This window comes from Carassius carassius, chromosome 47 (genome assembly GCF_963082965.1).
Source record: "Carassius carassius chromosome 47, fCarCar2.1, whole genome shotgun sequence".
Classification (NCBI taxonomy): domain Eukaryota; kingdom Metazoa; phylum Chordata; class Actinopteri; order Cypriniformes; family Cyprinidae; genus Carassius; species Carassius carassius.
In genome coordinates, this window is record NC_081801.1 from 6,313,497 (window position 1) to 6,554,293 (window position 240,797).

Genomic DNA, 240,797 nt, shown 5'->3' on the forward strand with positions numbered 1-240,797 from the left:
CAGTTAAATCAAACATGTACGTTTATGCTTGAATATTAATGAAGACGCATTTTATGGAGGGGGGGGGTCCTATACAAGTTGTTCTTATGGGATCATCGGCCAAATTAGTGACTGATTTGACATGGAAAAAGGATTTTTTTTTTTTTTGCAAATATCTAGACAGCGGTGTTGCTGATGGTTGACATAACAGCAATGTATACCGTTAGTTAGTGTGTGTGTGTGTGTGTGTTTTTAATTACTAAAAAAAATATATATATATATATATATATATATATTTATAAAATTATATCTGACTATTAGAAGCCCTCGAAAACAAAGGCAGCATTTTTTGTTTTTATTTTTAACTATTAACCTTTCATTTAAACATCCACTTTTCCCAAATCTTTAAGTACTAGGACAAATCTGGCAAGGGAAATGAAATAAATAAGCGGCATGGCTGAGTTTAACATTATCAAACCCTGTTACATTAGCCAGAACCGGTGCTAGACATCTTTTGTTGCTCATCCCTGGGACAAAAGCTCAAGTTAATCTCTGGCCCTCTGGATATTAGAGTAAGCAGGCCTGTGTGCAGCTAATCTTCAGGCCTAAAGCTGTGCTCTAAACCAGGCCTGCGAATGGGTCCTTGCATTTGAGCTAATCCTGACAGGGCCCTAGGGACCGGTGGGAAGGCAGAAGTCCTCATACACACTGCACTAACACTAATTAACATTCACAGAAGGTTAAGCCTTCATATAAAGCTGCTGGGATTTATATGATGTTGTTGCTGTTCATATTTTGATGTACTAAACATATCAACAATTATTATTAGGCCATACATTTGTTTTATATACACATACACACACACACATATACATACAATATATACATATATATATATACACACACACACACATACATATACACACACATATACACACACACACACACACACACACAGACATACATACATATATATATATATATATAATACAAACATATTTGGTGTTTTTCATACTTGAGGGTTTGGTAAGAAAGTCGTTTTTAATGAAGTTATTTCTCATGAAAATGAGAGTGGACCAGTCCTCACCTTGTTCTGGCCATAACATTATTTTTCTTGGGCTGCTGATTTACTGGACTACCCACAATTCCATTCTTCACTGAGCCCTTCCTCGCAAGCTCTCGCTGTTTCTCTACCGAAAGAACAAATTGGAAACAAATTACAATTTGTAAATCTCCTGTTGACTTACATTGATAGAACGCTCAGCATTCAAAACATAACCAACAGCTGATGGTGTGATCGTAATTTTTGCATAGGAAATCGGTATTGGTCTTCATTCTCATAGCCATTTGCATACTGAAGACTGTCTTTCTTGCATACATTTATAACTGCAGTTACGCTTTGACTGTGTTCTTTTGAATCCAGATAATTACCATGGCAGCACAAAGTTTTATGATACGTTGAGACTACAGTCTTATTAATATTCTCCATTCTGCGTGGTTCTCTGGTTGGAGAACAGTTTCTTCAGGCGTGAAGTCTGAGCTGGACTTCTGTGTGACTTACACCCACTGGCCTGCATGTGTGTGTGGGCGATTTCTCTGCGGTGCTGTAAGTAATAAGGCTGTCAGAGGGAGGACTATAAAGTGAAGTTTAATTAACAACAGCAACTGCTGTATTTCTGAATGCCCTACAGCGCGCAACTCAACAGAAATCGACGTGAACAGATGCAGGCAGGTTCTTTCTAGTCTCAGCCTCAGACGTCCCACCCACGAACCGTTGGCTAAACATCTGATGCATATGGGACACAAAAGTGGAAACACTTCTGGAGTCATCATCGGATTGGTTGAATTCTACAGGATTTCCGGGAGACGTGTGTGTCGCGTTCTTTAACGTTCCACCTGGAAACAAAGATGCCATGGCGCCAAACCCCCTCACGAAAAAAGAAAGCCATCGTGTTTACAACTATGACGAGTCGACGAACGCTTATCACGATTAACTAAACACTGGAGTTTCAAAAGTATGTGAAATATTTAAAGTTCATGGCATAGAATCTTTGACATACTTCCGAGAGTTTTACACACTGTTATTGTGGCGACATTTTTACGGCCCTAAACTTGACGCTGAACGAAACGAACTTTGATTGGTTGTTGGATATATCGGTTAAACAACTAATTGTTTTCTATAAAAATACAAATAAAAACTAGCTTCTCTAATATTTTTGTATTTTATTTATTTGTTTTCTTTTTATTTATTATACAATTAACAAAAGCAAAAAAGTTCTCTAACACTAGCTTGCTCTATTCTTTTTTCACACTACACTGTAAAAAATAAAAACCTCTCCAACTCAAAAATTTCTAGCGACTAGTTAAATCAAAATTTTTCAATTGGCTTAATTGAATTTATTAAATTTAATTCACACTAATTACATCTGGCCAATTTAAACATTAACATGATATCAGTCACTGGAAAAATTTCAGTTGGAGAGGTCTGATTTTTATTAATATTTTTATTTTAGTGTTTTCTTTTTATTATTTAATAAAAAATAAAAATAAAAACTTATTAAACTAATGTATTGCATTAAGCTAAATGAGATTCGTTATAGCACTTGCATATCATTGCTCTCTTGTTGTTTTTGATTGCTTCCATTGTCCTTATTTTTAAGTCGCTTTGGATAAAAGCATCTACTAAATGACTAAATTTTAAATTATGAAACATTGCTTTACATAATTGAAATTAAGCTGCAATAAAATAAAAATAAATATTAGATGAAAAAATTCAACAAAAAAAAATTACTTTTTAATTTGAAAACAGCTAACTCTCAACTAGTTTTCAACTAACTGAAATAATTTGTAGAACTAAAATTACTCAAACTGAAATAAGAAAAAATTAAAGCTTAATAGAAATGTAAATATAATAAAAAGTTGTTGTTTTGGTAAACAGCCAATAATTGGTTTATAATTAATTATGGTTTATATATGATATAATGGATATTTTAATATTTTAATGTACATATACGTTTTGCATTATACCAAATTCCAAATGATTATTAAATGATTACATTCATTATTAAAAGATGACAAGTTACACAAAGTAGATTGCTTCAAATGAAATTGAGCATTAAAAAAAATTTTAATGTTCAAAAAGAGAGTCAAAAATATGGATAACTATTTGAAAGTGAAAGTGACGTGACATTCAGCCAAGGATTGTGACCCATACTCAGAATTCGTGCTCTGCATTTAACCCATCCAAAGCGCACACACACAGAGCAGTGAACACACACACACACTGTGACTCCCAGAGCAGTGAGCATGCTGCGGCGCCCGAGGAGCAGTTGGGGGTTCGGTGCCTTGCTCAAGGGCATCTAAGTCGTGGTATTGAAGGTGGAGAGAGAACTGTACATGCACTCCCCCCACCCACAATTCCTGCCGGCCTGAGACTCGAACTCAAAACCCTTCGATTGCGAGTCCGACTCTCTAACCATTAGGCCACGACTTCCCCATTTAGGTGCTTTTGAAACCTGACAAATTAGATAAAGATGTTTTTTGCAATTTACACAGAAATTAATTTTGCTCATGTTTCAAATGTCCTTGCAGATAAGCCCAAAAGAGCTCCACAATTGTATTTGAAAAGCTGTAGTTACTTTATGTGAGAGAACCATTCAGACTTGAAGACTCATTAAACTCCTGCTTATCGGAAACCACGGTCATCCATTTCACACGGCCTACTGCTAATCGTTTCTTAGCTCTCACTCCAAATTGTATGCTTCACAATCACAGTATCAAGTGGGAGAATCAGTTCAGTTGTTTTTACACTCAAATGGACAATTTACACTGGTGTCGATATGGCATGTTATTCAGATCATTGCCTTACCTATCTTCACTTGCAGTGGAGAGGGCTTGTAGTTGATGGTGACTGACTCTGATTCTCTCGTTCCTGTTTCAGCCTCCAAAGTGGACGTTGCTGCGGGATCCTGACAAAAAAAAACAAACAAAAAAAAACAATCATACTTACAAGTAGATGCAACACTCCATTCCTGAGTGCAGACGCTAGATATTAGCAATATGCAATAGATTTCCAAAATTGATTCGTTGACAAATGGATTTTGACGAAGCTATGGATTCGATATGAATTAAGAGAGCAAATCTCGAAAAGCCTTTCAAATCTGAAACAATGTAACATAGAAGGGCTCTCTCTAAAACCCCAACCATGCTCAGTGTGCTGATGAAAAATAGACAGCAAAAATTGGACTGGTTGTAAATAATGGCATCTGGAGAGGCAGGGCATGTATCAAGGGTGTTGATTTTACTGGGGTTGGGTAAAATTACACCAGTCACAATAATGTCATCACACTTTCATTCAAACAGGTCATTTTAATAAGTCTCTCTCTGAGAAAAAAAGAAATGTGAAAAATGCCAGCGAATGAACACGTACAAACAAGAATAGTCGCAGTATCAGTAGTGAAGGAGAAGTGCTGGATTTTCGGTTTGCCCCGCAACTCACTTGAAGTTCAAGCAAATAACACCATATAGTACGTAGCAATCCTTAATTGAAGAAATGTGGCAAAACATGTCTGGAGAAAACCTCATATTATTAAATTTGAAAGTGCTTTCCATATTTGGATCAACATAGGCTACATTTTGTGAACGCACATTTTCTGCAATGTTGCGCGTCAGGGTCATGCTCCCGTGCGCGTCTTACAGACTGCATCTTAAAGCCTCCTTATACTTTCTGCGTCCGCGAGTCTGCTATGGACCGCTAGGTAGGCATGACGTAAAAATTGTCATCGGAGAGTGTGTGCCGAGGCTCTGAGCAGACGACCGCGCAGACAGGTGCGCGTGGTCAGTAGTCTTCAAAAGCACAATTGCACATGTGCAGGCAGTGTGAAGAAGCCCATTGCTACTGGAACCTGTGCAATCCGTCAATAAATGAATATAAATACAGCGATGTGCAATAATTCTGTACAATTGTTTGTTAACATGTTTGTTGCAGAGCGAACCATCAGCCTGCGCTTTCAGAAGTATAAATTGAAGTCTGCGTCCGCGCTGGCTGTGTAAGTCACCTTTATTTATTTGTATAGCGCTTTAAACAAAATACATTGCGTCAAAGCAACTGAACAACATTCATTAGGAAAACAGTGTCAATAATGCAAAAATGATAGTTAAAGGCAGTTCATCATTGGATTCAGTTATGTCATCTCTGTTCAGTTAAATAGTGTCTGTGCATTTATTTGCAATCAAGTCAACGATATCGCTGTAGATGAAGTGTCCCCAACTAAGCAAGCCAGAGGCGACAGCGGCAAGGAACCGAAACTCCATCGGTGACAGAATGTTGAAAAAACCCTTGGGAGAAACCAGGCTCAGTTGGGGGGCCAGTTCTCCTCTGACCAGACGAAACCAGTAGTTCAATTCCAGGCTGCAGCAAAGTCAAATTGTGCAGAAGAATCATCTGTTTCCTGTGGTCTTGTCCTGGTGCTCCTCTGAGACAAGGTCTTTACAGGGGATCTGTATCTGGGGCTCTAGTTGTCCTGGTCTCCACTGTCTTTCAGGGATGTAGAGGTCCTTTCTAGGTGCTGATCCAGCATCTGGTCTGGATACGTACTGGATCCGGGTGACTGCAGTGACCCTCTGATCTGGACACAGACTGGATCTGGTGGCCACGTTGACCTCGGAACAAGAGAGAAACAGACAAATATTAGCGTAGATGCCATTCTTCTAATGATGTAGCAAGTACATAGGGTGTTATGGGAAGTGTTTCCGGTTCCGGTTTACCTAATTAATGCAGCCTAAAAATCCTTTACAGATTTGGATAATAAAAGCATATTAGTATGTTATGTGTATGCCAGGTTAAAGAGATGGGTCTTTAATCTAGATTTAAACTGCAAGAGTGTGTCTGCCTCCCGAACAATGTTAGGTAGGTTATTCCAGAGTTTGGGCGCCAAATAGGAAAAGGATCTGCCGCCTGCAGTTGATTTTGATATTCTAGGTATTATCAAATTGCCTGAGTTTTGAGAACGTAGCGGACGTAGAGGATTATAATGTAAAAGGAGCTCATTCAAATACTGAGGTGCTAAACCATTCAGGGCTTTATAAGTAATAAGCAATATTTTAAAATCTATGCGATGCTTGATAGGGAGCCAGTGCAGTGTTGACAGGACCGGGCTAATATGGTCATACTTCCTGGTTCTAGTAAGAACTGTTGCTGCTGCATTTTGGACTAGCTGTAGTTTGTTTACTAAGCGTGCAGAACAACCACCCAATAAAGCATTACAATAATCTAACCTTGAGGTCATAAATGCATGGATTAACATTTCTGCATTTGACATTGAGAGCATAGGCCGTAATTTAGATAAATTTTTGAGATGGAAAAATGCAGTTTTACAAATGCTAGAAACGTGGCTTTCTAAGGAAAGATTGCGATCAAATAGCACACCTAGGTTCCTAACTGATGACGAAGAATTGACAGAGCAACCATCAAGTCTTAGACAGTGTTCTAGTTTATTACAAGCAGAGTTTTTAGGTCCTATAATTAACACCTCTGTTTTTTCAGAATTTAGCAGTAAGAAATTACTCGTCATCCAGTTTTTTATATCGACTATGCAATCCATTAGTTTTTCAAATTGGTGTGTTTCACCGGGCTGCGAAGAAATATAGAGCTGAGTATCATCAGCATAACAGTGAAAGCTAACACCATGTTTCCTGATGATATCTCCCAAGGGTAACATATAAAGTGTGAAGAGTAGCGGCCCTAGTACTGAGCCTTGAGGTACTCCATACTGCACTTGTGATCGATAGGATACATCTTCATTCACTGCTACGAACTGATGGCGGTCATATAAGTACGATTTAAACCATGCTAATGCACTTCCACTGATGCCAACAAAGTGTTCAAGTCTATGCAAAAGAATGTTGTGGTCAATTGTGTCAAACGCAGCACTAAGATCCAATAAAACTAATAGAGAGATACACCCACGATCAGATGATAAGAGCAGATCATTTGTAACTCTAAGGAGAGCAGTCTCAGTACTATGATACGGTCTAAATCCTGACTGGAAATCCTCACATATACCATTTTTCTCTAAGAAGGAATATAATTGTGTGGATACCACCTTTTCTAGTATCTTGGACAGAAAAGGGAGATTCGAGATTGGTCTATAATTAACTAGTTCTTTGGGGTCAAGTTGTGGTTTTTTGATGAGAAGCTTAATAACAGCCAGTTTGAAGGTTTTGGGGACATATCCTAATGACAATGAGGAATTAATAATAGTCAGAAGAGGATCTATGACTTCTGGAAGCACCTCTTTTAGGAGCTTAGATGGTATAGGGTCTAACATACATGTTGTTGGTTTAGATGATTTAACAAGTTTATACAATTCTTCCTCTCCTATGGTAGAGAATGAGTGGAACTGTTCCTCAGGGGGTCTATAGTGCACTGTCTGATGTGATACTGTAGCTGACGGCTGAATGGTTGCAATTTTATCTCTAATAGTATCGATTTTAGAAGTAAAGTAGTTCATAAAGTCATTACTGCTGTGGTGTAGGGAAATGTCAACACTTGTTGAGGCTTTATTTTTCGTTAATTTAGCCACTGTATTGAATAAATACCTGGGGTTATGTTTGTTTTCTTCTAAAAGAGAAGAAAAGTAATCGGATCTAGCAGTTTTTAATGCTTTTCTGTAGGATATGTTACTTTCCCGCCAAGCAATACGAAATACCTCTAGTTTTGTTTTCCTCCAGCTGCGCTCCATTTTTCGGGCTGCTCTCTTTAGGGTTCGAGTATGCTCATTATACCATGGTGTCAAACTGTTTTCCTTAACCTTCCTTAAGCGTAAAGGAGCAACTTTATTTAAAGTGCTAGAAAAGAGAGAGTCCATAGTTTCTGTTACATCATCAAGTTGTTCTGAGGTTTTGGATATGCTAAGGAATTTGGATACATCAGGAAGCAGTCTTTTGTGTTAGAAGTGATGGTTCTTCCATACTTGTAACAAGAAGTAGAATTTACAATTTTGGCTATATGAATTTTGCAAAGAACTTAATAAAGATCTGAGATATCATCACTTGGCTGAATAATTTCAACACCATCAACATCAATTCCATGTGACAGTATTAAATCTAGAGTATGATTTCGACAATGAGTAGGTCCTGAAACGTGTTGTCTAACACCAATAGAGTTCAGAATGTCTATAAATGCTGATCCCAATGCATCGTTTTCATTATCAACATGGATATTAAAATCACCAACTATTAAAACTTTATCTGCAGCCAGAACTAACTCGGATGTAAAATCACCAAACTCTTTAATAAAGTCTGTATGGTGCCCTGGTGGCCTGTATACAGTAGCCAGTACAAACATAACAGGGGATTTATCATTAACATTTGTTTCTTTGGATAATGTTATATGAAGTACCATTACTTCAAACGAGTTATACTTGTAGCCTGCCCTCTGAGAAATCCTGAAAACGTTGTTATAAATTGAAGCAACACCTCCACCTTTGCCTTTTAGACGTGGCTCATGTTTATAACAGTAATCTTGGGGGGTGGACTCATTTAAAATAATGTAATCATCAGGTTTTAGCCAGGTTTCTGTCAAACAGAGTACATCTATATTATGATCAGTGATCATATTATTTACAAAAAGTGTTTTCGTAGAAAGGGATCTGATATTCAATAAGCCAAGCTTTATCATTTGTTTATCCATATTGCTTCTGTTTTTTATTTGTTGAACCTTAACCTTTGTTAATCTTAACTTGGTTTGGACGTTTTTTGTATTTTCTAGTTCGGGGAACAGACACAGTCTCTATAGTGTGATATCTAGGTGAAAGAGTCTCTATGTGCTGAGAATTAACTGACCTCTGTGACGGGAGGCAGCTAGCAGACGGTCGGTTTAGCCAGTCTGTCTGCTTCCTGACCTGGGCCCCAGTTAGTCAAGTATAAACACTAAGACTATTTGCCATATTTCTAGAGAGAAGAGTGGCGCCACCCCAGGAGGGATGAAGACCATCTCTTTTAAACAGGTCAGGTCTGCCCCAAAAGCTCGTCCAATTGTCTATGAAACCTATGTTATTCTGTGGGCACCACTTAGACATCCAGCCATTGAGTAATGACAATCTGCTATGCATCTCATCACCACGGTAAGCAGGGAGGGGACCAGAGCATATTACAGTGTCTGACATCGTGCTTGCAAGTTCACACACCTCTTTAATGTTATTTTTAGTGATCTCCGACTGGCGAAGTCGAACATCATTAGCGCCGGCATGAATAACAATCTTACTGTATTTACGTTTAGCATTAGCCAGCACTTTTAAATTTGCCAAGATGTCAGGCGCTCTGGCTCCCGGTAAACATTTGACTATGGTGGCTGGTGTCTCTATATTCACGTTCCGTACAATAGAATCACCAATAACTAGAGCACTTTCATCAGGTTTCTCAGTGGGTGCATCACTGAGTGGGGAGAACCTGTTTAATGTTTTGATCGGAACAGAAGAGCGGTGTTTTGACCCACGACTACGCTGCCTCACGGTCACCCAGTTGCCCTGCTGCTGGGGCTCTGTTTCCGGAACCGAACAATGTACAGGAATTCCTGAGCTAGACGCATCCAAAGCCGTATCTAGAGCCCTAACATTCTTACTGTCCTCAATTAAAGTTTGGATGCGTGTCTCTAATTCTGAAATCTTCTCTGTCAGCCTAACTATTTCCCTGCATTTATCACATGTGAATCCCTCATCAGCGACAGAGATAGATAAACTGTACATGTGGCAAGAGGTGCAAGTAACAATGACGGGAGAAGCCATTACTCACCGTGCTTGATGAAATATTCTTACTGCGGTTGTTTGATGAACTTGTGAAAAACTGGAGCGAGGGAGAGGAGAAAAGAAAACAGCGATAGGTTTGAATGAAAACGCTAATGACAAGCTAACGAGTGCTAATGCGTAAGTGTCCAGATTGCTCATCCGGAAACCATAACACAGGCTTTACAATCGCAACTTCTTTGTGCTGTTACTCCTTTCGAGCTGAATCTCACATAATTGGTTAGCTCCCGACAGCATCAGGTGTTTTATTTATGGGGAGTAGAATTGTTTATTTATTTCAATGAATGTAATAGATTAGATATCATAATATTTAGGCTATAATATTATAAATCAGGTTGGTTTGTATTGGTGACGTAATATGTAAATTATATGCGTGCGGCCCGCGAGACTTGCACTGGACCATAGTGTGGCCCGCCGGAATAAAAAAGGTTGAGAACCACTGGTCTAACCTAATTAGTTTATATTTAATTAGATAATGTACCTTTTGCATATTTTAACGTAAAATATCAGGAAACTTGTAATATTGTAAAAGAAACAACAACAAGCCGTTCTTAATATAGTCAATGGGGAAATATGAAAAACTAATCAATTATGAATATACTGGTTTATTTATTTTTTTTATTTAATTTTGTATAGTGATGGCAAAAAATAAATAAATAAAATACATTTAATATATAAATTATATTTAATAGAAATTATTTTTTAAATCATCTACTGACAAAATTTCTGAACAAACTGTAACATAAAATCAAAAGTACAACAGGCCAGTAAAATATGCTTAATAGTCAAAGGTCTCTTACAATATGCAAGTCTTGAGTCTTTATTACAAATACATTTCTTTTAGAAATATATACAACTAATGGCACTAAAGTTAGACAGATGGATAGAAAAATCTTACTGTCTTGTTGTCCAATATAAAATGTACACGCCTTCATTACTACTCAAAGTCTGGGCCAACACACCTTCCATTCTCCTCAGCCTTTTTTCTGCACAGCTGCTGGTTGAGATGGATGAAGGAGAGAGATTCTAGCTGTCATAGTAACCGGCCGGTACTTCCTGCATAGTTGGCTCGCATGACACCAGGCATGTTTTGTTGCTCCAGCCTTCAATACGTAGAGTGGGAGTGAACAGTGACATCACTCAAGACAGGGAGAGGCAGAACAGAGGGAGCTTGTTGGATGAAATGTTGAGAGCACACCCAAGCTGCCTCTGTCAACAGAGTGCCTATTATGACCTAAAAAAAAAGCCTGCCTTCATTGGATGTGGGCCATGTGGCCATTTGAGAGTCTTTGGGCCGTCATCTTGAGCCACTAGAGCCATGCGATTATAGCAATGCTATGTTTATGGTGCAGTTTATGTCACACCAGATGACTAACTGAAACATGAAACTGCAGCCAAAAGACAATTTGGTAAAAAAAAAAAAAAAAATTAATATATTAATATATATATATATATATATATATATATATATATTAATATATATATATATATATATATATATATATATATATATATATATATATATATATATATATATATATATATATATATATATAAAAACACTGACACACATACATTTTAATTTTTAGCACTACTTCTGAACTTTTTCCACCGCCCACCTATAAACAATATCAAATATTGGTAGAGCATTGTGCTATCAAGCGCAAGGTTGGGGGTTCGATTCCCCGGGATCTAGGGCTGGGACAACGCGTCGAGGTCATCGATGACGTCGACGCAAAAAATACGTCGACGCAAAATATGCGCATCGATTCGTCGACCTGTTTTTATTTCTCTAAAAAACGTTTTCAAAACGTTTACCTTATGTGCGCTGAATATACGCGATGGCTGGATCAACAATCTGTCCAACGTTATATAACCAATCCAGGGGTTTTTCTGCATTGATCTTTTTTTTTTGGCGGCTGTCAAAGCCTTATTTGATCGGATGTAGAATAGAATGACTGCTGCGCCTGACAGGGCGCGTACGAGAGAGAGCCCCGGCTGCGCGCGAGCACTCACAGTCTTCAAACAACACGAGCGCTTCTTGCTCTCTCTCTCTCCCTCGTGCATATTAATCAAAAACATTAAACACGATAGAAAAAGGGCGAAACACGAAAGTTTCACGCGCGCTCGCGCACTCACAGTCTTCAAACTACACAAGCGCTGTCTTGCTCTCTCTCTCTCTCTCTCTCTCTCCCTCTCCCCTCGTGCATATTAACCAAAATCATTAGACACGATAGAAAAAGGGGGGAACGCCAAAGTTTCACGTGGAGCATTCGGAGATTTTTTTTTTCTCCATGACAGGCTGCTGGCTCCCACTGTTAAATTTTTTTTTTTTCTTTGGAAAAGCTCTCTGTATTAGCTTAAATCCCTCAAGTTTACATTGGTTACTGTATTCTTTTAATTGCTCTAAACAAGTATTTTGGGTGATCTTTTTTATTGAATGCTAGACATCAAGTTGTTGTTATTTTCATCTGAAAGAAGAACTTTTTTTCGGTAAGCTAGGCCCTATGTGTTCAGTAAGCTTGTTTCAGTAAGCTATGTGTTTTCAAGGCTTCAAGGTTTTATTGAATGCTATCTCTATACAAGTGCCAAGTAATGCATTCTAAGTCAGTCTTTTATTTTGTAATTTTAAGAGCAATAAACATATATTGCAATGTTAAGGAATTCATGTTTTTTTCATTCAGATATGTAAATCAACATGTATAAATTGTTAGTAGTCAATTAATGGGGATATATTCAAAATCGAATCGGTCTGGAAAAAATTAATCGTTAGATTAATCGATGCATCGAAAAAATAATCGCTAGATTAATCGTTTAAAAAATAATCGTTTATCCCAGCCCTACCGGGATCACATGATACGTAAATATGCAAAGCCTGAACAAACTTTAAGTCGCTATAGATAAAAGCGTCTGCTAAATGCATAAATTAATTAATTTATTTAATTAATTTAATTTTATATCAAATGTCTGGCATTAACAAAACAAACATGCTTAGCTCATGTAAGCGATAACTAAATGATGCTAAAACCATTGGAGGGGTTACTGGATATAAAAAATGACCTGTATCATAAAGAAATCCATTTGTGGAACAAACATGAAGCAGACTTGTTGTTGAAGGAAACCTCTTTGTCCACTGGTTCAGTCGTGGCATAGTGCCAGCTGTAGGCCTGGCAGGGCTCTCACAAACCCTTTAAGCTCAGCACCAGCTAAAGAGACCAGCGGGGGATTGTGGGTAATAGCCCAGCAGGATACCATCAAGCTCTTGAAGCATCTAATCATATGCTGGGCATGAAGTACATTGTCATTCATCTTTATCTCCAGCTGTTGCTCCTCCACAATATAATTTTTTTTTTAAATCGAGCATCAGAACACAACTCCAAAGCAAGGAGTTAATGCTTCACATCAAAATCAATTTTAAAAAGCTATTTGTCTTTGTACTTTGTGGTCTATAAAAGACTTTGTTGAGTAAGCCAATGTTATTGAGCTTTCCAGACAGCTTTTGTTAGGCTACATAGACTACACAAATCTCAGAGCAACACCACAAAAAAGAACATCAAAGTCTTGCATATTCCACCAGCTACATGTACAACTGCCTGTGAAATGTATGCAATCTACTGGAGAAAACCAAGAGAAGAGAAGCCTCACAGCACTACAGAACCCAATCTGATGCAACACTTTCTCTGGTCTCATTGTTTAAAGCTGATTTAGAGCATTGTCACAAGACTAAAGTGATTAGAAATATATAGGAACTGAAACACATAAGCAAGTCTGTTTGATCTAGAGCAGTGCAAGACACACATCCACAGAAACACACACACACACACTGTCTCGTGTTAAATTTCTCACATGGACTAATGTTTGTCCTCAAGGACTTTAAAATGGATGTCAATGTGAGGGTCAATTATTAACATCAGTAAAGATTTTAGATTAAATATAGATTAATGGCATCATGTGGGACCTCCAGGATCTTTATATGGATGTCAATCATTTCAAGGCATGTTGGTGATGTAGGTTGATGAAGGAGATGAAGATGAGCGAATGCTGACACAGCTGAGGCGATGAAAAGGATTGGTGGAATAATATGGCAAGATGTACTATTGACCAACCAAAGCAAAGCATGATCCATAAGGTGACTACCAGGTGACAGTGGTTGGCTAATCAGATAACCAACAAAAACCAACTGATATATAGATATATAGATATATAGAGATATATATATAGATAGATATATAAATATAATTATTGGGATGGGTTCTTCTACTTAAATTTCCCACTGATATATAGGGTTTTGAATGGTTAGGGATTGTGTCAGGACAATGTTTGTTTGACAGGAATGCTGTTCTAGAACCAAAAAAATATGCTGATCCTGGAAAACTGCCTACTTGGCAAAATTACAGTCACCGTAAACTGATTCTCTGGCAGCTTACTGTCATTGCTGCCCTCCTTTTATCCACATGTCAATAGAAAATTAAAATTAGTCATCTTTTTTTTTTTTTACTTATTTATGTGTACTAATAGGCTGTCATCTTCAACAAATCCGAAAGCCAATAACTAGTAAATCCCTAAATGGAAGGAGTTTTTTCTTCTCTGAAAAACAGGACCCATGTTGCAATGGGTTTATCTCCTTTTCTGCCCACAGAAGACTGAATTAGCATGAGAAAGCACTGTTTGTTGTATAGGGTAACAGCTGGGACTTTGGCACTTTGGGAATAATGGGGCGCCAATGAAAAAATAATGGAATTATCATCCCGGGCCATATCTCACCAAACCAGCATATTCTAAAGTACACACTTCAGTCCCACCAGATAATACAGGCATACTAACTGAATGAAAACATATTTATTTACACAAGCTCTGAAAAAATTATTCAAGATTTATTTGTCTGCTACTACTGTCGGATTGGGTTGACGAGTTCAAATCTACTCAAGTCTAGTACTTTCCAGACTGTATTGTTTGTAATTTTCATCCTTGTGCGTAAATTCTACAGCATTGTGTTTCTCTAACAAATTATTCTAACGGTTCTTTAATTTTTAATTGCATTTAATGTACAGATTTGAATTCAATTTCATTTTAAAATAAAGATGTATCATGTGGCCCTGACATTGGCACAAAAAGAACATTGCAGTGCAGTTAATGTGTCACATTTTTTGCTATTCGGCTTTGTAAAGTAACTTAATTTCACATCATTACTTAAATGACATAAGTGAGAGCTCATTAATTCAGTGGCCCCTTACTGCAGACCACAAAATCCAGGGGGCTGGGTTGGATCCACATATAGGGGGTGGAGATGGGTAGGTTTATGGCGATTCATTTGAACAATAATCGTCTTTTCCATTCAATCCATTCGTGAACAAACCGCGCGGATCGATTCATTGAAAAGCTCTGATTCAAAAGAATGTTCCATTCACTTATCAGGCACATAATAAAAAAACAGAAATTTCTGTCAGTCAAAAATAATATCAGCTTTTATTGTGTCTCATTAAGGCAGGTTTACGAACATATAAACACAACTGAGTTAATGTGAGAACTGGCATAGTGTCAACATATAGTTACGTTTTGTCTAAAAAAACAAAAAAACAACTACCGATCCTAGATGACATGTGGTAATGTACCAGCGTTTGTGGGGCAGGTTAAATGAGGTAATACAGAATTACTATCTTCTCACACGGTTTAATTTCCCACAACCTGTAAAGGTAGGTACACGCTGTTATTCTCCATGCAGTGAGAGTGACACTTACCAACAGCTCTGGATTTACTGGTGGTACTTGAAATCTGTCAATTTCTTCCATCATTTTGATTAAACGTCAGTCTTGTAAAGTAAAGCACAAATGCTCAAGGCGATATCCTAATTGAAAAACGCATTTATTCACTCTCTGGAATGGTTCAAAGATGCCGAACTCTCCACCATCATCTCTAGCTGTTTTCCGCTATCTGGCTATTACCAGTCAGGGGTGACTCAACAGCAACATCTGACTTCCGGTTGCGGAACCCCTCCCATAATGACGAGTACATGAATAATTAATGAGCCTGAAACCCACAACTCCTGTGAGGTAGATTGGCAGATTAAAAGCAGCACAGCAAATATTAGCAGATGAAATATGAAAATCGTGCAGATACTGATACCATAAAAAATTAATACGACGAAAAGTGTTAAAAATTACTTTTATAATTTATTAGCATATATATAAATAAATAGTTTATTGTGATAAGTACTGTGGTTTTGTTTTGTATTTGTAAATCAAAAATAATAATAATAAAAATATTTAAAAAAAAAAAAAAAAAAAAAATATATATATATATATATATATATATATATATATATATATATATATATATATATATTTATATTTTTTGCATGTGTCAGCTTTTATGAAACTTTGAAAGACAAGTGTCGCTATCGCCATCTTGTGGTGTTTTAGAGCAGGATTTAGACTTTGCTCAAATTACGCCTTTGAATGACCTTTATTTTGAAACAACCTCCACAAGAATCCAGTCAAGTCTCTTCAGCGGTCTGCAGCAAACATACTGTAGATTTTGTGAAGATGTGATATATGAGCATTATGTATACTGTGAAAAATTATAGTCAAAAAATGTAAAAGTACAAAAACAACAATAATAATAATAACAAGAAAAATAACAAAATAAATATTTTATGAATATTTCGATACGTTTTAATGATATATACTGATACATTTTATTTTACAATTAATTGGTTTAAACATAAACAGAATACATTTCTTTTAATGTGACTATAAAAAATGTACATGTGTTTATTTAAAATGTTTGATATAATTATTTATTCGCATATAGGAATTTTGTTGAAACGCTTTTATTTTGAAAGCTAACTCAGTTTTTAGGCTTCTTCACGTTTTCACATGTTATTGTAGCCAATTTGTGCAACAGACTCTGTAATAAAATAATAGAGAGCATCTTCGCAACTTGTTTGAAGTTTCTGGTCTAACCATACAATGGAATGTCGTTAAACAGAGATTCTAGACTTCGTTTGTATCCTTGAGAACATATGTAGCTTGGGTCTTTGTTAGGCTTGGTTCCTAAGGACGCCCGCCGTTGCTATAGATAGCGTACCTGCAAATCCCTCCAATCACGAATAGGAACTAGCACCGAAACCTTTTGAATCTGTTTCATTCATTTTTCGCCGTTTTTGTGTTAATGTACCGTTAAAGATAGTTTTTGCTTCCTTAGCAGGTTAATTGCCTGTTAGCTTCTAGCTCAGTGTCATATTTGGCTTCCATTCACTTCTGAATCCATTGATGATGTAATGGTGGATATATTGAATAAACTTGCATATATTCAATTGGTTGTCACCTTTATATAAGCCAGATGTCAGTCATGATTATAAGAGGGTCTGTTGTGGTGGTCTCGGTTTACCTTGAGTATACTGTCTTCTGAAACATGACCTGAGGATGTGTGACCAGTAAAATGATACTTCAGACATGTGTTCCCTGATCCACAAACAAAGACTGGTACCTTACTCGAGTGGTTAGTGTGAAGTTGTGACTGTATGAATTTTAATGTTATCATAAAATACCAAAATAAATGAAGTGATATACATCAATTTAAAAATGTGTTTATATACCCTTTTTATTTATTTTGTTATTTTAAATTTGTTTGATAATCAGACATGTCATTTTTAAGAGTATAAATATAGAATTCAACCTACTTATTTATATCACTGATGTAGATTGTGTATATTAATTGTGCAGTCAGTTGAACAATTTACAATCTGGACAGTTTAGAAAAAATGAATTTACATAGGCACATTTATTGATATTTATCTTTTTTTATGCAGAGAAAATCAACGACAAACTCTTCTTCCCCACCTCTGCATGTGCATGTGAAGAAGAGCACAAAATGCAGCACTACCAAGACACTGTCCAGGTATAACATCAGCTTGCAGTCAGTGCATAGACACCCATGTTCAAAATATCCTTGCATATATATTTACAATGATTATTACAAAATAATAAAGAAATGTCTACAGAGGTGTGCAGTTTCAGTTCTCTTAATGCTGCTTAAAAATACTCCAAAGGTCCATGAGATCCATATCTCACCATTGATGTCTTTTATGTTCCAGGTTAAAACAAAAAGTAGCTTGCATCCTACTGCTAAGGTGAAGACGAGGGTCCCATGGATCCCACCTGGCAAGGTCTCAACACGAGAGACCCCATTTAAGTGGGAGGTCAGTCAAATATTACAAATTAGCAATATTACAATATTCCCATTTGTGTTTGTGCATATTTCATGTAAAATAATAAACACTATGCAGTCCTTTGTAGAGGTAATCAGTATTGTGTATTTCAGATCATGATGTTTATGTATATTTTAGGGTCCATCTCATCGTCTGGAAATAACACCTCCACAGGAACCAGAATGCTCCCAGTCTCCTCTCCAAATAGAAGATCTCTCCACTGATGAAGAAGAGGCACTGCATGGACTCATCAATCAGTACGAGAGGAAGATCGACAGCCTGGTGACAGAGGTCAACTCTCTGAAAAATGAGGTGAGAATTTTTTTTGTCATTTTTATTGTCATTCTTTTCTTTCAATGAAAATAGAGAATTATATACCTGGAAAAATTCATTCAGCAATTAGAAACAAAGTTTTTTAAACACATATATACACTATAGTGCAATTTGGGGTCTGTAATTTTTTTTTATGGTTTTGTCTCTAATAAAAGTCAAGCCTGCATTTATTTGATCAAAAATTCAGTAAAAACAAAAATAGTGTGAAATATCGTTAAAACTAAGAAAATGTTTTCTATTTTAATGTAGTATAAGATGTAATTTATTCCTGTGATGTCAAAGCTGAATAAATTAAATGTGTTAATTTCATAAATAAATCTTGCTGACCCCAAATTATAACAGTATAATTATTTTGCTCTCTCTCACGCACACATTTATATGTGTGTGTGTGTGTGTGTGTGTATGTGTGTGTGTGTGTGTGTATGTTAGGGGTGTCCTCGACTAAGGATTTTCAGTCGAATCTTGCCAATATTCGAATGATAGTTGAATCATATGTTTGGGGGCGAGGCAAAATACATTAACAGGAGTCAAGTCAGACATTCGACTAACACAATTACTGATGTTAACACACAGAGAAAATGTGTAACGAACACCTTGCAGATATGAACTGGGTAAATAATATTTTGTTTTGATTAACAGATAGCTAACACTTAACGTAGACGAAACCATAAAACTTTTTTTTTTTTTTTTACAATAGTGCTCTCATTATCATGTTAGCCTAAAACCGAATAGTTGACGAATCGATGCTTTGATTCGAGGAGCCTGATTCGACTACCAATCTAACAGTCGAATATTCGCGGGGTGTTATTATGCCCTTTTGACTATATGGGGGAGCTCAAATGTCTGATTTCACATAGAACTACCGGAAAAGGAAGCTTCAAATGAATATTTTAAACCACCCCTATAGTTTTATGTTTCACTTTCCATAATCCGTGACTGAAAGAGGAGCATCTTGGCAGCAGGGATTTAAAACTTTACCAAGACTCAAACTGACACAGGCAGAGACTGGATTTTTTTAACAGGTAGGGTACAAGTGATTTCAAAACATTTCAGCCGGTGTATATATATCGTGGATAATGGATATATTATTTACCTGATATAAGATGCATTTGGTTTTGAGTCAAGCGCTTCATTGTAGTACTACAGTGATAACTCTTCAGCGCACAGTGCGAGCAGGTCAAACTACAATGCAGAATATTAATAACTATGACTGTGACTGTTATATACATACTATTATAATGAGAAGACCATTATACTAAAATGCTAGAGTTTAGCTTCTGTGTTTCTGCACATTGTTTCGCGAAGAACGCGTCCACAAAAGGAGTTTGCATTCAGAGCCCCGCAGATATGTTCATGTGCATTCGGGCCCTTTTTACAAATAGCCTATAAGTCTTAATATTAACGTTATGTAAAAATAATGAAGCGTATTCTATATGAAATTATGAGTTTAATCCCATTGATTAAAAACTTACTATCAAATGCGTCACTCTACTGGTCATCTTCAGCACGCGCAGCTCAAAACAGAAATGCAGAACATTAACTGCTAATGTTTTAGGCTAACATTATAATGAGAGCACTATTGTGAAAAAAGAAAAATTGTTATGGTTTCGTCGTGTTAAATCAGGTTTAATTGTTAGCTATCTGTTAATCAAAACATAAAACATTATTTACCCAGTTTATATCTGCAAGGTGTTCATCATTGCACATTTTCCCTGTGTGTTAACATCAGTAATTATGTTAGTCGAATGTCTGACTTGACTCTTGTTAATGTATTTTGCCCCGCCCCCAAACATATGATTCGACTATCAGTCGAATATCGGCAAGATTTAAAAATTCCGATTCGACTATGAAAATACTTAGTCGGGGACACCCCTAATATATATATATATATATATATAGTGAATAGCGGATTGAATAGTTTGTCATAGTACAGTTAATGCAATACACATGTGAAACAAATAAAAGTGTGTGATGTTTGTGTTTGCAGGTGGAGCTTCATAAGAAGGAGCAGCTTCTAGAGCGTCAGTCTGAGAGGTTAACCGCATCACAGTCATAGACAGTAAAAGAAATGGACACAGCGACCCCATTGGATTCAACAGAGAAAAATGAAGTCAATTAGAAGCACGCACTTCCTGGGGGTCGGTTGTACTGCGCAGACTCAAACTGAGCTTGATGACGTAGATGTCACGTGAGCAACCTGTAAGTCTTCTAATCGCTGTGCCAAGAGAAATCTGAATCACCCACCGAATATTGCAGAGAAGGCGAGCATGAACAGGAGCAAATTTTGGTAAGTATTCTGATTAATTATCTCCCTTGACTTTATGCCTCCACGTCCCCCCGATAGCCTCATAGACAGTAAAAGATTGCCTGCGAGCTTCTCCTCCTGTCCATATGGTAATTTATCTACTGTGCGACAGAGAGTCGCTGGTTATGATGCAATCGTTAGCCTATTTTTTACAAAAAACTGCTTCTACGGGACCATAACGTAAGACACAAGGTAATGGAGCCTTTTATATATTTTCTTTTATATATTTTTTTAGAAATAATTAATGGACAAATGGAGTATTTAAACGCCTCAGATGTAAAATTATTCGCTGTCAAAGTGACGCCAAAATGAATGGGAGTAAATGCAATGCTAACAGCAGGTGGGGGTCCACTAGCCAATGGCGGCGCCCAGGGGTACTTCAAAAAAATATGAAACCCTGCCCCCCTGATCACAGTGTGTCATCGCACTGCAGGAGGAGGAGCTTGCAGAGATCACCCGGGAGCTGGAGGCCACAGAGCAGGAGAACTCCGGTCTACGGGAGTCAATGGAAATGTTGCTGGAGGGGAATGATTTTGGGAGGTATGATGAAAACAATGGCATTTTTGGTACTATGTATACACATTTCAAATACATTTGAAACCATTTTTTCTTTTTTAGATTAGAGAGGGACAGTTTGCAGCCAGACAAAGATGTTCTACTCAGGAAGCTGCTGGAAGCAGAGATGGACAGCAGTGCAGCTGCAAAGCAGATGTTGGCCCGCCACGAAACAGTCAGCCATATGTCCAGGAGTGCGAGTGTGAGCAAAATACACCTTTCAAAACGATTCTAAAATGTTGAAACCAGTTTATCATAACCTGTCTCCATGTCACGGTTGGTAAACCATGATCTCAGGGTTTTGCACTTTGTGGGTGAAGTCTGTGTGTTAAGCGTCAGCACTGATTAGTTTGTGGGCGTCTCCGTTAATTGTCATCAGCAACAGCTGTCACTCATTACTCATCCCTTTATATTGGCTTGTCTAGCGTCTTGTGTTCGTGACAGCGTTGTTTCATGTTTGTGACCTATGTTTGCTTTCTTGTGTGTTTCTGCGTTGGATGTCCGTGTCTCCCCGGAACCCCGTCCACTCTACGCATACCACCACCAAGCAACATCACTTACCTTCGGCTCGCTTCCCCACAGTTCCTGTGTCACCCTCTCCTGCTGCCAACTCACCTCCGCCGTCCGGATACTTCACCCATCAGCATTTACCTGGACTGTGTATCCCCTCTCAGCGTCATCTTTGTGTCTCAGTATTGTCTTGTATCATTGTCTCCATTAAACTGTGTTTAACCCCGCACTTGCTTCCTGCCACTCCTTCACCCAGTCGTTACACTCCAGAAACCGATATGCATTAAAAATATTTTTTATACCTTTGTCCAGGAAAAAAAGATGTCAGGATCAGATTCAATGCTCTTGGCCCAACAGAAAGAGCTCTTGCAGCAGAAGCTGGAGACTTTTGAGAGCACTAACAGAGCCCTCAGACATCTTCTGAGAGAACAGCATAGTCGAGAGGTGCTGCTCTTCACAAATTCACAGAATATTATTAGGAATTTTATTGTACTTAAAACAGTAAAAGATTATTAAGCTTTTCTTTAATACTTTGTTCTCTAACAGATGGACTCACTACGACTTTTAGAGCAGAAAGATGTGCTTCTGAAAAAACTTTCTGATCTGGAAGCAGAAAATTTGGTTGGTGGAAAGCATGTTACGCTGTAAACAGGTGTTTTTGATTTCTTCGTTTTAACAATGAACTCGTTTCTGTCTTCCAGTGTATTCTAGTTAAGCTTCACCAGCTAACTTCCTTGTTAGAAAGCGAAAAAGGTAAACTGTATTTTTAAACATGGTTTTTAGACATGACAGTCGATTATTTGTGAACCCTTATGAATTCTCATTTTAACAGGAGAGTGCAAAGACCACCAGTGAACTGTCCAAACTCTTGGAGTCCACTCGAGCACATCTGCAGGGTCAACAACGCAATAAAGAGGCAGAAAATAACTGTCTGAATGTTCAGATCAGGGTAATGCATACAGCAGTGGCTAACAGCTTCTTTATATTGAAGCAACATGTCGTTTTTTGTTTTTTTTGTGCGTTTATTTTACAAAAATATCTAACTTAATAATAACTTTAAATAATTAAGCATATTTGGTATATTAAATGTATGAAATTGTCCATTTGGTTCAGAATCTAGAGCGATCCATCAGCCAGCAGCAGGGGGAGGTTGAACACCTGCAGACTCAGTTGCGAGGCCTCACGCAGCAGGCTGAGAAGGAGGTCCTGAAACAGCGGTCACAGTGCATTGAAGACACTGTGGGACAGCTCAGTGCCCAGCTCCTGGAGATAGTGAGTTGAATGAGCTAAATGTGTACTGCTTAAACCGGTTCTTAAAATAACAAATTGCCACAATAAATGTTTCAAGCCAAATGCTTTTGAAAAAAAAAAAGCAAATTGCATCTGATATTATTTCTGGTTCATTCATGACTCTGGAAATGGAAGGCTTACTATGTACAGTAATGTTAAAGTTTGGGGACGGTAAGATTTTTTTTTTTTTTCTACACAATACTTTTCGGCAAGAATGCATTAAATTGATCAAAATTGATTGTAAAGATGTTTATTTATTTTTTTTAACCCTTTTACGCATAGTGGTCACTACAGTGGACAGCTATTAAAAAAGCATTTTCTTGAATTTGCACGGGTTTTTATGGCAAAGTTGCACATCAATCTCTTCATTGGACCCTGGTGCATCATCCTATAAATTGCAACCAAGTGGCAAGCCTTTGTGTTTCGATTTTTTCCCCCTCCAAACCAAGATGGCCAAGGGTCAGTCAGACATGCCAAGTTGCTCCAGAATATCCACCCATTCCTTCTATCCTAGGAGACTCTTGTAGGTAAAAAAAATATTGCAGCATAAAGCAATATCTAATGAGTCATATCACAGTAAAATTTTCCAAGTTTTGATTTTAGATTGAGAGAAAACTCTGATTAATCACATGTCCACTGTAGTGGACGTCATGCATGCAATGGCTATATTTCAGTTACAATTCATCATTATAATGTGAATATTGTTTTTGAAATTTAAAACTTAAAAACTTAATATGCATTGACTTTTTCTACTGTAAATAAATGTATTTGTATTATTAGAATGTAATTTTCATTGACATCGAAAAAAGTCATGTGATTACATAATGTATGACACTTGTAATGCATTACTTTACTTGTTAGATCAAAAAGTAATCTGATTTTATAATGCATGTTATTGTAATGCGTTTTTTACTAATAACATCAAAAAATCATCTGATTACGTAATGCATGTTACTTTTAATGCGTTTCTTTACTCATAACATCAAAAAGTAATCTGATTACATAATGCATGTTACTTGTAATGCATTTCCTTTCTCATAACATCAAAAAGTAATCTAATTATGTAATGCATGTTACTTGTAATGCGTTTCTTTACTCGTTACATCAAAAAGTAATCTGATTAGGTAATGCACATTACTTGTAGTTAATTACTTGTTAGATCAAAAAGTAATCTGATTAGGTAATGAATGTTACTTGTAACACATTACTTTACTTGTAACATCAAAAAAGTAATCTGAATGGGTTATGCATGTTACTTGTAATGCGTTACCCCCAACACTGATCATTTCAGATGAGATTGAAAAAACGTATCGCTAGCTTTTCTCAGAGGAGGGCTATGATAGAAATGTGCATGTCCATCTTGAACATAATCATAATTATCAGCTAATAAGGGTAAATCTCCATACTCTGGTGCACTGGAGGGAGCATCTGAGTGGTTTCTACAGTTGTACCTTGACAGGCTGTAGAAAATTCTGATGGAATCACGTCCTCATGTTCTGATATCATAGATACGCGAAGTGCAACTTGTATGAAGTTGTATGAAGCCATTGTAATATTTTGCATTTATATTTTTTGCATATATTTTATAGTTTTCACATTATTTGATATAATTGCATTGATTAGTTTGTTAAATTCACATACTTTATCTGTTTGATTATTGTCTTATATTTAATACAGTATATCTTCAGTTTAAACCAACCGCATGCTGTCCACTCAAGTGGACATCTGAAGATCTCTTTGAAAAATTTGTAAAAAAATAAAATAAAAATCAATTCTTGTTTTTCATGCCCTAAGAGCAATAAAAAAACATAGGAAAAAAATCCTGACTGAGGTTATCATAATTCATGCATGAAAGGGTTAAATAAAATTTATTTTCTTTTTTACACTTTCTAATAATCAACAAATTGTTTTAAAAAATCACAGGTTACTCAAAAATATTAAGCAGCTCAGCTGTTTTTACCACTAATAATATAAAATATTATTTTATTTTAAAATGTAATATTTCATAATAATATAGTTTTCACTTAGACAACCCGAATTCCGGAAAAGTTGGGACGTTTTTTAAATTTTAATAAAATGAAAACTAAAAGACTTTCAAATCACATGAGCCAATATTTTATTCACAATAGAACATAGATAACATAGCAAATGTTTAAACTGAGAAAGTTTACAATTTTATGCACAAAATGAGCTCATTTCAATTTTGATTTCTGCTACAGGTCTCAAAATAGTTGGGACGGGGCATGTTTACCATGGTGTAGCATCTCCTTTTCTTTTCAAAACAGTTTGAAGACGTCTGGGCATTGAGGCTATGAGTTGCTGGAGTTTTGCTGTTGGAATTTGGTCCCATTCTTGCCTTATATAGATTTCCAGCTGCTGAAGAGTTCGTGGTCGTCTTTGACGTATTTTTCGTTTAATGATGCGCCAGGTTAGCACCCGGACTCTTCTACGACGAAGCCATGCTGTTGTTATAGCTGCAGTATGTGGTTTTGCATTGTCCTGCTGAAATAAACAAGGCCTTCCCTGAAATAGACGTTGTTTGGAGGGAAGCATATGTTGCTCTAAAACCTTTATATACCTTTCAGCATTCACAGAGCCTTCCAAAACATGCAAGCTGCCCATACCGTATGCACTTATGCACCCCCATACCATCAGAGATGCTGGCTTTTGAACTGAACGCTGATAACATGCTGGAAGGTCTCCCTCCTCTTTAGCCCGGAGGACACGGCGTCCGTGATTTCCAACAAGAATGTCAAATTTGGACTCGTCTGACCATAAAACACTATTCCACTTTGAAATAGTCCATTTTAAATGAGCCTTGGCCCACAGGACACGACGGCGCTTCTGGACCATGTTCACATATGGCTTCCTTTTTGCATGATCGAGCTTTAGTTGGCATCTGCTGATGGCACGGCGGATTGTGTTTACCGACAGTGGTTTCTGAAAGTATTCCTGGGCCCATTTAGTAATGTCATTGACACAATCATGCCGATGAGTGATGCAGTGTCGTCTGAGAGCCCGAAGACCACGGGCATCCAATAAAGGTCTCCGGCCTTGTCCCTTACGCACAGAGATTTCTCCAGTTTCTCTGAATCTTTTGATGATGTTATGCACTGTAGATGATGAGATTTGCAAAGCCTTTGCAATTTGACGTTGAGGAACATTGTTTTTAAAGTTTTCCACAATTTTTTTACGCAGTCTTTCACAGATTGGAGAGCCTCTGTCCATCTTTACTTCTGAGAGACTCTGCTTCTCTAAGACAAAGCTTTTATAGCTAATCATGTTACAGACCTGATATCAATTAACTTAATTAATCACTAGATGTTCTCCCAGCTGAATCTTTTCAAAACTGCTTGCTTTTTTAGCCATTTGTTGCCCCCGTGCCAACTTTTTTGAGACCTGTAGCAGGCATTAAATTTTAAATGAGCTAATTAAGTGGATAAAAGTGTCAAATTTCTCAGTTTAAACATTTGCTATGTTATCTATGTTCTATTGTGAATAAAATATTGGCTCATGTGATTTGAAATTCCTTTAGTTTTCATTTTATTAAAATTTAAAAAACGTCCCAACTTTTCCGGAATTCGGGTTGGAAATTCACAAGATTTTTTGTCATTTTTCTATGACAGTATATGATATAAAAAGGTAACGTTAGCTTCACAGGAAGCACAGTTGGCAGATGCTGTGTCAGCCGCAGAGAACTGGAGCAGTCTCCACGAAAAAGTGCTGAAGGAAAAAGGACAGCTAGAGATGGAGATCACATTGTTGAACAGGTCAGCAGTGATTTGTGTCATTTATAGTGACGTGACATTCAGCCAAGTATGGTGACCCATACTCAGAATTTGTGCTCTGCATTTAACCCATCCGAAGTGCACACACACAGAGCAGTGAACACACACACACACTGTGAGCACACCCGTAGCAGTGGGCAGCCATTTATGCTGCGGCGCCCAGGGAGCAGTTGGGGGTTCGATGCCTTGCTCAAGGGCACCTAAATCGTGGTATTGAGGGTGGAGAGAGAACTGTACATGCACTCCCCCCACCCACAATTCCTGCCGGCCCGGGACTCGAACTCACAACCTTTCGATTGGGAGTCCGACTCTCTAACCATTAGGCCACGACTTCCCAAATTATGATTTGTATGATGATAAAAATCATAATTCTGACTAAATATTAACCTAGAGAGCCTCCCAGAAAGCCATGCAAACCATTTTTGTGTTTTTTTTAAGCCGTATTACAGACTTTACGGAACAGTTGCATGGGCAGGTAGAGAAAGCCCGAACAGAGAGAGATGGCCTTTTAGATCGCCTTCATGAGCTCAGGACAGAGAGCACTACTATACACCTAGAGAACCAGAGTCTTAAGGTTTGTACGTTTGCAGCTGTACTGTCCAAATCTCCCATTTGTGCTCATTTTATCCATAATCCCTCAGTGGTCCTTATGCCTATATATTAAAATATGATAAATGAAAACAAATGAAAGCTGATTTGTTGTGCTTGTACAGGCCACTTTGTCTGCCTTGGAAGAGAAGTTAACTTTGTCCCAGTCTGAGGTCCAGCAGGTCAAAGTTTCAGTAAAACAGTATGAGAGCTTGGTGGACAGCTATAAAGCCCAGGTGTGATTATCATATTCTTAATTTACTCATTGATTAAGATTATGAATTCCAGATACAACTCTTTATTACGATTTTTTTATAATGTTTTTGAAAGAAGTCTCTTATATGCTCACCAAGAGTATTTATTTGATTAAAAATAATAATAATAAAAGTAGTAATGTGAAATATTTTTGAAATGTAATATATTCAACATTAATAATTATAAGCCAAGTTTGCCAAATTAGCAGCATAGAATGATTCCTGAGGGATCATGTGACACCGAGGACTGAAGAAATGGGTGCTGAAATTCAGCTTTGCATCACAGGAATAAATTACATTTTAAACTATATTAAAATAGAAAACACTTATTTAAATATATATTTATATATATATTTAATATATATATATTTCACATTGTATTATTTACACTGGGCCAGAGTTTTGACCAATTTTGTATATCCAAATTTTGGCATAAAATAGTTTAGTTCTCATCACATGTACGTTTTGGGATTATAGTTATATAATTATTATACAATATATATAAAAAATGTTGGTGGCTATCTTTAAACTCTGCTCTGTTTCTTTGAATTCATAGGTTCAGAAGACCCGTGCTAAGCAGATGAGTACTCTGCACATCTGCAGGTGGCTGAAACTGAAGCCCAGGCTGTAAGAGATGAGCTGGACCAGGAGATCCAGAAGGTCAGGAAGCAGCTTCAAGGTCATTTGGCAGAGCTGGAGCCACTTCCTGAAGCTCTGAGACATGCTGAACTCCAGTTACAGGAAACTCACGAGAAAGAGCGCTCACGAGAGAGAAGAAACACAGAGTTTGGCACCTCCCTCGCAGAGCTACGCATCAAGGTGTGTTTGATAAATAAAGTATAAAGTCCCTAAAAACGGTGTGCATTTAATTCTAGAAAACAGCCAATTAATTCCTGAAGAAAAACTGGAAAAAACATTGTTGGTGGTGCAACAAAAATGTCTTAACAGAAAAGCTACTAAAGCTCTTCATAGTGTTAACAACACTACTATGAGCATGTGACTGTCTTCATTTACCATATCAATGTCTATTCAGCAACTTGGCAGGGCCGTTGTTTCTTATTTCATATGCAAATAGGTTAGCAATTCTTAACAGAGACTGTAAAATGTACATTATTAAAGGTAACTTAAGAAGAGGAGCCTGTTTGATTCTAAGGGTCTGTGTTAAAGCAGATGGTGAAAAATAACTGTGTAAATCTAATTGATGAAGTTTCTGTTGCAAGAAACCTTAGCTTACATGAGAGGAGTTAATTTTAGATTTTATTGTATTTTCAAATTAAAACAACAGCAAACACAAACCGTAAAAGCCCATTTATTTTTACTGATCTCTATTAATACATAAGTTGTTTTTATTGATAGAATTTGTTCTGATGCACTGTGTTTAGGTGGAGCAACAGGAAAGTCTTGCGGAAATGTTGAAACACAAGAACATCTGTCTGCAGGAAGAAAACAAGCAGCTTCATCGCAAAGTAGAGGGCCTTGATTGGTCTGTCACTTTGTCCTTTTATCCCTCATGAACTTTCTTTCATTCGTTTAAATGAATTTAAAGGGATAGTTCACCCAAAAAAGAAAATTGTCAAAATTTTCTCATGTCGTTCCAAAACCGTATGAATTTCTGAACATTCTTTTAACACCGGGTTTGTGCTTAGAAGCATCTTAAATCAGAGCAGAATTCATAAATTCGTGGCATTAAATAGTGTATGCATTGCTTAAAATAATCATGGATGTTTGGAATGATGTGAGGGTGAGTAAATGACAGTGTTTTTATTTTGGGGTTTAATTTTAACATGCTCTATCCTCTGTTGTCAACAGGAAGCTAGAGGAGGCTAGCTCCAAAAACCGAGAACTCATCCAGGTTATTACGAAACGTGAAGAAACAATTCATAGCAACCAGGTGCATCTGGAAGAAAAGTCCCGGGAGTGCAGTATTCTGACTCGACTGCTGGAGGAGGCCCTGGACGATGCACATCGGCAGGTCTGTCCCACTACATCCTTATAAACTCCTGGATTCCATAATCTACATTTTCATCTCACAAAACTATTGCTTGTTTTCTTCGAAGATTCCCTGTTGACAGGTTACACAGACCAGGGAGCAGGCAGCCTCTAAAGAGCGTGTTACACAGTCCAAAATTGTCGAACTAGAGACTCAACTGAGCAGAACAACAACTAAACTGAACCAGTTACGACGAGCCAAAGAGAAGGTCAGTGAAATTTGTCTATAGGTGAATTTCTGTCAGATATTTTTGTCACAACATCCATAAACGTTATTACAGGCTGAATGGAGGTACCAGAGCCGTTTACAAGATGTCACGGACAGACTGGAGAAGTCCGACAGCACAAACCGCAGCCTCCAGAACTATGTCCAATTCCTAAAATCTTCTTATGTCAATGTGTTTGGAGATCCTGCTCTCACTGAGTCCTCATTCCGCACGCCTTCACCAATCTGAAAACTCTTTCAGGTGTAATTTAGGAATTCCTTTACATGGATTGAAATGTATTATTCTAATCGTCACCAATGATGACCTCTTGACCTTGCTGTGCTTTGTACTTTACTCTTGAAGGATTATTCATTTGACATGGTCATTGTATGTGCTACTGGTAAGTACCAAGAAAAATCTCTTTTTAGTATTACATATCCATCCTAGAATGAGAATTGTGGTCTTATAGACAAATTCTCATATTGAGAATTCAAGATATTATCTTCTTGCAAACCTTTTTTTGCAAACCAAGCTTTTGCTTGTATCTGGTTTCAAAACATAGTTTACTTTTTAGTGACAGTATACTGTGACACTGTGCTATCTAAATGCTGTCAGTTTAAATAATGTCAGTATATACAGTATGATGATGGCTGTATGAAGCACGGTAAGAGTTTGTAATCACAATTAATCTCTTATATCCATAAAATTCCATTTAAAACATCACAATCACCTGCTTAAATTTGGATTAGTTTAGTATTTGAGTTGGTCTTAAGAGACAAAATGACTACAAACTCAGGATTTATTATTTTCTTTTTCAGCCCAAGTTGTTTTTAATTACAGCAGGGCAATTGTGTGAATATTTATTCATTATAACAATGCAGAAAGCGTATTTTAGTCATGATTGATGTTATGATGTAGTCGTCAGTAGGCTGAGAGCACAGATTCCAATAATGTCTGTTGGTGCTATACATTTACATTACTGTAATCAAAGTTATACTTGCACTTTTTGTCTTTTATTTATCTCATGACCTGTGATGTGAACTATCCAAATAGTAATGTACATTTTAATTGGTAATAATATTTTGTATACATAGGTGTATAATATGTACTGGTACTTAAATGTATTAAAGTATTTTGAAAACTGCTGTGTGCTTCAGAGTGCAAAGAAAAGCCAATTCTCCATTTAATATTCAGTATCAAAATGTGTTTCAGTCGAAATGATTAGTTTTAGGAGGGTGATTTTCAGGGTCCTTTAGAAACTTATTCTGAAAATATAGTTGTTTACTTGATCGTTAAAACACTTAAAGGTTCTGTATGGATAAATGTACAGAAGGCAGGGCCGTATCAGAAGAAATCACACGATTGCATCTCTTTAGCTTCGTTTTTACAGCCGTTAACCAAAGTTCAAAGACGAGTAATGAATGGTTATAGGATGGGCTTTTCTTTGCAGCAGCTAGAAAAAAACATTAATAATTAAAACCTCTACTCTTAGCTAATATATAATGGCGATGCTTCATTAGGGGGCCGTTCTATTTATTGCTTTTCATTATTATTTCGGTTTACAATCAAAAGCACTCTGCTCTCTCTTTATGATATTTATTTTTCTCTACTTGAAGATTATTATATTTACAAAAAAAAAAAAAAAACTTTAATCCTCTCTTCCATGTGGTTCTATCTGAACATTGTGCTTTAGTCAGGAAAGAAAATGTCAGTCAGATTATATCTGCCCTCAGTTCTGCATGCACAGATAACGGGTTTGACTCAGAAACTGCTTCAGTTGGTCTTTTTTTTTTATTATTACAAATTATTATTACAATATATTATTACAAAAATCATCTGGATCTGGATGTGCCAAGACCCTGTGACACAGCAGAAATCCTGCCAGACAGATTTATTATGGCAGTGTTTTCCAGACCAGGAGTACTGCCAGGAATTTAACAGAAACATAATTAATTATATTCATTACAGTCAGGAAATTCACCAAATTAAATTGAAATTAAATTACTTTCAGCAGCAAATTGCAAAATCATATATTTATGTTATATACAGAAATATAAATAAATATACTGGTATAATAATATATTTCAACATAGAGCTTTAAAAACACTCAAAAGCACTATGGGGAGCACTAGACCTCTTCGGCTTTTTTCGTCGGCGCTCGGCTAGTTGCTAGTTGCTGCAGTGCATCTCGCGCAGCTCGTTCCATTCGTTCGCTCGCGCGCTACGCTGCTATTTCATTCGTTGAGGTCGCCACCCGTTCCGTTGCCACCCAGCCCCAGAAAAACAGCAAATACTTCGGCAAGGTAAGCTATTATGCACTATTTAAGTTGTACAGATGTGCACTTTTTCGTAGAGAACAAATTTCCCGGGCGTTTTAGTCCAAAACCAAAGGAATGCTTGTGTTTTATCGCGTTAGCTCTGCTGAGGGCCGTGCTGGGCGTTTCAACGGCCGTTTGAATCTATTTAATGATATACAGAACAGAACGTCTCTCTCATAGTATTATAAATGTACTGTTATTACATTGTTGTGCCATTATTATGAATTATATACGTTTTTCAGACAAGCTTTTCATTGCCCTGTCCAATGGAGTCGTTAGCTTCGGAGCTAACCTAACGTATATTCCCAGCTATCGTAAGATTATAAATTAAACATGCGCGGATACAGGATAGTAAGATTCATTTAAATCTATGTGACTGCATAGGGACATTTGATTAAATGATTAAATAAAAGCCTTGCTTGATTATACTGATTTAGGTTTACATGGAATACATCTGTACTTGCAGATAAACCAGCAACCTAATCTAATTCCAAATGTTCTTCCAAACAAAGACATTCGTTTCAACCATGTACCTTGTTCTGTCGATACACAATACACAATTTGTGTATTTTCATTGGCTTACTGTGAATTTATTGATCTATACATTCAGACTGTAGAGGATCCGCCCAGCGCTTGTTTCTCTCGCGGCCTTATCGTAGCAATTTGCTCTGAAATGAGCCCTGGTCTTTTGCTTGGCTTTATTGTTTCATGATGGTCTTTTTAAATGTACAGTGTTTATTATAAACATGCATAAACATAGATTTGAGTTTTAGTTAGATAATGGTTTATTCCTTGAAATGTATGAATGCTGGAAAACCTCTAGAAATAGCAGTGTTTAGTGTTATTAAAATAAAATAAGCTGTATAAACTCTTTGAAGGCAGGTCATAATTATTTTATCAATAATTCATTTGGACTGGCTAAACTATGTGGATGGATATAACAGGGCATAAAAATGGATAGTATGTGTTATGTTGTAACAAATTATATTCTGTACTCTGTTGTTTTCGGGTTTATGCAAAGTGTTTGAAACTATTGTTTGACCGTGATTTGCACCAATGCATTTTGAACCCATAGACTTGGATGAAGCAGTGACTTAATATGCACACCAACTGCTGACATGCCAATGACCCTGCTGAGCATATAAAAAAAGCTCCTGAAGTCAAAAATGTTTTTCTTTTGTTTTTTGTTTTTTTTGTTGAGACATTAACATGCATTGCTTATAAACTGCAATACTGGTCCCCTTATTCATTATAATATGTAGAGACAGACAGATAATTGGTTAGATCCTAATTTTTTTATTGATATTAAAATCAGATTTGCTGATAATATATGAAGGACCAAACCTGCAAAAATAAATAAATAAATGTAATAATAGGAAAATTAAGGAATAAATGAATTGCTAAATCAAATACAATAATTTATTAAATTTAGTCCATGAATAATTATTACTAATTGGCACCAAAGATGATTATAAATGTGCAACCATTAAGATAGCAAAATAATTTTGTATAACTTGAATAGCATAACACCAGTAGTAATTTTTTTAAATGGTGTAATTGTTACTTAAAATCAGACACAGAAACCAATCTGTATCAGACATAAAAGCTATATCGGCCAATCTCTAATAATATGACTTTTCCAGTAACGTTTTTAGTTGCCCTTAATCAGCACTTGAGGCCTATTTTCAGATCTGGAGCCTCTGTGCAATTGCACATTATGAAATAACCTTGCATAACCTGTCATATCAGAATCTGGAATTTAACACTTTTGTTGGTCTCTGTATAACAGCATAGACAGTCTAGTGTGTTTCAGAAAAAAATACATTGATGTTCATTGCTCTCTTCATCCTGTTTCCTCAAAAGCTGACTGCATGCATGCTGAAATTGTTGAAAATCTTTCAAAGGGTGTGGTCTACTGTCTCATAACGTAACTCATAACATGCAGGGTCTTTGTAAGGGTGGGTGGGGGTTTCCTTTGAGACATGTTGCCTTTGTGCAGCTGTGTAACTATTTCAGTTGACCCCTCCCAAGTGTCAGGGTCCTATACTTTGTTTAGTTTCGCAAAAAAAAAAAAGGCAAATAGTTGTTTAAACCTATTTTAGAAGTCTTCTTGGTTCAAGCTGTTGCACCAATCCTGATTCTAAATTCCATTTATTTTTGACGAATAGAAATGATTTGTGGAGGTCATTAGGGTGTCACTGGAAAAAACAACTGATTATTGAATTAATAGCAGCTCTGTTTCCATAATGACACAGATATTATTCTGATGCCAGTCACTGTTGCATTAGGATGATGATGCCTTGTGAGGCTGAAAGAAAAAAGGCCAAATGCTGTGTGTTGTGCCATTGTTTGCTCTGGTTTCACATTGCATCCTGGTGAAACATAAACCTGAAGTGGTTTACTTTATTTAACAGGCTCTAAGGGTCACCCTTTTATTGCATTCGCATCTACCATGCATGTATGTGTGTGTGTGTGTGTGTGTGTGTGTAAAATAGTATATCAGTCTGGCAATTAAACAAAAAAATGTACCAGCCAGTTGTGATTATATCAAAAAGGTGTAGAGGGATGGATGGTTGTGTTATTGCAATGTATAAGCTGATATGATACTGCATGCTCTACCTTGGATCAAAAATGCCTGAATTTAGCCAGGCCTTGATCGTATTAAATGGTTTATGTTAGGGCTGCATGATAATAGTTGAACTGATAATCTTGTAAAAATATTGTATTGAGAGGAGCAGAACTCATGATTAAAATACTATTAATCTTGCAGCCCTAGTTTATGTGAATTTGTCCCAATTTTATTTTTATTAACTGATCTCAATGTTTTAACCAATAATGTTTTACATTACGCCTTGTAGCCACCGAAGAGACACCTGTTACCATGTCCAAGTTTCTTAAACCCAAACTGAAGGTAAAATATGTGAGTTATGTGTGCCTCTGCCCTGATTTGCTGTGTAGTAGCAATGAGAAAATAAACTAAAGTGTTTGCATTGTCTATGTAGGAAGAAACCTCTGTGTGAAGTGTTTTTCTCCTTTTTCTCTTGAAAAGAGAGATGCATGGGCTGGGCTTTACCATGGCTGTTGCCCCATACAGGCCCGTCACTGCAGTGCTGATGCTTTTGTCTGCAATGCAGCGACAGGGAGAGGAGATGGTTAGACAAATGCAGTCAGAGAGAGGTTTTGTTTTCTGCGTACTCATGCACTCATCATGATCTTAAGAAACATCATCGCATATACCTGAGCTGAACGTAAGTGATAGGATATGTGACATAAGGACAACAGGATATTATGAATTTTTGAAGTCTGTGTATGCTTTTTTTTTATATATGATGCATGGAAATGCTAGTTTATTTCAGGTTTTGTGTGTTTGTTGCATGCATGGTTTGTGTGGGTGTATTTTGCATGATTTAGCCTAGTTGCCATGGATCAATTCTCATAAAGTCAGACCACGTGTGATGTTTTGATCCCTGGCAGCTGTGATGGGAGAACCTTTTTTCCCTGGAACTCACTATAATCATTAATATTGTATGTTTTAAGATGGACGCAATTTCAGTGCATTATCATTCTCCGGACTCATTTAACTCTTAATCAATAAAGTAGTCATTAACAAGATATGATATGCTTTAAAGTGATATGCTGAAAATTTACTTACCTTCCAGTCATTCAAGATGTAGATTAGTTTGTTTCTTCATCAGAACATATTTGAAGAAATTCAGCATTACATCACTTGCTCACCATGTGAATGGGTGCCTTCATTAGTGGATTTTGATGTGAGAGGACAACAGCTTTTTCACTGGAGGAAGCATTATTGTGGATTATGGACTGGTAATTTCTAGGGGTGGGCGATATCTCGATATTTAAAATATATCGAGATATTTTTTAAACACGATATGGATTTTGACATATCGTATATATCGATATATTGTTTATATTTATTTCTGATTCTGCCACTTTACTTGTTTGTCTTCTCTGTGCTGTGCTCGCCCCCCGCCTCATTGCTTTTGTTCCCCCTCCCCTCGCGTGCTGTCTCATAAACATGGCGGCGGCGCAACCAGCCCGGAGGCTGCAGAACTAGTATATAAAAAAAAGACAACTGGCTCCATTATATGGAGATACTTCGGTTTTAAGGCGTCGGTCAAACAGCAGGCAGATGTCTACTGTAGGGCCCTATGATTTCCGCGATGCAGAAAACGCGGACGGAATCGCGTAATCCAGTCATAAAAACGGAATTTACAGTTTAACGTGGAATGTCACGGAATTTGTCAAATTTTAAATGAATTATCAAAAGTAGGTCATTGCACTCACATCAAATCGCGATATGGACTAATATCTACAAATATTAAGCCGGAAAAGTATATTTAAATATGAATCCTGCATGTTCTGCGTGTCTGTGTTAATGAATGGAGCAGAAGCGCGAATACCTTTTTTTTAATTATTTTTTTACACACCCGGAAGCGTGCGTGACGCTCCGGTGATTTCAGCTTCTGTCCTCTCACTGAATAAGATGGACACATGAACAACATCTCCAGAACTGCACTGAGAGTCACTTCATGAGCATCTGACCGTTTGATTGGAGTAAAACTAGCTTCATATCACATTAGACTGTAGTATCACGTACACAGAACTGTAAAGGTAAACCCGTCAAAATAAAAGTATTTGCCAGAAATCTATTACTAGCCTATTGTTCAGCAGAATGTAGAAAGCCTACTACTATTAAAATGAAATGAACATAATTTAAGGAATAATCACACAACATTTCTTCCATGTATTATTTTTAATAGAAAATCCCCTTTGTTTACCAAAAAATAAAGTTTGCTTAATTTTCAATAATTAAAAGATAAATTAAATGAATGTTTTATGCTTTCATTTGATAACCAGAAAAATGTGAATACACAGAATTTCAGAGGGGAAAAACATTTCACATAAGGCTATTTTAAGAAAAAAGATTAAACAATTAAGTTGTTTTTATGCATTTAAATAATTACACTTGCTTAAACACAGAATTAGGTAACAATAAAACATATGGTGAAGAAAAAAATAAAACATTTCATAGGGCCCTAAACATGTAATATTTGGCATATTTGTTTTTACAGTAGATTTTGGGGGGTTATTTTTCCTGTAAAGATATCGAGATATATATCGTATATCGAGATATATTTTTTGCTCCATATCGCCCAGCCCTAGTAATTTCCAGAGAGGCTGTGGTTAAAGTTCAAATATAAGAAATTAATTTCTTACAAACAGACAGCTGTTCACTTCAAAAGATGTTAATTGTTGGACTGCAGTCGTGTTTATTATTTGTGGATTATTATGATGTTTTTTATCAGCTGTTTGAACTCTCATTTTGATGGCACCCATTCACTGCAGAGGACCTGTTGGTCAGAAAGTGATTTAATGCTAAATCTGTTCCAATAAAGACAAACTCGTCTACATTTTGGATTGCCTGATGGTGAGTACATTTTCAGCAAATTTTCATTTTTGCCAATTCTTTAAATGTAAGGGCTTTAATAATATAGGCGCATTTATCTGTATCTCTATCGGATTTTGGTCTCATCCAAAATCTACTATTAGCCAAGGTACATCTTTGGAGACAGCCCACCCATTTCCTCTAAAAAGTACTTCACTGGTGCTGAACACTGATGTTAAGAGTATGGAATCCATGTTATGAAAAATGAATGCTTTGGGAAAAGTCTTATTGCACCACTTCATTCTTCATGTCACCTCGTGATCTGATAAAAATGTAGTCTTCTTAGCAATGTAACTTCATGATTGACTCACTTTTCATGTTCTAGTTTTGCCTCGCTAAAGGCTCTGTGTCACTCAGTTATCACCGTATTCTGAGTACTGCTTTGAAAATATGTGTCACCTTCAGCTTTGTGGTCATTAATATCCCAGCTCTTCTGCAAGAGAAACTTAAGAATGTCTATCAGGACGACCTTATTATCAGGACAGACTGGGAATAGGAGCCTTGACGCTATTAGAGAGTCCTGATTGTCTAGTTGGAGTGGGACTATCCTAAAACCTAAAATGGATTCTTGTAGGCTGCAAACAATTGGTTAGGGATTTAATGAAATTAAATTCTGCTCAAGTAATATTTTCTAGTTATTATTTTTGTAAAGAAATGTCTTGACAAAAAGAACCGTCACTTTTGATCAACTAAATGCATCCATGCAAAATAAAAATGTTGATATATTTTAAAACAATTAACTAACCCCAGTTCATTGTTCATTGTTCATTATTATTTTATTGGTTCATTATTATTATTATTATTATTATTATTATTATTATTATTATTCAATTGACTTATCCTTCTTACATTTGTGGTTTTTGGCCACAGTGGTTATAGTTTCACTATAACAAAGATGGTTGGTTTTACAGAGTGTTTTTTTTTTTTTTTTTTTATAAACGCAAACCACAAGAACATAAAATGGTTTTCAGCAAAACTCTTGTAATGGTTGCCTGTTCATGAATCATAAATGGCCACTGTATTGCAGCAGGGCGAGAGGTTGGTCTGCAACCTCAGTTGCGTCATCGTGTGTTGGGAATGTGAGAGGCAGTTATTGAAGAGCTTTGCTCAGTGAATGAGCAAGTGGGAAAGAGCTGGACTGCTGTATCATTTGGACTCAGAAGCAACAGACTAAGACAAATGTTAAAGAGAAACGGGGAGAGAGAAGAACGTGTGAGATTGTGTTATCACTAGTATGCAGTCACATTTAGAGGTGCTATCTGTTGCTACAGCTGGACTGCAGTGAGTCTCTTATGAACACGTAGCTTTATATTCTGGTGAGTTTTATTACATTTTTGGGGGTCATTTTAATATGCAAATCTCTTATTTCATGCTTAAGAATCTTGAAAATGCATCACAACCTATATGCTGAGAATTCACGTTTATTAAAGACTCATCTTGGGTTGTCATCTGCTGACTTTTGATCTGTGCATGGGTGTGGCCTATTGCGTTTTTTCCAACGCACATTTACCGGCTTAATTTAACAGTGGAGATCCGTGGTCATGACATCTATCTTCACGGAGCTGTCAGAGTAAAACAATGGTGATCTGGTCGTAATCTCTTGTCTAATCTAAGTGGACACTGAGACGGGATATTTTTGTAAGAGGTAGGATTGGGGGAAGGGCGGCATGCGTCCAGCTGATCTGGACAAAAACAGGACATATTCACAGTAGAGAACAAGCTGTGCATTAGATCATCAATTATCAATCATACCATTTCTCATCTGGATGTGTTTTATGCATTTTAAGAAGTTATGATTAAGCAAAGACCTCACTAATGGATCAGCCATTAGCTAATCAATTCCTTATCTGCTTTCTCTTTTCCATTCTTCGGTTATTATATCAAGCAGATGTTTTGTAAATAGGGCTGATCTCCTGCAGTTAATTATCAAACTTCTCCTTGAAATTTCATAAGATATTGCCGTTTCTGTCTCTTTCATATTTAGCATTATGATCGCCATCTTCTCTTTCCTTCTGTTCCACCATTTTCCCCTTTATTTTACTTATTTCTTCTATCTACATGGGGGGTTATAGTGGAAAGATGGCAGTTCTGGCCAGCATAACAAAAGGCTGTATTGATCCATGCTGACAGTGCATTATATGCAGACTACTCCATATTCTGGCCACTCTTCACGTTGTTAAAAGAGCTGTTTTGTTAGTCTTCCGGACCTTGGATTATCCTGAACCCTTTCCAAATGCATCCTATGATGGATTCACTTCAGCAAATGGCGTACAAGGCCCATGAATGATCTTAGCATGTAATTGTCAGACAAAATCCACATGCAGTCAAACAGAAATGCGATTTTTGAATAAACCCAGAGAAATATGTATGAATTTAATTTTATAACGAAATCTTTTTAATAATGGCGAGTGAAGGCATTTTCGAATGTGTCTGGCCAATCAGTATATACTAGGGTTATAACGATATACCGGTATGTCGATATACCATGATATAAACATGTGCAATTTGCTTATCCACGGTATTGGGAGAAAATAACAGACACAGTATCTCACCTGCGCCTAGGCAACAACTCTCCACCTAACTGTTCTCTTGCTCCACCCACAAGTACAATGGAGACAACATCAGAGACAGAGGCCGTTATCTCTAATCTCTATCCCATGTCAAAATATGAGTTTAAATTGGCAGTATGGGAACACTTTATAAATAAAAAAAGACAAATGCTTATTTGTCCTCAATATAGTTTGCAAAAACTGTGTTAGGAAAGTGGTTGCAAAACGAGGAAACGCATCGAACATGTTTACCTATTCAGAACATCATCCCTCCATGCAGATACAGCTATGTCCCATTTATAACTTAAGGTTTAAGCATTATGATTTCTGTGATGCAGAGTGAATCCCAGAATCCAGAGAATTTATAGTAGCTAGCTACAATGCAGATGTCACATAAAATGTGCGATTTGATGGATTGATTAATAAATCAAAAACAAACCTGTAAAATAATGACAAAGCACTGCTATATAAATATATAGGCTAATCTGTTTGTTTTGCATGTCTCTCTGTGAATGAGCGACGTTGTGTCTTGTTCTATATACTGAAAGGATGCACCGGCGTGGCTTAAAGTGGCAGGTTTAACAGTGCCTGCTGTCTCACTATCTGAGGACGTGTACACAAACAATGAGAGGCTCACTGAGACAACAATTAATAATCATTTCATCATTTTATTTAAGAAAACCACTGTCAATAACAAATACATTCTAACATTCCGAGCTCTTCAGTACAACCCGTCAAAATAAAAGTTCACTTTTAACTCTGAGAAATTGACAAAAATTATGACTATAATATAATGTAGCCTACTTCTAAAATAATAATAATAATAATATTAATTTACACATTTTTAAGGAACATCTTTTTTTGTTCCACTTATTTTATTTTAGTAAATCTCTGTTGTGCAACCCTTTGCGAAAACATACGTTTAAAATGATTAACCAAATTAAATTTTTATGCATTTTCATTACCATCATTTTTTATAGTATATTTGTATCAAATCATAAAAGTACAGAATACAGAAAAATTAAGTCAAACCACAATTTATGAATTTGTATGAGTAATTAATGATAAATATAAGTCATTAAACTAATAAATAGTCAGTAATTACATTTTATGAAAAATTTCAATTTTCTTGAAATTTGAATAAACACATGCTTTAAAACATTTGTTCAACCAAAAAAAAAACTGTTTTGATAGTTTAAAGGAGCATTTCACCCGTGGGAACATTGATCTTCATTGAAAGTGGGTCATATATGTAGTCGAAATCTATTAAAACTTTTGAATTTGGTGCCTTTTTGACCGAGTTATTACAGAAAGTAACTTTAGGGCTCATTTGTATGGAAAACCACAACTCCCACAATGCAACACATTTGCACAGCTCCACAAGCCACTCCTACTAATCCAGAACACCGCTGTTAGGCGATATTATCTACAAGACATTGAGGACACAGTTAGCGATGTATGGTATTTATGTGCCACAGTAGTAAACAATGCCACAGTAAGCTTTTTGTGCGTTAAAAAAGGTACTGCACAAACAGTTTAGAGTTGACGTTACGTAACTTATTAACCGGGAATCATTTCGTGATAATAATGCTTGAATAAATTGTGTACATTTCACGAAATGAATAATAAATAAAATTGAAACACTTATTTTACAGTTAGACGTCCATTTGTCCCTGCAGGTTTCGGCTGGCGTTTCCTATGTCTCCAGGACGCCTCTGTCCATATGCGGGGCGAAACTAGGATGGTTAACAACGCAAACATCCGTGTCCTTGTCTGCCTCAGACATTTCTTCGAGGAGAAATTGGCATCTTTCAAATTCTTGCAGCAGACGGACTCGAGCTCTGTGTCCGTAGGCGCACAACGAGAGCACAGGCACCACCAGACCGCACCAGCTCGAGCACGCCCTGGCTCCTCGGACGCGACAGGCAGGTCTCCGGCCTCGGCTGCAGCCGCCGCCTCCTGTTCCTCCATCAGCCTCAGCTGCTCTGCGCTATATTGTGGCTCGTATATATAGCCACGAACATCTGTTTCGAGCAACAGACTTTGAAAATCCTCTTCTTCCATATCATGAGTTGTTCCTCCAGCCATTCTCGAAAATCTGACTCCATAAGCGCTTGTTAGCTTAGCTACATAGCTTCCAAACAAGATGGCGGATTTTCATTTTCGTTTCTGTAAGTTTAGTCCCACCCACTGATCTGTAATAGGCCTGTAGGGTGAGTGGGTCCCACCCCCTGGAATAATAATAAGCTAGTGTCTGTAGTCTCTACACTTTTCAATGAATTTTGACTTCCTGCTTATTATGACGCAAAATGACGATTTTTACGTCATAATAAGCAGGAAGTAAAACACTTAAATCCTTATTTCTCCCATCTCAGGGAAAAACAAAGGAAAAATCCATGATCATTATAATATATGACTGGGTTTCTAACAATACAAAGCTAAATGCAAATGGGTGAAGTGATCCTTTAGTACTGTATACCATGAAATCATATAACCGTGATATTTTCTGAGATGATTATCATACAATGAAAATCTCATACCGTTACAACCCTAGTGTATACTTACGTCACGGTTAGTACCAGTTGAGCTGGTAGTAGTAGTAGTGGTAGTAGTACTCTGCTCCAGAGTAGTAGTAGCTAATTTGGTTCTCAAAAGGCAGTCCGGTACTATAATCGCAAACACAAAAAGTGGGTAGTTCCACAGTTAGTTCTGGTAATATGAAAAGGTTCCCGCCCTTAAAGGCCCTATTCATTGTAACTAGGGCTGGGCAAAAAATCTAATGTGATTTTCATGCGCATCTCATTAGTAAAGCCGCTCCTGTGATTAATCGCCAATGAATCTCCAGCTATTTTGAAAGCAGTTTTCTGTAGCTTGTCAGTGAACTACGGCTCCTAGAGCGGCATTTACATTTACTGGGAACAGAGTAATAATTACATGATCAGAGCATGGAGGGGAAAAATTGTTGCCACTCCACTCCGCTCACAGACTCTAATTTGAATGCATGTGCAGGAGATTACCTACCTATCACAAGAGTGGCTTTACTGACGAGATGCGCATGAAAATAACATTCGATTTTTTGTCCGGCCCTAGCTGTAACCTGGGTGTGACCCTTCTTTCACTGGTTCAGTCATTCTGGAAACAAGCATAACCTTGTCCCCTCCACCCTCAAATACAGCTGAAATCACACACCCCCCTCCCTGCTAACTGTATGGGACAGAGTCAGTGGATTGGGATGGATGTAGCTTTGGATTGGTGGGGGTTGTGTTCAGTCAGCAGGGGGCTGATGGCAGCACTCTCTTTGTGCCGGTTTGCTCAGAAGAGTTAGGAATTTGCACAGGGGCTCAGCTGTTGGCCATTGCTGGGGAGAGCTGGGGAGAAATGTCTGCCTGATTTTAGGTTCCTCCCTTAAGTGATTGTTTGTTCCATACAGATTTGATGGTGTCATTTTATTATTATTTATTTTATTTTATTTGCGTCAGTACAAAATTGTTTTAATGAAAACATTGAAAGTTGTAGTATAAATTCTTTAAATCCTTTTTTGCTATTACGTGGAATTTCCCATTGTTTCCTTTAAAAAAACACTATTGCTGTACTCTATTTCCATTCTGATCAGAAGGCCACACTAAGGGTCTTCAAAAATATATTTACATTTTTTACATTTGCTTTCAAAGCCCAAGTTCACATGCAAGAACTTTTACATTTGGAGATTTATTAATGAACTTTTCCCTCTTTTAGAAAATGGATATCAGTGGAGTTAAAGTCCTGGAGTCAGCCGACGACATCCAGGAACGCCGACAGCAGGTTCTGGATCGCTACCATCGTTTCAAGGAGCTGTCCGTTGTACGCAGACAGAAGCTTGAAGATTCTTACCGGTTCCAGTTCTTCCGTCGAGATGCAGATGAGCTAGAGAAATGGATCCAGGAGAAGCTACAGATTGCCTCTGATGAGAACTACAAGGACCCCAGTAACCTACAAGTGAGAGAAAAAAATAAGTTCCCTAAATGCCCTTTCTGAGATCTCTCAGGGAAAAATGTGTTGTCACCTCTATTCTTGAAGTGATTCTTCCTTTAAGCTGTAAATTCCTTGACAGGGTCTGTCTGCTGTAATCAACAGTGAATTACTTTATAGGGTCATCAGATTATAATAGCTTGAATACAGTAAATGAACACGTGCTTGCAGTGACTTTGGTCACAAGGTTTGTGTTGTGATTTATGCAGACATTGATAAAGATTTATGCAATTGGTTGAAATCAGGCCTTACAAAGTGGCAAACTTCTCTAAAGAAATGCATTTCCACAATAAACAATGTTTAAAAACATAAATCTGCATATGCTGCATCTTGTCTTTACCACTATATTTGTCTAATACAGCATTTTCCCCCTTGTCTTAGGGAAAGCTCCAGAAACATCAAGCCTTTGAGGCAGAGGTGCAGGCTAATGCTGGAGCCATCATTAAACTGGATGAGACCGGCAATCTCATGATATCTGAGAGCCACTTTGCCTCTGAAACCATTCGAGTAAGGCTCTTTCTTTTCAATACCACATGCTAGAGTTCAATAATGGAGAAAGGTGAAATGTAACTTTATCTTATATGGATCAGTCTTTCACGCCTTACCGGACCACTCAGCGACCAATTGTAAAAAGTGTCAATTATGGCACTTTTATTCCAGTAGGTATTGAGTGCGGTGAAATAGGTTTATTTTTTATTTGTTCTACTACCTTTTAAAGTGCATTTCTCTTGAAGGAACTGAGTGCTGTGTTCTTTTTCAGTCTTTCTTATTCAGTCTTTCTATTCAAACTGACATTCTTTTTCCGCAAAAATATATTTCTAGACTAAAACTGAGCTGTCCTTAAACTTTTTTGTTTTGTTTTGAGTTTGTTTTGATCCTAATTGTCTGGCTTTGTCACCTCTTTAAATTCAGACCCGTCTAGAGGAACTTCACCGTCTGTGGGACTTGCTGCTGCAGAAGACTAAAGAGAAGGGAGTGCGTCTCCTGCAGGCCCAGAAATTGGTGCAGTACCTCCGTGAGTGTGAGGATGCCCTGGACTGGATCAGTGACAAGGTGAGAAACCAGACTAGACATCATTTATTGCACTGTATAAATGTTTGGTCAGTGCTGAAAAATATTTCACCTAATATATTTGAAGGCACCCTGACAAAAAATTCATTGCAGGAAGCTATTGCCACCTCAGAGGAGCTTGGCCAGGACCTGGAGCATGTGGAGGTTCTGCAGAAGAAGTTTGAAGAGTTCCAGACAGACCTGGCAGCCCATGAGGAGCGTGTGAATGAGGTGAACCAGGCAGCCGGTAAACTAACCCAGGAGAACCATCCCGAGGCCGAGCTCATCCTGAAGAAGCAGGAGGAGGTGAACTCTGCCTGGCAGAGGCTGAAGGGATTGGCTCAGCAGAGGCAGGGCAAGCTGTTTGGAGCTGCTGAGGTGCAGCGTTTCAACCGGTGAGTTATTTAAGACATTTGCAATCACTAATTTATATACAAATTTGTTGGTTTGACTTTAGTTATTAAAATGTTCTGTTCTGACCTACAGGGATGTGGATGAGACAATCAGCTGGATTAAGGAGAAGGAGCAGCTGATGGCATCTGATGATTTTGGTCGTGACCTTGCCAGTGTTCAAGCCCTGCTCCGGAAGCACGAAGGACTGGAAAGAGACTTGGCGGCCTTGGAGGACAAGGTCAGTTTTTTATATATATATATCCCACAAAACAGACCTGCCCATAACATTTATACATTTATTCTCTCATTATTTTATTTATGTACATTTAATTTAATGCAGAGATGTACTACAGAATGTGCAAGCATTGTACAGTCATAAGTCATTTTCTTCTGTCTTCAGGTAAACACTCTTGGTGGTGAGGCGGACCGTCTGCAGCAGACACACCCCCAGAATGCCTCTCAGATCCACCTGAAAAGAGATGAACTCATTACCAACTGGGAGCAGATCCGTACCCTGGCAGCTGAGCGACATGCTCGGCTCAATGACTCCTACAGGTAGGTTAGGATACACCTTTTGCTTTTGATCACTGCTTCAAACTGATTGGTTGATGAGATTTTAAGTTAAGTTTACACAGAGCTAGCTTGTGATCTTATGTTTGTTGTCTTGCTTCTAGGCTGCAGCGCTTCACTGCAGATTTCCGTGACCTGACCAGCTGGGTGACGGAGATGAAGGCTCTGATCAATGCAGATGAGTTGGCCAATGATGTGGCTGGGGCTGAGGCCCTACTTGACCGCCACCAAGAGCATAAGGTATTGAACTTTGAAACTCTAAACAAGTAAAGCAACATGGGAAAATGATGTTTGGATAGTAAATAAAGTATTTATAACCTTTCTTTTAAAACTGTGATTTGCCTGTTTTGCATTGCACTTATATTATTGCTCTACCAAGGATGCTTGACACTGAAAGACCATAATGCCCATTATGTTTTACCAGGGTGAGATTGATGCTCATGAGGACAGTTTCAAATCTACCGATGAGGCTGGGCAGGCTCTGCTGAACACCGGACATTATGCTTCTGAGGAAGTCAAGGAAAAGGTGTGTCTGACCTTGGATCTGTGTTTTTGTAGGCTATTTTTAAACTCATCATTGATGCATTTTTAATTCTAAAGTGAGCTTCTGAATGACCCTCATTTTGTGTTTGTTGGTGTAGCTGGGCATCCTGTCTGAAGAGAAAGTGTCTCTTCTGGAGCTGTGGGAGCTACGCAGGCAGCAGTATGAGCAGTGCATGGACCTGCAGCTCTTTTACAGAGACACTGAGCAGGTCGACAACTGGATGAGCAAGCAAGAGGTAAAAATTAATCTGGACTTCTTTTATTGTGAGGATCAGCCTAACGACTTTCTCTTAAATGTGGGACACTTTCATGTTGTTTACAACGGAGAGCAAAGATTTAGACATTTCAAACTGTCTTCTTCAAAGGCTTTCCTGCTGAATGAAGATTTGGGTGACTCTCTGGATAGTGTTGAAGCTCTTCTGAAGAAACATGAAGACTTTGAGAAATCCCTCAGTGCCCAGGAAGAGAAGATCACTGTAAGAAATCACACAGTCTGATGTAAAATTCAAGGCTTAAATAATCAGTTTTACAAATCTTACTCCGTTTCCTTTTAATTCTCCACTGAAATATACAGGCCCTGGATGAATTTGCCACCAAACTGATCCAGAATAATCACTACGCCAAGGAGGATGTGGCCACTCGCAGAGATGCAGTAAGTGGAGATTAGCACCCTGAAACTTCCTTCACTGCAGCCTCGCAAGCACTTTCCTCCCTTCAGTTTATTGCTGACAGAAGTGCTGTATCACTGGTAATACTATGACTTGAACACCTTTTTTTTCTACTTCAGCTGCTGAGCAGACGCAATGCTCTTCACGAGCGTGCTCAGTTTCGCCGTGCAGCCCTGGAGGACTCTTTCCATCTGCAGCAGTTCTTTCGGGACTCTGATGAGCTCAAAAGCTGGATCAATGAGAAAATGAAGACTGCCACTGATGAGGCCTACAAGGTTTTTTCAGTTATTTTGCACATTTGGAATCTTTTGATTATTTTTCCTTCTTTCTCTCACCCTTTATTCCTTCTCTTTCAGGACCCATCCAACCTGCAGGGGAAGGTGCAGAAGCACCAAGCATTTGAAGCTGAGCTTTCTGCTAATCAGAGTCGCATTGATGCACTGCAGAAGTCAGGCCAGGAGCTGGTTGATGGGAAACACTACGCCTCCAGCGAGGTGTCCACCCGAATGGAAGAGGTCAGCTCTCAGTGGAAGAAACTTCTAGAGGCAACTGAACTCAAAGGTGAAAAAAAGGCACAGTATGATAGTACTACCTATTTGACAGGAAGAGACAGCAGTTAAAACTGTTTATCTGATTTATTAATGGTAAATATGAAACAGAAGGCAGATATTCAGTGATATCACATAAATCACTCTCTCAGGGATTAAGTTGCGTGAAGCGAACCAGCAGCAGCAGTTCAATCGTAATGTAGAGGACATTGAGCTGTGGCTGTATGAGGTGGAGGGACACCTAGCCTCAGATGACTTTGGCAAAGATCTGACCAGCGTTCAGAACCTTCAGAAGAAGCATGCTCTGCTGGAGGCTGATGTGGCTGCCCACCAGGTAACAATCTCTTAATGATATCCAAAGTAAAGGATATTGGATATTTACACTGTTTCTTGTATGATTTGGTGCAATTGGCAGGTTTTTTTTTTTAAACTGAACTTTCTTCATCTTAACTAACAGTTTGTTTCTCACCTTTTTACAGGACCGCATTGATGGCATTACTATTCAGGCCAGGCAGTTCCAGGAGGCTGGTCATTTTGATGCTGATAACATCCGCAAAAAACAAGAGGCTCTGGTGGCACGCTACGAGGGTCTAAAGGAGCCCATGGCCGCACGCAAACAAAAGCTGTCAGACTCTCTGCGCCTTCAGCAACTTTTCAGGGATGTAGAAGATGAGGAGACATGGATCCGAGAAAAGGAACCCATTGCTTCCTCTACAAACAGGGGTTAGTGTGGTTAAATTACATGACATTAAATCTGAAATTACTATAAAATATTTATATTCTTAAAACATTTATTTTCTCATACTCTTTCAGGAAAAGACCTTATTGGAGTCCAGAACCTTCTGAAGAAACACCAGGCTCTGCAGGCGGAAATCTCTGGCCATGAACCCCGAATCAAGGCTGTTACTCAGAAGGGAGAGGCCATGATTGAAGAGGGTATATTTAATTCTAGCTTAATTCTATTGAAATCTTTCATAAGACACTGACTTTCTACTAGGCATTGGTTCAGAACATTTTTTGTTATTATTCAAAGATTTTTCCCCTTTTCAGGCCATTTTGCAGAGGAGGATGTGAAAGCTAAATTGCAAGATCTGCACAATCGTTGGGATGGACTAAAGGGAAAAGCTGCCCAGCGTAGACAGGATCTGGAGGACTCCCTTCAGGCTCAGCAGTACTTTGCTGATGCCAATGAGGCTGAGTCTTGGATGAGAGAGAAGGAGCCCATTGTAGGAAGCACTGACTATGGCAAGGATGAAGACTCTGCAGAGGTAAACAAGGAGGAGGGCTGGATCTAGAATCAAACTAGTTAGAAACTAATATTTTAGCGAAAAAAGCAATGTAATAATATTTCAAAATATTTCAGAAAATAATTCAGTGGTTTTCTGGTGATCTTGGTGATCATTTCATATAGCATCCTTCATACATCATAAGATGTTTAAAGTACTTTTGTGGCAACTTAAATTGCAGTTTTGTATAAAAAGTAATTAGATGGCTCTAACATGTTAGTGTTATTATTTACAGGCTCTGCTGAAGAAGCACGAGGCACTGATGTCTGATCTGAGTGCATATGGCAGCAGCATTCAGGCCTTAAAAGAACAAGCTGAGGCCTGCAGAGTAAGATCACATAATAACACTTCTGCATTGCCCAAAGGAATATAACATGTAATCCTCTGTTCAGTGTTATGGCAATGAAAATGTGGTCCTTTTTCACTGATTTAAATTAACAGCAACAAGTGGCCCCCACTGATGATGAGACCGGCAAGGAGCTGGTTCTTGCTTTGTACGATTACCAGGAGAAGAGTCCACGTGAGGTCACCATGAAGAAGGGCGACATCCTGACTCTGCTCAACAGCACCAACAAGGTGATTAATAGGGCACACTACATGTGTTACTTAGCATGCCAGTTTGAATCCAGATGAACGCTTGGACTCATGAAAGAAATATATCTTGTTTCAGGACTGGTGGAAAGTGGAAGTGAACGACAGGCAGGGCTTTGTTCCCGCAGCGTACGTGAAGAAGTTGGACCCGACTCAATCTTCCTCTCGCGAGAATCTGCTAAACGAACAGGGCAGCATTGCTCTGCGACAGGAACAGATTGAGAATCAGTAAGAGTCATTCTGCCTTTGGTTTTCTAATCAAATGATTGTGGGCAGAATTCTTACTTTGTTTAGTATGCATTCGGGCTATCAATGTCTCAAAAGTTTGAGGTCAGAAGGAAAATTTTTTTTTTTATTCAGGAAGGATTCATTCAATTGATTGAAAGTGACAGTAAATACATTTATAATGTTATATAAAAAAAATCACATTTGTTCTTTTGAACATTGTTCATCAAAGAAAAATGTTTCCTGAAAAAAGGATAACTGTTTCCACAAAAAAATATTAAGAAATATTAATTCATAATTTTAATTGATGGCCCTAATGTGAAAATTTTATCTGTAATTTTTTTCAACCTTACAACTTACATTCCAACAAAATCATTTCCTTTTAACACAAAGCTTCTTAAGATCTTTGCATCTTTATTCTTCCTGCAGCTCAAATAAGGAATCTGTTAAAAACTAACACTTAATAGTGTTTCTGACCCTTCATTACTCCTCTTTTTTTCCTTTCTTTTCTATCTTAATTTAAATGCTTGCATGTGTCTGCTTGCACTGCCCTGTGGCAGGACTGTGGTCACCAAGGAGGTGTGCAGCGTGTCTGTGCGCATGAAGCAGGTGGAGGAACTGTGAGTAGGAACTGTGTTCATCCACATTCCCCTTTTATCGTGCTGTTTTCTCTCATGCTTAAGGTCTTCTGTCATTCTGTCTGTTCATCAGATCATTGTCTCATTCTTCTTCCTCTTCTATTCCATCAAGGAATAGATGTTTACATCTCTTCAGAGTATTTTTTTTTGTAGAATTGGTATCTAGATGTTTCACTCTGCATTTTCGGTCGCTATACCGATTTCTTGGCATTAGTTGTGAACCCCTTTCCATTTCCCATTTCCTCTCCTAGAAGGAGATGTTTCAGTCCCAGCGTTGAAAGGCTCTGACCTCTCTCTTTAGGTATGGTACACTGCAAGAGTTGGGAGAGAAGAGGAAGGACATGCTGGAGAAGAGCTGCAAGAAGTTCATGCTTTTCCGTGAGGCAAACGAGCTGCAGCAGTGGATCAATGAGAAAGAGTCAGCGCTTACTAATGAGGAGGTCGGCTCTGATCTGGAGCAAGTGGAAGTGCTGCAGAAGAAGTTTGATGACTTCCAGAAGGTATGTTTTTCCTAAACTCATTTATCACTGGAAACTTGTGTTCACTAATACGTGTTCACTGATTCTAAACTTGTTTTTTTATTGTTTACTAGGATCTGAAAGCAAATGAGTCTCGGCTGAGGGACATAAACAAGGTGGCATCTGAGCTGGAGTCTGAAGGACTGATGGCTGAAGAGGCTCCTGTTGTGCAGGCCCAGGTATGACTAAAAAACACTTTAAATACAGTGAATTTGATTAAACATATTGCCTTTGAAATGTTGGGGTCCGTTTTTTTTTTTACTGTATATTTGTTCATATAAGTGTAGCTTTGGTAAGCATACTAGCCTTCTTTCTAAAACACAAAAAAAAACTTTAACCAAGCTCAAACTTTCTGATGGTAGTGTACATCATGATGTTTTCTATATTTTGAGTCATTCCACTCATCGATTTTGTTTAAATTGAAACTTGGAAGAGTATAAATGAGTAGTACTCCTATTTATATGCCTGAATTCATGAGCTTTGTAGATTTGGTAATCTTACTTATTTTTTCCCTTTTGTCCTTGTGACCCTTCATTCCTTCACATCACCCCTTCATCCAACCTTCAGCAACTAGAGATGCTGGGCTCAGCTCCTGGCAAGGTCATTATTGTTCCATTCATCTTGTCTCTACAACAGTTGTGTTGTCCTCATGAAACAAACACATGAATATCATACAGTGTTTTTTATTATTATTATTATTATTATTATTATGTAAAATGCTTCTATTTATTGTATATATATCACAGGATGAACCAGATTCCAAAGGTGCATCTCCATGGAAGGTAATATAGCATATTGCTGAATTTGAAATGCTTTAAATTTAATCTATTATATCATCTTATCTTGGGTCACTGAAATTGATGCTTGTTTAGTTTTTATGTAGGGTCTTGTTTAGCCTGTATGTCATCCACAGAGGATTTTGGATACTGTGGTTACAGAAAGACAAGAACAGTCTGGTTCTTGTAACTCCTTTTGTGACACTTTCTTGACTGGTGTGTTTTTCCTGCCCTCTCTCTGTTTTTTTACACATTTTTTTACTCAATGTAGTCTGTTCGCTTGGCTGTTCAAACAACGGCCAACTTTAATACTATTAAGGTAAGATTCTAGGTTCTTTGTTTCAGTCTTTAAACCTTTTCTCAACCGATCCCGCTAAATCCTGCATTGTGCCCCATGTACATGGAGGACTTACTCATCATGGTGGTCTTGTACTCTTACCATGGTTTCTTGTTCCCTACATCCTTTTACTGAACCATCAACTGTGCATTTGCATCCCCCTCCCTTTGTTTCCATTCATGTGTCTTTGTTGACTATTTAAAATAACTCCTTTATTTCTTCACACCATATGTTTTGGTGGAGGTAAAACAACCATTCTAGAATACATTAACGCTACTTTTTCAGTTTGTGGCTAATGCACCCACCCAAATTTTCCATATTTGCTAAATGTCGTCACTCATCCTATGCACTTTAATGTTGTAGCCTTTCTGTTTATGCCACTCACCCATACTGTTACTTTTGCTACTGATATGAAGTGCAAATATGGTGCAAAGGATATAGAGTCATTCATGTGGTGCTTTGGATAGTGGGTTGGCTGTTTAATTTCATGTTTCTGAATGTCGGAATGACAACTTTTTGTTTCCAATCAGTTAATTTATTTTATTTAAGACGTAACCTCAGGGAGTCAAATCCGCTGTCTGGGATCCAATCATTGTTTTAACTGGACCTATAATCTGACCTTTGATTAGCTGCTAATGGTTTTATGTTCGTGTGTAGGAGCTGAACAACCGTTGGAGGGCTTTGCAGCAGCTGGCTGAAGACAGAAGCAACATGCTGGGTAGTGCTCATGAGGTGCAGAGGTTCCACAGGTACATGTATATGCCACTGATTAACATCAAAATTATTTATTATACATCCTGTTTTGTTCATGTTATATATGTATGATGTGAGCCACATGAAGTGCAGAGGAATTCAGCTCAGTGTGTGATTTACAGGGATGCAGATGAGACTAAGGAATGGATTGAAGAGAAGAACCAAGCCCTGAACACTGATAACTACGGCCATGATCTCGCCAGCGTGCAGGCTCTGCAGCGTAAGCACGAAGGCTTTGAGAGAGATCTGGCCGCTCTAGGAGACAAGGTAAAATGTTAACCATTTTTGGTGTGGTTCATTCCTAACAGAACATTTACTAAATATCTAGTTCAGTCATGAAACTCTATATGGCACTGTCTGATAGGTCCTTTAGATGCAAGCTGCTACTGATCACATTATTTACTACACGGCACAAGCTGATTGTCCTCTGCTGATTCTGCAGCCATGAGCTTGCTTGTACAACATTGAAATAGTCTGGTACTGTGTTCGCTGTAAATTGGTTCTGCAACAAGCAATCAGAGTTCCTCTAAAACCCACCACTTCCCCCAGCACCACCTGTCTAAGTCTGCTACAGGATTTATGTGTGCCTATTCAAGCTGCAGCAGCAGCATGTCAAACAAATAACAAATATCTAGTCCGCAAATAACAAAAACATTAATATTGTCATATCAAGTTATTGTTAGAGTTGTCATGATTGATATATAATTTTCTCCCTGGGGCAGGTGAACTCTCTTGGTGAGACTGCAGAGCGTCTGATTCAGTCTCATCCTGAGGCTGTGGACGACATCCAAGAGAAGTGCACCGAGTTGAACACAGCCTGGAGCAGCCTGGTGGGTCGTGCTGACCAACGCAAAGAAAAACTGGGCAACTCTCACGACCTGCAGCGCTTCCTCAGTGACTTCAGGTGAGGAGGAGGAAAAAAAGAGGGATGGAAAGAGCGTTTAAAATATGCAAAACAAACAATTTGGAGAAACTGTATAGGCCGTTGGCGATAATCTGTGGGGTTACTTTTTTTGGTGTGTTCCACACGTCGGCTCTCGGCAGGCTCACGTCAGTGACAGTCTGCACAAGATGAGAACACCAATCGGCTTTCCTCGCCACTAGTTCTTTGAAGCCGGCTTGGTGTGTCCTGGCCTTATGACATCAGAGCAGTAATAATGAACAGACTAAACAAATCTGTGCTTCTCTCTCCCAGAGATCTCATGTCCTGGATCAATGGAATCAGAGGGCTGGTGTCTTCAGATGAGATGGCCAAGGACGTCACTGGAGCTGAAGCCCTGTTGGAGAGACATCAGGTACTTAAAAACACCAATGATATGTACTTCGTTACAGTTGCTGTTTATAAGATGAGTTTCTTTTGTTAATATTTAGCAAAACCCTGTTTATCCCATGAACATATGTTAAACGCTCACATATTTACAATCTGTAGGAACATCGCACTGAGATTGATGCTCGTGCAGGCACATTCCAGGCATTTGAGCAATTTGGACAGCAGCTGCTTGCCCGTGGCCACTACGCCAGCCCTGAAATCCAACAGAAGCTGGAGGCTCTTGAACAGGAACGTGCTGACCTGGAGAAGGCCTGGGTCCAGCGCAGGATGATGCTGGACCAGTGCCTGGAGCTTCAGGTTAGCAAGGACCATGTTTACAATTTATACACAAAACTTGGACACTTGAAGATGGCAAATATCATATTTTTCTTTTTGTCTCCCGCAGCTATTCAACCGTGACTGTGAGCAGGCTGAGAACTGGATGGCAGCTCGCGAGGCCTTCTTGGCCAGCGATGACAAGGGTGATTCCCTGGACAGCGTGGAGGCTCTCATCAAGAAACATGAAGACTTTGATAAGGCTATCAATGTGCAGGTCAGCAAGCGGCATTGTGATATGATGCAGTCAAGCTCAACTTTGATTTTGAAATTTGATTTTGAATTATTTGATTTGTCTGTGCTCACAGGAAGAGAAAATTGCAGCACTGCAATCTTTTGCTGACCAGCTTATTAGCGCTGACCACTATGCCAAACCCGAGATCTTTAACCGCCGTAATGAGGTCTTAGACAGGTAGGGGTTCATTTTGATACTGCTCTCACTGAGTGAATCTGTCCAAAATGTGTGATTTGTTAAAGCAGTATGTCCTTTTAACCTCCAGGTGGCGCCGTCTCAAGGCTCAAATGATTGAGAAACGCTCTAAGCTGGGTGAGTCCCAGACTCTGCAGCAGTTCAGCAGAGATGTGGATGAGATTGAAGCATGGATCAGTGAGAAACTCCAAACCGCCACCGACGAGTCTTACAAGGACCCCACCAATATCCAGGTAACATCTAATTTCAGGTATCACTCTCTGGACAGATAAGTGCATATTTTTGCAAACATGCTATTAAGGGGAATATCCCGCCTAAGTCTAACCTTGTAAATATATTAATACCGTAATATATTCAGGTGCAAATTAAAATGTGTTTCTCATATTATCCCCGCCTCAACCCCAAGTGTTTTATTATATAGGAAATTAAACTGAAACTCTGTCTGTTCCCATTGTCTGTTTCTAGCTGTCCAAGCTGCTGGTAAGTGCAGTAGTGTGCCAGAGCTAACTAACCCCAAAAAGGTCTCTCCACTTGTTTATTGTCTTATTGTTTTGTCTGTAAGTGTGTATTTGAGTTCCGTATGTCTATTATATGTGTCGCTTTGTACAGCATCATCAGTTGTTTGTCCCCTTCCTGCGCCCCATCGTTGCATCATTTAATTTTTTTATTTCTGGGTGTGGCCTCCATTTTGTTGTTTTTATTGAAGTTGGGATGTCTTGGTTTAAATTAGTTCCACACAGAAAAGCTGAACTTCTCACAGTGTTGTGGATCTAAGAGCAAACTATGACAAAAAGTAGTATGCGAAAGACAATTTCTGGCTGTGTTCAGAATACTGTAGTAGAATTATATGCTTTATGCTGCCTACTGTTTTATGAACTACTATGTTAAACAGAACACATTACACATTTGATAAACGCATATACTATATGTGATGTAAACAGCCTTTTTAAATCACATTTTATCATAAATATCGCAATAAATTTTTCTAGTTTGTGACGGGCCAATAAAGGTCAAGTTGACTGCATTACATTGTGGGATACATTATCCCACACAGTAGCCGCATTTCCACTGTCGGGCCAGTGCGAGCCGGGCGGGGCTAATAGCCTCGGGCCAGTAGCACCGAGGCCAGAATAGCGCAGGGTTTCCACAGTCGAACCTGAAGCTCCACTGTGTGTCACTAAAACACGCCCTTTACACGCCTCTCAGGAACAACATCATACAACCTCATAATTTCACCAACAAAGAGAAGTTATCAGAAAACTAAGAAATAAGTCACTGGAACTAGCGCGATCACAAAACAAACATCATAAAAGCAGCCGTTTGTTTGCATGCTTTGTTAAATATTTAAATTCAAAAGCATCAATGTTTTACTATAGAATACGTGGTACATTGATCATAATGAATTAATTTATCAGGACTCAAAATTAATCACACAGAAATAATTTCTATTTTGTTTATTTTTAACGCTTAAGTGTTATGAAAATAGCCTGCTTATTCAGTCGAGTCTGTTTCTGTTTATTTGTAGCCGCAGTAGCCGTCATATTTAGAATGAATGATAATATCCCTATTTTTATAAAAGCTCCCGAACAAAAACCATTATTATATTTTTATGACATAGGCTACGTGGAGCTCAACTCTCGAGATGAGACTAATGACAGATTAAATATGTTACTAAATAAATACACAATTGTATGTAATGCATACAGGTTTTACAAAATACATCGAACATGCATGCTGCAAAAGTAGTATACATAGTATGTTAGAGTGCTATTCCGAACATAGCCACAATCCTGTGTCAACCCAGAGAGAGAAAGTGGAGAGGTGCTTTCAAACAAGTAATTCTGCTTTGCTTTTTGTGGAATAGTGTTAAAACAACAGAATCTGTTACATGTGTGCTACAGCCAGAATCCATAAGCAGTTAAGAGTACCAGCAGCCCGGCTTTCTTTGAGTGTATCAGCAAATGCTTTAGATAAGCTGTTTGGAATTGCTTTTTCCTTCTTCCATTCTCTCTGGGTGATATAAAATGTGGAATGATCTCAAACAAAACACCCCAACACCTCCTAGGTTCCGCACAGAGTTAACTGTGTGCTGGATGCTGTCCAGTTCATTTTATTGAATGTTCCATCAGGCTTTGATTGTGTCCTGTTCACAGTATGAGTTCCACGTTACATGTTTGGTCCTTGTTTGGTGGTTTGTTAATTCAGTCACTTCACTTTTTTTATGCTTCTTTTAAATACAAGTTTATATCATTGCCATGTACACATCTGTAGAGTTAGATACAAAACCAGCTATTGCTTTTTCAAAGCCGCACCCATGCTTGACTTCACTGTGTGGCTCAGTTTTGCTGTATTTCGCATTATTGACACTTTCAGAGCAAGCACCAGAAGCACCAGGCTTTTGAGGCTGAGTTACACGCTAATGCTGATCGTATCCGTGGGGTGATTGACACGGGCAATGCTCTCATTCAGAGAGGTGCCTGTGCTGGAAGTGAGGATGCTGTAAAGGTAACAAATTTAGAAGTATTTCAGAAATAGGCTGATGGTGAGTTACAGTCTGTGCTCAATTTGCTGTGGTCATGCTCATATTGCTCTCAGGCTCGTCTTAATGCTCTGGATGAGCAGTGGCAGTTCCTTGTCAACAAATCTGCTGAGAAGAGTCAAAAACTGAAGGAGGCAAACAAGCAGCAGAACTTCAACACTGGCATTAAGGACTTTGACTTCTGGTTGTCTGAGGTATTGATATATGACTTAGCAGTTGCTACTTAGGATCATTCTTAGAAAGTCTTGACGTAAATCATGACTTAAATGTATAAATAATAATCATAACAATATCCATACACATTTTTCATGTGCTCTTAGGTTGAGGCTCTTCTTGCCTCTGAGGATTACGGCAAAGATCTGGCCTCAGTCAACAATCTGCTTAAGAAGCACCAGCTTTTGGAGGCTGACATCTCTGCTCATGAGGTAGTTTTTCAGACATACTGATCAGGGATCACTCATTTAGGTTATTTCCAAAATCCAGTATATTCTGATTAATGCTTGTTTTTGTGATCTTATAGGATCGTCTGAAGGATCTTAATGGCCAGGCTGACAGTCTGATGGCCAGCAATGCCTTCGACACCTCTCTGGTTAAGGATAAGCGTGATGCCGTTAACGAGCGCTTTAGCAAAATCAAGAGCATGGCTGCTGGGCGCCGTGCCAAGCTGAATGAGTCGCATCGTCTGCATCAGTTCTTCAGGGATCTGGACGATGAAGAATCTTGGATCAAGTATGGTTTACATCATTCTGAGTGATTGATTAGATAATTGATCACACTAACTGCATTCTTTTGAGGCTGTATACTAGGTTGAATTCATTGCTTTCATTAGGGAAAAGAAGTTGTTGGTGAGCTCGGAGGACTACGGACGTGATTTGACAGGAGTACAGAATCTGAGGAAGAAACACAAGAGGCTGGAGGCTGAGCTTGGAGCACATGAGCCGGCTATTCAGGTGAAGAGGCACCTGCATCATGGTTACATATCAATTCACACAAATAAATAAGCAATGATTAGAGCATTTTAAAAGCCAGTTGAATCATCATTCTGAATGCTAACTGTATTTTTGTGGCCTTGCAGTCTGTGTTGGAAACTGGGAAGAAGCTGTCTGACGACAACACTATTGGACAGGAGGAGATCCAGCAGAGGCTGGCCCAGTTTGTGGAGCACTGGAGGGAACTGAAAGATCTGGCTGCTGCTCGGTGAGAGCTGTATTATACTATTTTGCTTTTCTTTTCAAATCTTTTTCTGATCGGGTTGTAATGTTTGTATCAATGTTTTTTTGTTTTTTTTCTCAATAATCAAAAAAATCTCACCAACTATTATTTGGTTTTCTGGTTTTTAGTGGACAGAGACTTGAGGAGTCGCTGGAATACCAGCAGTTTGTGGCAAATGTGGAGGAAGAGGAAGCTTGGATTAATGAGAAACTGAACCTGGTTGGAAGTGAGGATTACGGTGATACTCTGGCAGCTGTGCAGGTGCAAAAAATATAAACCACATTTAGCTGATTATCCCTTGATCTTGGACACACCTTCATATTTCTGTTATTAGCTTGTGTCTTAATTTTTTATTCATTTGGCTCTTATTTTCTAGGGCTTGCTGAAGAAACACGAAGCTTTTGAAACAGATTTTACTGTGCACAGGGACCGAGTGAATGATGTGTGTTCCAATGGAGATGAACTCATCAGAAAGGTACAGTTCAACTTTTAGAAAGTCCATATACTGACCGTTTAATGCTTAATTACAGACAGGTTCTTTAAAGTAAAATGTGACCTGCTAGTCATATTTCATCATATTGTTAATATTGTGCAGGAGAACCACAATGTGGAGAACATCATGGCTAAAATGAAGGCCCTGCGTGGGAAGGTGTTGGAGCTGGAGAGCGCTGCAGCTCAGAGGAAGTCTAAGCTGGATGAGAACTCTGCCTTCCTTCAGTTCAACTGGAAGGCTGATGTGGTGGAGTCCTGGATTGGTGAGTCAATGATATTTCATTCAAATGTGAGGAATCTTTCATTTAAAAGAGGGTTTGATAAGAAATAGTGTTTTCTCTGCTGCTTTGTAATCTGTTACTCAAATGTGACTGGCTTGATCAGGTGAGAAGGAGAACAGCCTGAAGACTGATGACTATGGTCGTGATCTTTCCTCGGTGCAGACTCTGCTCACTAAACAGGTGTGACATTGCATTTGGAAAAATGTGTAATGCAATCATAGGTCGTAAAACAGCAGGTCCTTTACTACTGTAACTGTTTTATTCCACTCTTTCATAGGAAACCTTTGATGCTGGGCTTCAGGCCTTCCAGCAGGAAGGCATCACCAACATCACAGCCCTGAAAGATCAGCTGTTGGCAGCCAAACACGTGCAATCCAAGGCCATTGAAGCTCGTCATGCTACCCTGATGAAGCGCTGGAACCAGCTGCTGTCTAACTCCGCTGCCCGCAAGAAGAAGCTTCTGGAAGCCCAGGAGCACTTCAGAAAGGTTTGAAGAATGGAATTTTGCCTGAAGTTAGGAATAGGGAGTTTGTGTGTCTTAAACTCCCGTTCTCTTGTTCACTACTCCATCCAGGTTGAGGATCTGTTCCTCACCTTTGCCAAGAAAGCCTCAGCCTTCAACAGCTGGTTTGAGAACGCTGAAGAAGATCTGACAGACCCTGTGAGGTGCAACTCTCTGGAGGAGATCAGAGCCCTGCGGGAGGCCCATGATGCCTTCCGCTCCTCGCTCAGCTCTGCAGAGGCCGACTTCAGCCAACTGGCAGAACTTGATCGCCAGATCAAGAGTTACCATATGGTCTCCAATCCATATACTTGGTTCACCATGGAGGCTCTAGAGGAGACCTGGAGGAACCTTCAAAAAATCATCAAGGTGATGATGGGATCCTGAAGCATGACTGAATTTGTATAAAGTAGTTAAATAATTTTTGTACTTGCTCTATAGGAGCGAGAGCTGGAGCTACAGAAGGAGCAGAGGAGACAGGAAGAGAACGATAAACTCAGACAAGAGTTTGCCCAACATGCCAATGCTTTCCACCAGTGGCTGCAGGAGACCAGGTACAGGGGACCAGCATGCACTAATTAAGAGTGCTGATTTCTCTATGTCATTATTGTAGAGTTATGCTCGAGGACCAAACACACACGGCATGTAACACATTTGTTTACATTGCATGAAATCACACACATCTGTTTGGATTTGATCAAGCTTTCCTGATCTCCATGTAACTTTCTTAGACGCCCATTTGCATTCATGTCAACTGTTTTTGTGACTACAGTCTTTTAAGTCATTGCCTGCTTTGCCATGTTGTCTGTATCGGTGAATGGTTTTCACATTGATCACAGAACATAAACCCATCTGTGCTTGATATGCTACAGCAGGCTTTGTGCTGATCACAGTAGCATTCATGTGAGTGTTGAGTAGTGGCGATGTCACAGCTCAGTGTTTTAACTGTTTCTTTCTCTCTCTCCCTCCCCTATTTGTCTCTCTTTCCCCATTCCTTCGGCCTTCTCACTGCTACAATGATGCTTGGAATCATTTTTCTAATCAGGACATACCTTCTGGATGGGTTAATATCTCATTTTTTACTCTTTTACTATAGTATGTTTGTGTTTGTAAGTGAGTGTGAATGTATTGTTTAATAGCATTTAATGACTGTCAAGGAACTGTTGTGTTAGAAACACAGATTTGGTATAAAATAAACCAGGAATTTGTGAGTTTCATGTTAGAGTAGAACAATAATTTGGATCAAAATAATACAGGGTGTCTTAAGATCATCAAGAAGGACTTTATCTCGCTTTACATTTATTTTGCATATTTTATTGTATGTTTTGACTATATATTTCCAGATGTATTCCTTTGTTTTTTCACACTCTTTTTCCATTCCCTCTTCATCTCCCACTTCCATCGTCTCTGAATAGCATAGCCTATCGGAGGGTAATCTGGGTCTATCAGTATGAAGTTGATGATGATCTTTCTGGAAGGCTCCCTTTTTTCCTCCTATGATTGGCCTCTCACCCCTCACCCCACACCTCTTGGGTTTTCTTCTCCTCACGCACTCGAGTCTGACACCCACTGTAAAGGCTCTTATGTGTGTGTGTTCACTCCTTTTTATTAACATTCACTGCGATGTGAGGCTTTTTTTTTTTTTTTTTTTTTTTTAGATGAACCCTTCCAGCTTCTTAATCCAATGAGCCTGGCTTCATTTGGCACCGATGTTGAGGAGTGTGAACACTTCATCTCATTCTTGAACCTTTTTGTTGTTTCCATGTTTGTTATTTATTGAGTTTTTTTATCTGGAGGGAAATGTTCATGCACCAGATCCAGGGTGGAAACTGCAATGTGATTTCCATGATTGAAAAAGTACTTTGACATTTTCAATCTTCTGGTCTGAGTTTGAACAGCTGTGCATTAAAATTTTTAGACATTTATAATATGTTTAGTTCAGTCAGACTCTGAATCTTTGATTTTGCACATTTTTCTTTTAAAAGTGTGCAAGACCTACACTCTAAACTAAAACTAAGCAGTGGTACAAATAAGAAGTTTCTAACCCTGTTGACAGCAGCCCTAATCAAGCATGGTCTGGATTACCATGGATATAATTTGGCTTCGTTAGCATGACTTTCTTACTGTAGTTGCATTCTGGGGTGGCTTCATTGTTTGTACTCCATATCTACAACAAAACAATTGGTAAGTCCTATTATCAGGTACAAGATATCCAGGAAGATGTAGGTTACATAACCAGACGTAATGACAGGTTGTGCAAACCATATAAACAAAGTAGCATAACCTGGAGTCATCTAAAACAGACCTTTTTAAATCTCTGGAAAACACAACTGGTTTTGTTCCTGATAATGACCTAATAACTGAGCTAGTCTAGTGAGAGCCGCTCTTGTAAGGTGTAGACTGGCATGTGGAGTGAGTGAGATGATTTTGGGTGGATGTGTCTTGTGCTCTCGGGCTCCTGCTGCTGGTTTCATCATAATGTGTGTGGGGCAGGTCCTGCATGGTGGAAGAATCCGGAACTCTAGAGTCACAGCTAGAGGCCACTAAGGTGAGTTTGAGAGCAGTAAATGGATGTTTGATATCTTTTTAATGAAGCTGATCGATTTTGAATAACAAAATGAATCAGCATTAGTGAATTAGTTCAAATCAGTAGCACACTGCTGTTCAAAGCATCTTTTCGATCTGAATGTATTTTATATGAATTTTCTTTGAAAACTGCTAAATATTTTGTGGAAAGCGTAATACATTTCTTCTTTTTTTTTTATTAAAGGGTTAGTTCACCCAAATATTAAAATTATGTAATTAATAACTCACCCTCATGTCGTTCCAAACCCGTAAGACCTTCGTTCATCTTCGGAACACAGTATAAGATATTTTAGATTTAGTCCGAGAGCTTTCCCAGGCCATGCAAATTGATAAAATCTTAAAAATATACATTTTATAAAATAAAGTTATTTTGATCTCTAAAAAAAATGTATTTTTGTATAGTATAGTGAGTACAATTTTTGTAGTCATGCTGACTGAAGTTTTTCTTTAAATGTTACTGTGTGTGCCCTATTTATATAAAGTAGTTTTTTTAATATCCATCCATTATAAATGACTAGAAAGTTATGGAAAGATCATGGGAATTCAACAGTTCACTTTAGAAGTCTGTAGGAAAGAACACATTAAAACACTTTTCTAAGCTTTAAACCCAAGACAGTAATAAATGTACTGCTCTGTTCTTATGTCTTAACCCTTGGGTTTTTTTCTGCAGCGCAAGCACCAGGAGATTCGTGCCATGCGCAGTCAGCTGAAGAAGATCGAGGATCTGGGAGCAGCCATGGAGGAGGCGCTGATCCTGGACAATAAATACACAGAACACAGCACCGTGGGTCTGGCCCAACAGTGGGACCAACTCGACCAGCTAGGCATGAGAATGCAACACAACCTGGAACAACAGATCCAAGCCAGGTGCCACTTCTCAAACTAGTCCACAACAGTTTTCCATCATATTATACTAAAAACATTTTTTATCATTTGAATTATAATTAATTGTTATTAGAATACAATTTTTCTTTTAATACATTGTTGTTATTATTTATTAATTATTGTAATTCTCTTCTAGAAACACTACAGGAGTAACAGAAGAGGCCCTGAAGGAATTCAGCATGATGTTCAAGTGAGCAATTAACTTTAATGAAAAAAAAACATTAAAATGTTAAACTTAAGTGTTCTTGAAAACTTAACAGAAAAGTTTGTTTCTCAGGCACTTCGACAAAGAAAAATCTGGCCGTCTCAATCACCAAGAGTTCAAGTCCTGCCTGCGGTCACTGGGCTATGACCTGCCCATGGTTGAAGAAGGAGAACCAGACCCAGAGTTCGAGTCCATCCTCGACATAGTGGATCCAAACAGGTGAGAAACATCATCTGTGGATGAGCTCAATATTCTGTTGTTTCTGTCATGGAGCTAACATCGGTTTGTTTGGTTCAGGGATGGAAACGTGTCCTTGCAAGAGTACATGGCCTTCATGATCAGCCGAGAAACCGAGAATGTGAAGTCAAGCGAGGAGATCGAGAGCGCTTTCCGTGCTCTCAGTGCCGAGAACAAACCTTACGTCACCAAGGAAGAACTCTACCAGGTACAAAATATCAAACCCATGCCATTTATAAAAAAAGTAGTTTTAGATCAGTTTCATTTTTGGGTTGTTAGAAAGATGATCTTAACTTCTGTGTTTCCAGAACCTGACGAAGGAACAGGCAGACTACTGCATTTCCCATATGAAACCCTACATGGACAGCAAGGGCCGCGAGATCCCGTCAGCTTTCGACTTTGTGGAATTCACCCGCTCGCTCTTTGTCAACTGATTCCCCACCCCCTGCCTGCCAGTGACAAATCGGGATGCGTTTTCCCCCCTTCACAAGAACACACAGCCAAACTGCATGGATCTGAATTGAAATTCTCTATAACAATATCTGTATCTTGCTATCACTCTTAACTCTGCATATTTATCTGACAATTCCTCATGCTTCACTAACAATAGTGTAGTGGATCTGTCTGCATTTTATTGTGGTTGTTTTAGCTGTTAAGTGCTTTGCTTTGTTTAACTAACCTATAGAGAGGATATGCTGTAACATCACCCATGAGACTGCAGTGTGCTTAAATAAACGCTACTGGTTATAGCTGGAAGGAATTGTCAAGTGTTTTTTTTATTTTACAGTGTAAATGTACAGTTGAAGATATGTGAATGTGTTTTAAGAATGCTCAAGCCTGATCAGGACAGTCTGAAAAGAGGAAGCTCAAACAGACTCAGTCCACCACCTCATTGGCCAGCTGTTCTAGCACTGCCGTCTCCTTGGCACCTTGTTCTGTTAACTCAGCACTGAGCTGCCAGATGTTGACACTACCATCTGCATTACCCACTGCCATCAGATTTGTGTGTTTGGGGTTGAACTCCAGACAATATGTTGGCTGACCACTTGTGTTCTGGTCAACTGTGGCAGCTGGCCTTAAAGACCTCCGACCCAAATCAAACATCTGGACCAAACCTGCCAGTGAAGAGTTTACATTTCTAATTATTATAAAATATCTTCAAACCATGCTAAATATAAATTTTTTATCTATATTAAAACTATTTATTAGAGTGCAGTAAATATTTGAGCGCAATCCTTTTTATATAAAAGGATATATATATATAATTTATTAAAAATTAATCTAACATTTTTTATATATTTGACAATAAATACATCTAAATAACAATATATAATTTTTAATTATATATTTAAACAATATTCATTTCTAATATTATACTTAACAATATTATATTAATAATAAACAGCATTAATATATTTTTAAATATATAAATGAAATGTATCCAGTATAGATCTGCTCTATATTTAGTGCCCTTTTGGAGAATTACCAACATCTCACCTTGTCCCGTCGCTGCAGCAAAGACTAGAGGGCGTGTAGGTGACCACCTCACCCCAAACACGTATGAATCGGACACCCGTAGAGACAGCAGGGGACGGGGCTGGAGCACAGTGTGCAGGTGAGCCAAACCATCTGTCCCGACACTTACAAACAGATTCCTGAATTCAGAAACACCAGTGTTACAATTACTGCCAATAAGCCTTAAAGTATATTTTATAATAAGTTAATAACAGTACAAAATACAGCACAAAGCTCACCTATGGAACGGTGAGAAGTGAACTGAGTGTACAGGGCCTCCCAGTGGTGAGAAAGAGAATTGTACGGGGGCCCGCAGTGTCACGCTCTCACCATCAGGGGGCACTGCTGACACTGTCTCACTGCTGAAGGAGCATTTGAGCACAAGGCCTCCCTCTGAGCCCACCAGGAATGTGTCCAGGTCCCACGGGGAAAGTGCAACAGAGGTTACTCCTATAGTGGTGCTACCTCGCGTCTTCAGGGAGAGAAAATTGTGTTGTATTATTGGGGTGGAAAGCTAAAAAATGTGGTCATATTTCATCCCATATTGTATTAGTATATTATATTATTGCACTGTGAACATAAAAACGTACAAATAAATCAGCAAAAAATAAATAAATAAATAAATAAATAAATAAATAAATATATATATATATATATATATATATATATATATATATATATATATATACATATATATAATTATAAAACCTTTACAGCCGTATAAAAAAAAGACAAATACACATAACAACAAAAATTTTACCTAAGGTTTAAATAACAAAAAAATGCCAAAAATAAAACCTGTAACAAAATATTTAAAAAATAAAGACTATAATATAATCTCAATGATACAAATAAAAAAATTGTCACATACTATGTACAGTAACAAAAATTTGGTAAAAAAAAAAATAGCTTATCATAAAAAGTAAAAAAAACAAATTTTAATCATTAGTTTAAGTTTTTTCTAATGATTTTGAGCATAAATGTAACTTGTATATGACAGGCTTTTTGAGATCCACCAGGCCATAAAAAAAGTCATAAAAGTAGCACATTCTTTTTCACATTCTTTTTTTTATCTGGGATCATTACAGTAATGATTAGATATCATATCTAAACAGAATTACATTAACATGTGTAAAAACCATGTGGTTCATTAGGATATATGTTTCGTTACATCATCTTCACAAGGAAAACTGGACAGTTGGCCATTTTTACAAAATATTTTTTTTGCCAAGACCATATTGTGACACCCACCTTGCTTGTTGCTCCACACTGAGGCACCTGCTGTTGAACAAGAGCATATCCAGAACTCAAGATGAGTTTGGCTTCAGCTCCATCAACAGTCCACAACAGAACTCTTCCTCCTGAACCGGCGCTCAGTACCATAAACTCCCCTCTGCGAGCTCCTGGGACCCAGCTGACCTGTGCACACACAAATAATCTGCAGGTATGGATCACTGAAAACTTCTTGATTGATCAGATTTCAGAATTTTTATTTAATATGTTAAACACCTGAAAAACTGGTTCACGGTGGGTATCTGCAGACATTCCCGTCTGAGCCAGAATGAGGTCCTGTGAGCGGCTGGTGTCCCAGACCACCACCTCACCACTGTACAGCCCCCCTAATGACAGTAAAGATGACCAGCTGAGCCACAGGACCAAATGAGGCAGCAATATTTATTTATCCGTAACAACAGAGGGTTTGGATTCCACTTTTGAATATAAGTGGCAAATACTGCAGTATAAAAATACAAGGAGAATATCATTTGCACAAATAGATTTTTCTTTTAGACTTTAAGACTTACAGCTCTTCAGAATTATATATATATATATATATATATATATATATATATATATATATATATATATATATATATATATATATATATACATACATATATACATATATATATTTTTTTTTTTAAGTATCTTATGCCCAATTCAAAAGTTCAAATGAAAAGCATTTATTTAAAAAATAAATCTTTTGTAACATTAACTTACTGTCACTTCAAATTCACTATGAATTTACTACATAATTGCTAAATAAAAGTAATTAATTAATTTCTGTCAGAAAGGAAATCTATCTATCTAGCCATATCTTTAATAGTAGTAGTTTTACTGCCTCTAATATTGCTAATTTAAAAAATAATTACATTGCATCCAAACAGGATTTCTGTACTATTAAGGTGACACAACAACATGATGAAAATAACTGAAAAAAAATTAATTAAAATACACAAATTTTCTATTTTATGCAAAATTTTAAGCTTCAGGTTATGCAAACATTACACATTTAATGTTTATTTGGTTATGAGGTAAAATATGAACCTAGCTGTGTGTGTGTGTGTGTGTGTGTGTGTGTGTGTGTGTGTGTGTGTGTGTGTGTGTGTGTGTGTGTGTGTGTGTCATTCTTAAAGGGATATAAAAAAAAAAAAAGTTGAAAAGCATATGATTTTGTAAATGTATTTCCATACCAGCAACCACAGACGGTCTGACAGGATGGAAGCACAGACACATGACCGGAGTGGGCACGTCTATGATCACATCCGACCGCTTTGGGTTCAGGTTCTGCCGGTCCAGGTTCCATGTGCACACATAAGCCTTCTCATTGCTCCAATCACCATCATCCACACTAACCCCAAAAATACAACATTAAAACTGCTTTAATCACGACAGCAGGAGGTTTTATGTGTCTGTATGGGGAAAGAGCTGTTACCGGCCGAATCCACAGCCTATGACCGAGCCGGTGCAGTTCCAGGACACGCCGGTGACTTGCAGACCCCTTTCCTGAGCCTCAGCATGCTGAAGACGGTACATGCAAGACACCTGTGCAAAAATCATTTTTACAATTATGAATCGATTTATTAATATATTTTTGCATTCAAGGCTCTCACCGCCTCATTCTGATCCTCCCAGTTCACTCGAAACCCATCGAAAGCATGGCTCTTGGAGTTTTTCACCAGTTCTTTGATAACTATGTCTTCAACTTTATGCAAGAAGTCCAGCAAACCAGGAAAGTCCGATATGTCTCGATCTAGAGAGAGTGTTTGACTGATCTGGTCTTGTGTCTGGGTGCTGTTGTCTGACACATCTCTGGCTTGTGTTTCAGCCTCTGCTGTGTCAACTGGAAGAGTTTGACAGCTCCTCTGTGCGGGAATAAAAGACACACGATATATCGTCACACAAAAGGAATGATATTTACAAAAGCATGAATATTCTGGCAAATGTTCACTTACTGATTCTTGTGTTTGCTGGTGTGACTTTCTCCATGTCGACTCGGCACCAATTAAGTCAAGAGTTTCATCCGTGAACATGTTTCAACTTTGTCAGCTAGCGAGAATAAACTATTTAACCTTTATCTCAGACCAAAAAACTTATGTTTATATCTCTACAAAATGCTTAAGTCTCAATAAGACGTTACCGTTAGCTGGGAGCTAGCGATTATTTTCATAAAGCACGATTAGCTGGTTATTCGTTGTATGTAAAAAGGTTTTATGTTCGACGAATCAAAATCTGCTTCTGTTATAGGAAAAACACTTATTGTTGCTAATTTTGAACGATATTTTATTGTATTTGGCCACCGCACAGAACTGTTCGTTCCTCCATTGTTATCCTGGATGTGACATCCGTGACTGCGCTGCCATGGATACTGAGCCAATCAATGATTGGCTGTCTAACGTACGTCACTGGTGCTAGCTTCTGATTGGTCAACCTACTCGGAGCAGTTTCAGTTTTACATGATAAAATTATATTTTTCCTGGGTCGTTCTTACAAATCGGTGCCATCTGGGCTTTGAAAAAATCAAAAACTAAATTAACACTAGTTGGTGAAATGCTTCATAAAAAGAACACGTGAACGTTTTCAAAAGTCATACTGACTAAATATTATATACAACTGAGAGGCACAGGAAAGTAAAACCTGTCATAAACAAATACATAAAAACCTCTGGCGTCTAATATAAACTTTTTTGTTTTCATTAATCACGAAATAATATGTTCTTGTTATGAAGGTGATTTTTTTCTCACATGTCCACTAAAATCTCATGCGATAAACGTACAACTAGTGACATCAAACCATTTTTTTTATATTAAAATAAATCCATTATGATTAAACTTTTAGAAATATATCTTATCATTAATAATTTGAAGTGATAAAACAATCGTTTCCCTTGGGTTTCCTGTAATTCGGTGTACATAACCTTCACCATAAATGATCAACATCTAACCCAACACAAACATTATATATATATATATAAAATCACTATAATTAATAATAAAATATATATTTTTTCCCATATCATTCAATTAAAATGTAGTGGATATTTTTAGAAGACATAATATACTGTTCTTGGAAAATGCCAAGTCAATAAATCAAAATGGCTTAAATTATTCCGTTTTAGGCCCAAAGCAGTGATTAAATGTCTCCTTTTAACCAAACTCATTAGAGCTCAAAGCAGTAAAAAAATCTAACCTTTGATGATACAATTCAAAATTAAGCTAAATTATATATATTAAAAAAAATGGTTTAAAGGTGTACTAAAACATTTAAAATAAGTGTATAAAAACACCTTATTCTCTTAAACACGTTCATTTGTACATCTCCAAAAGAAAAAAAACAGGTGGAGAAAAGACCAGTTGTAGAGTTCTTTAAGATTCTACAGGCTTTATTATCTCATTTAAATAATCCTTTAATTAGCCAAGCTCAAAATTACAAGAGGATGTTTTTTTGTTTTGTTTTTATTAAAAATGTTTCAAACCTCATGGGTGTCTGTAAAACATTACAATGAAAATTCAATCAACATAAACCCAAATGTTGATGTGTCAAATGCCCACTCGCCCCACCCGACCCCACTGAACCGTCAACAATAATAACTGCCATACCCTGATATTGACCCCAAAACATTTACAAGAGGTGACAGGAGCTAGCTGGTGCTTTCCTTTTGTCCGATACATCACATAAGAAAAACAGTGTCAACTCTTTGGGGCCCACCTCTGCAGTAAAGAAAATATACAAAAGAAAAAATGGCTAGGTATGTACGCTATGATTAGATCACTGCACCATGGCTTATTACTTCAACTCACAACCATTCACAGAAAAAAATCATTTCATATACTTAATATATAAACTGCTATTTAAGTTTAGTCTACAGAGGATGACGTGCAGATTGTTAATATTTTGCATTTGTCTTTGGAGATGGTTGTAATTAAAGATGACGCAAGAGGCTTCAGCAACGAGATGCCACTAGTTTTCCGATGCAGGAACTGTATGTCCAGGGAATTAACAGGGTTTAGACATGGTCAGGACAGGAGAGGCTTCAGTAGAACAGAAGATGGAGCACAAAAAAAGAAAAAGTAAAAACAAAGCTTTTTGCTCCCATGGTTGGAGGATGACTTCAAAAAGGAAAGAACAGGTACGAGTGTTGGAATATGTCCTTATCAGCCTTTAGTCATCCTCCCCATCATCCTGAAAAAAAGAAAGGGAAAATATTTGGGGGTCAAACTTAAGCAAGCTTTTGATAAATTGATAAATACATTTTAGATCAATGTCTGCATATAAACTGCCATGCATTAAGTGCGGAATTTCCCCCTTAAATTACAGTTAAAGCACTGAATAATTCTCACCTCACCATCTTCTCCATCATCCTCCTCTTCATCTTCCTCTCCCTCTTCCTCATCCCCTTCTTCATCAATGTCCTCCAAACCCTCCTCTTCCTCATCATCTTCCTCCTCGCCTTCACCCTCTTCATCATCCATATCAGGAACCTGAGAGAGAAAAAGATTAATACAAGTTCTGACTTGCTATGGCTAATACAAACCTGCAGTATTGCAATAATAATAATATTTCATACCAGGTAGTACTGCAGAGGGTTGGGCCAGATGTCATCTTTAATGACCTCTCCGAGTTCATCAGCCCCTGCATCAGAGTGATCGGTGAACCAGGTGAAGAAGCTCTCTGGCTCTTCATGTTGCCTTTTCTTCCCTGCCTTGGTCTGTGTCTGTCCAGTACGCTTCGTCAGGTCCTGCATCGTATACATAAAGTTAACGTACACCCAAAAAGGAACAGCATTAGGCCAAAACGTCCCCCACCCCCCTCAAAAAAAAACAAAAATAGTTAACCCACCTTTCCAGCCTTCCATTTGATTTCAGTGGATTTTGAAGATGGGTCACCACTCTCATTCAAGTGGAACTCTTTTGAGAGGACTTTGTTTTCAAAGTATGGATTTTCATCAAAGTACTGCAGAGAAGATAAAATTACAGGTCAAACCATCGTTGGTCACAGCTGTTTATTACTTTCAGACTCGACCAGCTGAAAAAGGGTACTTACAAAATCTATTCTGTAACCTGATTTGATGTCCTCAAACTCTGTGACCTCCACCCTGGTCAGGTAATGAAGTGCTTCTTCATCCTCCTCACCGAGCAAGGCTGAGACTATTAATCAGGAACAATTCATTAGAATATAATATATGAACCATATCAGAAACCAACAATATTTAACATCGCCCTCAAATGGTCTCAGTATTGTATGAATCTTCTCACCTTGTGGATGGTTGACGAATGTTGTGACCCAGAAGTTTGGAATTTTGGCTATAAGTTCTGATCTCTTCTGGAAGAACGGCTGACGTAGCTTATTGTACTTCTGCTCTACTTTTAAGATTTCCTCACTCGCCTGCTCATTCAATCTGAGGAAAGCAACAGAAGCGGAAAAAAATTCAAATGCATAAATAAACCACATTGAACGTAAGCTTATAAAGTGACACCTGAGCAGCACTGGCAAACTCACCTGTCGATTTCATTCTGTACTTCATCAATGTGTTCAATTGCCTCCTGTTGCTCTTTTTCTGAAATGCAATAAACAGAAACAATTAACAAAAATACTAATTCACTATGCCATTAAAATGCATAATTGTCCTGCAAAAAATAAGGACAAAATTGCATGTGCAAGCAATCCTTATATACGGACTAACATAAAAGCACAACTTCACAAATAATTGCATATGCCACTTTACACTAAACAATGCATTCGCACAATGTAAACACGATCTATTTCGTAAATCAAACTAACAAAATAAAGCAACATTATCGAATATTCCATTCAAAAACACAGTTTTTAAGTTAAAAGTGAAACCGAGGTGTTAACGCCAAACAACCAGCTCAATCCGGCGCAGTTTCAGCAATAGCTGCGCAAGGCCGCGAGGTTTAAACAGAGGAGGCGGCCACGCGCTGGGCCAGATTTACCTTCCTCCCAATGAATTACACATTATTGCCATGCATTAACAGTTAGTTCGGATTAGAAAGTCATTTTGACCCAATTGGGCGTCATTGAACACCTTTACAGTGATTTGTGATGCAGCGGCAGCATGGTTCAATGACAAATGTGGGAACTGCTCGTGATGGCGGGGGAGACACAATAAGCAGTTAGCCTATTGACACACAACATGGGCGCAATACAATGCACAAATAACACTCGAGCCACATTGGATTTAAAACACAGAGCTAAGCACATAGATAAGTGGAAACAAACAGGAACTATAATGTTTTTATAAATTAAATGGCGCGCTAGCGCAATGTTCTTCGCGCGTGGCACAATGAAGCCGCCGCGCGAGGAAACATGGCCTCCGGTGCGCGCAACACCCCTTTACTGAAATTTCCCCGCAAAAAAAAGACTTTTGTTGGGTTAACTCGGGCTTTGTTTAAATGTTAAAAAAAACACCAAGCGGCTAGTTAAAAATGATATTTGTGCTTTTAACGCAAGAAATGTAAGTTACTGAAAATGGCGGTGCGCAGGAGGCCGCCATTACTTTACCCGAGGTCTCGTCCGTTCCGTCGTGATTCGAGTTCTGCTCCTTTCGGCTCACTTTCCCCGACGACGCCGACATTATTCCTCCACAGCCGAGGATTTGCCTTCTTACTCCTAAAACAAAAACCCCGGAAGGTCCTCCTACGCTCGATGAAAGCGAAAGTAGTGGGGAATAAAGTTGGTTCTAGCTCAGTTTAGAAGTGCGAATATCACAACGTGTGTTGCGCTTCCCCTCCACACATACAACACACGCACACTCAAATGAGAGATGCGTATCACGCCATGCACCTCCTCTTTTCTGACACTCACTGCTGTGCTCGCATGCGCGCCCCCTCTGGTAGTCCCGAGAACGCGCTTTAGGAGAATAAAGAGCCACGCCTCCTCCAGGGACGGCATAATCAGAGCTGGATATAACTGATTATATGTAATCTGAATTACGTAATCAGAATCCAAAAATTAGATACCAGTATACTTTATTGATTTTTCCTAATTATTATATAATTATATTTTCTCTTTTTCATCTTTTAAATGTTCCTCTAGCCTACCACTTGTATTCATTCAGAAAGTCTTCCAGTTTTGTGGACATTCACACTAAGAGGAGTCACCAGTCAGAGGGCTACACAGCATTTGACCACTGATTAAAACATTTCAGGTTTAAGAAGTTTCAACATTGCACAACAACGTGATGAACACATTCATTTTTAGTTTTAATTTTCACTTGGTGTATTATTTAGCCAAGTATTACTAGATCTTTGGAAGGCTTTTGTCTTTCAAACACATTAAAATGCACAAAAATGTTTTGTCATCTGAACATCTCTCGCCTTCACACAAACACACACACACACACACACACATACATATATATATATATATATATATATATATATATATATATATATATATACAACCCGAATTCCGGAAAAATTGGGACGTTTTTTAAATTTTAATAAAATGAAAACTAAAAGACTTTCAAATCACATGAGCCAATATTTTATTCACAATAGAACATAGATAACATAGCAAATGTTTAAACTGAGAAAGTTTACAATTTTATGCACAAAATGAGCTCATTTCAATTTTGATTTCTGCTACAGGTCTCAAAATAGTTGGGACGGGGCATGTTTACCATGGTGTAGCATCTCCTTTTCTTTTCAAAACAGTTTGAAGACGTCTGGGCATTGAGGCTATGAGTTGCTGGAGTTTTGCTGTTGGAATTTGGTCCCATTCTTGCCTTATATAGATTTCCAGCTGCTGAAGAGTTCGTGGTCGTCTTTGACGTATTTTTCGTTTAATGATGCGCCAAATGTTCTCTATAGGTGAAAGATCTGGACTGCAGGCAGGCCAGGTTAGCACCCGGACTCTTCTACGACGAAGCCATGCTGTTGTTATAGCTGCAGTATGTGGTTTTGCATTGTCCTGCTGAAATAAACAAGGCCTTCCCTGAAATAGACGTTGTTTGGAGGGAAGCATATGTTGCTCTAAAACCTTTATATACCTTTCAGCATTCACAGAGCCTTCCAAAACATGCAAGCTGCCCATACCGTATGCACTTATGCACCCCCATACCATCAGAGATGCTGGCTTTTGAACTGAACGCTGATAACATGCTGGAAGGTCTACCTCCTCTTTAGCCCAGAGGACACAGCGTCCGTGATTTCCAACAAGAATGTCAAATTTGGACTCGTCTGACCATAAAACACTATTCCACTTTGAAATAGTCCATTTTAAATGAGCCTTGGCCCACAGGACACGACGGCGCTTCTGGACCATGTTCACATATGGCTTACTTTTTGCATGATAGAGCTTTAGTTGGCATCTGCTGATGGCACGGCGGATTGTGTTTACCGACAGTGGTTTCTGAAAGTATTCCTGGGCCCATTTAGTAATGTCATTGACACAATCATGCCGATGAGTGATGCAGTGTCGTCTGAGAGCCCGAAGACCACGGGCATCCAATAAAGGTCTCCGGCCTTGTCCCTTACGCACAGAGATTTCTCCAGTTTCTCTGAATCTTTTGATGATGTTATGCACTGTAGATGATGAGATTTGCAAAGCTTTTGCAATTTGACGTTGAGGAACATTGTTTTTAAAGTTTTCCACAATTTTTTTTACGCAGTCTTTCACAGATTGGAGAGCCTCTGCCCATCTTTACTTCTGAGAGACTCTGCTTCTCTAAGACAAAGCTTTTATAGCTAATCATGTTACAGACCTGATATCAATTAACTTAATTAATCACTAGATGTTCTCCCAGCTGAATCTTTTCAAAACTGCTTGCTTTTTTAGCCATTTGTTGCCCCCGTGCCAACTTTTTTGAGACCTGTAGCAGGCATTAAATTTTAAATGAGCTAATTAAGTGCATAAAAGTGTACAATTTCTCAGTTTAAACATTTGCTACGTTATCTATGTTCTATTGTGAATAAAATATTGGCTCATGTGATTTAAAATTCCTTTAGTTTTCATTTTATTAAAATTTAAAAAACGTCCCAACTTTTCCGGAATTCGGGTTGTATATATATATATATATATATATATATATATATATATATATATATATACTTGTAGTACCCCTGAGATTTTAAAATAAACACATTAATAATGAAGTAACATTTGCATGTTCATGGTTATATTGTCACTTTTGACCAATTTAATATTTTCATGGTTAATAAAAGTATTATTTTGCTATAAAATATTATTATTTTTAATTATTTTGTTGTCCTGTCTCTGTACCATTCATTGAACACCTGATTCAACAAGGTCACACAGGCATGTTTTATACAAAACAAAATATGTAGCTAAAACATCTCAAATAATTTATTCATTCATTTACCCGAATGCTTACTGTATTTATAATACATTTATAGAGATTTGACTTTGACACATCTGATTGTGTTGACACATATTGTGTTTTGGCAGATATGTTTTGAGGAAAATTGTGCATGCATCAAAGCTTATAAATATTTAGCCTTGCTAATTCTCAAATAAATGATATAAATTTAAGAGTTACACTGATTACATTTTATTGTTACTTTCAATATTTCTAGTAGACTATGTTTTACATCATGCATAGTTAGTCTCTGAAAAGAAGGCACATATGCCAAACAAATAGCTACTTTAAAGAAAAGACATGTGCTTTTGAAAGAAAAGGTTTTGAGCTAATTCACATATCTTTTTATTCAAAGATTGTTTTTCTTCTTCTTCTAATTCAATTTTTTTTTAAATTATACATTGATACAGGACTGATAGAGCTTGTATGAATATGTAGTTTGTTGTTTCTAAATTACTACCACACATTTGGGAAGAGTCTTATTATATTAAAAATATATTATCCGCCTTTTAATTAACTGTAACCAAGCTTTTCATTTAAAATGACAGAGTTAACAAACTTCTTGAAGACTGCTATACTAGTTATTTGATCTGGGTAATCTAAATTTGGGAATGTCCTGCAACCTTTGTTTTTGTGGCCCATATATTTTAACTATTAATCCACTTCTACAGTAGACAAAAAATCTATTATTTTTTTGAAGTTTAAAGTTTCTTTAAACAAAGGTCTTTCCTCTCGTTCCGCAACCTTTCAATTTTGTATTTATTAATACCAGTGTACAGTATTCAATACAAATATTTTGCCGTTTTTGTCCAAACTTTTATTTTGAAAAATATTGCAATTTACTGAAATAAGGCGTGACCGCGTATTGTTTCCCGCTTTACATCGCGTTGGTAGGAGGAGGACTGGGAATCACAAGCATCTCTCCGCTGCCGGAGAGTTGGAAAGCAGAGATTTTTCAACAACAATAAAGCGTTCATTTTTCTTTTCTTTTTAAGATGACGTTAGTCAGAGTTCATTCGGATACATCCTAAGAAGTTATCCGAGGAGAGAAAGGTAAAGTGTCATTTAAGTTTTCATCCTCTCCTCGATCGATGTAGTTTCTTCTTCTGAATTGAGTCCCAGTTCGACTGTGGTCACTGGTCAGTTCTGTCAGTAAATAACAATTCAGGCCCACCGGGAGCTTTTAAAACTTTTTTCCTAAATTAAAAATCATATATACTAGTAATATAAACGTTTATCGTGTCGCCAATCTTCGTTTGATGTCAAAACAAACTGCAACCAACGTTATATAACTGAAAAGTTAATGTCTCGATGGAAATAATGTTGCGTTTGCCATAGATGAGACATAATAACTTTTATGTGTGTTATGTAAATTATTACGACGTTAAGATGCATATAAAACTTTCCAAGAATACAGTGCACTTTGGTTTTCCATAGTAACGTTAGTTATTTAAAAATTAAAATATACCCACTGTCCATCTTTTTTTAATTTAACCTTTATCTACCCAGGTAAGCACATTGAGAACACTTTCTCATTTACAATGGCGACCTGGCCTGGCGATCTTCAGAATGTCATTAATGGCAAGAGAATTTACTTTACTTTTTTGGTCGGAATGGGCTCTGCTGAGTCTATGGCATCTAACGTTATAGCTTTTTCTCATGACGGCATCTGATGAGTTGGTTTGAACTGATTCTAGCAGGCAGCAGCACATTCCAGTCAACCCAGCGCCTCCAGACAGACATCCAAAGCATTTTGGGGAGTGCTTCAGGCTAGAGTATGTGGGTAATGGCAAACCCTCTTAGCTGGTCATTAAAGATTGATTGCAGTAGGCATAATTTTAAATATAGTAGCTGGAAATTTTATTGTAATAGTTACATACGTAGCTTCTTTTATTGAGCATTTCTGCCAAAAAATACTCTGTTGATTTGTTGAATTGGACTGCTTGGATTAGTGTATGAAATTTTCTTCAGTTCTTCAGTTTAAGGGAACAGCTACTGAGTAGTATTTTTCCTGGTCTGTAACGGGTTCATCCGTCACTTTTATTGCTTTCAGATTCAGAACTTTAGAACAGCAGTGAATGGTTAGTCATGCATTTTAAGTGCTGAGATTCAGCGTGTCAAGTTTAAATTTCAAAATGCCATCTCTCAATATTTCAGCCGCACAAATAGATTTTGGTTGCAAAATCGCTTGTCTTTATAATTAAAACATCCCTCCAACCTCCTAGCTCCATTCTAATATGTAAAGCCTCCTTTCACAATCCAGTCAATTCCCAATGGATAAAATCAGGTACCGCCCTGTTTTTTCCTTCTCATTGAATATCCTGGGGATTGTGAAACATTGTTAACTGAGAAGATGCGCAAATCCACTTCATTTTCAGCGTTTATTTGCGCATCTTCTCCGTTAACAACGGCTCTGTGTAGTAACAGCTGCTCGATGTGAAATCACGTACCTGAGGGAATTTACCACTGATTAGAGAACGGCTTTACTGACGAGATGCGCATTACCAATCGGCCGATCGTGATCGGAGCAGCCCTATGTGAAACCTGTTTAATGTTTACTTGATTTCAAAATGTCATTTATAAAGTCATAGAATCGGTTATAATAGCTCATTTAATATAAAATGCTGTAATGTTTTGCTGATATTTGCGCTGTTTTTGTCCTATGAGAACTTCATTAGAAATTAGTATTGTTTTTTTAACAGATTTGGGTGGAAATGACTGCCTGTGTGGGACGTCCTGCAGACACTGACCCAGTTGTATCCCTCTTGTGCAGACTACACTACATGAAATGATGCTCTTATTAGTAGCGTCATGGTTCTTATCTCTCAGAATAGGGTTGTCAAAAGTACCGACTTCGGTGACAGACAATGTTGAAATTAAAAAAAAGGGACAATACCAGCAGCATTTCCTGCTTGAGCAGATTCTTATACACCTCTGATTGGCCATTGTGTGGACGCAGCTAACAGATATGTCTGTGATTGTCTATAATGATCATCTCTTCACTGAGCGCTTACACAGATACACAAGGGAGCGTTTAAAACCTGTGTCTTTTAGTGGATCCCTAGACTATCCGGCTTTCAAATGCTCCCGTGTGTATTTAGTGGTTTTCAATTCTGGTTCTGGGGACCCACTCCACATTTTGTGTCTCCCTTATCTGACACACTCAGCTGAGTTCATAGAGCTCTCACCTATTGAGTTGTTGAGTCCACAGGATCAACAGCTGCCAATGTTTTTATCATTCATCAGCTTAAAAACTTTCTGAAAGTGATTCCAACGATGTTGTTCCTCTGTGTCCTTAATGTTATAGTTGTAGTTTGGGCTTCCTTATTCTCATAGGTCTAGAGTGATACTGAAAACATTTAAGTTATAGTTATTAGGGCTGGGTTTGACGATTTCCACAATTCAATTTGATTATTCTTCACAAGCTTTCAATTCGATTCAATATCAATTATTTTGGATATATATCAGGTACAGGACATGGCAAATTTTCTCAATGCTGTAAAATTTACCAGAAAGTCAATAATATTTTTGGGTTGTAATTTGCGGATTTGTATACAAACTCAAAATGCTAAATATACTCAATACACTTTTTGTAATGTTATAGGTATAAATACTAACTTTTACTTTAAGTTAGATAATTATGTTTCTACTCCAATTTGTTTTTTGAAATATAAAGATTTAAATGGTGGTTGTCCCAAAAACGTAAATTAAATATTGAAGAACAGTAAAAAATGATAATGAAAATGTCATATGGTGGATATTTAGCAAAATGCTCCTCTATAGAGTGAAGTTTTCTAGTTCATGGTCACTGAATATATTTTTCTGTAGTAAATGCGATGTTACGTGACCATATTGTTTACAAGCTATTGTCGTCTTTCTGCATTTGAAACACTGATAGACATGAGACAGGATACCAATTTTGGTAAGCTGTGCTCTCTCTTTATCTATATATATATCACAATATTAAATTTTTTTTTCTGTATTTTTGATCAAATAAATGCAGGCTTGATGAGCAGAAGAAACTTCTTTCAAAAACATAAAAAATAGTAATGTTTCCAAACTTTTGGTCTGTACTATATATATATATATATATATATAATTATTATTATTATTATTATTATTTTTTTTTTTTTTTTCTGTATTATTATTTATTTATTTTTTATATATATAAAACCTCTTTTTTTCCTCCACTTTGGAGTCGTAGAGTGCGTGTGATACATGTCAGGATGTTGTAACCAGAAATATTCAATATTGTTTTCATTTTAAAGACTTGATTCAGAGATTGCACTCTAAGCTTGGATTCCACTGGCAGTCATTTAGTTTGTCCTGTTAACTGATATGAATATTTGCTTGTGTGGTCCCTCATGTTTGAGGCTGTGTGTTTTTAAATAATTTTTAGGAGCGTGTTGATGGATATGTCTGTGTTGAAGTGTTGTGGCGCTGCGGTTCAGCACGCTCCGATTTGTTTGCATATCGAGCACTGAAATCAAGTTTGGACAGAACATTTTGGATTTGATAGAAAGAAAGTTGCCTGCAATGACCTCTAAAGTGGGAAGTTAACTTGGGCAGTTAACTCTGCTCTGCTTAAGAATTTTACTGCAGAATATCTTTCTTTTCCCTCAGGGTTTGTCCACATAAATTTGATTTTTACAGTTAGCGAGATGCACTTGAAGAAAATGACAATTATGTTCAGTTTAATTGCTAATGCTTGTTAATGCTTTGTCATAATTTGTTAAACCCTCATGTCATTCCAAATCCATATGACTTTCTTTTCTAAGTGGAACATAACAGAAGAAATTTAAAAGAATTCTGGTAACCAAACCATTTCGGTACCCTTCGACTTCCATTTTATGGCCAAAAGACAACAATTAGACAATTTTCAAAATGTTGTATTCAGTGTTCCACAGAAGAAAGAAAGAGTACATATTTCGAACAACATGAGTTTGTATAAATAATGACACCGATGTTTCTTTTTAGGTGAATAATTCCTTTAAGAAGCGCTCATACAGGAATTTATGTTATGAAAGCTAAAATAGAATAATTTTCTGGACTTATTTTAATTCTTAATCTAATTTATTTCAGTGTATTTGCTGCACATAAATCATTGTGTTTAAAGATGGCTACATTTTCATATCTTCAGGTTTGGTTTAATGTACCTATCTTCTTTCGGTAAGGCGGTGAGTTGTGGTTTAGTTGGGTGTGGTGCTTTTTGTTTTGACTACTGTTCAAACATATCAACTAAAAGGCTTGTGGGAAAAATAGGGGTGTTTAGGCTGGTGTCTATCTCATCTGTTTGCCATCAAAGTATCCACATCGCCGCAGTTTCAGTTTGCCAAAAGAGAGGCCACATAGGGCTGCACAATTAATTGATTTTCTAAACGCTATTACAATTAAGGATGCCACAAAAAACGGCAATTAATCGTTCGAAGTCCACTTATGTTATTCTGTGTGCTTAAGATGCGTTTTTCTTTCTTTCTACATGTTATCTTAAGAGGTTTTCACATTATTTTAGTTTTAGTATTACATTATAATACATAATTTATATATAATTTAAAGTAGAAACCAATCTGAGACTAAATATTATAGAAAAGCACTAAAGGTTTTTCAGTTAGTGTTTTCAGCTTGTTTATTTTCATATCAAAATATGGCTTGTAGTTGTATCAAACAATGGTATAAACATCATTCAATGTAAATTGTGATAATCGTAATTAATAATCACAATTACGGTTTCAAGGGAATAATCGACAATTATGATTTTTGTCATGATCATGCAGCCCTAAGAAAGATAAGGGCAAAAAAAAGGTCAGAGTTCACTAGCTACATGAGCATTGCAGTGAAGTGTCTGGTTCTTTATTTCTTGTAGTTACATCAACATGTGAGTGCACTAATACTTGCACAGATCTCTCTTCTAGACTTCTTTTGTTCTTACATTATGATTTTTGTAGCTACATAACCCTTACAGATGGGCTAGCCTATAGCATTTTTACAATACATTTTTTACATATAAAATATATAGACATACGATTTAAATGAATTTAAGACTCTTTATATAAAATAATAATATATACATTTTTTTTACTATATTTGATTACATTTTACCTCATTTGACCTCAAAATTGGAGTGAAGTTCACACGACTTTGTACTACATATAGCTGCTGTGTTTTTTCTAGCTTCAAGCTTAGCCCTGCTGCTCTGGACTTTCAAAGCCTTTTAAGGCTAGATGCAGTTGGTCAGTTCCTTCAATGGGCCTGGCCTCCTCCCATGATGATGTGATAAGGATGGCAGTTCCATCCTCTTCTGACCCTCTTCCAGTCAGTCTTGCATTTGCACGGTGTGCATTCAAACACTGGCCAATGACTGTCTGAGTTTACAGTGTGTGTGAAGCTGCATAAATAGAGTCCTCGGGGACCATAATGTTACATTCCAACTGTTTCCAAGAATAAAAACATTGATTCGTACACTATGTGTTCCCCGAGTGAAATAACCTGTGCTGGAGTAAGGTAATGAGATATTTCAATGAAAGGCTCTACAGGATTGAAAAACAATATGTGGTAGAGATGCCTTTGTGATGTTTGTTTTACTAGGCACTGCATGCTGTTCGGTTCAGAAACTTCTTTTTTTTTTAAATGCTGTTTTGCATTTTTTGAAATAGTGGTGTAGCCTATTCGAAATTGGCATTCAGTATTAACTTGTTCTGCATTTTTCGTTGGTCCCTTTGAATGCGCATAAAACTGTAAATGTATCCAAATTACTCATTGGTCATTTTCCTTCATTTAGATTATGCTGTAAATGTATCAAGAACCTGGAGCCAAGCATGAAAAAGGCGACCAAGCCCACGGCCGCCTCCTCCAGAACCTCAGCAGGCACTAAAGCCCCAGGCAGACCAGAGGGAAGCAGCATTATGGGCACAGGTGGCAAGATGACTAACAAAACTCAGAGTTCAGCTCCACTGCCTAAGGTAACTGTTCAGTATGGAGGAAGCTAAAACATTTGTTTTTAATCCTTATAAAAATGTTGAACCAAGTGCTAGAAGAATGTTGCATTGTGATTTGTCTGCAGCAGATCATTAACTTAATGTTTTGCATGCTAACCAGGCAAAGAGTAATGATGATCTCCCAGTGGTGAGCAGTGGAGCTGTATCCGTTAGCAACAGTAACACTTCTGCTAGAAACAAGAGAGGGAGCTCCTCTCAGAACACCAACAGCACTGACACCAAGTCGAAGACCAGTTCAGGTAGTGCAAAGCATTGCCTTAGTTCTAAAGAAGTGTTTTGTTTGTGTTGCACAAATACTTTGATACCCACAACACAGCTAATGCAATTTCCATAACAGTTTGGTGGTTATGGAAGTATTTCTACTTCTAACCATTTCTTTCTCCTGTAGGTCTTTCAGGAAAGCGTGCCATGTCATCCACAGCCAAGGATCCAGGCACGACCCGAGAGAACTTGCGAGAACATACCAGAGCTAGTGTTGCCAAAAAGCTTGTTGCACCCACAGATGCCATGCTTCCAAAAAGATCACGATGCGGTACCCTAGCAGAGACAGATTCTCGGACGAGCAAATCTCGCTCAGACAACCAGATAAGCCATAAAGCAGTGCTGGAGTGTCAAGTGAAGGACCTGCTTGGCTTAGCCAAGACCAAAGACCTGGAGATCCTACATCTCCGCTCTGAACTTAGAGGTATGAAAGCTCAGCTTGGTCTGGAAGAACTTGAGGCCCCTAATCCAGAACAAGTATCTCAAGACAGCAAGCAGCCTCAGGAGAAAGAGGTTTCTTCTTTGATCAGTGCCACAGATGTAGAGTCCACTCTCCTCCTCCTTCAAGACCAGAACCAGGGCATCCTTGATGAGCTAAATATGCTGAAGAGTGAAAACCGGATGCTGAAGGATCGTCTCAATGCTCCCGGCTTTTCTCTGGAACATCGTCTAGACAGCCCTGTCAAAGGTCTGTGCTGCCTGTCCCTCAGTCCTGAGCCTGTAGCTGCTGGCTGCAGTGGAGGTCACTGTGAACACAGGGGGGGTGGTATGTGTGCATCTTCTGCAGAAGGCTCTGCCCAAGGCTCTATCGAGGACCTGCTGTCAGAAACAAGACGTTTAGGCCCTCCTGATGCAGTGGACAGTGAGTGCAGTGAGGCCTACCAGCCGATCACCTCCAGCGATGATGCTCTGGATGTGCCTTCAGGTTGTGGATCGTCTTCTGAATCAGAAGGAGGGCCACCGAGCCGGGAACATTCCCGCAGAGGCAGCAGCGGGAACACTAGTGAAGTTTCCATGGCCTGCCTGACTGAGCGGATCCATCAAATGGAGGAGAACCAGCACAGCACAGCAGAAGAACTCCAGGCCACTCTGCAGGAGCTTGCTGACCTGCAGCAGATCATACAAGAGCTGACCACAGAGAATGAACGCCTGGGTGAGGAGCGTGCCATTCTGGTTGACTCCCTCTGTCAACAAGGGGAGCGTCTGGAACTATACGGAAGACAGCTGGACTACTTCCGTGGCCTGCTTGATGAGCATCGGGTGGCCTACGCCAAGGATGATGAAGATGCCAAAAGCGTCCGATATGTGGAGCTGGAAAGGCGCTACGCCGAGCTGAACGATGGCTCACATTTTGAGCGGGAGCAGCTGCTGGGTGTTCAGCAACAACTAAGCAGTGCTCTCAAGATGGCAGAACAGGAGAATGCAGAAGCCCAAGGCCTGATGGGAGCATTGAAGGAGCGTGTCCATATGGCGGAGAGAGCTGTGGAAATAGAGCGGAGGGAGCGGGCAGTTGCCAATGCGGAGCTGGAAGCGCTGAGGGTAGTGTCCGAAGGGGGGCTGGTGGAGCTGAATCGCTGCAGGATCCAACTTGAGCAAGAGAGGCAGAGAGTTGCCCAGCTCCTCTCCATTCACAACGCAGGGGATAAGACAGATATACGCTACCTGCTGGACAGCGAGAGATTAGACAAAGAGCGAGCAGAGGCCAAAGCAGCTCAGTTACAAGAGGAATTGGGGTACACACGCAGTGAAGCTGCCCAGCTCCAGGACGCAATTTGCAAGGTGAAAATGACACACTTGGATAACTCATACCTTTTATTATCTTAAGTTGTCTTAAGCTGCGTCTGAGACGCATACTGTCTGAATAGGTACTACATATTGCCTACTGGGGCGCAAGGACTGGAATTGAGAACCGCTGCCTTAAAGGGTTACTCCACCCGAAATTGAAAATTTTGTCATAATCACTTACCCCCATGTCGTTTCAAACCTGTAAAAGCTTTATTTGTCTTCGTAACACATTTTAAGGTATTTTGGATGAAAACCGGGAGGCTTGTGACTGTCCCATTGACTGCCAGGTAAATTCTACTGTCAAAGTCCAAAAAAGTATGAACGACATTGTCAAAATAGTACATCTGCCATCAGTGACTCAATCTGAATTTTATGAAGCGCTGAGAATACTTTTTTGTACGCAAAGAAAACAAAAATAGCGACTTTATTCAACAATTGGTCTTCTCTGTCTCTCCACATCACCTTAGCACCATTTTGGAGAACATCCGCTGAATGTAAACTACGTACAGTATTCTATGTCCGCCGCGACACAAGGATACGTTTTCTATGTGTATTTACACTTTGATTTGAATGAAAACAGCGCATCCGTGCAGCATGGCTGACACAGAAGAGCGGACACCGATTGCAATCGGAGGATGTTCTCCTAAATGGCGCTATGGTAATGTGAAGTGACACAGAGGAGACTAATTGTTGAATAAAGCTGTTATTTTTGTTTTCTTCGCATACAAAAAGTATTCTCCTCGATTCATAACATTACAGTTGAACCTCTGATGGCAGATGGACTGTGCTGACGATGTTTTTCATACCTATCTGGACCTTGACACTGCAATTTACTTGACAGTCACAAGCCTTCCGGTTTTCATCCAAAATATCTTAAATTGTGTTCCGACGACAAATTAAGCTTTTATGGTTTTGGAAGGACAAAGGTGTAAGTGATTAATGACTATATTTTCATTTTGGGGTGGAGTATCCCTTTAAAGCACAGTTATTGATCCTCCAGGTAGTAGTAGCAGTGTAATGTATATTTTCCAACATGTATCCCTGCTAATGTGAATGTCTGTGTTTGCTGAAGCTTGAGGGTGAGTTCCGAGCATTTCGTGATGATGTCCAGGCACAGTTAGTGGAGCAGAAGCAGCTCCTGGAGCAGCAGTGCTCTGAGCTAGAGGAGAAGGACACAGAGATCGCTGACATGAAGGAGACCATCTTTGAGCTAGAGGATGAAGTCGAGCAGCATCGTGCTGTCAAGCTCCATGACAACCTCATAATTTCTGACCTGGAGAGTAAGTCATATGACAAGATTGTCATTAAAAAGTATTTATAATTAATCCACACACACTTATAATGTAATATAATATTATATATATATATATATATATTAGTAATTCTACACTGCCAACATTGTTGCTACATATTTGTAACAAATAACTTTTTCTGGTGTTGACCAAATATGTTTTGTTTTCATTATCTTGTGGTTATTCAGGCTTCTGTCCACATAGAGGCGGCAATGAGCTATCGCAGTAGACCATACAGATATTGTCATGACCTGACTTTTCTTTAGCTTTCAGTTTCAGTTTCAACATACTTGATAATTTTCCATACAATATTATCTTAACATCAATACAAATAAATAAGTGTATTTAAAAAAAAAATAAAATAAAATAAAAGTAAATTAACTTGCAGGAACAAATGATTGATATTTAGCTTTCATTATAAATCTGTATATATTTCTGTCATTTTTTCATTTCAGATTCTATCAAAAAATTTCATGATCAGAAATATGACATGGAGAAAGAGATTAAAGTTCTTCACAGAAAATTGCGGGTAAATTTTCCCTTTTTATTTGCTTCCTTTGTACTGTGTATATCACAGTGTTCCATTTTGTTATATAATTTATTAATTCGTTAATTTTCCAAAAGAACTGAATTGACACCTGTCACTCACAGGAGGAATCAGCCGAGTGGCGTCAGTTCCAAGTTGATCTGCAAACAGCTGTCGTAATCGCCAACGAAATCAAGACAGAAGCTCAGGAGGAGATCGGAGACCTGCGTCGCCGGTTACATGAAGCTCAGGATAAAAATGAGAAGATGAACAAAGAGCTGGATGAACTAAAGAGCAAGAAGTAAGAGAAGATGTCATGAAAATGTACAGTGTGTTGTGCAGTGCAGTGTGTTGTGACAACAGGGATGTAGACAGGTTGTGTGATTATTTTTGTGCAAATATTTGCGAATGATTAGTGCATCAGTGTGTGTCTTACAGCCAGGAAGAGGAGCGTGGCCGAGTGTATAATTATATGAATGCCGTGGAAAGAGACTTGGCCGCACTGAGGCAGGGGATGGGCCTGAGCAGACAGTCCTCCACTTCCTCTGAACCTTCACCCACAGTCAAAACACTCATCAAGAGCTTCGACAGCGCCTCACAGGGTTCATAAATTCCTGCAGATTTATGATGATACCTCACGTTTAGGGTGTTGTGGCCTAGTGTTTATAGATCTAGATGGGTTGCCAAAAGGTTGTAGGTTGTTCAAATCTCACAAGTGGTTAAATATATGATGACATACATTAAATGACAAATTAGCCATTTGATAGGTTGGCATGCAAACATATAAAAACCTCTTCCATTTCTTTTTATAAATCACATCTGTTTCTCTATGTACAGGTCCTGTTCCAGCCAATCCTGCCGCTGCTGCTGATGTTGCTGTTGCTGCTGCTGCCACTATTTCCAGAACGCCTCTCAGTCCCAGTCCCGTCAAAACCCCTCCAGCCGCTGCTGTCTCTCCTATGCAGGTATGAACAATTAGAATTAATGAAAGGATGGAAATAGTCATATGATAAATGCACAATATAGTTTTGGCCTATTCTATCCCCAACTGTTTAATATCTGTTAATAATAATTATGTATTAATAATTTTTTTTAACTTAAGTATTTTTATTTTATAAAATAAGAGTATTCATGACAAATAAGTTTGAAGTTTGACATCATTCCAAAAACAAAATCGTAAAAACAAAATACTAGGGCTGTCAAAATGAATGCCTTAACGCAAGTTAATTTTAACGGCACTGATTTTATTAACATGCGATTATCGCAGCATGCATTTTCTGTTTGACCGATGTCCTAGCCCAAAGTTGGAGAAATGGAGATACGCAGTGTTGCCAGGTTCTTTTCCGACACCTTTAGCGACTTTTGTTTTTTCTCAAAAAAAGCGCCTAGCGACAAAAATTTGGTTGCTTCATGGACAAACCTGATTTAGTTTCTGACACTCGTCGGTACTGCCGCATGAGCACCAGGTCTTGCTTTCCCAGCGTTAACACACCTCTGCATCTGCTTTGTTTAGCTTGCGGCTGAGAGTTAAAACATATTCTGCTTCTCTAATTTTACATGCAAGTATAGCCGAAATCACAACACAGCATTGTCTTCATCTTGTGTGTATTTGATTTCACCTGATTATAAATCAGGATTTTTGTGCAGATTAACATCTTTGGAAGGGAGAGCTGGTTATGTAGTCTTAATGGGTCACGTTTCAGTCTCCATTTCATATTCATTCAGTTGTCTGACAACAGAAAAGTAAAATATATAATTGAAAACTGTTTTATTGAATTTAGCTGCATCAAAAAATAGTATGTGTGCACAGAGAGGCAAACAAATGTAATAATAAATGTAAAATATGTTCAGAAGAAGTGAGCTGCCCTGTCCTGCGAATGTAAACAGGCTTGTGTAAGTAAATTGCTAAGTGCAAAGAAGTAGTAATGGGAACCTGGTATTTCTGTTCTTTTTTCATTTGTCATCTATGACCGTTGAAACATGTCTAGTCTTCATGCTCTATGTTGATATGGTTTATCTGTATAGAGCATCCATATTTGTCCATGCTCATGTTGATTAGAGTATTAAAAACTTGAAAAGAATTAATTTAAGGTACATTTAAAACATAAAAATGTTAAATTGCGATTAATCACGATTTAACTCATGACAATCATGCAATTAATCACGATTAAATATTTTAATCGATTGACAGCCCTACCAAATACTTAAAATAGTTACACTTCTGTTCAAAAGTTTGGGTCAGTAAGATTTTCCAATCATTTTTGAAAAGACGTCTCTCAGCAAAACCGCAGTATTGTGATACATTGTTACGATTTGAAATAACCATTTTAAATTTGAATATATTTTAAAATGTAATTAATTTATTATTTCATTCATTATTTTCAGCAGCCATTACTCCAGTCTTCAGTGTCACATGATCAGTCAGAAATCATTCTAATATGCTGATTTGCTGTCAAATTAACCTTTCTTATTATTATCAATGTTGTAAACAGCTGTGCTGCTTAAAATTTTTGTCGAACCTGTGAAATATTTTTTCAGGATGCTTTGATGAATAGAATGTTCAAAAGAACAGCATTTATTTGAAATATATTTTTATTATTTGAAATGTCTTTAATGACACACTTGATCATTTTAATGCATCCTTGCTGAATAGAAGTATTCATTTCTTTAACAAATAAAAAAATAAATCTTACTGACCCCAAATCTTTTAAATGGAAGTCTATTTGTCGTATATGAATGAATATATACTGCTCAAAAAAATAAAGGGAACACTTAACAACACAATGTAACCCACAAGTGTTCTCTTTATTTTTTTGAGCAGTATATTTAAAGCCATTAAAAAAAAAGTCATCTTAAAAGTAAACTGAATTTGCAGTGGGATAGATGGGTCTCTCTGATCACTCTAGCAGATGTCTGCATTCTTCTCTATAGGGATTTTCTGACCTAACAACCCTGTCTGTCAGACGAGATCTCCAGACCTGCTGTGCTTTCCTTCTTGGTCTCACCCTCGTCAAAATGTGCCAAAACAGGATGTTTTGTAAGGAAAGAAAAAAATTAGGCAGTTTGACGTACTTTGAGTACAAAACACATGCAAGGCACAGAAATCTTGTAGTGTATTTGTGGTGAATTTGAGTTTATTATCGGTGCTTGTTCAGAACATTGTGTGCTATGGACATGAAATCATGCCATTTGTTGAGGAGGAGGTTTACATTTAAATATCCAATTTTAAATAAAACATGGAAAAATCCCATTGACTGGCACTGAAGGCTGGGATCTAACTCAGAGGACCAGGAAATCATAGACTCTTGTTGTGGATTTTTGACTTGGGCCAGTAAAATAATGCCTTGCAATCACCCTAGCACAATGGTGACAGTTAAATATTGTTATATTGGTAGAAATATTGTTTTAACATCACTCCCAAAGTATCACAGCAAGTTATTACAAGCATTGATATTGTCAGATGTGTTTCATAAAGCCCTGTGTTTTAATAGAAAGTCAATATGTACTTGCTTAAGCATGTATTTGTGAAATTGTGTTATTGGGGCACAAGAAAAAGCCTTCAATTTTTCTAGAAATGGTAATTACTGACCATTTTTGTTGGCTTGGACTGTACTGTTTATCTGGTTAGGCAATGAAAAACAACAGTGATTTAAAAACATCAACAATTCACAACTAACTGTGTTAACCACCTGAGCTCTAACATAACTTCATTGAATTTATTAAAGCTGCGCTGTGAGCTAGGGTTGAGTTATATATTGTATATTATGATGTATTCTAAATGATTTTGCTGGGAATATATAATGAAGCAACATCACGTTTTAATGCATAAAGACTGTAATAAGACTAGTCTCAAGAGTTCTTGTCTGGTATTTTTCATGTTTTATTATTAAATTACAATATGTACCATGAATTTACATGTCTCAAACTTTGTATTGTTAAATTATTCCATATTATCAATTATTATTTTGAACTAAAACTATTACATGTATGGTTTTATTAATTGAAAGAAAGCTGAAATAAAGCAAAATATAAATATTAAGTGAAAACCTATATTTGATAACATAAGTTTAATAAAGCTTAATAAAATATATAAAAACCATTATGCATTTTAAAATGTATATAAAAATCATTAAATGATGAAATTATTGAAAAATGTAATTAAAAATATAAAAATTAAAATCAAAACATTAAAGCCAATGCAAAATATTAATAAATACTATAATAGCACTTAAAAAAAAATTTAACCACAAAATGATTAATTATAATTTTTTTATATATATATATATATAATTTTTTTAAAGACCTCCCTATATTTTTGTTATTTTAAATCTTCAAAATCACCCTGGTCAGCCACTTCAGAGCAAATAATAAAAAAAGAAAAAATATATAAATGTAACCAATATTTATTATTTATTGTGGCTTTATTGCCCAGCCCTGTTTTGCCTTTATGCATGTTTTTTTTTTTTCTGTATTTTACAGAGGCACACCATAAGCTCAGTCAAACCTCTGTCGTCAGCGCTGGACAAGAGGCCGAGCTACACAGATCTGAGCATACCAGGTGGGCTGACGTTAGTCACACTTGAAATCTAACCCCTTGATCTTTTGGTCTTCCCTCACACTGGTTTGATCTAGTTATCCAGAGGCGAACTCAGAGTTAAAGGTCATGTGTAATCGTGCTGAAGCGTTTCCCTCAGGCTTAACATTTGCAGTTAATGACCACTGAGCTCGTGTGCCAGGCCTTGAGAAAGAAGCAGGATATTTATTTTAGAAGAGCAAAAGCTTAGTCATGCCACATAAAGCCTGTTGTTCTTTGTCATGATTTATATGTGTGTTTTTATGTAATTCAATAGCAGACCACCTCCTCCGGACCTCACCTGTAACACGCCCCAGCTGCAGCCTCCAGAGGGTGACAAACATAGATTCGACTAAGTCCATTTCAGGTATGTATGTACTTGACTGTACAGTTATTCAACATGCCCATTGTGTGTTGTGACATTAAACTAATAATTCACCCAAAAATTTAAATTTGCTAAAAATTTTTTACAGTATTTTCCGCACTATAAGGCGCACCGGATTATAAGGCGCACCTTCAATGAATGGCCTATTTTAGAACTGTTTTCATATATAGGGCGCACCGGATTATAAGGCGCATAGAATAGAAGATACTACATTGAATGGGTTTGCGTTATGCATCCACTAGATGGAGCTGTGCTAAAGGGAATGTCAACATTTTGACAGAGCGCCTTGATCCATATATAAGGCTCTCCGGATTATAAGGCGCACTGTCGTTTTTTGAGAAAATTAAAGGCTTTTAGGAGCGCCTTATAGTGCGGAAAATACGGTATTACTACATCACTTGCTCACCAGTGGATCCTCTGTAGTGAATGGGTGCCGTCAGAATGAGAGTCCAAACTGCTGATAAAAACATCACAATAATATACAAATAATCCCCACAACTCGATCAGTTCATCATGTTCATGACTTGGGGAGCGAAAAGCTGCAAACAAGAAACAAATTCATCAAGGTGCTTTAACTTTTAATCGTCAGTTTTTGGCAAATTTACCAGTTCATAAATCATAATAATGCTTCCTTTAGTGAAAAGGTCCATCTCCAGTTGTGCACAGCACAATCCATCAACATATTTGTTTAGAACTGTTTTGGACCGTTTTTGCTTGTAAACAGTGCTTGGCTGCCTTGTAATCATTAGTTACTTTGAGTAACAATTCCACCTCATCATCTGTCCACACAAAAGACATTCTTGCTTTTCCTCGCCACCAATCTCATTGTTAAACATGCCAGTGACTAGCAACCGACTTCTTTACGTGCATGCCCAGTGTGCATGAATGGTCACGTGACATGCATTTTCAGTAATGTAGTGTAGACTGAGATCGTTTTAATTCTAAAATGCTGTTTTAAAATGAAAACGCACTAGTGTAAACGGGGCCACAGACGACATGACTTTTTCACTTGTGGAAGCAATATTATGTATAAAAGACTTATATTTTGGGGAGAAGTGAGGATTTAAAGTTAAATCATCTGGATTCATCTGGAACAGCTTTTTATTTCACAGGATGTTAACTGATGCAGTGAGTTGTGTGGATTGATTGTGGATTACAGTGATGTTTTTATAAGCTATTTGAACTCTCATTCTGACGGCATCCATTCACGGGATCCAGTGGTGAGCAAATGCTACATTTCTCCAAATCTGTTGAAGAAGCAAACCCATTTACATCTTGGATGACCTGTGGGTCGATACATTTTCAACAAATTTTCCTTTTTGGGTGAACTATTCCTTTAACGGCACACTGATTTTGGAATAATTATCTAACTGTCCATGCATCCTCTACTTGTCAGTTTCTCGAAGAAGCAGCGAAGAGTTAAAGAGAGATTTGTCGGTAACCGATGCATCAACGGCATCTTCAGTCATCGCGCTGGGCTCGTCTTCTCCCCAGCTGTCTTTATCGTCCAACTGCTCCTCCCCGACTGCCTCTGTCACGCCCACCACACGAGGACGTTTACGGTAAGCGGCGGACCTTCCTTGTTTTTCTATTTGCCTCCATCTCTTTTATGTTAATCTCTGCTCTGGCTCTTCTTTTGTTGACTTTCTAGAAGACTCTTTCTTGCTGTCAGGTGGGCCAGATGTCTCTATGTTTCACACTCTTCTCTGTCTCTGTCTCTGTCTGCTCGGTGCGGTGTTGACAGTTCAGTGTTTTGATAATGGATGTCACTCATTTGCCTGTCCTGAAACCTGACCGTGGGTCCACCGTGGCTTTTGAATAGTTCATTGGAGGAAGACGAATCATTCTGTACTTTCCTTTATTATTGAAGCATTTCCTTCTGGTTGTAGTATTAACTTCCTTGCTGGAAAAATCCAGCTAGAACCAAGTTCTGATAGTAGCTAGTTTTACTCAAGTGCTGGCTGGTTGAAAGTGGATTTTTTTTTGTTTATTGTTATTTATGTAATATAATATAAAAAAAGAAATAAATTATAAACAACAACATATAATTATTAAATTATTAACATTATTATTATTTATTGATTTTGATTTATTTTGATTATTATTTGATTATTATATATGACCCTGGACCACAGAACCTTAAGTGTCAGTTTTTCAAAATTTAGATTTATACATATGAATAAATAAACTTTCCACTGATATATGGTTTATTAGGATAGGACAATATTTGGCCGAGATGCAATTATTTTGAAAATCTGGAATCTGGGAGTGCAAAAAAATACTGAGAAAATCACCTTTTTTTTCAAGTTGTTCAAATTAAGTTCTTAGCGATGCATATTACTAATAAAAAATGTAGTAGTAATATATTTACGGTAGGAAATGTACAAAATATCTTGATGGAACATGATCTTTACTTAATATCCTAATGAGTTTTGTCATAAAAGCAAAATTTATAATTTTGACCCATACAATATATTTTTTTTTAGCTATTTCTAAAAATATACCCCAGCAAAATTACTGCAATTTTTAAAATAATTATACTCTTCAGTGCAGTTGGTTGACATTTCTGTGTAGGTAAGATGGTCTGTTTTTACAATACAGAATCAATTTATAAATTGTTATAGTGGCAGTGTCAGAAAGATCTTAAAGTTGGTGCATCCATCAGGTCAGTGCATCTCGATAGAATTTCCGCTCAAAAATGAAGGATGGTTTTTGCTATTAAAGTTGAATCCAATACAAAGGAACTGTGTTGTTAAAGTGATTGATGTCTCTTTAGAGAGGAACGAAAGGACCCTCTGTCTGCATTAGCCAGGGAATATGCAGGATCCAAGAGGAATGCTCTGCTCAGGTGGTGCCAGAAGAAGACTGAGGGTTATCAGGTACAGGTTTTTATATATATATATATATATGTGTGTGTGTCTGTGTGTATATGTTTATATATATATATATATATATAAGGGGTGTAACGGTATGCAAAAATCACGGTTCGGTACGTACCTCGGTTTTAAAGTCACGGTTCGGTTCATTTTCGGTACAGTAAGGGAAAGAAATGCAAACATTAAACTGCAGGTTGTTTATTACTATACATTTTTTTTTAACAATTTGTTTACACTTTTTTTTTTAAACACTTTTTAATATATATACGTATTGAATGCATTATGGACCGAACGGTTCGTTGGACTAATTAATTATATTTGGAAAATAAAAAAAAAGGTGAAATATAATATGCGTTCAACAAGGTAGCCCAATAACCCAAACGACGTAACAGGCAACGCCCCTGACACCCCCGAAGAAGAAAAAAGCGGCAACATTCTGATCTGAAAAATTAAGTCTACCTGGAAGTGCGAAAAACTGCAATACATCGAAAATCCGCCAGGGGAAGGTCCCAAAAGGGAGCAAATGTCCATAGCCCCCATGTTAAAATGTCCGTTTTCACAGCATAAATTCATGTTTTTACAAGTTGGTCCCATGGACTTTTATTGTAATTTTCGATAGCTTCCGAGTGCCTGACAACTGTGAGGGGGGTGATTTTTTTTTTCTAACTTGTTAGTTTAGATCGTATTTAGATATAAAATATATGACAATAAGGGTGTGGTTAACTTTGAGTGACAGCTTGATTGACAGCTGACAAGGCAGCGCCACGGAGAATGACAACAAGAAGCGCCATTTTTTAATACAGTTGACATATAATACTACTGTTTCTGTATCATGAAATGTAGTTTTAAGAGTTTTTCAGGCGAGAATGTAGTTGTTTAAAGCTCAAATCTGTGGTTTATTTAAAGATTTATGAAAATTTTATCCAGTTGATCCAGCGATGACCGGGCGCTCGGCGTTCATGTACCCCGCCTGAAGCAGTCTTTCCTCGGCTAGACCTTCTAAAGTTTGCCGCCAATGCCGCGGACTCTGGCGTCTCTGTAGTGGTTAAACATGAGATATAATTCATCTTGTGTATATCTAATGGGCGATTTTTGGTCTCGTAAATCTATAATTTTTTCCCTGGGCAATCGTTTTGGCTGAGGGGAAGTTTCATAACTTTATAAGCTATTTAACTTTACCGATGTATGGTTAGACTAGAGCGCTGACTTTGTATGTTTAACTGAATTGTTTGCTTTATTTGTATAGCTTCTTATACCTTTTACTTATACTTTTATAATGGCTAATATTGATAAAACTGAAATTTAACAAAAAGAGACTGGGTTGAGTTTTGTCATTTTAAATTTTAATACAACGAAAATGATCTGTAATGTTGTTTACTGCAAAATCTGTTGTTTAGTACAAATGCACATATTGCCTGGACCATAAAATGTTTAATATTTTTATATTATATTTAAAATGAAAAGAGGCAGGTTTGTGTTTTATATTTTGTTTTTTCATAAATAGGCAAACGTTATGTGTAGTTGAATATAATCAATATGCGTTGCCTGAACCACATTTGTGTGGCTATGTTTAAGATTTCTTTTAATGAAAACAAAAATAGTTAGTATGGTGTTTTATAACATATTTCGTTGCCTAAAATATACACCGAGATAACCGAATTTGCAGAGCGAGTGAAACGCGCTGCGTCAGAAGGTGGGTGGGGTTAGGATTTCCCAAGGTTTTCCAAGATGGCGCTGCCTATACCCCCCATAAACGGCTTCAAACCCGTTCTTCAGAAAGTCTATGGGTGACGTCACAGACGCTTTGTCCATATTTTTTACAGTCTTTGGTTAGGCTACTCAGTCAGGCGCTCGCTCACTCAGTAATACACGCTGAAGGCTCGTTGCAAAATGGCCAATGCGTTTAACAGACCAGAAATAGAAGCTCCTCCAATAACCAACAGGTCTGGTGTTTGGGTGCACTTTGGATTCCCTGTAAGCTATAATGGTGATGGCAAGAGAGTGGTGGATAAAAAAACAATGATATGTCGCATCTAGGGTAGCCTACACCAGCGGGAATACACAAAAAAAAAAAAAAAAACACCAGCGGGAATACTTGAAACATGTCAACTCATTTACGCCGACATCACCTTAGTGTGTCAGTATTTGGGAAAAGACGGAAAAAAGGAGAAACATACACGCATGAAAACTATCCCCGCAGCATTTAGACAGACATTTCCAACGGATTCAAACAGGGCAAAATACATCACCACGGTGATTGTAGGCTACATTTACATTATAGCCGCGGATATGAGACCTTACTATTTACCATTCATTCTATCATCACCATTATAGCTTACAGGGAATCCAAAGTGCACCCAAACACCAGACCTGTTGATTATTAGAGGATCTTCTATTTCTGGTCTGTTAAACGCATTAGCCATTTTGCAACGAGCCTTCAGCGCGTACTGAGTGAGTGAGCGAGCGCCTAGGTTTTAAGAACATGCTTAATGTAATTGAGCCCCGTTACAATATTCCTTCACGAGCCCATTTCAGACAGACCGTAATTCTTGTTAGTTGTTAGTTTTAATAAATAAAACATTTTTTAAAAATCAAGGAAATTTATCTGCCAATTTTTTCTTTTTGCTGTATCTAAAACGTACCGAACCGTACCGAACCGAACCGTGACACCAGTGTATTGTATCGAACCGAACCGAACCGTGAATTTTGTGAACCGTTACACCCCTAATATATATATATATATATATATATATATATATATATATATATATATATATATATATATATATATATATATATATATATATATATATATATATATATATATATATATATATATATATATATATATATATATATATATATATATATATATATATAAGAATAAGAAATAAAATACTGCTGCAAAGTTCTCCACTAAATAAAATACTCTCAAACCAATATCACATAATAAAATATAATGAAAAATATAAATAAATAACTATGATTACAGTGCAGCATTACCAAGCCCCACTTGTAGGCCTGCTCATATTTAATATATATATATATATATATATATATATATACAGGTACTTCTCAAAGATTAGCATATTGTGATAAAGTTCATTATTTTCCATAATGTAATGATCAAAATTTAACTTTCATATATTTTAGATTCATTGCACACCAACTGAAATATTTCAGGTCTTTTATTGTTTTAATACTGATGATTTTGGCATACAGCTCATGAAAACCCAAAATTCCTATCTCAAAAAATTAGCATATCATGAAAAGGTTCTCTAAACAAGCTATTAACCTAATAATCTGAATCAACTAATTAACTCTAAACACCTGCAAAAGATTCCTGAGGCTTTTAAAAACTCCCAGCCTGGTTCATTACTCAAAACCGCAATCATGGGTAAGACTGCTGACCAGAAGGCCATCATTGACTCCCTCAAGCAAGAGGGTAAGACACAGAAAGAAATTTCTGAATGAATAGGCTGTTCCCAGAGTGCTGTATCAAGGCACCTCTGTGGGAAGGAAAAAGTGTGGCAAAAAACGCTGCACAACGAGAAGAGGTGACCGGACCCTGAGGAAGATTGTGGAGAAGGACCGATTCCAGACCTTGGGGGACCTGCGGAAGCAGTGGACTGAGTCTGGAGTAGAAAAATCCAGAGCCACCGTGCACAGGCGTGTGCAGGAAATGGGCTACAGGTGCCGCATTCCTCAGGTCAAGCCACTTTTGAACCAGAAACAGCGGCAGAAGCGCCTGACCTGGGCTACAGAGAAGCAGCACTGGACTTTTGGACAAATTTTGCATGTCATTCGGAAATCAAGGTGCCAGAGTCTGGAGGAAGACTGGGGAGAAGGAAATGCCAAAATGCCTGAAGTCCAGTGTCAAGTACCCACAGTCAGTGATGGTCTGGGGTGCCATGTCAGCTGCTGGTGTTGGTCCACTGTGTTTTATCAAGGGCAGGGTCAATGCAGCTAGTTATCAGGAGATTTTGGAGCACTTCATGCTTCCATCTGCTGAAAAGCTTTATGGAGATGAAGATTTCATTTTTCAGCATGACCTGGCACCTGCTCACAGTGCCAAAACAACTGGTAAATGGTTTACTGACCATGGTATTACTGTGCTCAATTGGCCTGCCAACTCTCCTGACCTGAACCCCATAGAAAATCTGTGGGATATTGTGAAGAGAAAGTTGAGAGACGCAAGACCCAACACTCTGGATGAGCTTAAGGCTATCGAAGCATCCTGGGCCTCCATAACCCCTCAGCAGTGCCACAGGCTGATTGCCTCCATGCCACGCCGCATTGAAGCAGTCATTTCTGCAAAAGGATTCCCGACCAAGTATTGAGTGCATAACTGAACATAATTATTTGAATAAATAATAAATTTTTTGAGACAGGCATTTGGGGTTTTCATGAACTGTATGCCAAAATCATCAGTATTAAAACAATAAAAGACCTGAAATATTTCAGTTGGTGTGCAATTAATCTAAAATATATGAAAGTAAAATTTTTATCATTACATTATGGAAAATAATGAACTTTATCAAAATATGCTAATTTTTTTAGAAGGACCTGTATATATAATATAACTTTTCCAAAGAGTAAAGTGCAGCAACAACAGTTTCAGTTTTTAGACCTGCTCAGATTTCGTTATAGCGTTGGCCCGATTGGAATTAAGAGCAAAGGTCTGTTTAAATGCCGACGGGAGCTGCATTTGAATTACGGTTGTTTTTTTTCTAGTTGTAGTGATGTTCACACTCGCGTGATTCCTTTTGAAAACTTTAGAATCAGCTGCAGGGCGGGATTTGCGCTGAACGCAGAGACTTCCGCCACTTAATATGTTTGTGTGGAAACATGAATATGTACCTATGTTCCGCACAAAATATTGCATTCGGTCATTCGGTGCACACGTGCACCGTACCGAAAGCCCTGTACCGAAACGGTCCGGTACGAATACACGTACCGTTACACCCCTAATATATATATATATATATATATTTGTCATGCACAATATATATATATTGATTGCCATATTGGTATCAGCCAAACCATTTTTTTATTCGTTTAATTGGTTATTATAAAATAAACATCTGCATTTATAATAATGTCCATCATATTGATTAGTGGCCATAACATGATTTTATATATTGAGCCCGATTAATAATATATATTGGCCTGAGGTATTAAAAGAAATTAAAACTTCAAACTGAATTTTTTAAACTTTAAAAAAGTTTTTTAAATACAACTCGCATGCACACACAAGTAATAATTTTATTCATCAAACAATCATGAGAAATAGAAACTGTTTCTGTTTGCAACATTGATAATTATCAGAAATGTTTTTTTGAGCAGAAAATCGTGCTAGAATGTTTTCTAAAGGATCATGTGACACTGAAGACTGGAGTAATGTTGCTGAAAATTCAGCTTTGCCATCACAGGAATAAATTTTGCTTATACAATATTTATAGATTTAAATAAAATTGTATTTTAAAATATTAGATTATATTAAAATATTACAAATGAAAATATTTCATAATATTACTGTCTTTACAGTATATTTACAGCCTTGCTGATCATAAGACTTCAATGGCTTCAAAATGGTTTTCAATGTGGTTTCAACTTTGTTAAATGATAGAAATTATTTTGGTATAGCTTACAATTTGTAAATTCACTTGGGCAATTTCACAGTTGTCAGCATTCAGGCATTCTTGTTTGAGTGTGTTTGCTTTTTAAATGGAACATGGCCATGCACAATGTACAGATTTACCTTCAATTGCAATGACTCTTCTGCCATCAAACATCTTAAATGTTTACCATTCAGAGAGGGTTTCGGACCATGAGGTTACCATGGTTTCCCTCAAGTCAGGAAGTGTGCTACATTTCTCACAAACAGAAAACCTCTCAGCCAATCAGAGCATAGAACCCTTGTGGGCACAGATTTGTGATTTATAGCCGTGTTTTCCTTTTAATTCCATAGATTCTGAAATTTGCAGTTTTTAGTTTTTGTCAGTTTGATCACCTCCAGGCAAATAAATTTTTTCCATCTTTCAGTTTTGGGAGTTCTTTTGTCTTTTTGACACCACTATCCCATAACCCAGCATTTTTCTGTCGCCTTCTTGCTCACTGCATCTTTGTCTGTCTCTCAGTAAGTGTGCATGTGATTGATGGAAATGTCCACCAGTGGATAAAAGCCATTTTTCACTGAAACTCTAATGTGTTCATTACAAGCGGCCTGGCTTCACTTGGAGTGCACTTTTTGCAGCAAGCTGCCTCTGTTTCTCCATTTTCAATGTGATTATCCTAATGCTCTCTCCCCCGGGCCTTCCTGTTTTTTTGCACACAAGACCTCTTTTCATTAGCTGCTTGCTTTGAACACTGGCACACAAACGAGAGAGGACACAGGGAGGATGTCTCGATGTCGTCGTAACCCACTCTCTTCACACGGTTCTGTTGTGCTGACGTTCGTTTAGCTTGAAACAACATGGCTGAAGTTTGTACACTGAACTGTAAGGGAGGATTCGGTTGTGGATGTAACTGGCTAGTGAAGAATGAAATGACAGTTAATTCTTTTTAAGGAATTTACAGTTGAATTGAAAACAAAATTGACCTTTTTAACTTCCTCACTACATGTTCCCGGTCCTACTATATTTATTAAATCAGTTCCTCTCAAGTTCACAAAGGTGTTTAAGGAAATAACTAGAGGTGCAGATCATTGTATCCTAATAGTATCCTAATACTTTTTGAGGACACTTACTATGAAAAGCACTACCATAGTCAGTGGTCAGTGTGCTAGCACACATCTCTTGACGAAAAACAGGGCATCATTATCAGTGATACCACTTTGGTTTCTACAGACCCGGGTCTGCCCCTGCCTCTCCATCTCCTGCTGCTGTGGCCCACTCTGATGAACTCATCACTTCCTTCCCCTCCACTCTCCGTGGGTTGCCACAAAGCTCTGCCAATTTACGCAATCCTTTTGCACATTTATACCGGCCTTCCACATCTGATAAAGGCTGTTACTCTTTTTGCTAGAGGATGTGGGTGAAAGAGTGATTTTGTTTCTTTTGAAAACTCGAATGTAGATCAGAGGCATTGGTGAACAAATATCAGTTCCAGTAAATTGTCACAATACAGCCTACGTATTTCATTCTGGATTCCAGATTTAACAAACAAAGCAAATCTTGGGAACAAAAAACACATATAATAGAAAAAAAAGATGACACTTGCTAGCTACTTTACCATAATTGCACCAACATTACCTCTCAGAAATTTGGGAACGGTAAAGAAGTCTTTTATATTCATGAAGGCTGCATTTATTTGATCAAAAACACAGTGAAAACAGTAATACTGGGAAATATTATTCTAATTGTTTTCTAATTGAATATATTTTAAAATGCAATTGATTTCTGAGATGGAAAGCTGAATTTTCAAGCATCATTACTCCAGTCTTCAGTGTCACATGATCCTTCAGAAATCATTCTAATAAACCGATTTTTTTTGTTCTCTTATAAACATCTCTTATTATTATCAGTGTAAAAAAACGTCTTGGTATTTTTGAGGAAGCCATGATACTTTTTTCCAGGATTCTTTAGCAGACAGTTCAAAAGAACAGCATTTATTTGAAATATATATATTTTTTGTAACAATGTGAAGTCTTAATGTCCTTGCTGAATAAACATATTAGTTTATTTAAAAAAAAAAGTCTTACCAGCCACAAAATTATGAATAGTAGTCTATGTACATATGCAACACGTGAGAACTGTAGATCTGAGGAGGGCATTAATGAACGCAGAGCCTCTTTCCTGGTCACAACAACACCATAAATGGCCCCAACGAGTCGGATGGCTACTTCCGTGTATGGATTGAAGCACGTGTGAAGTATGTTGATGCAGATAAGCAAGGCTGTTGAACAAACACTTCAGCACAAGGTGAGACTGTCAGTGAGTGAATATGAATAAGTAGGTGAACACTATTCTCAGAACAGCATTAAAGTTCAATTTGGTTCCATTTTTTTGGCAGTGCGTGAGAAAATAGTTGGTGTGCACGAGTGTATCTAGAAAACATCTCATCCATCAAGGTCTAGGTGTTGTAAACGTATGTTATTTTTGAAATGATTGTTACTTACAAACCATTTCTGACCCAGTGCATTTTATATATGTAATTTTACACAGAATATGAGATTTATTTTCACATATTCAGGACTGTTTACGAGTATAATGACCTTATCTGTGGTTGAAAGCACTAAATAGGCAAAATATTTACTAAACAAACAATGTTATGTGTGCGTGTAATGTAACGCATGTAGAAAGATAAGGTTTTTTGTCAACATGCGCTGTAAGTAGGGTGACCATATGCGCCGTTCATACGGGACACGTCCCAGCCAGGATTTTAATAATGCCTAAAACATCCAGAGCAGTTTCACCAATAACATTCAGGTATTGTACATAATCGACCAATCGTGGGGCTGTGTGTGAGAAGGTGAGATCTAGAGGGAACGATCAAAGCGATGCAAATATGTGCACGTGTTTGTTCGTTCGATTGACTTGAAGCGGCGCTGCGCACAAATCCAAAACAAAACCAAAGTGCGCCACAATGCTTCAAGTAAAACGAACGAACAAACACATGAAAGCGATTCGAAAGCATAAGGAGCGGTCTCCTCTGCTCTTTATAGCTCTCATGAATGTTACACAATGATCAACCTGCACAGTGCAAATAGCCAAAACCTGGATATTTTAGGCAATATTAAAATCCTGCCTGGTACGTGTCCCGTATGAACGGTGCATATTGGTCACTCTAGCTGTAAGTGTCTCCAAATAAGATAGGCATGCTTAATTGTATGTAAAGCAATGTGTCCAACGTTTGTGTAAACATTGAAAAAAAGGCATTATTTCTGTCAAGATTTACAGCTGTGGCTCTTAACTACACCCATAATGTCACAGGGACACGGAAAGATTCACTGCTTCATCAGTCCCCTGAATCACCCACCCAATCCCATCAGTTCATCTACTGAAATTGTAATTATTGATCTTTTTACTCCCCTCTCCGCAAACACGCAGAACATTGACATCACCAACTTCAGCAGCAGCTGGAATGATGGGCTGGCTTTCTGTGCTATACTTCACACCTATCTGCCGGCACATATCCCTTACCACGAGCTCAACAGCCAGGACAAGGTCTGTACGCTCACACACATAAGACACAAACAGGGTGAGTTCAGGTCAGTTGGACAGCTTTTGAATTTGGCTGAACATTTCGGTCCAGTTTACCTGATTTCAACCTAAATGTTCCCTTCTTGAATATCAGTTAGCACAAAAAATATATATTTTAGAGAAGACTTGCATATAATTCCTAATAATTCAATTCATTTATTGACATCAGTTCTTCTTGCTTGTGTTTTACAGAGGCGGAATTTCACTTTGGCTTTCCAGGCAGCAGAAAGTGTGGGAATTAAATCCACACTGGTGAGTTTAATATAAACGTCAAAGCTAATTAATATATACATTATATTACAGTGCCCCAGAACCTAATTCAAAAATAATACTTTCATTCAAGCAAGGGTGGATTAAAATAATCAAAGGTGACAGTAAAAACATTTATAATATTACAAAAGGTGTCGATTTAAAATAAATGCAGTTCGGTAGAGCTTTTTGCTCATCAAAGAATCCTGGAAAGAATGGATCACAGTTCCACAAAAATATGATGGAACACAACTGTTTTCAACATTGATTTTTAGCAGTAAAATAGCATATTATAATGATTTTTGAAGGATCATGTGACACTGAAGACTGAAGTGATGACCGCTGAAAATGCAGCTTTGCCACAACAGGAAAACATTTATTTAAAATGTATTCAAACAGAAAACCGAAATTTTAAATTGTAATAATATGCATATTAAATTTTAAATTGTAAAAAAATGCAGCTTTGCTGAGCATATTTTTAAATGCATTTTAATAACTTTCCTTTCAGAGGAGGCCTTTTCTATCCAAGCCTTTTTATCTTTCTTAATGAAATTCTGTTATGTATGATGTACCACCTCTTTGAGATCTGCTTGAATAAATCTTCGTTTGTTTTGAATTTCAGCATTAGTAGATCTCTCTGCCCTGTTAATAAATACTATCTGCAGCTGTAAAACAATGATGCAACCAAAAATGACTTCACTTCCCTCACATAACATCTCATATTGAGCTAAATTAAATATTCAACTGCGACTTCATCAATGCTCCTCCTAATTTATGATCCTTCAAGTGTTTTATTGTCATAGACTGTTTGATTAAAGCTATGTTATTAAAATGAATGCTTTTTTTTCACTTCCACCCTGTCATTTCATTACCATTCATTCTATATAAATATCATCTGATAAAATCATCTAAGATAACTCTTTGTTTTTGTCTTGTTGCAAAATCTTTATTGGGTTTTAACATGTCATGTGGTAAAAAGGGCAATACATACAAAGAGTGATCCAATTAAGTTTTTATTGCTTAACTAGACAGTGTAGTAATAGTAGTAATATCACATTATTTAGCCGTTTCAGTGGAGAGAGTATGTTCCCTGTCTTGAAAAGAGGCAGCAGTATTTAATTCAGCACCTGTTATTAATTGAATGCTTTCATAAAGTATGTTGTTTGCTCTTTGCTTAGCAAGCTGTGGCTAGATTGTTGTGCCACACAAACATCATTTTTTCTGACCAGTTCCTCTTGCCTTCCCCCATCTGACTCAATCTCTCTGTCTGACAGGACATTGGTGAAATGGTGCACACAGAAAGACCCGACTGGCAGAGCGTCATGACCTACGTGACGGCCATCTATAAGTATTTTGAGACCTGAGAATCTTCTTGAGCGGCTGTATTGGCAGCTTCAGTCTTACCTCGGTTCCTTACTGTGGAATGCTACTCCCAAGATGCAACAAATTTCCCAGAGGCCTTAGCTGCGAACAGGGGAAGCTTGATCGACTCTCAGCTTACTGTTTCTTCCAGTGTTTTCCCAAAATCCTATATGGCTGCAGAAACAGGCCAGATCCTAGTAAGCTTCTCTGAACAGCACTTTTGAAGAGAAGTGGGAAGTCGGTGGGTTCATGAGCCAGCAACTTCCTTTAAGAACTTTCCAACACTATTTATAGAAACCATAAACAAACAATACTTTAAAGTGTATTGTGCCAACCGAGCAATGATAGTGTGTATCTCAGAATACGATTGCCTTTGAAAGATGCCTTGTTTTCTAGTTTTCTCAAAAGGATGGCCTCACTATGCCAGAATTGGTCTTAGATTATCATTATTTATTCCAAAGAGTGATACCACAAATGGTGGTTTTTATTTTTCCTTAGCCTAAATAATCTCAAATCTGTCTCGTGTGTCTTTTTTTTGTATTTTTTCTAATAAAAAAGACATTAAAGGAATAGTAGTTCACCCAAAAATGAAAGTTTGCTGACAATTTATTCACCCTCAGGCCATCCAATATGTAGATGAGTTGTTCTTTTTCTTCATCACTTGTTCACCAATGGATCCTCTGCAGTGAATGGGTGCCATCAGAAAGGATGTGTTGCTTACAAAAAGGATTTGTTTCTTACAAACATGTTTTTTTTTCTCACTTCACAAGGTGTTATCTGATGGACTGGAGTCATGTGGATTTAGTTGTGGATTATTGGGATGCTTTTATAAGCTGTTTGGCTCTCATTCTGATGGCACCCATTCACTGAAGAGGATCCATTGGTGAGCTGGTGATGTAATGCTAAATTTCTCCAAATCTGTTCTGATGAAGAAACAAGCTTATCTACATCTTGAATATCTTGAAGGTAAATACATTTGCAGCAAATTTTTATTTTGGGGTGAACTGTTCCTTTAACGTTCAACTTAGTTTTGTTGCTATCAAAATGTTTTTATATTGCTGAAATTTCAAAAAAAAAAAAAAAAAACACTAAACGAATTAGCTTTCGTTTAGTGTTGTTTTTTTGTTTTTTTTTAAATTTCAGCACGTTTTACAGGATATTTTTCAGCATTTCAGTCCTTTTTGTCAATGCACTACTAATCCGTATTTGACATATAAAGCGAGCTATGTTCTGAAAGCTTGCTGATTCAGATTGAGTTTGTTTTATGGGCATAAAAGCACAAATAAAAAAGGCTGAATGTGTATTCACTGGTATGAAATATGAAATAAGATGTCTACAATCCATCCGCACTGTCGGCTCATGGTTAAATCATGCACTCTATCTCTCCCATTATATATTGTACATCAGTCAAAGATAAACCTCTGCATACAAACCGAAGCCTTACATGGAAAAGAAATAGCCAACAGCACAATTGATAAACATGCTCTGCTGACTTCAATGCACTGCTTTTTTAATACCGGCATGTTTGTTTTGGGGCTAATTTGCTAAATCGAGACCTTTATAAAGGGATCAAGTGGGTTGCAGCAAATTTATGCCGCTAATCACAGCATTTCAAAGTTGATTTTATGTCAAGGGCAAGTCATGTTTGTTGCAAAACTATAATTTATTCCATTTAAGTAACTGTCATGTTTTAAATGATAGATTTTGTTTGAGAATCCTCTGTGGTGTATCGGTTTGTTTACATGTGGAAATGTCATTGACACTGACATTGAATTACCTAGAAAAGGTCAGTAGTGACAAGGATTATTTTTGTTTGGATCATCTTGTGAGATGTAGGTTGTGACCTAATATAGAGTTTGATGTGAAGATTTTGATTTGAACCAGATCACTTCATATCTTGCTCTGCTTTCCTTTACAACTTCATTCGTGTTTGTACAAATCCTGGAATGTGTTTTTGACGCTACCAATACTTTGTTTCAAGAAAGATTCCTAAAGCACTGTACGTCATATCAAGGAGAGGATTTTGAAAAAATAAAGTAAGGTTTCTGCTAGCAAAGTTTTGTGAGAGCAATATTTGTGTCCACAAATACAGTCTGATATTTTTATTTGTTGTAACCAGTGTTATTGTAAACTAAAATTATTGGCAATGTGTTTTGGGAACTAACAGAGATGAGATTAAATGATTAAAACTGAAATATATATATATATATATATATATATATATATATATATATATATATATATATATATATATATATATATATATATATATATATATATATATATATGCTAAATATAAAACAAAAACTAATAACATTAAAATAAAACTGAAAATATAAAAATAAAAGCTAATTGAAATGATTAATAAATAACACAATAGTAAATGATAACTGGTTGTAACACCCTTCAATTTTATGTTTATTTAATCACTGATATATTGATCTCTTCTTGGTCCTTGGGGTCATTCCTGCACATTTCTGGTAGCCTTGAGCAGGTTTGTCCTTCCAGATCCAAGATGTTAAATCCAAGATGCTTTGGTGTACAGACGCGCATTAGAGCTCAAGCACACACCTCTCTTTTAAATTAACCTCATAGTTTGTAGGTTATTCCAAGGGCACAATAGCATGAAACTGTACAATGGATGGTAATCTGAACTTCTTTCTTTGTTTTCTTTCTTTCATTCCTTTTTTTTTTTTTTTTTTTGAATACAACCTTTCCTGGAAGTCACACATGGCACTTATGGGAAGAATTAGAAATGGGAAAAAAAATCTAAACTACCCCTTGTCTTGTGGAAAGAAAGAAGTGAGCCAGCAGAAAAGGTCTATTTAAACGGCTGTACTCAAGAACTTCCTCCTACTACTAAAATAACCTTTCATTTTCACACCGATTGTATCTGGCAATCTGAGGTACAGTACGTGTCTATTTTTGTGCCGAGGGCTTTCTGCATGAACAAGGCTGTGGTAAAAGGTGAGCATGCAGGCTGTGATTTGATTTACTGAAGGGCCACGAAAAGTCTTGGGCTCATGTATTAGGTCCAAAACATTAAGAAATGTCATTGCAGTGTGGTGGGTGGACCTCAGCCTCTGGTTTGCTGATTACATACATTTATCTTCATGTGGCCCTGAGGTGAAGCAGGATGTCTCGGCGGTACGTGAGAAACCACACAACCTCACGGTGACCATCAGGTCCCTCACTTCCTTATCATCACGTACGTTTACATCAGCCATTGTACTGTCTGCGTGATTTCAAATCGGGTTTACTAAAAATGAAACTAGCATACAAACGAAAAGATTCAAACTAAATTCCTCGGATAAAAAATGCAGTCGTGTTTTACTGTAAACGTCATATCAGATATATTTATTCTTAAGTCATTATAAAACAAGATTATGTGCACGATTATCTCAAAAGAATAAGTGTAAAAAATAAATAAAAGTTTCTACCTAAATATTGGCCTACCATAGTATTTGACCAATAAAGCCATTTATTTTTACTACTGGAAAGTATTGATCGATACATGAATTCATTGTGACATTCATCTTCATTCATATTTAATATAGGCCTATGCACTGTTTATTAGTAATTTAACGTTTTTTTAAATGTATTCTTTGCTGTCGTATTTTTATTTTATTTTTCATAACTAATTCTTTTTTATTTATTTAGTTATTTATGATAATGTGCTGGCTAATCCATTTTAACTTTTATCGTAATTGCAAGGACTATAAAGATTGCCAATATGACAGCTTGATGAAGAAGTTACCACCCACAATGGTCTTGTAGGGAGGGAAACATCTTGTTTAATGTACTTTGCATAAATCGAATAGCCTAGAACAAACCACGAAAACCACCCAGACGTGGGTCTGTTTTTCTCCCAGCGCGTGAGTGTCACTGTGACAGCGCGCGCACTTGTCAGTGGTCACCACAACTCCACGGAGCGGAGGAAAGATAAGACTCGACTCGCCTTTGCCCTGACCAAACACGCTCAGAGTAGTGCATTTTTGCGTATTACTTTGTCAGGGTGATAAAACGTGTGGAATGATTGGGTTAGGACTCATATTTTTAAATTCCGTTTCGCGGTTGGACGTTCAGAAGTGACAGAATGCCTGTGGAGAAACCTACAACTCAGGTGCGCGGCGGAAACACGCTTGTACACAGCTAAAGTGAGTAACGGAAGTGTTCTTACATTGTAAACAAATAGTAAATGTATTTGTTCACTAGTAAAGTTTGTGATTTCACAAAGTATTGAACTTTGTTGGTCTACTTTGAATGTTACATTTTGTAAGTTTGGCAGCCTGTTAGTCCAGAGGGAGTCTGAATGGCACCGGTAATTGTTTAGTCTAAACTATGAATTCATAATTTTATATATAAAAGTTAATTAATGTCACAACTTTTCTCGCTAATTTTATTGTGTATTTTTACAGTGGGCATAATTAGTTCACATGATCATATAATGTAATAGCCTACTTCCATCTAAAAACAAGTTTAAGAGCTTTTTTTTTTTTAAAGTATTTTGCTATACATTCACTTTTATGACCTTATTTTAACTGTGAAGCTACTGTATTTACCATATTATAAATTTTTTTATTAAATATTTTAATAATTTGCCACACCTCATGGCCATAAAAGTGGATTAAAACGGGTAAAATTTAAAAACAGTGATAACCAGCTAGAGCATTTCTAATGAACACCTCACCTTACAGATAAATACAATTCTTAAAGATTGTAATTATTATTTTTAAGCTAAAGTTTTGATGTTAAACATTTCATATTCCTTCCTAAATCCATATATGGAATGATTTACAGATAAGTGATATAATTTACACGCTATATAAAGCATCCTTCTCTGCTGTACTCCAGGTAAATATACAGCTGTTAAGTTGTACAGTTGTTTAAAATAACCACCTATGTTGGTTATGGGTGGATGAATTATCACAGAATTCTGCCACAAATATCTCATGTTTCAGACATTGTTTTTCTATTGTGTTAACACTCATCTAAATGTCTATTTTCTTTTTTGAGAAAAAGTTTTTGTAATCTGCAATGCGTTTCTCTACTGTATGATGTCATCCTACCCAATGAAATTACTAATGATGTCAACGTTCATCTTAACAAGACAAGAATTATGTTACAATGACTAAGATAACTGTTAAGTATCCTTTTGAATGACAGATTGGCATGCAGTGCACTCTTATGATAGTCCCCAAACCCTAAGCATCATTTCCTGTCACATAGAACATGCTCGCTGAGCATCTGTCAAACAGTATTTCTGCATTCCCACCCTTTTTGTGTTGTTTTTTAATAAAGACGGGCATCACGTGACTCGTGAGGAACCTTGTAGATCATTTTAAGTCCGGGCATCATGCTTAATATTATGATATTTCATAAGGGTTTAACCAGTTATGGAAAGTACATTGTCTTAATTCACAGGAAGTATTTTGTAGACTTATGTATGCAGATGCAAAAGTTGTTAAAATGCAACATGCCAGGACTGTGCTTTGGGAACAATTTGTCATTAAATAACTTGAGGGAGTCTGCAGACATACCCAAGTCACGCTGTGCTATAAAAAGCAAACAGCAACACTAAAACACAGAGGAAGAGTGACTGGGGCATTTTTGTGCCTGATCAAACAGACTGTAGCTAAAAGATAAGAAATCTCTAAAACAATAAAAGATAATGTGGTCTACAATGGAAGGCATGTTGCAGTTACTCAACTCATTCTAGATAAGCCTACACAAAACCACAATAAATGAGCCAAAAGAGTCAGTGGATTGCCAAATTGATTTAATTACACATACAGACAGACATTTATGATGCTCTGTATTTTCGAAGCCAAACATATTTGAACAATTCGGACTGAGCACTTTCAAGTACTAAAGAAATAATATAATAACAAAAATAATAAACTTTATTTTATAAAGCACCTTTAAAAGCAGTTTCTCAAAGCGCTGAACACAATATAATCAACACAATAAAATACAATACAAAATCAACAAGCAAATACAAGTTAAAAAATTGAAGTTGAACCTTAAAAACATCATAATTCTGAGCATCCCTAAGTTCAAGAGGCAGAGAATTCCAAAGGACTGGAGCATAGAAAGAGAAAGCCTTATCACCCATATTTTAGATGTGTTTGAGGAACAACCAACAAGTTTGACTGAGAGGAACGCAGTCTACGACTAGGACTGTATGGATGTAAAGATTCTGTAAGGTACTGTAAGGTACAAGAAATTATTGTCCATCCATATTTTAATCTCAGTAATGCAGTCAGACAAATAAGCAATGTCAAGGTGCTCATGAGGTTTTGAATGTATATAAATCTGTGTGTCATTGGCATACAAATGGTATTGAAGGCTGAACAATCTCAAAAGGTGGCCTAAATGTGACAAATGAATGTTAAAAAGTAAAGGACCTAAAACCGACCCCTGAGGGACGCCAGTTGAGACAGAACTAATCTCCTATAGACCTATAACCACCCATAGAAACAAACTGGGAGCTGTCAGTAAAATAAGACCTCAGCCACCTTAAGGCAGTCCCAGACACTGCAAACATTCTTTCAAGATGAATTAGTAGACTGTGATCCACAGTATCAAACGCAGCTCTTAGATCAAGACAAATAAGAATAGATGTTGCACCAGAGTCAGAAGCCATCAACAAATCATTGTTGACTTTGACCAAGGCTGTCTCATTACTGTGAAACTTACGAAAACCCGATTGAAGAAGTTCAAAAAGATTATTAACTGTGATATGGTTACTCAAATGAGAGGCAACAATACGCTCAAGTAATTTTGCCAAAAACGGGAGATTTGAAATAGGATGAAAGTTATTGAAGTCAGAGCAAAATTTCATTTTTTAGGTACAGGGGTTACAGCAGCTATCTTTAATGTAGTAATGATGGTATACATCATTCAAGCCAGTGAGTCGCCATTTACACTCCATTTTCAGACAGGCAGACTTCTATTGACCAGAATGTCATTATACCATGGAGCAGAATGAGCAAAAGTAACCTTGCGTGTCCTCAGAGGAGCAGATGTGTCTTAGTTAGCAATAGGAGTATTATTCAACGATGTTAAATGCAAATCACATAAGATTGAAACAACAGAACTAAAAAAAAAAGCTGTTTGATCTTCTAGAATGTTAAAGTTTGAGTCGTACGCTCACTTGGACGATGTAATTCCAAATCAAAGAAGACAGCTGAGTGGTCTGACAGACTAATGTCAACAGATGATAATTGAGGTGCAAATGTGCCATTTGCAAGCACAAGGTCCAGTGTATGACCTTTGCAATGTATCAGACTTGTTACAAATAAAACAGTCCATTAATGATAGAAATTCCTTTGCCATTACAGAGTCACTTTGGTCCACATGAATACTGAAGTCCCCCACAATAAGGATTCTATGGAACTTCAGGGTCCACACTGTCAAAAAGTTAGCAAAATCAGACATTAAAGCTGCATGTGACTTAATTTTAGGTGGTTTGTAGACAGTAGCAATGATTGTAGAAGTAGAGGCATAGATACTTAAGACCAAGCACACAAATTTAGAAAACTGAGGAATGGTCACAGCACTGACATTAAACTGCCGACAGCAATAATACCACCACCTCTGCCAGATGACCTTGGGAGATTTAAAGTTCCAAAACCAGGAGGAGTAATCTGATTAAACAGTCATCCATCATCTCCTTTATGCAATGATTCAGTTAAAAACAGGAAGTCCAAGTTTTATATCAGAGATGAGATCAGCTAAAAGCAGCACCTTATTATTCACAGAGCAGGCATTAAACAATGCAGCATGAATCGGGCTACGCGATGAAGACGACAGTGATTTATTCTCCACGCAGGGGACAGATATTAAATTTATATGATCAACACTAGTGAAAGGCAAACAGTTAATCTTACGACGGCATGTAGTGAGAAAATTAAAAATTTTGGGAGAAGATGAGACAAAAAGGCTGCGTCTTGAGTCCCGATGTATGTTTCGTTTAGGACGCTGCAAACCAGCATCTTGACAAGATCGTAAGAGATCAATAAGTAGAGCTTTCACAAAATATTTCAAACAAATGTTCTTTTGAACTAGAAAGAAATGTGTCATGTTTCCCACAAAATTATGAAGTAGCGCAACTGTTTTTTAACAATAATACGAAATCACCAAATGAGCATATTAGAACGATTTCTGAAGAATCATGTGAAACTGAAAAGTCAAAAATCTGTTATTTTAAAGGGGACATCGGATGCCCATTTTCCACAAGTTGGTATGATTCTTTAGTGTCTTTATGAAATGTCTGTATCATACTTTGGCTAAAATGTCTCATGTAAAACAAAACCCCTTTTACCTGGTCAAGAACAGCTCTGTTCACAGCGATATGTCTCTTTAAAGACCCGTGGGGCATGTCAAACACAAGGCACATGAATTACTGCCTTGGAATCTGTATATGGCTCGGTGGTGGTCTTTTCTTTTTTTTACTAGATAGCCATCTACATAGATACTGGCTGCAAATTGAAACAGGTCACTGGATGACACTGTTTCAGACTCAGACAACCCATAACAAACTGCTGTTTTCTTTTCAGCTTTCTAAGCAGACATGCCAGGAACCCAACTAAATGCAAAATTAAGTTTTTTAATTTTTCTTTAAATTGTAATAATATTTCACTGTATTTTTAATCAAATGAATTCTGCCTTGGTGAGCATAAGAGATTTACAGACCACAAACTTTTGAAAATAACGTGTATGTTATAATATAAAACAAATAACTGATAGAAATGACCTTTTATTTATTTAATTATGGAAAAACTGATCCATTCCATGTAGAAAGTCTTGTGATCCAAAGAGGTTGAACTTTAATTTTGTGATATGATTGTTCTTTTTTACAGGTTAAGAAGTCTCAGTGAAGGTCTACCGGAGCTGCTTCATTCAATCTGGCAGCTGTTTACTTTAAGGCTTTCAATGAAAGGCTGAAGTAAGCTGGACCTAAGGGATATGCTGGTGAATGTGTAAATCAAGATTTACAGAGGGGTCTCTCCATTGACCCTACAGTCACCTCCTCAAAGTGACCCCTAAAGAATCTCAAAAGCTGATACCAGGTTATTTCTATCCCCTCTTTCCATTCAAAAAGATATCATACATTCAGGAGGAATGGTCAGATTGGCTCATCCTCACACCTATTGCAGGAGCCATTGAGTGGCGGAGTGAAGTCCCACTGAGCAATTATCGGGAGCACAACTATGTGTGTCCCTGAGGATGTCCTTTCACACTGGTTGATGGCACCATGTCTTCACTCGTCTACATTGTTCTTGAGCTCCTGATTGCAGTTTTGGCTGTGGCGGGGAACGTTCTGGTGTGCTGGGCCGTCTGCCTTAATAGTAACCTCCAGAGCATCACCAACTTCTTCGTGGTGTCACTGGCCGTGGCGGACATTGCTGTAGGTCTCCTGGCCATTCCGTTCGCCGTCACCATCAGCACGGGCTTCTGCAGCCATTTTCATGGGTGCCTCTTCATTGCTTGCTTCGTGCTGGTCCTCACACAGAGCTCCATCTTCAGTTTGTTGGCCATCGCCGTGGATCGGTACATCGCCATCAAGATCCCATTGAGGTGAGTGAATGATTGTGTTGTGAGTTTCAGGTAATAGCTGAAGGCCTTTGGTAAGAAGAGGATTACTGATCATATGGTTGATTGAAAGATTACTTAAACTTACAAATCCCCTATAGCAGGAACATAAAGACCCATAGAGTTTCTATTACTAGTACATTCACAACTGGTTATTATTAAAGGTAAAAATGTATCAAAAATTGTATCGAAGACCACACAGAATTACAGTGCATCTATTTGTCCAAATAATGTCCAAACAATTACTTTCTGAATGCTATTTTTATACTATCTGGTGCTGCAGAAATTACACTAAACCCAAAAGTTAATATATAGTTCCCTAAAAAATTGAAAAGACTGTCATCATTTACTCAGCCTCATGTTATTGCCTCATGTTAAAAAGTATATTGAAGAATGTGAAAATAAAATAAATAAATAATGTAATTTGTCCATAAAAATAAAGTTAGCAGAGTACAGGGTTTTTTTTTTTATCCCACTGACTTTCATTGTATGGACAAAATAGTTATTCAAACTTTCTTCTTCAGATGAAAGACCATACAGGTCTGGAACAACTGGAGACTCACTGTCTATGTGCGTGTGTTTGTGTGAGTGTTTACATGTGTATTTAATCAAATGTTATGTGTTTGCTGACATATTATTATTCTCTAATCTGTATTAGTCCTATCTGTATTTTGCAAATCTTTTGATATGAAGTTAAAGGCTTCTAGACTTCGTGACTCTCTGCCTTTATCTTGATAATGGGCACAGCATGCGCTGCAATTCCCTCAGATACATGCAATTTCCCTTTTAATGTCTGTCTGGTTACGAAACTTTTAAATCAATCTAGATAAGACTTGGTTCCCTTTTTTAGTGTAAGCCTGGGGGATTTTCAGTCGTTATAACGTCAGTTGTAAATCATAGGGCCGATCCCTTAAAAATAATATCACACCTCTGCACTGTAAACCACATGATTTGTGGTATCATTCATTGTCCGTAGCACAAGCTGTGTTGAATTGTAACACATAGGTTTAGTTTTTTTTTTTCAAAACAAGTCTTTAACATACATAACAAAAAAGTGATACTCGAAAGTGACGTGTGTAGCCAAGTACGGTTTCCCATAGTTGGAATTTGTGCCCTGCATTTAACCCATTCAAACGCACACACATGAAAACACACACGGAGCCTTGGGCAGCTATTTTTGCTGTGGGACCCAGGGAGTTGGTGGGGGTTCGGTGACTTGCTCAAGGGTCTCACATCAGTCGTGGTATTGAAGGTGGAAGAAAGTGCTTTACATTCACTCCTGCTGGTACTGAGTCTCAAAACTGCAAACTTTTACAAGTAGCAAGTTTGACTCTCTAACCATTAGGTCACAACTGCCGTAGTATTTATTGCTTAATGTATCTCAGTCCAGTGATATTTATCAAAACAGGGCTTCTTTAAACATAATTTTCTTGTGGCGTCTTTATCATGGGGCATTTTGCACTCGAGTTGAACATTGTAATGGTTATTCTTAAATGCTCTGGCACAGCAGCTCTCAGCAGCACTTTTCAGTAGCTGAAAGGGGTGGGACTTTACCACTTGGCTGCATGGAGGGTGTGATGCACATTTCTGCTCATGGTGTAGATTGAGCTACCCGAAGCATTGTAAGAGAACAGCAGTGACAGCAAAATCCCTGGCAGGTGTTGATTACATAAGGTCTGCTGGCTTCCAGTCTCTGTGGGTGTGTGAATGAGGTACCAGTAGTACTGGAGCCCTGTAAGTCCTCTGGGTTTAATGAAGCAGCCACTGTTGTTCTCAATGGGCCCGATATAAGCCCAAGGATTTTTGGAACAATCGATGTTTGACCACCATTTCCAACTGTTGCCCTTGGCAAAGGAAACATGTAGCAGGGCTGTCTGCATGATGGGATGTTTGAAATGCATAACGGCGGAGGATTTTGCACAGCTGTATTCCAAACTGTTTGTAAACTGATGCTTATACAGTTGCTAATATGCAATAATTTATTATAGCACTTAAAGTTTAGTTCTAGGTTTTTCAACCAGAGGTCTGTGGGGGTCCCAATATAGTAATGTTCTTAATGAAACTTCTTGAGGTTAACCATTTATTATTTTTTATATTTAAGGTCTGTGAGATTTTTTTGGCAATACCTATTCACTAGAAACTACTAAGTAAAATGTTCAATACAACCATTGTAGTCTGACTCCTGAACAAATAACTACTTTTAGTAATCCAGACAAAACACAACCAGTATATTCCAACCTGCAAACAAATGACTATAAAACATATAGCACAACCACTGCAGTCTGATTATTGAATTAATGACTCTTAAATGCTGGTTTCTTTCAGAAAATCAAAAACATACTTCACGACCAGTGTAGTCCGACTCCCAAAGAAATGACTCTTATGAGCTGCCTCTTTTTACAGAATAAAAAAACATACAGCACAACCAATGTCGTCCAACTCCTGAATGAATAACTTTTATGAGCTGGTTCATTTTAGGGAATCAAAAACATACAGTACCACCAGTGTAGTCCGACTCTGACGAGTTGGTTATTTTAAGTGAATTAAAAATGTATTAACACATTTTTGTTTGTTTAGCTTTGTTCTACAATAGTTAAGGTGGAATAATTGGATTGAATTTATGCCACCTCTAAAAAGACTGAAAAGTTTTTCAACTTTCATCTTGGAAACTCCTGATTTAATTGAAAAACTCAGTTCTTCTCATGGTTTCTAATTATATCACTGAAAAGATTAAGGTTAAGTCATACAAAAACAAGGCCTGTAAGTATTATTTTAAGAATAGGCACAATACAGGTGAAATTTATGCTTCTTATTAACACATATCCTGGTATTTTGCACTTGGGCAGCAATTACCAAAGCATAAACACCTAAACAATGGACATTTCCCAGGAGCGAACTCAGTGCATGCATGTGTGGATTTGAGAAAAAATGGTGCAGCCTTTTCCAGCCCTGACAGTATTCACGCACTTTGTGCGCTCAGAACAATAAGTCCCACTTCAGGATGGACTTCAGGAAATATCAACATATTGTTTAAGGCAGATAGAGTTTTAATATATGACCAAACTTTGCATGCTTATCACTATAGTGATCCATAGCATACTTCCTTCCTAAATTGCTGTCTCGTGTCTGTTTTGTTTTGTCTTAGGTACAACAGCCTCGTCACAGGCCAAAGAGCCAAAGGCATCATTGCGGTATGCTGGATACTTTCAGTGGTCATCGGCTTGACCCCCATGTTAGGCTGGAACAGACGGGTCTTCATGGGAACCAACAGTACTTGTCCTCAAGGTATGACAGAGTGCCTGTTCGAGAAGGTGGTCACCATGGATTACATGGTTTACTTCAACTTTTTCGGTTGCGTCTTGATGCCGCTTATTGTCATGCTCGCCATCTATGCATGGATCTTCATGGCTGCCCGTCGCCAGCTCAGACAGATGGAGCAGAAACTTGTACACTTGCAAGGCTACGCCCACAGGGAGGGATCCTCCTCCCGGTCCATGCTGCAAAGAGAAGTACACGCAGCCAAATCACTGGCAATCATCGTGGGCCTCTTTGCTGTTTGTTGGCTCCCTTTGCACATCATTAACTGCTTCACACTATTCTGCCCACTGTGTGATCGACCTCAGGCCTGGGTCATGTACCTGGCCATAATCCTTTCACATGCTAATTCAGCAGTTAACCCGTTTATATACGCCTACCGAATACGTGACTTCAGACACACCTTCCGAAGGATCATCCGACAGCACTTCCTGTGGCATGAAAACAGACTGTCAATTGGTAACAGAAACAGAGGCATGGGTGCTTCTTCTGCTCCGATTAGCGTGATTGAGACTTCTTGTACAGTGTCCAATGGCTATGTATTGGATGCCAATCCCATTCCTGGCATGGTTTCCTGTGACAAATTTACAAAGCAAATGGCATCAAAAACCAGGCCTCAAACGGAATTCCAAGACTTGGGATACAGTTTAAATGGAACTTTGGAAAATTCCTTTCCCACCAGTTCAACACAGGTTTTCTCATTACATACCAGGGAGGAAGTTCCCTCCATCAGGGACCATGTAGAAATCATGACTGTAAAAGACTGCAGTGCTATTACTAATGTACATGTCAGATGTCTGTTACCCATAAGGACAAGCAACTCATCCGATCTTGCAGAAGTGTCATGACACACACTTCCATTATGCTACAGGAGTTATTCCTCTGAAAATACCCGAACGACGCTTGTTTCATTCTTCATGAGTAATCCCTGATCTGAATTGTTGTGCTAGTGAGGGTGACTTCACTTACAGTACTATCAAGGGTTAGGAAAGATAAAACTATGTGAGAATCACATAACTTGTGTGGGAACCCGCACCATACAAATTCCAGGAATTCCTACTTGTCTTTGCAGTCAGACACTCCTGATGGTGTTTCCAGATTTTCAGATTTCATGAAGAACTTGTTCGCTGACATTGTAGAGTGTTTTCAAAATGTATATGTTTCCAATGAGCTTTATTAAAAGAGCATTGTTTCCTGGTCAAAGATTTGTACTACAAGATTTGAGAATTGTTTTTTTTTTAAATAAAACTTTTGATTTAAAATGCATTAGGAAAAACTCCAGTTTTATTAGTATGACTATAAAATAATAATAATAATATTTATTATGAATATTATTATTATAAATACTAAATATAAAATAAGAAATATTGCTAATAATATTTCACTGTAAAATAAAAAATAATATATCGAATAATAGTAAATGCATGTTATAAGTGACCAAAACTGGAGTTTGCTGCATTTACTGTAAACCAAGCTGCTGAAAACACTGGGCTATATGAGCTGCTTGCCTGTAAAAGAACACAGCGCCATGATTCACAATGAAAAATGTAGCATATATATATTTATATTAATATATGTATTTAATTAAATCACAGCCTTTGCAATTTGATAATCACACTAAGCCATTTTGCAATTTCAGTGTCATTTAGTTTTTCATCATGCAGCCCTTTTAAAACATGACCAAACTGAATACTGTACTGATTGTAAGTTATTCATGTGTTAATATTTCAAGAAATGTACTAAATAAAACAAAGCTATACCTAATTTTGCACAAATACAATTTATGAATAGTCATGTATAAAAATCTAATGTTTGATTAGAATCACATGCGGACATTAATAATCCATTAAATCAGTATCATTAATCCATAAACAGCTGGTTTAAGCCATAAACTGTCTGTGGACTTCTTGGTGCTCAATAAAGTGGACTTTGATTCTCATTTTTAATGATCAAATTTTCCAGAAGAATACAAGTTTAAACAAAAATGAATCACAAATGGTATGTCAAATGAGCAATCGTGTGTTATAGATTTATTTAGTCTAACACACCCACATAATGATTATAGGGATCATAAAATTCTTGGAGGATGTAGGACAGTGCTGTTTAATCCCCACTTCTGACACGCACGCATATGAGCACAACCATGGACCCATACACAGACCAGCTATGATTGTATTTACAGAGACACTGCTGACGCCAGCAGCCAGCCTAATGCAAAGGAAATCAAATGAAGGAGCATTTGATGATCCCTTAAACGACACCATTACACTTCCTTTTTCCTTATTTAAAAGCTCTAGAGTGGGAAAAAAAACCTGCACTATATACATAATACATGTATTTGACACATGGGAGTCGCCATTTCTGTATGTGAAACTGTCCATTTACAGAAGGCTAGTGTCTAGAGTGACCATTCATAAAAATGGAACAAGTGAGCTAGACTTTCCAGAATTGTTTTTTTTTTATGTCCTTGATCAATGTTGCATCTATATTTTGCCTACGCTGAAGGATCAGAAAAATAGATAGATAGATGTTTTTTTTTATCATTATTGTTATGGCAGCTATACCCTTATTATAATCATTGCAACAATGAAAAGGAAAAGGAAAGAAACAGAAACTCTTTCTTTTTTGAAGGTACAATGTGTCCTTCATATGGTCATATCAGTTCAAATCTACTGGTTTGTTGATTCTAGCTGAGAAATGTCAGTCAGCTCAGCAGTGACATATATGGTTTGATTTTGTGTTGAGAGCACCATTTTTAATGAGACAGATGTTCTTCACAACAATGAATCTCCAGACTTACGCAGTAATTTATCTTCTTCCATCATGAATGCTTGTAGTGTAAATCGGTTCGGAGAGGAGCTAACAGCCTGTCAGCGTGTCACATAGATCAGCAGCAGCTGGCAGGTTCATTCTGCTGCTAAAATGTGGTTTGAAGACAATGCTGAGAGTTACTGTGTAATCAACAGGCATGTCGCCACCCATTCCACTATGTCACTGTTTGTGGATTCGATGCAGGTGAAGTTCTTCAGAGCGTTAGGTTCAATATGATGAGGGGAATTTTAGGTCCCAGAAAGAGACTGTTGATTCTGCTTACATTTGCATTTAAACATTTTGCAGACACTTTTATCCAAAGCAACTTACAAATAAGGACAATGGAACCAATCAAAATCAACAAAAGCGCAATGATATGCAAGTGCTATAACAAGTCTCAGTTACGTAGCAAGGTTTTTTTAAACATATAATAAATAGAAAGGGGAAAAAAGATAGAACAGGAAAAGAATAGAGCAAGCTACCGTTAAAGGCTTTTTTGTTGCTTTTGTTAATTTTATAATAAATAAAAAAGAAAACAGAATACAAAAAGAAGCTATAGTGTTAGTTTCAAGACTTTAAAAGAAGTTTCAAGAGTTGGGCAGGTCATTCCACCAGGAGGAAATATTTAATTTAAAAGTAAATTTATTTGATAAACAATTACATTTTCCTGTTAAATGCTGGCATGTTTTTAAGGAAAATAATTTAATTTCCTTAGATAATATATTGTAACATATCTGATACAAAATAAAAGAGCAGGTTTAGTATATTTGGCATGGGGAGGATGTGTAAAGGAATTTGCTGTTACAATTTTCTGGTACATTTTGTGGTACAATTTTCTGGTACAATTTGTGGAACAATTTTCGCAGAACATACATACATATACAGTATATATATATATATTTAATGTTCTGCGCTTTGACCACTATTTCAGTCCATTATTAGTTTTTACCACTTTCCCTTAATTTCAGGAAAACGGGAACATTCATTTAATAAACAGAATTGGCAGACATAATGCTTCCTGTCTTGGCTCATCAATTCAGCCCATTTTGACCATAACATGGTCGCTCGTTCTGCAGTGATTTACGGACAAAGAGGAAAAGACTGCTGCTAAGAATAGACACGGGATCAGTCTATCAAGCACCAGGATGACAGAACAAATTTAGACCAGATTTTACTGCCTTGCACAATATCTGAGACTAGAGCAATGAATCTTGATGATGCCAAAACCAGACAAATGACTTCTCCAAACTTTTCCCCCCATTGTTTAACAATTTATTATTTTATATGTGGCATATACTGTATCATATAAAAAAGTAATCGTTTCAGAATCGTTCATCATGAAATCTGTCAAATATGTATTTCATGCACAAAAATTTAAAATATGAAATAAAATATATATTTTTTATTATGATAAGCATGCAGAAATAAATGCTAAACACTTATTGTGACATTAACAAAGACGTCTGATTTAAAAAAAAAAACTGTTTATTAATAATTATTGCTAATTGTGACATTTGATTAAAGTTTATGATGAATGGAAATGTTTTAGATAATACCCACAATTCAATACTGCCCTCTTGTGTAATTCTGAGGTATCTGCCTCTTTTTTACATTGACCGGTAATTTTACATAGTAAGTAATAAGACTTCGACTCCCGTAATGCAACCGGGTTTCAGGAAAGGGCGGGGCTTCTGTTTTCAGCTGCATTGTGGGAGCGGGAAAACGCCGCTAATAGGCACGTTGTTCAACTGTGTGATTTTCTACGCAGCCGTCGATACAAGGTACTTTTTATATGTCAAGATATGTTTTATGACGCAAACCTATTATTTGTAGTCTGTTGTTTTGTATTTCACTAAAGTATACGGTCATGTTGTTGGATCTGTTCGATGCTTTAGCGGAGCAACGTCCATTTGAGACATTCATTGTTTGCTTGGTTATTTATTCGAGTCGTTCTAGACCGGTCTAAATATTCATTGGGAATGTGTTAGTTTAGTTATTTAAGTCAGGATAAGCTAACTTTATTAAATATCAAAACTGAATGGTTTTCATTACGTTCCATTTTTTGAGCGTGGAAATGCAATATTCACTGAACATAATTCCTGAACGAATGATTCATGTGAGCCGGTTCTTTTAAGTGAGTCAAAAGTATTAAGCATAGCCTTATGAGCGAACCAGTGTAGTCCGATTCCCGAGTGAATCATTCTAATGAGTCGGCTCTCTTTTAGTGACTCAAACACTTAACCGATTAAGTCTAATGATACGAGTGAATGATTCTCTCTGCTCTTGTTATTACTTTCATCGTGTGATTCAAAGCTATTCTAAATATTTTTTTTCGTCTTCAGAGTAAAACATGTCTATTGGTGTTCCCATCAAAGTCCTGCATGAAGCAGAGGGTCACATCGTGACGTGTGAGACCAACACAGGTGAGGTGTACAGAGGCAAGCTGATCGAAGCAGAGGATAACATGAACTGCCAGGTACTGCAGCATCAAAGTTCATTCTTGATGAGTTGTAACTACGTTACCCAAACATTTACTTTAATCCTGGATTCATACAATTGCACTGCAGTGAGTCCTAAATAATGAAACCAACTGCCCTTTTTTGTGTGAACTAGATGTCCAACATTACAGTGACCTATAGAGACGGCAGAGTGTCACAGCTGGAGCAGGTGTACATTCGCGGCAGCAAAATACGCTTCCTCATTCTGCCAGACATGTTGAAAAATGCCCCTATGTTGAAGAGCATGAAAAACAAAAACCAAGGTGCAGGAGCTGGAAGAGGCAAAGCTGCTATTCTCAAAGCTCAAGGTATTACATTAGTTACTGCAGATGTACTGTTTATGTTTTTTATTTATTTATTTATTTTTGTGGTTGCAATGTCAAATGCTTTTTAGCCATACAAAGTATCTGTATAGTTCCAAATTGAGCATCTAGTACATTTTAGTGCCAATAACAAATAAAGCAGTTTGCCTTTAAATATTAATAAAATATAAATATTAAATTTAATATAAAAAATACAATTCATTTTAATATCCTCAAAAAAAGCACTGAGCCCGGTTCGGAATTGTTTTGTCAACATGTTAATTCTTTTCATGGGAAAAGCAGGTGGAACCACTAACTGTTTGTCTTTCCTTTGCAGTCGCAGCGAGGGGCAGAGGTCGAGGAGGACCAGGAGGAAGGGGAAATATTTTCCAGAAAAGACGATAATATGAATACTGTTTTAATCACGGTGTCATTTTGTACAGTTTTTTTTAAAATGAGAAATTGTGCTTTTTTTATTATTTGGTAAATTTGGTGATCTTGTAGTTTTGTTGATTTTGCTATTCCCCCCCCCCCACTTTTCTCATGTAATAAAGCTGTTTACTTAAATAAGAATACTGTTTTACAGTGCTGCTAAACCAGTCATTCCTTAATCGTATCTCATTACATTTATTAACAGTTAAAAACCTAAACCCCTCAACAGTTTTTTTTTTTTTTTTTTTTTTTTTTTTTTTTTAGATAAGAGAAAAAGTTGAAGTTAGGAGAAAAGATGTTTAGATTTTTTTGTTTTTTTACTTTTATATTATTATGGATTATATCTCAGATTTCACTTACAAAGGTCAAAGTATTTGATCGAAAACAATTAAATGAAAGCAGTTTTCCCACTGAATTGTAAGTTTGTGGATTAAAATACCTGGATATGAAAGTTCAGATGGGAGCGTATCTACTGGCTTAGTAAAATAGTACTTTGAGGATTTACATGAAATTGTAACAATCAAAAGTTACATTTTTGACTTGACTTCGTGTCAAAGTTCAGTTGAGTGAGAGTACAGTTATTCGAGTGAAGTACAGCGATGAAGTTCAATTAATCAAGCTAATAAGCCCGCGCTTGTCCGCGCAGCATCAGACGCAGTTCCTCTTGTGACCGTTAGATGTCGCCACTCCTCACATTCACTCACAGCAGAAGCACCTCCGTCCCCCGCTGTCTGCACATCATATCATAAACCGCTACCATTACTGTCAGCGAGCTAACAACATACCTTTCGAAAACAGGATCTTACAAACGGCCGAGGTAAGGACACAACACTTGAACCAACGACTCGCATTATACCTCTATAAAGCGACGTGGTTGAACATACGTGGTCACAATGATTTGATTAATCCTCTGCTGGATTTTCCAAACATCTGTTTCGTGAGAGACGCGCTAGCCAGCTTTAGCAAAATAACGACCAGCCTTAAAATTGTCCTCCACAAAGAATCAGCTTTTCGAGACCGTGTTGGTGTTTGCATGAAGCGTTTACAGATAACATTAATACTCACGAAATTGCGTTGGATGGCAGTTGTGAAGCAGGAGTGATCAAAGCATATAACGTTAACGTTACACATCTGATATTCACATGAGATGAGTTTGGTTATTATGAAGTTGGGTTAATGTTTGCTGGGACAGGATTAATAAAACAGGGTTGACAGTTTTTAGTTCAAGTTGATATGACAAGTTCGCAAAACTGTAAAGTACTTATTTGGAGAATTTAATGCTGTGTTTCAACAAATACCCACAATTTTTAAATGTTTACTCTACGTTACATGTTAATCTAAACAGAGCTGACCTTTTAGGATTTAACTACTAACATGACATGAGTAACAAAAATACCTTCTTGTTGTCCTTCAATAATTTTAACGTTAAATTTGAACCATTTTAATAATAAATTACGTATATATTTGTATATTAGACTTATATGTTTTATTTATATTTATTAAAATCCTTAATGTTGTATATATTGTTGTAATATAGCAAGAAGTTATACATATGTGAGTGGGGGAAATGACTCATCTATGCGAAGAAAAAAAAGCATAAAAATAAAGTCACTGGATTTTGTTTTTGTGTTTAAAGTTGCCCTTAATCCATTGAATGTTGAAGTCGTTTTTTACATGTGTATTTGAGAGACAAAAATGGCACGTTTTGTACAATGACCCATTTACAGAAGAATTCAGCATCCTTTATTCGTTTCCATCCTGTCTGTTTGACAGTTGACAAGTGAAACCTGTAAAATTACTGGCTGTGTTTCAACATTTAGTGAGCTCTGCCCAGACAGTATTTTTGGGCATCAAAGGAACATGCAAACTGTTCTTATGTCCAAAAATGTCGTCTAGGTTTTGACAGCTAGCCTATTGTGAGATGTTTTAATCCATATGGCTACAATTAAAATAGATATTTTCATACAAGCACATTAGATGTCTGCTGTGCTGCTTTTTTTTTTTTTTTTTTTACAAATGATATTTTGTATCCACTGACTTGTGTTTTCATGTTGCTTGGGTTTTTGTGTCTAAAATAGTTTGCCTTGTTTTGAGAAAGTGGCATAAGATGACCTCTGGAGGGCTTTTCCCTGTGGAATGAGCCATTGGGGTATGATTTGAAATCTAGCTGTGGGTGAACTGGATACATTTGGCTGTTTTTTTATTTGTCAGGCTTCATGTGCAAAATATGATTATAATTTTTCATTCCTTAGTTTATGGAACATGATCAGATGAAACTTACAGCTAACACATGGGTATGGAAAATATCCACAGACTTGTATAAAGTGTGGTACACCTTTTTGTTTTTAAACTGCTTTCAAATTCAATATAACCTAGTCTGAGAGAAAATTATTTCAATTAGTCCCATAGTTTGGACAAAAACAAATGTGTTTTCACTAATGCACTTGCATATGAGTCTATGTTACAAGGCATTTCACTAGGATAAATAATAATAATAATGAAGTTCAAATAAATAATAATTGTGCTCAGAAGTTGAAATGTGAGCTGAACATTTCTGCTTTTAAACCCTCCTGAATAATTTGCCCCTTAATTTCATTGTAAAGGCCCCAATGAACTCATGGCGAAGATCTTTTCATAAAAACATATAAAACAGTGTCATTGGCGCTTTCAGTTAGAATGACTAATTCAGTTTGAACAGAAATCGTAAACCGAACCCCAGAATAACCATTTTGAGTTCCTCAAAGAATCTTTCAGTGAACAGTTCTTAAAAGAAAACCTTTTTTTTAGTGTAAAGAAAATTTGAATACATTTTTTTCCACTAATCTAAATAACTTATTGTTGAATGGAATTTTCATCTTCACAGAACCATTGATGCGAATAATGAACATTTATAGGTTGTATTCACTGATCTATAAAAAAGAACCGGATTGCTCTTGAAGTCATAAAAGTGAAACCACCTCACCACCATATTTGTATTCCCTAGTATTCCCATACATTCTATAGGAAGTTGTATGATTTTAATGAGAAAACATCATCCAATGGGTCAGCGTTTTTATATCTTAAGTATTCCTGTACATTCTTACAGTGCAAACCTCCTGAGCATGTAAAGGTTTATTTGTTAAATATGGGTAATTTCCCATGCATTTAAAAAAGTTACCTGTCCTATACATTACCGTAGCGAATAAATGAAAGTCTGAAATAGATATTGCTCCTTCAGGACATAAAATAATACACACATTTTGACGTATTCAGAGACATAACACTGACTGCGTATGTTATGGACTTAAAGCCATTAAAGGTGCTGTATGTAGGATTGACACCGAGTGGTTGAACTATATGGAAGCACATGGGTAGCGATATTCAATTTGCAATGTAATATGCAAAATGACAATGCATTTCTGTATTTACATTTACATTTTCCAATACATTTGTGCAACGTTTGGTGCAAAATGAAAATGAAAATTAAATTACATAATTTTCATTTGGCATTTCATACACCAGTTTTAATATGTAAAATGAATACTAATTTTAACGCTTTATAAGTTGCAAAATTAAAATGAAAATGTATTACAGAAATGATTAGATATGTATAACATGTTCAAGCAAAAACTGTGGCAAAATTATCATTTAAATGCTATTTTTCTTAAATGCATTAACACTCACAGTCAAGACACTTACGATTGCATTTTCATTCAATGTCCCGCAATGAATGTAGCAAAATTCAATGTGCACATTGAAAATGCATTCCGAGCCGATCACGTGTCCGCCCCTTCGCGCCATGTCAATCACTGCGTGAACAAGGCGGGGCTTGCAGAAGGTCAGAGACTCAAATCTCAAGAAGAGGATTCAAGTGAGAGAACATGGACAAGACAGTTGACCCGTGTACGTTTTGATCATTTCGGTTTATGGCTTCAATATTTCATCCACACTTGTGGGTGGAGCTGAAACGCTGCTTTCATCTGATTGGTCGAATCGCTCCAGCTTCAGCTCGGTCTTTTCATTCTTTCAGGCAAAATAAGAGTCAGTGCGAGTGAAGCACTGTAATGTCTGAAACCACCGCTCACTGTTTATTAGCATAATATTTGAATCAGATGTAGCTGGGCACATAATTCGTGCTGCTTCGACTTGCAAGAGACCCCGTTAAATTATTTCTAGGTTATAGTATTGTATAAATATTGTCCCACTGATAAAAACAGTGCAAATAGTTCTGTCTCCTTGGATAACAGTGAAGTGGAAATAAATATAGTTAAATTTATGAAATAAAATTAAATAGGATTTTTTGGGAAGGTAAGTCTGGCCAGTTATATAGCAACACGAGTCAGACGAGTCTGAAGATCTCAGCTAAATTCGGTGAAACATTAAAGTTCTAGTCTGTGTCAATTACTCTCATAATAAATAATAATAATAATGTTACCCGTATTTTTTGGTATAAGTTGCATCAGTCCAAAAATACGTCATGACAAGGAAAAAAACATATAAGTCGCATTTATTCAGAACCAAGAGAAAACATTACCGTCTACAGCCGCGAGAGGGCGCTCTGGGGTAGGCTACAGGAGCACTGAGCAGCTTAGAGCTAATTTTACTATTTTTATTTCAGAAATGTAACAATATTAATTTTTACAATTATTTATGAATGTTACACACACATACCTAGTGCCTTATGACTTAAAATATGAGAGTGGTAAATGTTACAGACATGGAACTGTTCAGTCTATTATTGATTTTTATTTCCACTTCTCTTTTTTCCAAAGAGACAGAACTATTTCACTGTATTTATCAGTGGGACAATATTCATACAATACTACAACCTAGAAATAATTTGCAGGTCGCAGCAGCACGAATTATGTGCCCAGCTACATCTGATTCAAATATTATGCTAATTAACAGTGAGCGTGCTTCACTCGCACTGACTCTTATTCTGCCTGAAAGAATAAAAAGACCGAGTTGAAGGTGGAGCGATTCGACCAATCAGATGAAAGCAGCTTTCAGCCCCGCCTACCAGTGCGAATGATATATTATAGCCATAAACCGAAATGATCAAAACGTACACGGACCAACTGTCTTGTCCATGTTCTCTCACTTGAATCCTCTTCTTGAGATTTGAGTCTCTGACCTTCTGCAAGCCCCGCCTTGTTCACGCAGTGATTGACATGGCGCGAAGGGGCGGACACGTGATCGGCTCGGAATGCATTTTCAATGTGCACATTGAATTTTGCTACATTCATTGCGGGACACTGAATGAAAATGCAATTATAAGTGTCTTGACTGTGAGTGTTAATGCATTTAAGAAAAATAGCATTTAAATGATAATTTTGCCACAGTTTTTGCTTGAACATGTTATACATATCTAATCATTTCTGTAATACATTTTCATTTTAATTTTGCAACTTATAAAGCGTTAAAATTAGTTTTCATTTTACATATTAAAACTGGTGTATGTAATGGCAAATGAAAATTATGTAATTTAATTTTCATTTTCATTTTGCACCAAACGTTGCACAAATGTATTGGAAAATGAAAATGTAAATACAGAAATGCAATGTCATTTTACATATTGCATTTTCATTTTGCATATTACATTCCAAATTGAATATCGCTACCCATGTGCTTCCATAGAACTAGGTATAGCAGTCCAAATACAAAATATTGGAGAGGTTTTTTTTCAACCAGGCCACTCCTGCTCAGACTTGATGCACACACAGGTTGCCAGATTGACGACACCAACAGGAACGAGCGAACTTGACAATGAATGAAATTAAATGTGCTGTGTTTTCTAACAACTGGCACTGGCACCCCGGGTGGGTGCCGAAATACAAACTGGAAACTGGAAGTGGGTGGGTTTCACAAACCAAAACAGAGACCGACATTCCGGCCCGGAATGTGCATTTTAAAAGAAGTATAACTGACTGTAGCATTGTTTTTTACATAAACAAGTATTTTAACTTAATATGCATAATATGTCATAATATGCAAACATATTATGGTAAAGGCTAATTTCTCAGTGGTGCGACGAAAAAGATCAGAGGTCGCACCAGTGCGACCAGCCGTTCAGCGCTGCTGCGATGTTCTTTCAAAATAATGCAGAAAAAGAGAACATCAATGTCATCTAGACACTGATCTTGTTTACATCAAAACTGAAACCAAGCCGTTCACACAGAACGCATATTTAGCACATTTTCTAGAGGGACATCTTTTATCACCGTTGCACTCGCATCTCACACAGGAGAGCTGCATGTTTAGAAAGCCATGTAAAATGAATGTAAGTTCAACTTTTTTAAAGCATATCCCAAGTCATGGTTTTTAAATGTAAAATGTACTCTGTGTGATTGGCTTTCCGCCCTTTGTATTAAACCAGTTTTTCTTTGTATGTGCGCGTACGCTGCACATTGCTTCAGATCAAAGCCTCAATGTCAAAATGACTGAGATGGCCAATCAAATCAAAGTAGGCGGGGTTTACTGTTCACAGAAGCAGAGTGTGAAGCGTCAGTTTAATTTTAAAGAGAGCGAGGTAAGATGAAGCGGCAAATCATTTAATATTAGTCTACTTTTAATAATACGTTTTACGATGGAAATGTTAAATGACCGACAGCTATATCCAGTGATGAAAAATTTTGAGAGAGAGAGAGAGATGCGTAAATTGTCTGCGTCTGTCTCTCTCTACAAACAATGAAGCATTTTTGCCCCCTTGTTGTTGAAAAATATAATGTACCGATTCAGGATCAATGAATAAAAGTCGCATGGCAGCACTGACAAGTTTATAAGCTTCTGAATCTCAGATCTCTGTGTGCGAGTGGTGTGTGTGTGCGCGCATGCGCATCAATTAAAGCAGCGCACAAGCACAGTAACTAACGGTGGTTAAACTGAACTGTTTTAATGCATTGGCCTTGTCACACACACATGGCACACTGTGTACCTTTTATTCACTTTTTTTTAATATTCATTAAAAAAATATTCAGAAACTATTTGCATCAAATTGTTTTTTATCATTTTTTTTGTCGTATCTAACTTTGGTGCTGGTGCACCTAAGAAGTTAGGCGCACCAGTGCAACTAGTGCAAAAAGTTAGTCTAGAGCCCTGTGGTATTATGGTACCAATCAGTTTCAGATACCAATTCCAGATATATATTAATGTTTAATATTTCCTGCATAATTATGTAAGTAAAGAAGTATATTTTGTGTTGGATCAGTCGCCTGTCAGTCACAAGTGTGTCATATATTTAGATCAGTGGTGGTACTGTAATCGCCCATGAAGCATCGGTAGTTAGAAGGTGTTTACAAGCCAGAGCAAACTTTTCCAGAGAATTTACCTTGGCAAGTTGTTTAGAACTTCAAAGAAACATTTTTCATTTTGGCCTGATTTTGGAATGGTGTCACATAAGTTCATCCTTCGATTTCGCTTGAAGTATTTCAGGGCATTATTATAAAACTGAATGAAGAGTCAGAATCATTGTGTGTGGAGATCAACAGCACACCACAGATGGTAGTGAGAGAGCAAAACTCTTTTTGATGTTTCAAAGAATGCTGAACACTCCAGATGGTCCCAGACGGTCAGTCCTCTGTGGACCCCTTTCCCTAGGGAATGCCCTGTGCATCTCACCATAGTAGAGACAACTAGAGAATGAAGTTATCTGGAGTAAGGCTGCATCTGTTTTGTTTCTTGGGTAAAATTGGTTTCTTGCTGGAGTTCATCTTGGTTAAGGGCTCGACTCGGTAGATCTTTTTATGCATTTGATGTTGTCCTTTGTGGAAACTCTTTAATGTAGACCCCGTTTGTTATACATGTGGTCTGTGGGGGTCCAGAGATCTTATGCTTGTGAGTCCGAGTCTCCATAACAAACGAGGTTTGCATGTGTTTGGTAGGTTGGGCATGTGAAGGAGAAACACTTGGTTTGCAATCCATCAAAGATTGAAGTAGGTCATAGAAGAATGTGGAAACTGCTCTCAGATTAAAACAGCTCAGCCTATACCATTGCAGTCAGGCCACATCTTTCCCACATCTACCGTGCATTTCCTATTGTTGCTGTCATAGATACTTGCATGTTACCTGTAATCCTGCCACATGAGTTTCAGATAGTTGCCTGATGCTCTGACTGGATAAGGACACATCAATCCCTCTGAATTACTGCACTCTTTCATCATCCCACCATCAGCACCTGAGCTGACAAATGGGTCGGGCATACCTGGTCGCTCTGTGCTTAGCTGGGCTGTCTCTTTGTCATTGAGGTTGAGAGATGGGAGGACATGAAGTCATTAATGACATTCACACCAGGGAAACACCAGAGATTAAAATGGATCTGACGTTAAAGGGGACATCAGATGTCCATTTTCCACAAGTTGGTATGATTCTTTAGGGTGTTAATGAACTGTCTGCAACATATTTTGGTTAAAAATCCTCAGTGGTTGTGTACACCAACACAATTAAACAGCTTTGTACACAGTGACCCGTTTCAGTGCATGTCTCTTTAAATGCTAATGAGCTTTGCTCAACACGCCCCTTCTTTCTGTGGAAGAGGAAAGACGATTTGCAAATAATCATAAGAAATATAAAGTGTGGGACTGGATCACGAACAGTGGGTACTGATCCATCCTAGAGTATGAACTTTTTAGCGAAACTTGCCTTGAATTGTCCCTTGTTCAGAAAACATTCTGGAGTAAAATGATTTGTGCAGACAGAGGTAGATTGGATGGCATAGTCCCTATAAAAACTAAAATAATCCAGTTCATCTTCAGCGGCTCAGATGTCAGTAGTAAAAAACGATTGCTATGTTCATTCTTACATCCAACAACAAAACACCTCAACTGCTTAAGAGACATTCTTGTCTACACCTGCTGTGGCATCGAAACAATGACAGACTGTTTACAGCTTACTCAAGTGTCCGTCAACAGTTGTGGGAGGGGCCTGTGCAAAGTGATGTCACTTTGCCAAGATTCTGTGAACGGCTTGCTCTGAGCAAGTGTTTATGATTTGTGGGGATTAAAAAGAAAAAAAGTACTGGGTGTAAAATGTGAAAATGATTTGAAAATGTAAAAGTGAATTTTGCGTCCGATGTCCCCTTTAACAACGTGTCATTACATCATGAAATTTGTCTCTTTTACTCTGACATCTTGAAATAGCTGATAAATTTTGTTGCATATGTGTGTGTGTGTGTGTATATATATATATATATATATATATATATATATATATATATATATATATATATATATATATATGATATTATATATATATAATTAAATAAAAACTTTATAAATGTAAGTTTATTATAAGTATCATTATAAGTTTAATATCAGCCTAACAGTATTGTCTGCCTGACTGGTGATCTGTGTTTTAAAAATATTTATAACACAATATGTTGCACATATCATCTTGCGTGATGTTACAATCACTTGGTTGTCAAAATCTAAAATCCATCATTCAATGTCCTACTGGCTGAATGTCTCAGTAGGTGATGGATGGGAAGAGACAGTTAAAAAGTTATAAACAAAATAAGCAGGATTTTTTTTGATTTATGCATAAATGTGAATGGTGCTTGCTTAACCATACAAAGGTTGATACATATTGTTTACACGAAGTTGGTAAACAGTGGCACATTCAAATGGCTTAAGAGCAGTGCAAAGCTCTTCAAGCAGACTCCACTGGTCTGGTTTCAAGTCAAGATAGCGTTTGTCTCTGTGAGTGAGGGATGGGTCAGATAGAGTTGCAGTTATGCAAATATTGATTTACACATAAATTGTCTCTCCTTGCATACTCATTTAATTTTAAATAAAAATTTAATTTATTATATATTTTAGATGTTTTGGTTTATATATTTACATCTGAACATCATGTCTGTGTAAATTTGTTTTAACAATTTGTGGTAAAACAAATTTACACAGACATGATGTTCAGATTTTTATTTAAAATTAAATGAATTATAAGGATATATTGATCAATTAAATATAGAAAGACTGAAAACAAGCGTGTGAACGTAGTAGAGCCGCAGTAGATCGATATTTTTTAAAAACTTTTTATTACATGGCTTGGTTGAATTCCAATGTAGAATGCGGTCTGTTATTTCTTGATAACAGACCGCTCGCTGCGAAATATAACACATCGTTGCCATGAAAAACAGAGCGTTGCTATGGACGCAGGATTCTAACCGTAGAGACGGAACGGACTATTTTCTGTGAAAAAGTGAAAGTGAAAGCAATACAATCGTTTTTAAATCAATAAACTCAGGACAGGAAAAATTATGCATTCGCTAAAAACCACTGACTACAGTGACTAAAAAAAAACAATCTTTTACTACTGCTGTTATTAACTGCCTTTATATTTAATTTGCCTTTAACCATTTAATTTAACCTATTTCTGCGGTAGCGCTATTATAATCCATCACTTATGTTGCGAGCAAAATGATTGCGCAACCTGATGCTCGAGACAAAATAGATCTAGTGTGACTGTCCCGAAGTTGGTAAACAAAGCTGTTTACACAGTAGCATTGAATTAAACCAGACTATACTATTTTCACATCTTCATATAATGAGAATATAGGCTACAGTTTTTGCTTACTGTGCTGATGTTTCACCTTCATCCGTGACAACGTGTTTCCTCTTCATGTGTTCGTGCATCACTGTGGTACTTCCATGCCACACAAGCTCAGCTTTGCATAACTTGCAGATTACAGTCTTATTTGCTGCATTTAATGTAAAATGCTCCCATGCCTTAGAAGACTTGGGGCGCACACTTTTTTCTGCCGCCGATTGATCTGTAATTTCTCTCCGATTAACATTACTCTGCCTTTTCGCGTGTGACTGTTGTCATGAAAGTGACGTCATCAGTAACGCTCCCCGTGACGTGAGCAGACCAACTAATCGACAATGACATTCGTTGACAACGATTTTCATAATCGATTTTTATCGATTTTATCGATTAGTTGTTGCAGCCCTATGCGTGATGTTACAATCACTTGGTTGTCACTTGTTGTGATATTAATGTCATCTAAAATCCATCATTCACTGTCCTACTGGCTGAATGTCTCAGTAGGTGATGGATGGGAAGAGACAGTTAAAATGTTCTAAACAAAATAAGCAGGATTTTTTTGATTTATGCATAAATGTGAATGGTGCTTGCTTAACCATACAAAGGTTGACACATATTGTTTCTAAGGTGTTCAGAGTGATTTCTAGCACATTGCTAGGGGGTTGTCTTCCAGCTGTGTGGGTGTTTTGACAGGAGAACACATGGAGGCCAGGGCCCCGAGATGATATTACAGCAAAAACATAAGTAGAGATTCGATCGCAGATGAAGAAATGACAGGGAACAAAACCGAGAAAGAGAAGAAAAACCAAGCTGCAGTGGATCTCGTTGAATGCGAGCGATAGAAATGAGGACGCATGGAGGGGGTGGGCCAGCCCACACAAGTTCTCCTTTCTGAACCCCTCAGAGTACTGAATGTCTGTTTTACTGTACCTGCTTATATTTCTCTCATTCTGCCAGACCCACACCTCTCCCACACACACACACACAGAGAGTCTCCAATGTTCAGAAAATCTGCTTGCCAAAGAAACTACATGAAAAACTGAGGCTCAGAGCAGAATGGAGATATGTAATCTTGCGAGCAGGCTTTACATGAATAACGTCTGAAAAATTTTATATTTATAAGCTTATTAGCTGTATTCAGTATTCAATCTGTACAGGTAAACTATTTTCAGTGTAATATAATTATATAACAATGACCTGAAATGTTTTTTTTCAGTCAAGAGTTTGTTCCCAGTTAGGCTTTTACTAGAATTAACATCGGGGAAAAATACCAGAATATCAAGGAATTTTGAAATGGTGATTTTTGTAGAATTTTAAAATGTATGGAAATTAGAAAATGTAATTTTGTGTGTTGAATTGAGGTCTGTGTGTGTGTGTGTGTGTGTGTGTGTGCGCGTGTTTGTGTGTGTCTTATGTATGTATATACATATACATTGCACTTTGTGATCTATATATGAGAAGCAATATCTGCAAAAAATGTTTTAGAATTCATAAATACTTGTATATATCACAACAAGAAATATCAGGAATTTGTAAAATGGTGCAGCCTTGTGAAAGTCATGGAAATAAAAAATAGAAATATAGTTATGCTCAACTCAAATATGCTACAAATATTTAAAAATACATTTATATATCTATATAACAGTTCATAGTTCATATCCAAAATATCAGTTTTTTTATTGGACACTTAACAATAATAATTATTATATAAATATAAAATATTTACATAATAGGTCTAATAATTATATTAAAATAAATAACATAAAATACACATGATAAAATATTGGGGATTGGGTGAAATTTATTGATTGATTGATTGGGAATGGATATATAAAACATTGGGTGGGTAATATCAGGAAAGAATAAAGAAATGAAAGGGCCTTTTAATTTTATTTGTGCTTATTTTCTGTCTGAATGTAAAGTGATCATTCTGCCTGTTCTCAAATGATACTCAAAGTCAAGGAAATTCATTGGTCAAAAGCTGTGGGTAGTATGTGCGCTGACGTTCTGTATGAAGTCTAACATTTCCCAACTCTGTTTTTCCTGCAAGGTGTTGATGGAGGGGCTACTGAGAGGTGTTTGGGAAGGACACTATGTTTCCCTGTGTCTCCTCCTGGCCCTCTTCTGATCCCCCTGCCACTCTGGGCCATGCTCCGCCCATTCAGCCGGTACAGCCACCCAATCAGCCACTGCCTGACCTGCTGCGGAGCTGTGTTGTGCTCCCTTCCCCATCCACGCGCCTGAGCCCTTGTACCAACGAGATGGAGTCTATGATTGTGGTGACAGAGTATGAGCCCAGTGGTGGCTCAGGGCAGGAGGGCGGAGAGGATGAGGAGGTGGAGGACATGGACAGCACGGAAACACCGGAGACGACGTTGTCAGGTCCGGTACCGCCCTTCCGTATGGCCTCCTGTGATCTTTTATCCCACACGGTGGGCCGCCCAGAAGCACTCTTCCCAGAACCTCAGGAGCACAGAGGTAGACTCAGCCTCTCCGACAGGAAGCTGTCGCTACAGGAACGATCGCAGACGCTTTCATCACCCTGCGGTTCTCCGGGGCTGAACGGACGCTATATTTACCCATCGCTGCCCTATTCGCCAATCACCTCCCCTCACTCGTCTCCACGCCTCCCTCGAAGACCAACCGTGGAGTCTCATCGTGTCTCCATCACAGACCTGCAGGTAGGGGGCCGGAGTTAATGGCAAGTGTGTTTGGAACTTTGGTGAAGTCCCTAACAAAAATATCAACCAATTAAACCTTTAAATAAAATATTATAGAATATTTATTAGCTAAATTATTAATATAAATTAATTCAAAATAACATATTAAATATATATATATATATATATATATATATATATATATATATATATATATATTAAATATTACATAATAAATATATTATAAGATAATTTATCAAATATACATTATAAAGCAATGGGGCTAGAAATTGCTGCTTGTGATCATGATATTTTAAATAGCCTGCGATCATTTGAGCTGCTTGTGTGAGAACTGATGTTGTCTTTGAGAAGAACATTGCCTTTTCTTCATTCTCTGGATTGGCTTCAAGTCTGCAGGCCTGAGAGGGTATGTGAGGTAAGGTTACAGACAGGAGCGATTACCCACCTCTTAATGGAGCTTGTCAAGAGAAAGTTCCCCTGTAGATGCTTCTGCTTTTCCATTAGGACATGAAATCAGCGAGAAATGTGCGTAGCTTTAGCTTGTGTACCTTTCTCGGCTCAAGTCAGTGTTATTTTAGTATCATTGATATGCTATTATAGTTTTTTTGTGTTATTTTAGTACTGCAATACTACTCCCTTGTAAATACTTCTGCTAATGCTTTTGATTCTTTGAACCTGGAATGCTTCAAGCATCATTCTTGATGAGGGAATCAAGTTTGCATTTGCTGTGGTCTTTGGCGACACAGGCTGAAGTAGTTGTCTTTCTTCAGTCACTACAGTTCCTTAAAGAAGACCTCAGTACCATTGATTGATATCATTTGTTTCTTTATTTCAAAAGGACTGCGTGCAGCTCAACCAGTACAAGCTGAAAGATGAGATCGGAAAGGTATGTTTATTTTTCATTTATTATTTATGTATAGATCATTTCCTGCTAAGGCTGGGATGAATGAATACTTTGCTGAAAGATTAATTTGAGCTATTTTCCTTCTTTCAGAACAATCAAACATCTCACATATTTCATATAGTAAAAAATGTCTAAAGTAACAAAATATGTGAGGCATACAGTTGGTCATCAATGCAAAATTAACGACATGAAATTATCCCACATTTGACTTTTTCTGGATCTTGGCTAATAAATAAATAAATACACATGAAATATTTGGGGGCTTTAAAATTTGTACATGTTTTTGGAAGAAGTTTCTTATGCTCATCAAGGCTGCATTTATTTACAAAAAAACAACAACTTTAAAACAGTAGTTGTGAAATATTATTGCAATTTGAAATATTGGGTTTCTGTTTTCATATGTTTTGAAATGTAATTAATTCCTGTGATGGCAAAGCTGAGTTTGGTGCTCAGGAAACCTACTCTTATTATTATTATCAATGTTTAATGTGCTATATAACATCTTTACTGTCACTTTTGATCAATTTAAGCATTTTTGCTGAACAAAGGTATTCAAAACAAAATTTACTGAATAAAATGTTTACTGAACTCAAACTTTTAAACTATAGTAAAGTAGTCCCCCTCTACCTCTTTTTAACAGGGTATTATGGAAATACCATAGAATTTTAAATTCAGATTATATGAATATTGTAATTATTTGGCACCATGTGGTAAATCAAATTTTCATGAATAGAACAGACTGGATTAAACCCATACAAAAAAAAAAATACAATGCTTTGTCATGTTTTTTTTTGGACATGGCATCAAGTGAATGCCATGTAGCACACTACTTTGAGGAGTTCCTTATAAACCATGTGTTCCATAATATAACCATGGTCAATTTTTTCTAAGAAGAGTACAATATGATAGGTGCATGTAGTGAATATTCTAAAGCAATAAATAGGGTAATGCAGTGATGCAAGTGAAAGGAGCACTGAAGTGTTTTCACTGTTGCTGTTCCACTAAGCTTCATCTCTGTTCGAGGGCATGGAAAACTGTCAGCTTGGATGGGGAGATTCCTGTTCTGCTCTCATCTCTGTCTAAAGGGTTGGATTCCCTGCTGGAACGGCAATCTGCTATCCCAGTTGGGACCTGTGTGTGTGTGTGTGTAGGTTTGAGGGAGATGGAGACAGAACAGACGTGGAATTATGCCTGTCTGTGGCATTCATCATGATGCCGGCTGTTGCCTACTGGCTTAGTTTGATTTACATGTTCTCCAGTTAATCAAACGGCACAAATTCTTGGCCACTTTAGCCTCCTGTTTCCCACAGTTTTTGCATGTTACTGAGTGTGTCCGTGTTGCGGTTTGATCCAGTTACTAGTCGTCATGATTGACACACCTTGTTTTCCTGATACAGGGCTCCTATGGAGTTGTCAAGCTGGCGTACAATGAAGACGACAACACATACTATGTGGGTGACACAGTCTCATGATCTTGCACAACTATATACACACTTCATGTGTGAATAGTAAAGAGCTAACATGCTAGTGTTATCAGTAAGCTTTAAATGATGATTGCCTAGTTGAGGTCGCCTTCAGCAGCCAGTCTTAAAATAGTCACATAGACACTGTCCATGAAGAAGTTCATAAAATAATAATTATGATGTGATTTTAATTGAAGTACAATGCATTTTAGCACTAGTGCAACAAACAAACTAAACCCAAGGCCTCATAATCTAGCTAAATTATCAATAGTTGTATATTACTTTATCTCTGGTCTCACTGTTGACTAAATTATTTCTAAATATCCATATCTTGATTAATATTATTAATAATAGTAGTATTAATATTAGTTGCAATATTAGCATTATTTCAGAAAAAATAGTAATAATATATTGGTTTAATATTTTTTTTATTTGTATTGATTTCTCTTTAATTATTTATAGCTTATTTTATCTTAACTTTTTGTGCATTTGTAGACTCCAGCAATATACAGTATGGCAGCAAATTAAAAATAAAATAAAAAGATTGTTGGTATTTGATAAATAATTTAATTAAAAAAAAATTAATAGAATATCCCAATCTTGATAATAGTGTTTATGAACATGCTGTAATAATAATAATATGTAGCTGTAATATTACATTAAATATTAACTTAAAATTGCTCAATTTTCTGATTAAATGTTACTTATTTTTTAATATATATTTTTTGGGGGGGGGGGGGGGGGGGGGTGTTGTAGCCCTCTCTCTGTACTGGCTGTAGAATGGGGCATATGTCGCCCAGCACCAGTAATGACACTGGATATCTGCTCTCACTCGCTCATTCTCACTACTCTCCACAGGCCATGAAAGTGCTGTCCAAGAAACGACTGATGAGGCAGGCTGGGTTCCCACGTAAGTGTCTGCTTTAAAGCAGATGGAACGCTCAGCGGGGTTTAAGATTGAGTGTATGTGTGAGTGTGTGTGTGTGTATGAGGTTGGGGGCACAGTTTCATCAGCTAGCAGAATGCCCAGTACTTCAGCCTTTCACATGATTTCCTCTTGTGCTGGTTTAAACAGGCAGACCTCCTCCTCGTGGGGCAAAATTGGCCCCTGAGGGCCCTCCTCAGCCCAAAGGGCCTCTGGAGCGTGTTTACCAGGAGATAGCTATCCTCAAGAAGCTTGATCACCCTAATGTGGTGAAGCTTGTGGAGGTGGGTGTTTGTATTGTCAATATGCAGCCGAAGTGGTGCTGTTGCACCTGTTTCTCCAGACTTTAGTGTGTAATTTATGCACCACTAGTGCAACCAAGTGGAATTTTAAACAATAATGACTATTTGCAAACAGGTTTCCAATCATCTAGTCTTCCTATTAAAATGACATGCATCAAATTAAATTTGACATGAATAAATATAAGGCAGTGAGGAATAGAAATCTAAAAATATTTATTGTGGTTAATGCTTAAAAAAAGTATACCAGGAAAAACAACGTATTGTAAATATTTTTATTTGAAAATATGACAGAAATACTGATTAAGAAAATAATTATTTGCAGTGTACTGATATGTACTGGCCACTTATTATCTAGCCAATAAAAACACTGAAAGAACACTTTCCCACAGATTTCTAGTGGACCAAAAAACTGGGTTGTGATAATTAAATGTTGATGGGTTTTGATAATTAAATGTTGATGCACGTTGACATTGATGCAGTCTGTCATATTGATTGGACTGAATTTTGATCCCTCATACCCTTGTTTTCATTTACATCAAATCAGATATGACATAATATAAGGTCTATGCTGACTGGTTTCATTCCCTTTCTAAACCTCTTTGATTTTTTTGTGCAGGTTCTGGATGATCCAAGTGAGGACCATCTGTACATGGGTAAGTCTGGCCAGATACTCATTGTTTTGGCAGATGCTACATACTTGCACATGCACAATTAATTCTACTTTTCTGTGCTAAATGTATGTGAAGTCAGATAAGGTAATGCACAGTATCCTAACACTGTTTCCTGTGTGCTTTCACAGTGTTTGAGCTTGTCAAACGAGGGTGAGTAAGCATGTCATTTCTGATTGTAGCGGCGGCCCATGCTGTGCTAGTGTCACTCTGCTAGAGAAACTGTGTCTCGTTCCCCATGTGTTTGCAGAGCAGTGATGGAGGTTCCTACTGATAAGCCCCTGGATGAGGACCAGGCACGCTTCTACTTCCAGGACTTGCTGAGAGGAATTGAGTATTGTGAGTGCGGGAATTTAGCTAAAGCTTAGTAGTGTGATCAATACTCATGCTTGTTGCTAATACATCCAGATAAAGGGGCAAGGACTCACATTTACATGGACTTGTGCCACAGGCTGGGCTCTTTATAGTCTCATTGAGCCAAATGTTTAGACTAAAGTCTTGTCATCATATCTTATACTGGCCAAGAACCATCTACTTAGCAGTGTTATTTTAGTATTCTTTATATACCATTAAAGTATTAATTGTTTTTTTGAATTAGCCTTTATTTTTATATTTTCAATATTCAATATAATTTTAGTTTTCATGCTTAGCCCATTGCTCATTCTGTCCAAGAACTGCCAAATTTGTAATGTTATTTTAGTATTATTTATACACTATTATTGTATTTATTCATATTTTGAATTCACATTTTTTTATGTCTTCAGATTCATTTTTTAATTTTAGTATAAGTTTAGTCCACATGGCTTATTCTGTCCAAGAACTGCCCAATTAGCAGTGTTATTTTAGTATGATTTATACATTATTATAGTAATTATTAATCATTTGAATTAGCTTTACATACATATTCAGTTTACATTTCATTCGTTTTATTTTATTAGTCATTTTGTAATTTGTATTAGTTTTTGTTTATTTGTTTATATATATATATATATATATAAACAAATAAACATATATATATATATATATGTGTGTGTGTGTCTATATAGCTTTAATTATTTTTATTTCAGTTTTAGTTTTGTTGGTAATTTTGGTACTTAAACTTAAGTTGCCAGTACAACATTTAAAATTTTCATTTAAGCTTTCATGTAATATTTATAATTTTATTTCAGCTTTATTTCTATCAGTTAACTAAATTTTTTTAATAGGTTTGTTAATAGATAGAAAATATTAATAGATCAAGAAAGTTCTTGACATTTTTCAAAGATCAAATTGTGACACTAGTCTACAAAATGCATTAAATAATGATTAAAAGTGATGGCAACTACTCATCCTCAACAGTACATTATCAGAAAATCATTCATCGGGACATCAAGCCTTCCAACCTGCTTGTGGGAGAAGATGGCCATGTCAAAATTGCAGACTTTGGGGTCAGTAACCAGTTTGAGGGAGCAGACGCCCTCCTGACCAGCACAGTTGGGACACCAGCATTTCTCGCCCCAGAGACCCTCTCAGAGACCCGCAAGAACTTCTCTGGAAAGGTTAAGAGCTCTTTTATACTCTAAGCTAGTTGCCAACATCCTGCCAATTTTGATTGTCATGTTAACATCGTGTTTTAATAGGCTCTGGATGTGTGGGCGATGGGAGTCACCTTGTACTGTTTTATCTTTGGAGTGGTATGCCCTGTTTTGACCTTTGTATATATCATGAAATATATAAATATATATAAACCGTAACAATTCAGCACAACTGTTCAAGACAATGTATAAAACAAATTCTTTTTGACGTGGTCTTTGACTTTACTTCCTTTCTTTACAGTGTCCGTTTATGGATGAGCGTATTTTGAGCCTCCATCAGAAGATCAAGACCCAACCAGTGGAGCTTCCTGAGAAGTGAGTATTTTTCTTGAGCCTGAAAGAGCTTCCCCATTTTGATGTTCTGACATTGATAGCATTTTTGTCCCACTTCACAGTGCGGACATGTCAGATGATTTAAAGGACCTTCTTTTTAAAATGTTGGACAAGAACCCTGAAACCAGAATTACCGTCCCACAAATCAAGGTCAGTGTGACTTTTATTCCACCAGTGACACCACCTTCAAGTTTAACAAAGGTGATATGTGTAATTTCCACGCTATATTAACGTCAACAGAATGTTTCCTGAACACTAGCCCGCATCTGTGATAGGTCAGAAAAAGAAACAGTTTTGGTCTAGAGTTACGCTGTTGGTTGATGTTTGTTTTTTTTCTTTTTTGAAACCATAAATGCTACCGTTCAAAACGTTGGGATCATACAAATAGAAGTATTCTTTCAAGAAAAAAATCTTACTGACCCTAAATTATTTGTAATTGGAAGTATATTTTTTCTTATGTTATAATTAGCCTCCCTACTTCAAATGGACCTAAAATGAAATCCTTCTTTGTTCCTAAAGATGATTTCAAAGCACTTCCTGTGTGAATATAGGACACTCCAGCTGCTAGACACTGTCTTGAGTTAATGAATGATATCAAAGCAGGATTTGTTTCATTGTTGTTGTTGTAGGTGCACCCGTGGGTGACGCGGCATGGCGCTGAGCCCCTCCCCCCTGAGGACGACAACTGCTGCAGCCTGATAGAAGTCACAGAGGAGGAAGTGGAAAACTCTGTCAAGCACATCCCCAGCCTGGCCACCGTGGTAAGATTGCAAGCCCCTTGTGGCATATTTGTTGTTATGAATACACAAAATGTATTCAATGCTAATAACCTCATCAGATGATATAACAGATAAATAATCCACACAGATAGCAGCGCAAGTACTGTTTTTGGAGTTACTTATACTTGCTGCATGCTCTCTGCTGTAGATCTTGGTTAGGACTATGCTGCGCAAACGGTCTTTTGGGAACCCGTTTGATTGGGGCCGCAGGGAAGACAGGAGTCCTGCCGCACCAGGACTCATGCTTTCGTAAGTCTTAGAAGTATATTTTTATATTATGCTTTTTTTTATATTTGTATATTATGCTTTCGTAAGTCTTAGGGATGGGCTATAACTGGAACAGATGTCCTGAACGTACACTTGCAACTCTGCATTGGATTCAGTGGTCATAGAAAATGTAAAATAGTTTAGCTTGTTATTTAATTGGAACGTATAGTATAGATATACTATTCTATTTACCCGCACTAGGTCATTCTGTAATACTATAAGGATGAATCGTCAGTGTATTTTGAGGTAAAATAGAGCATAATGTGTATGCAACGTTTCCACAGAAAAAAAAATTGTACTAGTTTCTCAGTTGCTTAAAAATGAACAAAAAATTAGTTTACAGTAATGCGCTTAAAGTAGAAGCCTGGCAGGCAGGCTGTCCATTTAATGATATTTTTATTCCGCAAGGATGCATTTAATTTATCAAAAGTGACAGTCAGGACATTTACAATGTTACATAACTGATATTTGACACTGAATACTGGAGTAATGGCTGCTGAAAATTCAGTTTTTTCATCAAAAATTACATTTTAAAATATTACACTATATATATAAAAAAATATTATTAAATTGTAGTAATATCTAACAAATATCACTGTTTTTACTGTTCATTTTATTAAATGAATCCAGCCTTGGTGAGCATAAAAGACTCTTTTCGACTCCAACCTGTTGAATGGAGTGTACATTCGTAATGCACTAAATCTATATGTACTTAAGAAGTGAAATTCTATATAATGTGTGTAGTATCAATGTAATCCTGACATACTAAAATTATCATTGCCATGTGACCTAAAGCATTAGTTATGAGGCTTCAATGCCATTCACAAATGCTCTCCAGTGGCCTCTTGGGATAGTGAAGTGACCATCAGATGCTCACCTCAGAATCTCACCAGAAGTAGTAGGTAGTCTGGGGACTGCATAATATCTAATGCGGGGGTCTCCAAACTCGGTCCTGGAGGGCCTGTGTCCTGCAGAGTTTTGCTTAGAGGAGTCATATTTCTCGTTTTATGACTCATGAGCGCCCCCTTGCAGCTATGTTCCCTGTTGAAGCTATCATTGCAATGCTTTGCTAGTAGCGCTTAAATGATGGGATAGTCCACCCAAAACTTACAATTTTGTCATCTTTTACTTAACTTTCATGTCATTTTAAACCTGCATGACTAACTTACTTTTGCAGAACATAAAAGAAGATATTTTGAAAAATGTGGGTTACCAAATAGTTGATGGTGGCACTATTTTTATTTTTTTCGTACAACGGAAGTCAGTGGCTACCGTCAACTGTTTGGTCACCAACATTCTTCAAAATAACTTTTTTTATACTCAACAGAAGAAAGAAATTCGTACAAGTTTGGAATGACTTGAGGGTGAGCAGAATTTTCATTTTAGAGTGAACTATCCCTTTAACCTATTTTTGTTGTTGTTGATATTTAATAAACAAGGGACAAGCATCAGTCATTTTCTGTGGTAATCGTTAGCATATTTGAGTTATATTTAATAAAATATACCTTTAAGGCTTTTTTAGTCAGGAATATTTAATAGAAACGCTCCTATTTAAGAATTCTCACATATCCGGATCTCTCCTGCCGTCTAGAAAAAGGAGAGCAGGGAGTTTGCAATACTGCCGCAATCTCTGTACCCCCAAGTAAAGCTCTGCTAGCCTGTTAGCGCTCTGCATACGTTTTATTCACTCTCCTCCACCTATATTATATGTTGGAGATAATGCTCATGCCCATTTTGAATGATCTGCACTTAGAAGGAATGGTGTGGTGTTATTTATCATGCTCAAAACTATTATCATTCAAATGGCTTAAAGAATATCAAGCTTTTTCGTTTGTATTTTCCTACCTGATAAACAGCTTTTTATGCATGTAATATTTAAAATATTCATGATATTTCCTCTTAAAAACATTAGTAGCTGTACAACCCTTAGTACATCAAGCATTTATATTTTGCGAGAAATGTTTTAACAGATAAAAAATAAGCTCATGTATCTCCTATAAGTTCATGGGCACTTCAGGATGATGTTTTCCAGGTCCTTCATATCTGGGAGCATCCTGATTTGCCGCCCAACCATGGTCATTTTTTTTTACAAGGACGCTGATTGGTTTATCAGACTGGGTGCATTTTGCATGCGGCGCTGCAGACCTGGCCGTCCCAGTCTAACCTTCGCAAAAACATGGTAGTCAGTCATTCTCATGTGCCTGCTTCTGACCCGAGCATATGACTGATGCGATGCCATGTACTCCCCCTCACGCTGACTTAATTTCCCCACTGCCTAACAATTCTAGCTGCACTTAACAACAAGTCTGCATTGCCATAGACAGGTTGACACGCCTGGAATGTGCAGTTATTTTAAACCTCCACATTTGTCTGTTTCCTAGGAAACAAGAGAGCGAGGAAGGCATGCGGAGCATGGACCTGCCCTTCGTGGGCGAGGATGAAGTTCTTTCCTGATAGTTGTGGGTGTATTTTTGCGCAAGGATGGGGCTGTCGTGGCTCCCGGAAGGCTAGGATATGGACCTGGGGCTGGGGCGTGGATGGAAAGATGGAAGAGAGGAAGAAGCTCTTGTTGGGTTGTTGATGTGGAGGGTGCCCACCTGCTCATGCATTCATTTGTACAGTCCACAGCAGCATGCACTGTATCTGTCCGCCCAGGTCTCTGCCATCTCTCAGGACCTAGGACCTCTTTGCTGTGTGCATGTGTGTTTTTACTCTCCTCTATGGCACAGAGACTTTGCTTTACTCCCCTACTTCCGCTAGGGGGCGCCACCAGAAAGAAAACCAGATTTTTGGGGGGAAAAGATTTACAATTCATCACTCATTAATTAGAGAGACATCCTACTTTATTGGAGTTCTACAGATCTTAAAGATTATTAGAACTGAATTTAAAAGTGATAAAATAAAGACTTTCATCAGAAATTAATTTCTCGAAAAAATCAGGTTTGATCAAATTAAGATTAATGAATTAATAATAAAATGTATGCAAGTATACAAAAATGAACACATTAGATAATAAATAGCTTTAAATACTGAAAATCTTCAAATTTGCCGACAATAACCTCTAAGAAGTTTTTAGAAGAAATTTTTCATTTCTTCGATTTTTCCATCAGTCATTAATTAGAGAGACATGCTGCTTTATTGCAGTTTTACAGATCTTGTTAGATTTTTAGAGTTGGATTTAAAAATGATAAATGGAAGAAAAAAAAAAAACTCAGACTTTCATCAGGAATTAATTTCAACTTCAACTGAAATTCTTCTCAAAATCAAGTGTGCTTAATCAAATGAAGTAAAACAAATTTAAAAAATATTAAAATAATTTTTTAATAATTCAACTTCTTAAAATTCCTGGTCAGGAAATGTGTTTAATGTCATTTAGGGAAAATGCAGATATGTTCGTATGTGTGTTTGTTTATATATCAAAACACACAGCTTTGTGTTTATATTATAATGACAGCGCTGTAGATGGTCAACAGGACCAAACCTGGAAACTATCTCTCTTTTCTTTTCTTTTTTAACAACAAAGAGAGAGATTTATGGTCATAGCATGATTTGAATAGTAGGTTAATTATTTAGTCGACAAATAACCTTTGGGAATGCCACAAAAGGCATTGTGACCATTCTTCTTGTATGTACTTGACCCTTTTAATCATGAAGGTAACAGTTTCTTACTGTAATTTCACTTTGTTTTCCTGTTTAGAGTTACCAAAATGCCATGTAGTGGTTCATTTCCGACTTCGTCATGATCAGAGTGAGTTCGTTGTCAGCATTTCTATATAGGATGCATACTCTATGAAGTTCTTGAGGAAATACAATAACTTTGTGCAAACTATGCATGACTTTTCACTTTAGTAATCAGTGTTTGTCAGTTTTGACACAGATATATGCCTTACATTTTCATACTCATAACTGTAGCATAGATCATCAGTACATGTGTGTAGAGTTTTTTGGTATGATAGAATTGTAGATATAGGATTGGAAATCTTAGATAAGCTGTTCTAGACAGTGTAGAACTATAGTAACTTGCTTAAGCTCAGTTTTAAAGTTAGCAAAAGTAGTCCAAAGCCCTGTTGAGATTTTCTCAATGTGCACTATGGTCATGTATCCTGTGTTGATTATTTTTCTATGATTGTTTGTTTGTTTGTTTGCTCTATTTAACTGTAGTTTCAAAATGTTGGCGTGATGGTGCTTTTCCACCACTGAAATTAATAACATATTTCATGCTTCCATGTATCAGGGGAGTCTTTTCTGCACAAGTAGGTTGAATGTATGTTGTTGGTTTACCATGTAATACTCTTAAGTATTGACTATAAGTCAACTTTATACTGTTTTTTTTTCTTCACTTTTTTTGTTTCCCTGCATGTTAAACTCTGCTGTATTTTATAGCACTTGTTTTCTGTGGCTTTCTTTCTCTCTCTTTAAGACTTTTATTTGAATCTCTTGTGTAGTTACAATTACTATGCATAAGAAATCTCACATTGTGGTGCAGTTCTGGACTGTGTAAGTCAGCTGGTTGTGTCTTCTATTGGATATTGATTGTTGAAGAAAACTTGTAACATTGACTTAAATATGCATGTGCACCAACCGAAGCTGGTTAAACAATAGCACTATTGCATATGTAAGCAAACATTTTAACAGATTTTGATGACCTTTAAATAATATATTCTGGACTAGAGAAGCACCGTTCCCCTTTTTTGAGTAAGTGTTTATAGGGAAAATCTGAAAATACATGATTTATCTTTTGCACATTAGAATGTTTAGCAGAAATCAGATGTTGCATGTTTAGTGAAAATTTTACATGAAGGATGAGGCCTCCGTAACCATGTTTTCTTTTTCTGTACAATCAAAACTAGGAGCAAAATTCATCAGCTGAAATCAAAAACAGCATTTCTTTTTTGTTTCCTATGTACAACCACTTTCTCAAAGAAGGACATTGCAAACGCTATGTTGAATGGAGCTGTATATTGAAGGGAACGCTGTATTGTATATTTATAACTTCTTAATATCATTCCTCACTGTTTCTGCCCAGTATTTCTTGAAGGGCTAGAGTAAATGTTTGCATCCATATCACACTAGCAACTGCATCTGAGCACTGTTGAGAGGGCTGTTTACAGGGATGTTACGTAAATGCATGCTGTCACAATCATGCAATTTCATTCAGCATGTTTTGGAAGCATGTTTGAGCTCTTTTACAGCATCTTCTGATCATTGCTGGTCATTCTATATATTGTATCCAGTTGATTATTTGAATAAATTAAAGTTGCCTTTACTTTTGTTTTATTTTTATTCATGCATTATTAATAGTAGAAACAGTTGTAATAGTATTGTTTCGACATTTTTAAATGCTTATAATCTTATCTGTAAAATGTTGAACATTTCTGTTAACGTTTATCTTGTAGTTCAATGCCCCCCCCCCCTCTTTTTTAATGATAAAAAAAAATTACACATTTATAAAAATAAAATGTCAGGGAGTAATAGTAAATATTACAGGGGTGTATAGTAAATAGTACACAGATGATTCACTAAAAATAACAGTTCTGTCATCATTTACTCACCCTTAAATTGTTCCAAACTTAGTTTATTTCTTCCATTGAACACTAAAGATAATCTTTTGAAGAAAGTTAGTAACCAAACATTTGCTGGTAGCAGTTGACTTTAGTGGTATTATTTTTTTCCCTACTGTGGAAGTCAATGGCTATCGGTGAATGTTTGGTTACCAGTGTTTTTCAAAATACCATCAAAATATGTAGGACATAAATCTGTAGCGTGTGGAAGGCGCCACAAGATCGCAGTCTATGCGCAGATTTGTGGAGTCTATGATGAGCGTGAAGGCTTCATCTCGCAGGTTCCTATGGCAACTGATCAAACTCTTCTTGACATGAGCTCTGCGCGCGTCCTGTGCTTGTGTACAGCAAGAACGCAGTGGCGCGCGGATCAGCGGGAATGCGCACTGAACTGCAGTGCACGCCTGTCCGTGACAGAAGACTTTACAGCAGAGTGGATTCATACTTTGGGTGTACCAGCAACATCTAAAAGACAGTTTGACAAGAAGAATTTTGAGGCAGGCAGGTGAATTTGTAAGTAACGTTATATGTTTACCTTTCTTTATTTAAACGAGAGATTTAAATGCTGAATCTACACCGTTTTAGTTCATGTTTGACTATAGATGATTGGTCGTTTGTTTGTTTACTGAACATTTGTATTTAGATGTTTTTATTTATGATGTGTGTAGATATCTAGATTTAATATATTTATTTTATTATATTAAATACTGAAATAAACGCATATCAAATAGAGTAAACGTGAAAGTCATTTTTATTGTTTAAAATTATTTTAATTATGGGGCTATCAATTCTATTTCGGTGTAAAACGTTTATCTCGAAAGATGGTCTGGAGCAAATCAGGTCATAAATGTCATAAACACAAGGAATTTACAAGGAAGTATTCTAGCAAGTTTGATTAGGAAAAGTTATCTAACGCGGCTGCACCAGAAAAAAAAAACGTGTGGAGATGAGTAAAAAATGCTAACTAGTCATTCAACTCTTCATTTTAGGATGTGGTGAATTTCATGAGATTTTAGTACATATAATTTTTCTATCCAGTATTTCATGGTGTACTTGTGTGGTCTCTTCTAGAGACGATCACAGGAAGCTGACCATCAACACCTCCTCATGATGCACATGAACAGCTTGTTGAACCGATGGAGTAAGTATTTATAGTTTTACGTGTAAAAAATACTTTCCTTATCTGCTCTTTTGTTGGAAAGGACTGTGCCGAACATATTTGGGCTACCTTTATATCTAAACTATATGTGGATGTGTATTTTGTTTGGTCTGAACCCTCTAATAGCCTGGGTTAAAATTAGTTGCAAATTGGGTCAGACGTGTGGACTGTATTGCAGAGGAAATGACAGTTTGTCTACCCAGCTGTTACTGAATGGTATATGTTGGAAATTCATTGCGGTTGGCAAATATTCAATTGAATATATTACGAATGCAAATGCATACAGATATTGTTAGGAATGTTTCATGTTACAGTCTATTGAAATCATGTGTGGCTGACTTATTTGTCTCGTGTCTTTCAAGATTTATATTATGTTTTGTGAGATTTGGCATTATGCATTTGGGAAGAGTTGTTGAGAGGTTAGAGAGTTCGAATAGAAATGGAGATGATAAATCAGATATTTATATCTACTGAGGTACAGATCGTTTCATTTGAAAATGTAATTTATCCGGGTGATTACAAAACTGAATTTTTCTTAGTCTTCATTGTCACAAGATGTCTGTTTATAGACAGCCAGTTTGTTTGCATTTCATATTATTGCTAATGGGTTTGGCCAAACTAGCTACATCTCAGACCTGAGACCAATGACCTTTTTGACAGTTCTGGGACGTCATCTAAAAGGGGAACGACAGCAGGCCCTTGGTTGGTGCTGTCATACTTTTGCTCCATGTCTATCAAATAATTCAAAATGAAAGTAGGTGGAATCACTGTTGACCATCCAATTTGCAGTGGAAGGTCTCAATAGAAGGTTAAAGATCATCTATTTGGACTAAACAAAGAGAACAAGGGGTTTGATTCACTATGTCTCTGAGTCAGCCAGCTGTATTCTGGCTAGTGATCTCAGGCTGTAGCTAATTTCTCTTTTTCTTGATGTAATTAGGATAAATTTACTTTGTGGAACAGCACATCTTTTCCCTCAAGTTTTGCGTGTTACTGGTTGGAGCTGGCAAGTCTTTAAAGATTTGGTTTGAGCGGCGTGTTAACCACTGTAGATCTGTCCATACACGTGCAAATGGAGATCAAGTGACTTAAAACCCTTGAACAACAGAAAAGAGTCTAATTTATCGGTATCGGTGACTTTGCTGTTTAGCTTGAGAGTTTCCAATCGTATCAGTTTTTTAGGCCACAGTTGTGGATGTTGCATTTCCGGGACCTGATGTTTTTGAATTTGGTTCATGCAGTTGTTCTCTGTGGTCTTTCTTCAAGGCTTTATTTTTGGTGTGTCTTTCATCATGAAGTTGATTTCTAGTCTGGTAAGACCAGAAGACCTTTTTCTCATGTCCATCGTCCAATGCTTCAGAATCTTCACAAAGTGTGGAATTTGACAGAATGGCGTCTCAATATGAACCGCACCCTACGAGTGTGTGTTTTTACTCTGCCGTTCAAATTTGGGGTAATATTCTTTAATATTTTTGAAAGAAGTGTTTTATGCTCAAGAAGGCTGCATTTATTTGATCCAAAATATTTTAAAAACAATAACGTGAAATATTATTACCAAATAAAATAAGTGTTTTAAATTAGAATATATTTTAAAATGTAATTAATTACAGATGGCAAAGCTGACGTTAATTGATACTTTCACTTGACAAAATTCCAGAGTCAGTAAATTTCAAGAATGTTTTCTCCAGCATTTTGTACTATCATTTAACTCGGGTTGTGCTGTTTTCTAACATTTCTACGCAAATCCGATGACAAATTTTCAGTATTCAGGATGCTTCTTTTAATAGGAATTGATAAATGTCTTAATAAAGAAGGAGATAAACTATTTATCCTGAACACCAAAGGAACAAGTAACTATGAATACAGTTAGTAAACTAACATTAATAAGATGGTCTGCCAAATGTTTCGCTCTTCCTAGCTGTGACGCTGCACATGCAGCTCTGCATAATGTTAGGAAAGAAAGTTTATGTTCCTGATTATGTCCAAACTCAACAGTTTGTGCGTCACATTTCAGTGCAGATTGTTGTGTGAACTTGTCAGAATGTAATACTGGGAATTTGCTATGAAAAGACATGAGGCAGTGCCAGCTAAATTTCATTATAATAATAATTTCACATGCAAAGTGCTTGCTTGCTTACATATAGACGTCCATAAAAGCATAGCACCAAAAATAAAGCAAGTTTAATTGGAAAATACTTGAAAAACTATCATCCAAAAAACTAGTTCATTCAAATAAGAAAATTTGCTGAAAATGTACTCATCCAAGATGCAGATGAGTACAATCAGAACAGATTTGGAGAAATGTATCATTCAGTTGCTCACCAGTGGATCCTCTGCAGTGAATGGTTGACATCATCCATTGGTTAGCAAGTGATGGCATGCAAAATTTCTCCAAATCTGTTCTGATGAAGAAATCCATGTCTAGTTGTACTGACATTTGACCTGCATTTATATTAGAGTCTCGGTCCTGAATGTGTTTGAATCCTGAAATGCCCTGAATGTGTAAAATATGCATGTGCAACATGACTGAGACCTGCTTAACCTATGCATGACTTCCGGGTTATTATCGGCCAAATCAAAACACTAGAGATGGTTACTGATCTGAAATGACACAGATTTTCACAGCTTGTGTTTTCAGTAACCATCTGTGAGAAGAGATTGCACTGAATTTTCTAGCATAAAATTAAGCTTTGCGATGTAGCCAAACTGTAGACTTCATCACCTCTTTTAGTTTTTTTTTCTCACTCTTTCTGTCTCATTCACACGCTCCAGAGCTCACGTCATAGGATGGGGATGTGACCCAGGGAGTTTCAGTTGCTACACAGACAGAAGGAAACTCAATAGATCTCTAAAGGAGAGTGCCCAAAGTGACACACACGAGAGTTCTTGCCTTACACTGAATTATTTACTGTAAAAATGCCCTTCAGTTGTTTAACAGCATATGCTGGCCATGTTCCCTTTTCCTGTGTGGACTTAAGGTGGTTTTGATTATGAAAAAAGGCATGAAGCTCATTTTTCAGTAGTCTAAACCATTTTTTTCCCACCATTTTAAACAGTTTGCTTTGTTTCAGACTCTCTCTTCTTATATTTTCCAATCGAATCAAGAGGTGAAATTCACCATTTCAGTATAAGCGCTGTGTGTAGTTGAAGACTAATTGAGTCATTTTCTTTCTTTCCTTCACCCCTAGGTAGATCAAACAAATGTTTGCAATTGCATCACACCACACCAGCATCTACACTTGCTCCCCAAACCGTGTTTGTTCTCTTTCCATGTCCCATTTACATTAACATACCCGCAGACACTGAAAGAGACACCCTTGCTAAAGCCACTCAAAGACCACGTCAGTCGATCCTACATTTACCATTGTCGTTTGCATGTGAGAGAGGGAAGGTACGTCTGGCAAAGCAGGTTTCAGGTGTCACACATAATGACAATGACTTCTGAGGATGGCGTTAAGCATGCGTGTGCGTGGGTTTGTGCGTGATTGTACAAGATATCAAATATCAGCTAGATATGCATTGGCAGTAACCACTCTCTCTTATCATACAAGATTAGTGAGTTTCTTATCTTATTTGTTGTTGTATGAACTTTGATGGTTGGATGAGTTTTCTATCTTTGAGTGGTGTTTAGTTTAGGTTATTGTGGTAATGCCTTTAGAGATGATAACAGAAATATCAAGATTTAGGCCCTGATGGATCTTATTGCACCTTACGTATATACGCCGCCATAATGCATTGAAGGAAATTTTCAGAAAAATGTTTCCGTCTGTTCGTACATGCAAGCACACATGCATGTACTGCATCAGCATTAAATATTAGCCAAGCGTGAGAAAGAAAATATGTTAATCAACACTTTTTGTCAGCATAGGTGCGCTGCACATATGCCACAGTTTTTCCACAAACTATCTTTACAAAAAGTACTGTTCTGGTGCTGTGGTTCAGTGATGTAGCAGATGGAAATATCATGGTATTTTAATACAATGCATTTTGTCTCGTTCTACTGCTACCATTTTGCACATTTTTAGTAGTAGTAAAGTCATCAAAGCTAAATAACACAAGCGTCTCTTTTGTATTGAAAGCAGCTCTGTACACACTTTTAAATATTAAATGTTAAAATATTAAATTATACATAACATCTTAGTGTAATATTTATTTTAAAAATGAAGTACTATTGCTTTTCAGTATTTCAGATAAAGTATTTTAGTTTTATAAATACATTTATATGCTGCCACAGTTTGTAGGTTTGTTTAAAACACTCTTATTACATGATTTATTGATTAGCATATTCAAATAATGTGGTATTTCCATGTTACTCCAACAGAATACCTTGGTATTTCAATGTTATGTCCAAAAAACAAGGTTATACCATAATACTTTGTGGTTAGTGAACTGTCATATGTAAAAATTAGACCACAACAAACAATTACATGCTCAAAAACATTTTAATAGGTAGCTACAGTAAAAAAAAAAAGAAGTATAGACCAAAATATTTCAAAGGACTGAATTATATATCTTCCAGACAAACACCAGAGCAGTGATCTAACCTGGTTATTTATCTCTCTCTCTCTCAAAGAAAATCCCTGAGACTCTGTAATGAGTGCAGTTTTTTCTCAATGTGTGCGGCCAGCTAGTTATCTGACCAGAGTTTATGCTGAGCTAACACTGATATTATGGACTTTGCTTTCCAGTGCAGCAGCAAGGCGTCATCACCTTCGGGATTATAGCAGCTGATAGAGAGCTTTCAGTATCTGAGAGTAATGTTAACATATACAGTATCTGATAAAGTTTGAGAGAGTGTGTTTGTGTCAGTAGCCTGGGGTCAGACGTTGGTGTGTCGGTGGCAGCTGATGAATGGAGGTTGTGGCAGGACCATCACTGAGAAACCCTGTTGCGTGTGGAAGTAAACACGTTAACTGGTAGTTAGGACACCCAGTGCTCTGGGCACCAAGGATGACACGCAATGACATAATCTCCAGCTGACATGCTAATACATGATTCAATAAAATGCATAGACTATCCACATAATGCACACATGTACACATACAGGTTTTTTTGTTTGTTTTGTAGAGCACATGGTCAGCCATAAATTTGTGCTAGTGTACATAAACGCTTAGTCTAAATATTAACATCATGTTGCTTCATAATGTGAGATCATCCAATGAGGACATTTGCAAGTTCTTAGGATATGGTTTTGTCATGTCTGCTTGGCCTAAATGAAGCCAAACTATCTTTAAAGACTTAGAGGATACCTTGCACATCCAAACCTGTGAGTATGAGCAAAAAGTCCACTTTGCAGCTTATTTGGGCAAAAAAATCTGCCAATTTAGATGTAATTCTTTTAATATCTAACCAAAATTCGTAGTGATCAACCACAGGTTGCTTTACAAGGTGGGTAAATCTGAAACCGGATATAACTGACAACAAAGGAGAATATGCAGGTGTGCTCAAGGGTGTCTCGTTTACTTGTTTTTCAAAACTCTTGAGTATGTTTCAAAGATTTGATGTCATCGCAAACTCATTGAACTTTATGAGCCTGGTTCCTTGGAAATACAACTTGGGATAGTGCAAAATTATGACATTAGTGGGGGTGGACGATAAAGCAAAAAAAACAATATTCACAATATTTTGGTTGATAACATTAAGTTAAATATCATGATATACACATTTTTATGGAGATTTTATTAAAACATACCAAAAAAAGAATTGTTTATTTATTTAAATAATCATAAGCAACCTAATGAAAGCTAAATTAATAAATAACTCGATGCAAATGCATGATTAATCCAGACATAATATTTAATATATAAAAACATATTTGTTATTTGAGATATTGTCTGTTTTGACATTTCATTTTTCATCAAAATGCTTCCATCTCTTATAAACAAATCTTGGTGGTTTTGATTGCTCTAAATCCACCCCTGCAGTGTAAAACTAAGCTTCATCTCTCCTGCTTCTGCTTTTTCTCTTGTAGATGAGATCTCCAAGATGTGTGAGGTGGGTGACACTCCAGAACCGGTCAGTCCCACGCTGCTCAATGAGTCCACAGACACCTTCTGGCAGACCGACTGCTGGCACAGACTCCGCACCACCGTCCGTAAACTAGAGTTCTGGGAAGACTTCAGTGCAGAACTTATCGGAACCGGCTTCTTCTCCAAGGTCTTCAAGGTAAGGGTTTCCTGTCAGTAACAGAGGAGCGAGAAAAGAATTTTAAAGTTTGTGAAAAAAAGTGCTAGAATGTCCTAAAGGCAGCGTGTAATAATGAATGCGGTTGTTATTGAACAGCACAGAATCTGATTAGATAATCTGCCCTTTAGCGAGAGTGAACTGATTTAATCAAAGCTGTGAAAATGAGGCACATCGAGATCTCAGGCATTGAAACCATAAGATAAATGTTTTCATTCCACCACCTGCTGCCTTTCAAGAGCAAAGGTTCTGTTCCTTATATCCAGTATAAAAAATGTTGTACCCACCCGGATTCTGTTGCTAAAATGTTAAATGATCTTCTAAACATTTTGTCTGGAAGTCATGGCCTTGTTAGCTCTTACAACAGAACCTTCCAGACGTGTTCGTTTTTAAAAAAACAAGCTGCAGACAGTCTACTAGGAAATACATGTTTAACGTCACGTACCGTCACCACCCTGTCAAGCTTAGATGATCCTGAAAACCATCACAAACAAGAAAATAACTAGTTGCTTTTAAAAAATGCCTGAGGGGAACTATAGTAATCACATTTTTTATATGCAAACTTTTTTTTTCTTGTTTTGCTAAATCGCTTCAGCATTCCTTTAACCTCATAGTTTCAATTGTAAGAAACTTAAACAGCATTTCGTTACAAGCCATGCCAGAGCTCACAAAAAAAGCTGTTAATATTGTGTGAAACTCTTTTGTGCGTGATACGATCTTGGATGAAAGACTTTGGTGAGGACTAAGATCACAGCAGAGCTTTACAATAGCAGAGTGATTGAACCTAGATAACGTGTTAAATTTCAATACACACAGAAGGTAAAAGAAATCTGTGCCACATGCCTCCACTGTGACCATTCTTACACCATGGGACAAGTAATGACAGCATTTTTGTAAAGAACTTTGTGTCCTAAAGGAGATGTGTACTACTGTAAAGGAACAGAATTAGCCCAGGGGAAATAAGACTGATGCTTCTTTTTTGTTGTGAATGTGTTTACAGAATTTCAAGGAAGGATAAACATGTCAGGAAATCCCTCACTGTATGTACAGTATGTGACGCCTTCGCTGCTGAGTCAATAATGATGTTATTCTCCCTCGCTCAGGTGATACATGGCACCACCAAGAAGGTTATGGTAGTGAAGATCTATAAGAATGACGTGGATCAGAACAGCATCGTGAGGGAGATCAGTCTCCTTCAGAAACTCTCCCACCCCAACATAGTGAGGTGAGCCGCCTCTGCACACGCGATTAATCACTTCCATCAATCCCACGCCGGCCTGATGCTCAGAACTCCCACTCAGAACATGGGAAGAAAACAACTCTGACTCTGTCTGCCTAATACTGAATACTGAATCAAACCTGACTGCGTTAAGATTCCATGACCTTGGTAACAAAGGTAACCAGTGAATGGCTACAGTTTAGATGATCTTCTGATGTTAAACGCATTAGACTGTGAGACTGTAATAACTACAAACAACCCGTGTTTTATGTGTGCTAAATGTTTGCTTAACAAGCATCATTATTAGTATTGCTTGTATGGATGCATGATATATTTTTGCACCAGATTGGATATCGATCAATATCAAAGATTTGTAATTTTTTTTAGTATCAGTTATTGCCGGATATCTAATTGTGCATGTTAATTTATAATATTTGTAGAGTTAAATGACCTTTACTGTCAGCTTCGCAAAAATTAATCTTTAAAAACGCTAATAGTTTAATAAACAATTTTCCATTTTTCATACTCTCCAATGTTCTCTCGTTGCATTTAAAACAATTGTTTAGCAGTTCTTGTTTTATTTTTTATTTATTTAGACAATCTTATTTGAATATAATTTATAAACATATTTATCAACTTTCATCCATTACCTTGTAATTTGGATCAGCCAGAATTTTATCATCCCTAATTGCTCATACTTATGATAAGAACAGACATTTAACCCTTTGTATTCAGGCTACATCTAGAGTATCATAAAAACATGGCCTCTTTTGACTACCCAGAATACCCTAGCAACCCAATAGCAACTAAAAACTACTTTGTGATCTTAGCAACTGCATAGCAATGCCCTGGTAAATGCCTGCAATACACTGTCATCATAATTTAATTTGCACTGCTAAAAGCCTTTTGATTCCTTTATGACTTTAAATTTTATCTCAAGTCAATTTAAAGGGTTTACACAGATGTTTAAAGGTCACAGGTGCTGATTGGTTAATTTGTCAATCTTGTCATTATCTGTGAATGCTCTAAATTTAGCATTATTCCTCAGTTCTCGGATGAATAAAGTAAAGTACTGGGATTTTCATTCTGTAGGTACCTGGGGATCTGTGTCAAGGAGAACAAGCTGTATCCAATTCTCGAGGTGGGTGGCAACGTTTAGGAATTAGTATTCACAATTAAGCATATCCTTCTTTTGCTTTCTGTGTGTGCTGCCCGGAAAGTCTCATAACATTAGCAGTGACTCACCATTATGTTTTTCTAATGTGTCAAGAGTATGCAAGAGTGCTGCAAAAGCGAGTTGCATTTTCACTGTAGAAATCAGGTTCTAATTCAATGTGTTTTATAATCTCGTGTCCTTCTCTCCTCCACCTAGTATGTGAGCGGAGGCTGTCTGGAGGAGCTGCTGGCCAGGCATGACGTCAGCCTCTGCTGGAGAGAGAAGATTGAACTGGGCTGTGATATTAGCCGAGGAATGACCTATCTCCACTACAAGAACATTTACCACAGAGATCTCAACTCTAAGGTGAGGACGAGTGAGTTGGCAGACTTCAGAAATCAAAGTTAAGCAATTATGGCAAAGATATATTATGAAATATCACCTTGCCGTGTTCAACCTAGATTTAAAGGTGTGTGCCAAGAACACGCCTTGCGTAATGTCTCTCCATTAGAATTTCTGCTGTTTTGTTTTTTTTACATTTAATGTAACTTGCCTGACTTGACTGACTTGAGTCGTGTTTTGAACAAAATGTGATGAATACATGATTCAGTAAGTACCAGGTATGCACAGATTTCAGTCTTTAACTGGTAGTTTGCACACTTTGCTTTTCCATTTCCTCTTTTCTCATATAACCGAATTTTTTTTATTGCTTAGGTACAGCTTAGTTTCTGATATTAGTTGTGAGATAACCATAATGTTATCTCCTATAATCTTACAAAGTGAAGATTGGCTAACTTACACAGTGGCCCCAAAAGTATCTGGATGCTTATGTCTAACTTAGTCTATATATATATTTGTGTGTGTGTATGTATATACATTTTATGTTTGTAAGTGTTATATTATGTTATCTGAATTTTGTAATACATTTAATGCACTTTTAGTGTAATATGTTTACAAAAATATTTATTTGGCTACTAATTCACTTTTGGAATTTTATTTTATTTTTTCAACAATTGAAATGATAAAAAACTGAATGGCATTTTGTGACAAGTAGTGCTCTGCTCAGTGAGTTTTTCAGTGTGTGAAACTTGGCATCATTGATATTATCTTGAGTGAAAGGTTTTGGTTTCTGTAGATTTACTTCAGTTATGGTTTCCATTCATCATTTATGAACACAATAGCAGAGTGATGGAACGTAGATAACGTGCTTAATACCGAAACACACAGAACATGAAAACTGTGCCGCATGCCTCAACTGTGACCATTCTCACACCATGGGCCAAGGTATTTTAAAATTGTTTTGGTAAAGAACATCGTGTCCTGAAGGAGCATTGGCTCTGGGCGAAATATAAGTGACGGTTCTTTATGTTTTTCTTCAGAATGTGTTTATGGAAATTCAGTGAAGGAAAGACATATCAGGAAATCCCTCCGATTGAAAATCCCTATTGGAAAAAAGAAGTGTATTTTTAATAGGAAGGAAATATTTTCTATTGAAAATACACTTGTGTTCCAAAGTTTGGGGTCTGTAAGATTTTATTTTTTTTCTATTATGTTCACAGAAGCTGCATTTATTTGATTAAAAATAAATTAAAAACCATTTTATTGTATTTTTTTATTCCGTTCCAGCGTTTGTATCTCTCCACTTGCAGTATTTCTCAGAGCGAGTTTCATGGCAGCTGCTCAAATCCACTATAATTTTATGGATAATATTGTTTTTGTGTTATCAAATGTAGTTTTAAAAGGGGTTTTTTTTAGGTTAGAATGCAATTGTTTAGACTTCCAATATGCGCCTTGTTAAAAAAAAAGAAATGTCTATTTGAAAATTTGCTTTGTCTTCAGAGCTTAATTAATACTGTTGTTGTGGAAACCATGATATATTTGTTTCAGCATGACGAATCGAAAGTTCAAAAGCACAGATTTGTTTGAATTTTTTTTTTTTACTGTCACTTTTAACCAGTTTAGTGCATCCATGGTTAATAAAAATATTAAAAACACTTTGTCCCCACACTTTTGAACAGTAGTGTATATGAGACCCTCACTCATATTATTAGTGAAATGACTAAAAGTCAAGAATTTTGTCGAATTTTGATTGATTAATTAAGTTGTAAGCAGAGAAAAACAGTCATGTTCCTGACAGGTTTAACTGTGGCAGTGTGCAGTGAGCACAGGCCTGTGTGTTGAACAGAGATGGGGAGGTCAGACCTTTATTATGCTAATCCTGCAGCATTCACCATTCCATAAACTCCAGACTGTGGCTGCTTTCACCCGCTTACCTTTTTTCGTTTCCTGTTTACTCGCTCACATATGAAATGACCTGCTGACAACTGTCACTTTCAAGCTTTTATCCTCTCGCCCTGCTCACACGGTTTTACTTAAATGGACATGACATGTTATTTTTAAATGGTTTTATGTTTTATAACTAGATTCTTACATTTCCTGAAGTAAATGTATGCTAAAGTAAACTCATTGCACCAATGCAATGTGGTTGCTAATGTGTTCGGGGTGGTAGCAGGGGCTTGTTTACTGGACCAGTGTGGGTCTGTAAGATTTTCTTTTTAGCTTTTTACCATCCACCAGGCAAGGAATGTACATCACTTAGAAAAGTAATAATACACCTGAACAAGTCCATAGCACAAAAAGTGCTACTATAGTTTACATGTCATTACACAGTGTGGAGGTAAAACATGACTTGTTCTGCTTGCATAACACGGCAGGTTCAGGTTTCCATGCCAGAGGTTATGTGTGGTTGTATAGCTGCCTTATGTCAGTGGGTGTATTTAAAACACATGGGTACTGTTACTGCCACACATGAAACCTCAGAGCGTGGTACCACACTCACTGCACATTCACAACTCTGTGGTGAAAGATTACTGTGTATGCTTTAAGTTGAAGTCAAAGAGTTGACTCTTACCCTTCAGCAGCAAATTAATCAATTTGTGCATTTCACTGATTAATGTTACTGATTCATTGACTGAACAAAACGCTTGTCAAATAAAGCTGACAACATAAGTGTAAGTTGGATGATTTTGTGTCTTTTATGACTAGTCCCACAATGTTCCATAAAGCTCTAGAATATTACAGAATGTTACGGAAACTTCTAGAATATTCCCATCCTTGCAAAAGCTAAATATCTTTAAAAAACATGCAAAAACTTATCTTTAATGTATATGTAATATATTTAATGTTTCATAATTAATGATAGAAGTTCTTAAATTGACTTGACCAAAATAAATAGTGCAATAATAATTAGCACCACAAGATTACAAAAGAAAATTTAAATGAAATTTTTTTTGTTACATTGTGTAATAATGATCGATTATTATTCTTATTAATATCATTTAAAAATTGTTTATAATTATACTTATTGCATACTATTATATATTATTAGCCCAATCGTATGTTAGAGCCATACCTTTCTGTTTAAATTAGAGGAAAACAGAAACTATAAAGCTTAAGTAACTCCACAGCTTTGGAGCCACGTGCTGATGACAAACCGTCCATGACACACCAGATTTTAATAATTAAAAGGTCTGGTAATGACTGGGTTTTTCTGGAGGCTCTAGGGGATTTTGTAATAGAGAAGCAGAGTTAAAAACAATTTCTCACTGCTCAATCTTCCTATAGAGCAATACTGCCATCTTGTGGCACGCTTTGTAGTTCTGTTTGGAATAAGTATTGGTCTCCCTCATAAGACTCTGTCATTTTGGTAATCCGAGATGGTGAAAAAATCTTCCTTATACTTTTGTGCTTTGCTTATTTTCATTTGCTTTCTTTCCTCATACCACAATGAAAGATATGAGATAAAGTCTTCTGTTATACAACATATTACATGTGGAATCTTGTTTTTGTCAATGCAGAACTGCCTAATCCGCGTGACCTCGCGTGGCAGGGAGGCTGTGGTCACTGACTTCGGGCTGGCTAGAGAAGTGGGGGATCTGCCCGCAAAAGGTCCCGACAGGAAGTTGTCTCTGGTGGGGTCGCCCTTCTGGATGGCCCCTGAAATGCTTCGAGGAGAGCCGTACGACCGCAAGGTACTGAGAACAGAATTCTGTACAAATGAAAATGTGACGTATGACTTAAAACGGAAGTGTAGACTGGGACATTTACTCATTGACTGAACAAAATGCTTGTCAAGTAAAGCTGACAACAGAAGTGTTAACATTTATGGTTTAATAGTCTTTTTCTTGAAAATTTAATTATTATCGATTTATTAAATTGGTTTCACATTAATCCAAATTAACCATCAGATTTGATGCCATCCTTAATAGGTCGAGGCTGAGGTAGAGATTTGGAAAGTCATTTCTAATGAGTAACTGATACAGTAAACTGTGAGCTGTCTCTGCCTCACTGTCAGGGATAAAGAGAGAGCCGGTGCTGGTGCTGTTGTGATTAGAGACTGACCGGAACCTCTGCTGACTGCTGTATTCTCCTGTTTAATCATACTGTAGGTTGATGTCTTCTCTTTTGGGATCATGTTGTGTGAGATCTTAGCAAGAATCCCTGCAGACCCAGAAGTGCTGCCCAGGACACAGGTGAACACACAAAGACAGTCCTTCAGTCTCTCCTTGTTTAAATACATGTTATGATTTGTTGTGATTAGAATACAAAAAAAAAAATTTATTAAACCATTTTTTTTGGCTTTATAAATTAGTGGATCAAACTTACATTGCTATTAATGTTTTTCTTAAATTTTACTTAAATGTTAAGTGAATACTTTAATTATGGATAATGGAAAAATTCAACTATATTCATATACATTAATGTCCTACAATGTTGCTTTCATGTAAAAAATAAAATAAAGTGATTCCTCGTAATATACAAATAATTCATGACTAAATATTTTAAAATAAATTGTACACACTAAAACATATAAATCATGTTTTTGATGCATTAAAAATATATGAATGCTTTTACAAGGGCAGAGATATATTTTTACATGTTGAAAAAATATTTTAAGATTATTTAAAAAAATATTTGGAGACAGTTGTTTGGATTCGAAGCATGGATCACCTCAAAGATTGTTCAAAGCTGTAAATAAAACAGATTATGAGCGTATGTTTTACAATAAATACCATTTCAGTCTTTTTATTTTAATTTTCACAATTCAGTTCCATTTGAAATTTATTTTGTAATTAATTGTGAAATTGACTAACTATTTGTGAGTAAGAGCTGTTTCCTTTTTTATTCAGCATAGGCAAATGAATACCATTAGTTCATTTACATTGAATCGTTACACAGATAATGCATAATTTAGCAGATGCATGAGCTCTGGGATGATTACATACAACCCTTAAGAGAGACGTGTTATGTCGTGTGAATTAATATGGGTCTCTTCACAGCATTGGGGATGAAAGTAAGGTCAGACAGAGGGATTGTGCCCTGGTGTACAGCAGTGTGGTCATTTATGCTTCATTAATGCTGATGGACAGGAGAGGAGAGAACAGATAGAGCTGATTTAGGTCAAGGGAACCATCTCACGGACCATTCTTTACTATGGATTTATTCATCGCACTCTTAAGACACATCAAGGATAATGATTTTCTGGTCGATCTACATTTTCACTGTAGTTGTTCATTTATGTAGGTTATCGTATACGCTACCAGTCAAAAGTTGTTTTTCAAGTTTCTTATGCTCATAAAGGCTGCGTTTATTTGATTCAGTTTGTAAAGTTAGCTTTGACCATCATAACTGCAATATAGTTTGTCTGTACTTTTTTAGTGATATATAGTTTGTTTCAAGTTATTCACAAAGTGTTTCTTACAATTTCCTGGAGAAATATAGTTTTTTTAGATTGTTTAATCATAGTTTATTAAGATATTATCATACTTTTTCTAGTGAAACAAACAATATCTATATTTTTTTCGTTGTAATGCATTTTGTTTGTTAAGTTTGTCCTACACTTTCCTAGTGAAATACAATTGTTTGTCTCTGACCCCTCTGAAGAAATGTAGTGTGTTTTCATATTGGTTTTTTTAAGAGAGGCAATTTGTAAAGTTTGCTTTGAGCTCATGTGATGATATGCAGAATGCATTTTAAATTCTGCGATAGCCACTGAATGCTGACAATTCCACATCTTTTAGTATGCAACATTTCCACGTTCTTTTAAAGAAAAGAGTAAAAGGTGAATTGACATCAGTGTGTGATCTGTTGACAGGACTATGGGCTGGATGTGGAATCGTTCAGAGAGCTGGTGCAGGGCTGCCCTGAGCGGGTTCTGGAACTCTCTGCCAGCTGTTGTCAGGTATGAAGTAGCGACTCGAGGGTCATGTTTATTATGGTGTGACTGTGAATAGAACTTACACTTGTCAAGTGAGAGATTTCACCTTCAGCATTCATAATGTGTTTTATATATATATAAATAACAGATTTAGTGAAACACCAAAGCTTATCATGTTTTTCTCTTTCTATCAGATGGATGCATTCCGAAGGCCTTCCTTCTCTGATCTCCTGGATGAGCTAGAGGACATCGCTGAGACCCTAGAGCCACCAGACAACATCATAACCACTGGGTGATCTCCACAAATACCTCCTAACAAACCCTGGACTGAAGGATTTAAGGGACTGTGCTAAATAAGAGCGTGCAGCAGTGGACCGTGACTAGCACTCTGTTCTCCAAAGAGGGGAATATAGAGGGGAATGTCTGGTGATTGAGGACAAAATCACTCAACTGAATGTCCGTTCTTGAGCCCTCCCTGCAGCGTGCGACACTGAATGATTGCGAGAGTCCATTTGAGAGGCTGAATTTTACCTATTTTTTACTTCATATAGATTCAAGTAATATTCTTTAGGGACCAACTTGTCAGCTGAATTTTTTAAAAGACCAAATTCTCTATGAACCATTTCTAAAGTATATCGGTTTCAGGAAAATGTTTACTTTTTTTTGTATATAAAATGAGTTAAAAAATTATTTACAGCAGAGGTTTGTACAAACCTGGAACAAACCAGACCAGAGAAATTAAGTTAACAAATTTACCATATAATTGCACACTTGCTTATTTGACATGCACTGTGAAATGTCACCTGTTTATGCCTTCTTGTGCTTGCCATGTCACCCATTTTTCCCACTGTTAACATCCATGTCTGATTGATGGAGTTCTAAAATATTTAAATTTATTGAATGTATAGCCCCTTAAGATGTAATATCTCATTTTCAAGGGGGTTCTATAAATACAACAACAAAATGTTACAACATAAACAGAACATACGTACTAAACATGAACACACAAATATACAAAAACAAAAGACATGCTTAACCAGTCCCCCAGCACCCACAGCAATATCCAATTACATTTCTCCGAAATACGGTTGTAGAATATGCATGGAGATCAATTTTTAAAACAGTTTACGCACAAACACATAGTGTATTACTGAATAAAAATTCAGTTCGTTTAGCCATAAAAGCTGAACAATCACACACAAAAATAACAGTACAGAGCTGTTTGTTAATGTGCTACAGTAAGGGCTGTGGAATCACTGTTTTCTCAGGTCACACTGGGGTTTTAATTATGTGAATATTCTCATATTTGTTGGGTCTTGTACTTTGTCCTTGTACATATGTTTGTATAGTCCTTTCTCAGATGTTTAAACTAGTGTTTCTAAACTAGAATCTATTTTGTTTACTGACTCTAATTGAACTATTTGTATTATTCCTGACTCTATTTGTGTATATGGTGCTTGGTTACATTCAAATATGTATATTTCTAGTTTATTAGTTGCACCAATAAAAGCATATAGATTAGTTTTCAAGTTTTTGACATTTATGAAAACAGTTAAGCAACATCCATCAAAAATCAGTATGACCTTATTAAACACCTTTAGACTCAATTAAAAGCTCTACTTAAATCATGACAGTAACTCGATATAATAAGTACCTGGGCATGAGGAAAACAAGTCTGATTTGTGTCCTACTGTGTGTGAATGGAGCAGTGCTTATTTTTGTCATTGGTATTCAGGGACAGTTCAAGGGTCTTGCTTGCTTTCTCTGATTTGGGTGTCTGCATTACTGCCCGTGTTCTCCTCTGTAATTGAGGTGACGGAGGCCATGGATTTACCGTTCTGACAATGCTGTGTGCTCGAAAGTTCGCTCTCCACTGCTCCAGTCCTGTAAAAGACATGGCACTGGTGATGTTCATTTATGATCATGGAAAATGAAAAAAAAAAAAAAATCCATTTGGAAGCCACCAGCCATGTGAAACGAGAGCACTTGGAGGTAAACGGCACGTATGATTTGTGACAAACATTTACAGCCAGAGGAATGCACGACAGGGCTTCCTGCAAGGGAATGCATGTGGGTGATGGTAAGTGGGTGTCATTTCTGCTGGGAAATATGTTCCTATGGTGGTTGTAAATGACTCTGGTGTAACTGAACGTGGCAAATATATTGATGCAGGCCTCTTTATATGGGAAATGCAATCCATGTCTCTCAGTACAAGGGTGTCATTCAAGTGATTCGTTGAAACACATCCTAAGCACACTTCCCAAGACATAATAATATAAACAATTATTATACTGATAAAAATGAGCCCAAGTGTAAAAAGAAAAAATGCATGAATTTAGCAAATCAATTCCTGTTCCAACACATCTGTCTCTGATTATCAAGCATTCCTAAGATATTAATCAATAGAGTATTAGAAAGACAATATTGTAAACATTTTTGGTGAGGCCTAGTTGTGTTAATTTGTGAAGATTATCATGATGAAGGACCAATATAATATACATTTTCCGGTCAGAATTTATTTTCTGCAATAATCCAAAAGCCAATAAAAAAAGTTTTTGAGTGAACCACAGTTATGCTAACTTTCCAGTTGGCTTGGCCTATAAAAATGCATCTCTGCATTAGCTGGTTCAGGGCTGGAGCTAAACTGTGCACTAGAAACAAGTCTGAGGACCCATGTGGTATTTAATCTATGTATTTATGTTTTTTATTAAAGTCAAAGAGTACAACTATTGTTTTACTGTCCAGTAGAATTAATATGAGTGTGCTTTTACACTTTGATACTATAAATAAACCTTAGATGTGACATGTCAGCAGTTTTCTAGGGTAAACTGACTGCAGATAACAGTAGAGTCACAAGCAAGATAGTAAAAACGGCATATGTGAAGTGAACTGAATTGTTTGTTGCATTCATACATCTAAATAGTCCCCTATGTAAAACAGTACTCAACACAGAGCATAGCAAGAATAGAATGAAGTATAGAGTAGTAGGCCTAGAGAATAGCAAGAATGGACCTAAAAAAATAATAATAATTTACCAAAATATGTTGTTAGCAGACATGCTTCCTGCTTCAAGATTTTTGCTTGACACAATGGCACTCATTCAAATTAAAGGGATAGTTCTGTCATAATTTACTCACCCTCAAGTTGTTCCAAACCAGTATGTATTTCTGGTTTCTGTTGAACATAAAAAGATGTTTTGAATAATGCGGGTAACCAAACAGTTGTTGGTCCCCAAAAGAAATTTGAAGTCAATGTTAGAGAATCAAAGCAAATATACTTGCAGGTCAGCCTTCCTAAACAATGTGCAAATCAAAGTATGAGTTGCTCGGGGTAAAGAAAGTGGTATTTAAGAGTTGAAATCGAGAGGGAAATCACTTCATTCACTTCAGTCAGCATGTTTCAGGCAGAAAGAGTAATGGCCTTCTGCTACAGATTATCAATGCATAGAAAGGTGAAACGTCTAAAACTGTACAACTGAAGCAGCAGCTAAAATTATACACAACAATGTTCACTGTGGAATTCACTCTGCAGACTTCATGATTGAATCTGTCATTATTTTGTTGATGCAGCCGTGTTCGTTATCTTGCATGGCCTGCTGATGCAGGTAATGTTCGTATATATGAAACAATGCTAAGCTAAGAGCTTTTAGAAAATGTTACGGTTGGGGGAACAGGCATCATAGGCCGTCAATCTTGGCTCACTCGCCAAAAAAGTGACATTAAAAGCTGTTGTTCGTAGGCTCATATGAAGGTTGAACCCAGCGGCACATGTAAAGATCAGATCCTTGAGTCAGCACACAAGATTTGCTGATTCCAGGGGAACTTCCACTGAACTGTATCCAAACGCCATGTTTAATTTACTCAGAGAACAGGTGCAGCAACAAACATCTCCAAGTGGCATATAAAGAATAACCATCATTCTACAATTGCAGGTGCGAGGCTTGGTTTTCTAACTTTGTTTTTAGAGATTATTTCCCCTTGTGTTCAATCACTCCTATTCTGGTTTCTCAATACAAGAATAATTTACTCATTAAACTAATTGCCCTAAAATGAAATACCCTTCTGTAGTAATTTAATTTAATTCCCTCTCATTTTGTTTAAGCCTATTAACCTGTAGTACATACTTATGAGAGGAAACGGTCTTAAATTCCACACATACAGTTTGTGTGAACTTGATAAGTATAACTTAAGGTACACAGTAAGTTAAAGTTTTTAAGTATATGTATTTAAAATTGTGCTGATATTTTTTTACACCATCTTTTTATTATTAAAATTAAGTTTTAAAAATAATTTGTCACAACTAATATTTTCAATCATAAATCTGTTTAAAAAACAAAAGGTCTGTCACCTAAGCTGACTAAGGTCTATAAGACCTTTACCATAAATGGTTTCATTATTTCTTTCTTTCTTGTTTAATTTTGTTAAAACAAGGCAGGTAAAGTTCTGTAACATTTTTTCCCACATCTTCAGAATGAGTGAAGTGTCATACTCACCCTGTCCTCTGGGTGGCGTTACAGTCGAGCCCTCAGTCAGATGACCAGATGATGACCAAAGCAGCTTTAAGAACTATATAAGACAAAATTATAGATACAGGACAATCTCTTTCATTTCGGTCAGTGGATGATGGAAGAGAAAACATATTGCAGCTACTGTCACAGCTGAAGGTTTCCTGGCATATGGCTGTTTGGATTGATGTTCTCTGCACAAGGCCAGTCTTTTCACTGCATCATTCTCAAGGCTTCATTATGTGCTTTCACATAAGCACAAGCCTGTCCACACAAGGGGTGCTTTAAGGGGTGCTTTCTAAGGTTATCTTTTTTAGTTCTTGGCTAGTTGTCACAGTTTACTTCAAGGAATATTTCTAAGGCTATGTATGTTTATTTATTTATTTGTTTTTATGAAAATGCCACACAATGTATATTTAAAAGTAAAACTTAACACTGAAATATCAAACCAGCCCTGTGTGTGTTGTGTACGGAGGCCAACTGGTGAGTGCTAGGAGGCGGTGTGAGTAGGACCCGGGGGTTACATTGGTGCCGTGACCCGGATGGGAGTGAGGTTTAGGTGAGTGGAATGGAGGCAAGCTGGTAGATGCTGTGCAGGTAAACCTCACTCCCTTGACCTCAAGAGGTGCATTAGCATCTGACACTATAGACTGCAATCTTTAGCCTCCTTGTTGGTGCGTCCGCCTCCCATGCCGGCTATCATGGTTCAAATCCCACTCGGAGATCGAGCAAGTAGGACACGGCGGTTACCATTACTCTGACATATTGTGCAATAATGAATAAGTATAAAGAAATTGCCATTAATAAGTTAAAGTATACAATTACAAAATATGAGATGTGACAACTACATCATTTTTATATCTGACACATGCTTGAATTTAGGCCTTTTTGTTTTTGTGTCGACTTATTTAGCCAATATCCTTTACAAAATGTTCTAGGTTCTAGGCTAAATTCACCAATTAACCCCCCCCCCCCCTCAAAAAAAAAAAATGTTAATAAATAAAAATAAAAATCTGGAATACTATGTAAGTGCTGTACTGGACTGACCATATATATATATATTCTGTTAAACACATTTTAAACATAAGATTACATTCTTAAGTTGTGGACATATATAAATATTTATGAGCTATGAGAACCTAATTAATATCGCTGCTTCTTTTTTAATGCTTAATAAAACACTTCTGAGTCAAGGCTCATTAGAAATAATGAGTCTATTATGCATAAGGCTTATTACATAATCCCCCCAAAACAAATATTTCATCGGGTTTTTGACGTAAGTTAAACCACAGGTGCTCATTTTGGAGAATGAATAAATGAATAAAGAGGGAGAGAGGCGAGTTCACTGATTCAAACCGCTTGCGGTCTGCTGCCTGTAAAAGTGAACAGGCAAACAGTATATAGGTGCATCTCAATAAATTAGAATGTCGTGGAAAAGTTCATTTATTTCAGTAATTCAACTCAAATTGTGAAACTTGTGTATTAAATAAATTCAGTTGCACACAGACTGAAGTAGTTTAAGTCTTTGGTTCTTTCAATTATGATGATTTTGGCTCACATTTAACAAAAACCCATCAATTCACTATCTCAACAAATAAGAATACTTTATAAGACCAATATATATATATATATATAAACATTTTTAGTGAATTGTTGGCCTTCTGAAAAGTATGTTCATTTACTGTACATGTACTCAATTCTTGGTTGGGGCTCCTTTTGCTTTAATCACTGCCTCAATTTGGCGTGGCATGGAGGTGATCAGTTTGTGGCACTGCTGAGGTGGTCTGAAAGCCCAGGTTTCTTTGACAGTGGCCTTCAGCTCATCTGCATTGTTTGGTCTCTTGGTTCTCATTTTCCTCTTGACAATACCCCATAGATTCTCTCTGGGGTTCAGGTCTGGTGAGTTTGCTGACCAGTCAAGCACACCAACACCATGCCAAATCCTGCTGGAAAATGAAATCAGCATCTTCAAAAAGTTGGTCAGCAGAAGGAAGCATTAAGTGGTACAACATTTATTGGTAAATGGGTGCAGTGACTTTGGATTTCAAGAAACACAACAACACCAGCAGATGAAATTCACCCCAAATCATCACAGACTGTGGAAACTTAAAACTGGACTTCAAGCAACTTGTGCTATGAGCTTCTCCATCCTTCCTCCAGACTCTAGGACATTGGTTTCCAAATGAAATACAAAACTTGTTCTCATCTGAAAAGAAGACTTTGGACCACTGGGCAACAGTCCAGTTCTTCTTCTCTTAGCCCAGGTAAGACACCTCTGACATTGTCTGTGGTTCAGGAATGGCTTAACAAGAGGAATATGACAACTTTAGCCAGATTCCTTGACACGTCTGGATGCCTTAACCCCAGCCTCAGTCCATTCCTTGTGAAGTTCACTCAAATTCTTGAATCGATTTTGCTTGACAGTCATCATAAGACTGTGATTCTCTCGGTTGGTTGTGCATCTTTTTCTTCCACAATTTTTCCTTCTACTCAACTTTCTGTTAACATGCTTGGATACAGCACTCTGTGAACAGCCAGCTTCTTTGGCAATGCATGTATGTGGCTTAACCTCCTTGTGAAGGGTTTCAATGATTGTCTTCTGAACAACTGTCAGAGAAGCAGTTGCAACATCAGACCAATAAGGGCGCTTCGCGCCCTTCTTGCCACTTCCCGCCGAAACGGGTGTGGCCCAACCTATAAAAGGAGCTCGAAAAGGCTGACTCACCTGATTTTTTCATCTCTTCAGCGAAGCTCACGCATCGCTGGATCAAGAAGGAAGCAAGCGCCGTCTGAGAAGCATATCAGCGGGACGAGCCATTCTGAAGCTGCTGGCCTTCGCCGCCTTCCACTGCCGTTCCTGCTGCGCTGTCCGGCACCTTTATCCTTTCAATTCTGTTATATCCAACTGTTCTTTATGTGTGTGTGTGTGTGTTCGCCCTGCGACAAAGCCCGCCTCATTTCTTCCTGAGCTTCACGAAGAGGTGGCGAAGGCTTGGAACGCTCCATATTCAGCGCGAACTCGTTTGTCTGTCTCACTAGCATTCTCCACACTGGATGATGCTAAAAACAGGAACTACCAGTCACTTCCGCCGGTGGAACAGGCGATAGCGACGTACCTTTGTCCGCCCTCTGCTGGACGGCGGCAAAAGCGGTGTTGCCATCTAAAGCCTGCTGTGTGACACTGCGTCTGCACTACACACGATGGCTGCTTCATCGAAGCGCCGGTGTACGAGTTCCGCTGTGGCCGGGCTCTCACCTAAGCGCGCCGCTGTTTCAGTTCCAGGGATTGTGACTGTTTCAGCGTCTTTTGCAATGCGCAAGCCTGTACGGTTGCCCGCTTGCCTGCACACAAAAACCGTTATCACGGCTACCCAGATATTTCCCGAAAAAGGTGTAATTTCTGGTGTCCCGTCCACGGCCGATGGTGCTATAAATGTAGTGACGATGCCCACTGCTCAGTGCCCATCTCCACATATAAGCACAGCCCTTCACACAGGGCTCGCGCCCATAAAAGCGACTCAAGTCGATCACGCGCACTACATAGTAAACGTGCCCACTCCTCAGTGCCCACAATCACTATGTCACACGCGTCATGTAGTTTCTGTAAAAACGAAACCCGTGCACGTTCGTCCAGCCACGGCCGATGGTGCTATAAATGTAGTGACGATGCCCACTCCTCAGTGCCCATCTCCACATGTAAGCACAGCCCTGCACACAGGGCTCGCGCACATAAGATCGGCTCAGATCGGTCACGCGCGCCACATAGTAAACGTGCCCACTCCTCAGTGCCCACATACACTATGTCACACACGGCGCGTGGTTTCTGTAAAAACGAAACCCATGCACGTACGCTCTGCCCAGGCAGACAGCGAGTCGAAAGTGGTAAATGTGCACGCTTGCAGCCCACAGTTACTCGCAGACATCACGAGTCCCACGGGACCCGCTCAGCCCTCCCCCAATCGGTTAAGGCACCGGGATGGGGTCGAGGATGAGCGATCTGCCCGCTGTGATCAGCGCGCTCCCCGCCTCAAATGCCACAGGCGTAATGCCCATGGTGCAGCGCACCCAAGCACCGCCGTTGCCCAGTCAACAGAGCGCGCTTCGCTTCCAGCCTTTAGCCATTCATGCAGATGCATGGTCAGCGCTTCCAGGGGTTTTGGATTGGGTGCTAGGCATTATAAAGAGAAGCTACTCGCTACAGTTTTTTTCGACGTCCTCCGCGCTAAAAACTACGGTCAAAACAGAACTAGCACACATACTTCGGGCCGAAATATCAAAACTGTTGAGCAAAGGGGCTGTAGAGCCTGTGTCTCGAGCTCAAAGCGAGGGGGGGCTGTACAACAGATACTTTCTGGTGCCCAAGAGAGACGGGGGTCTCAGTCCCATACCGGATCTAAGACAGCTGAACAAGGCATTGATGAAACGCAGTTTCAGAATGCTTACGACCAGGAAGCTCCTCGCGCAGATTCGCAGAGGGGACTGGTTCATGTCAATAGATCTGAAGGACGCGTATTTTCAAATACAGATAGCGTCAAGTCACAGGCGATATTTGAGATTCGCCTTCGGGGGCCAGGCATACCAGTTTACAGTCCTGCCGTTCGGCTTGTCCGGGCTCCTCGTACGTTTATGAGGTGCATGGATGCAGCGCTCGCTCCTCTTAGACTCAGAGGCATGCAAGTGCTGAATTATTTGGACGACTGGCTGATTCTGGCTCGATCACGAGCGGAGTCCTTCGGCCTGTGGTCAGAACGGGAAAAGCTCCATCATATCAACTGTCTGGAAATGCTGGCAGTGGAGAACGCGCTGATGCGCTTTTGTCCCCAAATCAAGGACCACCACGTCTTAGTCCGATCGGACAACATGCCAGTGGTGTCCTACATAAATCGCCAGGGCGGTCTCGGGCGCCGAAACCTGTACAGGCTGGCGGAACGCCTCCTGGTTTGGGCTCAGCGCAACGTGCGTTCGCTGAGGGCAGTGCATGTGTCTGGGCTACAGAATCTGGGTCCAGACAGGCTGTCCAGAGGCAATGTTCCTACGGGCGAATGGTCTCTACACCCGCAAACAGTCCGGGTATTGTGGGAGAGATTTGGCAGGGCGGAGGTGGACCTCTTCGCGTCCCACGAAAACGCTCACTGCCCCGCGTTCTTTTCCAAGAACGAAAGCGCGCTGTCACGGAAATGGCCGTGCTGCCCGCTTTATGCTTTCCCTCCCGTCTCCCTCCTTCCACAGGTGATGGAACGGGTGAGAGAAACGAGATGTTCAATGCTGCTTGTAGCACCTCTTTGGAAGAACCAACCATGGTTCCCAGATTTGATGCAGTTAGCAGATGACGCCCCGTGGCCAGTACCGTTGAGGAGGGACCTCCTCTCGCAGGCCAGGGGTTCGATTTGGCACCCTCAACCGGAGTGGTGGTCCCTCCATGTGTGGGCGCTCAACGGTTACCCGCTGATCTTGCAGTGGGAGTGCTAAATACGATCACTCAGGCTAGAGCTCCGTCGACACGACGTCTGTATGCCTCGAAGTGGTCGGTATTCTCCAGCTGGTGCACAGCTCGAGGATGTTCACCCCTTAGTTGTGAGGTGACGGAGGTTCTCTCCTTCCTACAGGAGCTGTTGGATAAGGGCAGAGCCCCATCCACGCTCAAAGTTTATGTGGCGGCCATCGCAGCGTTTTCTGAAACAGCGCTCGGTCAGTCAATAGGAAGGAATGATTTGGTCATCCACTTCCTTAGAGGAGCTAGGAGGCTGAATCCTCCCAGACCTCCGTCAGTCCCTATGTGGGACCTCGCGGCGGTTTGGAGGCCATGAAGGGTTCCCTTTTGAGCCTATCCAATCAATTAGCCTTCAGCATCCGTCGTTCAAGACAGTATTCGTGTTGGCTCTCGCTTCAGTGAAGCATGTGGGAGATCTGCACGCGCTCTCGGTGAGCCAGTCGTGCTTGGAGTTTGGGCCTAATGACTCAAAGGTCATACTCGAACCTAGGCACGGTTATGTGCCGAAATCCCTCAACACGCCGTGTCGGGCTCAGGTTATTGCCCTGTCTGCCCTGCCGGTGTCAGGAGAGGATGGAGACTCGAGTCTTCTTTGCCCTGTCAGGGTTTTAAGAGCTTATGTGTCTCGCTCTGCTGCCTTTCGACAGACTGAGCAGCTGTTTGTCTCGTCCGGTGGACGTTCCAAGGGAATGGCTGTTTCGAGACAGACTCTATCCAGATGGATAGTTGACGCTATAGCGTTAGCTTATGCTTCCAGGGGCCTTCACTGCCTGCTGGGCGTCAGAGCACACTCCACAAGGGGCGTCGCCTCGTCGTGGGCGTGGTCTACTGGGATCTCCTTGCAGGATATATGTATGGTGGCAGGTTGGGCCTCGCCGTCTACATTTATCAGGTTCTATAACCTGGAGGTTCCCGCCTTGCAAGCAAGGCTGCTGTCGGTATAGTCGAATCAGGGCCCTGAAGGGAACTCTGAGTTCGTGAGCGTTATGCGCTGCCGACTGTTATATGGGCAGTATTGTCTAAGACCTGCATTGCCACATTGGTCAGGCCTTGCCTCGGCTGTGTGATGTCATATTGCCGCATCTACGGATGCTGCTAGATATGGGACGGAGGGCTTTCCCCCTTCCTGTCCTGGACTCTCTGTGAGTCCCTCAGGTGACTGTGCACTGTAAATCCTGGGCATTGCTTCAGGTTTATTGGTGTGTGATCCCTGCGCGCACGGCGCTTTACATTGGGTTCCCGTAGCGTCTTAGCTAAGACGCAGTACGAGAGAGCTCTCGTAAGAGAACGTACTCGGTTACTAAACGTAACCTCGGTTCTCTCTAGAAGAGCGAACGAGTACTGCGTTCTCTGCCGTGCGTACGATTCACTCTGGTTCTCTTCGGCGATGAAATAAATCAGGTGAGTCAGCCTTTTCGAGCTCCTTTTATAGGTTGGGCCACACCCGTTTCGGCTGGAAGTGGCAAGAAGGGCGCGAAGCGCCCTTATTGGTCTGATGTTGCATCAGCCTGCGCTCGATAGGCTGTGCAGTTGCCGCAGAACAAGCCAATGAGCGAAGGAGCCATCTCGCCTATGGCTGTGTACTGCTGCAAATGCGCTTTACAAAAATACAAAATTAAGGATAATTTTTTGCTTCAGTATTTCGTGAAAAGAGACTTTTCCCGTAGCGTCTTAGCTAAGACGCAGTACTCGTTCGCTCTTCTAGAGAGAACCGAGGTTACGTTTAGTAACAGAGTACGTTTTCACATATCAAAGTTTCATCAATGGCCAAGGTCAGGATTTTCATTAAATAATACTTTAAATTTCAGTTTGTATGTATCAAATTTTGCAAGATTTTCTATAAAGGCACAGATGGACAAATTAAACGGGTAAGAAAAAGAGGTAGAGAATGATAAGAATAGCATTCATGAAGGAAACATTAGAGCTCACAAAGCATGATTGAAACAACATTTTATTAGAAAAGAAAAGCATTAGAAACACTTTGCACCCGCTAAGTGCCAGCATGTTGGAATGTCCAGCAACCGCATACATTGCCACACGAGTTAAATCTCCAGCACAATGATTCAGTTACACCATGAAATGCACAAGACACAAATCTTCAGATGTAGATATTTCAATGATCATAATCAACACCAGGTATATCTGTTATGTAATTAATATCTACAATACCTATCTCGAAAAAAATAAATAAAAATAACGTCATCATTATTCATGGAAACGACAAAAAAATCTATTATCCTTGATGGTACACACACTCCACCTCTCAAGTGGCACAGAATAACATGTTGAATATTCATACTCTTCAATTATAAAACACAATCTCATATGATGTGAAGAGGGTTGGAGTGTAATGTTCTGAAAACCAAACCGTCTATCAAGTCTCTTATAAAGCTAATGATCTCTGGCACACCTGTGCTCCTGCTAATTTCCCCACATACATGAACGGGACGCTGTGAGATGGGCAGAAAGAGAGAGAAAACATGAGAGCAGACTAAAGTTTATGGAGAATTTGTGCTACTCAAGGGGATTTCGAGTGAACTGAAAGGCCGGCCTGTAACTGTACCTTTGTTAGAAATTAATTGGTATATAACTGACCAGAGAACCATTTAAATGCATTAACAAGTGTAGTGCTTGATCAGAAAGATTCAAATATGTGACCCTGGACCACGAAACCAGTCTTAAGTGTACATTTTTCGAAATTGAGATTTATACATCACCTGAAAGCTGAACAAATAAACTTTCCATTGATGTATGGTTTATTAGGATCGGACAATATTTGGCCAAAAATCTGGAATCTGAGGTTGCAAAAAAAATCTAAATACTGAGAAAATCACCTTTAAAGTTGTCCTAATGAATTCTTAGCAATGCATATTACTAATCAAAAATTAGGTTTTGATATATTTACGGTAGGAAATTTACAAAATATCTTCATGGAACATGATCTTTACTTAATATCCTAATGATTTTTGGCATAAAAGAAAAATCGATAATTTTGACCCATTTTTTTTTTTTTTTGTGTCTATTGCTACAAATATACCCCAGCATCTCAAGACTGGTTTTGTGGTCCAGGGTCACATATATGAAAGCCCTGTTTGCCATTAAATTAAACAAGACCTTTTCTCAGAATTCTCTCAAAATTTTGAGATATTAACTCAGAATCTGGACTTTTCTTTCTTGTAATTACAAGTTTACATTTCACAATTCTTTATATCTTAGAATTTTTTTTATATTTTGAGTTTAGATTCCACAACTTTGCATTTATATCTCAATTTATATATATATATATATATATATATATATATATATATAGTCAAAATAACTTTTTTTATCCCATGGTTGAAAAAAAGCTTCTATATATGCATTAGATATAAAATAATAATGTATATACTATATTTTTCCTTGTACTCTCACTGGAAGCAAGGAATCAACTTTTTCCCATGATGCAGACCTAACTATAAGCAAAAATTAATATTTTAGAGTCACATACTTTTAGGAAGTACAGTTGCGATGAATGGAAATGCTTGACCGTAATGCCTAATAAAGGCTACTAAAATTGTGAATAAAAACAAATACCGACATACTGTTGTCCATAAAGTCTCATAAAAATACCTTATGTTTGAATAAATAAATCTTTTGTCTAAAAAAATTACAGCACCGCTCCTGTAATACACTTTTACACATAATTAGTTTAGGCCCAACAACAATAGGAATACATTAAATGGCCAAACAAGCAAAAGCTGAGGCAATCTTTTGAACATGTAGAGTGACAGCTGAAACCGTCCATTTATCCACATCAAACTATGTTAACAAGCAATGCCAATTTTAACATATGCACATTCTGTTGGCTAGCTGGTTTAGAGTCAACCTCTACCACCAAATCTTTTTGATTAGGGGTTAGGGGTTGGCTTGTACATGACATTTAGCAGGAACTGAACTTGTCCACCTTCTATAAACCATCTCTGTTTACATCTTGTATAGAATGAAGTTTGTACTTTACAATAAGGTTCAATTTGTTAACATGACTGTAGTTAATGTAAAGGGTTTCATAAACAATACGCACAGCATTTATTAATCAAAGTTATTATTTATCAAAAGCATTATTTATACATGATTCATTTATAGTATTATGAAGTAACAGTGAACAATATATTTCTATTCAAATTAATAAAATTAAGATATATTAATAAAATAGTCGACATTGTTAAACTATTTAAAAAAAATCTTGGGGGATAATTGATATAAAATTGAAATAAAATAAAATTGCAAAAAATAAAAATAAAATAAAACTGAAATAAAAATAAACCCAATTAAAAATATATTTTAAAACTATAAAAGTGTAAAAATAATATAACAATAACACTGATTAATAAAAACATGTTGTTTATCGCACCTAATGCATTACCTAATGATGACAAATTGACTCTTATTATAAAGTGTTACTAGGATATATTTTTTGTAGCTAATATGATAACATTAATTTAAAAAGTGGACTCCTCAGACATTGCCAAAGCTTTTTGTGTAGAAGAATCAAGATTCTTCAGTAACTAAAAAAAAGAAAGGCTTTGCACAATCAGTCATTTCTGTCAAGCACAAGTACATAATAAATAGCATAAATATATAATAAATGTAATAAATAAGTAAAAAAAAGCTCAAAACATTAACATTTACATCATAGAGGAGTCACATACTGTATATTGCTACATAAACAAAACAGCTTTGAAACACTATTCATTAAAAGTAAATGAATAAATGTGCAAACATTTGTACAGAACAGTTGTAATAAGTGAGATGAGTGATACGACTGCCCTCTATTTGATGCATTCTGTTCATACAAGACGTCCCGAGATAACATTCACTAAATGTTCCTGCTAGTGTGATGTTGTTGTCTGTAGTATTGCAGATTCTCTCGCTTTCTCTCTGACATGCCAGGCTCTCTGATGCCTGCTGTGAGTCACAGATGGCCCCATAATGACTGGAATTGCTAAAGGATCAGATCCAATTCATTTGTGACCTATACTCTGGTCGGGGTGCAGGCCTTTAGGGGAAGTGGTGTGTCAACTAGACCAGAGAGACAGCAGTATGACAACAGAACCCTCTCTAAGTAGAACTTCGCAGACTATTAAAAGCTTTTCTTCACTAGCTTTTGTGAATGTCTTCCAAATTGGAACAGTTTTTGTACCTTTAAAATGAATGCATGAATTTCTAACATATCTTGGTAGTATGTGTACGCTAAAACATTTTTTGCAGCATTTGTGATTAAAGATGAATATATGACCAAAAGTATTTCGTCAACTAGGGGTGTCACAATATATCATAATACAGAAATGCAATAATTTGTATCGTGGATAGCGACAGTATGTATTGTGTTTATATTTTGATATACTGAGATATTTTGAAGAATGTGGGTAACCAAACAGTTGTCGGTAGCCATTGATTTCTATAGTTTTTTTCCCCCTCCATACTATGGTAGTCAATGGGTACCATCAACTGTTTTGTTAACCACATTTTTCAAAATATCTTGTGTCCAACAGCTGCAAGAAATTCATAGAGGTTTAGAACAAGTGGAGGGTGAGTAAATATGTGACCCTGGAACATTTCCATTGATGCATGTTTTGTTAGGACTGGAAAATATTTGTCATATATACAACTATTTGAAAATACTTTTTTTTTTTTTTTACAGATAAATCGAAATATTAAGGAACATGGAACATGATCTTTACTTAATATCCTAATGATTTTTTTTTTGGCATAAATTGAAAAATCGATCATTTTGACCCATACAATGTATTGTTGGCTACTACTACAAATATACTCATGCGACTTACAACTGATTTTGTGGTCCAGGGTCACATATGACAGAATTTGCATTTCGGGTGAGCTCTCCCTTAAACTAATTTTGGCTCTGTTTGCATCGTGAGAGTACCCTATTTTGAGGAAATATAGTGCATCATGCATCGAATCAAACCATGAGACGAGTGTATTGTTACACCCCATCAATAACCCTTTGGAATGAACAGATTATTCCCATCCCCAACTCACGCCATTGGTTGAAATACAGTATTTATACTTTTCTAGGAAATAAATCTTATGTTTTGCTGCATATCCAAATTAAATTGTATAAGAGATAAGGTATTAAACACCTTTAAATCATATCTAAATCGAATGTAATGCATTCCAGATGATTCCCATTTTGGCAAGGTACTGTACATATCTATCATTTTCTTAGAATGTAGTTGAAGTCCCTTTCCTCTCCCTCTCATATCTTAGATGGCTTGGCGCAGCATACTTATGGCTTTACTTATTTCCATGGGGCAAGACCTCATTCTGTCTATCAGATAAGTTAAAGATTGCCTGAACTACACCAAAGGAGTGGCCAATTTGCATTGTGGATACATTAAAAAAATGGAAGTTCTTCATGAGTGCCTGAAGCCATCCACATCAAAGAGCCATCAATCTAAGCAGCTTGCTGTAAGAGGGTATGGCTTATTAGCAGAGTACATTAGAACATTCATAAAGATACACATGAAAAACAACTCCAAACCTTTGAAAGCTACTAATGGAAGAAGAAGAATGCATAGAGTTTACACCTGCAAGCTGCCATAAAAAGGTCTAAATGGTTCTATTATCCATGTACGGCCATCAAATAACATCCTGCCCCATAAGGCCACAGTGACCTTCAGAATAATGCTTGTTCACGACCCCCCAACACCAACGACTTTAGACTAAATAGACAGAGGTATGAAAAAAGGCTGTTTTCACACTAAAGCTGATGGTGTGAACCCAAAACCATTTGGTTGGGGAGAAATTGGCTTCTGAAATCATGAAAACAAACACACATCAAGAAAAAGGGTTCACGTGGAGTCAAGTATGATTCACAATTGTTATGAAAGTAATCCAGCCTTATTTGTGGATGCCAGAAGCTATTAATGTCATATTATTTAGTATACAGTACAAACACTAGCATTCAAAGGTTTGGGTAAAGGTTAGATTTATGGTCACCAAGACTGCATTGATTTGATCAAAAATGCTAAACAGGAATATTGCAAAATATTATTTAAAATAAGTGTTTTCTATTTGAATATATATTAAAATGTAATTTGCTCCTGTGATGGCAAAGCTGAATTTTCAGCAGTCATTACTTCGGACTTCAGTGTCACATGATCCTTCAGAAATCAGTCTGATATGCTGATTTGGTGCCCAAGAAACATTTCTTATTGTTATCAATGTTTAAAACAGTCGTGCTGCTTATTTGTGGAAACTGATACTTTTTTACAAAAATTATTTGACAAACAGGAAGATTAAAAGAAAATAATTCATTTGAAGAAGATTAATTTTGCTACATTAAAAATGGCTGACAGTTTTGATCAAGTTAATGCATCCTTGCTGAATATAAGGTGTTTTTTTGTATTATCTTACTGACACCAAACTTTTGAATGGTAGTACTTATAGTACTATTGAGGTCAGTGTCTCTATTATTGTATGCCTGGAAGTCACAATTTCTGTATGATTGTGTTTTGGAGTGTGGGCCTACAGTGTATGTTTTACATTTGAGGGACTGTTACTGGTATATAATATTATATATGAGTTACAGTATACCAAAAGCAAAACGTGACAAAAGATTCCTCAACTTCTGAAATTATCACATATAAGTATGTTGGCAGAATGTACATTCTTTCCACCTAAATGACTTCCACACATTTGGATAGGGAAGTAATTAGTATATCTGTAAATCCCAAAACCTGAGTTATTCAAAATAGTTCATTAGAAAGACCATGACAATAAACAATGAAAAAGTAAATTGTGTACCATTGACATTTAGATTATTTGCATGACTATAGCTACTCTATATACTCATGAGATGTATCTCCTGTGTGTATACCGATATATTAGTTGTTATTTCATATATGACCATTTTTGTGTTCTGGTAGGTATGTTTCAGCGCGACACTTTTGTAAGCACAACGGTCTCGTCTAGTGAACAAAAACACCACGTATCCGGATTTCTCTTGTGTTTTGAACCATTTGCCATACGTTTTGTTTTGTTGAGTGTTACCATTCTGAGGTGGCCGAAGTCCACAGAGGTGAGCTGAAATAAACAAAACTTGAGGCGCAGCGATGGCAGCGAAGTGGCTGTGTCCATCTCCACTCCTCTTCCCCCTGTGCTCCAAAATGAAAGCTGGTGGAGTGGAGTTTTACAGTGGGATGTCCTGCACAGAATGCTATGCGCTGACCCGCGACGGGTCACAAGAGATCTTCATAGTCCAGGAGTTTTGAGTGCTGCCGGGTTTTCCAAAGTCGAAACAGACGGAAATCAAAGTACATCTCAATCATCTCTTTGCCTGAAAAAAATAGGTGAACAGAGAGAGAGATATATACATAATATAGAATTTGGTGAATTCAATGTGAGCACGTCTCTCTATGATGAACAGACACTTCCATATAGATTTGGAAAACAGCATGCAGTGGGGGACAATATAGATAAAGAAAGAATGAAAAGAGATAATTAAGATTCGGAGAAAGAGATGGGTGGGGTGAGTTGTAAAGTTCAGTTGAAAGACTTCTAAACTTCCTTCAAATGGTTTCCTATAAAGAGCATGCCATTAAAGGTGAGCATTAAAGACATAGTTCAACCAAAAAGTGAAAACCTGTCATCATACTCGCCTTCATGTCATTCCAAACATCGCATATGGGTTTGATACAACATGATTGAATGACAAAATGTAATTCCTTAAATAATATGCACAGTGTCAGTACACATACCTTTAAAAGTTTAAGGTTTTGTGAGAATGTTTTGGAAAGAAGTCCCTTATGTTGTATTTACTTGATTTAACATACAGTAAAAACAGTAATGCAGTAAAATATAATTAATTATAATTTGAATAAATTCAAATTAATATATGAATATATTTTCAAATGAAGTTTGAAAGCTGAATTTTCAGCAGCCATTCCTCCAGTTTTCAGTGTCACATGATCCTTCAGAAATCATTTTAATATATTGATTTGCTGCTTGAGAAACATTTCTTGTGATTATTGATTTTGAAAAAACAGCTGTGCTGCTTAATATTTTTGTGGACACGATTTTTATAGGATTCTTTGATTCATAGAAAGTTCAAAAGAATAGCATATATTTTAAACATTATCTTTACTGTCACTTTTCCATCAAGTTGAATGCATTCTTTGCATCAAATAAATAAATTAGTTCAAATGTATTCATACTGACCCTGAGCTATGTTATTTGTATAAAAACAATAACAGAAAAAATTCAACTGTACAAGTCTGGAATGACGTGAAGGTCAGAATTCGCATTTTCGGGTGAAGAATCCCTTTAAATAACATGCAGTGAATGTCTATCAGTATTCCTCCATTAACAACTTCTACATTTCACATCATGCATGGAAGAGTCTGTTTATGTGTTTTTATTTGCGTGTAGGAGTGTGAGCATAAGCACATTTCAGCTGTTTTATCGCAGACAGTCTCACCCTGAGCGGAGAGCTCCAGCGGTGACTCAAACGTGACAGAATAAGGCCTCATCAGGTTCTTCAGTTTCTGGAACAGCTGTTGGCACATGATAAGCCAAGACATTAATAATCCGCTTTTTTTCTCCCCCAACACAGCTCTCTCACTCTCTCCTTCACTGGCTCTTTGACTCAAGGAGGTTAGTTAGGGATAACAGCAGCCTCCATGTTTGTGGCCCTGGATAAATCTCACACGGGCAACTGGAAAGGCAAACGAGAAGCTTCAAAGGAACCCAGTTAAGATCTTAACATCCATGCAACACTCTGAGAGGCTTCAGAACCCAGACAGAGATTAAAGATGAATTTACACACACAGATTTTCTCTTCCTGCTCATCCTGTGAGGGAAGCCAGTGCCTTACAAAGAGAATAAAGATGAAACGTGACTACAACGCTAAGGGGGACCTCACAAACAAATGCTGCAATATTCATAGAGCTCTCCTTTGAGAAAAACGTTCATTTATATTCACTTGCGAAGGCCAAATTCTGTCGGCAGATAACCCAGCATGTGTTCACAAACTCACACAAGTCAGTCATCCTCCTTGTGTCAATCACAAGCATGCACACAAACACAGTTCTCGGGAATGGTGGCGCCTCTTGGGCAATGACACACAGCGAATGAGATTTATGCTGAACCCGTCTCCATAGAAACGCATTCGTACATTAGGTTCCAGGGGCTGCATGAATGTGTCCTTGGGGTGTAATCTCGGGGTTCCTGTCATATAACACTTGTCAGGTTACCAAACAGACGGAATGAGCTGAAAGTCAAGGCCGACCCTAAAGGACAGATGGAGATTTGCATCCAAGTCTCAAGGAAATCTCAGATTTTGATGTTGATGATCAAAGCTACTAATTTATATACACTACATTTCAGAAATTTGGGATTTTTTTTATGGTTTGGAAATACATTAAGGCCCCTATAATACACCTGGTGCAATGCGACGCGTGGCGCAGCGCAAGTGTGTTTGCTAGTTTCAGTCCGGCGCTGTTCGCATTTTCCCGTCCAGCGCCACATCACTTAATTAGCAAATGCATTTGCGCTCATTTTTGCGACCATGGGCGTGCTGGTCTAAAAGAGGTGTGTTCAGGAGCATTGCTGGCGCAATGCTATTTTAAGGAGCTGAAAATAGACTTCGCAATAGACCAGCTCAAACCTGGTCCAATTTTTTCTTTTTTTATTTAAAGAGCGTACACGCTGCTTATTTAACACAGGGACGCACAGCAGCACACAAACATGCCAAATTAAAAAAATTAAAGGATTGCAATGCATGACATTTTTTTTAGGCTAATCAAATATATGTATATATATAAATGCCTACATGTCATAATGGATAGTCATCGCATGTATCAGAATTAGGCTATCTATTTGCTCGCACATGAGCAGCTCTGTTTCATCTCGGAGACGCATTCTGTCTTTGCACTTGCCAAATTCCGCCGTGTAAATAGCAAATCCGTCATGGCACGAGCGCAACTGGCTCTTAAAGGGAATGGAAGATGAGACTCTGATTGGTTTATTGCACGTTACACCCGAAAAAACACATATTACTCATTAAGAGAATAGGGACAACCCGTTTAGACCATGCGCCCGGCCGGGCCAACCGTTTTTCCGTCGTTAAAATAGCAAAAGGGGATTTGGACACGCCCTGAGTGCACCTGCGCTTTACACTTTGTGTTTAGATCGTTAAAATAGGGCCCTAAGTCTTTATGCTCACCAAGTTGCATATATTTAATAAAAATTACAGTAAAAACAGAAATTGTTACCGTTTACGCTGCTGGAAGGAACACGGAGCCGAAGGATAAACGAAACAAGGCTTTATTATCCAACATAGGCATTCTCCAAACATGGATCACAGAGGAAGACACAGGTAAGTAGCAAGTGAGTGGTTCGTCACTGGTTAGTGAGTAGACCCGACAACACTGAACTCAAAGGACAAGGATTAAGTAGAAGGGATAATTGGGGAAACACAGGTGGATGGCATGACTAAATTAACAGGGACATGGAACACATGGGGAAATGAAGAGACACACCTGGAAACTAATCAAACCAGACACGGAAGACAGAAACTGGGTCACAGGGGCAAAAACACACAAACTGAGTCCAGATATGTAACATTACTCCCCCCTCCCGGTAGGTGCGTCCTCGCACCGTAGAAACAACAGAGGGAGGCGTGGGTGGGAACTTGGGAGGAGGTTCCGGTGGAGGACGGACTCCCAGGAGGGGGCCAGCAGACAGGGACCACGGAGGGAGGAGCCAGGGAGGAGACGACGGAGGGAGGAGCCAGGGAGGAGACAGGAGGGATCTGGAGCAGGAGGCACCCAGCAGGGCCCAGGCCACAGCCATAACGGCCCAAGGTGGGGCCGACGGTGGAAGGAGCCATGGAGGAGGAATGGTCGCCGACTCCAGGGACTCGACCCACGGCAACGGAGCAAGTGGAGGAGGAGCCCGAGGCGGAGAGCCAGGGTGACGGGGAGGCGCCGGAGGTCCTAGGCGGAACAGATGGCTCTGGTGACTGACGCGGCGATGTGGATCCGGAAGGCCGCGGTGAGGCCAGAGTGACAGAGGACTGAGGTGTAGCCGAGGGGATGAAGGAGCCTGACGGAGCTGGAGGGACGGAGGGATGAGGCGAAGCCGGAGGAGTGGAGTCCCGAGGCATAGGATGGACGACGCCAGACCAAGGCGGAGCCGGAGGGACGAGGGAGCCAGGCAGAGCATGTGGACTGCCGGGCCATGGCGGAGAGGAAGGAGCTAGGAGCCATGGTGGAGCCGATGGGTCAACGGGCCGAGGCGGAGTCCAGGCCTCAGAGGCTGGAGGTGAGGGAGACGCCGACCAAGGCGGCGCTGGAGGATGGCAGTCCCGCTGAGCTCGCACCACAATGATGGTAGGCTAAGGGAGAGCAGAGGGGCTGCCAGACGACAGCGGAGGAGGAGGCAGGAGTGGGTGGGAATTTCGGAGGAGCAGGCACTGGAGCGAACTCTGGGGCTGGAGCCCTTCCTGGGCTTAACTGGGGATCAGGAGCCCGTCCTGGGCTTAACGGGGGATCAGGAGCCCGTCCTGGGCTTAACGGGGGATCAGGAGCCCGTCCTGGGCTTAACGGGGGATCAGGAGCCCGTCCTGGGCTTAACGGGGGATCAGGAGCCCGTCCTGGGCTTAACGGGGGATCAGGACCCCGTCCTGGGCTTAACGGAGGATCAGGAGCCCGTCCTGGGCTTAACGGAGGATCAGGAGCCCGTCCTGGGCTTAACGGAGGATGAGGAGCCCGTCCTGGGCTTAACTGGGGATCAGGAGCCCGTCCTGGGCTTAACTGGGGATCACAGTCTGTACGATCCTCCACCTCATTTTGACTCAATTGGCGCTCCATATTTTGCTCCCTCGTGGTGGGCAGTGTCGCCGGCTCTCGCACCTGGTCTGACGGGTTGCTCTCTGGCTCTCCGTCATCGGTGGGCTCGGGCTTATGCCCCGTACCGTGGGGAGATTGTAGGCTGGGCTCTGGGTCCAGAGTGGACCTGGCGAGATCCTCCATTGGGCTGACAGTGAGAGGTGACCCATTTCTCACCAGAGTCCACTCTATAAATGCGGCGAAATCCTCCCGAGGACCATCTTCAGGGGACAACGCTCTGCACCTGGAGTTCAGGCTGGCGTGATAAAAGGAGCAGAGCGCGTGGTCCGGGTAGCTGGTGGCATTAGCTAACAAGAGAAACCGTCTGGTATGGTCCTCGAGAGAAAGTCCCTCCTGCTCCAGCAGGAGAAGGAGGAATTCGGGGCTATAGAGGGGATCCATCGACATTACGAAAATAAAAAACTGGAAAAAACGGAAAACAAAACGGAGGGGAAAACACGCTGTTTTTAAACTTTTTTTTAGGTCGGGTCTTCTGTTCCCGTTTACGCTGCTGGAAGGAACACGGAGCCGAAGGATAAACGAAACAAGGCTTTATTATCCAACATAGGCATTCTCCAAACATGGACCAAACAAGTAGCAAGTGAGTGATTCGTCACTGGTTAGTGAGTAGACCTGACAACACTGAACTCAAAGGACAAGGATTAAGTAGAAGGGATAATTGGGGAAACACAGGTGGATGGCATGACTAAATTAACAGGGACATGGAACACATGGGGAAATGAAGAGACACACCTGGAAACTAATCAAACCAGACACGGAAGACAGAAACTGGGTCACAGGGGCAAAAACACACAAACTGAGTCCAGATATGTAACAGAAATATTATTGTTAAATATTATTACAATTGAAAATAACTTTTTTTTTAATTTTTAAAAATGTAATTCTTACCTGTGATGGTAAAGCTGAATTTACAGCATCATTACTCTAGACTTCAGTGTCTTTCTAATATGCTGATTTGGTGCTCAAGAAATATTTCTTATTACTGTCAGTGCTATTTTAGAATCAACTATAGTTTTTAATTCTATAAAATTCTATAATTCTATAAAATCTATTAAATTCTGTATATTTTATGAGATAAATTATTTCTCTCATTTCAAATTTTAATAATTTTGTGGTGTTTTTGTCACTTTTCTTTTTTTTTTTAATATGTCTATACAGACCTTATTAATTTTTATTTCAGTTTTAGTTATTTCAGTACTTAAACTAAAAGAAATGTAAAGTTATACCTTGGCAACTAGATTAGATATATGTTTACATAATTTATATATATATATATATATATATATATATATATAAATATACATTTTTGTATAATTTCATTTTGTCATTTTGTCATTTTTGACCAACTTTTGAACAATCACCAAAGTCAAAGTTGGGTTTATTCATTACATTAAACAAGATAATATGAAGTATTTCCAGAAACTAAAGTGCACTTAACAGGAAACAGTAAGAACACTTCCACAAACTGCTATGAATAGATGGTTACAGAGCACTAAAGCATAAACATAGATCTATGAAAGCTTGAGATCTATGAAAGATTCAGTACTGGACAGGAAAGGGTTATTTTAAGTTATATAACCAGGGGAAAAATGCTGTCAGGCATGATGGAGATAGACAGAGATCTGTTATATAGAAAAATTGAGAGATGCATGCCTGTGTCTAAAGAGATGAGAGCTGAATATGGCCACAGCATGCCCCAAAGGGATCATTTCTAATTATAATGCAGAAACTCATTACATAAATACTGTGGACTTGCTGCTTCAGAACTTGAAATACCTTCTCTCCATTCGGATTGCCCAGGACATAGCAACCCATGATGTGGATGAGGTTGGGCTCTGGATTCACTTTGCTCATAAACCGGCTCAGACGTTTCCAAAACCTGTAAGTACACCACAAACACATGAGCGAATCACTCAGATAATAGTTCTCTTTTTTTTTTTTACACTAAAGGGATATCAAGACGAGGCTTTTCTATGGATCTTACTCACTGGCTCATGTCTTCCTCTTTCTCGACCTTGGCAAAAGTGGCTACTTTATTCTTCAGCAGGTACAGGTGCCCCGGGCCGCCCTGAGACAGAAAATTACACATTTGAAACCTTACATAGCATCAAACTCAAAGAAACAGAAGACCAGAACACTGTCCTCTGAACTGAGAGAGGAGAGAGAGAGAGAGAGAGACCTGTGAATTATTTTCCATCTGAACACACAACCATTACGCAAAATCAAACCCAAATCATCAAACCGAGACACCGCTGATTCGCTCTGGTGCACTTATGGTCTCATTTTCTTGTGCATTTGTTGGCTTTGTTTTTCTCTCACCTGACAGAAGATCAACATGCGCCAGATCTTACAGCCCCTCCTGTAGGCTGTCAGTCTCTTCTCAATCTCCTCTGCACACAAAACAAACACAATGCTAGTCACATTGAGTGCCATTATATGCATGATCGAAACCTATTGGCCTATTACCCTAATTTTACTTTACATGAAAGGGTCTATAATCATGGTTCTGACAGCTAATTCAATATTTAATTGAGGAAGAAAATTAGATAATTTCCAAAAATCATGTAACACCCTAATCTTATATTGTTGGTTTATTAATTTTCATGAAAACCCTTAAATTATTAGTTTTTCTTCCCTAAGGATCACCTTTATTATATTATATTATATTAAATTATATTGACATGAAGAAAAAACTGTTCATTTACAAATCTCACGTAAGCATCTTTTTCTTGCATTGTTGCTTTTTGGATTTGCAAGCAAACCCTATATATTTATCGAAGCTCACCTTCATTATATTATATTATACAGTTTTCAAGCTTTTTAAATCCTAAATATTAAGTTTCATCATCATTTTATTATATTACATCAGTAGTCACAAAGAGCTTTATTGATAATTATGTTTATTGTTAACGCACACAAGGAGTTTGTTTTGGCGACAGGAGCTTCCAGTGCAGAAAAAGTACAGACATACTGCAAACATACATGATTACAAAGTAGTAATTACACAGTAGAGATGAAATAACACTAATATAAGAAAAACTGAAAATTAAACAATGCAATATAATACAGAAGTAAAAATTAATAACATCTTTATAATTGTTTTAATAAATAGGCAGATATCTGTACGGTTTCTGAAGTTTACAAATGTACAATTTTCAGATGTATAAATGTGTTATAATGGACAATGTATAGTTATGGAGGTTTTAATTGTTCAGGCAGAAAAAAAATGCTTGGCTATTTTTGTGATCGGTGCTTTGTAGTGCCGACCAGAGGGCAACAGGTGAAAGAGAGAGTGGGCTGGGTGTGAGGGGTCCAAAGTGATTTTCTTAGCCATTTTCCTCACTTTGGAGGCATAAAGATCTTGGAGGTTGGGCAGTGGGGAACCAATAATCCTTTCAGTAGTCCTGACTGTCCGTTGTAGTCTTTTGATGAGTTATGGATGTACACAGGATGGACTCAATAATGGCCGAGCAGAACTGATTCAGCAGCTCCTGTGGCGGGTTGAACTTCCTCAGCTGGCAAAGCAATGACGTCTATGTGAGTGTCCCACTTCAGGTCCTGAGAGACGGTGGTGCACAGGAACCTGAATGACTCCACTGCTGCCACAGTGGTGTTCAGGCTGGTGATTGGTGGGGAGTAAGAATAACCAGGTTCCTCCTGAAGTCCACGATCATCTCCACTGTTTTGAGACTGTTCAGCTCCAGGTTTCTAAGACTGCACCAGACAGCCAGCTCTTTAACCTCCTGTCTGTAAGCAGCCAATGATGATAGCGTCATCTACAAATTTCAGCAGCTTGACAGAAGGGTCTTTTGCAGTATCGGATACTGAGTATCAGATAAGCGCATCCCTAACAAGATGATTCAATGTTTTTATTATTATACTTGATCTGTGGATAAAAATTAATGGTTTTGCATAAAAGGGCATTATCTTGCTGAAGTTTAATGCTATTTCTAAATCATGTTACTTTCTGCCGGGTGTCTGTTTAGATCACAACACTGAAAAAATTGTGCACCTTTAATGGCCTTTCTAGTTCTGTCCTCTCTAACATATGTTGCTGTCTCTTTACTGTTCTATACATTTAAAAGTGATGCCTTTTAATTTTATAGTATATATCTATATATGAATATATTTACTTGCTTTTCATGAATGTGTAACATTTTACAGGATTTAGTCCTACACATACTCTTATTTGTTCCCCACAAAATAATGTTTTTACACTTACGACTTAATTCGATTTTATAAAATTATTGTACACTCATGATTTTTCTAGAGTAACTTTTGCTTCTGAATGATCCACTTACCTTGTTTATAATAGTATTTTTTAAATAAATTACGATGATATACTTTTTTAATTTGTTATTTTTCTTTAAAGTGAAGTTGTCTATATTTAGCAGATTGTGTTTAACAAACAAAAGAATGATGATCAGGTCAGCACACAGAGGTATGGAAATTTGGCTGGTATTGGATCGGTATTCGCTAATACTCAGAATTATTGCTTTTGAATTGGATTGGTTCTGAAAAAATGGTATCAGTGGATCTGCATGCACAAACAAATGGACAAACAACCAATATTATAATTAGCATATTGCCATTTAAAAGGAAGACAAAACGTTTATTTATGAATTTAGACTCCAAAACACGTTGAATAACGTGAGTTGAGTCACTGTTGTAAAACATTTCTGTAATTTATAAGCACTTCTCTGATCTAGTGTCATTTTCTCAGGAATCCAGTTGTTTTGTTTCTTATGCTGAAAAATGCTAGTGCAATTTTTGCACTAGCAATTTCTTATGCTAGTGCAAAAACCAATACAAAGCCCACCATCATTCTACAATGAAATAATGAAATAACCAGGCAAGGGGTAAAGTGCTCAAACACACATACACACACACAAAAAAAAGCACACTGCACCCAGCAAGCACACATCAACAAACAACACACACACATGAAGCTACATACCCAAAATATCATCAAACGTGGCATGCTCATGATCCTGGAGATAAAAAAATAATGAAAACAATCAATACAAACACACTCACAGATAAGACTAATTCTGAAGGGAAAAGTGTCTTTATATCATGCTTAATATTTCTAATCTTGAATACACACTCATCCGGTCCAGATAACATTACTGGCTCCTGCTTTTCTTTGTGCTGTTGAGGACGTGTTGTCAACTAGTATTGTGTTTGCTATCTATTTGGTCATCCCTTGTGTGTGTTTAAACCTCTGGACAGAATTTTGTGAAGTGTCCTCTTGTATCACATCCTATAAAAGTGATTTTGGTTCTACTGCACAGGACAAAGCATTGGTTTTGTGTTTCAAGTGTCTTTTCAGTGAAAATCCACTAACTCTACAAATTTGTTTTATTGTAAATGACCAAAATGGATATCTGGACGATGTGTCATGTAACAATGTGCGATATAGACTGAAGACTGGCTTGACTTACATAGAGTATGGGTATAACAGATGGATCATCCCTTCGAATGATGTTGGGAACATATTCTGCTTTAGGAACTTTAGATGAGATCAGCTAAAGGATACAAAAGTGACAGAAATAAAAATGGTCATGACTAAGAGTTGGATTAAAAATTTGAATTTAATTAAACAAGTAAATTAGAGGGAAAGTTAACAAAATTATGTAAAATGATATATTAAATTAACATTGTAAATGTAATGTAATTAAATGAAATCATATCAAAATTTAATAAAACAACACATTTAAATTAAGCTGCATACCATAATTTTGGGAGGGATGAAGTCATCCCCCTCACATGCTAGTCTCTCCATCTCTCTCTCCTCCTCCCAGTCCATGTCTTCAGCACATCCGCTTTCCTCCAGAGGACCGCAGGTCGTCTGCACATCCCCACCTGTGGTACCACACAATACAGCAGAGAGAGAAAGTTCAATGATGGACACAGAGACAGCCAAAGGAAGACACAGAGAAGAAAGAAACAAGGAACAAGTGAGGAATGAGAAGAGGCAAGAGTGGTGGAGAGAGAGAAAGGTTGAGATAGAGAGAAAATGGAACCATGATAAGATATGAATTTGTTTGCATGGACTGCAGTAATTGAGCTGTTGGCACAGCTTTGCTTCCATGCTAGGAGTCATAAACTGATAAAACGAAAGGTTTGCCCCAAAAATGTTATTCCAAACCTTTATGCTATTATATATCTTATGTGGAACATGAAGAGATTTTTTTTAGGAAATCCTACAGAAGGATAGTTAATTTTGACATCAACTCCTAAAAATGTCAAAACAGAACCCCACAAAAAGCAGTCCATATGACTTTATGATCATTCGATATTGATTGTAATTGCACAGCAAGTCCTGTAGTGTTATTACTGTTAACTAAAAAAAAACAAAACATTACTGCTGTGAATCGATTAAATTGTTTTTACTAATTAATCACACATTTTTCTGAAATTAATCGCAATTAATCCCACCTAACATTAAAGTTTTTAAAAATAATTATTTTACATAGAATTTTACATTCAATCTTCAAATTAATGTTGAAACCACAAAGACAGTATGGGCCCTATTTTAACGATCTAAACGCAAAGTGTAAAGCGCATGGCGCAGGTGCACTCAGGGCGTGTCCAAATCCACTTTTGCTATTTTAATGATGGAAAAACGGTCTAAACGGGTTGTCCCTATTCCCTTGTTTTTTGGGTGTAACGTGCAATAAACCAATCAGAGTCTCATCTTCCATTCCCTTTAAGAGCCAGTTGTGCTCGTGCCATGACAGATTTGCTATTTACACGGCAGAATTTGGCAAGTGCAAAGACAAAACGCATCTCCGAGATGAAATGGAGCTGCTCGTCTGCGAGCAAATAGATAGCCTAATTCTGATACATGTGATGACTACAATTATGACATGTAGGCATATATATATTTAGCCTACAAAAAAATCTTATGCATTGCAATCCTTTAATTTTTAATATTTGGCATGTTTTTGTGCTGCTGTGCGTCCCTGTGTTTAATAAGCAGCGTGTACGCTCTTTAAATAACAAAGAAAAAACATTGCACCAAACTTTAGACCAGGTTTGAGCTGGTCTATAACGCAGTCTATTTTCAGCTCCTTAAAATAGCATTGCGCCAGCACACACCTCTTTTATAGACCAGCACGTCCATGGGTGCAAAAATGAGCGCAAATGCATTTGCTAATTAAACGACGTGGCACTGGATGAGAAAACATGAATGGTGCCGGACTGAAACTAGCAAACACACTTGCGCTGCACCTTGCGTCGCATTGCGCCGGGTAGGGCCCTATATGTTTAATATATGTATTAAAGGCATCTTTTTTATGACAGAAGGAGAGTATTGTTTTCCCCCTAATATTTAACCATTGACTAGCCATTCAACATTACAAAAGCTATCAATTTTAACATTTATTAGACTACTTAAAATAGCTTCTAATTTAAGTGAACTTAAAACAATCTTCACATAAACCCATTATAATAAATGTTATATGTATTTACCTGTGCCCTTAAGCAAGAAATATACATTAATTGAAGTTATCAAACACTAAATTCTAAATTAAATAGGTGAATCTTTAAAGCTACAAAAGTTATTGATTTCCTCTTTTTTGTCTTTTGATATTTCATTAATAGACATCACAGCAACTGGTTATTAGTTTTTTTTTTTGGCTGTTGTCCCTTTAAGAGTTGCCGATGCTGAACATTTTGGGGATCTGACACACATCTCTACCTATTCTCCACTTCAGTTCTTAAAGGTGGGGTATGTATTTTTTTTTAACTTTAGAAAATCGAATCGGGCCGAGTACCATAACAAACTTGTAGCCAATCAACAGTAAGGGGCGTGTCTACTCATTATGTGGAGGAGAGAGTGCTCAGTGAGTGCACAGGACGGACATTAGCTTGTTTGACTGCAGGCTATTTAAATACATAGCAGTACACCTAACTAAAGCTACAGTATAAATGTAATTTAAAATTGCGATGGGAGACCGTAGTAGTGGTTGTATAAGAGAACGTAAAAAGGAGAGAAAAAACTCCATCAGAAAATCAGTACACCACAGAAACCAGGCAGCTATAGAGAGAGAAAACAGACAGAGAAAAGCCAACATACAAATATTACAAGTGTAAGTCAAATGTTCACAATCATTCATCAGGCTCCCTGAAGACACAGGTGGCAAAAACAAACATGATGACAAAAATAAGTCCAAAGAAAAACTACACAGAGTTAACATGCTGACACAGAACTCTACAGTGTGCACACTTACACACACACACACACACACACACACACACACACACACACACACACACACACACACACACGTCTGGTTTACTATCCTTGTGGGGGCTCTTCATAGATTTAATGATTTTTATACTGTACAAACCATACATTCTATTGCCCTACACCAATCCTACACCTAAACCTACCTCTTTCTGCATTTTTATATTCTCAAAAAAAAAATCATTCTGTATGATTTATAAGCTTGTTTCCCCATGGGGACTTCAATTTAGGTACCCATGGTGACATGAGTTCACATGAGTTGGTGTGTATTCAGGTTTAAGTTCCCACCGGGATAGAAAAACATGTACACACACACACACACACACACACACACAAACACTCACTCACACAAACATACTGTACACACATATATGTCCAGACGCTCCTGGCGGGACAGATACTCACAGAGAGAGAAAGAGAGGAGCACATATTTGGGACAGAACCACGCTCAGAGGAAGACAGACAAACAGGATCAGCATCAAGAGCAGCGGAAGAATGTCTCGGCCAGACGGTGTATGCGTGGGATATACAAGTGGTCTGCAAGAAATCTTCTGCTTGTAATGTAATGATTTTATATTTACTAACATTCAAATGTTTGGGGTCAGTAAGATTTTTTGTTTTAATTAAATAAAACTTTTATTCAGGAAGGATAAATTAAACTAATCAAAAGTGACTTTAAAAGACTATTGCAAATTATTATTCCTAATAAATGCTTTCTGTTCATCAAATAATCCTGAAAAATAAAGAAAATTGAAATATTTTTTATAAGAAGAAATGCTTCTAAATTATCATGTGACAGTACAGACTGGTTTAATTGCTGCTGAAAATTCAGTTTTGCCATCAGAAATAAATTGGATTTTAAATATATTCAGAAAGAAAAAACGTCTCAGGTTACGAATGTAACCATGGTTCCCTGAGAGGGAACAAGACACTGCGTTCTCTGAGGGGACACTATGGGGAACACCTCGTCGTGACCCGTGTCTGAAGCATACTTTGAAAAACGCCAATGTGTTGGCCGGCGACAGCCTCTGACGTCACTACCGGCGCGACTATAAATACGCGCCCGTAGGACCCGTCACTTATCTTCTTCGTGAAGCTTGCGTCCGAAGCATGGCAGGGAGCTAGAGGACGCAGTGTCTCAGGGAACCATGGTTACATTCATAACCTGAGACGTTCCCTGTCAAGGGAATTTCGAACTGTGTTCTCTGAGGGGACACTATGGGGAACAGTATACCCACGCCGCCATGCTGAGGGGAGTGCAGGCCAGGATCATGGCAAACACTAAGTACCAACTCTACCATTTCACCGGGAGTCGCCCCTGGGATGGTTAGACGGCTGTCTATGACATTATCCCTTATGGCCAAAGGCCTAAGCTACATACCCAACTTACCTGTAGGGCCTTGGCCCGGGGTAGAGCTGAAGGCTTGGAATCACAAAAGATTCCTTTAAAGGGATACAGCTAAGAACCTAGCACTTTCTTCTACCAAGTCTTGCCTGTCACACAGCGGCTACTGCTAGCTTTCGCAAAAAAAACTTGCCGAAAGAGCTGTCCCAACAGTACTCTAGTAGCAACGCCCTGTTCTAGATAGGTATCAGAGGATACCTGGGTGGAGTGGCGCCCAAGATGAACGGGGCTTTAACCGACTCAAGAAAGGGCACGAAGCAGCCGTGCGAAGCCCTCACCATATAGGATTTTAGAAAGAACGCAGAGTACTAGCGTGCGAACTTACCACAGTGTGGATTTCAGAAAGTGTGCAAAGACTTCACGTGCACACTTACCATAACATGGATTTACAAATACTGTTCTAAGGAGGGGCTCTCGTGGCACTCTGATAGAGCAGCTCGTAGATGGAATGGCCCGGGAGCAGAGCAATTGGAGGAAGGAATGTACAGATGAAGCCTCGGCCACGTCTGTACCATGGCGTCCAGCCCCAATGGAGAGGAAGCCAGAGGGGATAGTGCGATGCTCTCTCGAGCCGCAAAACCGATCCACCCAAGTCTGGCCAACCTCTCCAACTCAACTTCAACACCTTGGTGCGAAGGCGCCATTCCCCGAGCCTCAGCCCCTGCCTCAGCAGGATGTCTGTTCTCACAGTGCGTCTCAAAAACAGTATGTAGTACTGGAGCGCTCTGTTGAAAAAACCGAGAATTCAGTCTCCTATGAGAGGAGGGCTCCGACCTCAGAGTAGCACGCTCATAGGCTAAACTACCACTATATGTGGGAGTTCACCTACAGAGAGGCCTAGAGAGGCCTACTACCTGTTTCCAGATAACCACCTTAAGTGGAAACTGAAAGTAATCTGGAACTCAACTCCAGGGAGGCCTGGTGAGGCCTACTACCCGACAACCACAAAACATGGGAGCTCACTTACAGAGAGGCCTGGAGGGGCGTACTACCTGAAAAACCATGCTATTTAGTGGAAACGCACAGTATGTGGGAGCTAAACCTCCAGGGAGGCCTGGTGAGGCCTACTACCTGACAACCACAGTATGTGGGAGCTCAGCTTCAGAGAGGCCTGGTGAAGCCTACTACCTGATAACCACAATATTGTGGGAGTTCACCTACAGAGAGGCCTAGAGAGGCCTACTACCTGTTACCAGATAACCACCTTAAGTGGAAACTGAAAGTAATTTGGAACTCAACTCCAGGGAAACCTGGTGAGGCCTACTAGCTGATAACCACAGTACGTCCACACAACCCCTCATGTTGAGGGAAGCGATGCTTGAGGTGATAATAAATACACACTGGTTGAATGAAGCCCATGGAACCCATGGCTAATCATCTTAAGAAAGGGAACGAAGCGGAGCACGTAACCTCTACCGTACAGGATTTCAGAAAGTGTGCAAAATCTTGCGTGCACACTTACCACTTACGTGGATTTCAGAAAGTGCGCAGAGTCTTGCGTGCACACTTACCACTTACGTGGATTTCAGACAGTGCGCAAAGTGTTCACGTGCACACTGACCACCATGTGGTTTTGGGAAAGTACACAGGCTTAGCGTGTGTACAGAAAGGTTCCTAAGCATCGCAGAGGCGCTGGATCGCACGGGAGAGGCAGGCTCCAACCCTCAAACGAGGGGAGCATCACCTGAGGCAGTACATACAGAAGACTTCCGTAACTACCACCTCCCCGGATGCGCCAAGCGGCCAGGCGGCCCCTCAGGGTGACCTGGGCGGACATCCATGAAATTCCCTGCAGTGCTGTGCCAGTTCTGACAACCAGCCAGGCTCCTCGGGAGGGGGTGTGGGATGGACAACCGCAGAGCGTTTGCCTCCCACACGCGGGTCTAACTCCGCGGTGGGTGTCGCGCCCAATAGGTCCAGGATAGGAGACTGTTATGCGAGAAACATTCCACCTAACCTCGATTAGGTGGAGAGCTGGTGGCTAAAGGGGAATTAGGTAGGGGAGAATAAAAACAGAAGTTAAAAACATCCAAAGGAAGTGAGTAACTCCTAGGTATCGCTTCGATCCGGACGAGGACGCTGCCTTGTCTGAATCACATCCCTCAGACCCTGCTTACCTCTTCGTGACTCGCGATTCCTCTTGCCCCTGCCTTTAGGCGGGGGAGGAGCGCGAGCCGCGACACTAGCCTTCTGCGCCCGTCTTCGATCCTCAGATCGAGATGGGCCAGGACCCCTTTGTTGTTGGGGCTCGGACTTGGACCTTCGTGGAATGAAGGATTTAAAGGCAGCTGAGCGCGCCCTTGCCTCCCTGAACTTTTCGACCACCATCTCGACGGAGGTACCGAAAAGCTCAGAAGGCGAGACCGGAGCATCGAGAAGAAACCCCCTTTCTTCCCTCCTGATGTCTGCCAGGTTCAGCCACAGATGTCTCTCTGTTACCACCATGGCCGCCATAGACCTACCCATGGCGGAGGCGGCCTGCTTGGCAGCCCGGAGAGAGAGGTCTGTGGTGCGGCGCAGCTCGGCTACCTGGTCAGCTGAAAGGCCCTCGCCTGTATCCAGGTCCTTCAGCAGGTCAGCCTGTTAAGCCTGAAGCACTGCCATTGTATGCAACGACGCCACAGCCTGACCTGCTGCTGCGTATGATTTACCATTTAAGCGGGATGTATCATGGAGGGGCTTAGATGGCAAAGAGGGAGATTTAAGAGAGGATGTTTCCCCCACAGAACGATAGCTAGCCAGCGTCTCTTCTACAGGGGGCATCCTCTCATAGCCGTTTTCGTGCATGCCCTCGATATTAGCATAACTCGTATGCTGAAACCGATGGATGCGAGAGGAAAACGGCCTCTTCCATTCCTTTTCGACTTCTGCATGTAAGTCAGGCAAGAATGGAAGGCTCGTCTGGGTTGGAGGGCTATGGTCAGACAAATAACGCTCATCGAGGCGACCTCGCGACGTTACCTTTCTGGCACGCTTCCATGGCAAGTCTAATTTTGCCGTGGCGCGATCCATAACCTCTAACAGCTCCCCATATGCAGGGCAGGAGGATTGAGAAGGCTCAGCCTCAGCTTTTTCGCCACTCTCAGACATCTCCTGCTCTTTCTGGCTAGAACCCAGCAGAGCATTAACTTCAGTAGCAGAATGGGTTAATGAAAACGCATCTTCCTCCTGAAGTACACTCTCGTTTGCCGCCAGAGAGTGTGAAAGGAAAAGTCCCTCTCTACACTCCTCAGCGAGATCCACCTGTGATCCCCACGAGCTCATCCTCCTCCGTGCCTCGGCAACAGCGGGTCCTGAGCAGCGGGAACCAGATGGCTGTCCCTCTTTCCTCGAAAAGAGAGACAAACGAGAGCAGAGCTTTTTCACAGAAAAACGATCGCAGTGCACGCAGATTGCCCCCTCAAGGACAGCGAGCGCCTGTTCTTCGCCCAAACAAGAGACGCAAAGAGTGTGTGTGTCATCAGGTGTCAAATAATGCTGACATGGATGCACACACTGTTTAAACGCCTTGCTAGTGGATGCCATGATAACAATAATAGATCGCTCTTACTGTTTCGGCATTTCTCAGATGCACGCTTCAAACAAAACAGTCAATGAAGACTAAGAATATGAGTGACGGGTCCTACGGGCGCGTATTTATAGTCGCGCCGGTAGTGATGTCAGAGGCTGTAGCCAGCCAACACGTTGGTGTTTTTCAAAGTATGCTTCAGACACGGGTCACGACGAGGTGTTCCCCATAGTGTCCCCTCAGAGGATGCAGTTCGAAGTTCCCTTGACAGGGAACTTATTTTAAATTTAAGTATATTTCACAATATTATTGAATTTCGATTAAATAAATGCAGCCTTGGTAAGCATTAGATTTCTTTCAAAAAATAGTACTGACCCCCAAACTTTTGAACGGCATTGTACATAAATGTTAACTAGTGCTGGCAATCAAGTGGCATGTGTAAGTGTGTGTGTGTACAGATGGACTCACTGTCTTTTGAGTCGTTTAAGGAGTCTTGTTTGACAGGGGTCGGATCGCTCCAGGATCGGTTGAAACTCTTCGCCCTGCGCTCTGCAAATGCTAGTGAAGTGGAGAGATGGTCACACGCACACACACGAGACGCCCCATGATCCTCACTGACTGTGGGCTGCATCACATACACTCAAACACACCAACCACCACCAGCTACACACACACACACACACACACACACACACACACACACATTTCTCATATACTTCAATGTCCATTCATTCCATTGTCCTATGCTACAAAACTGTCAATCATTCTTCATACTAACACACAAACATGCAGAATATACACATGCACATGCTAATACAGCACATCCACCATGCAATACATCACATGTACACAACAAACAAAAACACACACAAATGGAGCTGTGCAATCATTCATACTGTACACATAGACTCACTTTGTGCTTTCATTCTTCTGCTTCCCACCATTCTCAAATGCTTCCGGAAATTCCTAGAAATTAGTAGAGGAGGCGTAAAGAAAAAAAAGTGTGGAAAGAAAGGATATGAGAAGGTACATCAGGTCGTCAAGACATTTTTTCAGATAAAACAAGAAGAAAACAGCATGTGTGTGACACTACACCGTGCTTGGAAACGCGAAAAGATTTCCTTTGGTTATACAACAGCGCAAACATATTTTGAAGGCCATATAAAACCTAAGTGCTTATTTATTGTAGTAAAATGCTAGATATTTCCACCACGTAGGCTGTCGGAGACACCAGCAGACATCCTTTCTTTTGTGAGCTCATCTGCAGTAATGAACCAGCAAGTGTGTACTTTCTTTGTGCCATATGTCCTACATTTCTAAACTTAACTACTCTACACGTCCATGACAACTGTAGACTTAATGACAAAGGGGTGGAAAAGGTGTCAGAGACAACAAGGGACGTGAAGAAATAAAACATACTCTACGCACATGCACAAATGCTCTTGTGAATACTAAGCTAACTCTTGCTGTACTTAGTTACAAAGTGTTTTTGTTCACACTTTATTTTAAGCTCAGATTATCGCTATTATTTAACTATTAACTATGACTTTTACGGCTCAAAAAACTCCTTATTACTGCTTACTAAGGCAGTTGTTAGGTTTAGGTATTGGGTAGGATTAAGTATGTAGAATTTGGTCATGCAGAATATGTGCTTATAAGTACTAATAAATAGCCAATATTCTAATAATATGCATTATAATAAGCAACGAGTTAATAGTGAGAATTGGTCCCTTTACTAAAGTGTTACTGTGTTACTGTGACGGTAGATATAGTTACCTTCAACTGTTTGTGAAATCAAAATTTGAGTTTTGAGGCATTTAGTCCATGTGTGTTAGCTTTGAGGCTAGCTATAAAGTATGCTAGTATATTCCTAAATGTTGACTAAATATATATGCATTAAAAATGTACAGTCTTTCTAGCTGCAAATTTCAAACTGCGCAATATGCCATTGAAACGAATGAAAATGCTAGCAGAATGTTCTCTACGTAGCAATAATTTTGAGTCACATGACTGGAGGGCAAAACATTCATAGGACTGCAGCAAAGGCAAGCATATGAGTTTATGTCCTAGTCTATATGCTGGGCCTTTAGGGCCTTGATTTAAACCAAAACAACACTCTTGGCAGGACTGCAGTGCTACGCATGGTTAACACAGTGGGGAAGCAAATCCTCATTAGCCAGTTTATTGTGTTATGAAAATTTAATTTCTGAATTTTATTGAGTCTGTTTCAGTGTTTTTCTCCAACAAGTGTCCTGTTTTGTGACATAATTACATTGTTGATCAAGACTAATTGGAAGGGAAGTAATGATGAGACAGGAAAAGAGAGGCAGAAACATGGGAGGAAGATATAAAAAGCACTTTGTTTACACATGTGACAGAGCTGTGGCCACCTTTGAGAGGGGGGAGACATGGAGAAATGTCCCTTTTCTGTCCGTCTTATGGCTTATTTACACCCACGTGCACTATAGAGAGAGAGAGAGAGAGAGAGAGAGAGAGAAACCTCCCTCGCCCCCGCAACTGAGGATGAGTCAGAAGCTTTTTTTCCTCCATGGTATCTCTTTTCATTCTCTAACTCATTCTGTCCATGGTTGCAATATTTGCTCCTCTATTAGTTCTTTAATTTCATCACTACCTCTCTCGCGCTGTTAAATAATTGTATTCCCTCAATCAAGCCCATTTTCTTTTTTAAAGGAATATTTCACCAGAAATTTAAATTCTGTCATCATTTCCTCATCTTTAAGGAAAAGCTCCAAATACATATGACTCTTTTCTTTTGTTAATAATAAAATACAATATTTCACTATTTAAAAAAATAGTAAGATTTATTATAAATAAATACACATATACATACATATTTATGCATTTATAATACATTTTATATTTATTATATTATTTATATCCTAGGTGCTCTTCTACATGCTGTATAATGAAAGTTAATGGGTACTGGGATGATCACACTCCAAAAAACCATAAATGTGTCATATAAAGTGGTCCTATGTTTTAAAACGACTGAAATATAGTGAGCAAGTTGCCTGAATTACATTTATAGCACTTTTCATAGCGTTTTTGGAACTTGACAGCACCAGTCCACATTCACTTTCATTATATGGAAAAGAGCAGCCTGGATAATCTGTAAAGTATCTTTATCTGCATTCTACAGGAAAAAGTGTCATATGGGTTAGGAACGACATGGGGACGAGTAAGTGATGACTAATTTATATTTTAAGTGAACTATCCTATTAAGGTGAAGTTCAGTAGGGTCAAACTACTGTATGTGTTATTTCAGACAACCTCAATTTTCAGCAATTCCTCAGGTGTTTTTCCATACCACATTGTCTTTCCCCTACAACAGCTGTGCACTGTGGGAGACATCTGGCAGGATGCTCCAGACTCCTGTCCAATTTGACCTCTCCGGCTCCCAAACGTCCCCACCCACAGCAGCAACTCTGATTACATAATGGTCTGCTTGTCTTTTCTTCCTTATATTCAGATTCTCCTTTTCTCTCTTTCATCATCTCTCTGTCCTTCCATTCTCCTCCTTAACGTATGATTGCAGGGTATCATTTGTCTCATAGGGATTTTGACTTTCCAGAAACGTATCACACCACCCCATACAACAATACACTCTTGAATCATCTACTGCTACTGTGACCATCTGGTCTGGTTTTTCAATTACCCCTGATCCTTAGAGAGAGCTTTGAATGAAAAATACTAGCAAAAAAACAAAAGCCAAACAATCTATAAAAGACTGCCTTATTGATTTTATGTAGAGTATGCTAAAAGATCAGAATACTGTATGTTACTTCTTTTCTTTTTTTCTGTTTAGGTGAGTAAACGTAGAATTAGAAATGATCAAATGTGTGCTCGTGTGTGGATGGGATTATAAATCTTATCAGCATGACTCATGAATATTAATTAGGTGATGTAATGCTCATCCAGTAGTTAAAACTGATTGGCTGAAAAGCAGGTAATTATGATTACCCCTTACTGATTCAATCAACTGCTAATATAACCAGTTGGGAGAAGCTGCAATTCGGTGTAGTTAAAATGCAAAGCAAATTTTGAAAAGAGATGAAAAACTAATACTTTTTTATTAGTATTTCATATACCTCAAATATCAATTATCGCTTGTTATAAATTTATTTGCATTTTAACATGTTTTTTTTTTCTTCAGTAACCAAATTAGTATTACAACTATATTATTAAATAACAAGCTGGCAAAGGCTGCACTGTGAATCAGTGCAGAAAAGTCTGTGATGTAGTTAAAAAGCATTTTAATTTATTTGCATTTTAATATGTGTATTACTCTGAACACTGCTGATGTTGTATAGCATTGAAAATGTCTAGAATTTCTTTTGCACATCGGTTGGACCATTTTTCTTCCAAAAAAAAACAACAACTATTTCTGAGGTTGAAAACAATTGCAATTTTCCTCTCAACTTGCATAGTTCAGTCACGCCTTGGTTACACAACAGTAAGTTGGTTTGTGGCAGTGAGGCAAAAAGCAATTTCAAGATGTGTTGTAACCATGGAGGTAAGCCTTCGAATCTGACTCTCATCTCAGCCCAACTACACAGCAAATTGAAGGCTAAAGGTGCTTAAGGTGGTTCATGTCTAAGAATAATGAACGTGCCATGTCCTCAGACAAAATATCTATATTGAAATGGATACATATTTCTTTGATTTAGATAGAACGACAGCCATAGATGTAGGTGTATAGATAGATAGATAGATAGATAGATGAAGGGGAAATGATAGGCTGATGTTAGGCAGGAGGAGTTCCATCCGGGTTAATAAAGGTTCAGCCATGAGCAGAGCCTCAGACTGGATTGAAGTATAAATGAACTGGACTTATGCCACCACACAATGGTGCAAAAAATCAAAAGACCATTTATTTATTGTTGCTGTGTTGTTTTGCGATGGTAAGAGAAAATCTTGACCTTTCTAATGACATAACCAACAGAATCACCTACAAACTGAAATTCCACATTCTGAGACTCATTCTGAGAATTTATTTTTGCAATTTAAATAAAAGTAGTAAATAAAATAAAAAAAACTTAAAAAACATTTCAGACACACATGCAATTCAAAATGCTGTTCAAAATTATCTTGAGGGACTCTTAACATTTCTAGCTAAACTCAACTCAAAAAATGATCAACATCAGCATCTGTCAGCATTTCTAAACCATCCAAGACAATGTGTGTCTCTGGCTGAGGTAATCAGAATTATCCAGACCAGCCTATCAAATGTGTTTCTAAGCCATATCCCGAATTTAAATGCACCGCTGCATTTCACACCGCTAAAGCAACAGCATCAATCTCTCCCTCAGGTTTTCAAACCAAGTGCATTGTGCTTCATTTATACATCAATGTAAAACCATTTTACTTCAGTTTCATCAACTTGACATTGGTGAAACGGCAGTTTCCTCTGAGTCTTCCTCCCATGCCGGAGACTCTGGTTTGAGACTCACTCGGAACAAGAATGAGGTGTGGCGGTGAGGACACGGGAGAGAGGGGTTACATTGGTGCCGTGACCCGGGTGGGACTGAGGTTTACAGGTTTCCCTCACTCCCCTGATCTCAAGAGATGCCCTAGTGGCTGCAGTCTTTACAATGTTTGAAAGTGTTTGAAATGAATAAGAAATACAAGAAAAAAAAATACTACAACAACAAATATTCCTAGTTAGAGTGTCTGCCTTCCATGCTAGAGACCTGAATTCGAAACCCACTCGGAACGAGAAGGAGGTGTGGCGGTGAGAACCCGGGAGAGAGGGGTTACATAATCCCATCCGGATAGGAATATTTGTTGTTGTAGTATTTTTTTTTATTTCTTGTATTTCTTATTTATTTCAAACACTTGTGCATATTGTAAATAGAGCTAAATTGGTGAGACTGAAGGGATGGCAGGGTAGGCAGTGCTGGAGAAGCTAGCGTTTGACATCACTCACTGTCATTTTGTGACATTTAAAAGGTACAAAAGGGATACTCACGAAATCCTGAGCGGTGAGGTCAGGCAGACAAAAAAGAAGAGAAGAAGACAGAAAGAAAGCTTAGATAACAACCATGTTTAAAGAAAGTGTGTGTGGTCGTCATGTACTTGATGGCTCTCTGAGTCAGTTTGACAGTAAATGTCACTAAATGAATGAGAGTCTGTGGGGAGACACCTGTTATGCCATCTGTACTTGAGGTCAATATAGGCTTCAAACTTCATTGTTTGTATGTGTGTGATGAAGTGAGTACTCACGCCTGCATGGTCGTTGTAGCAGTCTGAAAGCTGAACATGCTCTCTTTAGGGAACCAACTGTTATCTTCTGGTTAGAAACAGACATAAGGGATAACATTAGTATAGTTGAAATTATATACCCGAATATATGAATTTTGTCAAACGGAACAAACAAAAAGTACTTGGACACATAAGCCACACTCAAAAAAGTCCATCACACCAATCTAATGAATAACATTGAAGTACCATGGCTGTACTGTATGTGTGACTAAACTAAAAGCGTTTTATTCCCGTAGCTTAAACAATAGAGAATGGCAACACTAAGGTTATGGGTTTGATTCCCAAGGAATGCATGAACTAATAGTCTGACTAGCCTCATGTTAACATGTATGAGCATAATCTTTAAGTATCATTGCTGTCCAACACCACTGGCTAAAATAAGAGCATTTTTTATTCCTGTAGCTCAAGCAGTAGAGCATAGTGGTAACAACACCAAGGTCTTGGGTTCAATTCCCAAAGTATGTATGAACTGATGATAAATGTATATCTTAAATACAATTGATGCAATTGGGAAAAAAGTATCTGCCATATGCATTTCATGGCTTCATTTAATATCAGCAAGGGCCTCACTAACTACAATCTTTGCTTGTTGTTGAATAAAAAAAATCTGAATTAGTGATCAATATTATGCCAAAATGCTGTCGATTCAGCTTTAGATCTGAATCTGAAACATTCCATTAAGTGTAGTTCAAGTGTCCAAATACTTTCTGGGGCCACTGTGTGAAGATCCACCAGCCACAACATACACACATGGTCCACTCCACAGAGGGAGAGAGCACAAAAGAAACACACAGGAGAGAGGAGAGAGACACAGGAGAGTGGAAAAATACAGACCACGGCACATCGAACACATCGACGCCCCTGTTGTTGGCTGAACCCCACCCCTTCCCCTCGGCCAGAGCCTCTCTCTCTTTCTCTCCCTGTCGCTCTCCCCCTCTCACCTCGCTCCAGCCCAGTCATGCGGTCCACACTGCACATCCGCTCTAGTGGTGGCCGGTGCTGCTTGCCTGCCTCTCGGGTGCTGCTTTCCAGGTCAAGGGAGCCCTGACTACGCGAGGGAGCCCCGGGACAGGCCTCGCACACCAGGCTGCAGTCCTTTCCCTCCCCCCAGCCATGGATGTTGTGTGCGCTGACCGAGCTCTGCAGAGGCTGTGAAAGGTGGTGGTGATGGTGCGACGTTCCCCCACTGGAGATGTGCTGGTGGGGGTTTGTTCCACCAGTTCCGCCACTGGTTCCGCTGCTTCCACCTGCGCTGGTGTTGCTGTGATGGTGGTTGCTGTGTTGCTGGTTTCCAGATCTACTTCCGCTTCCACTTCCATGGTGGCGGTGGTGGTGCTGGGTAGGAGAAGACGAGTTGGAGGATGTAGAAGGCTGGGCGAGCGTTTGGGCAAGACATGCCTCCTGCGCCCCTTTCAAGACCTCGAGCTCCAGGTTCTCCTTGCTTCCCCTGCTGGTTCCCAGCATGCCGCTCTCTCCGGTGATGGTGTAGACCCGAGCAGGCTGCAGGGAACACTCCACGCACTTCTGCTGGTCCTCCTCTGCTGAAAAGCTGCGCTCTAGGGACAGCCGGCTCTTGGAGGAAGTTGCCGGAGGTGGAGGTTCTAGAAGGCCCAGGGCAGGATTGATCAAGCTGGGGTCGCCCTGGAGGATGCAGCTATGGAAGTTGTTGTTCTGAGTGCACAGGCTGTCTGGGGGGTCAGTGTCTTGGCCAACGAGGGTGTCAGACAGTAGGTGATCTTCAAATCAAACATTAGGACAGATGACAAAAGAAAGAGAGAGGACCAAGTGAGAAAAAGACAGAGAAAAAGACAGAGAAAAAGACAGATGAGGTAACACACGCTACTGTACATTAAGAAATGGCACAGTTCTTCATGAAACATGAATGTGCCTGGAGTCTGAGAACATCACAGGCTCTAAGTGGACTGGAAAAAAGAAGAGCAGAGAGACAGAGGACTGGAAATAACTGACCTGATCCGTTGCAGTTCTCAGGATGGGTGTGAAGATACTCTCCAAACGCACGAGCTGCTCTGCAAAAAAACACACACACATTCGTCATTGGCAGGCCCACATTGTAAATACAGTCATGGATGAAGGATAGTGTTAGGCACGCATGCTGTGAAGTCACAAACAAATGACTTGGTTCTATTTATGAATCATTCAAAAAGACTCACAAACCGGTTACAGGCTTGAATCAGTCTGACAAATATTTCATCAAATTAACTCATGAATCAGTCAGAGCAGTTACTGAATCAAAATACATTTTTCAGTGAACTATCCCTTTAAGGTTTCTGAAAAGTCAGTTAGAATCATTACAGACTCATTGTTATAATGAAAATGTATAGATAAATAATATTTTAATAATAATCATTAAAAAAAACATAATAGAAAAGTACTCTCAGCTCAGATTTCATGTAAAATCCATTCTGCAAAATTCCACACATTTTCTCCTAAAGTCAGCTCAGACATCAGGCTACAAAACCATAGAAGCATCACACAGTGTAATCCAGCAGTGCAACATCCAGTGACCCTGTCAGCAGTTGATTGTATTTAACATTTACTGCAATCCTTTCATTACTAAAATCCTGTTTTAATGAATTAAGCCCATCACAATTTCTCTTTTAAAAGAGAATGTCAGAGCATTCAAGAAAGCATTAATGCAAACTAATGCAAAATTTAATGAAAAACTGATGACATGGCCCCCTTTAAATAACCATTTTCCCCACAAATGAACACGATGAAGCACTTCTTGATATAGTTCCTTATGTCATTACCTCTTTCTGCCTCCGGATCCGGCTGTCAGTTTCTCTCACTTCTTTTTCATTTTAAGAAATGACAGGCCCAATGTGGACTACTCTTAGCCTCTTAATGTCACCTGCTAAGCTGACACCAGACTCGGGTATAAAGGGCTTTCACAGGGATATGTGTAATGCTCTGCATGTGGCAGCTGTCTGCATCAGGAGGTTTGAAAGCCAGACTCCACAAACTTAAGAATGTGGCTCAGCTTTTGCAGTGTGAAGGCTGAAATGAGGGGCAGGCATGTGGAAATGCACGTGACTGTGAAAAAGAGGGCATATGGCAGAAAGAAAGGTGGTAAAACAAGAGTGGGGAGAGGAAGGGAGAAAGAGAGAGGAGGAGAATGAGGACGAGGAGAAGGAACAGAGACACACACTGTGTAAATTTTATTGGTTGCTTTGAATTTCAGAGCCACCCACAGATTCAGATGTAGCATTTTTATCTTTCCAGTCCAAGAGGAAGGAAGTGGGAGAACAATGGATTTGAAGGGTGAAAAGGGACAAACAAAGATATTATGCACGTAGTAATATGGATGTGAAAATATACATTTATAATAATTAAATAAGTACATATATAATAAAACAACTGTGAAATTAAGAAAAACTTAACATGACTGTCAGCATTTCTTTTACCATTTCTGATCACCATTTTCAGTTATAAGGTCATAAAAAACTTCATGCATAATAAAAAAAATTATAAATCATAACAAAATAAGAAAAAAATAAGAAAATACTAATACTAATATAATAAATGTACAAAATTTTTAAGAAGAATTTATATGTATATATATATATATATCTATATATATATTGTGTCAACTACAGTACAATAAAATAAATATGGTTAAAAATGACTATAGCATGTCTGCATGAGTTTCTCTCAATTATACAGAAAATTATCTTCATTAGAACATGATAACAGCTTTGATTGGTTTGAATGAAAGGCTCGTGAATAACAGTGATGCAAATGATCAGCTCGATAACCTCAAGAGATGCTTAAAACCTCATTCATACTAAAGCATCAAAGTAAGCACTAATCTGACACTTAATTCACAGGCAGCTATAAAGAGAGTGCGTCAGAGATGGAGAGAGCGAGAAAATGCATAAAAACTGCGAAACGAACGTCACAACGCTTCCCACAGGAGATATTTGTCACCACTGGCCCATCGAAAAACAGCAGGACTCAAAGAGACAGAAAGAGAAACACTAATTAGTTCAGGCCTGAGGGGCTTTCATCAGTAACAATCGATAACACCGACTGAGAATTGTGGGAAATGATTTAGTCAGTCAGAATAGACCATTAAGATTTGAATAAATAATGAAGCCAGTATAACCAAAGAGACTCTGGCGGTTCACATTTCATAAGTGCATATTGACGCCTCAAAAATAAGCAAACAACAGCTTATTCTGTTCTGCATACGGTGGCTTTGGCACACACAACTGTGTAAATCTCCGGGTGAGTCACTGCTTTTCGGGAAGCTGATTCAATCTTGTAGGAGACATAACGGATGAGTCCTTAATATGCTTTGCCTGAACCCGTTTTCGCCACACAGACAAATATTTGCAGGCACCAACATATGCCTTATACCTTTAATGTATCTAATGAACATGTTCTACACAAAATATATGGCCACACATAATCACATCCATTCCCCACGCATGGAAAACCCACTCCGAGCTCAATACTGCAACCTCCTCCTCAGAAGCTGTCACACGCCCTGGGATCGTTCCACAGGAATCCCTGGTGGCTCACAGTCGCCCCCAGCTTTCCTGACGTAATGTTCAACAACATGACATTTTTGTGACAGCGCTGTAAATTATTCAGCTCGTGTTGAACCAGGTCATTCTCGCCCGCTCTGTAACAAGCATCCTCCAATGCAATAGGGTTAATTGGAATGCCAGTTCAGTCTGAAGAGCCACATACTTGACCTGAAGAGCTGGGGAATGCAGTAAGCATTCTGACTACATAGGAAGCTTGCTACAAAGGGTGCATCCTAACTGATAAATGAGTATGACGCACCAAATTTAGATTGATTTGATGTTATTAAGTTGCTAAGCTAACAGTGTGATGCTTAATTGGGCATAAAAACATATTTTTATAATATATAGTATCATCTATACTATTCATATATAAATAAATTAAATTTGAATATTGGATTCTTTCACTGAGCTGTAAAATTAAAGTGAACATTTCATTAGCGACATTAACACACACACACACATATATATGTCTGTATATATAAAATTAATCTATATATATATAGATACAAAAATAAATTTAAAATAAAATCTATCTGCTCTTGTGTGCTAAAATTTTACACTGCTTCGTTTTTTGTTAGCTCCTTTGATTAACATCAGCCAGACATCCCAAGCTGAGGGAATTATCATATTAATAAAATATCAGAAGAAATACAGGAAGATAAGAAGGAAGGAAGGGGAGCGAAAGAGAGGGAGGTCAAGAAAATGGGTAATGATTAAAGCGAGAAAACTAAAAGAGGAGCCACTAGGTGAAAATGAAATAATAAATAATAAAAAGAAGTCAGCATGCTTCCAGAAAGTGACCGAAGATGAAGCAAGAAGAGGAAAAACTGGAAAAAGGTAAATTTGTGTGTTTTGAGGCTGGGGAGGAATGTTTCCTGTGACTCCAGAGGGTCAGAGAAACAGTTAAGATAGGTGGGGGAAAAAAAGAGAGCCGAGAGGAACATTAAACATGAAAATGGATGAAATATGGTCAGAGAAGATGCGAGAAACTGGTGGAATTCAATACAGAGTCATTTCCAGTCTGAGATGCACAAACATTCTTTCCACCATTTATAATACAACTAACACACACACACACAAAGTCTACATTTCTGTAACTGTGCACATTTTACATTGTTGTTGGGTGTGTAATTATTATTTTCAATGGCAATTTTTTTTATAGATTATTAATTTTGTCTTTTTTTCAGTTTCTTTTCTTTTGAAATTAATTTTATTAATTAATACGAAATGTTACTCTAGCAGCAAGTCAGCATATTAGATTGATTACTAAAGAATCATGTGAAGGGCTGCTGAAAATTCAGCTTTGCCATCATAGCAATAAATTACATATTTAAATATATAAGAACACAGTGAATGAATGAATGAATGATTGGATAATTTGTTCAATGTTATGTCATTTCAAATTTATTTATCTATAAAATGATAATCTGTGGCGTCCAAAAAACTCTGAACCCTTAAGTGCTTTCATTGAACACCACAGAAGAAAGTAAATCACAGAGGTTTGGGACAGCAGGATCATCTAGAGAAGAGTTCTCACTGCAAATGCTTTAGAGCTGTTTCTATCTCTTTGCTTTCAGCAGTGTTACTCAACAGAAGCAGCACCTAAAAGCATGAGCACAGTAGAAGGAGACGGAATCCATGACAGTGCACTCACACACATTCACACACACAGCACAGGCACTCATGCATGAAACATGCACACAATAGAAAACTCGCACCCAAAGCCACTCTCAAACACAGAACTGTCATAATGCAGTACACTACTGTTGCTGTTTTTACACCAAATCAGTTTAAATGAATCACATGCCATTCACAGCATTTAACAATTTATTAAGAGCTGAAAACATGAGCAAATATGGCAGATTTCAAATCACTCACACCAGCCGAGCATCTACCATTGAGATGAATGCTAATGTTAAAAGATGGAAAGTCTCGTAATTAAAGGAATAGTTCAACCCCCAAAAAAAATTTAATCACCCTCAGGCCATCCAGCATGTAGATGGGTTGTTTCTTCACTGGAACAGATTTGGAGAAATTTTGCATTACGTCACTTGCTCAGCAATGGAATCCTCTGCAATGAATAGGTGCCATCAGAATGAGAGCCCAAACAGCTGATAAAACATCACAATAATCCACAAGTAATCTATACAACTCCAATCTATCAATGAATCACTTCTGCATGTTTGTAAGAAATGAATCCATCAAGACATTTTTAACTTAAAAATATATGAGTCCTGTATCTGTAATGTTGCTCTCTTCAGTGAAAAAGTCATTTAATCTGAATCAGGAGAAAAATACGCACAGATCAAGCACTGGTTACAAGTTAAAACAGTACAAATTGTTCTTTGTGGATTTTGATGTGAGAGGACAACAGGGGATGGACTTTCACTGGAAGAAGTGTTATTACAGATTATGGACTGGTATTTTGACCAGAAGTGACAGTTTAAGAATAAAACGCCTTGGATGATGGATTTGTTTCTTACAAACACACAGCTTTTCACTTCACAATATGTGAATTGATGGACTGGAGTCTTATGTATTACTTGTCGATTATTGTCATGTTTTCGTCAGCTGTTTGGACTTTCATTCTGACGGCACCCATTCACTTCCTGGAATTGAACTGCTGTTTTCGTCCGGCCAGAGGAGAACTGGCCCCACTACTGAGCCTGGTTTCTCCCAAGGTTTTTTCTCCATTCTGCCACAGATGGAGATTTGGTTCCTTGCCGCTGTCACCTCTGGCTTGCTTAGTTGGGGACACTTAATTTCCAGCGATATTGTCAGAAAGACCACCCGGAATGGAAATTCATTCCAGCTGATGGTCTTTCTGACATATATCATAGACTTAATTCCACAGATACTATTTAAACTGAACCGAGCTGGATGATGACATCACTGAATTCAATGATGAACAGCCTTTTTGCATTATTGACATACTACTTTCCTATTTAATGCTGTTCAGTTGCTTTGTCTCAATCAGAATTCTTAAAAGCGCTATATAAATAAAGGTGACTTGACTTAACTCCAGAGGATCCTTTGGTGAGCAAGTGATGTAATGCAAAATTTATCCATATCTGTTCTGATGAAGAAGCAAACTCTTCTACATCATGAATGGGCTGAGGGTGAGTACATTTTCAGAAAATGTTTGGATAAACTATTCCTTTACCGTAAATACGAAAAGATTTAGGTAAACTTGATGGTCTAGACTGCAACGTCTTCTTTTTAAGACACTTCACCGTTGATACACTTCACTAGCACTTTTCCCAGAGATCTTTATGCATTTAATTCAGGCAGATCCTTGAGGACAATTATAAGGTGAGTGGATAACATGAATTTAATATGAGCCCGGGGACCACTAACAGTCAAGCATTTCTGATCCTTCAGACACATTTTCCTCTGATATATTCTAAGCTAGTAAAAACTGCAGCACAGCTAATGGCATGTTCTTGTAGTGCATGTTTGCACAGCATATGGGACCTGGGCTTCAGCACAGACCACAGATTAAAATGTCACCCTCCTCCCTCTTCCATGGTTTGAGAGCCAGGCTTAATGATGCCTGGAACCCTCCTTCGCCCTGAGCGTACACTATCTTCAACTCTCACTCGACCCTTTTCTCTCTCGCTTGCATAACAGCAGAGACAACAATGTCAAAGGCGTAATCACAGAGCTTTAGAGTCATCCTGAGATCTGCATTATCTCAAACGGTCAGACTAATTACAGGACACAATCTCATCTCTGCTACCAGACAATAAATAGAGCAGGAAGTGAAGGGGCGGGGAGATGCAGCATGTTCCGACAGAGTTCTTATATAAGTATGTAATGTAGAGTCTCTTCACAAAGATGTATAATTAATAATGTTAAAACTTTAAGGCAGACAATTAAGCGGTTTTGCATACTGAGAGGTATCATCTAGGATTTGTTCTTTTAGCATTTGGATAAAATAGGATTTGTTAAGTCCTACCTACTGAAAAAGTTCACCTCAAAAAGAAAATTCTGTCATTATTTACTTACCCTCTTGTCGTTCCAAATCTGTTATTATTTTTATTTTTTTCCTGTGGAACTCAGCATGAGAAATTTTGAAATTATTTATTTAGTATTTATTTTTAATTTCAGTCCCGTCCTTACAGAAAACTATCAAATGGTTTTAGAATACTTAAAATATAGAGGTCAAAAACAGAGGTCAATCAATATGATTCCTTAAAAAAAAAAAAAAAAAAAATATATATATATATATATATATATAGGTCACAATAAAAGGCATTTAGAATGTTAAAAATTCTATTTAAAAAAAATTATCACTTTTTTAACAACAATATTAAGCAGCACAACTGGTTTCAAAATTGATAATAATAATAAGAAATGATTCTTTAGCACTGAATCAGCATATAAGAATGATTTCTGAAGCATCATGTGACACTGAACTCTGGAGTAATGACTGATTAAAAATCAGCTTTTCAATCACGGAGTAACATTTTAAAATATAGTAAAACAATTAATTTAAATTATAATAATATTTCATAATATTGCTGTTTTACTGTATTTTGATCAGATAAATGCAGCCTTGGAGAGCTAAAGAGACTTATTTCAAAACATTAGAAAATATCTTACTGACCCCCTAGCATTTGAATTACATGATTTGTTCCAAAATTATTTGAAATAAACAAAGAAAACTTAATTTATAAGTTTTATAACATATAATCAATTATCTTAAAAAAAAAACAGTTTATCATTCATTCATAATGTTGTTAATAGAAATTAAGATAAACTGTGCTGTTAATTGTCCAAGTGGATATAGTTATTGACTGATGCTAATATTGTCTGATATATCAGTTTATCAGTAATATGAAATACCTTTGGAACTTGATTGTCATAAACTGTCATATTAATAATTCAAACTTTCTCATTTTGTTAAGCTTGTTATAGTTGCATGCAGACAAGCTTGACCAGCTATGATGGGTATAGCCAAAATCAACATGTCTACAATGTACCTTATAGACTGCAATTTGTTCATTGAAGATGGTCACCAGCTGATCTAATTTAGCTGGTGTTTCAGCAGTGTTAATAAATGGCTGATTTATATGTCGACCCAATGCCTCCTGTGGACTGTGCCAAAAAAAGACCCAAAGCTATATATAAAAAATCTTCATACATACCCTGTTTTGATATATAATATGAAAATACAAGCTATTTGTAATATGTTACAAGGAAGAATCTGAAATGCCAGCATTTGGCAGATTAATCCAAGGTCCATAGATCAATGAGTCAGATCTCATCAGTCTACAGTGAATAAAAACACACTGAAAAGAGCCTCACTTTCCACTTGATAGCTCAGACTAGGCTTAAAGAAAAACAGTTTCTTCAGATACTGCAGGCGTGAGAGAATATTTGGGATGCTTCCTTAAAAGGTCCCATATAGGTCAATGGATTTCTGTGTCTGTTTTAAGTGCCAGAGTTAGAGATTACACTGCACTGGTCTTACAAACTCTTCAGCTGACAGCAGCCTTAAGGCTCACAAAGAGGTTGAGCAAAAAAGAAATAAATAAACCTTCCTACTTTCAACTTTGGCTCGGGGTCTCTCTGTTATAATGGAAAAGAAAGTCATATTAAAAATCATCTTAAAAGTGTTCAAAAATCATTAAGATAAAATACATTTAAAAAGAGGCAAAACTGTGTAAGATAATAAGACTTGTTTTCAGGTAATACCTTAAATTAAACTTGTTTTTTCCTACCCACTGGCAAATAATCTGTTCCTGTTTTACGCATAATAAACCTCAATAGTTTAGTTTTGTATATTTATGCTTAAAGAACAATAAAGTAATAAATGCAATTCAAAATATATTCTTTAAAAAATAAATAAACGTAATATCTGGGCAAAAAACAACTTGCGCAATATTGGCTGTTTTTACTTGGATGTTTTTGCTGAAAAATGAGGCAAACTTACTGTTTTTTTTGTTTTGTTTTTTTAATCAGTGAAATAACTTATAATATGGCTGTTTTGAGAAGTTTTCACACCAGACAAAACACTCATAGCCTTAAAATAGCGTGATATCTCACTGAATGCTCAGCCAGTACACAACATTCAGTTGTGATTTTAAGACACGTCTGACTCTTATCCCTTATTAACATCTTCTTTTAATTCTGTTTTCTATTCTGATATTAAGGATACACACTATAAACAGTACAGCAAAAGAATAACAAATGGATCTCTGAATGTTCCGGAACATTTAAACCTTACGAATTCACACCTTAACTAAAACACAAAGGATTCACAAAATAGAAATATGCATGTATCTATAGAGATGAGACGGGGTGATAGCATAGCCAGTGACTCAGCCTCTCAGCTCATAAATCAGAGTGGATGAGCATCAAGTGGAACAATGCAGATCGCTCATGATTAGCATACAAACACTGTACAGACCAGGCTCTCCATGCTGACCCAGTGGCCCTGAAAGTATTCAGCCTAAAAATGACTCAGAAACACATACACAAAAAAGAAAGACCAACAGGAAGAACCCAAGTCATATGAAGTGATTCTTAGAAGAAAATAATATTTATTGCTACACAGCTAGGAGCAAAAATTATATATATATATATATATATATAAACAATGCTGAAAGCTAGAAGGGACAGTTCACCCAAAAATGAAAGGTGTGTCATGATTTAATGTCCATTCAGTGAAAGTCAAAGTTGTTTGGATCCTTTAACATTCTTCAAAATATCTCCTTTTGTGGAAACACAATGCAGATTTGGAACAAGGTTATTATAATTAAATACAACAAACTAAAATCATAAAAAATATATTTTTATCACCTGAAATAAAGTTATATATATATATATATATATATATATATATATATATAATAAAAACAAATAAATAAATATATATATATATATAAAGGTTTTATTTCAGTTGACAAGATAACATCTAATTTACTTTTAGTTAATCTTAATGTACTAAAATAACAAACCAAATTGAGAAGAATTTAAAAGTAGAACAGGCTGTTCTGTAGTGTGTCGGAGTGGGCCTTGGTACCACTGATCCTGTGTGTATTCATAGAACACGGTCCACCTACAGATTTCACTTCTGAACAGCTCAATGGTCATGACACAGTGTCTGAAGGAGAGGAGATTACCAGAGACCGCCTTCACAAGGTGCAACAGTCCCCCGGACAATGCTGAATCCAGGGGGTGAAAGGAAGGTTCAATAGCAAGTGAGCACAAAGAGTACACGTTATTCTAATCTGTGTTGAGAAAGACTAGCTTTTGACATAAAAGCCATTTCTTTGACAGTCAACTAATCACAATATGACAATGATTTCAATTCAGCTTTGGCTGACAATTATTCAACACCTCTTTCTTTGCTCAAAAACACTATAATTTACAAGCTATAATAACAGTAACAACTGCCACAGGCCAGTGACTAATTCCTTTGCAAATGAGCAGTTTCTTCCTTCAGGGCAGATCCACATCTGAAGTCTGAATACTGTCTGATTACTCCAATGCAGCTTGCTTTCATTTTAATTCAAGGTATTTTAGAGGCTCTTTTGTTTGTGTTGATAGAGATGGACCCAAGAGCAGCGATTCCCTTTTTGACTCCAAGATGTGAAGGCCAACAGAATATTTGCAATATTTCCAACAAAGCTGCCCATTATTTATTCAGTGTTAATATACTACAATAATAATAATAATAAAAAAATAAGTATAACGTAATTTTAGATACATAAAAATGGTAAAACTCCAGATCATGAGATTCATGGTACTTTAAATATATATATATATATAAAAATAATAAGGAATATGATTTCAGCTAAAAACGTAATTTTTAGCCGTTTCAGTTTGTCTAATTTTAAGTCATCTTTCAGCCCCCTTAAACAGTAAGTGTACGGACACCCGTGGGTCCCGGTCCCCAATTGAGAACTACAGCCCTACAGCTAATCTACAAAAACTTTCATTAATTAACTGGTCGTGATTAATCAAAAAGGTTCATATGTTCAGCATACAGTATGTAAATTCCTCATGCATTAATATTAATATCGCTAATATTGCATAACTCTAAACTATGTAGGAGAGTGTCTTATCATGCTGTTTAACATGTTGTATCTATTTAGGATTCTGTTTACCGTTACATCGGTCATTTCTACTCAGCATGCAAAGCCATTTGCACTGATATACCTGCCCTGCATACTGAACAGCTCAGGCTTATGACACACACATAAATGCACCGAGGTAAAGGAATGCCATCCCATTCATCACTTCAATCCGTGCCTGAATGCTTTACGCCTACTGCTGGATTTAGACAAGGTCATTTCAATGACCTCTATCTACGAGAAATGACAGCTGCAAATTTTTCTGCTCGAATGCAACAATCAAAATCCATTCGGCATGTAAACAGGAAGGATGCAATGACTCACAGCATCCCTGAGGAACCTGGCCCTGATTTTAGTGTGAGAAGGTGAACCTCTTGCCATCTTATAAATTATGTCAGAAGTGACACACATGAGAGCTAAACAGACACTAGTTATGTAATAACAGGTCTGTATAGTCAAGACTAGCAATCAATATGAACTTTTGATAAATAATAAGGAAATCCAGCTACTATTATGTTGTCTTAGAATGACGTGTTGATTGATCGCCTGTGGTGGCTGAATCATACTCTTGGTTACAAGACTGCCGGTCTGTTTTCCAATGATTATATAATTCACTGTGACAGAAAAACCAGGGCCAGCACGAGTCAGTCACAGATGATTGACAGATCAAGTCAGTCTTGTGTATACATGCCTGTTGCAAGTGTATGAGCAGTAAAGGACAGTGTCAATACCTTGATCGACACACAAGATGACTGGTAAGGCTGCCTTGCTGGAAAAATCATCTTAGGCTGGTAGCTGGCCTTTAGCTGGTCCAACATGGTCTAAGCTGATCGTTATCATTGGCGAGAATATATTAGAACTGCAAACCAGCTTAAAGTGGTCAAGATGGCTTAAAGACAGAAGATTTAGATGGATTTTACAACAGCATTCTCACACCTGCGTGAAATTTCCGTTTATGAAATCAGCAGTTTACTGAGAGTGTTACCTCTGTGTTTTTTTCTATTCTCAAGTGTATCAAAATTAATGAAAGTAGCCTATATAGTAAGAAAATTGTGGGACCCTTTATATTAAGTATATTTCCCCCAAAACTTGTATGATATACTTTCCTTTGCTGAATATAAAAATAAATTCTGAAGAATGTTTTTGGTGACTGAACATGCAAAGCATGCAAAAGCACCGTAATAGTAGCTACAATGACCATATGAAAAAATGAGCAATATTTAATTTGATATTCAATAATAATGTTCACTTCCACTGAGCTGAGCATCATCATATGAACTTAAGAGTCCTATCAGTAATACAATGATTCACTGGAAGATTCAACACACACGACATTCCCAATTCTGTCATGTACGTTAGCCTACTCTGATCAAATATTTTCATTAAATCGCTTTCGTTCTGCGCCTCACATTCTGTAGGCCTATCGTATGGCTCTCATATACTTTTATGATACTTTTATAATGACATTTTTTATGAGACTTATCTTTATTTAACTATTTGCATATAAAAGAAACAGCTAGGCTACTTCAGATCCCCCCCCCCCCCTCAAAATATATACAGTCATACAGGTCTGAAACAGCATGTGGGAAATTAAATGACACAAATGTAATTTTGAGGGAAATCGTCATTTTAATGTGAATATCAATGTAAGGAATTTTCGCATTCAGTAGGCTAGATAAATGAAACAGTAACGATAACAAATACACTCGTATTCGGGACGTCGGTCTTAAATGGCCGGTTTGCTCAGACAAATACCACGGCAGACCTTTCCTTTCTCTCATGAATGATAGTTGAGATCCTCACGCGCCGTTTTGTAACTTCAGCGGCAGCGCGTGCAGAGCTCTGAAGCCACACGTACGACTGCAGAAATGAGCTGAGTTGAAAGGCTTCATGCGGTGCAGAACCCAAACCGAGTTCAGATAAAAACAGACACTCACCTAACTTTGGCTGCCACCGAAGAAATCGCATCATTTCTCAGATTCTTCCTTTTGGACACTGCAGTTCCCATGCTGGCATGGAAACAACGCTTGCAAGAAAACAGCACATTCCAGATGTCAAAGCATTGGAGAAAATGCGTGAAAAAAAAATGATGGAACACGTTGGTTTTTGGAATGCGGATTCTTCTGCGTTCACATGAAGGTCTGTTTATAGCATAACAGAAAATTCTGGAGGAGATGCGGGACAGAGGATGCTCCCGTCTCCTCTTGCAAGTGTCAACTAGTTAAAGAAAATACACACGCACGAGCAGGACCCTCCGCTCCTGGCTTTCTCTCTTCATTGAGACGAGAAAGATACGATGGCTTGAAGAGTGTTTATGGTGGTGGGAGTGCGCGAGGGTTCAGACCGGAAACCCAGTGGGACCATATATGCAGCTACCACTCCTCCAATTGAACCCACTCTTAAAGCAAGTCCAGCCTAATGTCAGGTGAGCTAGAGTGACTGGAACACACGCGTAAATACCGCTCTACCCATAACGTTACAAGAATCATAATGTCATTATAAGGGCATCACTATGTAGTTCAATAATGGTAAAATACTGTACATAAAGTTTATCTATCCATCTATACTCTGTCTATCCATCCATCCATCAGTCTATACTCTCTGTACATATATTCTGTCTCTCCATCCATCCATCCTACCATCGATCCATCCTCACTGTATATATATCCATCATTCATTCACCTGTCTATCTATATCCATTTATCATTCATCATCCATCCATCTAGTTATGTCTATCCATCCAACCAACCATCCAAGCTCTTTATCCATCCATCTGTTTATCCATCTCTCTATCTATATTCTATCCATCGATTTATCATCTATCTATCCACACATCCATCCATAAGCCCATACTCTCGATCCTATCTACCCATCCATCCATGCATCCATCCATCCTCTCTATATCTATTTATCCTGTGAATATTTAACAAATCTAAAAGAATGCATCAAGTGGTCATGTCTAAATTAACTGGAACAGCATTATTACAGGTAGCTAATGACATTTGTCATTAGGGACACTGAATTATTTTGCTGTTACAATAAATGTCAAAACCAATTTACACCATATTAAAATAATAAATGAATAAAAAATACACAATGCAAAAAGTACTTGTTAAAAATCATAATCATATAAAAGTCTACACATACAGGTCCTTCTCAAAAAAATTGGCATATTGTGATAAAGTTCATTATTTTCCATAATGTAATGATAAAATTTAAACTTTCATATATTTTAGATTCATTGCACACCAACTGAAATATTTCAGGTCTTTTATTGTTTTAATACTGATGATTTTGGCATACAGCTCATGAAAACCCAAAATTCCTATCTCAAAAAATTAGCATATCATGAAAAGGTTCTCTAAACAAGCTATTAACCTAATAATCTGAATCAACTAATTAACTCTAAACACCTGCAAAAGATTCCTGAGGCTTTTTAAAACTCCCAGCCTGGTTCATTACTCAAAACCGCAATCATGGGTAAGACTGCCGACCAGAAGGCCATCATTGACACCCTCAAGCAAGAGGGTAAGACACAGAAAGAAATTTCTGAACGAACAGGCTGTTCCCAGAGTGCTGTATCAAGGCACCTCAGTGGGAAGTCTGTGGGAAGGGAAAAGTGTGGCAAAAATGCTGCACAACTAGAAGAGGTGACCGGACCCTGAGGAAGATTGTGGAGAAGGACCGATTCCAGACCTTGGGGGACCTGCGGAAGCAGTGGACTGAGTCTGGAGTAGAAAAATCCAGAGCCACCGTGCACAGGCGTGTGCAGGAAATGGGCTACAGGTGCCGCATTCCCAAGGTCAAGCCACTTTTGAACCAGAAACAGCGGCAGAAGCGCCTGACCTGGGCTACAGAGAATCAGCACTGGACTTTTGGACAAATTTTGCAGGTCATTCGGAAATCAAGGTGCCAGAGTCTGGAGGAAGACTGGGGAGAAGGAAATGCCAAAATGCCTGAAGTCCAGTGTCAAGTACCCACAGTCAGTGATGGTCTGGGGTGCCATGTCAGCTGCTGGTGTTGGTCCACTGTGTTTTATCAAGGGCAGGGTCAATGCAGCTAGCTATCAGGAGATTTTGGAGCACTTCATGCTTCCATCTGCTGAAAAGCTTTATGGAGATGAAGATTTCATTTTTCAGCACGACCTGGCACCTGCTCACAGTGCCAAAACCACTGGTAAATGGTTTACTGACCATGGTATTACTGTGCTCAATTGGCCTGCCAACTCTCCTGACCTGAACCCCATAGAGAATCTGTGGGATATTGTGAAGAGAAAGTTGAGAGACGCAAGACCCAACACTCTGGATGAGCTTAAGGCTGCTATCGAAGCATCCTGGGCCTCCATAACCCCTCAGCAGTGCCACAGGCTGATTGCCTCCATGCCACGTCGCATTGAAGGAGTCATTTCTGCAAAAGGATTCCCGACCAAGTATTGAGTGCATAACTGAACATAATTATTTGAAGGTTGACTTTTTTTGTATTGAAAACACTTTTCTTTTATTGGTCGGATGAAATATGCTAATTTTTTGAGACAGGCATTTTGGGTTTTCATGAGCTGTATTCCAAAATTATCAGTATTAAAACAATAAAAGACCTGAAATATTTCAGTTGGTGTGCAATGAATCTAAAATATATGAAAGTTTAATTTTTATCATTACATTATGGAAAATAATGAACTTTATCACAATATGCTAATTTTTTGAGAAGGACCTGTATAGGGAATAGGTGATGTCCTGTATTTTTCTGTTCAACATCTGGGGATTATCAGTTTATTGTCAGTTCCTTGTCTGGCCTCCTGTCAGCTCCTCCCTGAGTTGTGGTAGCCAGTCCCTAAAACTAGTCTTGTATAGCTTACTAGCAAAATCAAGACACGTCTCTCCGCTAGTGTGCACAATCTAGGAAGGGAGAGGGCATCAGAATATCCTTGATACCTTAGACCCAATATCATCAGACCCATTTCTGCACCCTTCCCAGTCTTTAAACTTGATCGGTAGTCAACAAACTGTGCCAAACAAGTGCCGCATACTCTAGCATGGCGCACATACCCTGTGTAGATGATAACCAATTCTCGAACATTAAATACCTTTAGCCGGAGTAGAGCAACCAGCTTTCTGTTGGCTGAGGACAGCATGTGATCTATTTGACCATCCCATTTCAAATCACTCTGGATGATAACCCCTAAAACTTTAACAGAGTCAAAGATTTTCAAGTTGTTCTGATCTATAGAAAGTGATGTCCAAGCTGGTATTGGTTTCATGGGGGTAACATGTATAACCTTGCATTTTTTGAGCTGAGTTATTTTATATTTCTCTACCCAGATTCCAAGATAATTCAACATCTATCCGGAAGGCCATCTTCATAGATAGGGCACCAAGTCCAACTGACTGAAGGGGCTCAAATGGATCTCCCTGTAAGGCCTGAAAGACCACTTCATGATCCCAAGAGGGGATGAGGCACGGCCTTAGAGGATTTAACCTCAAGGTGCCTCCTAGAAATCTGATAACCAGATCATGCTTCCCCACCTATCTGCAATCTACAGTGTCGTGATTTGCTACAAAAGTAGGCATGTACACCTTGAGTGCATAATTTGCTAGGTCACTCCATGCAATCCACTCAAGCCTGATGCTCTCTGCTGCCTGGGTAAGCACGGCTGCCATCTGAGTGTCAGGTTCAGACCAACGAACAGCACCCAGAGGTGTCCAGAAGTGCCATCGTGAGCTCCGAATGAGAGATCGATCCCAAGCTGAGGTGGACTCTCAAACTCACTCAGAAACTCTACTGGAGAACCACTGCGGTTGGAGGAATGAGATGTCAGTGGGAATTCATCCAGCAGAACCATTCCAGCAAAATCTCCTTTCTGGCGTTTAGTGCACACCACCGTGGCCTTGTACACGGAAGCATAAGGGCCAACATGGGAAGGAGCTAATGTGACTTGTGGTCTTTTTAAAAAACCGCAAGCCACGAGAACAATGTGCCTATAGCCATGTCCTCGCCACGAGAACAATGTGCCTATAGCCATGTCCTCGCCACGAGAACAATGTGCCTATAGCCATGTCCTCACAAGAAGGACATAAACCATCCACAAAAGCTCCTTCAACATGGGCATGGTCCAAGCACTGAGCACAGCGTTTGTGCCTGCCAGAGTGTAAGATGTACAAATCGCAACCAGAAGTACACAAATGGAAAAGCATGTTGAAAACACACACAAATCCATTTGTGAAGCTCTTTTAGAGAAATGTATCTTTTAAAAGGAAATTTGCTCTCAAATATCGCCGTCGTTGAAGCACCCTGAGGTACTCTCACTACACTTATCTGTGTACGGGCAAGGGAGAAACTGCTGCTTGTGCCATAGATCCACTAATGAGGAGATTGAAAGGTGAATGCAGTGCTGCATCTCCCATTGAGGAGAACATATATTACAGTGCTTTTGGGATTTTATGTGGCCGACACCATTTTTTAAAATAAATAATCCGTGGGAGCCCTGGGCTGTGAGTGAGCATGGTGGGACTGCTGATGAAGGGAAGAAAAACAGAAATAAATGAATGACAAAATGCATTTTCTTTAACACAGTACCGAGACATGCAGCACTATGTACAGCATGTGCTGGCGATAAAGCCGATATAATTTGTTAATTATCCCCACACAGACTGCAGTGGATGTTCACATCATGCACAGCTAAGCGTTTCAAATTAATTATTCAAAAAATTTATTAAAACCAACTCCCACCTCTGCATAATCTACTTATTTTCTAACTTGTGAAAAAAATCTTGTACTGTACTACTGGCAACATTGTCTGAAGCCTGAAGTTTTAACAAGAAATGTCCTCTGGGAAGACAAATGTAAAATGAAAAAAATCATCACCTAATGTACAAACAAATGGCATTTTTGTGTCTTTTGTGTCTTATCCGTTCAGGTGATGATGATGATGATTATGAAGAAATGGTAAAGCAATATGTTCTTCTGGGCATGATGCCCTCATCTGTGCTCTGGACAAAGTCTCCTCTCACACACACACTTGGATCATTTCGATGGGGCACTGCTGTACCCATCACTCACTGTCTGTTCCAAAACAAATACCCTAACAAGGTCAGCCAAAACACTCATACTCCATTACTCCACTGGCTCATTGTGTGCCAGAGCTCCTGCCACTGCTACATCACATTTGTGTATCGACAGCTGCTAATAATGGCATGTGAAATCTCATAAACTCCCACTGACACTAGCAAGGAGAGCTATCCTTAAAAACTCTGGTGATAATTGCAACAGAGAGACCCTTATCTTCATCACTTTGCATAATTTGAAACTTAATTTGAATAATGCAGTAATTGGTAATCATGTAGGTAAAACAAGCAAATGATCTAATTTAATTTGGCACAGCGTCTGTTTACGCAAATGTCTAGGAGAAACATGAATTTATCTGATGGAATTATTTGAGACTTTAAGGAATTTTTATGTAAAATTAACTTACTTATATGCTTGACATATCCTGCATTAGTTTAAAAGTAAAAGTCTGCATGCAGAATTGCATCTTGAAGGAATATTTAAAGGTTTAATACAATGTGGCATAATGTTGATTACCATAAAAATGCATCTCTCGCAGTGTGGCACTTGCAGTGAAAGTGATTAAAATTAAATTAAAAAGTGATTAAAACATTAACTTTGAATAGTGTAGCTAGAAGATGTCAACAATGCTAACATTACTGTACTTTACTGTGAAAAAATTGCTTACAAACCTTTTCTGTTGCAAGAATTTTTTTATATTTGTTGCCATGACAATGTAATGCCTAAACCTTAAAAACAGCTTTACTTTACTTAATTAACAAATGTATGTGGGAGACATTTACATTTATATATTTAGAGAAAAATTAAGTCAAGTCTGGCTTAGCAATGTAGGTCAACTTACATTGCTTTGGACTCATCATTTCACTCAGCTCTGCCAGTAATGAAAAGGCAATGATGCAAAAGTAATTATTTTTTTAACAAATCCATTTACAGTAAAGTAGGTGATTTTTTGCTACAGGAAAAGTCACACATATCATCCACCAGATGACACTACTGTGAGGAGGCAGCGGTGTTGATTTATAGAAACCCAGGATGTACATATCATTAAACAGATAATTACAGCATAGATCCCCAGATAACTTTTGAGTCATATGCACACACCCCCAGACTCTCCACATCTCCTCTGAAACCTGTCACTACGGACCATCCTTAGTCACAAAGGTATGATGACAACGGAAGGACCACAAATTGTAACAACATAACCCTGTGGTTTTGCAAACATTTTAATGGACAATTACAATACTGTTGCTATTTAAGGCTTAGAGTAGTTCACTTCTTGTTATTTATAATCTCATTAAAAGTAAAAGTTCAACCCAAAATATTTTTTTTAAATCATTACCTTATGTTCTTACCCTGCATTATTTTTCTAATCCATGAAACACAAAGGTCGGGTAGAACGTCTGAACTGATCTTGTTCTGATGAGTACTGTTCAATTTATAGAAGAGCCAAAAAAAAAAAAAAGTAAAATGTAAGATATTCACTAAAAATGGCCTCTGCTACAGCTGTGAAATCGCATTCCCTTGCTAAAGAAAAAACATGTTATTACTTTTCTCAGCAATACTAATTATTTTAACCTGGCAGATTATAAAGCAGGTGAAAAAATCCCATAGATTTACAGAAAAAAAAATGTCTTCAGCATAAATATGATAAGAGACTCGGCTAGCAACTAGCAACCACATAGCAATGGCCAACCATCCAGAACAGCCCATCTTAACATGGACCAGCAATCACTTGCATTTTCCTAACAAAATGCAAAAAAAGATGATTTGCAATCTTTCTTTTTCAAGCATAGTAAACGGGTAAACATTTAGCTTGCTATACATAATACCTTCATGCCCTTTTGCTAAGTAGCAAACTGCATGAAGAAGAAAAACAAAGAACTTTCAGACAGCAGTATAAAATCTACTTCAGAGAAGGTCAAACGCTCACATTTATTAAAGTCCACCAGGCTAATTTAGACTGACAAAAGGACAAAGCAAACATGCAAATGCAAACATACACCTGCACAAACACCCCAATTACAACAGACCCATCTAGTCAATATCATCAGGATTATGACTACACTTATGGGGATTTTTACTTAAGGTCAGCACAGTTAAATGACAACTAAATTGACACTCTCATTTTCCATGTTCAGAGGGTGCGAATAAGACTTCTCTGTTGGCATGTCTTTGTTTTTCCTTTCTTTCAGACAACACATACAGTAGCCCCAAAAAGTATTTGGACAGCACAGTATGAATGCATATGTACAGTATAATTTCTCAGGAAAGTGATGTTAGCAGCCTAACTAAAATAAAATCACAGGATTTGTTTTCAGATACATTATGGTTTTGTATCTTGTATGTTATGCAATGGCATCCAAAAAAAAAGAGACATAAGTGTCCTAATACTTTATGGCACTAGGTCTACAAGAACATTAATCTGATGCTGAACTTGCTCTATAACTGAGACTATGTGCCCTGATCTCAATCATCTTGATTGATACTTTCAAATAATGAAAATGAGTCTTAAATCAATCTTTCTTTTTTAATTTCTAAACGAGTAGACCTGGACACACAGCTTTTCACAGGCTCTTAAGCAATTTGTGTGAGACATTAAAGTACTGTCACTCTTAGGTCAAAGTCTAACAAGTTTATACTAGGAATAGGCATGAGAAGTGACAGCAATGATCAATCACAACTGCATGACTTATAAAGATTTCATGCCAAATGTATCCTCATCTTGGCTATATATAAACATGGCAAAAAGTGCCTTGATTTTTGTGATTAATATAGTTATAGGATCAGTACCCTGAAGATTCGTCAGACAGCAATTTACCTCAACACTGGCCATGTTTCAAATGCCACCCGCAGTCATCATACACCCATAGTGAAAGTGACAAAAAAAAGTAAAAGTGACGTGTCATACAGCCAAGTGTGGTGACCCATACTCAGAATTCGTGCTCTGCATTTAACCCATCCAAAGCACGCACGCACGCACCCAGAGCAGTGGGCAGCCATTTATGCTGCGGCGCCCGGGGAGCAGTTTTGGGGTTCAGTGCCTTGCTCAAGGGCACCTAAGACATGGTATTGCCGTCCCGAGACTCAACCCACAACCTTAGGGTTAGAAGTCATACCCTCTAACCACTAGGCCACGACTTCCCCATAATCCCCATAGCCCCCATAATCCCCATAGTCCTTCCAGACTACAAATTGAAGCAAAGACTGTTGTGTAACAGTTCGCTGTGAAGTTAGATGCAGTGATCTAGTGCAGGATCGGCAAAAGGGTGCATCAGAGGCACATAGTGCACTCTTCTGAATGGTAAAATGACAAATGGGACACCCAACAGTCTTGTGGACTGAGAAATGGGTACATTGGGTACAAATGGGTACAGACTGCAACCTTCACGACAACAATCAGCGCTTTCCTTTGACAATGCTCTCTTCCTTTTTCAAAATTAATGTCTGCATTCTTCTTTCCAAAACAGGGTTCAACTAAATGTAACAGAATACGGTCTTAAATCTTGAGACAACTCATTTTGAACTAGTTTTTATTTCACATGCCATCAAATATGGCATGTATGGCATGAAAAGTTGCCAAATAATCCCACCAGAGTAGACAAAATGGCTAAACACTTACACAGTACTTACAACACCTACTCCCATCATGCTAAAGCCCCGAAGGTCAAACATTACTGACAAGTCCGGTATGTGTTAATCTTCACAAGTTTCTGAGGCTCATTGCCTCTTCCAAACAACTCCAGCAATGTCATCAGTGCTGCAGCATCGCGACAGGCACCATTAGTGCCTGCCGGATTATCCTGCCAGAGAGGGAGCCCTCGCACCGTACGTGAGTTTCATGTCTATCAGCTCCTTGGTTCACCTTGGAACATACCGCTGTAGCTAAGCACTATAGTAGGATGACGAACAGTGCCATGATTTGTGTATGATTCACGTGTGAATATTCTCACTAGCTGCCGCCTGTATCTCATCCTGACATGAGGCTCTAGGAGAATGATGCATGTTGCAGGGAGATTATTGCTTTACACTCTCTCACCCCTGCCTGCTGTTGGCTGTGACCACGTGGCCTGATTCCTGCCATGGAGGGAGGGAGGGAGGAACAGCTGGGAGGGAGAGAGGGAACCATAGAACGGAGGTAGGGAGAGGTGGATGCATGAAGGTATGTGGAGACAGATGGAGATGGAAACAGGCAAGGTGCTCAATGCTAATGTACACATATTGTAATTGTGGACAGTTTTATGAATTATTCATTCTCTGGTGTAATAAGAATATGAAAATCCAGTTAAATAATAATGGGACTACTCACCAATTGTCTCATCTTCATAAATACTGCAAGCAAAAGTAGCAAGAGCTTTCGAAGTTAACAGGCACACTTCACATTAGGCACTTCAGATGAAAAACTAGTTGCTTGATTTTGACTAGGTCTGTGGCATCAAATCTTTGAACGATATTTAAACAGTTTAAGAAAACAGCAAATAAACAGAATATCCCTGAACAAAATCTGGGAAAGAAAGAATGTCTAATCTGCTAATTCTGATATAATGGTTACCCAGAGCTGAATCATTGACCAGACAAGCGGGATTAGTTCCTTAGAGCCTCAGACCAGGGGCCTCCAAAGCCTCAGGTCGCAGGACACTTCCAAATTTTCCAAGACATCCAAGACCAGCGGGAATTATTGGCACATAAAAAAGAAAGCTGAACATCAGGAACTACAAAAACATATAGCCAAGGGACTCGTAGAGCTATGAACCTGTCCGGAAAAGGTGGGAAAACTGTAATTGGATGATTTATATCAATTAGATGGCCATTTTCTTGTTGAAGTGGGTAAAATAATTTGCATTGTGAAATAGACATTATGCTGTTATTGAAAAGCCTGTCTATAACATTACCTATAAAATAATGCCTTTGAGATCATGGGGTTCTTGAACGGTTTTAAAGTAGTCTACACAAAAATTGGAATATTAAGTGTACATATAATAATTACTCTAAGTTATACGCCTTTTAGGGATACATAAAGTACAAAGTTCTCCCTTTCAAAGCGTAGATCCTGTAGATTTGACCTCCAACCTTAAGTAAACAATCCTGAATGTGCTAATCAAAGACTTCAGAATACCTAGAAACTTCCAAATAGATGTGTTGGAGCAGGTTGAAGCTAAACTGTGAAGGAAGATGGCTCTCCAGGACCAGTTTGACACATGTGCTCTAGAGCAGTGGTTCCCAACCCTGTTCCTGTAGAACAGCATATATATTCTTTAGATGCTCTAGAGGATTTATGTCCAAACCTGCTCCAATCTGCCCTAACACACTTGTCTGGATGTTTCTAGAGATCCCGAAGACCTCAATCAGCAGGTTCAGATGTGTTCACCCTTACATCTAATCTGAAGGCAAATAGTAGGCATATTTTGGCGTGCTGTCCTGGGGGAGGTTAAATGAGCTTTTAGCTTTTAAGCTAAAAAATATAATGTTACTGATGAAGCTGCATATGTAATATGTAAAAAATTTGGGCGATTAACCAAATGTTTTTAAGTTAAAACCCCAGAAGGACAGATTCTTAGGCTGTCACCATAATGCCCTTGAGCAAGACATTTAACCTCAAAATAACTCCCCCAAATAACTCCCCCTATCCCTAATTTGGGATAAATAAATAAGAAGTGAGGAGTTGGGGTGGAGGAGGGATGCCGAAAAACTGTCGTGGGACAGGAGGTAAAAAGATTGGATATATACGCTTGTGTGCTAGTTATGATTAGCTAAACGAGATGCACCTGTGCCAAATTGGATGATTATCTGATCGTGCTCCTCCCAAACTTTGTTAATAAAACCACATTTAAGGGGCGGTCACACTGCACTTTTCGTTCCTTTGACTTCCATTCATACGCATGTGAATGCGTCAGACCGGAAACGCAGGCTCATGCGAAAAATTTTGCATTTCGCTGCATTCGAAAGTTCAAGTTTCGAAATTCGCATCACATGAAGTCGTGTGACCAGTAGATGATCGATACGTCACCGCGTGACCTCTCTGTACAGAAATTAAAAAATGAAGGAAGGAAGTGCTAATTTTAGCCGTAGCGCAGCATCCTATTTTATATAATACATATTTAAAAGATAATTAAAAAAGAAGCTGCATGGTTCGCAGTGTCAATGGAAACGGGAACAGATGGTACATTTGAATGAGGACACGTTCTATAATTTTTTTATTGTTTAGTGTGTATATATTTATAGAGAGAGAGAGACAGAGAGTACAATATAATAAGGCGCTTTCGACGCCGTCGCAAAAGACACAGTAAAAGCACAGATTAATCCATGTTGTGATAAGTGAGGGGGAACCATTATAACTTGCTCCCGCCCATATTCGCAGCGGCGTCCGAAATAATTTCGCACGTTCAAAGGCTAGTGTGACCGCCCCTTTAGGGTTGGATGTAAACTCTGAATGTTAGCCTTCCAGATGCAAGGTTGACTACCTCTGCGCTGGTTACAAACTACGTTCCCTCAGCACTGCATATTTTGCATGTCTCCTTTGACTAACACATCCATTTTAGGTCTTAGAGTCTCAACTAATGAGCTGATGATTGCCTTTGGTGTGAGAGACCCGGGTTCGAATCCACTGTGAGGCACCAATGTGTCCCTGAGCAAGACACTTAACCCCCTAGTTGCTCCAGAGGCGTGCAACCTCTGACATATATAGCAATTGTAAGTCGCTTTGGATAAAAAGCGTCAGCTAAATGAATAAATGTAAATGTAAATGTAAATGATTGGAATAAGGGGTGTTTGATTAAGGAGACATGCAAAATGTAAAGTGTTGGGGGAACTTCAGGAAAGTGGTCAGGAACTACTGCTCTAGAGCACGTGTCAAACTGGTTTTTGCAGGCCTTTAGATTGTAGCTTCAACCAGCTCAAAATACCTGCTGATTAAGGTCTTCGGGATCTCTAGAAACGTCCAGACAAGTGTGTTAGGGCAGATTGGAGCAGGTTTGGACATCCCTCCTCTAGAGCATCTAAAGAATACATAGGCTGTTCTGGAGTTTGAGCCACCTGTCCTTTAGTGTCTACAATGCCTCTCTAACTCGTATCCAGTCACTCTCTGCCTCTTCTCTGGTTTTATAGTTCCCCTTCAGAGATTTGAAATGTGCTGCTGCTCATTTGTCTAAATGTGACTTTGTGAGGTAAGGCAGGGCCGGGAGATGAGCATGCTGCTTTAGCCAAGCCCTGGGAGTGAATGAAAGCCTGGCAGCTCTCCCGTATGCTGACAGATGACTTATTGAGGTTTGTTTACCCAGACGAGAAGCCTTGGTGTGCTCGTTTAGGCTGGAGGGGACTGGGAGAAAGGGAAAAAAAACATGCCTCAGAGCAAACAACTGGATTCACTGTGATACCTTCACTAATGATGTCATCAAGGCTTTGTTTTGCTTGTTATGCCTCTTCCATACATACAAAGGTCCCAGAAAATATCATGAGACCCGTAAAAATGAATGAATCTCACTACATTCCAAACCCATAAAATTTGACAAACAGACATGCTGTTTTTTAAATAAATCCTATTTGGTTTGATATCTTGTTTTATAATGCTGTGACATTCATTCATTTTAAAGAACAGCTCCTGTGTCCAAATGCTTTCTAGGACCACTCAATGTGGGGATTACAGACACTAACCTACTCACCTACAGACATCTAGGTAAGTGAACATCTCTTTCTAGTGTTCCTGCTCACACATACACATGAAACACACAAGCTTTGATGCACACATAGCCATCTGGGATCACAGTGTTCTTTTCATGTCCAGTTGTGTGGGTGTCTGTACTGTATGTGATTAAGAACAGTAGGTTGTTGCTTTTGTCCCTTGAAGTCTACTGAGAAAGAAAATGCTGTGCATCCATGGTGACCCATATCCCTTCTAGGACACCAGAGCAAGCGGAAGGACAAGATATTAACAAAGTCCATGATAATCACCTGACTCATGACTCTCAAAAGGGCAGAACTTACTCTACTACTACTTTCTTCATCCATTCTCTCTGTTCTTTAATATGACAGTGAAGTCAGAGGCATTCACTTAGCTGTTTGCTAATTGAACAACCTAAACTGGACATAAAAGTGCTGAGACACTTAGTGAACCTCCCTTTTAGTCTTTCTCTCTTTCTCTCTCTCTTTTTATATAATAGTGAATTAACAGTAGACATCTGCTTAGCATTTTATAACAACATATAACAATATATGCAACCAAGGCTCTTTGGAAAAATGTGCCTATGTTGACATTTCTGCAAAATGATTTTATGTTTCATGCATGTTTTGCAATACTTTCAAAGTGAAATGTCTAGTTTTCATCCAAAACAGATGCATGTGATTCTTGCAACGTTGCATTGTGTTAGTTGTTGTACATGTTGCAGGAGCTCAGAAATTAAATGTCTGATGTGTGATGCTAAAAGGTCTATCGCATCTGAAAAACATAACATCTACACTAAACCCTACCCCAAACCAATCCAATACTATTAACCAAAGCAAACAAGAGGTAAAAAGGCATTTCCTAAAACAACCATGCCATTTTTATAGCTTGCATACAAGTCTTTGAGCTCTTATATTATGACTCGTGTTTCATGGGACTTGTAACTTAACGCGCTCCATCACAAGAGCAATTATGTACCATGGGGAGCTACCAAGCAAGTTTACATCAGAAAAACCATACATGGAGTTAATTTTGTGATACAAAAACTAAAATGTATTAGTTTACAAATCATGCACTATAAAGTCATAACATGAAAATAGTCTTTATTAATTGATAATTTGCACCGTAATCATAATTTGTGTAAAAAGCAATAAAAGTTCTTAGTGTTTTAATGCTGGATGGACAGTACAGTAAGTACATTCTTTGAAATTTGCATAAATGTAGATCGATGAGTCCAGGTTTAATATGGCTTCCAGAACAGAAAATTTACATCTACAGCTGTTCTAACACCTATTTAGACATTATCTCCCACTGTTTTTTTAAATGAGGGGACAGCTGCTTAGTGATTTGCAACATAGCAATCCCATGCTTAATTATATAACAATATATAGCTTCTAAAGCAAACAATTTCTATCTATCATAAAACCTGGACACTTAAACCATGCTTAATTTTTGTTTAATAAAATTAAATGTTTGAACATCATTGCATTTTACAACAAAATATCAAACCAAGTAGCAACTGCAAACTTATGCACTACATTCACATTTGTATTATGTGCATACTCACTCAAAACACAATATGTATAGGTGCGTGTATACATAGAAATATGCTGAAAACAAGGACTGCACAACCAACACCTTTTTTCTTAAATCGTCATTCAGCAGACATTTTATCCTAAGCAAATTGTAGTACTCCCAGTAGTACTCTTACAGCATTATAAATTATAGTAATTTTATATTACAGGAATTCCATTAAAACAAATGCCTTGCTCAAGGACAGGGTGATTTTTGCTCCTTGTGGGAATCATATACCTTGCTTTATAATTATCAGCCCTGAGCTTTTAGCTTTTAAGCTAAAAAATATAATGTTACTGATAAGTACTGATGAAGCTGCATATGTAATATGTAAAAAATTTGGGCGATTAACCAAATGTTTTTAAGTTAAAACCCCAGAAGGACAGATTCTTAGGCTGTCACCATAATGCCCTTGAGCAAGACATTTAACCTCAAGTCAGTTGGCCCTGTTGTATGTCACTTAGGATAAAACAATAGCTAAATGTAATTTTGAGTTGTGCTTTGTCCTTAATGTCATAAAATATGAAGTGCAACGATGACAACATCAGTTCTGAAAATATATATATATATAATTAACATGCAATAAAATCCAATGACATCATTTGTGCTGATCATCACATAATATAAAGGAGGCAGCAGCTCAGAGGTGTCCATAGAAACAATCTAATGATACAAAATGAAGTAGACACAAAAAAGTGCAGTTAATTTAAAATGACAAAAAACAACAAGTCTAGTCTGTGACAGAACAACCTCACACATTGATTTTATCTATCTGTCTTGAGGTCCTCGGGCTCCTGACGTCACCACTCTTCAATAAACTGGAGCAGGAGATGCATCCTCGGTGCTGCAGGCCAGCGAATGAGGCGTTTTTTAGTGCAGTCCCAGAGTTGCAGTGGATTGGCGGTAATAAATTGCTGCCTCTCTCTGAACAAGTTCAGACATAGCATATCCACTTCAGTGCGCCACAGGGAGATTGAAAGAGAAAGATCCAGGCACCGCAGAGTTAGGAAGACAACATGTGATGGGAAAACAACCTTGACAAAGAAGCTTAGAGAAAGTGTGAAACAAAGAGAGTGGAAACAATTTATATATATATATATATGCACTCTTAGTCTTTAAAATCTCTACATAATTCTACATAATTCTCTCATATTTAGTCTGTCGTTTTGGAAAAAAATTGTTCTGGAGAAAAATGAGGCTCCATTCTAACACTTCATGTTAATTTCTTCATAGGAAGAGAAGGGGGAATACAAACACATGCGCTCAAAGGACTCATGGGACCATGATCTTGCCCGCCGTAGCATTATATAGTACATTCAATCTGTAAATTGTTCATCTTCTATTGTTTGGGGAATAACTGTGTCTCTCCTTTTTTCACGTTATTACTTCCTTATTACTTAACTGTAACTGGAGAGGACAAACTGAACAGATATTTTTTGGACTCGGTTTTGAAATATACGCTTAAACATCAAACTGTTATTTCAAAAGATAATCAAAAGATTTGGTTTAATAAGAGACAATACAATGGGATCTCTAGAAAAAAGTATTGTAGATTGTATTTATTTTAGTGGTGGGCATAGATTAATTTTTTAATCTAGATTAATCTCACTGTGATCTTGAAATTAATCTAGATAAATCAAGATTAAAATGGCTCATTTGAATTCTGCCGAAGGCATTCAGAATATGTGTGTTACCCAAATAAAATTGACAAACAGTAAGTCTTTGAGAAGGGGTTTATCAAGCTAGGTGGTGCATTAGAAAAGGGGCTCATCTCCTGTTTCCAAAATGCATAACAAAGTGCTTTAAAAAGCTGTAAACTAATTCCACATTGCACAAGGTGCAAACAACCTTACGTCCGTTTCACACATACTCCGTCTGCAGTGCGTATGCGTTGCATATTTTTTTACGCACCCATGTTAACGGATTCCAGTTGCGTCCCAGGAGAGTTGCGTCTGCAGCAGTGCAGCGATCGTTTACCGAGTAGCGAACTGCAAACGCGTCCTGTGTGAAAGCACATCGAGTCCGTGCTGCACCACATACGTAACGCACACGGACTGCATACGCACTGCAGACGGATTATGTGTGAAACAGGTATGAGCAGGGCCGTAGCTGGGGTCAGCGGGGACCCGGAGAAGGTTGTACCAGTGGGCCATGTTTGAAATTGTTTAATTTGTATGTTCGTTTATTTTTATTTATTTGTGCTATTTACACAATGTTTAAGTTTTCTCAAGTTTGTAGGTGTCAAGGTAAAGAAACCAAATAATTAAATGTAAAATAGCACTGGATAGTCTTCAATGTAAAAATGAAATATACAATCAAACCTACATTTATTCAGACGCCTTCAACATTTCTCACATTATTACAGTTTTTTGCTATATATATCAAAAATTATATCTGGTGTCTGAATAATTTTTGGTTTGACTGTTAAAACTACAAAGTAATTCAGTCAAGAGCAGTGAGTGATTTCCTTTCATTTTCTTGGATTAACATTACAGCAGCCAGTAGCTAAATTAGGCGCGGTCACTTTAAGAGAGATGAACGCATCCAATATAATACACATCCCATTTTATTCCTCAACTGTTTACTTTCACTTAAGAAATAACTGACAGTTTTTTCGAGCATAATTTCCAAGGTGGATATTTTGACATATTTTGTATGTATTTATCGGCACAAGAGCAAAAATAAGCAAATTCGATGTTCAAGTGTTTTGAGACGCCTCTCTCTGCGTGAGGCCAGAACACTGCGAGTACTGAATTGGGCTCTTTCACATCTTTTTGTTTGTTCAAACTGCGATTTGTTTTTGTTCGTTCAGGTGCAGGAGGGACTTCGAGGAGAACTTCGCAGAAGAGAGCTCGGTTCAGTGTCGCTGTAAGTGATACGCGGCTCTCTCTCTCTCTCTCGTGCGCACCGAACACAGCGCGCGAGTAACCAGCTACTCTGTTCAGCTTT

The 240,797-nt window shown here is 38.1% G+C and overlaps 10 protein-coding genes and 1 pseudogene across 23 annotated transcripts in view; 7 read left to right on the top strand and 4 right to left on the bottom strand.

Moving 5' to 3' along the window:
• Nucleotides 1–15,759, bottom strand: part of LOC132130170 (protein FAM219A-like) — a 20,598-nt gene extending 4,839 nt beyond the window's left edge. The window contains exons 1-3 of one of the 2 annotated variants that reach the window (XM_059541846.1): nucleotides 15,515–15,759; nucleotides 3,848–3,947; nucleotides 1,067–1,169 (exon numbers count right to left, since the gene is read on the bottom strand). In XM_059541846.1, the coding sequence (XP_059397829.1) occupies nucleotides 1,067–1,169; nucleotides 3,848–3,947; nucleotides 15,515–15,574 (263 nt within the window). In that variant the 5' untranslated portion in view covers nucleotides 15,575–15,759. The remainder of the gene's footprint in view (nucleotides 1–1,066; nucleotides 1,170–3,847; nucleotides 3,948–15,514) is intronic. The other variant, XM_059541848.1, reaches the window with a different exon arrangement.
• A 1,827-nt stretch (nucleotides 15,760–17,586) lies between these two features.
• Nucleotides 17,587–30,058, top strand: LOC132130443 (outer dense fiber protein 2-like; annotated as a pseudogene).
• A 13,820-nt stretch (nucleotides 30,059–43,878) lies between these two features.
• Nucleotides 43,879–64,817, top strand: LOC132130035 (spectrin alpha chain, non-erythrocytic 1). Of its 9 annotated transcripts, XM_059541629.1 has the most exons (56): nucleotides 43,879–44,118; nucleotides 44,533–44,658; nucleotides 45,064–45,204; nucleotides 45,316–45,596; nucleotides 45,688–45,832; nucleotides 45,995–46,149; nucleotides 46,269–46,404; nucleotides 46,589–46,690; nucleotides 46,806–46,943; nucleotides 47,073–47,183; nucleotides 47,282–47,359; nucleotides 47,495–47,650; nucleotides 47,732–47,936; nucleotides 48,076–48,257; nucleotides 48,403–48,646; nucleotides 48,737–48,859; nucleotides 48,974–49,191; nucleotides 49,445–49,537; nucleotides 49,651–49,785; nucleotides 49,880–50,028; nucleotides 50,586–50,645; nucleotides 50,965–51,163; nucleotides 51,256–51,360; nucleotides 51,749–51,781; nucleotides 51,928–51,963; nucleotides 52,229–52,276; nucleotides 52,952–53,043; nucleotides 53,170–53,314; nucleotides 53,770–53,951; nucleotides 54,243–54,342; nucleotides 54,477–54,674; nucleotides 54,763–54,909; nucleotides 55,001–55,104; nucleotides 55,193–55,355; nucleotides 55,588–55,602; nucleotides 57,496–57,627; nucleotides 57,718–57,855; nucleotides 57,982–58,086; nucleotides 58,182–58,390; nucleotides 58,491–58,611; nucleotides 58,737–58,858; nucleotides 59,002–59,134; nucleotides 59,250–59,348; nucleotides 59,469–59,628; nucleotides 59,750–59,826; nucleotides 59,924–60,133; nucleotides 60,221–60,517; nucleotides 60,590–60,702; nucleotides 61,194–61,211; nucleotides 61,564–61,626; nucleotides 62,642–62,696; nucleotides 63,405–63,601; nucleotides 63,756–63,809; nucleotides 63,897–64,043; nucleotides 64,122–64,269; nucleotides 64,370–64,817. In XM_059541629.1, the coding sequence occupies exons 1-56, from the start codon at nucleotides 43,882–43,884 to the stop codon at nucleotides 64,493–64,495; spliced, it is 7,506 nt and encodes a 2,501-aa protein (XP_059397612.1). In that variant the 5' UTR covers nucleotides 43,879–43,881; the 3' UTR covers nucleotides 64,496–64,817. The 9 variants fall into 9 exon arrangements, with proteins under 9 accessions (XP_059397612.1, XP_059397606.1, XP_059397607.1 ...); XM_059541623.1 differs by lacking the exon at nucleotides 61,564–61,626; XM_059541624.1 differs by lacking the exons at nucleotides 55,588–55,602; nucleotides 61,564–61,626 and having other exon boundaries at nucleotides 55,193–55,362; nucleotides 57,488–57,627.
• On the bottom strand, nucleotides 64,806–69,198 carry dync2i2 (dynein 2 intermediate chain 2). Its single transcript, XM_059541632.1, has 9 exons — nucleotides 68,810–69,198; nucleotides 68,468–68,719; nucleotides 68,290–68,399; nucleotides 68,048–68,205; nucleotides 67,086–67,195; nucleotides 66,828–66,995; nucleotides 65,816–66,048; nucleotides 65,559–65,716; nucleotides 64,806–65,176 (listed from the first exon to the last, which is right to left on the bottom strand). The coding sequence occupies exons 1-9, from the start codon at nucleotides 68,885–68,887 to the stop codon at nucleotides 64,938–64,940; spliced, it is 1,506 nt and encodes a 501-aa protein (XP_059397615.1). The 5' UTR covers nucleotides 68,888–69,198; the 3' UTR covers nucleotides 64,806–64,937.
• A 1,017-nt stretch (nucleotides 69,199–70,215) lies between these two features.
• LOC132130178 (protein SET) lies at nucleotides 70,216–73,696 on the bottom strand. Of its 2 annotated transcripts, none has more exons than XM_059541857.1 (8): nucleotides 73,377–73,696; nucleotides 72,354–72,411; nucleotides 72,110–72,252; nucleotides 71,898–72,001; nucleotides 71,694–71,807; nucleotides 71,422–71,592; nucleotides 71,200–71,335; nucleotides 70,216–71,036 (listed from the first exon to the last, which is right to left on the bottom strand). In XM_059541857.1, the coding sequence occupies exons 1-8, from the start codon at nucleotides 73,447–73,449 to the stop codon at nucleotides 71,032–71,034; spliced, it is 804 nt and encodes a 267-aa protein (XP_059397840.1). In that variant the 5' UTR covers nucleotides 73,450–73,696; the 3' UTR covers nucleotides 70,216–71,031. The 2 variants fall into 2 exon arrangements, with proteins under 2 accessions (XP_059397840.1, XP_059397839.1); XM_059541856.1 differs by having other exon boundaries at nucleotides 71,195–71,335; nucleotides 73,377–73,694.
• A 3,387-nt stretch (nucleotides 73,697–77,083) lies between these two features.
• Nucleotides 77,084–106,024, top strand: LOC132130078 (cytospin-A-like). Of its 2 annotated transcripts, XM_059541708.1 has the most exons (16): nucleotides 77,084–77,247; nucleotides 82,973–83,153; nucleotides 83,290–83,428; nucleotides 83,578–85,229; nucleotides 86,308–86,515; nucleotides 86,983–87,056; nucleotides 87,179–87,354; nucleotides 87,492–87,655; nucleotides 87,891–88,018; nucleotides 91,533–91,611; nucleotides 91,904–91,993; nucleotides 93,408–93,573; nucleotides 94,788–94,890; nucleotides 103,938–104,054; nucleotides 104,283–104,342; nucleotides 105,614–106,024. In XM_059541708.1, exons 2-16 carry the CDS (start codon nucleotides 83,010–83,012, stop codon nucleotides 105,701–105,703), a joined length of 3,390 nt encoding a protein of 1,129 aa, XP_059397691.1. In that variant the 5' UTR covers nucleotides 77,084–77,247; nucleotides 82,973–83,009; the 3' UTR covers nucleotides 105,704–106,024. The 2 variants fall into 2 exon arrangements, with proteins under 2 accessions (XP_059397691.1, XP_059397692.1); XM_059541709.1 differs by lacking the exon at nucleotides 94,788–94,890.
• A 3,749-nt stretch (nucleotides 106,025–109,773) lies between these two features.
• Nucleotides 109,774–119,842, top strand: LOC132130177 (adenosine receptor A2b-like). Its single transcript, XM_059541855.1, has 4 exons — nucleotides 109,774–109,858; nucleotides 114,566–114,775; nucleotides 114,863–115,283; nucleotides 118,444–119,842. Exons 3-4 carry the CDS (start codon nucleotides 114,961–114,963, stop codon nucleotides 119,459–119,461), a joined length of 1,341 nt encoding a protein of 446 aa, XP_059397838.1. The 5' UTR covers nucleotides 109,774–109,858; nucleotides 114,566–114,775; nucleotides 114,863–114,960; the 3' UTR covers nucleotides 119,462–119,842.
• Nucleotides 115,261–150,336, top strand: LOC132130176 (calcium/calmodulin-dependent protein kinase kinase 2-like). Of its 2 annotated transcripts, none has more exons than XM_059541853.1 (16): nucleotides 115,261–115,283; nucleotides 137,225–137,855; nucleotides 138,694–138,741; nucleotides 140,157–140,210; nucleotides 141,081–141,132; nucleotides 141,298–141,431; nucleotides 142,066–142,102; nucleotides 142,249–142,270; nucleotides 142,368–142,456; nucleotides 143,456–143,655; nucleotides 143,737–143,790; nucleotides 143,933–144,006; nucleotides 144,087–144,174; nucleotides 144,654–144,785; nucleotides 144,952–145,052; nucleotides 147,452–150,336. In XM_059541853.1, the coding sequence occupies exons 2-16, from the start codon at nucleotides 137,268–137,270 to the stop codon at nucleotides 147,522–147,524; spliced, it is 1,746 nt and encodes a 581-aa protein (XP_059397836.1). In that variant the 5' UTR covers nucleotides 115,261–115,283; nucleotides 137,225–137,267; the 3' UTR covers nucleotides 147,525–150,336. The 2 variants fall into 2 exon arrangements, with proteins under 2 accessions (XP_059397836.1, XP_059397835.1); XM_059541852.1 differs by lacking the exon at nucleotides 115,261–115,283 and adding an exon at nucleotides 124,979–125,473.
• Nucleotides 123,057–124,874, top strand: LOC132130186 (small nuclear ribonucleoprotein Sm D3). 2 transcript variants are annotated; one of them, XM_059541869.1, is made up of 4 exons: nucleotides 123,057–123,205; nucleotides 123,767–123,900; nucleotides 124,038–124,230; nucleotides 124,562–124,874. In XM_059541869.1, the coding sequence occupies exons 2-4, from the start codon at nucleotides 123,775–123,777 to the stop codon at nucleotides 124,627–124,629; spliced, it is 387 nt and encodes a 128-aa protein (XP_059397852.1). In that variant the 5' UTR covers nucleotides 123,057–123,205; nucleotides 123,767–123,774; the 3' UTR covers nucleotides 124,630–124,874. The 2 variants fall into 2 exon arrangements, with proteins under 2 accessions (XP_059397852.1, XP_059397853.1); XM_059541870.1 differs by lacking the exon at nucleotides 123,057–123,205 and adding an exon at nucleotides 123,384–123,558.
• Nucleotides 150,337–150,869: 533 nt separating the features above from the next.
• On the top strand, nucleotides 150,870–167,053 carry LOC132130201 (dual specificity testis-specific protein kinase 2-like). The gene is made up of 10 exons (XM_059541897.1): nucleotides 150,870–151,144; nucleotides 151,703–151,772; nucleotides 157,762–157,955; nucleotides 159,077–159,198; nucleotides 160,285–160,333; nucleotides 160,565–160,714; nucleotides 164,206–164,379; nucleotides 164,797–164,880; nucleotides 166,503–166,589; nucleotides 166,760–167,053. Exons 2-10 carry the CDS (start codon nucleotides 151,739–151,741, stop codon nucleotides 166,859–166,861), a joined length of 996 nt encoding a protein of 331 aa, XP_059397880.1. The 5' UTR covers nucleotides 150,870–151,144; nucleotides 151,703–151,738; the 3' UTR covers nucleotides 166,862–167,053.
• A 17,477-nt stretch (nucleotides 167,054–184,530) lies between these two features.
• LOC132130750 (NMDA receptor synaptonuclear signaling and neuronal migration factor-like) lies at nucleotides 184,531–223,627 on the bottom strand. Its single transcript, XM_059542543.1, has 15 exons — nucleotides 223,495–223,627; nucleotides 210,889–210,947; nucleotides 209,862–210,656; nucleotides 208,882–208,948; nucleotides 208,628–208,633; nucleotides 203,552–203,604; nucleotides 203,107–203,196; nucleotides 195,206–195,336; nucleotides 194,916–194,999; nucleotides 194,429–194,462; nucleotides 191,791–191,861; nucleotides 191,460–191,539; nucleotides 191,248–191,350; nucleotides 186,039–186,114; nucleotides 184,531–184,898 (listed from the first exon to the last, which is right to left on the bottom strand). The coding sequence occupies exons 1-15, from the start codon at nucleotides 223,563–223,565 to the stop codon at nucleotides 184,801–184,803; spliced, it is 1,818 nt and encodes a 605-aa protein (XP_059398526.1). The 5' UTR covers nucleotides 223,566–223,627; the 3' UTR covers nucleotides 184,531–184,800.
• Nucleotides 223,628–240,797: the final 17,170 nt, after the last annotated feature.

Bases quoted from the DNA above. Each gene is read 5' to 3' on its own strand.
- LOC132130035 (XM_059541629.1), top strand. From the start codon at position 43,882: ATGGATATCAGTGGAGTTAAAGTCCTGGAGTCAGCCGACGACATCCAG. The intron at 45,597-45,687 runs GTGAGTTATTTA...TCTGACCTACAG, and splicing joins GAGGTGCAGCGTTTCAACCG to GGATGTGGATGAGACAATCA. The intron at 50,646-50,964 runs GTGAGTAGGAAC...CTCTCTCTTTAG, and splicing joins ATGAAGCAGGTGGAGGAACT to GTATGGTACACTGCAAGAGT.
- dync2i2 (XM_059541632.1), bottom strand. From the start codon at position 68,887: ATGTTCACGGATGAAACTCTTGACTTAATTGGTGCCGAGTCGACATGG. The intron at 67,196-68,047 runs GTATGGAAATAC...TACTGTCATTAG, and splicing joins CAGACCGTCTGTGGTTGCTG to GGGGGCTGTACAGTGGTGAG. The intron at 65,717-65,815 runs GTGAGCTTTGTG...TTCTGAATTCAG, and splicing joins CACTTCTCACCGTTCCATAG to GAATCTGTTTGTAAGTGTCG.
- LOC132130178 (XM_059541856.1), bottom strand. From the start codon at position 73,449: ATGTCGGCGTCGTCGGGGAAAGTGAGCCGAAAGGAGCAGAACTCGAAT. The intron at 72,002-72,109 runs GTGAGAAGATTC...CCTGATTAATAG, and splicing joins ATTCGTCAACCATCCACAAG to TCTCAGCCTTGCTCGGTGAG. The intron at 71,037-71,194 runs GTGAGAATTATT...TCTTTTTTTCAG, and splicing joins ATGATGGAGAAGATGGTGAG to GATGATGGGGAGGATGACTA.
- LOC132130078 (XM_059541708.1), top strand. From the start codon at position 83,010: ATGAAAAAGGCGACCAAGCCCACGGCCGCCTCCTCCAGAACCTCAGCA. The intron at 87,057-87,178 runs GTAAATTTTCCC...TGTCACTCACAG, and splicing joins TTCTTCACAGAAAATTGCGG to GAGGAATCAGCCGAGTGGCG. The intron at 87,656-87,890 runs GTTCATAAATTC...CTCTATGTACAG, and splicing joins CTTCGACAGCGCCTCACAGG to GTCCTGTTCCAGCCAATCCT.
- LOC132130177 (XM_059541855.1), top strand. From the start codon at position 114,961: ATGTCTTCACTCGTCTACATTGTTCTTGAGCTCCTGATTGCAGTTTTG. The intron at 115,284-118,443 runs GTGAGTGAATGA...GTTTTGTCTTAG, and splicing joins GCCATCAAGATCCCATTGAG to GTACAACAGCCTCGTCACAG.
- LOC132130186 (XM_059541869.1), top strand. From the start codon at position 123,775: ATGTCTATTGGTGTTCCCATCAAAGTCCTGCATGAAGCAGAGGGTCAC. The intron at 123,901-124,037 runs GTACTGCAGCAT...TGTGTGAACTAG, and splicing joins AGGATAACATGAACTGCCAG to ATGTCCAACATTACAGTGAC. The intron at 124,231-124,561 runs GTATTACATTAG...TTTCCTTTGCAG, and splicing joins TGCTATTCTCAAAGCTCAAG to TCGCAGCGAGGGGCAGAGGT.
- LOC132130176 (XM_059541853.1), top strand. From the start codon at position 137,268: ATGTTTCCCTGTGTCTCCTCCTGGCCCTCTTCTGATCCCCCTGCCACT. The intron at 143,656-143,736 runs GTTAAGAGCTCT...GTGTTTTAATAG, and splicing joins GCAAGAACTTCTCTGGAAAG to GCTCTGGATGTGTGGGCGAT. The intron at 144,007-144,086 runs GTGAGTATTTTT...CCCACTTCACAG, and splicing joins CCAGTGGAGCTTCCTGAGAA to TGCGGACATGTCAGATGATT.
- LOC132130201 (XM_059541897.1), top strand. From the start codon at position 151,739: ATGATGCACATGAACAGCTTGTTGAACCGATGGA. The intron at 151,773-157,761 runs GTAAGTATTTAT...TTTCTCTTGTAG, and splicing joins CAGCTTGTTGAACCGATGGA to ATGAGATCTCCAAGATGTGT. The intron at 166,590-166,759 runs GTATGAAGTAGC...TCTTTCTATCAG, and splicing joins TCTCTGCCAGCTGTTGTCAG to ATGGATGCATTCCGAAGGCC.
- LOC132130750 (XM_059542543.1), bottom strand. From the start codon at position 223,565: ATGGGAACTGCAGTGTCCAAAAGGAAGAATCTGAGAAATGATGCGATT. The intron at 195,000-195,205 runs GTATGCAGCTTA...TGTATCCTTTAG, and splicing joins TCATCCCTCCCAAAATTATG to CTGATCTCATCTAAAGTTCC. The intron at 191,351-191,459 runs GTGAGTAAGATC...GTGTACTTACAG, and splicing joins AAAGAGGAAGACATGAGCCA to GTTTTGGAAACGTCTGAGCC.